Source organism: Lampetra planeri, chromosome 3 (assembly GCF_965212315.1).
Source record: "Lampetra planeri chromosome 3, kcLamPlan1.2.h2, whole genome shotgun sequence".
NCBI classification, from domain to species: Eukaryota; Metazoa; Chordata; class Hyperoartia; order Petromyzontiformes; family Petromyzontidae; genus Lampetra; species Lampetra planeri.
In genome coordinates, this window is record NC_136109.1 from 25,320,306 (window position 1) to 25,608,663 (window position 288,358).

At 46.3% G+C, this 288,358-nt stretch overlaps 6 protein-coding genes across 16 annotated transcripts in view; 3 read left to right on the forward strand and 3 right to left on the reverse strand.

Moving 5' to 3' along the window:
* The first annotated feature begins 18,404 nt into the window (after positions 1–18,404).
* Positions 18,405–128,323, forward strand: SPG11 (SPG11 vesicle trafficking associated, spatacsin). 2 transcript variants are annotated; one of them, XM_078592453.1, is made up of 42 exons: positions 18,405–19,033; positions 24,992–25,203; positions 28,141–28,383; positions 30,043–30,232; positions 31,174–31,320; positions 33,653–34,059; positions 34,461–34,606; positions 38,594–38,699; positions 39,175–39,330; positions 40,594–40,805; positions 47,107–47,283; positions 47,840–47,911; positions 48,661–48,797; positions 54,522–54,709; positions 55,588–55,789; positions 60,010–60,132; positions 60,307–60,468; positions 65,995–66,122; positions 70,396–70,553; positions 76,925–77,047; positions 78,441–78,507; positions 81,819–81,984; positions 86,433–86,758; positions 87,642–87,750; positions 88,648–88,807; positions 90,956–91,171; positions 94,126–94,359; positions 94,690–94,797; positions 95,976–96,144; positions 96,672–96,886; positions 97,519–98,341; positions 99,408–99,547; positions 101,779–101,974; positions 106,252–106,383; positions 108,207–108,358; positions 111,675–111,788; positions 114,303–114,471; positions 115,515–115,591; positions 116,385–116,540; positions 118,644–118,795; positions 121,051–121,247; positions 127,497–128,323. In XM_078592453.1, exons 1-42 carry the CDS (start codon positions 18,687–18,689, stop codon positions 127,514–127,516), a joined length of 7,734 nt encoding a protein of 2,577 aa, XP_078448579.1. In that variant the 5' UTR covers positions 18,405–18,686; the 3' UTR covers positions 127,517–128,323. The 2 variants fall into 2 exon arrangements, with proteins under 2 accessions (XP_078448579.1, XP_078448580.1); XM_078592454.1 differs by having other exon boundaries at positions 111,675–111,782.
* Positions 122,423–134,546, reverse strand: EIF3J (eukaryotic translation initiation factor 3 subunit J). 3 transcript variants are annotated; one of them, XM_078592456.1, is made up of 8 exons: positions 134,421–134,546; positions 133,802–133,890; positions 131,694–131,745; positions 131,510–131,577; positions 130,847–130,958; positions 129,833–129,997; positions 127,467–127,540; positions 122,423–123,283 (listed from the first exon to the last, which is right to left on the reverse strand). In XM_078592456.1, the coding sequence occupies exons 1-8, from the start codon at positions 134,440–134,442 to the stop codon at positions 123,152–123,154; spliced, it is 714 nt and encodes a 237-aa protein (XP_078448582.1). In that variant the 5' UTR covers positions 134,443–134,546; the 3' UTR covers positions 122,423–123,151. The 3 variants fall into 3 exon arrangements, with proteins under 3 accessions (XP_078448582.1, XP_078448583.1, XP_078448581.1); XM_078592457.1 differs by having other exon boundaries at positions 133,802–133,887; positions 134,421–134,525; XM_078592455.1 differs by lacking the exon at positions 134,421–134,546 and adding an exon at positions 134,296–134,411.
* Positions 134,547–141,194: 6,648 nt separating this feature from the next.
* LOC144717145 (uncharacterized) lies at positions 141,195–148,965 on the reverse strand. The gene is made up of 10 exons (XM_078592458.1): positions 148,784–148,965; positions 145,967–146,194; positions 145,311–145,632; positions 145,068–145,201; positions 144,182–144,271; positions 143,882–143,988; positions 143,480–143,548; positions 142,969–143,053; positions 142,749–142,842; positions 141,195–142,179 (listed from the first exon to the last, which is right to left on the reverse strand). Exons 2-10 carry the CDS (start codon positions 146,177–146,179, stop codon positions 141,911–141,913), a joined length of 1,383 nt encoding a protein of 460 aa, XP_078448584.1. The 5' UTR covers positions 146,180–146,194; positions 148,784–148,965; the 3' UTR covers positions 141,195–141,910.
* Positions 148,966–151,879: 2,914 nt separating this feature from the next.
* Positions 151,880–170,747, forward strand: SLC39A1 (solute carrier family 39 member 1). The gene is made up of 4 exons (XM_078592460.1): positions 151,880–152,957; positions 160,970–161,100; positions 163,902–164,576; positions 165,212–170,747. Exons 1-4 carry the CDS (start codon positions 152,828–152,830, stop codon positions 165,356–165,358), a joined length of 1,083 nt encoding a protein of 360 aa, XP_078448586.1. The 5' UTR covers positions 151,880–152,827; the 3' UTR covers positions 165,359–170,747.
* Positions 170,748–176,078: 5,331 nt separating this feature from the next.
* LOC144717147 (FAD synthase-like) lies at positions 176,079–196,400 on the forward strand. Its single transcript, XM_078592461.1, has 6 exons — positions 176,079–176,308; positions 186,795–186,942; positions 189,622–189,720; positions 192,844–193,033; positions 194,764–194,837; positions 195,071–196,400. Exons 1-6 carry the CDS (start codon positions 176,101–176,103, stop codon positions 195,204–195,206), a joined length of 855 nt encoding a protein of 284 aa, XP_078448587.1. The 5' UTR covers positions 176,079–176,100; the 3' UTR covers positions 195,207–196,400.
* Positions 196,401–234,407: 38,007 nt separating this feature from the next.
* The window catches only part of MEF2C (myocyte enhancer factor 2C), a 109,315-nt gene continuing 55,364 nt past the window's right edge, over positions 234,408–288,358 (reverse strand). For 5 of the 8 annotated variants that reach the window (XM_078592465.1, XM_078592464.1, XM_078592471.1 and 2 more), the window contains 9 exons: positions 282,138–282,341; positions 266,044–266,187; positions 260,974–261,181; positions 257,565–257,621; positions 246,924–247,195; positions 245,128–245,163; positions 240,481–240,610; positions 238,840–238,966; positions 234,408–237,245 (listed from right to left, as the gene is read on the reverse strand). In XM_078592465.1, the coding sequence (XP_078448591.1) occupies positions 236,822–237,245; positions 238,840–238,966; positions 240,481–240,610; positions 245,128–245,163; positions 246,924–247,195; positions 257,565–257,621; positions 260,974–261,181; positions 266,044–266,187; positions 282,138–282,341 (1,602 nt within the window). In that variant the 3' untranslated portion in view covers positions 234,408–236,821. Of the gene's footprint in view, positions 237,246–238,839; positions 238,967–240,480; positions 240,611–245,127; positions 245,164–246,923; positions 247,196–257,564; positions 257,622–260,973; positions 261,182–265,350; positions 265,495–266,043; positions 266,188–282,137; positions 282,342–288,358 lie in introns of all 8 variants that reach the window. The other 3 variants (XM_078592472.1, XM_078592470.1, XM_078592469.1) reach the window with 3 other exon arrangements.

A 288,358-nucleotide genomic window follows, 5' to 3' on the forward strand; every position in this document is an offset into this window, starting at 1 on the left:
CACTGACAATCTAGCAGAAATGACGGGTGCTCTAATGACATTTGTTTTTTTCTTTTTGGTTCTTTCGGTAAAGTCACGTAGAATGGAAATAATAAAATAATAAAAATAAAACATAATAAAATAATAAAAATTAAACATAATAAAATAATTCTCACGACGTTTCGGCCACAATGCAAGCAGCCGTCCTCAGGTGGAGAACTAAACTCAGGTCACCGTGTTCATGGCACAGTGGTGAGCACACGTTTTGCGTCCGCAGTTGTCATCCATTCGCCACATGAAATAATAACTTCAGTGCTTTGTCAATCCATTGCTTAGAATATATATGTAATATATGAATGCCTCCCCATGCCACACCGGTTAAGGTGGTTAATTGACCATACTTCACCTCACCGGCCAATGCGGGTTGGGGAAAGGGGAGAATACCAAGGACTCAAATATATATAAACAAATCAGAATTAATTTCAAATATAATTGGAAATACGGTATGTCCATACAACGGATAATATGGCATTAACAATTTAAAAGCTCTTATATTGAAATGAATGCAGTTTTTATCATTCCTCACAACAGTCTATTATGAACTATTTGTTCATGCACATACTAAACTCCTTACCAGAACCGTCTGTTATTTAAATATATAATAATTGTTGATGCACATCCATGATTAATGTTTGCCACTTACGATGATGTGCAGGGTCGCTCAAAACATACTTTTTGCATTCAGAATTCCCTCGTTATTCACAAACTTGCTATCTGCTATTTTGGCTATCCGGGAATCGCATCTGGAGCTCCACACGACTGCATCGAGCGAGAGAGAGAGAGCAAGTGATTAGCTAAAGTGATGAGAGAAAGAATGTGATGCAACAAACTGATGAAATAAAAATATGAGAGAGATAGATAACTTCTCGAAGCTTTAGAAGCATCTGCAGACGTGTAGTGACTGATATTGGGTCACTACGGCGTTTAGCGCCAGTTACTGAGAGAAGGGTGCAACTGTGCATCGCTCTGGCACTAGAGTACATATGGCATGGAAGGGGGCCCTAGGGGGCATGGTTCTGGTGACAGAGTGAAGGCAGTTGAGGATGTGACAGTTTGGGTGAACCCGAGAGGGCTACGTGACCAGGGCAGGATAATGAGGGGGGCCAAAAGGTGGCGAGAGGGACACGTGATGTATAGCCCAGAACCTTCTAGTAGGATCTAGAAGGGGGCGTGGCCGAGGGCGGAGCCAGGCCACGCTCAGGGGCATAAAAGGGAGGTCCCGAGAGCCGATCCAGGCTGTCTGTTGGAATGGAACCCGTTGGTGCTACGTCTCTTCGATCCTCGGTCTTCGGTCTTTACGCTTGGCATCGTGGGTCAGGCAGTGTGTTACTGACTGACCCGGTTATGTAGTTACCCCGTTGTGGTGTAGTTACCAGTTGTGATGTAGTTGACCTGTGTACGTTTATGTAGTTACCAATGTTGGGGTGTGAGAATAAGCGTGTTGCCTCCAAGTTCAAGTGTGTGCCTCCGTGGAACCCACTACACATGTGTAGAATGTTTGTCGGCCAATATCATACGCGAAATTTTATTTTCACAAGCATCTCCGGAATGTATCCCTCGCAAATAACGAGGGAACACTGTCGTCCACAATCATCCCTACGTCTACCCATTACACATCAGGAGCATTATACAAAAATCTACAGACAAGGAAGAAAAGGTATGCAAAAGCATGAACTCTGCAATGCTTTACAATATACATTGGTCCTCGCAAATGTTTTATTTATAAATGAACGAGTACTTCTTGTTCTGACATACAGATAATAAATTATGATATTAATGGACACAACGGAAAGTTTGAAAATAAGAATTTTAAATAGGTAAAGTTCTTAAGAGGAACTCTGCTTGATACTAAGATGTCGTAAATATTGGCTCACCTTTACAAGAATTATCATGACCACCCGCACGCAACAGGCAGACAGACTGACCGAAAGAGAGCTGGAGGTTGAGCGAGTGCAAAAATCTTTTCAACTTTAGTTGGAACGCGTTACATAACACTGGTCAGCAACAACAAAAACATTTTTTTCTGGCCTGGACTTTTGCAGCTGTTTTAGACTAATTTCAGGGCGCTGATTCCAAATCTGATCTCAGATTTGCTCTATCACATCTCATTTTATGCTATCGGCATACCCCATTTTCATTGATTTTACCCGAAATTAACTCTGTCACTTATGATTGCAAGTTGTTGCGAGTCAGTGACTGCTTTAGTGTTAAAATATGGTGCTGTATTTTTAGGATAGTGTGTTTATAATATCATTTTGTGTAGATATCCACATTTATTTAATATTTTACTTCTGCAGTTTTTATTGAAAATGCAATATTTGATATCTCAAAACCCTGATGTGATAGACAAAAACCGATGCCAGATTTGGAATCAGCACCACAAAATTACCTTAAACCCGTTGGAATACCTTGTGCCAGAAAAAGTGTGTTGACCAGTGTTATAAAACCGTTGGAATACCTTGTGCCAGAAAAAGTGTGTTGACCAGTGTTATAAAACCGTTGGAATACCTTGTGCCAGAAAAAGTGTGTTGACCAGTGTTATAAAACCGTTGGAATACCTTGTGCCAGAAAAAGTGTGTTGACCAGTGTTATAAAACCGTTGGAATACCTTGTGCCAGAAAAAGTGTGCTGACCAGTGTTATAAAACCGTTGGAATACCTTGTGCCAGAAAAAGTGTGCTGACCAGTGTTATAAAACCGTTGGAATACCTTATGCCAGAAAAAGTGTGCTGACCAGTGTTATAAAACCGTTGGAATACCTTATGCCAGAAAAAGTGTGCTGACCAGTGTTATAAAACCGTTGGAATACCTTGTGCCAGAAAAAGTGTGTTGACCAGTGTTATAAAACCGTTGGAATACCTTATGCCAGAAAAAGTGTGCTGACCAGTGTTATGGTGAAGCGGTGGCACAATGGTTGGCACACCGTGCTGTCCTAGACCCGACTGCACACCAATCCACACTGACCAGTGCGGTGAAGTATGGTCAAACGACCCCCACAAATTACACTATGTGGGAAGATTTTCATGCAGAAGTTGATTGGATAAGCATCCATATTATCATTAGTTATTCTAGATATGAATATGAAAATCCAATTTCCATTCATTGTGAAGCATGTCAGTGCTAATTGTGTGATTTGAATAATAAATAAATATTGGGGTCATCAGCTGCCTAATATTAATGGTGCTTTTAGCGTTCCTGTAATTGCATTCATGGGATTGCGGGAGTAAAAAGTGGTTTTGCTCTATAAATCAGATATTAAAAAAATAACAAACCGCCACGCCAAATAAGCGTTCAATTATTTCTGGTGCTGTCAATCCATGTACGTTGCACACCATTATCTGCTGCCACATCACATTTATCGTCATGCCTGCCATACAAAACATTCAAAAGACAGAGGGATGCCTCGTGATCGTCTAGGGAACAAATGGCAGATACACTTGTGGGACACTGCCATGTTGGCGGGATGTTAATTACCTCGCCTGGTATACAGGAGGTCGTGGGTTTGACCCCGACCCTGACGCCTGCTGTATATTTGGAGTTTTCATTTTATCCCCATGGTTGCATGGAGAAGTGGAAAGACAAACGCGCCTGTGGAAGGAACGTTTGGACGAAAACGGGATGAGGTTCAACATCAAAAAGACGGATTATATGGAGTGTGGCCCCCAAACCGACGGCACCATCAGTATTGACGGAGAAGATCTGAAGAAAGTGACGGACTTTAAGTACCTGGGCTCCACCATCAGCTCAGATGGTAGCATCACGACTGATGTGAGGTCACGAGTCAATGCGGCGTGGATGAAATGGAGGAAAGTCACCGGAGTCCTCTGTGATCGGAAAATGCCGGATAGGCTGAAGGGAAAAATATACAAGACCATCGTCCGACCGGTGGCACTCTATGGATCCGAGTGCTGGCCAGCCACAACTGTACACGAACAAGCTCTCCACACCATGGAGATGAGGATGCTCAGATGGAGCCTCGGGCTCACGCGATGGGATCGTGTCAGGAACGAAGACGTTCGGAAGCGACTTGGTGTGGCCCCCATTGCGGACAAGATGCTTGAGGCAAGGCTTCGGTGGTACGGCCACGTGATGCGAAGTGAAGAGTCATCAGTGGCCAAGACTGCCATGCGTATTGAGCCAGAGGGCCGCCGTCCACGCGGACGTCCGAAGAAGCGATGGATGGATCGAATAAAGGAAGACGTGAAGACGGTCAACGCATCCCCCGAAGATGCCCTGGACTGAGCCAAATGGAGAAGACAATGCCGAAAAGCGGACCCTGCGCCACAGCGGGAACAACGCTAGGAAGAAGAAGAAGGTTGCATGGATTTTTCTAAGGGTCCTCCGGTTTTTGCCTCCACATTTAGAATCAACATTCCTTAAGAGTATTTGGCTGCTATATATTTCAACATGATAAGCCACTTCCTTGAGCTATCATTTGTGGCCAGGTCACTTCTGAAAAATTACTACTATAATGAGCCAAGAATGTCTGTGTGTCACGCGCGTGATGTCATTCCACATGCCGAACCCCCCCCCCCCCGTCATTAATATTCATGAGCGGGTGGATTTTTACACTCACGCAGAAGAAGGTCGAGCGGAAAGGACAATTTTTTTCGCAAATTCGCTTTAAGTTTGGCGTTTCTAAATTGAAAGTGAATCTAATAAATAATAATATACAGCAACAAAGTGGATTTGGTGTCTTTATTTATTTGTTCAGCACTTGAGACAAAAGGTAAGTCTAATTTATGCTTCTACATTATGGTAAAATAGACATTTCTCGGTGATTTGCCAGATATTGTATCGATTTCTTATTTTTTTCAACCCCAGCGACCCAAAGCAAAAGAGAATAAAGTATCAGAGCAGTGAATTTGAACAAGGTCAGTTATATACAGTGCTACAGTGACATGAAGTGGGTGGTGTTTTATGACGTAGTTTTGTGCAAGAATCACTGCCATTAAATTTACACAAGATACAATTATACTCTGCTCAAATTTTCGTAAATATTACAGATACCTATATATAGTTCAGTGGGTCTTACCTGGTAAAATAAAAAAAAATAGTTTTATCGTTTTTAGTAATAGTTTATCTGAAGAGTGCTGCTACCTAAATTCCTCCAAACTGCCAGAGTAATCACTGCTGGTGTTAAGTCCCTGTTGGTTGCCTTTCTGCGCTTTTCTCCAAGGCCAACAACAGCATCTGGCCAGAGGTCGCAAACGGGTTTTGATTCCTTACCCGTACCCGGCCGCACTAGGGTCGCAAACGGGTACCCGTACCCGGCCGGGTTCGGGTAGCTGGGTATCGGGTAGGGTACGGGTATCGGGTAGGGTACGGGTATCGGGTACCCAGTTGCGACCTCTGCATCTAGCACAGCGTATTGAGTTGGCGTGGAGCAATTTCCTCCCCTTTTCGCGATCCGAGTCACAATTCGATTCAAGAATTGATTCTATACATATATTTTTATACATTTTGATAAATGTAGCGGCCTTTTAGTGGTTATAAGGGGGTCAAGTAAACCCCATCACGTATCAGGTAAATGAAATCGAAAAAAATGATTGTTACACGTGTGGATTTGATGCATGGTATTGGAAACAGAAGAATAGATACTAATCGATGTATCATTAGCACCCATAGTTTTGAGAATTCTGGGACTTGGCCTTTGCATTCACTTTGTACAAATATATTTGGTTTGCATTGTATATTTTTAATTGGCCTTACTTTAAACTGAAGTAAACTATATATGCAAGTTGACATTGCAGACAATGGATCTTTCTTGTCTGTTCTAGGCTTATAACATAATTTTCAGCTAAAAGGCAAATTAGTTCATCACAATTTCAGGAAAGAATTTTCGGCCCTTTTCAGACAAAACCAAGATGCCCCACATAGCCTTAACAGACGTAAGGCAAGTGCTGTTAACGGCACCACAATACGAGGGGGTGGATGGCCAGCATCACGCCTGACCGTTTTTGTTTCCCGAGTGGCGATGTACATTCTAGAATGTTATTTTTTTTATTCCAATCAGTTCATAATGTTTTTAATGGTTTACTTCATGGGATCTCCCTTGCCAGTTTAAAACTATAACAATAGGTTTAACCCTTTCTTGGAAAAAAAACAGATGTTAAGATGTTATAAACACCAAACAGAAATCTTTTGCAAGTAATCGTGTCTTAATTAACCACATATACTTGTGGTGAACATGCAAACAAAAACATACTCTAGCAGTATATGCATTGTCTTTGAAACCGATTGGTCCTCACCAAAGACAGCTTTCTTTAGAGCCTAGTCTCAAACAGTGTATAGTGTAAATTAATAAAATGTCACAGGCAAAAGTATCAATCAGATAAAATTGACAGCAAAATAAACAGCATTAAAGAACCATTTTTCCAGCTGTATACATTTCCATTTTACAAAAAACATCTTAAGAAAAAGTTTTCTTTCTTAAATTGTATTTTTGTTGCAAAGCTTAACATCAACCACAATATAATATTATTTCACCTTTCCAGTATACTATACTGTACTCTTTTTATTCTGTGATATACACTGTTCCCTAATTTGTGAATTACTGCCTCTGTGACTCTACATTTTAAAATAATTACTCTGTCTCTCTAAACGCTGAAATAGAATATCATTCGTCTGTGATTTGTATGTGGGTTCCATGCCTACATAGCAATAAGCACATTTGTGGTCAAATTGAAAAACCTGAACTCTGGCCTAAATAAGCTGCATCTAAAGATTGTTGGTGATCGCTTCATATGTTTACTTTGAATTGTCTTTAACATCAGCCACCAGGATAGTATAAGGTTTGGAATTTGATACACATATGCCCAACTCTGGAGATGCAAGCTCATCATAAAATATTTTGCAGCCACGGAAAATATGAATTCTGCAACCTTACATATATATAAAATACATAATAAAAATATTTTCTGCACCTGGGTCTAATATAATTTTTGCTGGGAATACACAATCGATATGGAGCTATCAAAACAACCATCTGATTTCAATGTACCATGCATAGTTTGTGCATTTCAGAAAGGTATCTCTCAAAATAGCTCACTGGACCACTTATAATATAAAAAGCTAGCGTACCAGTCCATGTCTCATGGTGCTGTGTTGTAAAAAACCCATATACAACCTGAAAACGACCTAATACCAATGAAGATATGTTATTTTGCATTTCTGTTTTGTAAAGATTAACTGATGATGATGTTGTTAGCCAGAAGGAATATAATTTGCAATCACATGAGATACCTGTACCTGCAGCATGATTTAGCTGAGGCACTATTAGCCTTGTCACATAAATATTGCTGCTGAACTGAACCTGTACACAGTGTTTTATATTAAATACCAACTTATTATTACGTGATGGAAGTACCTCTGGGCAGCCGTAGTAAGCTTTGTATTAAGCCTCTGTTTTTTATGTTTAACAATCAGTTATTTGTTCATCCAATGGACAGCAAGACCAATCAGTACAGATGTAGTAGAAGATTCTGGTGAAAAAAGCTAGATTAATACCACGTTATAAATATGGAAACTAAAGTATATTGGACACAAAGCTATAGGAGTGATGGTAAAAAAGTAGAAATGATTGATGATTGGTAAGTGGAGAGAGACAAAAATGGACAGTTATAAAATTAACACTATAACAGCGTTATAGCAAAGCCCAATATTGTAGAGAGGAGAAGTTTAATTATCAAGATCATGCTCAGAAATTAGTAGAACGACTATAAGTATATTTTAACCATTGAGAGTGATTTTCGAAACGAAAAGCAATTCAATTGTTGATAAGACTTTAGCAGGGGTACAATATCAGCCATTCCAAAACCTTGTAAAAGTGCTTGATTTACACAAATCCGTATACATAAGTAAATAAAAATGTCTGCAATACAATGCAGATCGGGTTCATAAAGCGACTGCATCTCAAGACACTGTACACAAAAGGGCGATATTTTTTTTTGCTTTTTAATAAATCATATTCCAATTGTGGTATTGCTAGATAGGCAGGGAATTATGCACACTTTTTATCAGAAACCTCTGCAAGAATATTGTTAATACAGCCAGTGTCGGTGTGTCACTCTCGGCTGAAGAACCAAAAAAGTTCACCTTGGCTTTTCGAGCCTTATCTTTTTCCTCGACTGGATTCATTGAGAAATTGGAATGAGCTGGCAAGTGGCTTCACCATCAGCGCTTCCTCCACCGGACAGGCGTACGAACAGCCCACGCAGCTTCCCAGGATGACCGGTCCGGTGGGAGCCCAGCAATGGTGCAGCATTATCACCAGATGCTGCCTCTGTGGTACAATTATCAATGAATGCACCTGCGCACATTAGCACCTGAAACTGAAATCCCGAGACGGACGTGTGTTGCCTCTACAGCCGAGAGCAACGAACTGCCACTAAACAGGTACATCACAACATGCAACGATCCAAAAGTGACATCAGTATTTTTCTGACATTTGAATGGCCTAGCTTACCATAGCTTCTAAAATGTGTTCTATAGGTGTGAATGATCTGAGTCTGTCAAACAAATACTTTACTCGACGTTGGAAATGTCAAACGAAGACATTTCTTGTATTTTTCTGTATGCAGTTATCAGTTCACTGGAGATATTTGCAGGTGGCTGCCGAGATGAGAACCCAGGCATTTAATTCTCAAAAGTAAATAATTATTACAGTGAGTCCTTTGAAAAGTGTCAGGCCTGCAAGCATTGTACAACCAGGATCACGTGTATAACGTACAGCCCATTTCTCAACGCCGTTTTGGTCATGGTGGTTGTTTGACCATACTTCACGTGATGGTCATTGTAGGATCGTGAAGGCGGGGACCACAGACTCAGAATCAATCTTTATTATTACCGCAGGAATGCGATGAGCTGTGAAACTCTTTTTCACGGTGTTCAGTATGGTCACAGTGCAGTGCGACAACACATTTTTGCTGCACTGCGATGGCATCGCTCGCCGCTGATGTTAGTCCCTGGCCAAAAATCTAAGTGAGTTCGTTGGGTTCGTAATGCAATCCACTTACCACTGTGCCACCACTCCAACCCAAACTCGTACAGATGGCACGTAATAGCATGTGAGGATATGAACACATCAAGACTCTGGCAGCAGGCATTTGAAATGCTGATCTTTTGCAGCTTTTTGATTCCGCTTACCTTCCCAGGAGGACTTTAAAAACCAAGCAGAACCCTTTGATAAAAGGAAAGGATATTCACCCGTGTGCCTTCGCTAAACCACACCAGTGAATGTACCTGGCCTGCCCTAATTACCTTTTGTGGTTTATTCATTAGGTAATTGTTTTCCCATGAGGCTTAGCTATTATCATATGTAGATTAGGAACGCTCAGGGGCTATATTTATGACGCGTGTTCCAGATATTGTAAATATGATGTAAATTCCGCTCATTCTCCGCTGCTGTCAAGATAGTCTGAAACTCTTTGCCCGTGTTAAAGGAAGACCTCTACTCCTCTGCCTACGTATGGCGGTCTCTTTCTTTCTTTACTGTTGCTGCACGGTGTCTTAAGATGTGGTTGCATTTAGACACTATATCTATGTTTTGATTTAAAGCTTTCGTGACTGCAGGGATTCAAATTCTTGTTTTTTCGATAAAGTCACGTAGAAGGGAAATAATAAAATAATATAAGAACATTTTCTTTCTGTGGATTTCGCACCTGATGATGATTGCTTGTGTTGCAGTCGAAACGTCGTGAGAATTTTTATTGTTTTATATATTTTTTATTTTATTATTTCCCTTCTACGTGACTTTACCGAAAGAACCAAGAATATATATCTATGTTGTAACCATAATCATAATGAAATGTTAACCACACTTTCACGATATACAATACTGTATGTTTCATAACAGAAGGGTGCATGCGTGCAAACCATTGTGATGTTAATAATAATAACTTGAAGCCCTTGCCAATCCACTGCTGGATGAAGGCCTGCTCAGGCCTTGTCTGACCATATTTCACCATGCTACTTCACATGTTTGTGAAGTGAGTGGCCCAAAAGCAGTTCAGATATCACTTGCCGTAATTTAATATCATAATTTACATTGTCCCACACCATACCATTCCTCTGACATTGTGACACGGGTTTCACTACAGGACAACGTGTCTATATGAGTGACCTTCACATAGCACACGAACATCTTGCATACTGCCAAAGCCACAGCAAATATGACGGTTTGACTACTAGATTGAAGAGACTCGCAAAGTCTTCATCCTTTATGCTGTCCAACGGTTATACGTGGCTTGTCATTTCTAACAGCATCATTTTTACAACTGAAAAAAAATCTAAACCGCATTCCGAAAAAAGTACATTTTTTCAAGAATTGTATGTTGTGGAAAATGATGTTCCACTCTTAATGTTTTCAGTCTGACTGGATTCTTAAGCACCGAAAATTGCGAGCGAGCACAATAGGAATTGCAGTGCTTTTCCATATCCCCCCCACCCATCTCCCGAAATGCACGTACCACACCGCAATAGCCGAGATGAGAAAATCACGAGATAATGGCTTTGTTAAGATGATGCCACTTGTTCAACTGCATCTGATACCCCTTGTGCATTTCCTTTGATTTCATTCTAAGGAGGAAAAACAAGGATGACATGTGTAGTGTCATGTTGATAGTCGGACACGTTGTTCCAAGTCACCTTCTTACACGTTATTACTCTCTCGCGCCAGTTGTAGGCACTCCAATCTCTGTCTATACGGTCCCTTTGTTAACCAACTTCCCCTATATACTTTACACCTTGCTCACCTGCCTGCGGCAGCTCTTCCTCTCAGCAGCTCCGCACTCACAACTCCGCACACAGACAGCAGCTCACACAGAGGCTTGCACACAGCAGCGCTCACACAGAGCTCGCACACAGCAGCGCTCACACAGAGCTCGCACACAGCAGCGCTCACACAGAGGCTTGCACACAGCAGCGCTCACACAGAGCTCGCACACAGCAGCGCTCACACAGAGCTCGCACACAGCAGTGCTCACACAGAGGCTTGCACACAGCAGCGTTCCCACAGAGCTCGCACACAGCAGCGCTCACACAGAGGCTTGCACACAGCAGCGCTCACACAGAGCTCGCACACAGCAGCGCTCACACAGAGGCTTGCACACAGCAGCGCTCACACAGAGCTTGCACACAGCAGCGCTCACACAGAGGCTTGCACACAGCAGTGCTCACTCAGAGCACCGCACACAGCAGCGCTCACACAGAGCTCGCACACAGCAGCGCTCACTCAGAGCTCGCACACAGCAGGGCTCACTCAGAGCTCGCACACAGCAGCGCTCACACAGAGGCTCGCACACAGCAGCGCTCACACAGAGCTTGCACACAGCAGCGCTCACACAGAGCTTGCACACAGCAGCGCTCACACGGAAGTTTTGCTCGCACAGAGGCTTCGCTCACACAAAGCTTGCACACAGCTGCTCTCCCTCTGCACCGCTGCCCTCGCCTACGTTCCCTCAGACCCACTCACTTGTCCGATCCGGGCGGGGAGATCAACCATCACTCGCCCGTCGACTCGTGAGAGTTGAGGTCCGTCCCTGGCTTGAGCGGCAGCGGCGAGATGTCTTCACCTTGGTCCCAGAACCCGAACTCCCGCTCCCTTCTCACACACCCACTTATATCCTCCTCCCAATTATTCAGCTCCTCCCTTGTGTCTCTTTATCAATCACTTCTTATCGCACGTCTCCAAGACAACACCTCCGGTGCCAGCGTACGACCCGAATCTCCCGTTAAAGAGGCAGCGGTTTGCAGGTGCAACTTTACGTTGCACACGTGCACCTGCCTGCCCTCAGTTGCCCTCGGGCAGCAAGTGCGCACCGGGTATTTTACCACACTATACATTAAACTGTGACATTTCGAAAACAATTTTGACGTTATAAATTTGCAAACACAGACTTTAATAAGAAAATACAATAAAATGCACCATTGACATTTGTCATATCGCTGCACTGGTTTACGAGGGCTAGATTGATGATAATTTTTGTTCTTTAAAAAAATCTATTGGTGTAAATGTTTTACCTCTCATGTTTGCAAGTGTGATGGGAACGCATTCCCAACAATCTTAAAACGTGTTTTTATTACACATAATGAATAAACAAACACCTCCTTCAAATATCTGTCTCTCTATATACAAAAACATTGACACAACTCATCAGCCATACGGCCTTCTGGGTGTTCGTCATTTCAGCGGCGTTGATTGAAGACAAGCAGAATTTACACCAGTTTCGACATGCAATGCCTCATCAGCAGTCAGGCCTATTTGAATGGATGCTCGTGAATTTCCAATCTAAGAGGCAAAAATTCTTGATATTAATGACGAACATATGCATTGTTACAACTTTCCTGCTTACACAGGGGAGGGAATGTGCTAATCCCAGTGAGAATCTATATATTAAACTAGCTTGTTTGCCCATCCTAGGACGGAAGCTGTAATATTTACGGAAAAATATGAGCAGAGTATAATTGTATCTTGTGTAAATTTAATGGCAGTGAATTTGGCACGAAATTAAGTCATAAAACACCTCACTTCATGTCACTGTAGCACTGTATATAACTGACCTTCAATTTGTTCGAATTCACTGCTCTGATACTTGATCCTCTTCTGCTTTCGGTCGCTGGAGTTGAAATAAATTGGCAACAAAGTTAGTGAAAAACAATTGGTGGAGGCTTGGCCCAACAGGGGGTTGATACAGGCTAATTGTAAAAATACACACATACACATTTTGGACCATGGCAAAAAAACGTGTGTGTTAATGTTTACCACTACAGCGTAGATGTACAATAAGAACTTGCGGTCGCAATGTCGCAGAGGTCGTATCAATTAGTGCTCAACCCAAGTGATTATTCTTTTCCGGGAGAAAAAGAGGATGTTCGACCTTCAACTGAAACAAAAGTACAAAGGTCAAAAACGGCCATCTGTGTAACAATATGCCGCCTAGCATGCGGTACACACCTTTGATTGATTTTGTTTTTGTAACGCGTGCACGTTACGATCGCAATAGCGCGCTTGGGTCGGCTTGCCCCACAGGAATTTTGGGAAATGTTACTTCGGGGAAACACGGGCATATTTAGCAAAGGCTCCTATGTACATTTCTCAAAATCTATACTCTGCTCCCTTCTACTTCCATATTCTTGGTTCTTTCGGTAAAGTCACGTAGAAGGGAAATAATAAAATAATACAAATAATAAATAATACAATTCTCACGACGTTTCGACTGCAACACAAGCATTTCACACCTGATGATGATTGCTTGTGTTGCAGTCGAAACGTCGTGAGAATTTTTATTGTTTTATATTTTTATTATTTTATTATTTCCCTTCTACGTGACTTTACCGAAATAACCAAGAATATGAATCCCTGCAGTCACGAAAGCTTTAAATCAAAATTTAGTGTCAACCCCCTTACTCATTTCTGAGCTTTCGAAACACCCATCTGACGAGAATATACCCGACGTGGCTTTTTTGCATTTCATAAATGTATTTCTCGAAATAGCTCGATGGACCACGATCATCATCGGTAGGCATGAGCAATCCATTACTGGATGAGGGCCTCCACAAGGGATGGACCTACATCCCACACAGCCACACGATTTAACAATGCATCGCAACACCTGCACACCAGGCTGCTTTCATTCTGAATCGGAGCCCTCTCTGCTCTGCAGCATTCATAATCCTTAGTCACGCTCTATCCTTTGCAGCATTACTATACATTATTCGCGCTCTAATAAGTGCAGCACTTACATTTATAGGGCCTCTAAGATGAGTGGAAAACTCAACTACTGCAGAAGGTAGGTTGCCTGTGTTTTTACTGCACTGGGAAATAGTTCCAATGATGAGGCATTACAGAAATTGAGCATTTCCCAAAATCGGACCTATTTTGGATAGTGACATTACATGAAATAAAAAAAATACAATAAAATTTAAATCTGTTTAACTTTTTTATATTTTATACCTATGTTGAAATTAAATTTTAAAAACACTCAACTGCTATATGTTAACAGTCAGAGCATGTTTTGCAATAGGCATGCAACGATGCATACATTCGTTGATTAAAATCGATTTTAATTCAAACTCATTGTGTTTGTGAGAATAAATTATTTGCAATGCATGAAAATCTTACGCAAATTATATGCTCTTATATTTAGGCTAATGGAGCGAACACCATTGAACAAACGAGATATAAATTGCATTTAAATAACAGTAGATATTAGACAAAAATAGATATTAATAGAGCAGTCATCCTGAATTGTGACAATTCGTGCAATTTCTGGCAGGAGTAATCGTTACATAGCTAATTTAATAGCCAGAGCAAATGAAAGGATTGTTGCAGCTCATTTGATGGCCAGCATTGTTAGGAAACAAGCGTGCACACAAAGATAAAATTATCCCCCGTTTGTAGCTTTTAAAGGACTGTTGGGGCAAATTAATTATTGAGCGGTGGCCTGCACCACAAAGACAAAGATTCCCCTTATAACCTCAAGCCACTGTTGGGGCAAGTACTGTTAGCGAACAGGCCGGGACAGAATACGAGGGAATGGGGTCGCCAGGACCATGCACGGCCGCCTTTGTCTCCCTTGTGGCAATGTTTACACACCGCATGGTATATACACAGTTGGCTGGGGGGCCCTCATCCTGCAAAAGAAAAGAAAATAATCTAGATTTGAAGTTTTCGTGACTGTAGGGATCCATACTCTTTGGTTCTTTCGGTAAAGTCACGTAGGTAGAAAATTAAATAAATTAAATCACGACGTTTTGATTGCAACACAAGCAATCATCATCAGGTGGGAAAGCCACAGCAAGAAACAAAAAATTCTCTCCCACTTCAGCAAAAAATGTTCTTGCTGTGGTTTTCCCACCTCATGATGATTGCTTGTGTTGCAATCGAAACGTCGTGATTTAAGTTATTTTATTTTATACCTACGTGACTTTACCGAAAGAACCAAAGAAAATGAAAAGAAATTAGTAACTTTCGGGGGTCCACCATGCCGTTGTGGTCCTAATAGGAGTTGTACTCCCTCACCAAGCATGCACACACACATCGTGTACACACAAACACATCATGTACACGCACAGACAATGTACACACACATCATCTACACACACATCATCTACACACACATCATCTACACATACACCAAAGACAAACACACATTTAGGTCCTCTATATATTGTACTCCCTAACTCCTAGGGACTCCTCTTTATCCACCGATAAGCCTATGAGCGCTAACTTTTGGCACAGCTCCCGGCACAGCTGACTAAAAAGAACAAAGGGTTTAACAATTTGTGATGAGGCATGAACAATTGCATTTTAATTTAATGACTGGGAATAATAGAAGTGGGCCAAACTCGGTAAAATGTAATTATGTGTACAGATAAACTCTCATATGACCCCAATGGCAAGCTTTGTGCGGCAATATTATCAGCGAGGACATTGCAATGCATGTTGTATTTTTTGACAATTCATTGCTATAAAACGTTTACTATAAAGCATTAGACAACGGGATGTAAACTACTGTTTAGAATTCGATGCATACATGTGTAGTGACATCGCGGATGTCACTGTTTAATACCGGCCATACAGAGAGAGGCACTGCGTGCCATGCATTGACATCGCGGGCACCACGTGGATGTGGGTGTAGTATCGGCCTTAGAGGGGCTCGGGCAGCACTGACTGACAGTGATTGATGGCACCACGCTCGGCGTGCAGTGCCAGCCCCTACAGGATAGGGGGGCGAGAGTGCCGACCTCGGAACAGGGTTGCAAGGGGCCATGGCACTCTGGTTGACCCCGGAGGACACGTGACCGGAGATGTCTAAAAAAAGGGGGACCACGTGTGGAGGGGAGAACCTCCTCGAGGGTTCGAGAAGGGGGCCGTGGCTAGGGGCGGAGCGAGTCCCACCGGAGAGGATAAAAGCCGGCTCCCCAGTGGGACGGGGGGTTGTGATCCTCAAGATCCTCGAGTTACGTTCGGCATCGTCCCAAAGTCACCAACACGTGCAGTTACCCCAGTGCGTCTGCAACTCAGTTGAACTCACTACACAAGGCATCACACGTCGGTCGATGATGCACACACGTTTATTCAACAATCAACAAAAGCCCAATGTAAAATGTGAAGAAAGCACGTTTGTAACTGAACTTGATTTCAATAAAGGATTTGTTTTGGGTTAGATCACGTAAATATATAAATGTGTCGTTAAAACCACACTTTAGCGCTCTGTGCAAAGTGGGGGGGGGGGGGAATTAATGAGTCAATAATGAGGATTCATTAATTAATGTTTACTCATAAATCCCCCCCCCCCCCCACTTTGTGCAAGAGCGCTGAAGTGTGGTTTTAATGACACATTTATATATTTACGCGATATAACCCAAAAAAAAACTTATGGATATTGGTCGCGAAAGCCTACGTGTTAAACTGAACTTGATTTGTTCAAATGCAAATGTACTTTCGTAACAGTATATTTGAAAGAAAAACAATTGTACATCCTGTATGAAATTATCTTAAACAATATTGCCCATGCCTCAACGTTTATGTGAGTGAACAAATTAGCACTCAATGCGGTCATAGAAACGAGTTTGGACCTAGTTTTCACTTGGTCTTGCAATTTATTCTTAATTATAAATATATATTATTCCATCATCAGCCATGAACTTCTCGCTGAAAGCCAGTCAGGTCACTTCTGAAAAAGAGCTCATAGCTCAGTGGGCTTTACCTTAATTAAAACAATGTTATGTACTCCATGTTTAAGTCTACATCCCACACGGATATTTTTTATGAGTACTGCAATTCACAAATCGTTCCTGTAATTTCTGACAGTGACTGACAATGGTGCAATAGGTTTCTCTTTGTGGAAGATTCACACCACATTGCTAAACTGGCATCTCCACACAAGTCGCTGTTGTGTGGTTCTTATCACCAGTAGCCAGAGAAAACCTCCTTCAAAGCGTGAGCATGTTTTTTTATGTTTATTTAAATTCTATTTTCGTAAGTTTTGCTTGAGGTCATTTGAAATGCATATTTGTCCGTGTCGTGTAGGTTTATGTTTTATATCATTTATATTATGCATCGTAAGGGCACATTGTACAGTTCTAATACACTATGTACGTATCATTGTGTTCTCTAAAACGTGCTATTGGGACTTGGGTACTGAAATTGTGCTATTGTTTACTCACATTGATACTGAAATGTATCCGAATACTGTAGCCTCATCACAATGCACCGTTGACTCCTTATTTTGACCAACCATTTATCTATTCTCTGTTCCTTCTCAATTAAGTTTCGTCGTGAAATTTGATAACGCTTTTAAAATGTATTTAGATGCCCATTTTGATGTTTTTTTCTTTCATCCACTTTCACATTTGACCCCAACGCATTACTATCTCCAATAACGCATATCCAGTTTCTTGTTTTATCCAGCTTCCATTCCAATATTGTCTTGATCTAGTTTCTCATTCGATCCAATACCTTATTCGATTTTGATGTTACTTTTAAATCCGGTATTATAACCTCAGCCAGTATTACCAATTCTTGGTTCAGTTCCTTATCCAGGTAATGTTTTTGATACCCTTCCAACGTATTTTTGATTCTATACAATTTGGTATCCTAACCAGCTCTAGTATTATACGGCCTCAAATCAAGCTCAATTTTAAGTAAAAATTTTTTAAGTAAACGGTTGTCTTAAAAAAAGAAGTGTTTAAAATGTCTTACCTCTGATCTGTGTCAATGAGGAAATGTCAATGTGTTTGATCCAATTTCCTATTTGCTTTAGCTCCTAAAATCCAATCCCACTTTATTCTATTTGTTTGAATCTGCTCCAGCTATACAGGATAAACCAATCCACCTACTGTAAATCCATTTTGCTATCCAATATAGCTCTATAAATTACAATTTCTAATCAATGTTATTTTAACCGTGAGTTTTCCGATTGAAGTAGAGTAGCTACCACCATGGATTTAGGTGTTGCCCTCAGTGAATGCCATCAAGTCATGATAAATCCACTGCTGGATAAAAGCCACCCCCACGGCACATGATACTGCAACGTTTTAATCCACCTAGCACTTGCACCGAGCCAAAATTCATAGCTAAATCTCCTCGGTCGACATTCATCAGAGCTAAATGGGGCATAAAATCAGGGGTCCTTGCCTGAAACGTCAGCCTTTTGTAAATGTTTCTGTTTGTCAGTTTTTTTTGTTTTAGGACCATAATTAAAAACCTAATCTTTTTGCATATACAGCGTACAACTTTGGTTTTGTCGTTTAACAAGGCAGTGCTAATGAACAATGTGACGAGGTGTTTGTTTTAACGGCTGAAAGAAAGGGAAGTTTAGGTAGCCAGTCCACGTTGTGTATTGAAGCGCCGCACATGCCATTACTGTACCCACAATGCCTGCTCACACATTAACCCACAACACAGCAGCAGCCACTGAGCAAAACAAAACACACCAAACCAGTTTACTCGTGGAGCAGGTTCAGTAGAAGACACACAGGGGGTGAGGGGGGGGGGTGTTTTACATCATTAAACCGTAACACTTTATTCAAAGATAACGCCGACCCAGGCTGAAAACAAAACGAAAAACACAAAAACGCCGCAGCTGCAATCGCCACCACTGCCGCACGCACGCACAAGGAAGCGGTGAACCTCGGACTGCCATGATCGGGAACGGACAATGCTTGGAGGTTTCCGTGTGGTGCTACGATCGAGAAGACGACGGCCAAGTCGACGTGGATGAAGGAGACAATCGAGAGAATGAGAACGACAAGGACGTGGAGGAGAGAGGCCCGGACCAGGCCAGAGTTCGCTTCGATGCCCCCCCTGCCCGTGCCATCTCGCACGGCACTCGGGGCTCGCCGCCTCCGCCACCTTTCATCGCCGTCCTCGCATCTTCGTCTTCATCATCATCTTCGTCGTCGTCTTGCGGTCGGCATCTTCGTCTCGTCGTCACCCCACATCGCAGCTCAAGGCCACGAATCTTCACGGTGTCCACGGCAGTCGCCGAGTAAGTGGCGTGGCGACGTCGCGGCATTTAAAGAGGCACCCGATGCTGTTACGGAAACTCCAATCGCATCGCTAGACGACCCACCCCCCTACCTACCTTACCCACTTGCTGAGTGTTTAAAACTAAATCTTAAAAACGATTAACAACGCCGTGTGTTGTGTTGTTTTATAACGTGGCGTTTTAAACGATTGTGTGGGGGGTTTGTAGTTGTGTGTAACGCATTTTAAAGGGACAATTGGTACGGACACCCTGGCCGTACTACAACTTCGTATTAACACAGTGGCGTGTACAGAAACTAACAAAGTATACACTTTAAAACAAAAGTCTTATTTTGCGTGCCTATAGCCCCTCGTTAACAATGAAGCGGGCAAGACTCACACACGCCTCGCTTGCTGTGTACATTGCCAGCCTATTGAGTGAATGGGTGTAAACACAACCTTAACATAACTCCCTCCTTCCTTTTACATTTCACTTGGTAATGACGAGAAGGCGAACACGACGCCAAGATTTGCCACTTTAATATTGGTACACATGCGCTGTGTTTTTGTTACATTAAAGAGTATAAACGTCTTGGATCAAAGCTTTAAATAAAACTACAGTACTGCATTTCACTACAGTATCTCATCCCCTGTGTGGCTTTTAAAAACACGCTACGTGTTACTGGTAATTAACAGTTATTATAATAACTTTTGTATATTTCTCTGTTCATACGGACAGAGCAGAAATTACGAAAGTTGCGCCTTGACTTGTGAGGCCTACTAGACTGCGGCCTACAACAGGCTTGGTCCGTTATTACGTATTTTTTGCGTTTTACGTGGTCATATGTTGTTTTTGTGTTTTCATAAGTACGTATCAATCGCAATATTCAAACAAGTTAATTGGCCGTGCACTATGTTTTTTGTTACGTTATTGATTATAGTGGGCTGTTATCGGCTCCTCCCCCCTCCCAACTCGTGACTGATGTTTTGGTTTCGTCGCAATGTTGCATAGCTGGAATATAGAGGATATAAGAGTTTTAAAACTTCTTAAATGAAGTACGCTGTGCCTGGTGGTTTCTTACACCTCATTAAAGCCGCAATGACTTGTGCCCAATAAACGCGGGACGGTTTGCGAGAAAATAGGATGAACTTTAGTCCCCGACTTAATACAGGTAGTCCCCGACTTACGACGGTCCGACTTACGATATTTCGATCTTACGATGGCGATATCGATACAAAATTGTTAAATAATTTACATTTCGCGCGGCAGGCAAACGCAGCAGCGTACGAGGTACGATGCTGTACGTTGGGACGCTGCCGGGATGTGCTGCACGCATATAGTTTATACAGTACGGTACTGTAAATTGCTGTTTTGCTAAATTATCACCATTCTGTAAGACTCCTGGGGAGATACTCTTAGGTTCTTTCGGTAAAGTCACGTAGGTAAAAATACATAATAACAATAATAGACATAATAATAGAAATAAAAGAATAAATCACGATGTTTCGGAGGCAACACAAGTCTCCGTCTTCAGGTGGGACCGTCACAGTTAAATTTATTGTATCAAGTGAGGAAAAATCCAAGAGACAAGCTCTTAAATACAAGTTAAGGGGAAGGGGCTTATCTGAATGTGGTAGTCAATTAATGGAACGTTTATTTAAAACAGAAAGGAATATGCAAAGTAAAAACATGTTCGCGGAAAATTAATCTAGACCACGCTCTGCAATGCATTCCATTCGTACCTTAACGGTAATAAGGTAAAGTCGTAGCACGTTGTCCCCACCTGAAGAAGGACGCTTGTGTTGCGCCCGAAACGTCGTGATTTAATTTAGTTGTTTTCATTTATTTTATTAGATTTTTTTACCTACGTGACTTTACCGAAAAAAACAAAGAGTATAATTTAGTAGGTGTGCATAATCTGCAACACAAATGTAACTTTCATGAGGACGTCCCAAGGCAAAGCGTTGCTAATTGTATAATTTCAAGACGACACAGTACCCTCTGCCAGGACACTCTGCATATCAACACCGCAGCACGCTCCTGCGTCTCGCATTGTATCTTATTGAAACGACTCGAACGACGAACCACGCACTACAGGGAGTCTCTTTTATTAGCACACAGGGCTTTGTGGTGTTGGTCCTGAAGCTCGTTCCTTCCCTCGAACGTCCGGCCCTCCCTGGTGTTCTGCCCTTTTATATAATTTAAGAGGCCACCCCCCTCTTCCCCAATGTTCCGCCACTGTTTTTCAGCTCGCCAAATTCCTGTCCTGTTTCCTGCCTGTTCTTGTTCCCTTTAACACGTAGGCTTTCGTGACACATTTCATCCATAATACATGGTTCTCAGATTGTAAATGTTGTGGCTTTGCTCTCCAACACACCGGTGGTGCTGCACTAGTAACGAATTGGTAGGTTCTGTTTACGTGACAAACCTTACTAATTGGCCGTGTCGGGTGGTGGCGGATTGAACGACACATATGTAGGGGCCGTCCATAAATGACGTCACGCACCTGGGGGGGGATCAGACATTTGTGATGAGGAGGGGGGTTTAGGAAATGTGACGTCACATCAAAATGCGCAACTTTTAAATAAATATCGACAACACGTTCTCCTTATATTCTTGGTTCTTTCGGTAAAGTCACGTAGAAGGGAAATAACACAAGCAATCATCATCAGGTGTGAGAATGATTGTAATTTTTATTATTTTATTATTTCCCTTCTACGTGACTTTACCGAAAGAACCAAGAATATGAATCCCTGCAGTCACAAAACGTTCTACTTAATTAAATAGAGTTTTTAATAAATGTTTTCTCCTACAACATCAGAGTGCAGCGCAGCGCCGCATTTAATACGCACTACAATGACAATATTTTAAAGCGATTTGAAGAATGTTTTATTTATAAAATGGAAATATGGTTGGGGGGGGGCAGAGCTTTGTGACGTCGTATTTGAGGGGGGGTCTGACTTTTTGTGACGCCGTGTGACGAGGGGGGGGGGTCAAAAATCGTCCAAACTCGCGTGACGTCATTTATGGACGGCCTCTTATGCGATCATAACCCAAAACACCTGTGTTATGGATATTCTTGTTCCTCCAATCACTTCAAAGCCTGCCTCCCGACCAATCGTTTTGGAGGCCTCTTTCCACCAATCGGAGACCTTGGCCTATTTTTTTTAATAACCGTTATGCTGCACATTGGCTCTGGGGTGAGTTTGTTAATTTCGGTCATTACAGTATAAACAATATTACGCGCCAAAGTACTTCAACTTTCCAACTACACAGTAAGGGCTTAGCTTTAGCTGAGTCTGTTCGACAATATGTAAAACACTGTTGACCACGCCACACATCTTGTCGCTATGCCTGCTGGGCTATTTCGTCTGTACAGCTAGTCGGCGGAAATTCAGTGAGAAATTAATGTCTTGTCAACGCTCAATTCCATCCACCAACAACCTAGACTCCACTACTCATTACCATTTCCATTTGTACTTTGAAATAAAAAAAAAGATGGGCATGTGCGCTCTGTAGCTGTTTTTCATTAATTTATCATAGTGACACATTCATCTGTCAAATTGAAGAATGAATCTGTCAGTCTCCTAGAACCTAGGCCAGCTATTCACGTGAAATTGTACATTTCCTTGGTGAGGATTTTGCCCGTGATATTGAAGGGTCTCCAGTATTCATTTTCTCTTTCCCCGGACCCCCTGCAAGTAGCATCGTGGACCACAGGTTGGGAACAGCTGACCTTGCCTATAGCGTACATATTGCAAGTGTTGCGAAACGTTGTTTTCATCTCTACTTGGTCACATAAAAGGCATTTAAAAGGAGAATGCGCATTTAATACTGTGTTCCATTCATTGACCATATAGTTTCGTCATGAAAATAAATGTTTTAAATGTACAGCATTTCACTATCACACTGCTCTCAAGACCGCTATCCAATGTGTTTCTACAAATCCTGATCTCATTGGCATTGTCAGATCTGGATGAAGAGAAATTAACTTTTGCTACAAACATTAGGAATAGACACTACTATTTTTTTTTAAATAAATAAATGTGCTCGCTGCAGAATGGTAAAGTATGTACTGTAACGAAAAGCACAACTACTCATTTGGATTTTTACGTAACAATAATTGCCCCCTTTTGACAGACTAATGCCCATTGGTTGGCTGGGTGCTTACTCACCTTGTGCCACTTGGACAGCTGCCACTGGGGGTACTCTATCTAATGTTTGAGTTGTGCTCTGAGAGGCCCTGTAATATAAGGTGCTATATCAAAAAATAAATAATCATTATATTCTAATCTCATAAGTGATGTTCATAACAATATTTTAAACATGTGGGGTTTTGTCAATGGAGGCTTTGTTTGGTGTGTAAGCTTTTTTGTGGGCTCTACAATTCACAAAGATGCTAATGCATATTTCAGTAAGGTATTAAAGAATGTAATACGTCAACCTTGCTGTCACACCTGATGTGAAATCGGTTAAATTAATAATTTCAAATACAATATCAGGTCACATTTAGGTTTGGTATGTAGTTCATGGTCCTTTAATCTTCAAACCACTTAAAGAAGGATTTGTGCAATCTATTTCCCCATCTCCTCCAATCCCCTTCCATAAAAAACAAGGGAAGGCTGAGATCTGCAGAAAAGGGTAGAAATGGGAATCTATGGTCTCTAGCGTCTCCAATATTGCATCTAACCACAAACCTGTACTCAGGTGTGTATAGGCCACAGGAGAAAATTGCAATAAAGGTGCACAGTGTCATCCACAAATGCTTGGCCATGAACTGTGGAGTCGGCATTGGAAATGTCTTTTGTAACATGAAGGTTCTTTTTTTTGTGTCATGATTTATGTGTGTCACAATAACATATACACAAAGTATTATGATTGTGTGAAGAATGGTAAGGTAAAGCGTTACTGTTTCGTGGCATGCATGCGATTTAAATCAATCCATTGCAGAAAAAAATAGATGTATGTTTAACTTATTTCGCACCGTACGTAGCCAACCGTGCTAATTGGAGGTACGGGAGGACAACAAACTAAACGCAATGCAGAGATTCACATTAAATGGTAGAATTCTTTTTTTAATGCATAGCAGCCAACGCAATGTCTGGATCAAAACAATTTTAACTTGGATTCATTGTGAATGTCCACTTCTATCAGCTCAACAAGTTTTTGGAAGCACATTGCTTGACGGACTTAAAGCTTTCGTGACTGCAGGAATTAATATTCTTTGGGTCTTTCGGTTAAGTCACGTAGATAGGTTTAAAGAAAATAACAAAAAACTACGACGTTTCAATCGCAACACAAGCGGTCGTTTTGATCGCAACACAAGCAGTCATCAGGTGTAGTTTTTTGTTATTTTCTTTGAACCTATCTACGTGACTTTACCGAAAGACCCAGAGAATAGGACTCCTGAGATATAAGCAAATGTCAAAATATTATCATTAAAGACAAGCTCATAAAATGTAATATTAAAAAACAAATGCAATTTCAGGACTGTCCAGTTTTATACTATTCTCCAGTTTACCAGCATTGTAATTATACAATCTCATTGTTAATAAAAATGCAGCACGCATTGGGTAGAGTCAATTGACATTCGGTGAGTCAGAGGATAGATGCAGTCAATTGCAAACATTACATTTCCTTTGGAATTTCTGTTGTGCTTAACCCTGAATAATATTTCCCCTTGCTTCTGTCTAGCAAAAGCACTTTTCTCAAGCTTTAAGTATGAATGAATTGCATACTTGAGCAGCTTGAAAACAACTTTTTTAATACAACAAAAAATTAATCACATTTCACTGACACAGTTTTCTTTTATAATATACTATCAATTCATATTCTATCTTAAAATACACCCTGTTAAGATGATCAGCGGCTATTGTTTCTTCCGTGCTTCGTGCACTCGTAATTTGTTTTCTTTTTCCCCGTGGTACAGTGGTAATTTCTCCCTCTCTTCTGTCCCTGTCTTGGTTCCATCATCCCCAGCTTTCTGTGGGAGTGTGAAGCCGGGGAAGCTGCGGAAGGTGGTGGTAGCAACGAGGGTGGAGGTGTGCGTCTGGTCAGCACCGATGAAGACGGCGCCGTCACGCTGCACGAGCTCCAGCGAGATGACGACGGTGGCGACTGGGTCATGGCAAGGCCCCGTACGTGCCAGGCCTCCCAGCTGATGGAATACCTTGGACTGCACAACAGAGAAGGTTTTGTGACAGCCATGACTTATTATATCATTTCAGTCTGTCTGTTCAAGCATTTGAGGCTAAAATGTACCCTTTAGAGTCAATTGCTTGTTTTAAGTATATTTGGCTTGATGAAGCTTTCATTCTCTTGTCGGCAATGGACATTCTCATGCATTCGTGGGGTAATCCAAGAGAGGAGGAAATATAAAATTCGTCAACTGCTATGCATTATGACAGTTGGCATGCATTGGATGTGAGCGGATGACCGTGTCCTCCAAGGTTAATTTCAATCCTATAGCTAGGCTTGACTGTCAAAAGTGACATTGCATCAATGTATAGAAACTTGATTTGCATAACTACTCATCACATCTTATTTAGCCTCGTTTTTCATTGTATGGTTTTGTATTTTGGAACCCGTTCATTCCCACGGTGCTGACACATCACTGTATCTGTGTCTTGGAAGGGCCGTGCGGTATTCTCACCTCAGAGCAGAGTGGGGCCCTGACAACTCTTATATTTGGTATATTTTGATGTTTTAAAAGGTTGGGATGAGTTTGGATGAAGTTTCTTTTGCACTAAGGGATTTTAAGATTCTTATGATTATTTTTTTTAATTTCATATTGAAGATCAATGATTGTATTTTAATAACTTACTGTTGATGCAGTAAATTTCAAATTTTTTGTAATTTTAAACATAAATCATTGCGTTCAAATTTTAATATAAAGGTCCATCGGTGTAACACTAATTCTAATGTTATTGTTCATAAATTAAGAAAGTGACATTTACCTCGTAAAACTTATGCTACATAATGGCACTTTTGGTGGGAAAGTGAGGAAGTGATGTCATGGAAGTAACGACACTTTGTATGATGTAATATTTTAGGATACATATAAAAATGATCTTCTGAAATTTTATTTTGGATGAATGTACAAACCCAGAATACATCCTTTCATATTATTTGGGTCTTTCGGTAAAGTCACGTCGATAGGTTCAAAGAAAATAACAAAAAAACTGTATTTTTAGTTTTTTGTTATTTTCTTTGAACCTATGTACATGAATTTTTTTTTTAATTCTTTGAACCTATCTACGTGACTTTACCAAAAGACCCAAAGAATATGAATTCCTGCAGTCACGAAAGCTTTAAGTCAAGATTTAATACATCTTTTGTTCATAATACAGGTTTTTTTGGGGTTAGATTGCGTAAATATATAAATGTGTCGTTAATCCCGCCACCACCCAGCACAGCCAAATTAGTAAGGTTTGTCACGTAAACAGAACATGCCAAATCATTACTAGTACAGCACACTGTCGTCGTCTTCCTCCTTATACACTACTCATGTGTAACGGTGTTAACATCACTATGGCAGATAGCGTTCCAGTGTTTTTAACAATGAATACTGCATTGCACCCTTCGTGTTAACTGGCGGTAGTGCCAAAGTAGAGATCCTTTACAATAAGTGTTAGCATGAGATAGCATTTGTTTAAAACCAGGCTAGAGAGCCCATTGAGATGAGTTTTTTTTTCAGTACAGACAAAGCAGCAACAACAAAAAATCTAGAATCTTTTAAGCTCACGAATGTTGAATTATTTATTAAATCACCATTTCACATTTCAACACAAGTTTAATAATAGTCTACTAATACGAAGACTGGGAAATGTTAAGGAAAACCTCAAGTGTGTGCGTTCAAGGTAATGTTTTATCACTGTTATGTCGGCTGGGTGACGGTGGTAACACTGGCGCTTAACAGCAAGATGGGCATGAGTTTGATTCTTGAATCGGATGCTTATCTGTGTGGAATTTGTATGTTTTCTCCCTGTTCTGTATGGGATTTCTCTACATTTTCCGGTTACCTCCTGAAGCTATAACAAAAGCATACAATGCAACTGGGATTTGCTAAACAGCTCAATGCTGAAGTAATCTGAAAATTACTCAATTATGATTATACATGCCACTTCCTGTGAAAATTGGCAGGACCCTTGAAAATGTTTGCGGCTGAGTGAGGCTTTCCTTGGTAAACAAGCATAATACTAGTAATGTCACGATCCTAATAATACATGTTTTACTCTCATCCCAAGCAGTGCATCACTTGATATAAGAGAAGCGCTTTTATTTATATAAATAAGCGCACAATTTTATCTATCTGTGATGAATGCTGCACTTTCCGTCGTTTTCATGCAGGGGGCGCTGCAAACCTACGCGCCCCCTGCATGGACGACGGAGGCGCAGGGACAGACGTTCTATTACGTTGGAATCGATCTGCAGACGAAGGTTTTTTCGCACGGCCAGCTCTGTGTCGCCTTATCTCGATCCCGCAATCCCAAACAGGTGAAAGTCCGCATCGAACCGAACCCCCAGCAAGGCCATCTACTTAACGACAAGAGAAAATTCACACTAAATGTCGTTTTCAATTAAGTCTTCCAGATGTAAAATGATATAAGCTTTTAATGAAGAAATACAAATTCAAAACTTAATACAATTCAAAGATGTTTCATTTTAAAACTTTAAAACGGAGCATCGGGTGCTTGCGTGAATGCGTCGTTTGTGTGCAATTTTTTTGTGACTTTCCTGGCCGAAGGCCATAAATGGTATTTTAGTATTTTATTATTGAGCTACTCACAACGTTTTTACAATGGCCTCTTAATCACGCTCGGTGATTAAAGTACTCGCATGTTCGATTTTAAATATTTTCATCACTTTGCGATCAAAGAAAATATTTGAGTTTTTAATCACGGTTGCTGAGGCCCAAAATGCCAAGGGGCCTGCAACAAACAGTATTGATGGTGTAATAGATAATAATGAATACATTTCCTAGTTAGGCTGAAACGAATTTCAGAAAAGGAACAACTGAAGGGAATTAAAAACAAGCATTATCCGCGCCATCATAAACTTAAATTCAATAAACATCACGTTTAAAAGAACACTGCGATATAAAGTTTTTAATTGGGTTTGTTATCCAGATGCTGGTGAACACCTCTGCTTGAGGCTGCTGAGCTTCGTGGATGGCGTGGCGACTGTTCTGCTGCGTGGTCGTCTCCTCGCTCGATTGCTCTGGCTGGCCGACGGTTGCCATGCCGACGGTTGCTGGGCAGATGTGCAGCTTCAGTGCACGCTGCTTCCTACCACCACGGCCCGGGACGAGCCAGCGGACGTTCGGCTCTGCCTGCAGAAACTGCTCGCGCTGCACGCCGACGGACAAATCTGTATCCTGCTGCTGCCGGCGTCGCAGTGCCTGTGTTTTTATTCTGTTTGAAATGCAGAGCTGTGAATTTAAAACGTTTCTTTGTGGTCGTCATGAGTCGGAGCGCGGCGCTTTTGCAACGAATCGACAGAGCTTCACGGGAAACCAAAAAAAAGCTTTCGATGTGTGAATTTCAGCTCGTAATTTCTGTTTGAGGAAGCAAAATATGCCAAATTTTACGAGAAACATTCCCCAGGTGATGTTTAACGGTGCCGTGAGTGCATGAAATGCGAGCGCGAGTTAAAGAAAGCGCTTTCAGAGCCACGTGTAAATTGGATCTCCTGCCTCTGGCGTAAGAAAACCCCATGGTGCTCCCTGAAAATGAGAGCTACCAAGTCAGTCTTGCCGGAACCCAACATGTGGTGCATCAGTAAGGGACAGGTGCTTTAAATGCCAGATTTCCCTTGGGGAGGGCCTTTGCCGACTGTGGCTAGGTGCGTAAACGAGTTGGTGTTTATTTAACCTGCAGTGTGTTGAGCTGAATTCCCATTAGACTGGATAACAAGGAAGGTTTATTCAAGTTTCCCACCATGTTTCATTTTTCTTTTCACAAGATACAAGGTGTTTAGCACAGCATTTTCTTTTTGTTAAGGAAAGTATCGTGTGGAAATTTTTGGTCTTATCCGTTTTTTTTCACAACTGCAATTATGTTAAAACACAGTTATATTTGCATAAGTTATGGAGATGTAATTGATGCTTAACTCGTAGGTTTTCGTGACCAATATCCATAAGAGGTTTTTTTGGGTTAGATTGCGTAAATATATAAATGTGTCGTTAAAATCTGCCACCACTCTACACAGCCAACTAGTAAGGGTTGTCACGTACTAGTGACGAATTGGCATGTTCTGTTTACGTGACGACCCTTACTAGTTGGCTGTGTCGGGTGTGGCGGGTTATGACGACACATATTTACGCGATCTAACCCAAAGAAACCTCTTACGGGTAATTGTTGCTGTCGTATGTGTATATACAGCATTTGCAAAAATACTTTAAACCATAGTTATGTTAATGCACTTCACTTTTATAAGAAATTACTTTTCAGAATAATTTGTTGCTGACGTCAAAATAAATATAATTGAAGAAATGCATCAATGAAATTATTACAGTCAATTCATGTAAGCTTTGTTAATTTGAGGACATATTAAAATAGAATCTGCAATTTAATTTAGTATACATTCTATCTATGTTTATCTGCTTTATATTGCATTTTTTTTATTTATCTACCCTTGAATTTAATTTTATCTTTTAAATATAATTAAAATATTGAATACAAAGTACATTGCCAAATATTTACCGGAAACGTAAAAAATGTGCACGTAAATTTGTTTGTAAATAACAAAAAGTAACTTGTTTAAAAACCACCAATATTAACTCCATACAAATTAATAACTTTGACTCGTTAAATGTGCAAATCTGTAAATGGTACAGTGTTCTCTTCTCCAAAAATGTAGAGCAAACACTTGCAAACGACATTTTTCGTTACAACACAAAGGACAGTAAATTTGACTTCAAAAGAAATGATGTATTTTTTTACGCTGCCATTCTGTAACCACCTGCACCTTTTGAATACCCCATTCTATCATTTGAAGAACATCGTTTTTCCCTAATAGTGCGAACCCAGATATCTATAGCACAATCACTGGAGTGTGTGTGGGGGCAATTGATCTTACACTGATCCTGCCATCACCCCCGTCGGGCCTTGACGGTGGCACACCGTTTGGATTTTTGAGGCCATCGGATGACCTTGGGGTGATTGTGGCGGTGGACGCCTCTCTACGTGCCGTATGCGTCTCCCCTGTCGACTATTTCAGGTGTGTCTTTCTGTTATGTCTGTAAAACTAATTTAAAGCGACTCAATTATAACATCCAGTGGAAGATGCGTTTACGTTAATATTAGGTAATTGTTCACACTCAGCGGTGCAATGAATTGTCACGGGGTTTCGATTTGGTTCAAGAATCGATACTTTTTTCGTATTTTCTTTTAGCAGTTCCTATTATTTCTCATGTTTATCTCAGAGTTGTCCAGTTTTGTCCATTCCATGAGTCTAAATGCAACAGCATAATTTTCTTATCATGTTCATAAATCATAAACAATCCATAACCACATTCACAATTTGATGGCACGTATAGCAAACGTACGATTCGATTTTAATCAGTTGGTTCACAGACAAATTCCTGCTTTTTTCGTATTGGTATACAAAGCATAATCAAGCTACCTAGTACACAGTTTGTAAGGATACATTTAACATGTTGAATGGGAGAAGCGGCGTCTAGATTGCATTGACATGGCACTCATTTACCTTGGACAAATGCACAAACTCAGCTACTGACATTACAATTTTAAGCATTTAATTACAGAAGAAAGCTCTGATTGCTGTAAGTTACCTTTTTTTTAGGAGTAATATATATATAAACTGGATATTATACACAGTATGCTTCTCATTTTACATATCTTGTATATATTCTGTATACTTTTGTCATGCATCAAATTTAAAATTACCCTCAAATGAAAAATGGTATTAACACCAATGATAGTCTTGTAAAAAGCTTTGCCGTGAACCCATTATGGATCCATTAAGGGACCGCAGTTATGCATACAGCAGCAGCGAGACAAATTTGCATACGCGTGATAAGGTGACATGAGCTTTATATTCATTGCATAACGTTCAGTGTCACGCGCCAAATGTCAGCACGAAGTAAGGCATCAAAATGTTAATGGATGCTTGGCTGTGCCATGACCCTTTTTTGACAGGAGGTTTCCAGATCACATGTTTCAGGGAAGTTGGCTTGAGGATCCACACACTTCCAGCCAAGAAGAAATTGACGAATTGGATGAGGATTTGGATGAGGATGATGTGGAGAGGGCCTTTCATGCCCAGCTGCCGTTCAACCCGGACAGGTTTGTGATCAGCTTCTCCAGTCATCAGATTGCATGCCTTGCGTTCTGTAAACACGACATGAGTGCTCATTTGTTTGCTTATGGTAATGAAAGTGGGTTTTGTTTATATATCCAAGCAAGCCTCGCTGTGTCTTTTGCTAGTGGGATGGAACTGGAGAGCCTGAAGAAAATTAATGAATCTGGGAAAATACTATTCATCGATAATGCTGCCTTAAAAGAAATCGATATAATGGGTGATGTTTCAGGCCCTCTTAGCACACCAAAAATTTATATATTAAAAAAGCGACACCCTTTTACATTAATGAAGATAAAATTAACTTATGTGTTTTTCCTTTTAAGGCAGTGTTATTGACGTTATTTATTGTTCTTGTGTATCACTGCCAATGCAGCATCGCCAAATAATTTGTTTAATATCATTTTTTATGTATTGTACTTATAATTTCATAGGCCAGCCAATTCGGGAATTTCATGTACACGATATGGATTGGTTTAATTCATGAACCATGTGTCGAAAGCATTTGATTACAGGCATGTGTCATTGTGATTGGTGTTTAATAGTTACGTGATTTCTATTGATAATTGAAGTTGATAGGAAAACACAGGTAAGGTGGAAACATTTATAATTTGTTTAGGATATTGGAGGCCATGTCAACTTGAAATAAGGTAGCCTGTGAGGTTAGGTTTCAGGGGAAAACAATAGTTATTAGTTATTTAACAATTATGTAATTAAGCGCTAAGTATGTCGAAATATATGCGAGTTTGTATTTTATAAAAAAAAATGTAACACCCCTGCATCCATGAAATTTGAATGCATACAGTGATTTTAATAAGGGATTTCTTTCATCTTGTGGTTTTGAAAAAAGAGATGATGGAGAGTTATGTTTTTGAGTTGTAGGTTTAAGGTCTCATGATTACTTGTGTTGCGGTCGAATGCTTTTTACAAACAACCTCAAAATTGCTGTTGGATTTTGTGAGATGGTTCTGTTCTCAAGATTATCTTGTGCCCCCTTTTAAGATCACTGTTTCATTGGTTTCATGGCTTTATTTTGGTGATTTCGAAAAGTGTATTGGTTTAGCCATGTTTGTTTGTTGTAGTACAGAGTTAGACTGATGGCCTTAATCTAAGTTGTCTTGTGGTTGTTGTTGGTTCTTTGACTTGCATCCCACTGGGATTTTTGCACACAGCGTTGGTGTACGGTGTTTTTTTCTGCAATATTTTGCTGTCTTTTCTTGGATTTTCTGTTTGCACTCAGTCACATATTCACTTTAAGATGTTTTTTTGTTCATATTTTTTGTTTGTTGCGGTTGCACCCGATTCAAGAGCCGAATGGCTCACAGGGCTATACCTAATAAATGAACTTGAACTTGAAGAGGGTGAGCTGAACCTGTGATGTATTGGCAGACAAGTGTGTGTTCGTGCTATTTTTCACAAAAAGGTCACATGCAAAGCGGGTAGGATGTATGACCTCGCCGCTGTGGTAAAGCTAATGGGCTGAGATGCTTTCAATGATATCATTAACCTCTAATCCCTCTTCCTTACGAAGCCTTATAATCAAGTAGTCTGAGCCAGCCTAATGAAGAAACATACATGTGTTTGGAATAGATAGATAATTAATTTTAAAAACCTCGTGGGAGAATGAGTGTTTGTTTCGCATCAAAATGCAGTACAGTACTTGAAGATGCTTCCTTGTTACTCGATTCTCGTAATAGATGTTCACACAGATCTGATTAACTTTCTGCACTTTTGTAAAGCATCTTATCTGTAACACGGATTACATTTTCTAGGCGTAGATGTATTTCAGTAAGGATGGAAGCGTGTAATTACCTTTTGCAAAAAAATAAGTCTGACTTTGGGTATTATGGACATTGGCTTTGTCCACAATATCTTTTTGAAAAATAATTCTCATCTTAAAAAGTGGTCTTCTTTGGTGTGAACACTTTAACGGACTTCCACCATTAAGTCTAGTCTAGATAAACATGTACTTCTGAGACGTCTGCAAGTTTCGGGGTGTGTCTCGTTCATTGCTCAATTTGAACGCACAAGCAAAAAGCGTTAATTTTATTTAGAGAGGCATAGCACCATTGTTTTTAAAGACATTGTACTCACCGCACAGAACTATAGTGACATGATAGCACTCTTTGATAGCTGGCGCCAAACTGTTCCACACACCCTCCAGCATGGCCTTGTGGGAGACTCGTACAGATACATCATCTGGATGTAATCTTAAGAAAAACTTATGAATGACGTACACGTACGTACATGTATGTTATTGGAGTGGTAATGGGTTAATATGCCAGGGTGTTACACAGAATGTGTGCTTTTTCCCCGCAGGTCGTGGGAAGCGCAGCTGGAAAGACTCCACGCGAGCATCGATAAGGCTTATGGTTGCCCTCGGCAGCCTGGCGCTGACGACGGCGTCAAAGATCCCGCACGAGAAAAAACGACAGAGTTCAGCTCTGCAGAGGCTTCATCGTGCGACGGAGGCAACTTTGAGCAGAATCCTGGCCTGTGTTTTGCCCGTCTTCTCGAGCCTGTCGAGCAAGTTGAGAGCGTCACAATTTTTTCCATCTGCAACACCTCAGTCCTGTTTGCCATTGGCCATCCAAATGGCGAGACGAATGGGGTAACTGTGGTCCTGTGGCAGTTTTCGAGTGGGATCCTGATGACTCACAATATGGAAGGACCTTGCATACCTGTAGAAATGGAACAAGTTGAGCATCCGTGTTTGCTCGTGAAAGGTAATTTTTAAAAATGATTTGATTAACTTTGGCACTTTGTGCAAGTCTCCTGATTTACTGTGCGATTTTTCACGGTTCTGCCATGTAGCTTTTTAATGCGTGTTCTGGTTGTACAAGCTCGTTGTCCGGCATTGCCTTGACCTTTCATCCTGAAGAGGTTCCCAGCACGTGGAGGGAAACGTCGTAAATAATGCCAAACAATACGTGGTAAAACCTGACTATAATTGGGGGAGAGCTCTAAATGAATAGTTGGCAATTTTGAGGCCTCTCCGTGTTTAGAGTATCAAAATTGGTTGCTTAAAACATGGCTTAAATGTCGCATTGTTTTTTTTTGCACGTACACACATATATTATACATCCCCATTTAGTGCATGCATGCGTGCGCTTATTCTTTTCTCCAGGAACTGGCTTGAGCATGGTTCTTTTTGGAATTGGTCAGGATGAACTGTTGAAGCGCCTCATGATTCATTCCGGCGTTGGTGTGGTGGATGCCGTCTGCGACCGCAACAACTGGACCCGCTGCTCCATTCCCATCCATGCCCTGGAGGTAGGACTGGCCCCTGTGACGGCACATACCAAGCACCGGTTGGCACTGCTGTCTCTGATCATTATCGTGGTTATGAATGGCTAGAACCTGCAAGTATATCCGTTGACCATCATAGAAGGTTTGGCGATACCTATTATTGTATGCAGATTGCGATTCCAGCGTTGCATCCTGTGTTTGCTATTGATTATCATTCATAACAGCGATACCGATACTTTGTTATTTCCTATTGATTCTGGGACCACGAATCCTTGCAATTTCCCATATCACAATACTATTACGCTACTTATACAGGCGAACTAAATATTTGTTTAGCCTTACAATTTGACCATTTACTGGCTGTGTTTTAGTTTCTGCTTTATTATCTTATCATTATCAATTGGCCACGAGCTATCCACTGCTGGATGAAGGCCTCTCTAAGCCATCGCCAGCCCTTGTGTTCCTGTGATGCTAGCTACAATATTCTGCTGCTGCTCCGTTTCCGTGAGGGGGGACACAGATTCAGAGGGAGACAGAGATGAAGACGCACAGAGAAACATCTATGTATGTTGAACTGATTTGACATCGCACGTAGCCAACCGTGCTATACGGTTGGCTGAACAGAGGGTTGGAGAGGGGCGGATATGCAGAGGTCGAGGGAGAAACACGAAGATACACAGAGGGAGATGCAGACACAGGGAGAGACCGACAAATAGAAATAGAGATCGAGACAAGGATACAGTGGCGGAGACATGTGCCTGTTTATTGAACGACATTTACAAAAAATATTATTCGGCTTCAAATTTAGATTTGCGGAGACCTCCATCAGGTTTTTGGTATTCAGCCAAATAGTACTAAGTGCTCATCGTTGCACGTCCAGTTGTTTATTATCTAGCAATATTCACGCAGGATTATGCAACATCTTTTTCCAGTTCAAGGGGAGAGATAGGCATTATCTGCAATACGTGTATTTCTCGAGCAATACTCAGTATCAGGATGACACTGGCAATACCCCCCTAAGGTATTACAGAGATGTATTGCGATTGCCTGTATCACCCTGCACTATTGGAGAGCCCTAATCTGTAAAAGCTGCTTGGGTCGTCGATGACACTCGCAAGCACGGGGGGGGATTACCATTTAATTTGCTGTCCTCGATTCGTCCGTTGCTTGACGGCGGAATATGCTGGTAACATAACAACATTAATCAGTCATTCATATGCAGTGCTCATGTGAGGAGATTAAACACGAGTCTACCAAACATTGTGGTTCATTAATTATAAAGCTATAAGGAGCATATGCAAATAGTAGATGTATTTTTTCTTATTCCTTATTGTGCATTAAGAAAATAATACAATCTGGTGATTATATAGCTAGACAACTCCAATGTAATGCATTTCAATGGATGAATATACAGAAGTTTGAATGAAAAGCCGATGGAATTATGGGATTAAACTAGTACCAAAATTTGCATCTTTGGGTTTCTGTCATCCATCGGACAAAAAAAAGAATTGTTCCTTTGTCAAGCGCTTATAAAAGTAATATAGCTTTATAATGGCCAAGCTGCAGAATTATGGAAATGGGTGAAGACAAACATTTCTGTGAATAAAATGGAAGCATTTTTAATGCATTATTTTGAAATTGCATGCCAGCATGAAAGTACACGTTTTAAAAATACCTTCCTATTGTAATGTTATCAATATCGACTTTATGATTCATGATAAACGGGCATTTAATAGGAAAGAGAACATCCATTATATCAGCACAACCTGAAATAAGTGATTTAGTTTGAGTGTCTGGCATTTTTTTTAATAAGTGAAAAATCTTTCAAATTATTCATTCTGGAAAAGTTTTGCTGCTTGTAAATTAATTATTGATCTTTAGAAGTATATTTAAACAAAACAAGTTAGCAAAATCAGTAATAAAAGAAAAACTAAAATATGTTTAAAATCTTACATTAAAAAAATCGACTGCCTAATAGTATGGTACTAAAAGGCCCAATAGGTTTTTTTTTTGTGTGCAGGATATTAACGATGATTAGAAACAGTTTTTTTGCTGTGATTTATGCCGTCTCAAATAAAATTGCCATGCAGTTGAAGTTTAAACTACATTTTGGCTGTGCAAATATAAAGGTTTTTTGCAAGGTCGCTGGTAAAATGTCCATAAATAATTACTGATAATGCATACTGTCGGGTGGAGTGGTGACCCATTGGTTAGCATGCTGCGCTATGAACCTGATGAGCAGAGTTCGATTGTGAGCGATGGCTGACATGAATGATATCTGAATTGGTCCCTCAGTAATCCTGATAACAACCCCCACTAGCCTTCTTGGTGAAGTATTGAAATTCGACAATAATTTAAAGTACGCCTTTTTTTTGTACGCCTTTTGGCGTCCTCTGGTCTAACACCGTTTGAGATGAGGCTCAAAAGAAAGCTGTCTTTGGTGTGGACCAATCAGTTTCAAGGACAATGCATATATTATCAGTGTTTTTTGTTTGCATTATTGTGGTTAATGCAGACATGATTCCTTGTAAAAGGTTTCAGTTTTGTGTTTTAACAACTTAATACCTGTTTTGTTGCCAGATAAAAGGGGAAAAACTTATTCTCAATAATTTTAAGGATTTTTTTAATCTCCAGTCTTACGAGGGTTGTCTGCATAAAATAATGGATTTACATCTCATCTTTTGAGCTATACAATGCTTAATATATTAACATTATTTGTGATCGTATGTCATAATTGGCAGAATAGTGGGCACAATGATTAGCATGCTGCTGTTAACCCAGTGATCTGAGTTTGATTCCGGGCCACAACTAATATGAGTGGGGAGTAATATTTGAACCCATCCTCCTTCACCAACCCGTCATGACCAGCATTGTGAAGTCAGAATCCGAATCAGAATATGTATTTATGCTGGAGGAATCCGATGAGCTTTAAAACTCTTTGACCTACACGGAATGTAAATGCCTTTTTCCAGCAGTGGTTAGACAAAGGGCTGTACGTAACTGTTTATTTCATTGTTAGAATATGCTACTCGGATATTTATTTTCAATTTACCGGCGAACATTGTACAATGTTATGAAAATGTGCCCTTTTTATACTCCTAACTTATATATGCTCAAGTTTGAATAACAAGAACCAAGGTATTACACAATAAGCCTCATTATTTGCTGAGAATTAAATATATATTTTAAACGGAAGACACTTCGATCGCGTTTATTATGTTGTGTCGGTAGCAACCTTGTCTCTGTAAAATGCAAGAGGCTGCTGTATAACTTATTTTTTGCTCAGAAAACTCGAAACTACATTGTCATCAGTTTGTCCTTGACATTTGGAAAAATACAGATGTTTTCATGCTGCTCTTTAAGTCTGGCAAACACACCTCGTACAAGATTATAAAAAAACAAGTTTGGCTGACTGGCACGTGGGTGGTGAAGCATGCAAGTGCATCTTTTAGAATCAGCTTTTTTTCACGGATGTCCAGTGGTGTTGTTACTGCGCACATCTGCCTGATGATGTCACTTGCATCACACTTGCATCTCACAGTGTGCGTCATATTGTGACCCCCCCCCCCCCTAACCCCCCTAACCCCCCACCCTCCAACCCGGCTGTTTATCTCACACAAATGTCTGGGCAGTGCTATGTCTTGGAAAAAAATCTTGGACAGACGTTGAAAATGTAACAATAGCTTTGTGTAATGTGTGTAAAACTTTATGCAAATTAGATTTGGGGCGATGAAATTTTTAATTGGTTATTAAAAGATGAGAGTAAGATTTACACATAAGTCATGATACAAGAAATAGCCCTGAAGGAAGAGAAATTAAATATGGGCAACATTGAAATATACAAAAAGATGAACTCACAATAGTCATTGATAACATGAAAAAAATACGAATGTATAATTTTTCATTATGTAAAACATTTTGTATATTTGCATTATCATACAATACCGTGACAATTTCCATCGGCACACTTGCATCTTTTTAATTTCCTCGAATTGTGTGCTTGCGTGTTAGGCCGCTCTAAAGAACAGGCAGCTTGACACGGTGGATTTCTTTCTCAAGAGCCAAGAAAATTTGTTTGATGTGAGGGAGGGTCAAACAACATTGACGCAACTGAAAGGTATGATCTGGCGTATTCAATAATGCAGTCAAGAGACGGTTATTTAGCACATAAACAGTGTGGTTTTCTACGTAAAATGTCACATTCAGCAAATTGTGCTCGGCGGGATGATTTATGGATATCTTGTGTTAAGAGTTACGCCAAGACGTTTTGATTTATGTGTAATCTCCAGCCCACACTAATGTAATTGGCCATGTATTTAATTTGGAGAAGCAATAGAAAACGTCACAATAAATTTTCCCTTCAACCCAGTGAAATACAATTATTCAACTTCAACAATAAGGTATAATTGGTACCTCGCAAACACGCTGTGCCTAAAATTATACGCTTGCCATTTGCGCCATTATTATATGGCTGCGTATTTTTCTTTTTGGATAGTTCAATCTGACAATACGCACGGATTAGATTTGGGACGAATTAAACAGCCGCTAAACCGTGTCAATGGCAACGTTGATTGCGTGCATGCCAATTCCAGGCCTCCAGGATCTGGTCCCTGCACTTGAGGTGCTGCGTCACGCCGTTGCAGGGAGCAGCGCGGATGCGTCCTCCCAGCCATTTGCCGAGCAGCTCCTGCACCGCGCGCTCGGTTTCCTTCACACCCAACTGCGCCGGCTGTACGACCCCACTCCCAGTACGTTACCACTTTCACACACACTTTGTGAAAGACCCAACGCGGAAGATCCATGGGTTTGATCTTCCACGAAGCTCACGGTCCACCCTAAACTGCATCTGCACAAACCATGGCAGCAGATGCCATGGATACCTGGCATTACCATGGTGTGCTGATCTCGTCAAGGAACACAAACCATCACGCAAACTGCGGTCATTCTCGCAGTGGGTTTTGGCTAGCCATCGAACAAAAGTCAGTCAGTGCATCGCGCAATTTCGGATGCGCTTTTGGAGCCGTCTGGAATGTTCTTCCTATATTAGGAAGCCACTGGAGCTATCCACTTTTAAATCTAGATGGAAAATGTATTTCTTTAAACTACTTTTTGTGTTTAGTTTTTTGTCCTCCCCCCGCATCTCTGATGAGCACGGGTGGCTACATACGGTGCGAAAGAAGTTCAACATACATGCATAATTGGAAAATTAAAAACTCTCCAGTGTGCAACTGTGGTCATCCAGAACTGCCCGTACAATATATCACGACAATGCCCGATCCACAAATACAAAGGAGGCATCACAGTGGTTATCTGACTTGAATGTGATATTTTGGTTGTGTCCTCTGCATCTCCATCGGCTATATGAATGAAGAAGACCACTTAATGCAAAGAAATTGAACGGAGAAGTTTTTTTATCTCTAGCCACAGTGGTCATTTGTGACACTTTCTACAGTGAATTTGTGTAAACTGAGCTGAGCCGATTCGTGTGTGTGTGTGTGGTGGGTTGTACTTGTATATTTTCAATACAGCGCTCTGGAAGTAAGGGCTGTGGGTTGGTGGATTGCATAGGTTTGTGTGAAATGCCCAAACGCCCTAAATGGCTATCGAACAACAAGTGGGTTTGTGAACGTCCTGTGTTGATATTCAAACATGTTTTCTTGAAAATTGGTTTCAAAGTGAAAAGAAATGGTTTCATTTGGTTTATGATCGCATACACACTTTTTATACGTTTTACTAAAAAATAAACAAGTAAATAGTAAGCCTGTACGTTCGTCTCCCTTGCGAATTGATGAATTGGCACTGTTTGAGTGTTGTAATTCGATTCAAGAACAGGTTTCTTCTCTTGGAGTGAATGTATCGGCCTCTAGCAGCTGCAGAGGGTCACGTGACCCCATCATAAACATGGTGGACGCATATAAAACAAACATTTCCTACACGCTTTATGGGGCGCACTTATTGTCAACGTAGTAATCTCCCCAAAATTGACACCACGGCTTCTTTTGTCTCTCGAGGCCTCGACCAGCACCAGCAGAAGTGTGCACAGCTCCTGATGGGATTCCTTATTGAGCTGCGGCAGTACATGCGGCGCTACCCGTGGCGGCAGGACGAGGAGGAGGAGGTGGAACACGGAGGTGGTGGTGGCGGCCACGCGGGTAGCGGAGAGTCGGACGAGGAAATCTTGGACCTGCCCGGCACTGAACACTGGGATGAGCTCCCCACTGATGTAAGTGTCGCTGCCTTGCTGCTTTGTGCCCTTGTGCCGACCGTTGTTCTCTTGCGAGTTTAATTTCTTGAAGTAGACCAGGGGGTGAGGAAACTTTTACTTACGTCGGGCTTTTAAAAAAAATAGCTTTTTGTAGGCCATTATGAACACACACACACACGTTCCTAGGTCATTATTGTCTTCGCAAGAGGCTCCTGCAGTGAGAGACGTGACAGAATGCTGAAATGAAAAAAAATGTCGTCTTATTGCCCTCTAATATACGATCATTATAGCTCAGATGCTTGCCATGATGGATAGATATCATTAGTGGCCAATTTAATTCTTAAATTAAGTCGTGGGTCATATTTGGCCTACAGGCTAAAGGTTCCCCACGCTTACAGACATTTTGGCAATTATTAGCGTATTAGATGTCGCATTGCTTGTTGCAGCAGAGTCATGTGGTGCATAATGGTCAGAAAGTAAAGTAAACAGCATTAAAAAGAGACTCATGATCTTAATGAGATCTTCATCATCATCATTGTCGTCAACAGCCATAACCTATCCATTGCTGGGTGATGAACTCTCCTAACTGTCGCCATGAGCTCTTGCCTCGTTGCAAATAACATAACGGGTTGTGTAAAGGGAAACTGGGAATGCATTCTGTCACTGATGGGAAAACAAAGATCTTGACGGTTCGCGGACTCTGCTTCAAAAGAAAATTATGATTGATAGGGGTGATTTGTCTGGAAAGGGTCAGTGGGGTTTTGTTGACTATTGGTACAAGACTGTGTTTTGATAGAGTTGGAAGAGGGATGGCTCCTTATATTAATAGAGGAGACCTCTGAAACTTCACGATATTCGTTCACTGTTAGTGACATAAAAATGATCCTTTTCGGTTAATTAACCTGCAATTAATGATGTAAGATATTGCATCTTACTGGGGCTTATGTTATAGACTTATTAGTCTGAAAACACTTGGATACTTAAAAAACAGCTTTTGCTTCAGGTTGTTAACGGCTTGTGATCAAGCCATTTAGATGGTGCAAGTTTTTTTTCCCCTGAACCTTTTAATGTTGATTAAAATTGCATCTTTCATGTCCAGTCTGCAATCGTGAAAGCACATGTTCACAGTGTACAGTACCTTGCCACTTCTGTGCCTGTGGATACGTGTTGGTTATTCCAACGGCAAATACAATGTAGCATTGCAAAACGACAAATGAGAAGATATTGCCATGGGTTGCTGGAGGGTAGGGGTACTTTGTCTGCGATTTGTAAGGTAGTCTGCTTCACCCGCAGTCCATCACAGGGGAGCACAAACCTGTCTCGTATATCGGAAACCCTTATTTCAGTGACTAGTCGGTGTCATGCAGTGTACAGCGGAACTGATCACGCATTCATAATTGTAACTGTAAATATTTCTTCAGCGGCATCTTGCCATCACGAGTGGCTGTAAAAAAGATGATATGACGATATGGCTGCTGGGAAGACAGTGATGGAAAAACGTAATGATTGTGGCTGCTGCCTTCTGGCAGCTGCATTCAATTCCTGATCCTTTGTCAGGGATCTCGGACGTGTGGGTTGCTCAAGTGTTCATGATGGGGCATAACACGGTGAAGCTAATGTGTAGACCTTAGAGGAGGATATGTACTTCATCAACAAGGGGTGGTCAATAGGTTTCGGCATTGGCACGTTACAAGGATAGTTTAGCAATTTATGGATTCTTATCTTATTTTATACTCCGAGTGCCTTAGCTCAAGGCACTTAACATAGTTTTAAAAGCAGTGACACAATTGAGTTACTCAGATGGCAGGGGAGTAAGTGACCGCAACAGAGGGCACATAGGGGTCACAAAAGAGCAGGGCAAGGGGTGGAAGGGCGAGGGGAGGAAAGAGGATGAGAGTGGGTAATGGAGAAGAGGTGAGCTTTGAGGGAGGAACGGAAGGAGGTTAAGATGGGGACTGCGAATGTACAGGAGAAGTTTAGTCCAGTGGAGCGGTGCAATGAGAGAGAAAGATCGAAAACGAGATTTGGCATGGAGGAGGGACAGAGAGAAGATTGGAAATGCAGAGGACGAGAGGGGACAAAAGGAGATATGAGAGAGGCAAGATTAGGTGGGGAAAGGCCATGGAGAGATTTAAAGATGAGTGTAAGGTATTTGAAAAGACAGCGAGTGTAGTCAACATGAAGCCAGTGAAGTTGAAGGAGGAGAGGTGAACCATGAGGATCAAATGGGAGATTGGAAATAATCCGCACGGAAGCATTTTCCATTTGTCGGAGGAGGGTAAGAGCATTGTTAAGGAGACCAAGAAGAGAATTGCAAAAGTTCTCCAGATGAGTTCAGACCAGAGCATGCACCAGGAGTTTGGTGGCAGAAAGTGAAATGAGAGTGCGGATTTTCCTGACATTGAATATATCACAGCGGTAGATGCGAGTAGTAGCGACGATATGTCGAGAGAAAAGTGAGTGAAGAATCAAAGGTTGAAGGAGAGTAAGGGAGAAAGGAGAGAAGCAGATGGTGGGAATGGGAGAGTGAGAGACCGGAAAGAAAATGAATGATGTTTTGGAAAGATTGAGAGAGAGAAAATGAAGCCTGTACGCATGTATGTTGAACGTCTTTCGCACCATACATAGCCACCCGTGATAATATAATCAGAGGTGTGGGAAGCGTCATCCAGAATTGGATGGCAGCTAGGCTGGAGGAGATTTGAGAGGAAATGTGAGGGGTGAAAGATAGCAAGGAGATGAAGATGTGGGTCACGTTGGCAAAGGAATGGTGAGGAAAATATAAAGAGGAGATAACAGATTCAAGGGGTGAAAAATATAGAGTGAGAATAGTAAGGGGACCCAGACCTGAATCCTGCAGAACACCAACATTGAGAGGGGGGCGGGGGGCGGGGGAGAGGGTTGAGGAATGAAAGAGATTGACGATGTGCAAGAAGAACGGTAAGGCTTGGGCCAAAAGAGAGGCGAGTGCCGGAGATGCCGAGGTCGGAGAGAGTGGAAACAAGAGTGGGGGGGGGGGGGTGATCAACGGTGTCAAAGTTTAAGGAACAAGAAGGATGAGAATTGAAGAAAGACTGGCATTGAAGGAGTTTGCAAGATGGTTCTGGACATTGAGAAGGGCTGTTTTGGTGGAGAATATAGAGGGGTCTATAACAAGTATTGCTTTAAGGGTATGGCTTAGGAATAAGCCTATACCTGTGTGACCGTTTTTAAATATTGCATTCTAAATGTTTTGGCCATTGTAGAATAAATTTGTATTACAATGCTTGATTCAAATGTAAATAGTTGCATAACCCATATTCATTCTCAGTGCATCTTGGCTCGTATGTTTTGGAATTGGATGGAAGCGCATAAGCACGTAGATTTACAGCACTGGAAAAGGGATTTTTGTGAGATTAATGCAGTGTATGTAGATCAGTCTTCAATTTCCATCTCACAGATGTCAAACAAGATTTGACTTTCATCTTTTTTTTACTTCCGTGATCCTAATAACTTCCCTGTCAAATTTCCTGCAATAGACTCTCAAAAAATACAGCCATTCAAAACGTAAGATTTGCACGGCCAGCACTTAAAATGCACACGCACGTAATCGTCGAAAAAAGAAATGCCCCGTGCCCAAAATTCAAAACGGCAGCTAGTGTTCTCCTCCACAACCCGTGGTCCATGCAGGCTGAAGCGTGCCCCTTTTCCCTCCGGCTTTGTCTCATTTTTACCCCATCCACACTAACTCATTTTGAAGTCTGTCTGACAGGCAGTAGAGCTCTTTCTCTCACCACCTGCTTGTTCTGTTAGTTCCGGGTGTATTTTTCACAATTGTTCAAGTTTCTATCGACATTGTGCGAGAGTGTGCGCACGGTTGAACGAGAGGAGAAAAAAAGCGAGCACACTTCATAGTGTGCAAGGATTGGCTGCTCGCACTATTGTTTTCCAGATGTGCGGGAAGGGATACAAAAAAAAATCCAGCAAGTTAATTGCTGCCATGGTTGCTCTCTCACGGTGATATTTTGGTAAGGGAGTTGGGCATCGGGAAATGAACTCCGAAATCGAGTGCCTCGTTTGAAAATTTGACGTGTGTGATCCTGTTTCAATTAAACACGGCAATAATTTGTTTGGTCTTTGTCAGGAGTTTTATATATGCAAATAGTTGTGTTTGTACCACTTACAAATTATGACAGGCTGGCACAAATATATATAATTATTATTTCCATTGTTGATGGGTCATGTCATGCTGTTTTTATGCAAGAGTACGCTCCTCTGTGTTTCAAATTGGAGCTCTGCAATAAAATGCAGTGTCCTCTACAATACTCACTGCCTGTTGACATTTCATTGTATTATACGGATTCGTTTGATATTGGGAACTGTCGTAAAATTTCAAGATGTCGACACAAAAATAACCCTTATTTGTGTTCTTGAGGTCTCTGTGTACTGACTTAATGTGAATCGCTTCATATCATGCTTATCCGCCCTTTGTTTTAATATTGCCTGCATATGTCAAAGGGGTTAGAAGTATCCCTTGTATTTGATGAAAAAAAATGGGCTGGATTTGGCTTATTACCCTTTTAAATTTATATCACTTTAATGTACCTGAAGTCCTGTTGGTCAGGTTGTTCCTTTCGCACTTAAGGCTGTATCGTATTGAACCTGCATGTTTGCATTATCGCAAGTGGTAGTCCATAAACGCTCAATTATATCACTTGTTCTCCTGTGTAAAATATATTTCTTAGAAAATCACGACGTTTAAAAGAGTTGTCCTGGAAAAACTATAACTCATGTCAATATTTTTTTTTAAACTATGTTGCTTTCATTGAAATGCCGAATTTCTATTGTACAGCTGCCCTCTCCCCCCCCCCCCCATTGCCACTATAAAGCATCAACCATCGTCTGGGCAGGCCATATCTGTTAGAAGGGACGATGACTGATGGTGCAGAATAAAGACGGAGTGGCAGCCAAGGAATGGAATGTGTCTTGAGGGGATGTTTGCTCAAGGATATGGAGTGACGAAATCGCTTCATATGCATTTGCTATTTGGATTAACACTTCGCATGGTAGCGTGAAGTGGTAGTGGATTGGAGAGACCTTCATTCAGCAATGGATTAAACATGGCTGATATGACGACTCACCTCACATACGGCTGCACAGTGAACTTTATAATTCACTCGTTCCAACAGAATCTGCCTGCCCTCAACAAAACTCAACTTTTGTATAATTAACTTTTTGTAGGTTATCACATTTTTCTAGAACTTCCTTGAAAATACAAACAGTATTTGTGCATTTTTCGATTTAATATGACTTTGAAACCCCCCCCGCCCACCTCCTACGCATTTCCCATGAATATGCTAAATTCCTCTTGATATGCACATTATTTTGTTAAGGTTCTCTTCTTCTTCCACCTCCAACTCAGCTTATATATAAGCTCCTAGCTTGGCAGTGTCTCATTCTTCACCTGAAGACGGCTGCTTGCGTTGTAGCCGAAACGTCGTGAGAATTGTTTTATTATGTTTTATTTTTATTATTTTATTACTTCCCTTCTACGTGACTTTACCGAAAGAACCAAGAAGAGGAGTATTTGTGCACTTTTCAGGACTTTTTTTTATTGCAACGTATCACTTTTCTGTGGGAGCGTTTGTTTTGTGTTCTTGCTCTCCGGAATATATTTTCTTAGATTTTTTTAAATACCTTTCCTGTTCATCTGCCTTAGCATTGCCTTCATATAAAAATAAAAAAAACCCCGCTTCTTCATTTACTGTTTTCAAATATATGACCTCCTCAGAGCTTTAAGACCGAGTATAATTTAATTACTTTACAAATCCGAATTGATTATGTGGTCAGCCTATGCATTATTATTTTGTTCTGTATATAAGGCAGTGTCAATGGAAAAACATTGTGAGTTTTGTGCTTGTTGGCAACCCTTCCAACGCAGCTCCTTATCATGCTTGAGCGTGTTTTTGTTATGCACGAGTCTGTACAGTATTATAAATTCTGTGTTAGTTAATAAGACATTTCAAATCTTCAATGGTTCATAAATCCTTCTCCCCCCCCGCTTGCATCTTTTATTCAGCAGGTTTGCATGTGATGGGCTAAAGTGTGAGGACTCCCACGTTTTCTGAGATGTTCGATTAGCACGGTTGGCTACATACAGTGCGAAAGAAGTTCAAAGTGCGTACATACATACATGTCCTAGCGATCATTGAAACATCGTCCAAAAATACCCTCTGGAAGGGAGGTCCTCTTACACAAGCTGTGGAGTAAATTTGAGCAATTGCAAGGCTGCACCTTTACCTTTTGTAAATCGCCTTTCCACTCCGACCATCCATTGCAGGAAGTCATCCGGGATGCCGTGCTCACAAACCAGATCCCTATGGCTCAGGCGTGGCTACGTGTGAAGGGCCACGGGGCCTGGAGGTTCGGCCCGTTCACGAACAGGGGGCTCCACCTGGCCCACTGCGCCCTGCAGGGTGGTGACCTCGCCATGGCCACAAAGCTCATCTTCAACATGGTACCTGCGCTTGGTCGACGTTAAAGATCTCAGGACGGCAGTGTTCGAAAAGGAGTTGTCCCGTGTGTGCTGGCGTCATTGTCCAAATTTAATTAAGTACCTGCAGCTCACTCAATTAGGGAAGCCACATTGCAACATTGCTCCCTACTGGCAGGCCGATGTCCACTCTCTGGCTAGTGTTGTTTTCACCTTGTACCTAACAGGGACAGCTGCCACTAGAACTCCCCTGCTGCAGGTCGCCTTGCGGTGTTACTGCATGGGAGGCTTGGTATTGAGTGACGATTGATAGATTTTGCAATTGTAATTAAAATGTATTTTTTTTTATTTTTCCCCAATTTATATCCCAGTTGTGCTATTTACGCTCCCATGTCTCTCCTCCTCGCTTTCCCCAACTCGCATAGTCCAGCATAGTTAAGTGTGGTCAAACAATCCCTACGACCTGCATGTCATGGGGCGGCCGTCAACCAGCAGTGGATCGACACGAGGGCTGGTATATGTAACAATACCTTGCAGAGATGTGCATTGTACATGACTGTTGTTTTTATTTCATTTGCAGGGATTCGATACAACTGAGCAGTTGCGCAACATTTGTTGTTACACACTGGAGACAAACCTGCGGGACTTCCTGGTGAGTTTTGTTTGGCGTAAGATGCTCCAATCATCCCGTGCAATCGAGGGTACGGTGAATTCCACAGGGAGTCCTCGCAGCATGTGTCGCGTGACGAGCATGTCCTCCATTAGCTGCCGCCCGTTTATCAAGGTCGCCTGTCCTTCATTTGTGCACTTTGGTTTGTCAAACAGAGTGCTGCTAATCATTCTATAGACAGAGCAGTCGACACGCAACAGCCACAAATTGTCAACTGCTGCTCCAGGCCTCTCTGCATTTGTGCAGTTGTGTATTTAACAAAAGTTGCGATCAGTATTTAATCGTTTCATCATTTCTGTTTTAGAATTCTAACCGTGTGTGTGTGTGTGTCGTTTGGAAAGGTTGAAAAGTTGATTGAGGCAGGTTCTCTCAGAGTGAAATAACGACCACTGAATTTGTACGTCGCTGAATTTGTCAGGGGAGTGTTAGTTAACGTGCTGCGCTACGAAGCTGGCGACCCGAGTTCGATTCCCGCTCGCGGCTAACACCAGTGGCGATTAGCTGCACTGGTCATGGGCCTCCCCCAGGTCAACTCGGCCGCAAATGAGTACCTGGTGTGGTATGTAAATGTCATCACTGGGGAGATATAGGTGGCCGGGCGTGGTGTTGGTCACACACTCCCTCGTTTGCCATGCCGGCCCTCATAGGTGCTCTCGCTTAACAGCACTTGCCCCCAACCAAATATTTCAACTATACGGGGGATCTTTGTCTTTGTCTTGTCGTTTGCAAAGGTTGAGAAGTTGATTGAGGCAGATTCGCTGACCCGGAGCGAAATAACGACCGCCGAATTTGTACGTCGTGTGGAGTCGCTCTACGCTCCCCGCACGGAGGATGATGACATTGGCAAGGGGTCGGCGAGGAGCTCAACGTGAGTCCCTGCACAAAAACCGAATTACTTTTAAAACATTCCTGGGATCTGTCGGCTAAGAAAACATCAATACGCTAGTTTAAAATGTGAGCCCCACCCCACATTCCCCCCCCACACTGTTTCGCCAACACATCCACCCTGGCCTCTCGGCTGCATGCTCCGGCAAGAAAAGATTTGGAGAATTCAATACAGAGAAGACTAAACAAATAACGGTGATGATTAACAAGAAAACTAGGTGAATAAATATTTGATTGGAAACAATGTTTCTTTTGGTAACGTCATGACTTTTTATCTGAAGTCTTACCATAGCTGTAGTTTGCTATGAAAATGAGAAAATGCCACGTGTTGAATTCTTTAAATTTATAAACGCACGTCAAAAAATAGGTCACGCAAAAAAAGACATCCCGTTGATGTGGTATCTGAAATGACAGCAAATGAAACCTAATTACATTCTGAGAAATTGAAGCATGTAACATTTTGAGAGCCAAGACCGAAGAGAGAGAAAAAAAGAAAGGATGAAGCAAGGGAGAGAGAGAGAGAAGGAAAAAAGTTAAAAGCATAATGGCCAGGGACCTCCGCAGAGAGAGTTCAAATAGAGTGGGTTGGGCTGTGAAGCCCACGGGGTCACAGCTCACAAAGAAGCAGTGGGAACTTAATGTCACTGAATTACCCTTTCTCAGAGAGGGTACGGTTTTCCTGTGATTCTGCTGGATTTCACCTACGTATTTTCAGGTGAATTTGAGCATAAAAAGGTTTTAAATATTTAACCGAGTTAACGTTTTATTTTCATTTTGAATGTAATAGAATAAATTCCGATTATTTTTAAATGTCAGCTGAAAACAAAATTGGGCTACGTGGGATTTTTGTTGTTGTCAACATGTAACTTTTGGTATTGTTATTTGTGCTGTATTAAAACATATATTAGCAGCTTCAAAATACATTTGTTATTATTATAGATGTAATGAATAATGGCATTCAATAGTAGATCTTGGCACAGTTTAACATTGCAAATTTTGCTTGATAAATCATTCTTTCTTAAGAGATACTTGTATACATATTAATCTCCATACTTATCTTCTCCAAACACAAGCCCAACCCATGCAATATTGGTGTCAAGTTAATGCTAAGGCTGTTCTCCAGAATCACATCACTTTAAACTGTCCATTGTTTGCACTTTGAGCAACAAAAATTTGATTTTTTTTCATGTTCACGTTAAAGAGATAGGCAAGAGAGGCCTGGTTAAAATAGAAACAACGGTGACGGTTCAAGAGCAACAATTCAGACTCGGCATTGAGCGTCGTTTCCGCACATGTGACAACAGCAGGTGGTTCAAGAGTGCTTGCTACACATGAGACATTTCTAAAATCAACATCATGAACGGTAAACAGTGCAAAGGTGTCTTTTTAGACCAAGATTCTGAAAATTATTGTGAAAGAAGTCTTAAGAACATTTGCATGTATATGATCCAAATAGTGGCTCAAAACACCACGTTATAAACTGACCACAACGTGGAAAGTGTGCGGTGGGTTGCACGTGTGTGATTGTGTGTGGCTGTATTCGTGACGAATATCCGAACTGGTGCTGGGACTCTCCTAGGTCGATTCAGCCTTAAATCAGTATCTGGTTGCGATATATGTGATAACCATCAGCACTGGAGAGACAGTTGGCCGGGCGTGGTGCTGGCCACCCACTCCCTCGTGGTGCCGTGCAGGCCTTCATAGGTGCTTGTGGAATAGCACTTGCCCCAACAGTGTTAAAGGCTATGCAGGAGATCTTTGTCTTTAGTGGCTATAAATACACGTGTATACGTGTAGTGAATTACATGCCGCCTGAACAAAAGATATAATGCTGTACACGCCAACTCGGCTTTTGTTAAGTGTTTATAAATGCTGATGGTTCATGATGAAACCCATGAATGGTGAATAATTAATGTTAATAAATAAAGTTTCAACGACAAAAGGAATAGTTGTGCGTAATGGGGGAAATATCAAACTTTTTCATCAAATAGGCCTTTGTCAGCATGTCATTGGAGTGTTTAGATGTGTATGCTTGTATTGTGTTTTAAAAAAGATCAATTGCAGAGCACAGGCCCCAAGCGGTAAGTGGACAACAACAAAGAACACCTTTGAAGGTGTCATAGATAACAGTTGATGTGTTTTATTTAAATTGAGGAAGGTTGTAAGAACTCGTGAGAAGAGATGATGGGAGGGTATTTCAAAGTGTGGAGCGCACGGAGGAAAGGAGGAAGAAGTGGGAACAGACGTGTTTGACCCGGTTAGCAAACTCCAAACCCAGTGACTAGAGTTTGTATCCTGACCATAGCTAACACCAGTGGCGAGTGATAATCTGAAGCAGTCTCGAGGCAATCCGCCAAACCACTTTTACCAACCCGCAGTAACCTGCATGATGACGTGGTCAAACAACCCCCATTACTGACATGGCATGTGGAGGGAGCTTCTACCAGCAGTAGATTGGCATGGCCGAGGATTGTTGTTTTATAAATGTGTGCATGACTGTCGTCACTTTGTAACAAGCCCTAATCTTTATCTGCATCTATTACAAACCAAAAATATCTATGTAGAATTAGCTATTGAATGCACTTTAACATTTATTCATAATCAACGTTTTTGGGTTTAGATCGCGTTATTTATAAATGTGTCGTAACCCTCCACCACCCGACACGGCCAATCAGTAAAAATGTGTCACGTTGACAAAAGACAAATAGTTCACTGCTTTAGCCCACCGGTGTGTTGAAGCCACAACATTTACAATTTGAGTACGACGTTTCACTGGTAATTGCATCCAGCATCATCGGGCAATTCGCCAGAATGGTGAGGCTCTGCTGTGTCAACGTGACACATTTTTACTGATTGGCTGTGTCGGGTGGTGGAGGGTTACGACACATTTATAAATAACGCGATCTAAACCCAAAAACGTTGATTATGAATAACATTGGTCGCGAAAGCCTACGTGTTAAACTGACTTTAACATTTAGTTTATTTTAATTTGCCCTGCAGATCCTGTACATCTTATTCGTAATTCCTTCCCATCACAGTCATTCTTTTCCGTTTAAACCAAGAGACAATGTTTTAAGGGCTACATGAATGTCCAGATTGCTTTAACAATTCATTATTTATACTTTCAATAAAGAGATTCGCTGGTCATGACTCTGCTGGTGAACACCTTGAGGCTAGAATACTTGTATATTAATGAATACTTCAGAACGCTTGGTGATTTTAAATATTTTGTGAAACGCCGAGCTTGTGGGTGATCAGCTCAGGGCTATATAATGTCTCCAGTGGAAATGTCACATACTCTACATGATCAGGATGATCAGGAGGATGACAAATATTAATGAAGCATTTGCACTCGGTCTCGAGTGCAAATGAAGAGGCCCTATTCTTCTGTGGGTGCATGACCTCCAGTGGAAGTGTGATACTGCTGTGGCAATGTTACAGAGACTCGGGTGGGATCAATTAATTTATATGAGACTTGTGACCATTCACACCCCCTCCCCACTCTCTCCAGTGAGTTGTTTTAATTGTTACAATTCGGGGGGTCATGATTCGATTCGGTAATCGATTATTTTACGTCGCGTTTTACTTCCTCATTTCTGTTGTTCGTTGCGTTCGCTTTATTGGCCTGACCGTAATGAGATCCGAGGTGGCTCGCTCTGCAACAGAGGGGCATACCACATAGCAGTCGGGTAATCTGTGAGAGGCGGGACAGAATGTGCTCCTTTCACCAAACCCGCACTGGGCAGAATGGCGAATGTATTACGTTAAAACAACCCACCCTTAATAACCGACACACTTGAATTTTACATCGGAGTAAAATTTGCTTTGATTAACATGAATGCATTTTCGCACGTTCAATTCTTCTGGACGTGTATTTTGGAGTACATTAGTCTTTTCCTTGATTAATTGATGCATCGTGAATTGTATAGTTTATTCTCATCCAAGGTTATGGACTTGACTGCATTCAGCATGTATCACAGAGTGTGAGTGGTGCTGTCTATGCTCCGTATTTACTCACGACAGCTTCATTATTTATAATCTTTCGATAGAGGAGGCTCCTTACTGTCATGTTTGACAGTTATTTTTAGAGTTGTTTCGTGCATGGGTGGAAACCAGATTGCCAAGAGAAAAAACTCACATAGTCCATCAGAACTGAACTTTTTCTGCTGCCCCTCTATAAACGAGCTTGTTCACTACACAGGCTCCATATCTGTGACCAGAGGTCGCAACCGGGTACCCAATACCCGTACCCTACCCGATACCCGGCTACCCGTTTGTGACCCTGGTGCGGCCGGGTACGGGTAAACCGTGAGTCACTGGTGAGTCACCGTTTGTCACTCATTTCCCAACGTCTTGTCTCTTCTCACAATTCAAGTTCCTAGAATCAACCCACCCGCGCCTGCAACATGGCTTCATCCCAGAGGTCGCAATCAGATACCCGTACCCTACCCGTACCTGGCCGGGTACGGGTAAGGGTACCCGTTTAGGACCGTGGTGCGGCCGGGTATGGGTAAGAAATCAAAACCCGTTTGCGACCTCTGTCTGTGACCCAGATCTCATCCATCAAAGTTACCGGCTTGCAGATGTGCTCGACCACACTCAACACATCTTATTCGTGTGGGATAGAATTTTTAAAAAACCTCAAGATGCATCGACTTGGACCCATACACTAACTGGCCAAAAGGCACTTATCCATGACACTCATAATGTCAAATTGAATGTATTCCGGTGAATTCTCTTTTCATTTAGATCAGAATTATACTTTCAGCCATCTGCTGCACTTGCACACTGAACATGATTTCATGATTGAACGGCATCATTACGACATAAATTGATACCCTTGTGCGGGTCAATGTGGAATACCTTGGACTATGTTTTTGAGATGAGAGCCACTGCTGATTTATTGTATGAAACCTGGAATCTACTACTGCTTGTTAACTTCTAACTGCTATCCACAGATTTTATTGACAGGTAGCACTTAAGTTTTTAGTACTCTGCCCTTCCCTTTAGTTTAAATTGAAGAAGTGTGTATGCCACTTATTCTTTGGGTTTTTCAGTAAAGTCACGTAGATGGTTAAAAGAAAATAACAAAAAGCTACGACGTTTCGATCACAACACAAACGATCGTCATCTTTGAACCGTCTACTTGACTTTACCGAAAAACCCAAAGAATATGAATTCCTGCAGTCATGAACGCTTTAAGTCAAGATTTGTATGGCCCTTTTTTGTATTATTTAAAAGCTACAGAAAACGTATGCCATTGTGATTGTCTTCATGGGCCCTCCTTCACCAACCATGGACAATGTGCCTGGTCTAATCAGAGGTTCGAGGTTAAGCAAGGCTTACCTTGGAGTGACCACCAAGCATAGACCGCTTGTCATAAGACTGCCAGGCTATGTGGTGCAGAGCCAAGAGCTGTGAAGCAATATCCATTGTTGTACTATTCTTCTATGCTCCCACATCTGTGCTCCCCGCCATCAGCAACCCACATTGACCAGCATGGTGAAGTTTAGTCATGGTACCCCCACGATCCATATGACTTCAGGAGGCCCTCATCCAGCAGTTGATTGACAAAAATACCTAATTGTACATGAAACATTTTAACCTCATCTTCAAATCCTTGCCAAGATTTCAAGCATTGTATGAATGTTTGAGAGTAGCTTTTTTTCGTAATTTTCCAATTGTGCTGTGATTTTGATGTGAATAGAAATATCTGGGGTCTCGCAGTGGCTGAGGGCAGCAGAGATGCCCTGCTCGAGAGAGTCACAACCTCTGGTCAGGCGACTACTGGCGAGGTCGGCATTATGCTGGACTGGGCATATCGATGGGATGATGTCACTCGGCAAAGGATCCTTCTGGACCGGCATGCGGGGACGGATAAAGCTGTGGACAAAGGTAAGCTCGTTTTGTGCATCCGACTCAATTTAGTCCTGTGAAATCATTCACACCTCAGTGACCGCACGTTTGTTGCCTCGCCATACACGACATCGCTGCAATTTATCGCGCCCGTCGCACCCCGTGATGCACACGAGTGTTCAACGGTGCCCTCCACCTGTGTTACGGGACGTGTCCATCACTAAATTTTCCATGTTAAAAGTGCCACACTCCGATTTTCCCGGAGGCACGAGCGCACAATCCAATTTGTGTGTGAAGTTTAGAAGATATTTGAGAATTTAAATGCTTTCATGCGCTTGAAGAGAACAAAAAAAAATACAGTTTGTTAAAAAGTACTTTTGAGCAAAAAGATGTTGCACATTTCTGACTTCTTTTTGTAAAAACATTGCTTTGACCTTCGGCACCCATAACTGAGATTTTCATTAAAAAAAAGTACCTATTTGTTTGACACCTGCACAAATTCCTGAACACAGACTAATCTTATATGCCAGTCTATTAACAGAGTCTTTGTTTTGTTAGGGGGTTCATCTCTACTAAGAAATGCACGCTTAGAAATACGCAAACGCACATGTCAGTAACAAGAACGCTCAGATTGTAACGCGCACATCTTAATTGCACTGATTCATAACACAACATATTTAGTTTTTTAACACTTTTTTAAAGTATTGTTACTAATCCTGCTCTGCTCTGCAGATCTACATATCTGTGTTTTGGAAAGCTGTGTGGTGAGTTTTGTAGCCATTGAATTTAAGGGTTTTGAGTAAGCATGTGACGCATCCTAGGACAGACAGACCGACGTGATATTTGCCAGGCAAATATCAAAGTGGCTTCACAGCTCCATAAAAAAAATAACGACGCCGTTTTTCCCCTTTGACCAGACTCGACCGCCTACTCCCCCGAGGTGCTTTGGTCCTTCCTAACGTCGCGCAATGATGGTCCACGGCTGGGCCGCTGGGCCACGGCTTCGGCCGGAGGCGTGGTGCGGGAGGCCGCCTGGCCCGACCTCCCTGTTGACATGTCCTACGGATGCTCATTGTGCAGCCTCCACCTCCGCGATGCTGTGCTGGATGAGATGGCAAGGTGAGCCGGACCTCGGTGTGTGTCTGTGCAAGTCCTCTCCAGCGAGGGCACGATATTTCGGCAACGGAAAAATTCTGTTAGAATTTTAAACGTTGGGATTAAAATGTTCTTGTTGTTGAAATGTAAGTGTATTAAAAGTGCCTTAATAAAAGTAGTTATATTCTTTGGGTCTTTTGGTGAAGTCACGTAGATGGTTCAAAGAAAACAACAAAAAACTACAACCATCTACGTAACTTTACCGAAAGACCCAAAGAATATGAATTCCTGCAGTCACGAAAGCTTTAAGTCAAGTTTTAAAAGTAGTTATCACTGTTGTTGCTGAAAATCTCTGCTTGTGTTGTCCCTCTTTTATTTATTAGTCAAGGGAGCTCTAGAGTGTATTTTACCTAATATGCTAGGCTGGCCAGAAGCCACATGTGACCTACCGATCGACTAATTGTGATGTACACATTTGTACTGCTGGGTGGATAGAGGCGGGGAAAGGGGGGGGTGGATTTTACGAAACCAGAGGTCATGACCCTCGGGCAGTGCTTCCCTGCTGCCCTCAGCAACTGCGAGACAGCAGGTATTTCTATTCACAAATAAGTAGTCCCCCGCATCTCCGATTAGCACGGTTGGTTACGTTCGGTGCAGAAGAAATTCAATATAGATATACAACTGGTGACCTGGATTTCTAAACCAGTGTGCTGACCATTGCACCATGGTAGACTCCATGCACCCCTTGATGAGAGTAAAATTGTGTTATTATGTCGTACAGTATTTAATGTGTCTGTAAATAACCATGGTGAAGTTATGCTTCTATAATATTCCTTTTATGTAATAGGCCTCTTTTTTTATTATGTAATTTGATAAGTGACCTTAAATAAAAAGACGCTGATGAATTTCATGAGATTGCCAAATGCCAGTGGGTGTATTCTGCTGTCTTGCAGAAGCCAACTGTGTCTTTTGATGGGACGTTCATTTTTATTATTTTTGGAACCAGTTGTGATAACTCTTTGAGAAACGCGATTTCATTTCCAGCAGAGGATTAAGGATGATCATTATATTGCAACATTACGGGAATATTTCCCTCGTGCTTAGGAAATCAATAGAAGTCTCTTTTTAATCAGCCGAGTGCTCGTAGCGGAACAATGTGGCTTTTTACACAGACGACCAGGGAAACAAGGATAGAGATGGTGAACATAAAACATGTTGATTATTTATTTACCGAATGCTTTTACACCTGACTGCAGCTCGCTGGCCAAATCGTCATAATCCTGGCCAACACGTGACTACAGTCACACCAGTTACACCTCCAGCCCAGGCCTTAGGCTCCGGACTAAGGACCCAGGTCCAATATGGCAGGACTGTCTGTGGCTAAATGTGATGTGATTCGTGAATTAAAAATGTGGCATGCATTGCGGGGCGGTGGCACCGTGGCTTGCACACCGTGCCGTGGACCTGACGAGATGAGTTCTATTCCCGACCGCTCTTTCACGTCAAGTACCATGTATGTATGTATGTTGAACTTCTTTCGCACCACCCTACGGAGCTAACCATGCTAATCGGTTCCCACTTTGCCAACCCACCCTGGACCAGCATCTTGAAGTATAACCAAACAAACCCGCACCTCCGATTAGCACGGTTGGCTCCGTACGGTACGAAAGAAGTTCTACATACATACGACCAGAGGTCGCAACCGGGTACCCGATACCTGTACCCTACCCGATACCCGGCTACCCGTACCCGGCCGGGTACGGGTAAGGGTACCCGTTTGCGACCCTGGTGCGGCCGGGTACGGGTACGGGTAGGCCGTGAGTCACTGGTGTGTAACCGTTTGTCACTCATTTCGAGTAGGGTACGGGTACGGGTACCCATTTGCGACCCTGGTGCGGCCGGGTACGGGTACGGGTAAGGAATCAAAACCCGTTTGCGACCTCTGCATACGACCCCGACGACTGTCACGGAAAGGCTAGGCCCTTCATCCAGGAGTTGAATCGGAATCTTTATTAATCTGGGAGGAATCTGATTTGCAAAGGGGTTGTACATTAGAATTTTTATTTATCTAATACATTATTAATAACGTGTTTGAAATTGTGGGGTATTTGATCAATGGCCCATTTCAGGATCCCTGTTAGGAATAATTAAATGCCTTCTTGAGTCACACATTAACGAAAGGCTAATGGAGAAATTTGTCAGGTGTGCTTTCCATGGCATAACTAACACGCTGTCCAAATTGCTACATCAGACCCAGTTCAGGCATCCAATATTACACTGATCTTTTCTGCAGAATTTCCAATCTTTGAAATTAATCATCATTTAAGTTGTAATTAACATTTAAATATTAATGTTAATGCCCCAGCATGCTTTGCAACCATTGCTTATATGTTTTTCCATAAGGTTTTAACATTTAGAGTAGTCAACGTTTAAATTGAAATAGGTGTACCTTACAATTGCAACCTTTTTTGTATTAGAAGACATTGTAAGTCTCATGCTTTGCATAATTTCAAAACAGGTTTTTTTGTGCTCAATGGACTTTGTACCACAAGGGAGCTGATTTTTCTCTCCTCTCCTCAGCAGCTGCATGTTGAATTAACAGGTTATTGAATCTCAAAGCATGCCAAATAATACCTTTTCAAATGCACAGCAACAAATATCTAGGTCCAGGTCGCTTTTAGTTGTAAGAACTGTAATCACCGATTCCTTCAGCCGTTTTAACTGCAGTCTGACAAATATTTTAGCAGCATGACATCTGTCCAACTTTTGATTAAATTGAGGTAATTATGTTTCATGCGTAGGCTACTTTTTCCAATATTCATTCGTTGCTTGTCACGGCTGAGATTGTAGCTGTGTTTTGTACAGCTTCCTTGACTCAGACATAGTTCATGCCCTTCTTTTGATATCTCTGTGTTATTTGGGCCCATCCAATTTCCTTCCACGTCACCATTGAGCATCATTCGTTTCTAACATTGTCAAGCTTAAAAAAAAAAGAATATCAAAGTTTTTCCCCCATTGAAATCTGCTTCTGTATAAAGGCTCAGCGAGGCTACCCCCCCCCACTCCATTGTTCCTGTACAGCTTGCCCAAGTATCCAACATGTTCTAGATTTGAAGTTTTTGTGACTGCAATGAACCATACTCTGTGGTTCTTTCGGTAAAGTCACGTAGGTGAAAATAATAAAATGAAAACAACTAAATTAAATCACGACGTTTCGGGCGCAACACAAGCATCCTTCATCAGGTGGGGACCACCACAGCGAAAACAAACGCTGACGTATGCCAAAGAGATGGCTGTAACAAGGGATTATATAGCTGAGGGGGCGGGGAGGGAGCCAACTCTGTTACAGCCATCTCTTTGGCATACTTCAGCGATTGTTTTCGCTGTGGTGGTCCCCATCTGATGAAGGACGCTTGTGTTGTGCCCGAAACGTCGTGATTTAATTTAGTTGTTTTCATTTTTATTTGATTATTTTTACCGACGTGACTTTACCGAAAGAACCAAAGAGTATCCAACATGTCCCAAGTTCTAATAAACTCCATCTCCTCTTTAATCGTCCCAGCACACTTGTACACTCTTTAGATGCCCTTTGCACCCTTTCTGCGAGCAAGGGTGCACACATTTATTTAATGATTTTCTACCTTTGTCGCTGGTTAAAAAGTGACCATGATACACACGCGCTTTGTTGTGTGGTGCCACAATAAATTATCGCTTTTTCTGGTTATCGTGCGGCTATGTTAAAGAGATTTGGCACACAAGTGTAACTCTGTAAATGATCCCATTTCGGTCCACCTTGTGGATCCACGGCACCAGATGCTTACCACCTTTTTATGGAATATCGTTGGGGCCGTCGATGTGTGCCCATCGCCAACGGGGGGGCTCCTCTTTTGTTCTCACGATAACGCCTTCCATTGGATGGCGTGTCTAGCAGAATGTTCAGGCTGCGAGACAATGAACGAATCTTTCTCCCAGGTGCTTTAAAGCACAGCATGGGGGAAAATAAACGGCAACTAGTCTGATGCAAATGTGGTGTATGTGAGTTTTGGTGCATGCTGGCTCCAGAGTTGCAAGTGTAGACACTGTTTGTACATAGCCCCGTGACCCAGAACTGTACGCCCGTGTGACTTCGGCTCATTCGGCGAATGCAAAACAAATCGGATAGCACACTTATGTCTATATGTAGCACCCGTTGCTAATTGACTGTACTCGTGTTTGTATTTGTGTGTGTGTGTGTGCTTTTGAAGGCGGGGATGCTTTGTCCCAGCAGAAGCGTCTGATCTGGAGCGGTTGGTCGTCCGGTTGAGTAGAACGGGTGGTCTAATGCAGCCTATTCATCCGCTCACTCTCCGCAAGGAAATGGCTGACAGGTGCGTTTTATTTTTTTGACAGTACGTTTTAAATGTTCATGTTTTGTTGAATTCTTAGCCTATTTTTTGGTCTGTTGTTTGTGCTTTTGCACCACTGCCAACGGTGCAGCATCGCCAAACTTTTAAAGTTCGTCTTCGACACCTACCGACGAATAACCGTTTTTTTTTTGCCAGGGCGCTCGTGGAAGGCTCGCGCAACGGAGCGGACCCCCCCGCATACTCCGCGCCTCGACTTGGCGAACCATCGGACGTGGAGCTTTTCCACGATGGTTTCATCCGCTACTGTGTGGAGAGCGAGCTGCGGCACCTCCTCTATGCCTACCTGCACTACTACAGGTACGAGCACGTGTTCGCACTTGGACGTCGCTATTCTGTTTACCACATTTTTACTGTTAAGCGATGATAATATATTAACCACCTCTCGAATTTTGCGATGTCAAATGTGCAAATGACCAGACGAACTCATTGTACCCAAATAATAGTGTGGGCCGGAAAAGCTGTGAGTCTTAAACGAGATGTGAAAATGTCTACAAAGCACACAGCTATTTGTGCATATGTAAAAACCCAACCATTTCCTGAATAAGTGTATTGTGATCCTCTTGTAGTAGATCACCATCAACGTAACTTTGAGCAAATGTGACCAACTGACAGCGGTAGTGATGTGCAGTGTAAGACAACTGTCGGCCAGTATCTAATTAGTACAAAGCACAACTGGAAAACACAACTAAGTATTATATCTTGGACATTTTCTATGGGTCTTTAGGTAAAGCCACTGAAAGACCCATTGAATATGTATTCCTGCAGTCACGAAAGCTTTAAGTCAAGATATCTTGGACACCTCTATATCATCAAAATGATGATATAGAGGTAAGCAAGAGCAGTTTGTAGTGCTTTTGGAAGATTGAACCTGTACATGAAAATAAACATTCCATTGTGCCTTGAAGAACATTATCAAGCAGTACATATCCCTAGCAATGGCATATGGTTCAGAAAGCCATGCAGAAGATGCCATTCGAAATTACTCTGAGACTGAGACGGAAAGAGGAACGCACTGTGTCGGAGAACACAAATCGCTGGACAGCATATCGACTGGTTGGGAAAAAGTAACTGAATATGATAATAGTTTTTTTACCCTTTTATCTGGCAACAAAACTGACACTTTTTTTTCAAGGACAGTGCATACATGATCAGAGTTGTGTTTTTTGTTTGCATTCCGACCGCAGGTATTGTGGTCAATGCAAACATGACTCCTTGTAAAAAAAGGTGTCCGTTTTGTTGCCAGATAAAAGGGTAAAAAAAAAACAATTATAAAAAGTAACTGAGCATCGCTAAAAGAGACGATGACCATTGGATGAGACTGGTGATGGAATGACGCCCAAGAGGAACATGCCTGGAAATAAGACCTTTATGGAGATGATGAAACAACGCGATTGGCTCCCATGCAGGAGCGAGATGGATTTTTGGCATCTCAAGACCCTGATGAGGGATCGCGAAAACATACGGAAGGAGACCTTCATCCAGAATTGGATTTATCGCGGATGTTGATCATGATGATGGACAGGGCTTAGTGTGCGTGATCACTTCACGTACGTTTAGTTTAATTATCCGTATATGAATTCCATTTGACCTAAAGTTAATGCTGGTTGCAGTGGTCCTATTTGGTGTTGCAGTGGAAGAATATCCGACTCAAAAAGGTTATTTCACGGTTGGAATAAACTTTTTTCCCTTGGCAGTGATTTAAAATGAGTACCAGATTGATGGAATTGAAGATTTTTATATTTTTTGTTGTGGGTACATTGAACCGTATTGTAGAAATAGTTTTTTTTTGTTTTTATGGAAGAAGGTGACATCTTCAATAAAGCCATCTGATTTGCTTGGTTTGGCCGACAACACTTGTGTTAGCTACTTACGATTGTTGACCAGTGAACACGTGGGCACTAGAATAACAGCGGCGTCCAGTGTTTGTGCGGTGGCTTTATACTTGAAACTGACAAGAGTGTGATAAATTTAACAAGTAAGCAGAAGAAGCAGCTTTGAATCCGCTTAGCTTCCATGTTGGGACAGACTAATGAATACCAGTCGTTCAGTGGAATGTGTATTTTGTCTCCCCCCTATATCCCCTCCCTGCATGTGACAGCCATTTGGAATCATTGTAACCTCTCACCTTTAATCTTTTGACATGAAAAGCAATCCCGGGCGAAATGGTGTGCTCTTTAACTGCCCCTGAATTTTTTTTGAGATTGTAGAGACCATTCAAGAGAGATCATGGAACAGGACCGACAGGCTTGATTGCTGACTTGACACTGCTTTTGGAAGAGCCGCTGGGAAAATAATTAAATATGGCAGCACTTGTATAAAGCCCTCCTTGACAGCTAATTCTCCACATGTTCATGGTAGACTGTCAACGTCCTGCCGGCCTTTAAATAATGGTCATGTGATTCATATTTGTGCTGAGGGAACCAAACCCTCTTTTGGAGATTGTGGACATGTTTACATAATAGGGGCCACCCTTTGGAGACTTAAGAGAGTGCAGAGAATCATAGAAAGTTGCATGTTTGGAATTCCACTGAGAGACAGAAAAGTAATACTTGGATTAGAGAGAAAAAAATTTGAATTGGAGGCATGTTGACCATTAAGAAAATCAAGTGGGCTCGGGCAGGAGACATTGCTAGAAGAGATAAAGACCAATGGTCAAGACTAATGATGGAGTAGCAGCCGAAGAAAGGGATGCGTGGGATACACGACCACTGCAGAGATGGAGCGAAGAGATCACTTAATCTGCATGAGCAGGAGATAGTTGCATTCTTAGACTGCTCTAAGAAGCCTTCATCCAGCAGTGAATAGAACATGGTTGATCATGATGACGATGATTAATGTCTTAAATGCACATTTTCTTCTTTTAAGTACATACACGTTGACTTTAGATTTTTTTTTGACTTTTTAGCATCACAAGTGCAATTTAGGTGCGTTTTTAGAAACATGCACGGTTGTAAATTAAAAAAATGGTATCCCACATTCCGTCAGTCCATTTTAAGTTTGGCTTTACGAAAGTCACGAACAACAGCTAGGACACATCACTCTATGCCTGTTTTATTTCCCGAGTGACTATGCAAATCGAGCCAAATTATGAACAATCCCATAATTATACAAAACAAAATAAGTACCACTTTACTTTGCAATCAAAGTTTGTCTAAACGACACGTCTAAATGCGTGATTCGTGGTGTCGTGAACTCGAAGGAAACCCTTGCATCCCAATCACCTTTTGATGCATTTTTGCTCCGGATTATTGCCGCACGCGTTCAGAAAATGACTTATATCCTCAGTGTGTCACCTTGTGGGTACCTCCCTGAGTGGCCACCTTTAGCACGGGGATCTTCTGAAACCAACAAGTGGTGCCTCCTTAATCTTATCCTAACTGGGGAAAAGCCGGAACGGAGGATCCTGCCCTCTTATCAGATTTCAAGAGATCAAGTGCCACTATCGCTGTTCGGTGCTGACGATCAATAACACCCTATTCGGACGTGGGCATTGGCCCTGCACTATTTTTTTCTAGTGTTAGAAGAGGATTTTTGCGAGGGTTCAAATGGAGACGTCTGCATTTCTGTCACCTTACCACCTTTGTTCTTTCAGTTTCCCAATCCCATACTTATTTCCCAATTAACTAATGTCTCTTGCTCGTCACCAGTTCAATAGGAAAATTTTTAACCCTTTATAAGAGGAGTTGTTATTTTTTATGAACAGCATTTATTGGAAAATTTAGTTTCCACGTAATAATACATTAGAGTATGAAAAGGATATCCACTTTGTCTTTACAACTTAGTGTTTTATATTGAAAAATTGCATTTCGTCCTTTTTTCAATGACCATACTTCACAAAGACCTTCATGATATCGGTGTTATTGTAAAAAAAAAACTACGTTTTTAGTTCTGAAAGTCCAAACTATACTCTGCCGAAGACCAAGCTGTTCTAAACGTATCCACACCCGCCGTGACAGCGTGAAGAGTATTGGCCGCACTGTGGAGGCCGCAGGCGTCCCACGTGTGTGCGAGATAAACCAGGGTGCGGCATATCTCGTAGTGTGTTTTCTGCATTGTAACAACGTTGCCGGACGTTTCCATTTGAGCCATGAGAAGTCTCCAAGTCACTGAAAATAGGGCCAGCATTTCATTTAGTGCCAACACGTTCCCTGGGGAGTTGAAGCTGTCGTAAAAGCAGCATTGTTCTTTCCAGCCTAGCCGCTGGTTTGGTAGATAAAACCGCACTGTGTAGTTACTGCCATTTAAAGTGGATTCAGGGGCTGTACATTATAATGTCACGAATGTCTTCCCATCACTTCTGATAACAGAGTGCCTGCAAGTAAATCACTCCCTCGATCTGCTTGGCTTTGCAGGAACCACTTTCCAATGGGATCTCTTTGCAACCGAGCATTATAATCGACAGGCAGATTACGCGTATTCATAATTTGAAGCAGCAGCGGCAGGTCGATTTAATTCTACACTTTTCTTGATTAAGTTAACTTTTGTACAGCTTGTACGTGTGTTTAATTAGTTACCCACAACCTTCTGGACCTTCTTCCGCATAGTCAGATGAATAATCGCAAATTGAACACGTTTAGAATAATTACTATCCGATGTAGCAACTGCAATGGCATTGTATTACTAATAACTATTTAATATATTTGTATTGCGAGAATATTTTACACGGACGAGAGGAAGCTTCACCAGTCACTGAGCAATGCCCCAACATCCCCATCTCCCCACTCCCGAGTGCCCCTGCCCTCGGGCCTGGCAACCCCCAGGCCCCCCCACACCCCACCCTCGCACACCCATTCCTTGATTACCACACCCTCACATGTACCCCCCACCACCCCCCCCCCCCCCCATGTGCAGCTGTACCCGTGTGCCGGGCATCCAGCGTGACTCTATTCCTCTCACACCTCACAGCTCCTGTAACTTCTTGTTCATGTCACTGTTGACGGAGCTCGAGCGAGCCCCTCCACGGGATATTTTGGCCTCCTCTTCCACGCTAACATATGTGTAATAGTGTCATAAAATAGAATACTGGTTAATGTATTGTAACGTTGTGCATGGAATAATAGTATAGTTTAATAGGATAGTTTTGTTATCCTACGGTATTTTTTCATTTTGGCCATTTGGTATTGGCACACATGTTTGTAATAAGACACATTTCACAGCATGTGATCCCTGTTTCTTATGCTTTATTGCTGATTGCTTTCCTTTTTGTGAAAGTTTCACTTGGATGATTACGAGTGGTGAGATGTCAGTTCGGTTTAAGATGTCATTTGCACGTGATACAATTGTATACTTTGCTGTGAAGTCTGCTACCCCAGTTATTTCAGGGTCAGTTTTGAGCATTTGAAACTTGTGGTAATTTGCCCATTTCCTGTCATCGGGATGGACGGTTCCCAAACGCTTCCAGTGAATGAATATTGTTAGTCTTTTGTACCATTTCACACAAAGCTTTTGACGTGTCGTACACTTCTGACGGAAATCCCTTGCGAGTGTCATGCAAGCGCTTGCATTATCCCCATTCTCTTCAAGTAACCTTCAGCCATTGTATTCATTTATAATTCCTCCTTATCTGTCGTATGGCTTGTGTTTTACTCGGTTGAAAGTAAAACATCCAGTGCCAAAATTGTCTGACTTAAATGCATGTCCAGCATGCTACAGTCATGTTTCAAGATTTGGGAGGTCACGCTGCCCCACTAAGCACGAGTGGAAGGCTTGATCTGAGAACGTTTTGATGTGCCTAATGTTCAAGGGCATGGTTTCTCAGCTGTAACATGCACCTTTAGAAATAAGAATTATTTTATTTTCCGTTGCCTGCATTTGTGTTATCAGGCTGGAGCAATCATCGGGTCCATCTGTCCTCTCTGACGAAGCTCTGAGGGCCGCCCATCCTTGGTTTGACCTTCTCCTCCACATTTTTGAAATCCAGCATTTATCGCACGGCGACCAGCAACCGGCAGGTATTGTGTGTGGGTTTAATGCTTGGCTGTCCCACACCTAACTTGAGTTTGAGTTTCCGTAAATACCCTGGACTTCATAGTGCGACGATGCATGCTTTAATAATTCACTGCCCAAAATTTCAGATGTATATTTTATTACCCAATATTTAAATTCCACATCTTTCTTCACATCATAAATTGCAACATTCTGACGTTCTGGACGGCATTACCAGGGCCATCGATGGTATCAGGCACACCGGACTCATTAGAGCAGGCGGGGGGAAGGGAGGAAGTGATTTTCTTTGATGGGGGGGGGGAGGGGCATTTCAGATTTTTAACCAGGATATTCTCAAAGCGCTTCACTGACTCGCCAACATTGACATGAACATGTAAGCGTTTTTGATCAACTCCCTGGTATGGCAAAGACGAAGAAGACGTCAATACCTCTTGCCTCCTTAATGGTAATTCCCTAAAAGTGTACGTGTCCTTGGCCTCTCCCAAAGCAATGACTTTGTTGAGCTCCTCTGCTCCTTTCTGTCTCACCTTGTAAGTGTTGTTATTGCCTGACTGCAGCCAGTCATATAATCAATCAATCGGTCTATAATTCCTTCCTTTGGAACGAGTCTTGAGGCCGAGATATGGTTGTTGATACAGAGGAGGTCACATGGCCACATTACAAGGCATGATTTTTTAAACATTTCAATTACACTTTACCCATTATTGTAATTACTGCTATCGTTATCACTTTGGTGGGAGTGGGGGGGGGGGGTAAACACATTTCCACAGATAGTTTCACGGCAAAATTGCACACATGTTAGAAATATTTAATTGTCATAAACAAATGATATTTCGGATCTTTCCCTGAATAACCTCTGGTTTGCTCCAGTACCGCAACCATTTGGTGTGCGGTACTTAATACGTGCCTGTGGCCAAATCAGACCGAATCAGAGTCTTGAGAATCTTTCCTTATCTTTATTTATGCTAGAGAAATCTGATGAGCTACGAAGCGCTTTTTCACAAATGTCCAGGAGAATGCACCCTGTCTCGTGAGATCTCAGAAACTAAGCAGAGTCGGGCCTTGGTGGTCCTTGGATGGGTGACCAAAATACATGCCAGGTTGTTCTAGGCAGGCGAGTCGCTATGTTGTGAGCAGCAGAGGACAGTGCAACAACATCCATTGCTATACTCTACTTCTATGCTACCATATATATTCTCCATGGCTTCACCATCCTGCTTTCTGATGTATATTTGTATTTAGATGCTTGATAAAACTGCATTGCATTGTATGCATATGGCAGCATTTCCCCAGAAGCCTTTCATCTAAAATAATTAACATTTGGGTAGAAAAAATATATATTTACGTGCAAAATACAATGCTGGTTTGAAATAGGTGCAGTCATATCCTTATTATATTTCAAAGGAAATTTAGTTTCCGCATTGGATGTTCTTTACAGAGGTCAGGTTGTCTCTCGAGTGTCGCTGGACCTTAGAACGCATCAACTTCACCGTCGGTTTGGATAACAATCATGTTGTTGATGCGGGAGTCATTGATTTTGTCAGCTTTCTGGCTGATTCTTCATCCATCCAGTGAGCCAGTTGTTTTTGTTTGCGCAATAACGTAATATTAGTCGTGAGGAGAGACCCTGGGGCATGGAACATGCTTTCAGAAAAATGCAAACTTATGATAAATTAATGTGATCTGTTCTTCATTTGAAGCTTTTTGTGTTGTGAAGGTTTTTGTTTTAGCCACATGCGCTGTGATACTTTTAAATATTTTACGGGTTTAACACCACATTTTATAGTCTCTTTGAAGGGTTGACTAGCGTTTCCTTCGGTATGATGGTTAAAATAATCAGTCATGATTTATCCACTGCTGGATAAATCCCTCATCCAACTGTTGCCATCTCTGGGTCACGCGATGCAACAATCTAGCTCCTGCACACGAGCCAATATCATCACTCCTCCCCCTTGCCTCGGTGAACATCCGATTTAGAAACGTTCATTCCTTTGCCTGCCACTCAGAATCATTTATCCTACAGACATCTGATGAGCTATGAAGCTCTTTTTCATAGATGTCCAGTCGCGATGGGTCAGAAATTTACCACAAATATTGTCACGTGTTCTTCCTCTCTGACCCATGTGTTCCTCTTGCTGACTCTCCACATGGTGGTCATACACCTTTAAAAATCAGGATATAATTTAAAGTAATGCTACATTTTTTAAGTTAGCATATGCTGGACACAGGAACCATTTAAATATAATGAGTATACACAAACAAACAACATAAATGTGAAATGAAACGAATTAAGTCAATGAGCAGCACCACAACACAAATCACATGAGTCGTCTCATACACTGCAACCCCAACATTTGAGAATTGTTCATTATTTCAGGAACAAATTTTTGTAAGACATTTGCTTGCCTTTCCTGCTTTGGTTTTTCCCTCTACTGCAAATAAACAAACTATGTAGTCCTTGGGCTATTCTGAAAACAAAAATTAGCGTGCATTGAACTCTAAGCACAACAAAGCTTTTCTGATTTTCAATGCTAAAAAAATAATTTCAAAACGTTGATCATCATTTTATTACCATTCTGCTGGAGTTTTTTTTTGCATGAATCGCAAAGCCTACAGATTAATAAAATTGTGCTTTTAATCGAGGTATGGGGTACTAGTCTTCTTATCAACTGGCATAATTACGCAGAATTGAACATAACTTTCAGATTGACCCAGAGTTGGAGATAACACTTCACACCGTGACATCCTGATGAAAAGGGAAAATTAACATTTTCTCATGAGCATTAAGTGTAACAAACCCATCAGAACATATATACAGCATATATATATAAACAGGTCAAATAGAATACAATATAATAAAAAACAAATAACTAAATTACTCAGTTAGATTACGACAGCGATGTTGTCCATTGCTTTCTGTGCACGGTTGTGTTCAGACGATCGCCAGTGTAGACGGAAGGTGTGCTGGCCACGTTGGTTTCTTTGTTTACTTTCTGGGTTTGTACTCTTAGGTTTTTTCAGTAAAGTCACGTAGGTAAAAAATAAAAAAATAGAAATAATAGAAATAAAATAATAAATCACGACATTTCGGAGGCAACACAAGTCTCCGTCATCAGGTGGGACCGTCACAGCTGAATTTACTCACTTATTTATTTTTATTCTTTATTTTTACCTACGTGACTTTCCTGAAAAAAACCTAAGAGTATGAATCCTTGCAGTCACGAAAGCTTCAAATCTAGAATTTCTGGGTTTGGTTGGTCTGGGCGCAAGCTGGGAGTGTGAACACGACTGCAGTGGACCGCGGCTAATCGATTCCCTGCCTCCCTCTCTCCACGTTCCAATATCCCCCCCTGAGCAGCAGACAAGATCACAAGCAATAACCACCGCTCTTACAACCTTGCGCTTCTGATTGCCATCGATTGCAGAGATATTTTTGTTGCATTCTGTTGGATTTGTAAGTGTTGCTAATTTGGGCTTTGTATGAAGTAAATAATCGTTGAGAATTTGAGGTGAGAGGCAATATCAATATACGGAGTTCTCATTTTCCCCGAATCATTTTGGGAAGTGGAGACAGTTTTATCATGAATGACAAAAAATCTTCGTGTTGTTCTAATGGATGATTTCTAATGCATATTTATGTCTTATCATATTTACCTTGAGTCCCACTTTTGCAGCTTTCTTCATGAAGTTCTTCTATCATATATTCTCCAGTTTGTTCCATGTCATTGTTATAATGACAGCTTATGAGCAGGAGCGGGATGGATTGTGACATCCCAGGACCGTGGCCTTGATGGTTGGCTGATGTTTGAGAGGCCCTCTTGCAGCGGTTGATGGAACGTGGCTTATGATTATGAATCTAGACGGTGAATAAAAAAAATGGTCCCCCCGTTTCAACGCGACGGGCCAAGAAGCCACACGTCAACCGCTTATCTTAATCCCACCTTTTCTCTGATGATTGAATCAACGCTGACCAGTTAATTGAATGTAAATGCGTGCAACAAGATTTTGATAATACAGGGTGTCAAAATGGAAGATGCAGCTCACCAGTGTGGTAACAGTGGAGAAATTGCATACGTCAAAAACTGTTTTGAAGTGGCTTTCAAGTTGCGTTGGGAGAAAAAAAATCGCGCATCAAGGTTATCAGGGTTATTGCAGAGCGATTATATGAAGCTGGGACATTTAAGTCAAGCATATACAGCACAGGGAGATTAATGTCCAAATAGGTGTGTGAACGGATTTATTTTCTTGTGGGCTTCTCTTTTTGATTTTGCCCGGCAGATACGCGGGCCCTGTACCTCGCCAGCTTGGCCAACGCTCAGATGGTCCTGCCCAGCAGCCAGGCTGGTGTGAGCAGCATGCTGACAGAAGGTCGTACGCTGCTGGCGCCTGCCACCTTGCTGTACTCACCTGGTGGTCTGGACGGAGGCGTCTCCCAGGTAGGTGTCCTCCAGACTGCATGGACCCCAGTCGTCAATCCTGACTGGCCCCCCATTGGTTGATTTCCTCGCCACCTGGTTTTTAATAATCCTCGGCAGCCTCCTTTTATTGTCTGCTTATCGATATAGTTTGTCACGTGGCAATGAGAAAGGCATCACTATGAAATGTAATTTATTATTAATCAATTATAACCACAAAATTACTAATTCTTTAATATGTAATCATCCTAATACCAGTCCTTCTCGATAATCCACCGCCGAGGGTCTGCAGCCACTGTCTGTTCTGTTTTGAGCGATGACCAGCTGTGCCGGTTGATAATAGTTAAGCACAAGGCTTGTCAACATTTTACCGATTCATTATTGCTGAGCTTGCAAAGTTTATATACACCAAATGTGTACAGTCCTTTATGCAGTTAGCAAATCTGCGCACATGCACATATTAAGGCAGCTAATCCTGCACAAAAGACATGTCCATGGTTGTAAGCGCATTACGTGCAAATATACCAGGAACATCCATTGTCTAACACCACAATATTGCTGCGGTTATTTTTAAACTCCTTTGCCAGAGGTGGCTGGGTGGCTGAGCTAGCGCCATTGAATGCCGGGTTTAAATGCAGGCAAACTACCTAATACAAAAACTGTGTTTTTCACAAATGTGAGGTGAAGTGATGGTGGCAGCCGATTGACGGAAATTCGAAATGCCAGCTCTGTAAAAAATGAAAATTGTTGATTAACTGTCATGCAACAAAAATTCGTGCCAGTATTAAGAAAAAGTGCTGCCCCCCCCCCTACTCTGTGAACAGAGATCACTTGAAGGTATCTCAGAGGTAGCTCTCTCATGTCTACTTAGATAGGCTATTCTCTTACATGAAGGGTTGCACAACCCTGTGTGAGATCCGAATTGATATATTTTTTTGCAATAGCACAATCAGGATATAACTGGGGGAAAATATTTTTGTTAAAGATTACCCATGAGATAATAAACAACACTTTGGCTCGCTTCACGCAGGCTCCAGCAACAAAACAGCTGAGGGGTCCCCACTTGTATCACGTGCCTCAAATCGAGGCACATGTGCTGACTCATAACTGAGGCACGACACACACAGCCTGATATGTGGGCACAGTTCACAGATCCAAGGGCGGAGGTGAAGTGATTGCTATTTGCACGGCGTCCAAATGTCAGCGTGCTTTCAATGCAGAGTGCGTGCACAATGGGGTCGGTTTCATGAATTGCTCGAGTGATCGTTTTTGGCCATTTTAGATGTCCACGCTTGTCTCTTCGAGGCCCGTAAATCAGAATGTCTTTTGGAGATTCGTTCATAATGAGAGAACAAGCGTGCGGTTACTCAGGTTTGTGTAAAAAAAATCTATCGAGGCCAAAACGCGTTTTGCGCAAAACTAGAATAGAGTAAGGGAAAATTGCGTTACGTGGCCCTGACTGCGCTACAAAAAAAAACATTTTTGTTCACAGACAACAAAATAATTACTTCCTTTCATATCGTGCCATAATTCAGTAGTTCAGTCGTAGTTCTGTTGAATAAGTTTGGTTCCAAAACATAAGTAACATGCTTTGAAGTTGAACTTTTTACATTATTTAACTCAGAAATAGATGATATTTCTTTGATCTGCTGAGCTGTGTGCGGCTTCTGTCCACTCATTCACACTTGATCAGCTGGCAAAAGCACAGCACTTTTCACCTGACAAGCGTGCTCATGCAATTGCTGTTCAACTGTTTGGTCAAAAATGCGAGAGGAACAAGTTAAAACCGGGGGAGGGAATTTAAACTTGTGCTGGAAAATGGTATGTAAAAAAGTTAGAGATTTCCTGCTTATGAGCACGGAGGCATTGCGCTAATCTCTTTTTTTTACAGCCCTGAACCATTGGTGGAAATTCCACTATCCTTACGCAGTGGCGAGTCTATCCATTGGACAACCACTTGTGACTTTCCCACAAAGCACGACTAAATGTATCGTCCCCAGAGAGATGTTGGGCTAGGTTAATTTCGAAAGCCAGAATTGCAAACCGTTCGCTCTACCGCTAAGCCACATGGCCAGTAAAGTGATATACGCTCGACCTGAATTGATATACGGGTTTAACAACAATAATGCACCTTGTGTTCCAGGCACCTGTCTCCATCAAAGCCCATAACATATAGGGGTAATTTATGCAATGCTCTGATGCGTTTGCCCTGCTATTCCACTGAGCGGGTTTGTATGTCCTTTGGGGCATGTGCGCCATCATACCAGTCAAATTGGTCAGAGAATTAGTACCATGTCGAGTAAGAAATAGAAAATTATTACGCTTGTTTACAGAGGAAAGCTTCACTGAGTCTCATGGCTTTTTTTGAGGATGGCCCTGCCAAATTTTTGTAGTGGGGGGGGTGGGGGATGATTGCAAAATATGTACTTTTAGCTTCTTTCGCACTGTACGCAGTAAACTGTGCTAATCGGAGGTGCGATTATTATATGTGTCTATTTCAGTTGAGCAATTTGCGGGCAATTACACGAACACAACAGTGGTCTTGGCAAGAATAACCCTGTTTATCTTGTCCTCTAACCAAAATGAAATGTTCACCAGGTATGAGCCATGAACAATAAATAACAATAGAAATGATGACACTGGAATTAGGTTATGACGGTTATGTCCCATCAGGCCATCGTTTGAATGCGCTTGGCAGTGATTCTTTAGGACGTCTAGTATTAGGAACAGGGAACAATCTCGCCTGCCAGAGCGATACAAATGATTCCCAAAATTTCCAGGTAGGAAGCTGCTGCCGCAAGGATATTTGTTCCCACAGGGGGAGCAATTTTGCTTTCCTTCTCTCTCCAATGTGTGCAGTGCCCTGGAAACCCCATGCAGAATTAAGCAAGCAGTTGTGACATTTGTTGTTTGCTGTGTTTTCGAAACATGTGGGATGCTACATCATTGGCGCCTGCATACGAAGCCAGGATGTTTATCATTCTGGTTCTGAGCTATGGGTTGCATAAGAATGATATAACTTTTCTATCTAGTTATGATGTCCGTTGTGTCCAGGAGGGATGACATGCGTTCTAAGTCTTACAGAACACGTTCCTTCGAGAGTGGGCAGGTAGGAACTTGGTTGGACAGCGCATTCGTGCGATCCGTGTCACGCGGCGCAAGCTGCTTGGGGCGGCGCGTCACGTGGTGCTGAGCCTACCCGAAGCGCTCTATGAAATACAAATCGAGGGCGTGGCTATGCACGACAGACAGACAAATAATCCCTGGTGGGCAGTGTGGAACTGTTGTTCCTACCTGTATTATGCATGACCATTGATATGTGCAACATACAGTGACAGGGTTGGCACTTGAAACGAGTTGTGTGTACAGGGCCCAGGCCATAGACGTCAGCAACAAGCCTGGTGCTGATTTCAGGCATTGTCAAGTGGGTTTTGAGTTGTGTGCGTGACCACGTAGGATAGATGTTTTTCAAAATTACCATACAATAAAGCCTTGCTTTATTGGCCAATATGAGTTATTCGTTTCCATAGTGGGAGATAACTGCGCAGTTGCAGGTATGTATGAAATTAAATAAATTCCAGTCATTCTCAATGTACTAATGGGTGAAGACCTTCCCACACGACGTTCCCATGCAGGTCAGTACTGGTTGGTGAAGGGAAGGCCAGGACTGGTTCTGATATCAGTTGCCACTTATCTTAGTCGTGGCTTGGAAATTGAATTCTGGTCACTTGGATTTATTGCACAGCAATCTTATTATTGATCCACTTTACAGGTATGTTTTTGTATAATGCATGTATATACTTCACTTTTGTGCCTCAATAGGCTGTGTAATCACAAGGCCATCCACAGTATTCTTGGTCACGAATGAAAACCCAAGTCCTTTATCGTGGAACTATGACATTTATAAATCAATTTGCTGTGCAGTTTTTATAAATAAATTAATACATTGCTTTATTTCTCAAGGCACGGAAATGTACAGGTGTGCCACATAAATAATTGAAAGTGTGCACTTAATGAAGCGCATGCTGCCAGCTTTCCTGTTTTGTTGTGGAAGTATTGAGCTGGTGGCGGTAGGGTCTGTGAGTGTCTTAAAGATAAAACCATCGCTATCATGCAAGTACGGCTACAGCCCATCAACTAATTATTGCTAATTAATATTCATGTTGTTGTTAGGCGCGAGGTCTATCAAATGCGTCGTCATGAATAACAATGAGATTACTACATGGCCCATTGCATTAATTTTCTTAGAGAACGCTGGGATTTTAATGACCGTGTCCACAACCCGAGCAGCCAAGAGTGGTGTAAAATCAGTGAGAGAAACGTTCACGCGCCGGTCTGATCATTGTCTACTTTGTGTTTCACGTGCAAAATACACAGGTATTTAAAATACGCGCACATTAAAATTCCTATCCGTTATAGCGATGTGCAATCCACTCGGCCAACATTCCCCACTAACGCACGATTGCACGTTGACTGCCCCCAGTCAAATTGAATGGCCCGCAATGTAAGAATTAGGAATTGCTCTGGCTCGGGGCTATCGTGAGATTAATACTGTCCAATGCTTAATTATTCACATGTATTTTTGTACATTGTACAATAAATGGTCTCTGACCATATAACCGTATAACCTCCTGGAATTTGCCCAATCTTGTTTGTGCCTAGAAGCCAGGAAGAGTTGAGCCTGAACAGTGCTTGGGTGGGCAAATCAGCATGCACGCCAGATTATAGCCTAATCGGCTGCAATGCATTATGAGCAGGGCGGGGGTTGGCAGTGCAGCAACATCCATTGTTGTACTGTACTCTGCTTCAATGTTCCCATATCTATTCTCTCCACCTTTACCAACCCTCGCGAACCAGCGTGATGAAGTATGGCCGCACAATTCCATTGACAAATGTAGCATTAGGAGGCCCTCATCCAGCAGTGGATTGCCAGAAGGGCGATGCATTTACCCACAAACACACACACACAAATGAAACCAAATAAGTCACTGGCACTTTGGCTGTCCTGGTACAGTTCAAATCTTTGCAACTCGAGCGCTCAAGGAAAGGGTGAAACCTAATAATTTCTTCTTCAAGCGGAGTCGTGAAATAATTAAAGTTTTATAAATCTGCCGTGTTCTTTTTTATATTTTAACATTGTTTCCGTGCTTGTACGAGCGCTGCTTTTCCCCAGCTGCAGGCCTCTCCTAGCGGGCATTACATTTCTTGCGTCGTGCCGCTGCGCCGCTGCTCCTTGTGGACCACTTGGGTGGTTTTATGTGCAGTTGTTTAAGACTGAGAGTCATAATCAAGGGCAATAATCCCTCGCCAACCACGGGCGGGGGGGGGGGTGCAACCGCGACGGCGGTCACACTCGTGAAAGCCTAACCAAGTTGCCTGTTCCTCACTGAACACAAATACACACTAAAAAACAATAAAGGTTGCAACTACACAATAACATTATACAAAAACAATACATGGTATAAGAAAGAGGGGCTTAGCCCACCCTCTACCTCCACTTGGTGGTGGGAAGAGAGCGATGGTGAAGCTGGGAGGTGAGACGATGCACAGAAGGAATACTAAAAACTACATTCAACTATTTTTTATTTTACCAGGTCAGGCCCACTGAGTTTCTAGCTCTTTTTCAGATGTGACCTGGCCACAAATGATAGCTCAACGATGTGGCTTATGTGGAAATTGATAGCAGCCAAATTGCGGGTGATTTTTTTTTTTTCAAATGCTGGTCACCATGCTAAACCGCAGGATATACAAAACTCCATACCGTGGTTAGAATATTGGTATGCCGAAGGAAAACCGTGGATGCATAAATACCGCAGATGCGAAAAACGCAGTTGGTGAGGGATTGCTGGATATCAATACAAATAATGCCTCTCTCCCACATTAAATCATCCACGTAAACACAGTCAATCTTTACACACGGCACAAAGACATTAATCTCAGACGTGATAAAATATATTGTTTTATAATGTTTGTGACTTTGACCAAATTGCCAAATCTTGCAGGACCTTATGAGACCTTGCAAACTAAGCAATGTTGAACGTAGATAATGCTTGGATGGACAGCCACCATGCATGCCAGGTGGTCATAAGTGGTTGAGGCTCTTTGCCACATGGTGGTGAGCAGAGGGCAATGCAGAAACATCAATTGTACTAAACAATGCTCCTGCATCTCTGTTCGCCACCTTCACCAACCCACACTGAGCAGCGTGGTGAAGTATGATTAAGTAACCGCGACGACTCACATGGCATGGGTGGGAGGGCCTTCAGCAGTCCATTGACAAAAGGGATAATGTACAACGTTTATATACTATTTGTTCGCAATTACGCCTATATTGTTGTGTGCGAGGGTGTATATTATACGCAAGACGCGAATTTGTTCCCCGGTTCACGCAGGTCGACGGGCAGCTGCTGAGGCTCGCTTTGTCGCGATTCCCCAAGCTGAGAGCCGCCCTCTTCCCACAGCAGAGCACGCACGGCCTGCCTTTTCCCGACGTCTCGCTCTACCACTTGCTCCAGGTGAATCGTTGTTTTCAGATCGCGTACGAATGACTCGAATGAAGCGGGGCAGAAAAAGAGAGACCGGGTTCGAGCATACTAACCCGCACTCGCCAGCGTGGTGTGATGTGTGGTCAAACAACCCGACGGCCAACACTGAGGGGGGAAGGCCTTTGTCCATTCGTGGAGTGCTGTAAACTATTATAATCTTAATTTACATGGGAAACTTATCTAATTTTGCGAGAGAATTAACACCCACACTGTGCACGAGAGTCGGAAACCTACTTGCTTTACTGCATGCTACCGGCATCTTGATTGATGTCTTTCAAGCAGCTGTCGTGCACATCTCCTTGTGATCCTACAATCCGGTGTGATCCATTGTCTCTGATAAATTCGCCTGAAATTTGCTCCATCATGCCAAGCAGTGTTGAGTCTCATTGGTCCTTTGATGGATTACCACGAGGGGCTTTCCAGGTGTTGTAGGCGTGGGGCTGCAAGATGTGGGCAGCAGATGGCAGTGCTGAGGTGGGGGGGGAGTACTCTGGGCTTCTCCCACGTGAAACCAAAATACACTTTCACATTTTTTTTGCCAAACATCCAAATGCAGCATTCACTTTAAAAAAGAGTATTGAGGCTCGGCAATGTTACTTCTGGGTAAATAATTGGCATCGGCGATGCACCAACCCTTGCTTGAAGTTCAGCGAATTGTACACGCGAGCCCCACTGCGCTTGGCCAGTTTGCACATGCAGGCTTGCATACACGTGTTTTTTGTATGTGTATGTGTAGGCATATCTTTAATGGCTTGCGTTCAGGCAGAGTGTGGAATATTATTGCGATGTTTTACTGTGGAAATTGATGTACAAAGCCACATGAATATAGCAGAATAATTGCAGTGTTCTGCCTTTCAGAGTTGCACGTGGCTAAGTTGACTACAATTTTCAAGATTTCTGTAAAATCCGTGTGAAATGCGATGGATGCGCTACAGGAAATAAGTAACTCCTATACAGATACATGGGAGTGCTCATCTTGTTTTACAAATGAAACTCATTCAATTAGGCAATTGGGAGATATGAAATTCAGACAATGTACTTGAAGTAACGCCAGTTTCATACCTTGTGGAAAGTAAATTGCTGAAAGAGGAGTGTGCTGCCACGTTTCTTTGAGCCTTGGTGACTTTGAACACCACCTAATTAGCTAAAGTTTTTTGTGTCTTTGAATGTATTTTTTCTTATATTATTCTTCTAGAAAATTATTTGCCGGTGTACCCACCCAGTCGGGTGCCCTGTTGTGTAACAGAGCATAGAAGTGGCGGAGATCTCTAAAAAGGGAGAGTAAAAGTAAAAAATTAGCGGGACAAAGACAGATTTCCGGGCAAGGCTTCACTACAATCGGTGCTTATTTGCTGTGTCCTAGGCCCTGTCTCCCTTTGATCCGTCGCGCCTCTATGGATGGCAAGAAGCAAATTCTTTGGCAGCTGCAGGTAAGTTTCTCTTCTGATTGATTACGCATCCTGCCAGCTCCCAGCTAAAAAAGAATACAGTATTCAATGCAGCACTGATGACCAATTTATTTTGAAACATCAAAATCAGTCATGCTTGATGCACCGCTCATTGATGGCCTTTCCAAGGAACAGTTGAGCAATATTCCACCTCGCTCCTGCGCATGAGCCATTCTCATTGCTCTGTTCGAAGTGGTCACTCTCGGTCGCTGTCCACTGACATTCTGTCAACAATAACGTCCATCTCTTTTCGTTCCTCCTCACGACGTGTCTTTCCCAAGCCCACTTTTATTAACCGTCAATACGACGTCTAATTTTTGTTTATCCCTTACGTGTAATTTTCAGCATGCATTTATGCACGCTAATTTGCATACTGTTCAGATTTTTTTTCATTGTCTTTCTCCACCCATTCATGCCCTGGGTCATCTCCACATCCACCGCAAAGTCCTTGATGATATCTTTGCTCCACTTTGAATATTCAATTTATAAGTCAGCCTCGTAGTCTTACCTGGTATTTTCATGTTTATCCCATTCCTTCCAATGTCGTTTTCTTCTCTCCTTATGGCTCATTCGAGCCATCTGAGGCAACTTTCTCCCAGATTTTCTGATTTGGGGCCCTCTCCTACCTTCTTGCCCATTCCTTTCTGACGGGATCTAGTCGAGTGATCCACGAGATTGATCTCGACATCAGTATTTCTGATTCTGCCTGGTTACCATGTTGGAAAATGTATTTATAATAATGTTTGTCAAATATTTGTGGTCGTAGTCAGGTTGGGGATAATATTTTTGTCACTTGGAATTGAGTGTTTATATAATGGCAATCAAATCGCAGGTTTGTATCCTGTATGAATACTTGTACACGATTAATGTAAACTTTATACGAAGATAAAAGTACATCTTCTAAGGTAGTATAATTAATTCAAATTGATACAACTCTCTCGTATTTCAATGCCCACTGTGTTGCTGCCATGTGTTTATATCAGGACACGCACATGCATCACGTCCTTACCTCCATAATAGAGTTTTTTTTGGGTTAGATTGCGTAAATATCTAAATGTGTCGTTAAACCACCCTACACAGCCAACTAGTAAGGGTTGTCACGTAAACAGAACATGCCAATTTGTCGCTAGTACATCACATCGGTGTGTTGGAGAGCCAAGCCACAACATTTACAATCTTTACCTCGCGCATCTGATTAGCTCGGTTGGCTACGTATGGCGCGAAAGAAGTTCAGGATACATACGTGATATTTTATGTTGTCAGCCTGCCCTGCTTGGTATACTCTCACTTTTAAATGCAACCCCCGACATAATTTTCACTTACATAGTACAATGCAACGTTAATATTCACCAAATGACAATGATCACAAAATCGGTTTCCTCATAACTTTTCTGTAGTTTCAGTGTAAATAAAGTTTAACTTAAAAAAACTTTAACTCCATTTGGATCAACATAAGCCCATATGTATATTTTATTTTTATAACCTATAACGCTTTAGATACATGTGCTATCGCTGGTACAATAAACAATTAACTAGACTGCTAAGGCAGTGGTCTATAATTGCCATTCTGTCAATGACCCCAGAAAATATTTTGCAGCACATGAATTCATGGGTGAGAACTATTTATTTCGAACTTCAATTTCTTGCGCTTTTGTTCCTTCCTAAACTTTCATCAGGAAGTACAATGTGAAACAAAGTCATATGAACCACAGCAATCGCTACATTATCATGATTTAAAGCTTTCGTGACTGCAGGGATTTATCTTCTTGGTTCTTTCGGTAAAGTCACGTAGAATGGAAATAATAAAATAATAAAAATAGAACAATTAAATAATTCTCACGACGTTACGGCCACAACGCAAGCAGCCGTCCTCAGGTGAAGAACAGGTCTGTTGAGAAGACAGAGTCTGAATGAGACTGTCTTCTCGACACACCTGAATGAGACTGTCTTCTCGACAGACCTGTTCTTCACCTGAGGACGGCTGCTTGCGTTGTGGCCGAAACGTCGTGAGAATTATTTTATTATGTTTTATTTTTATTATTTTATTATTTCCATTCTACGTGACTTTACCGAAAGAACCAAGAAGATACATTATCATGTTTTGCAAAAATGGACGATAAAATTACCGTGGACCTTATGTCGGGCAGTATGTAGAAGTATTTCCATCGCCGCGGTGGTGAAAGATAGTCATTGAGATTCATTATTCCTGAGACTGGGAGGAATGCGCACCAGAGTTCGTTCCTGGCTACACAAATGCAGCCTACATTCCAAACCTCCAATTTTCTAACAAAGTAAAATGTGGCTTTTAAATATTGATGCACGATGTAGCTTTGAAACAGGGAACATGGCATTGAGTAGGATAATCCGCTTTCGGGCACAATATCTGGGGGCTATAAACTGCCAGACCAGTCATAAAACATTAACATTATTGGACCTGTTTGTGCATTTGTTGTGTACATGCATATGCCAACCTTTAGTCAAATTTCGATTTAAAGCTTTCGTGACTGCAGGGATTCATATTCTTGGTTCTTTCGGTAAAGTCACGTGGAAGGGAAATAATAAAAATTACACAATAAAATGTTCACGACGTTTCGATTGCAACACAAGCAATCATCATCAGGTGTGAAAACCACAGCAAGAAAATTTGAAAAAAGTGGCGGTTTTTTCTTAACGTTTTCTTCTTGTGGTTTTCACACCTGATGATGATTATTGCTTGTGTTGCAATCGAAACGTCGTGAGAATTGTATTGTTTATTTTTTTATTATTTCCCTTTTACGTGACTTTACCGAAAGAACCAAGAAAATATGCCAACCTTTTGTCAGTTCACTGCTGGATCAGGGTCACCCCACACCGTGCCATTCGTGGAGGTTATTTGACCATACTTTACCACGCAGGTATGTATGGCCTGGTAAATGTCGTGCGCATATACCTGGGAGCACATAAATGCAATACAACAATGGAATTTGCTGCACTAAGCACCATGTAGCCCTGCAGCCATATGGCAAGCGGTTTGTGTATGGCCCTTCCCTGCTTAGTCACTGAGATTGGGCGCATTCCGGGGGGCGTGATTTGGTCATAGGCCGAATGTATCCCGCTTCCAAAGATAAGTAACTGGACACAGTTATGCGGTGGTTGGTGTGCCAACCTGGTCACTTTAAGATGTTTTCTTGTTCATGTTTTTGTGTTTTGTTTGTTGCGGTTGCACCCGATTCAAGAGCCAAATGGCTCACAAGGCTATACCAAATAAGTGAACTTTGAACTTTGAATCCGCCAACTTTGCGCCCCCGCCGCAGACGCCGCATCGGAGCTTCCGCACTTCTCGCTCCCGTCGCTGGCGAGCCGGCACAGCACGCGGGAGACACTGGGCTTCACGTACTTCCTGTTGCACGGCCGCCCCGCCTATGCCTTCGCCTCCTTCCTGGCCTGGCGCCTCGAGCGTGGCTCGCTGTCTTCCCGCAGGTAATTGGGCAGTCGTTGGCTGGCACCGGGCTCGTGTATGTATGTATGTTGAACTTATTTTGCACCGTGCTTAGCCAACCATGTTAATTGGAGGTGCAGAGGAAGGACAACAAACGAAACGTAAAAAAAAGCAGTTCTAAAGAAAAATATTTCGACTCTAGATGATTTCAAAATGCATAGCTCCTGTGGCTTCCTAATATCGGAAGGAAGAGCATTCCAGACGGCCGCAGAAGCGCATCTGAGAGCGCACAATGCAGTGACCGTCTTTGTTCGATGGCTAGCCAAAAGCCACTGCGAGGATGACCGGAGTTCGCTTGATGGTTTTTGCTCCTTGACGAGATCAGCAAGGTATTGTGGTTCATTTGTGGCAAGCAATGAACAACATTGTGAACGACATTGTGTTCGAAAAACTTTTTTGCGGTTGCGACTCAAAAAAAATAATCTTACAAATCGGACTGTGTGCTGCTGCCGGTACAGTCAATGTTGTGCTTTGTTAGATGCGCCGTTGCTTCTTGCTTTGAGCCAAGTCATAATTGCAGCGGTTCGCTCGGGTATTTGATGTCAATGGATATGTGTGTGCAGTCTCTTCTCTGATGTTTCTCTTGGTCATGTGTGTCTTCAAGCACTCGATAATAAGTTGGAGCTTCCTAAAACTCGGTGTCAACGTTTTATACCAGTCTTTTTGGTGCACCTTGGTGTTCCAGTTATTGAGCAACACACATTGTTCAATGATTAACAGCTGAACAGTCTCGAAACGTTTGCTTCCTATTCATTGCAATTGATGAGCCACATCTGTTTTTATGAATATATTTTAAGTTGTGGCTATGGGCTTTTTAATTTACATTTTCAAAAGTATTAATTTAAATAAGTTGATTCACTTTCTTTTATTTAATTCTAGTCTTCCAAAACTTCACGAGGGTTTACGTAAAATATTTCTTAATGCTTGAAAAACAATGCCCTCTGCTGATGATGACATGAAAAGCCAGAAAAAGGTCCACGGTTTGAAAAGATTGGCTTTGAGGATCATGCTTTATTTAATTAAACAACCGTGCCATTAATTAAATTGCTAACATTTCATGGATAGACTTTTCTCTTGATTTTTAACATTCCATGAAATCTGCCAATGATATGCATTCCATCTGTCTGTGTGGTCTGTGAGGGCTGTGACATTGGCTGTTAAGAAATTTGATTTGCTTAATTGCACATTTCTTTGAGTCTGGAAGGAGGATTGCAAATGCCTGGGGGCTCCTTTATTAAAATTCAATGTGGTGGCATTCGGTACAGATTTTTGTCTAAATTGGTTTGGTGGGTTGGTTTTAATCCGTATGTGAAAATGGCTGGATAGTCTAAGTTATCTTCGAAATCACCGACTTCTCTTTTCTAAAAAATGTTTTGAAATTCAGAAAATAAAAAACCGAGGATTTAAAACGTGTCAACCAATGCGGGTCAGCACGATCTCACTGTGCTGTAAATTCCAACGGGATCTTCGTAGCGCTTTGTCCACATGTACTACAAAATGCAAAAGGCAGAGAAAATTCTTAAAATATTTGTATGGGTTTAGTTCCAAAATGATAAAAATAATTAAATATGTGAAAATGTATTCCATAAACAATTTTCTGCCACCGACCTTCCCCCCCCCCCCTCCACCATCTATGCATTTCCAACAAACCCCCAATATATCATCAACGATGTCCTTCCAGCATTGTATTTTATAACACTGCCCATTGTGCATGGAATAGGCGGAGGATGACGGAGGCTACGAAGCGGCCTTGCGCGTGTCATTTTGTGGCTTGCGGTGCGCGTAAAGAGAAGCATTGTCACATTATTATCCGTTAAAATGGAACCGCACTCGTGTGCTTCAGCAAGGGTAGTGGAGGGGGTGGACAATAACAAGGGCACTTTATTTCTCATATGCGTGCGTGTAAATAAGAAGAATAGTTAATAACGAAGCAAGATAATTGAGTGACATATCATTAGAGGGGATGCCCGGAGTGTTCAATGAGAAGGGTGAAACTGCCTGGCTCACTGCTTGATTGGATTCCGCGTTCAATGCATCCCACTTTGCACTCGAGGCTTCTCCGTCAATAATGCGGTGACGCTGTTTTGTTATTCTATCTGCCCTTTGCATAATGTGCTTTGCGATCATTATGTGGGGTGTGTTTGTGTCCATACGCACCAATTAGGCAGCTGCGTTTCACAGTGGCCGTTAATGTACTCCTTATAGCGTCATCAGGGCCTACTTTGGCTCGGTTGTAAAAACCGTTGAAGTATTATTTATTAAGTTATTGCTTCAGGGAACTTGCACATAATTTAACTTGTTAAGTACAGTAAAACCTTGGATTGCGAGAAACTTGGTCTGCGAGTGTTTTGCAAGATGAGCAAAATATTAATTTGATAAACGAGCGAGGTCTTGCAATACGAGTAGTACGTACAGTATACGCTTTAACACGTAGGCTTTCGTGACTAATGTTATTCATAATCAACGTTTTTGGGTTTAGATCGCGTTATTTATAAATGTGTTGTAACCCTCCACCACCCGACACGGCCAATCAGTAAAAAAGTGTCACGTTGACAAAAGACAAATAGTTCACTGCTTTAGCCCACCGGTGTGTTGAAGCCACAACATTTACAATTTGAGTACGACGTTTCGCTGGTAATTGCATCCAGCATCATCGGCGAATTGCCCGATGATGCTGGATGCAATTACCAGCGAATTGCCCGATGATGCTGGATGCAATTACCAGCGAAACGTCGTACTCAAATTATAAATGTTGTGGCTTCAACACACCGGTGGGCTAAAGCAGTGAACTATTTGTCTTTTGTCAACGTGACACTTTTTTACTGATTGGCCGTGTCGGGTGGTGGAGGTTTACGACACATTTATAAATGACGCGATCTAAACCCAAAAACGTTGATTATGAGTATACGCTTTGTCTGCCGAGCGTCACGTGATCACAACTGAGCCGATGGTTCTTTCTCACTGCGGGATTGTGGGTAATCGTCTCCCATGCTCGGTCTCAGTCGGCGTGCCTCACTCGTATAGTCAACATCTGTGCGAGCGTAGACTGTTTATTATAGTGTTGTGACCACGTGTGTGTGCTTAAAGCATTTTTTTAATTTTGTGTCCAAGTGTAGTGACTGTTCTTTAGTAACTGTACTGCAAGTGAAAGTCGTCCTACACAATAACCCTCCTCTCCTCTCTCTCGTCTCCCTCACACCAGCCACGATTAAATTGAATTAATACATTTGATTACTTTATATTAAATTTAAATAATAAAAATATAAAAAGGTATTTTGTATTAATCCTTTTTATCTGAATACAGTATTTTTGGGTTGTGGAACGAATCATCTGAGTTTACATTATTTCTTATGGGGAAATTCTCTTTGATATACGAGTGCTTTGGATTACGAACACGTTTCCGGAACGAATGATGCTCGCAATCCAAGGTTTTACTGTAAAAGTAATAACAGTTTTTTTCAATCTGTCAATGTGTATCCTGCCATTATTGAAATAAATGCATATTTTGACGATTTGGCCTTCAGCCAAACATAGCATTATATATCCCCAGCCTCTCGCACTGACTACACGTAGCTCTGTTGTCTACCTTAACTAATTGTCTCTCTCAAGTGGGTGCAAGTGAGACTCTTCTTGAGGTTTAGAACCACAAGCATCCTGACCTTCAATGCTCTACTTGACATCGCCAACTACCTGGAAAGTTGATGCCTTTATTGATGTACACTTGCAGGTGCAGTTTAACCCCTAGTCAACACGTGTGGTTATCACAAGCATGCTGTGGGTTACATATGCGGGCTAGGTGTGGTTTTTGACCCATGTGTGGCTATGTATTTGGCATATCCATTTTAAAGATGTGTCCCACCCAAGCCAACTCGCTCTCCTAAACAGTTAATCTGATGTCTCCAATTAGTTTTGTTTCCTAATATTCGTGTGCCTCGTCCTATTGTCAGCGGGCATATTACATATGTCACTTACGGTGACGTACAACAACAACACAACCATATCATTCTAATGTTTCTGGTTCTTTCGGTAAAGTCACGTAGAAGGGAAAAAATAAAATAATACAATTAATAAAAATATAAAACAATACAATTCTCACATTGTTTTATATTTGTTATTTATTTTATTGTTTCCCTTCTACGTGACTTTACCAAAAGAACCAGAATATGAATCCCTGCAGTCACGAAAGCTCTAAATCAAAAATATCATTCTCGTTTACAATTTTAACTCGTAGACATTTTGAACATCCAGCATTTCCCTCCGAGCCTTCCTGGACACTAAAAGAGGAAACCCAGGATCCTCTTAGGCCCTGGTCAGTTGTTGTTGTTTGTCTTCATCTTCTGCTTCATCGTCTTCATCGTCTCCTTCATCTTCTTAACTTCGTCATCATCATCTTCTTGATCTTCTTGTGCATGTGCCGTGCGCGATGCAGTTTGGTGCGGGCGAGCGAGGAGGCCTACACGCTGGCGCTCGTGCACTTCGACTCGCCCGCCGTCCCGGCCGCGTGCGTCGCCTTCCTCGAGCTGCTGGCCGTCCCGACGGCGCGCGTGCGCGTGGACGTGCGCGCCGCGCGCCTCGTCAGCGCCCACCTCCTTGGCCCTTCCGAGCACGCCGTCCCCACCGCCGACTCCGGTTCCGTGCTGGGCTCCGACTCGGGTTCGGTGTCGAGCGCCGGCCGGGGCTCCACCTCTGGTGTTTCGTCTGTCTCCAGCGCCGCCAGGGACTTGGAAGCCCGGGAGTTGCTCCACAGTAGCCTGGGTGAGAGGGTCGTGGCTTTTGAGCGAGATTCGTTTTCACCGAGAAGGATGGGGAGGAATCGGGTGGACCTTTTTAATTTGGAGCAGAGAAACTTGTTTCAGAGAATTTATTTGTCAGCGTTGTCCTTTTCTACCTTTAGATATGGCTTTCAAACTACCCTGGGGACAGTGCTGCAGAATGAATAGTGATGAAAGTAGGTGTCATTAATCATAAGATTGATCAAACGTTCGGGCCCTCTGATACGGGACCTGGAAAGGTGAATATAACTTAACGAACTGGTGGTTGAATGCCTCTTCAAAACCTAATACATTACACCACCTTGACCTGCCGAACCATTTTAGTTTTTGATGTAACGTACAGCTCGGCAATTTAATGTAAAACAAGCCGGAGTGGGTGTCACATAGAGGCCATCCGCAGTCTAGTCAGGGCAACGGAAGGCAGTCAGGAGAGAGTATGTGTTTGGATTTTTGATTCGAAGCCAGGGATGCGTGGGAAGATAGTGCAAAGCGGAGGTCTCGGCAGTGGGGGGAGGTGGCCTGCTGGGGGAGTGGTAGGAGGATCTGGACTCGTATGTATGTTGGACTTCCTTTGCGCCGTACGTTGCCAACCGTGCTAATCGTAGGTGCCACATTGTGGCAGGCGGTGTTGTCGGAGGAGAAGCAAAGGTCAGGGCCCCAAGGGCCTCCACACGTCTAAAATAAAGCGTGCGTGGCTCTGAAAACATACAAAGACACGAGGTGGCACAACTTTTAATGCTGCGGTTGATGTTAGACACGAACCCAGTGTAACTGAACATTTTGTTTCATTTTCCACTCCCACCTCGCCCCCCCCCCCGCTCCGACCACACGTGTTGCCATCTCCCCGCCGTCGTCGCGTGCTGCAGTGGGGAGGCTGGTGGAGCTGGTGCACAGCGTGGAGCCGGCGGTCTCGTTCCTTCTCGGCGAACTGGAGAGCGCCATAGCCCTCGGGGTGGAGGAGGCTGGGCTGGACAGGTGCGGTTACGTTGTCAGAAGTGACGATGCGGTTGATTGTCGATTTGAGGTGCTCATTGAGGTGGGGGCCTCCCCTTTGTGGATCAGTTTCCCCTTGATGACAAAGGTGAATGGGGGAAGAGTGATGGCGCAGTGGTTAGCACATTGCGCTATTAACCTGGCGATGTGAGTTTGATTCCGTGCCACGGCTAACATTAGTGGTGAGGGATATCTGAACCATTCCCCCCGCGTCTTCTCCTTCGCTTCACAAACCTGCATTAACCGGCGTGATGAAGTATGGTCAGACAACCCCCATGACCAGTATGGCATTCGGAGTCGGTCGTGCGGCAGTGTATTGACAGAGAGGCGGGGGGGGGGGGGAAGTGGAGAGAGTTATATTCAAGAGTTGAACACAAAACAAGATGAACCTTTCAAAGCACACACATTTTTGAATGCACCGATCAAACAGCAAGTATAATTTTACATTCATGTGAGTTCCACACTCATGAATGATAATGTATTTAACCCCTTGTGTTTGCTGTTGATCCTGTGTGTTGATTGCCGTGCAGGCAAATGGGAGTCTGCTGTGTATCTTTGTATTGATTTTTGTATCTGCAATGTTCAAAGAGTAACTTTTGAAATTATACCCTCTATTAACTTTCTTGTAAGCTTCACGTTGAAGTCTTTATTGCGGCTATCCACGAACTCAGTTCATGCCTCCTGGCTCCCTATATCTTTGAAGCGGGTCCTCTGAACCGAAATTGCAGCTCTCGGCGCGTGGAACGAAACCCAAGCGCACCATGCCTTTTTAAATATGCGTGACGACGATACAAAAACACATAAAAGAAACTCGCGTTCTCTCTCGTGTGCCTCCCCTCCCCCATCTCATCTCTTCTCTCGTCCCTTCATCATCCAAAGCACATCGCTCAAGGCGGGCAGGGAGTGGGACCTGGTCGTGCACTTCTGTCGGGGGCACGGCGTGACCTTGACGGAGGTCTACCCTCGTGCCTGCGCCACCGCCGAACAGTGGCTGCCCTTCCTCGCCTTCGTCCACCACCACGCCTACCCCGTCGAGCAGGTCACAGAACCACGTAGTTGTTTTGATTGTCCACGTTATGTAACTCGGGGTTGCGCAGCGGGTTGGCACGCTGTGTAATGAATCCACCGACGATGAGAGTTATACCATTGGAACCTCATTTGCCAGTAAAAAATATGATAATTGTTTTTTTACCCTTCTCTCTGGCGTCATCTGGTCCAACCCATGTGAGACTAGGCTCTAAGGAAAGCTGTCTCGGGTGTGGACCAATCAACTTCAAGGACAGTGCACATTATCAGAGTTATGTTTTTTGTTTGCATTATGACTGCAGGTATTGTGGTCTATGTAAACATGACTCCTTGTAAAAAAGGTGTCAGTTTTGTTGCCAGATAGATGAGAGTTATGTTTTGATTTAAAGCTTTCGTGACTGCAGGGATTCATATTCTTGGTTCTTTCGGTAAAGTCACGTAGAAGGGAAATAATAAAATAATAAAAATATTAAACAATAAAAAATAAGGTGGGGGGGGGGCTCCCTTTTGTTTTATATTTATATTATATTATTATTTATATAATTTTATTATTTCCCTTCTACGTGACTTTACCGAAAGAACCAAGAAGGTGAGAGTTATGTTTCCGGCCACGGTTATCGTCGGTAGCGAGTGATATTTGAATGGGTCCTAGGTTAGGCCGACGTGTGGTCAGCCAACCACCGTGACTCGCATGGCATGGGGAGGCCCTCAAACGACAGAACTGAGCATGATAAATCAAACGCTTCAATGAGGGTATCTTTATTGGAATTGTGTGAACTCCACATGCAGACATATTCTTTATATTATCCAAGTGTTTTTTTTATCTTGCCTGTCTATGAATAAAAATGTGCAATGGGTTAAGCCAATTACGACATTTAAGGTTTAACCCACTACCCTAAGAGCATTCTATGTAAATGTTTATACGTGGCTTCTGTTTATTGTACAATATAGTTTGCATTTTGTTGCATTTACATGAGACGGAACCTCGAGATGTTACAGAGAAACAGTGGGATTCGCCTTTGAAAAGAGAAGAGAGGCAGTCATTCTTTCGGTCATAGGTAGAGGGGGAAAAGGGCATTCTCTTAATTTGGCCTGGACTTGATTAGGCAACATTAGATTGGTTTTGACCTCTAGGCAGTCTTAAAAACGTGTGGTTTGATGCATCTTACAATACCCTCTCCTTGTATTTCATAGAACCTATTGTAAGCGGCAATTTTCCATTGTCATTTCTCTCGTGCATGATCATGTTTATCGAGTGCTTGTTTGGCTAAAAGCCATGTTAATTTGCATTTAGTTGGGACTTGATGCAACAGGTGGTTATAGTCACCAGCGGCTAGCATCCAATTAAACAATTTAACATTGGTCCCAAGTGGCTACTTTCGAAATGAATTTCACCAGGAATGTGCACACCGATCAGCATCGTTTAATTTACGTTGAGGTGCTGGGAACGACTGTACTGATAACACATTTCAGTCTTATGAATCCATCTCAAAGTTCACGTGACGTTTTTAAATTATAAAGTGAATAAATGTGCATTATGTTCAAAATGCATTCAATAGATAGTGTTGTAAAATGAGCATACAAAGTCAATTTCTATTTGGACACATCATGTCAACCATTTCAGACAGTTTCAGATATAAATATTTGTAAACCTTTCCTGATAAAGGAGACATTCAGACGAAATGACTTTTTCATCCATGCTGGGATGGCGGTGATGGGGCATTCAATTTCACGTATGCGTCAAATCCATTGACTTCTTTCACAATTAAGCCATATTTTACAATACCACATTGATACACACCTTCATCCAAAATTATACCCGCATATGTACGATGCGGAGATTGCCTAATTTGTGGAACTGCCCAAAAGAGTCTTGAGACTTTATCCGAGTTAATAATTGCAAATCAATATGTTCTCTTCTTGGTTCTTTCGGTAAAGTCGCGTAGAAGGGAAATAATAAAATAATAAAAATAAAACATTAAATAATATACTAATATAATAAAATTATATAATATAATAAAATATTATTTTGTTATGCTTTATTTTTATTATTTTATTATCTCCCTTCTACGTGACTTTACCGAAAGAACCAAGAAGATGAATCCCTGCAGTCACGAAAGCTTTAAGTCGAAATTCAATATTTTCTCGTCAATGCTTCCAGGTCAAGACCCTGATCAACGGTTTCGGCCCTGCTCTCAGAAGCCACCTACTGCTGGCTTTCTCCAGCCTCCGGGGATGGAGCAAGGTGGCCGAGTCGCCCGACTTGTTCGGGGTCCTGATCGAGAGCCTGGCCTCTCCGCGGCCGTGCGCGTACCTGCTGAGCCAGGCCGTGAGCCACAGAGCACCTGTGCTCGGCGTGTTGGCTGCGGGCCTCCAGGTTTGTACCGCGTGGGATTCTCGGGTCCCACGGTTGGGGGGCGGGTTGAACACAGCTGTCTAAACTAAACTATGAACTAAACTTCTTGGTTCTTTCGGTAAAGTCGCGTAGAATGTAAATAATAAAATAATTAAACTTAAACATAATAAAATAATTCTCACGACGTTTCGGCCACAACGCAAGCAGCCGTCCTCAGGTGGACTCTGTCTTCTCGACAGACCTGTCTTCTCCACAGACCTGTTCTCCACCTGAGGACGGCTGCTTGCGTTGTAGCCGAAACGTCGTGATAATTATTTTATTATGTTTTATTTTTATTATTTTATTATTTACATTCTACGTGACTTTACCGAAAGAACCAAGAAGATGAATCCCTGCAGTCACGAAAGCTTTAAATCGAAATATGAACTAAACTCTTTTTATTTTACCATGTAAGGCCCACTGAGCAATGTAGCTATTTTTCAGACGCGGCCTGGCTATCACAAATGATAGCTCAACGTAGTGGCTTGTCATGTGGACATTTATATCAGCCGAAGATACTCTAAACGCACGTTTCTAAATGTGGAGGGAAAAACTGGAAGACCCGGAGAAAAATCCACGTGACCATGGGGAGACCATGCACACTCCAAATATACAGCCATCAGGGTTGGGATCGAACTCACGCTCTCTTGTATACCAAGCAAAGTAGTTAACATCTCGCCACCGTGGCATCTCGCCATTCGGTTTGATGGCCCAATTGACCAATTTCGAAAAATTACCCACAAACTACTCAATCGAGATTACATAAAGCATTCATCGCCTCTCCCCCCCTACTGGCCGACTATTGCCCGCTGGCAGGCTAGGTGCCGAGTAGAGATGCTCTCGAGATGCCCTTGCGTAAATGGTGCTCTATCGATAAACAAATAATTGCTGTTTATTACTGTTACTTGACTCCTCGAACAAGATTCAAATGGTTTAGGGGAAAAGTCTCACCTCTGTTTTCACGTGTGCCGCTGAAAGGGAGGTGACGATGGGCCACGAGGCTTGGTCGCGTCGTCGGCAACAACAGCCCCATCGCGCTGGCCCCGTGGCTTGTAGGTAGATTTATGCTTTCGGGAGGCAGGATTTTGGGAGTGGCCACAATTTTTTTTTAAGGGGCCCAAGTAATCAATCACAAAATTAAGCAGTCGATCAATCGCTTAATGGACTAATTGTCCCCATATCTAGTTTCCTCGCTGTGTATGCAGCCTCTTGAATGCGTGACTGGCATCTGATTTTCCTCTTCACCGCTGGACAAAATGACTTGCTGTTCTGTTGTTGTTTACCCCTGGTCCATTTTGTGATGGATTGTACAAAAGGACTAGCACGGGCTGATATTTCTCTTGTGTTTATTGCATAACTAATTCATACGGTGTGGTAGGGGAACAGTGGCGAACCGGTGAGTGCGCTGTGTTCTGAACTCGGCAACCCGAGTTATTTTCCTGTCCACAGCAAACAGTGGCGAGCTATAAGTGAACCCTCCCTCAGCCACTTCTGCCTTCACCAACCCACACTTGAATGAAGTATAGTCAAACAACTCCCACGGCCACTGCAGTATGGGGTGGTGGGGGGGGGGCCCTTTGTCCAGCATTATTTGTGTTTTAATGTGTGTTGTAAGGGACCATCAGGTTTATTATGCTGCTGTTTTTTTCCATTGAGAGCTGGACACGATCAACAGCCTGACCTTGTATAAGAATCCATGCCTCATGTACGTAACATAAGCTTTCAGAACGCTGGCAAAAAATTGGTCATGTGGTTATGGGTAATGGTGGAGTTATGATCATTTCCCGAGTCCATAACCACACCATGCAGAGCAGCAAATTGCCGAGTACCTGGCTGTGTGCACAGCAGAACTCCGCTGCGTTTCATTCACTGCACACACAATTTAATCTGCAGCCCGCTCCTGCTGTGTCACGGAACATACATGCACAAGCCTACGATAAATAAGTTTGTGACCTCTCTCCTCCTCTGCCCATCATTTTCAGAAATCTACAAGATGGTTAGGCTGTAACATTTGCACAGATTAGATGATTATGAGCGGAGATTGATAATGAAATTAACTGTTAATTTATTAAAGTAAAACTGGATTGTTATTATCGACTTGCATGTCTTACAAAGGCCACTTACTGCTATGACTTGTGAGGATGCTCATCTGCTCATCATTCCAAGGTTATGCAGTGAGCTGGCATTATGAGTTAAGGAGGTTGGATGTGTGGTTTAACAAAAATAATAATTGAAACTGTCTTCACGCATCAGCCTATTTATTCATCATTCCGTTCAGTAATTGTTATCGCTGATGCTGTTTAGTATTCCGCTGCTGCAAAAATGTGTCTTTGTAAACGCGCACTTTTTTTGTAACAATTTTCTATTTTACCAGGTAAGGCCCACTGAGCAATATAGCTCTTTTTTTAGAAGCGACAAGTTATAACTCAACTAAGTGGCTTATCAGGTGGAAATTTATAGCAACCAATTACTCTAAATGCACCTTTTTAAATGTGGAGGGAAACACCAGAGGACCCGGAGAAAAATCCATGCCACCACAGGGAGAGAGAGAGAGACATGCAAACTCCAAATATACAGCAGGCGTCTAGAGTCGGGATTGATCCCACGACCTCCTATATACCAGCCGAGGCATAACATCTTGCCGACGAGCACACGGCACGACCTCAAAGTAAAACCAGACAAGGCAACGATGTTGACTTGTTAGTCAGTCTGGCCCAGGAGCCCCCAGTAGGATCTCAGAGCCACACTTTGTTAGTTGGAGGTGGGGGGGGAGGTTGTCCTCTGATCAAATGGTTGCCGGGAGTTATTGTTGTGCCTTGGGGCTCAGCAACTGATTTAACAGATAGCCACGACGCCCACTGACGCGCACAGTGGCTGCGCCCCTGGCCCACAGACAGACACGCTGTCACGTGACGAACCTGCCGCATGTCTTGCAGGATGCACAGCCCGTGCGCTGCCTGTGCGCGTGGATCGCCGCGTCCGCAGCCGACCCCAGCGCCCGCTCAGCGTGGGCCCAAGCCTGGGATGCGGCGGAAGGGCAGCCCGAGGAAGGACCGGGGCAGGAGATGGCCGCGGTGTGGGGACTCTGTGCGCTTTCGGGCCTTGTGCAGGACTGCCTGGGGCGACGGCTGACTCACGTCCTCATTAGCGGTTTCCAGCTCTTTCTACCGGTACAGCCGTGACACATCCCTGCTGCCGCTCGAGTGTAGCCCTCTCTGGGTTCGCTCCATACGCGTGAAGTGTGTGTGGGTTTTTGTCAATGACCCCTAAGCGTGGTAAATAAAGGAAAGTAATTTGTGGGGCGAGGGATGTAAAAAAAGGCATGTCTGAATGAATAATACAAATGTTTATATGTATTGAGGTATAGGTTGGGTTCAGATGAGTTCCCGAGCCATACAGTCTGTTAATTACCTCTCCACAGCCTTTAGAAATGTATTTTTCCAATATACATTTGAACTCATCATGCGCAACTCATCAGTTGTGCTTTTCTCTCCCTGCAGAAGTGTCCCTTCCAGCATTTGCTGCATATGTTTGAGCTCTGCATGGAGCAGAAGGACTACAGCTGCGCCAAACTGAAGCTCCAGGATTTCATACGGGACCTGGATGATGTGGGTGCTACCATTTATTTTTTGTTTATAAAAATCTTTTTTTCTTTTCTAATGTACATTCTTCCAATGTCGCGAGCCTCAATGCATGTGAAGGAGTTGATGACGAAAATTGTTTCCAAGCATAATTGCAGTTATTTTCTACCGAGTTGCGTATGACATCCCAAACAATGTAACAGACATCGCAGAAAGACCGTGAAAGATGACGCGGAGCAGAAACCCTTTTGATGTCTCTTCAGTAGATCTCTTTTAGCCAAACAATAGCCCCTTTAAATGGTGCTATTTCCTTTATAAAGCATTCATTTATGAATTGTTAAAACACAAGACTGAGTCTGATTTTTTGTGAATAATAAACCCTGTGATGTGTTTTGTATGTCTCCATCAGTGGCCCATTGCAAAATTCATATTCTTAGGTTTTTTCGGTAAAGTCACGTAGGTAAAACATCAAAATTAATAAAAATAAAATAATTATTAATTTTGATGTTTTACCTACGTGACTTTACCGAAAAAACCTAAGAATATGAATCCTTGCAGTCACGAAAGCTTCAAATCTAGAACCATTGCAAAATCTCTTGTAATATGCCCGATCCCATAATATCTCAGAAGCTGTACAGGGTTAAACAACCCTGAGAGTGCTCGAATGGGCAACTACCACGCATGAAACAGACAAGTAGGCTGCTACTGCGAGGCTACATTGTCAAAAGAAGTCGGTGCAGCTAAATAAATTTCCGTGCTTTTCACCTTCACCAGCAAGTACTGACCACCATGTTTAAGTATGGTCATATGACCTCTCACAGCGGTGGACTAACAAAAAGCGTTGTACAAGTGCAATTGTTGATGACCATGTTGAAACCATCTCACCCGATGTGTACCTGGAGCGCGAGGAGCGGCAGCGTAGTGGTTCGCGCACTGCGCTACGAACCTGGCGGCCTGAGTTAGATTCCTGACCATGGCTAATGTCACAAACGAACTAGTCCTTGACCTCGACTAGATTAAGTCTGCTTGGTGCAGTGTGTAAACAGCAGCATTTGAAAGGCAACCGGCAGCCAGACGGTCATGATGCTAGCCCACACGGCCACCATGTGCGCTTTCCCGGCCTTCATAGGTGCTCATCAACAGCACTTGCCCCAGCAGTCTCTTGAAAGCTACACGGGGGAATCTTTCGTTTCGTATGTGCGCAGCTGAAGGTGTTGTGCCCGCACGGGGACAACGAGGGGGTCTCCGTGGAGTGGCTGGAGACGCAGGCCTCCATGCTCCTGCTGCTGCTCATTGAGCGCAGCGACACACCCTATCAACTTCACCGCCTCTTCCGCCTGCTCTCCAAGTCGCAGCGCATCCTGAAGTCCACTGGTATGTGCCATATGCTTTACGCAGCCGTCATCATCTTCTCTCGGCCAGCTCATCTTCCTCACCCCTAACCCACCACCCCCATAGAATCAAAACTTTTCTAAATAAGAGATAGATTGATGTTTCGGCTGTCTTAAATACTTCCACTCCCAGTGACACCATTGCTATGTACTGTCTCTTCTAAACCCTTAAGTGCATGGGGTTGGCTGGTCGGATTTTATTTTTCCATACACTTTAACTCTCCGCCTCTTCTCCCATCATATGAATGAATGAACTTGCATTCGTATTGTGCTCTAGCATAAAGCAAAACGTCTCGGAGGGCAGATCCCCCAATTGGCAGCTGCCCACTGTCTTCACATCTCGTTTCACCACATCCCACCATCTTACCCTCAAATCTCCCGCTGCTCATCCTGCCCTGCCTCCGGCATCTCAACAGTGCACGTGGTGAACGCTTTCAACCCTCCCGTTGAAAGGGAGCCGTTCGGAAGGAAAGAGGTGACTAACTCGCGCGCCCTGCCACTCCCCCGCAGTGCACGACTTCACGGCGCTGAGCGAGCTGCTGGAGATCCTGCGCGGCTCGGGGGTTTGCGTTGCGCCATCGGTGCTGGCGGAGTTCAGCGCCGAGGCCCTGAGAGCCGACTGTGTGCGCATCACCGCGAGCCTGCAGGACAGGGGGCTCTTCACGCAGGCCAAGCAGGTGGCCGCCCTCGTGAGCCTTCCCGTCGGCGACATGGTCGTTAACGAGGTGGGCGCCCCCTTCCCGAACGTCAGAGATGGCGCGAGATGGCGCCGGGGTCGGTGACGTGGCCGAGTGGTGGGGCGCGCTTGTCCGCGCCGCTTGACGCGGAGGTTCGCGATTTTGTCGCGTGGCGGGAGGAGGGTCAGAGGTCGCAACCAGGTACCCGATACCCGGCTACCCGTACCCGGCCGGGTACAGGTAGCCGTTTGCGACCCTGGTGCGGCCGGGTACGGGTAGGCCGTGAGTCACTGGTGAGTAGCCGTTTGTCACTCATTTCGGGTAGGGTACGGGTAGGGAACGGGTACCCGTACCCATTTGCGACCCTGGTGCGGCCGGGTACGGGTAAGGAATCAAAACCCGTTTGCGACCTCTGAGGAGGGTAGAGCTGAAAATTGCTCCCAATATGATACAAGAAGCACTTTAAAAAATGTAAACTGCTTTGCCAAGTTACCGGTCGCACTAGCAAAAGACGTTTGAAGTGTCTGATGGTTGATCTGTAGGTAAGTTGTAACCAATTTTTTTTACTTGAAAAAAAAATACATTGCACTTTTCATGCATTTTACCAAAATGTTTTCCTTGTAAAGTTTTTAAAAGGGAAACGCTCTTGAAAAGTTCGTATATTTTGCCTTTCATTACAGATCATTCATTCCATCGGCACCATGAAGGACAAAAGCCAGTGGCAGGAGCCGAAGGTGAGGGTCTACTTTTGGAAGCGCTGCCACAGCACCTTCGAGGACATCACAATGTCCCCCCGAAAGGCCGCAGAGTTTTTCAAAACGCAGGCATCGGAGCTTTCCAAGTGGCATGCGGAGTCGGACAGCAAAACGCCGGACGCTCACAGCAGAACTGGGACCGCTACGGAGCTTGTGTACGAGGAGCTCTGCTTGCTCACACTCTCCGGCCACTGGCTCGGCAGCGACAAGACGGCGCGTGCCGAGGAGTTGGAAGCAACGGAGAAGCGGTGTTGGTTTCACAAAATCCGGCTGCTTTTGTCCACGGGCAGAAGCCTTCGTCCAACATTAAGCAGGCACAGAATCGAGGATTACCTGGAGACTGACGTACTGGGCTTGAGCCAAACCATCGCAAAGTTCTGTTTCTCAGACCACGCCCTCCTCAATGAGCCACTCCAGCTATCCCTCAAGAGGCTGCCCTCCTTGTCGGAGAGCATCGTGCGATCGCAGGACGAGCCGGTGAACTTTGAGAAAGACCCTACCGTGCTGGACGTGCACGAGACCCAAGCCCTGCGGACGCTGGTGAACCAGTCGTTGGACGCGAGTAAGATTTCGGAGGCCGTCCGCGTGTGCCGCTACTTTGGCCTCAGCTGCTTCGATGTACGATTGGCCATGGGCTGCCTTGCGCTGGCCCGGGGGGAGGAGAGTGTCGAAAGCCTGCCCACGGACATCCTGAGCATCCTCACAAGCGACGGTGACACTCCCACTGCTCGGCATCGGAGCTTGAGCGGTGAGAACTGGCATCCCGATTTAACTTTGGCGGCGTCTAACGGTCCTTTCCTTCCCCTCCTTCCCCTCCTTCCCTCTCCCTCCTCTTTCTCAAATTCAGCTACAACAGTAGTTTCAGTTTTCAACACTTTACATTCTGGGGGTGTCAACAAATATTTTTCACCGATTTTTTTTTTACATGTGAACTGCTGTAAAGGAAGGATACATTTGTTTGGGGGGCGGGTGGAAGCACGTTTAGTTTATATATTCAAGTTGATTTGCATGATTAATACTGTAGTTTTGCATGTACACACACCCGTGCAGTACGGATGGCAGGGTGAGGTTAATGGGCTCATAGAGATCTTGAATGGAATGAGATGCGCTAGCGCTGAATATCAATGAGCATGTAAATATCAGTGGGCAATAGCATACTCTAGAGATTGTTTAATATTGGTGTGGAGTCTGCAGCGAGACAGCTGGTGTGTTTGCCGCCAATAAGTAATTTGTTTGAGACTGAATCCGCTCAAGAAATGCACAAGCAGTCCTTGTGGCACAGCCTGACCTTCAAAACAACACTCAATTGACTCCGTGAATCAGAATTTAAATCTTTATTTAGACTGGAGGAATCCGATGAGCTATGAAGGCTGGTCAGCAAGTATACGCATCCTTTAAAATCAGTAGCAGTTCAGGGGGAAATAATTGCCTTAATAATTGGCCACTGTCTTACGATGTGGAGGTTGTATGTCTGTTGAACTTCTTTCACACCGTACGTAGCCAACTGCGTGAATCTGAGATGCGGTGATGGAACAATGACTCCACCAAATATGCACCCATACCTCTCATTATACAATCGTCCCCCAGCACACAAAGACAAATGTCCCCCGTGTGACCTTAACAGACTTTTGGGGCAAGTGCTGGTGGCGTGCAGCACCCTATGAGGGCTGGCACGGCACACGAGGCGGCGAGTTGTCAGCACCACGCACTTCTTAAACACAAAGAGCAGTTCTAAAGAAACGAGTTGCGGCGTGCGGCGGGCGGGTTTTCAGCCATTGCGTTCAAACCGTGGCGCCGCCCTTCCCTCTGCGCAGTGTCGAGTACCAGCTCGTTCGTGTTGGTCCCCTCGGAGGAAGAGAACGGGGTGGCGAGGGCGATCTCCGCGCTGGCGGGCGCGTGCACCTTCGGCGGGCAGTTCTGCCGCCAGGTGCTCAACGCGTACGAGCTGGCAAAGGTGCGGTGCGAGGAAGCTTGTGTGCGCGCCTTCGGTCGTTTGCTGTTACTCGCCTCTACGATCCTGAACTACGCCGCGTGCAATGAATAACTCGATCTTTCAATTCTTTGCAAAAAGTCAAAGTTGGAAAAATGACTCGCTTCAAATAAAATGTCAGGGTCCGCTGCCGGATGAAGGCCTCTGTATGCCTTGTCTGATCGTGGGAGTTGTTTAATCATGCTTCACCACACCGGTTGGTGCAGGGGTGCAGGTTGGTGAAGGGGTGCAGGTTGGTGCAGCAGGGGTGCAGGTTGGTGAAGGGGTGCAGGTTGGTGAAGGGGTGCAGGTTGGTGCAGGGGTGCAGGTTGGTGCAGGTTGGTGCAGGTTGGTGCAGGTTGGTGCAGGGGTGCAGGTTGGTGCAGGGGTGCAGGTTGGTAAAGGGGTGCAGGTTGGTGCAGGGGTGCAGGTTGGTGAAGGGGTGGCCCCTAAACTGGTTCAGATATTGCTCGCAAGTTACGTTGGCCAATGTCTGGAGTCGGTGCACTCACAACTACGCCGTCACTCCCTTTTGGTATACCCGTAATCATATCTGTCGTTCGCATGTGCGCGGTTCTGTACTGCATTTGAGCACATTACCGCTCGAGTTATTAGCGTATTACAATTATGTTACAATTCTTGCATGAATCAAAAGTGTAAAAAATGTCCATGCTCAAACAAACATCTCCTTTCGGCATCCCCTGAGCCAGCAATGGAAATTCCACATTACCGGGGCAAATGCCATTGTTTCCATCGGACTAGAGGCACCACGGTGGCAAGATGTTAACCTACTCACGTCCTTATCTGGCCGGGCGGCTCAGCAGTAGGGCCAGCTGCTCACAAGAGTCTGCAAGTTAAAATCCTGGTTGTCAATTGATTCAGCCCATCATACCTCATGGGGTAGATAAAACAAGTAGCAGCCAGCAGTAGTTGTCATATGGACAGACTCAACCCCTGCCATAGGTATGCCTAATTTCCAGCATTTGTTCAGGGGCTGCAAACAGGAGGTGAGTGCTGTCTCAATGTTCACTTGAGCAGGAAATCATTTTGACTTTGAGTAGCTCTCACCGTATTGGTGACCTGACGAGACGTGTGAAGATAATGGCCATGGGTGTGGGAGCCCATCACTGAAATAATAAGACTGCAGGCGGCTTTTGTAATTTGTAAAGGTCAAACAGTCGTGGCTCCAAAGTAGGGAAGCTCCTTCGTCGTAGAGCGCGTTAATTGAAAAACACTGCGCTTTGAATTCACCTACAGGCAGATGGGCATTTTTTTAGTGGCCAAAATTATAGAGAGTACAATTTCAGAGTGTACATTGGTCATGGTGATAGAGGCGGCAAGGCCTCGATAACACATTCCTGCGGAGGGAGCTGGTAGGAACGTTGGGTTGCTCGGTCAATGGCCAGGGTCAACGGCGGCGTGGTGTATTCCGCAAATATGGCCGACTGTGAGGGCGGGCACAAGCTGGCATGAGTAGGTTAAATGTTGAGTTTTATAAGGGCACCACGGGGTGACCAGCCCCTCCCCACCCAGCCCCACCCCACCCTCCCCACCCAGCCCCTCCCCACCCTCCCCTTCCCACCCAGCCCCACCCTCCCCACCCAGCCCCTCCCCACCCTCCCCTCTCCACCCAGCCCCTCCCTCCCCACCCAAGCCCCTCCCTGCACGACGGACGGACACAATAATCCCCTGTGGGCTGGTGTAACCAGGAGGTTCCTACCAGTAAAAGTAGTGAACAATATTGACAAGGTGCCCTTTGGAGCAAAAATATGGAAGATGACATTGGTGTGTAGGTGGAGACAATATTTAACAATGTGGCTCTTAAAAAAAAACAATTAAAAAAAGTCTGAATTTGACAGTGTTTGCATCTATATTTTTTTTATCAGGGATAATAACGACGGTTGTCAAAACCTAATCGGTCTCATTACTGTAAAACTTGACCGTGGATAAGCGGTAGCTAAAGTTTTTCAGGTTGAAGTGTCGAAACATGAATGCGCATCCATTGACTTATCTGGAAAATCCTCATGGAGTGTCAACACTTGTTTTCTTTAACACGAGGTCCTGCATTGCTATGGTTAGCGAGTTTCACTGATAATAAGTGTTTGTTTGGCATGTGGGAAGAAGCGATCTAATGCTCACGAGCCGATATGCTGTACTGCCATCTCGCCGTTGTTGACGATGCCACCTTGCCCACCTTGCCCACCGTGGGGCTTCAGGACCTGGGCCGGGACTTTGCGTCTGTGCTGAGCGGAGACGGAGAGGCTTTGATCCGCGATGTCCTGAGCTCGGAGCGCCCGGACCGAGTGGCGCGTGCGCGTATGCTGGCCGACACCCGGCGCGTTCCGGCAGAAACCATCGCCACTCTCCTTGCCGGCATCATCGAGCGATCCTTACTGTCCGTGGACAGTCCCGGTGAATTTTTTTTGTGGTTCGCTTATGTTTGTGTATTTATGTTGAACTTCTTTCGCGCTGTGTACGTAGCCAACCGTGCTAATCGGAGGTGCGGGGGGAAGGACAAAATACTAAACGCACAAATACTTTTAAGGAAATTCGTTTTAAATCTAGATTTAAAAATTTTAGATTTAAAACTGCATAGCACCAGTGGCTTCCTGATATCGGAAGGAAGATAATTCCAGATGGCTGCAAAAGCGCATATGAAACAACACGATGTAGTGACTGTCTTTGTTCCGTGGTTATCCAAAAGCTGCTGCAACGATGACTGGAGTTTGCTTGATGGTTTATGCTCCTTGACAAGATCAGCAAGCTATTGTGGTTCATGTGTGGGGCAAACACTTCGCGTGTATTGTTTGGCAACCGGAAGCCAATACAACTCAGCGAGCACTGGACGGACGCGGTCGGATCTTGTGGCTTGATTTCGTTGTTTAAAAAATAATAGCCTCTTTGATTTGTTGAATTGTATTTTAATGTGACGTATTTGTGACACACACCATAGTGCGCATTATAGTGACTGAAGGTCACGTTTTCATTGGAATTACATGGTCCAAAGGAACATTTAGTCTGTGGGTGGTTGGTATGAGTTATTTTTTCTTTAAGTTAACCCCCCCCCTTCCATTGTGACTCACTAATTCTGACAGACTGATTTGCTGCGGATCTATCATCCTACGCTCCATCAATGGAATTCTGATTTCTTGTTAAGCTGGGTGAGTGTACTGGCAGACTATAATATCGACTGTAGCCTGGTTCTTAACCTCAGTGAGTGTACTGGCAGTCTCTCTCAGGCATTCTCACCCAGTACGCTCACTCAGGTTAAGAACCAAGCTACAGTCTACATGATAGACTTCCAGTACGCTCACTCAGTTTAATAACCATTGCTATAGTCTACATTACAGACTGCCAATACGTTCACCAGCTTAAAAACCAGGCTACAGTCTACATTAGACTGCCAGTACACTCACCGAGGTTAAGAACCAGGCTACAGTCTACATTATAGACTGTCAGTACACTCACCCAGCTTAATAACCAGGCTACAGTCTACATTATAGACTGTCAATACACTCACCCAGTTTAATAACCAGTCTACATTATAGACTGCCAGTACACTCACTCCGATTAAGAACCAGGCTACAGTCTAAATGGGTGTTTTTTTGTTTTTTATTATTTAAAAAAAATTGTATTCACTTTATTTTTTGTTATTATTTTTCTTCTATGTACGTGACTTTACCGAAATAACCAAATAATTTAAATGGCTTGTTAAAAAGTGGCGTTATAAATAGCTAACCTGTCTCCTAAGCCAGATGATATATCTATAATACATATACATACACAATTGCCAATTATACTGCATGCAGGCTTTAGACCAGGGGTCCTCAAACTTTTTAAACAGGGGGCCAGTTCACTGTCCCTCAGACCGTTGGAGGGCCGGACTATAGTTAAAAAAAACTATGAACAAATTCCTATGCACACTGCATATATCTTATTTTGAAGTGAAGAAACAAAACGGGAACAAATACAATATTTAAAATGAAGAACAAGTAAAGTTAAATCAACAAACTTGCCAGTATTTCAATGGGAACTATAGGCCTGCTTTTGGCTAATGAGATGGTCAATGTCCGGTTCCATATTTGTCACTGCTAGTCGTAACAAGTGATGCAAGTGTGCATCCGTTAGTCTAGATCTGGTTGGAGATTTCAAATGTTTCATTCTGGAAAAAGTTTGTTCACAGACATAAGCGCTGCCAAAGATGGTTGCCATTTTGAGTGCATGGTTCCTGAGATGAGGATATGTCTCAGAGGGGAGAAATGCATAGAAATTATGAAGGCTGCTTGACTTGAATGCGTCTTTCAGAGAGTCACAATTCTGCAGTTCAGCCAGTTCCATTTGGTAAATTGTATCCACATTTTCAATGTCAATAGAAAATGGGTTACGGAAAAGCTGTATGTCCTGTTCATGGAGATGAAGCTCTTTAAATCTAAATTGGAACTCCTTTTGCAATTTTTCCAGTGAATCCACACATGTTTTGTTTGGGAATGCAACCAATGGTTTTTCCGCTAACAGATTTTGAGTTGTGGGGAGATGGCAGAAGTTTTCCTCCTTCACTTGTTTGATGAGGAGGCCTAATTTTACTTCAAATGCTTTGACATGTGATTGCACATCACAGATGAGCTTCCCCTTTCCTTGAAGTTGCACATTGAAACTGTTGAGTAGCTCTGTTACATTTGTCAGAAAGGCAAGGTGCCATTTCCATTCTGCATCATTGAGCTCTGGTACTTCTTTGTTTTTTGAAAACAGAAAAGCTGTAATCTGTGGAAGTAAGTCATAGAAACGTTTCAAAACTCTCCCTCGACTCAGCCAACGAACTTCTGTGTGGTACAGAACATCTTCATAGTCAACATTTAGCTCAGACAGAAATTCCTGAAATTGTCTGTGGTTTAGTGCATGAGCTCTAATGAAGTTAACAGAGTCCCACTTCAGTGATTTACTACACAGCGCTTGTTGGTGGATGAGGCAGTGTATGGCTATTGGATGAGAATGGTTATGTTTGTCCATCTCTTGGTTAATGCGAGCAATTACTCCTTTCTTAGACCCCACCATGCTAGGAGCACCATCAGTTGTCACACTGGCTAGTTTAGCCCAGTTTAGCTCCAAACCATTCACAGTTTGGCAAACCTTTTCATAGATATCCTCTCCTGTAGTTGTTCCTTTGATGCTTTGCAGTGCAGCAAGCTCTTCTGTGACTTTGAAATAGTCATTCGTCCCACGAATAAAAATTAGAAGTTGTGCAGAATCACGAACATCATTGCTTTCGTCGAGTGCCAAGGAAAAATAGGAAAGTTTTTTTTGTGGAGTTTTGCAAATGCTGATGGAAATTGTCTCCCATTTCTTCAATCCTCTTTGTAATTGTAGTTCCTGAAAGACTCACTGTACTAAATAAATCGGCCTTCTCTGGACACATCTCTTTGGCAACAGAAAGAAGGCATTTTTTAACAAATTCTCCCTCAACGAATGGTCTGCCAGTGCACACTATTAGCTTGGCAACTTGAAAACTTGCTCGCAGTGATGAAATATTTAGCTGCTTCTGCTTCACAAAAGTATTTTGCTGAGTTGTTAATGTATTTTTCAGTTTTAATATTTTATCTTTTCTCACTTCTCCGACCAAACAATCATATTTATCTTTATGTTGAGTTTCATAGTGTCGACGTAAATTGTATTCTTTGAACACAGACACTATATTCTGGCATATCAGACACACAGCTCTTTCCTTGTACTGCATGAAAAAGTAATCACAAGTCCACTTTTTTGAATATCCTACACTCCGAGTAAATTTTTCTCTTTCTTGACATCATTGTTTCCTAGGGAGTCAAAATTGCTATTAGTAAAATACCAATATATATACAGCGCTACAAAAACAATATACCAGCAATAACTTTGCCCACACAGAGACATACAGACTGCACTGCCCATCAATGCAGTCTGATTGGGGGAACTCCGCTTTTATCCCAGGCTCACACTGGTGCGGGTGCCATTAAAAAGTTAATTACACCTGCAGTTTTGTTCACAGATCGCAGCCCAATGAGTGCTCACCAGCGCAGCCCAATTAGTGCTCACCAGCGCAGCCCAATTAGTGCTCACAAGCGCAGCCCAATTAGTGACCATGGGCCGGATAAATGCCCTCGGTGGGCCGCATGTGGCCCGCGGGCCGTAGTTTGAGGACCCCTGCTTTAGACGTTCCTATCCTCTGCCTGTGACTGATTGTATCCACAAAACAAATACCGTATTCAGTGCAGAAATTCTCTTCCCCCTCCCCCCCAATACCTTCTCCCTAAACTTCCCCTCCCCTAAAAAAATTTAATTCCTCCTCTGCCCCATGTTATCATCATGCACACTCATTCCTCAGTGTATGGTTTATTGGGTTGTGGTCACGGATGCGTTATAAATTCAGGATGACATTGTATAACAATTTCTAAATCATACATTGCTCATAGCACACCGAGCCAGTGAGCCATAGCACAACACCCGCAAAACTGCAACGTCTGCTGAATCTCAGGCCACGTCTCTCTAACACGGCAGCATAGGTTTTCGCGGATGTGCTGTGTGCAGCTCTCCGATGTGTTTTCCGGTTTCAGCAAATGCATCGGGGGAGAGAGAGAGAGAGAGTCTATTGTGTACAGATCGAACTGCTAAAACGCTTTCCCAAACAAACGTCATTTCTCATCTTGCGCTGACCACAGGGAAAGAATCAACGACGCGCCCAGTCTACCGGTCGGAGGAGGGCAAGCAAGGCTTCCTGCAGTTGCTCAAGCTGTGCGCTGACCCGCCGGCACTCGGAATGAAACTCATGACTGCCTCTGCCAAGCTCGGGGGTGAGCCACCCCCTGACCGTTTGAACTCCCCCCCCCACCACCCCGACCCCTAAAGTCTGGACGCAGAAACCTTTGCGCCAGGTGCGCGGTACGGTGGCTGTTTTGCGCGCTTTGTATAATAACGCGCACGGCAGACATGTGGGTGACTATCGTGCGGGGGGGTGTTTTCTGTCGAGGCATGTTCACCGGCATCGCTTGCAGGGCACTCGATGTCGTAAAATCTCAGAAGCTAAGCAGGTTTGAGCTTGCGTAGTGCTTCGACGGGTGACTGACGTGCGCAAACAGGTTGTCATATGGCTGCAGGGTAACATGGTGGCCTGCAGAAGCGGTGTGGCAAAATTTGTTGTTTTACTGTATTTATATGTTCACGCATGTAGAGTATATGGACATCCCTGTGCCAATCTGTTCCTGGATTAGGGCCTCCCCAAGCCGTGCGAGTCGTGAGGGTTATTTTGACTGTACTTCACCACGCTGGTCAGTGTGGGTTTGGTGATATGGAAGCCTAAACCTGGTAACATATAAGTACTGTACAACATTTAATGTTGTTGTTGCATTGCTGTGTGCTGCCCACAACATAGCCTCACAGCATAACATGTTACACATGGTGGTCCGTCCGGCTTCCAGGATGTGATGAGGTTGGTCATATTCCGGGTGATTCGGTCGAACTGCCATACAATTTTTAATCAGATTTACACGATTACATGAACGCACATCTTTTTTGTAATGCTGTTCAGTTTACATGCTGAAGTCCTCGGGATTGCTTGACATTCTAGAATGATGCAACTTTGTCGTGTTGCTTGTTATTTTTGGCTCTCTGCCACGTCTGCCACATCAATTACCCGTGAAAGTGGCACGGCGAATTGGACCATGCCGGTTGGCTTCTGGAAATGATAAATGGCAGTGGTGTTGCACCCAAAAAAAAACGCAAATGTTCTGGTGAATTCCCGGAGGTGAGGAATTTTGTGTGCGCACACGTTGCATGAAGCCAGTTAAGCCCAAGTGATATTCGTGAATCCAAGAAGGCTCTGCTCGCCATTGACTTGCGCTCGAGGGGTGTGAATGTCTGCTCCTGCCATGCCCCATCGTCGCTTTCTAATGAGCAATGTTAGGAGGCGTTGCGACCGTTTCGCCGTTTGCTGTACTCGGGCGGAGAGGCGTTTTTGATGGTTGCGCTGCTCCTAGCATATTACGCGATGGAAATTGGTTGACCTCGTGTCTTATTAAGTGCATTACAATTTCCCCAGTGGCCGAACAGGGGGTTGGCAGGGAATGAATTGCACAGTCTGATGGAGTGCTTGCCCGCTGATAACCAAAATCGCGAGCCGTGCGCGGGTCACGGAGGCTCGCCGTGGGGTGGGCCACGTGTAATTTGCCGTTGGAGTCGTTTAAAACGGGTGGGGGGGGGGGAACCTATTCGTTATTGAGGGCCAAAATCGGACCTTTTTGGCAAGTCGCAACGTTGACAATAACGCAAAAAATAATTAGGGATCACCTTTACCCGCACTGCTGCGGTGGCAGTACCCGCTGTCCTCTCAAACACGGCGATGTCGGATCACGCTTCCCAAGTAGGCACGCAGAGTTGGCTCACTCGCAGTGACAAGTATCGTTTGCGGGCCCGCTTCGAAGCAGAAGGGCTGTGCATGGCTGCGGGCCGTGTGATATTAAGGTTCCCTCCCCCCACCCATGGCATATAACAGCTATGGTTGAGAATTACTTTTTTTAAAACACCTGTGAAAGCTGCGTCTGTGTGTGCACACGCGCTTGCGTTTTTTTTTAACCTTTGCTGGATCGGTGTTGGATGTTTGGGCATGCACCATGTGCAGGCGGCAACAAGTCGGCTTGTGTGGAGCTCTTGCTGCTGGCCCACGAGTGCTTCACCATCGCGTGCCACATGGAGGGCATCGTGGAGGTCCTTCGGGTGGCCAAGCATCTCACCCATCACTGCCTGGTGCCTGCCAAGGAGTACAACCTCATGGTGGGTCCGAGCCTTCATCCAGCAGTGGATTGATCAATGGATGATGAAGAGCCAATGGGACCAGTAATCACTTTTGCAGTGGGAGATAGGGATTCAAATAAATATAGTAAAACATTACTTATTGCTGTATAAACAAAGGAGTGCATAAAGCAGCGTTGTGAATGTTTTACAATGTAGTCAAACATTAACAATCAGTAGCTTACAAAGTGCTAAATAAACCAAACGTAATCTGTAAAACACCCGTCATCAATAAAATGCAAATATTCATTAATTAAAATTGTCTACATGACACAGTGCTCATTGCTGCCAAGTTAAGCATTATTAATGGCCCTTTCAAGCAAACATTTATTTACACGTAATTTAAATTCCGGACACTGGATTGGCGAATCATACTGCGGGTGGGTTAATGCATTCCCAAACACTGCCATTTATAATAAACTAGCTGTACTACCCGGCTTCGCCCGGGACTTGGATTCACCACGCCCGGCCTCCTTTGTCTCCCCAGTGGCAATGTTCACACACCACACCAGTTACTCGTTTGAGGCTGAGTCGACCTAGGAAAGGCCCAGGACCAGTTCAAATAATCGTCACCGGTGTTGGCCGTGAGCGGGAATCGAACTCGGGTCGCCGGGTTCGTAGCGTAGTGTAGCGCTAAGCACTACACATGCGTGGGTGACATGACAGACGTGACGTCACAGCTCACTTGCCGTGCAAAATATATGCATTATTGCGCCCCCCACCCCCCCAAAAAAAACCAAAAGTGTATTTTTATAATTGTTGCATGGTGTACAGTCTGGAAAGTACCCACATGGCAAATTTAAAGTTTGTTGCATGTCCGGAAGTACGCTAAACATTTTGAACAGACACACATAATCACAAATTTCTCTTTTATCTCGACCTTGATGCACATTTAGTGCAAAGCACCCTTAAAGGCTGCAGAATTTCTGTCTGATTTTTTTGTATTCAGTTAATGCGATTTCACGCGACTTCCCGCAGTCAAAACACCCGATACATTGACGAAATATATATATGTAGATAAATAAATGTTCTTTGAGTGGATGTCCACCCACATAGCCACAGAGCCACTTTGCAGCCTCCTCCTCCAACCTGTAGGGCAACCAATCCGCCCGGCATGCCCCGACGCACTTTACAGCCGAAGGCGATGTGCGCCATGATCTCCTGCTCCCCGCATTCACACATTGGGCTGTCACGTTGGCCCCATTGATGGTTCAGAAGCAGCACATACTCCCTGGTCACACCGGAAGCGCTGTAACTGCACCCATTGGTGCCTTGGGAGGTCAAAGCCAGGCATGTGGACGGATTGATCGCCTACGAGGTCCTTGTTCGGCACTTTCACGGCTCTCCATTCGTCGCTCCAGGCAGTGTGGGTATCCCACATACTCCACTCTTCAGACTGTTGTATTTCCAACACTGGGTGTTGGGACTTGAGGCGCACGGGTGGTGGCTTGAAAATGTCGACGTGAAGGGGTAACTCCGTCACCGCATGTAACATTGTCCAGCATATTGGCGGCAAATTTTTGGCGGGGGGACGTTGCACACAGCACAGGCAGCCATGGTAGCGGGGTTGTCCTTATTGCACCCGAGATGGTTCTCATGGTGACATTCAGCTGAGTACATAGCAATTTTTGGTGTAAGCTGATCGAGTCCATACGGGTGCACAGTTATTCCGCTGCAGAGTAGCACAGAGACAGGCCAGCCAGCCGGGCCAGCAGACCGTTCCGCAAGAACGGTGCGGCGTCAGGCTCTTGTTCCAACGTCACTCCACGGAACACCACCCACTTTGGGTCATGTCTTATTAAGTGGACATTTAGGTGCACTTTGAGCTCATAGGTGGCCCTATGTCGGATGAGAGAGAGCGCGAGACCATTCAGAAACCTTGGAAACTAACCGGGAGCCAGTGCAGCAAATCCAAACCTAGAACCGGAGTAATCATCTTCTTCTGAGTATTTGCCACACTATAATAATGATGAACGATAAAATATTAATATTGTTATTGAGCCATTAGTTTAATTCGTTTAATCCACTATATACACAATCTACTTTATTGGGCATTACTCTTCTTCAGAGCAGATCAAGAAGACAGATATTTCCAAAAATGTAAATCCTATCAAAATTCTAAGTAGAGTTTTTTTTTGGGTTAGATCGCTAAAATATATAAACGAAACAGATGGACTCCTCCACAAATCTGGCTGTCGCCTGATGAAGCTAGTTGTAATTACTGGTGAAACGTCGTACTCAGATTGTCAACGTTGTGGCTTGGCTCTCCAACACACCGGTGTGCTGTACTAGTGACGAATTGGCCACGTTCTGTTTACGTGACAAACCTTACTAGTTGGCTGTGTCAGTTGGTGGCAGGTTTTAACAACACATTTTTTATTTAAGCGATCTAACCCAAAAAAAAACCTCTTATGGATGATATCGGTCGCGAAAGCCTCCTACGTGTTAAAAATAATAAAAACATTTATTGAATAAGTAGAGTCGTTTACTACAACGAGTAGGTATTTGCAGCCAGTATTAGTCATAATATATGTTTTTTTTGGTCAGGTCACGTTACAAAATATAGTAGTAGTCTTCAGTTATTAAATGTACTGTTCTTTTTATTTGATGATGAAAGTAAAGCATTTTCTGCCTATGTTTGTCCTCTTCTGCCCATGGGCAGCACCCGGAGTAATTATTTCTCTTTGATGTTTGGATCCCTCTGTTTGAGCACCATAATTTGGTTAAGCTTCTCTCATTCTTCGCGCTTTCAGTTAGTAAATCCACTTCTTTTGACCCTCCGTAAGATGGTTTTGCTCACTTTTTGCACTACCGTTTTGTTAAATAGATTTTAGGATGCACTGTGGACGCCAACAAAACTGTCATTGGTTTTATTCCTAAATTAATTCCAGCACTGATCAAGGAAGCCTTGGAAATGTTTATTTGACCAGGACTTCCTTGCAGCATGAAAAACAAACGTTAATCTGCATTGGCGTTCTGCCAGATGCTAATTCGAGGTGCGCGTTCGTGTGTGCGTGCATGCGCGGATGTGAAAGCCCTGTGGGGAGGAGAAGCGTAGTGGTTAGCGCGATGCACTACGAACCCGGCGACCCGAGCGTGTTTGCTGCTCGTGGCCAACAATTGGTGAAGATTATCTGAACCACCCCCTCGTGTGCGATGCCAACCTACATAGGTGCGATGCCAACCTACATAGGTGCCCCAACATTCCTGTTAAGTCTATACGGGTGGGGGGAGAGGGGGGAATATTTGTCTTTGAATGCCCTGCTGCCCCCTCCTTCTTCCCCGATGCAACTGATAGGTGCGGCTGCTGGTGGAGATAGGCCGCTACACGGAGATGACCTACATCCTCGACATCCTCAACCAAAATCACCAGTTTGAGCTGCTGCTCCGCAAGAAAGGCACCTCCGTGAGTGTGCGTAATGCGCGCTGCAAGCGACGACGCGCCCGCTGTTTCACGCACCCCGCACTGGGGTAGGACTAGGAAGTGCCCGTTCTGTCACTTTACAGAATTATGGTAATTTAAAATGAAATATATTGTATGTCAAACGGGGAAAAAACCTTTTATTTAACGCTTCAGTGCTTTATGTAAATCAATCTACCATAAGTACTACTGATGTACGCGAATGAAACCCTCTTCAAGAAACGTTTCTTTACTTCAGAGTGCACATGTGCAAGCCTCTTGCCAATCCACTGCTGGATGAGGGCCTCTCCCCAAGCCGTGCGGGTCGTGGGGATTATTTAGCTGTACTTCACCACGCTGGTCAGTGTGGGTTGGTAATAGGCGTTTGAGCCCCAAATCCACTGTTGTACAATATAATACATTTTACAATATAACAATGGATTGTACAATCAATTGTACAATACAACAATGGGTTGTACTACAATCAATTGTACAATACAACAATGGGTTGTACTACAATCCATTGTACAATACAACAATGGGTTGTACTACAATCCATTGTACAATACAACAATGGGTTGTACTACAATACATTGTACAATACAACAATGGGTTGTACTACAATCCATTGTACAATACAACAATGGGTTGTACTACAATCCATTGTACAATACAACAATGGGTTGTACTACAATCCATTGTACAATACAACAATGGATTTTGCTGTAAACTGCCCACTCATGACGATGTTACACCATAAAAGCCATAGTCGTTGCCCACCCAACCGCTATCCAGGCTCAATCTTAGCTTCCAAGATGTGATTTAGAACAAGCGCATTCGGTGGTTGTTTTGCCATCGGGTATTTTCTGCAATACACACAGAGATAAAAGTGTTGTCTGCGTGGAGGTACGGCTTCCTCAGATTTATGGCTGCCATATAATTGTCCATGAGTAGACACTACATGATACATTGGTGGAGAGTTGCATCTTATGCATGTGATTGTATTTATTCATTATATTCAATGCAAATTTATATTCCACGGAGGCACAATCTTAACTGATTGTTTCTGCTCGTTCTCTCCCAAGACGCGCATTGTTCAGATGTCTGCAGAACCGTGATTTGTTTACTTATTGTTCGTGTCAGTTACTGTACACTTCAATCTTTGTCCTTTATGCAAGCCGCAGGCAGCTGTTTCGGGGTCACATTGTAGCCATGGTGCGTGTTATTATTTATGAAAGTGATTGTTCATATTTGCCGAGTTTTCATGTGCGTGATATCGCAAAGGTCAAGCATTTGCCTTCAGTGCGGGCTTTTGGCAGCTGGCTGCAAGCAACGCGGATAATTATGGCAGTGATAACGCTAATGATTTGACCATTTCGAGCAGGCAGGTGAGTGAAATTACGCTGGAGTGATTTTTAGTTGCGTGCACATGCTGCCGCTCTTGCCTGGTGCCAATTTTCCTTAAAAGCGCTTGTTTGTAAGAGCAGCGACATCAATGCCACTCTATAATCGCAATGCGTAAAACTGTGGTGGTTAGATCATGTCTGATGATGTTGATTGCATAAAAAACCTTCGGTTGGTGTAAAAATTACTGTTCGTAGAGGTAAAGGTACCAGCCCTGCAATATCTGGTTAGACCACTGTTGGAGGAAGTGCCTCCATCAGAGGGAGGCTCTGGAGAGACCCTCTGGGGTATTTTGATGTTCTATTTCCACACCGGTCAGACGTTTTCAGAGACTGGTGAGGGTATCCACACGTCAAAGACAATGATCCCCCGTGGCGATATTTACACACCGCACCAGGTACTCATTTGAGGCTGAGTCGACCTCGGGGAGGAGGCCCAGGACCGGTTCAAATAATCCTAACTGGTGTTGGTTGTAAGCAGGAATCGACCTTGGGTTGTCAGGTTCGTAGCGCAGCATGCTAACCGCTGCGCCACCACTCCTCATACCCACACTTCACCACCTGGGTGGACAGAAGCACATAGGACCTAAGAAACTTGCACCATTATTTTAACGACCACGCCAGGAGATCAAACGAGTGACCTCTGGATTGCAGGTTCACTGTCAACCATTACACCCCACAACAGTATCCTGGTTTTTTTTTGGCCACAAATGATAGCTCAACGGAGTGGCTTATCGTGTGGATATGTATACCAGCCAACTACTCTTAAACGCACGTTTATTCTGAATGTCGAGGGAAAAACCGGAGGACCCGGAGAAAAAACCATGCCACCACTGTGAAAGAGAACACCCAAACTCTGAATATGCAACAGGGATCAGGTCGAGCCCACGACCTCCTGCATCCCAGGCGAGGGAGTTAATATCTCGCCACGCAGTGCCCCAATTATTATCGCTGCGCGCCACCCTGCCAACTTTCTGAGGAAGGGACACTAAAATTATCAGACAAACAGACAGACACTCAAACAGGTAGCCATGTACGTATATATGTCGAACTTCTTCCACACCGTACCATGACGGTAATGTCACGGCCTGTCCCATGGTCGCCCCCCCCCCCCCCAACGCAGGACGGACGACTGAAAGCCGCGCTGCTCAAGTACATCCGACAGCAACACCCGGGGGACAGCGAGAAGTACAACATGGTGGTGCTGTGCTTCAGCATGAGCCGAGAGATCGCAGAGAACCTGGAGGGGGCGGCGCGCACTCGCCTCAAGCTCATCGCCGCCCAGCCCTGGGGTGAGTGGCGTCTGTCGCAGAGCGGGTGGGCTCCAAAGACGTGGCCTCAAAGTGCACCTGGCCTGGCACAGGTGCCGTGGTGACGTCACCGTCACTTAGTGGCGAATGGCGGGTATTGGTATCGGGCTCCGGGTGCAGGCTGCTGGTTGCGCTGGAACAGAAGGGGGTTAAAAGCCCGGTTTTTTAAACTCGGGCCGATCCTGTTGCTGATGCACTGCTTGCAATGGGTGCGCGCGCGTAACCTTTTTAAATCGCTCATGTTGCCGGATCGCTGAGTTTGGTTTCACACTTTTAAGGGAGTGAGCGCGAGCCGTTATGAGAAACGCGTTGTCACTAACCCACGAAATGTTCCAAACGGACTGTCCCTCTATTATCGCCGATTGCACACTTGATACATTTGGTACAAAGCTAATGATGGCTTTTGAAGATGGTGGCTAAAGCGGTAATTGCACACGTTCAAGAATCCCGTCGTTTGGCGTTGTCGCTTGCGGCTATTACTTGCGCGAGAAATATCTTTCAAATTGTAGCTTAGATGAGCAGCGCGTCTTTCGCTCGCTTTGTTGTAGTTTCAGCGGAGTCATGGGTGCGGCAAACCCGTAAACGAGACCGAGGCGTCAATCGTTTCTCGTCACAGAGAAAACTGCGGTCCTTTCTTCTGGCGACTAAACCTTGAACAAAGTCTCGCTTAGCTCCTCGGGCAGCTTCACAATTTCCTCGCTCTCGTTGCCTTATGCACGAGGGGCCCTCAACCGCAGTATGTAAATGAAATGTGAGATATCGAGGTTGGCAAGCAACCTGTGATTGTACATCAACATGCTCTGTTTCCAGCGCTCAAATCGGCTGTGTAACCCAGTGCCATTAATCATACTAAATTTCTCATCCCTTCTTTTTACCTTGCAGTGTTTCCCTGTGGGATACGGCAGTGATCAGACAGATGTGTAGGTGTTTATGACGCAAAGGCGTGAAGGAACTTCAAAGCGAGCTCTCCGAGTCGGGCTGCGGTGCCTAATTTGTAATGCTGCTTTTGTATCTCTGTCCATTAGAGGTGACACCAGAGCTGAAATCAACACTGGAGCAAGTACTGACGTTTCTTAAGGATGCAGCAGAGAGCTACAAGAAGGTCGGTACGACTGGCTTTTTGTGGCGGCTGCATCGCAATGAACTCTGCAGAGTAATGGGTTTGTTTACCATTGAGGGTGGTTGCATAATAAACAAGCTCTTTAGCTTGCTCGCCACTTCGCCAGTTAGCTTGGAGATGTTTGTTCTTGAAAGTGAGCTTCAAATCCACGGCAGCAAAAACCACAGTGGTAGACGGTTGTGTTCCTGAGTCTCGGGCATACAGATGATTTGAAGGTTAGCTAGAGCAAGGCTAACAAATGTCTCCACGCAATCACAAACATGATGGGTTTTCTTGAAAAAAGAGCTAAATGTGTCTCAAACTCTCACCCGGTTAAATGAGGGACGTTTATTTATGCCTAATATTCAAATGGGGGTTGAATGGTTGCTGCCACTCTGTCATTACTTTGACCATCAGCCATCATCCAGTCCATTCTAACAACGTGTCGTACTGAAGCCCGCTTACCTTTTTCTTCGTTTGAACATCATGAACCTGTGCGTTCCTCCCCCCTCTCTCAATGTCATTTCAACCTTGCGTCTCTCCACGCTTCTTCGTGCATTTTTTTTTCCAATTCCCTTAATTTCCATCTTTCTGACCCATATGTCACGGAAGATTACACACATTAATAATCATTTTTAAAAAACACGCTTTCGAGGACAAACACATTTAAAAGCGTCACACAATCCACCGCATATCCACAAATTTGTCCTTGCATTCTTTTTCATCGTGTTTTTTCCCCCCCCCCACCATTGCCGTGGCTACTCGTGGTGGCGGTTGCGGTGGCACGCGCTCGCAGGAGTCGTGCATGCGGCAGGCGCTGTCGTGCGTGCGTCTGGCCAAGCTGGTGCGCCTGCAGCTGCACATGCTGGCGTCGGGCCAGAAGGTGCAACTCATCAACCTGCAGGGAGACGATCTGGCTCGCGTCGCCTGCTCGCTGCCCAAGTACTACCAGGTCGGCCCGCGGAGGATCCCATCTAGCAGAAGGGACAGCCACATGTGATATGGAGATTTAAAAGATGCTTTTGCAGAGAGTGTGAGATGGTGTGTGCCTGGTTTTAGGCAACTAAAATAATCGAGACCAATTGCCCTTCGTGCTTCATGACAGCGGTGTTAAACTTCTTGAGCAGTTTGAGATGAGTCGCAGTGATTAGATGGTTTGATGCTTAAAATAAATAAAAAAAACACCGTGACTGACTCATGCTGGACATCTCCATGCTCTGTAAGGGACAAAATGTCCTCGGATCTTTGATGTGCTGGCAAATGTGTTTGTATTTATTCATCCCGTCGTGTATTATTATTGGAATGTTTCCTCTCTGTCCACGAAGGATTATGAGTTGGGCTTTTTTGATTCAGCATCGCGGGTGAAAGCTCTGTTTACATTACGCGTAGACAGGGCCCGGCGTCTTTGACCCCGATTTAGAGGCGATAATCCACACCGTAGCATTCATTGAATGCCCGGCACTGTCGCCAATCTGCCCAGAGCTCTGTGTACATTCTGCAAATCTTTCCCGAGTAAATAGCACCTCTCAGTAGTCCTGTTCCTTGCGTAATTCTTGGTGCAGCGGGCGGTCAGCCAGGGTTGCAGAGGGAAAGTTTACTCGTGCACTTTACTCAGCGCGTTTAAAAATGTCACGGAGCTGTGTTTTTACTTCTGGAGTGAGATGCAGCCCCCAAGGGAAGAAATTTGGACCTTTTTTTGCGCTCTGCTTCTCCACGGGCAAACAAACAAAATTCGACAGTTCGAAGAGGCACTCTGGCACTCACAATACATGTAGCATTATGTCGTGCGCATACGAATCGAAAGTTAACAATCCAGCTGAACGTTATCAGAGCCCTGCTCGATGAAGACCTTTCCCACACTGTGTCAGTTGTGGGGGTTGTTGGATCCGACTTTACCACACTGATTATATTGCAGCTTTGGGGAATTGTGAGGCTCCAGGACCGGTTCAGATATCCGCTAGCCACTGATGCCAACCAATGGCTGGAAATCGATGTTAGGTTTCCGCTGATTAATAACCGTGGTCCACAAACTCACTGCAGCACCATCGCTCCCACCAATCGTTGCTATCAGGTTCCGGGACAGACAATGGAAAAAAAAATTCTACCGCTGAAATGATGAAATAATCAAAATTTTAATGGAATCGTGAGCCTGAATTGTCACAGTTTATAGAATTGTCGGGCAGGGGGCTGCGAATTCTTACAAACCTTAGTGCTCAAGGTGAGCGAGGGGTGGGTGGTGGGAGAAAGGGAAGGGCTCTGGGTCAATGAGGGGGCGTGATGAGGCTTATGTGGACTTTGTAAACTTAGCGTGAAGGGCAGTGGTGTGCCGTTTCCACTTTCAGTAGAGTTGTGCTGCAGTGCTTTTGAGGGGGATTTCTGCATATATTTACATTTGAGGTAAAATACATGTGAACGAGATGTTGATTACTTTACGCTCATGAATGTTTCAATTATTTATCGATGGAGTAATGTTTATGATGTTGCTATGACCTCTCGTTATTTCAGCAGGCACCCAATTGCGGGCCTCCAAGTGTGCTCTGTGCCACGTAGCCTCGTGCTAAATATAACGGACCATGCACATTCCAAATGTACCAATAATTGCCACTGCATGGCCTGCATAATGAATACTGATGCCTTAACGTCGTTGGGCAGTATTCCAGTCGCATTGACTTTAAAAAAAAAATCTAAATTACAATGCAAAGAAATACTTATTTCCATAATTTTGTCGCATTTTAATGAACTGCGCGATGCGCCAAATTTTCCACGCACTATTTGTGCGTACGTTAATTGCCGCATGCAAGGGATAGGAATTTTGAATTCTAGCACATAGTCTGCCAAATTATTCGCACAGCTGCGCTCACCGTCATTAAACTACGCGACGGTTGTTGCCCATAGCACTGCCTTGAAATTACATCCTTTTATCACCGACCCACCTCCTTCCCCCCACTACTTCCCCCCCACCTCCACCTAACTCTTCCCCAGCCCTTGCGTTTCCTCTCGCAGTGATGAACCTTGCGCTTGGCCGGCACATGATGTGCTTGTGTGTGTGTCGCAGGTGGCGACGGTGGCGGACGCGTACGGCTACAAACCTCGCTGGGCTGAGGTGCTTCACCACCAGGTGGTCCAGCAGGGAAACTTCAGCTTCTTCGATGACTTCAAGAGCCGGGGCCAGCTGGAGTCCCCTATAATCCAGGACGTTGTCAACATGTGAGATGATGACCCATGTTTCCCACGAGCACACGGGGAGGGATGGATAGGTCTACCCTTGCTCTGCCTTCCAACTCCCCCCCCCCCCCCCGCACTGTCACCCTCATCACACCCCATCGATAGCCCTGTCGAATGCATTACAACGTTGACGTGTTTTTAATTAAGACCTCAGCTGTGGTGCATGTCGGTCGGTCAGAAGGCAGGAATGAGGGGCTCTCATAGTTCTTCGATGGATTGTCAAAGATCGATAATGCAAGTCTAGAATTATGTTTGCCGCCTCGTTTGTATTGTTTCTCGTTCCGTTTCGTTTACATTTTTATTGTTATCATCGTTTAGCCTGAATGTAACAACATGCCCAGGTGTGTTTAGTCTGTATTAATTGTAAATAATCAATTCTTATATCACAGAATCAACCGAAGCAACCCACTCGATTTTCTCGTTCTATACCTGATTAAGCCCAAAGGAGTTTTAATTTCAAAGTCTTAAGTTGAAATTAAATGCAGTCATGAAAAGTCTCCAACCAGCCAATGGTTGAGCTTAATTGGTCAAAATGTGTTCAACATATGGGCCATATATAAATACTGTATTTGTAAACTTGGCAATCTTGAGGGTTGGTGGAGGGTTCATGACAAATTTTGGCATAAAACCACCACTGGCCAAACCTAAAAATGTATACGGATCAGTCAATTCCAACACACACAATTCAACGTATGTATCGTGAGCACGAGACATTATAATTGATGAATCAATGCACCGTCGCACGATGATCGGTCACTGCTTGTAGCAGGCATTGACACCATTTAAGTAATGATATGCATCCTTACTTCACACTTTGCTGCACAGAAGACGAAGTGGCGTGCCTTCTTTGCCAGCACACAAATTACGTGCCATGCATAAATCCTTATAATTTTACCACTTGTGAATAACAATGCAATTTCAACTTAAAAGAGTGCCCTTAAAGCATGTAATTGCACATCACGGCTATAGCTTGGATTTTTTTCAGACAAGTCCATTGTCTCCACATGCATGCAAGCATGGACCCATTTCTCGCTTGGTGGTACTAAGCTGGTGGTACAAATTACAGTCGTGTGGCAGAGACCAATCTCTCCATGAGACGAGCATTGTTGACTTCTCGCAAACACTAACGTGTAAGCGCTGGAGGTATACGAGTCAACGCTGCCGCAAATTCAAATGCTTTTTGCTATTCCACAGTGCCACCTAGCCGTCTCAACGTCGCAGTGCATTCTGCGTTTCATGTTTCGGCTCCGCTGCGCAGGAACCTCTGAATTATCCAAGTGGCAGATGTTGACTGTGCTTGCCAATTTTAGATTTCTCGCTCATGGTATCGGTACTCACAGCACCGCAGGACTTTCTGACGACTAAACTCGATTGCTTAAAGGCACAAATATAGAGGGATGTTGTCTTCACCCACATTCTTAATAGGTTGGCTGTAAATAATTTTTAGACATATGTATGTTTTTGCATGGTCTCTGTTTTTTGTATTATTTGGGCCATGCCTCCTCCCAATAAGCCCAGATAATTGTATTGAGAGTATTTAACATTTTTATTTGAAGGAAGCTATGCTAGTCTGCTGTGGTAATGGTTAGCACACGGGACTGGCAATCGAAAGGTCGCCCGTTTGATTCGATCTCGCAGTGCGGTAGTTGAAATGTTGGCGCAGGTTGATCAAATCTCCCGCGGTGATGGGTACATCAGTCGATTGGCAGGATGCCTGTGGCGCCCCTCTTCTGATACGTCTGGTTAGCATGGAATAGGTCAAATTCCCTCGAAAGGGGCTCTCCAGAGCTCCCACTAGTGGAGGCCCTTCCGCCAACAGTGGCTTAAGACATTACCTTTTACGCTAGACTGCTGCTGCTACTGCTGCTGCGGTTTCTCCGTCTGCTCAACTCCACGCTTACCAACACTCCACACTGGCGAGATGTTAACTACCTCGCCTGGTATACAGGTCGTGGGTTTGATCCCAACCCTGCCCAACGCCGGAATATTTGGAGTTTGCATGTCTCGCTCCCTTTGTCACGTGCATTTTTCCCCGGGTCTTTCCCTCCACATTTAGAATCGACATGCGCCTTTTGAGTATTTGGATGTTGTAAATTTCCACAATCCACATCGTTGAGCTCTGTGACTAGGTCACCTCTGAAACAAAACTCTGAAAAAGAGCTAATCGCTCAGCGGGGCCTTACATGGTCAAATAAAAAGTTGAGTTTATAGTTTTAATAGCTTGTTTTTTCCGACAGCTACAGGAAGGTGGAGGAGCCGTCGGCGGCGCATCGCGACAACATGAAGAAGCTGCTGCGCCAGAGCTGGAACGCGTGCCTGTGCCTCACCTACAGCATGGCCTTCCAGTGCGACTTCCGGGATCTCGCCGGCGAAATGCTCGCCCACCCGGGTGCCAAGTACTACCTCAACGACACGCTCGCCAGCTACCAGGCCGGTTAGTTACCACCTTCACACCAGAGGCGGGGTGATTGCAAAAGTTGACGCATTAGCTCCCTCTGTTTATGTGTCTTAACAGGATACGGTAAATCTGATGATGCAATTTTACCGAAACTTGAGTATAAAACTGTGTTGCTAATTGGTGATAAAAAACCAGCACGAAAGACAAGCCTTGTCTGCCCAAGGTGCCTAGTTCTGACTTCACGCTTGCCATGACATATCATGTGGTTTGGAACGTATGGCTATTGTTGCCAATTAAATGCGTTCCTGTTGACTAATGCATGCTGAAAATGCACATTTTGTGCTTACGCGTGATGTTTCTTGTATTTTTGTCAAGGCTGATTTTCACCAGTTTGTACACCCTTACATAACCAAATCACCTGGAATGTGCCCAGTTGTCATATCAGCGTGCACAAGTTGCGATACGCTGTGGCATCAGATAGCTGGACTAAAAAAATACATGTATGATCCCATGTCTGTTCCCCACCTTGACAAACCCACACTAAACCAGCACAGTGAAGTATGGTCAAGTAATCCCCACGACAAAGACATAGGGGGGGAGGCCCTCGCCAAGCAGTGGATTGACAAGGCTCAACATGTGCCGAACCAAATGCGTCTTTGAATTTTAAATCAGACGACACCCACTCCAGTCTGTAAATATGCATTTTGGTATTGCTTGCAAGATACCAATGTTTGCTTAAACATTACTTCCATGGTGGTGTTTATCTTGCCTATTTCACCCCAAGACAATATTGACAAATGGTTGCTTTATTGCCATTCTTGATTAAATTTGACATTCACAGTGTATGCTGTTAAACCTGGAATGGGCCACAATGGCCTGTTCATGGCCTGGCTTCAAATTGCTAAATGTCAGCGCTTCAAATACGTGTGCAGCTTTTTGAGTTGTCCTTATGTTAACTCAATGAACTGAACATTTTCATCTCCAGTTACACGACTGCTTTTTGGTCCAGTCACGTTTTCACACTGGAAATGAGCACTTTCAGCAGGGGGTTGATATTCAAAGGTCTACGTGTATTTGCATAAGCACGACTCTATACTGCATAGATAAAAATTCAACACGCAAACTGCCAGCGTGGCTGTATCCATGACCGCCCATCAATGCCAGTTTTCAGCTCTGCCCAAAGCTTAGCGGTCACAACATGAGAGAACATGTCCTGTATTTGCCTTTTATTAAATAAAACTAAATACTGCAGGGAGTATAATTCAATTGTAATACAGTTGTCGTTTATGAAACACACAAGTTAATTTTGGAGCATTGAGAATGGCTCATTGAAATGGATTAAGACAGCATCCGGGTTTGAGTCAGCAGCACAGCGATTTATGGCAACGGACGGAGTCTGAAACCTTATTTCCGAGTATGGAAATAATTCAGGGTGACGCATACAACAATTACGCAGCACGTTATGGATAAGTTTTATTATACAAAAATAGCTAGGCCATTCTCAATTTCCCGCAGTGTTACTTTATTCCATGATCAAAATGCGGCAAAAATCCAAGTGAAATTATCCAATTGTGTTAACTTTAAACAACCCAAGATTCAAAGCTCAAACTGCAATAGCAAGAGGAACCCCCCCCACCCCCACCTTGCCCCCTTCCACTGAGGAGCAGGGGGAATAGTTTAATTCTGGCCACAAGAGGTGGACTTGGCAGCGTTTTCACAAACGTAAACCACTGCTGTGTATGCGAGTGCGTGCACGCGCTCTCGCAGTAAAATTGCAGAGTTCCCATTATTCTGGCTTCTTCGTGCCACGAGCTGGGCTTCTCCCGGGTGTCTCGATGGCAACTTGATGGAGGAAGTGATGAAGATGATGCTTGAGGCGGGTGTCATACAGAGTTCCAGGTGTTTGGGGGGGGAAAGGGAGATGCAAGCAGCAGCAGGTGTCACATGAAGTCTTCGTATTCGTCATATCCTGCAGGACCCTCGTCAAAAGCCTCCAGCTCGTCACGCAAGTTTGCCTTGAAGCCGCCACCTGGCATGCTCGCCCGTTTCTTCTTGTTCTTTACCTTCTTTTCCTGGGGAAAACAATCAAATGGCAGATTTTTTAAAACGCAAAACGTTACTGCCATAACCTCGCGCAGCTGACCACAAGCACAACGGATCAAGTCGGAGGTCGTTTACCAAAGAAGGTATAAACTGTTGTTGCCCGGTTGAAAAAAGGGGATCTGACCGTGATGTTGAATGGCGAGGTCAGAAATCAGTGACATGACCAACTGAAATGTTTCAATAAATAAAAACACCAGTGACCAATACAATTGCAGTATTGTGGTTTTATAATGTACATTGATTGCAAAATCACAAAGTGATTATCTAAAGACATTTGAAAGCTCAGAAATAACAATGTTTATTAACTATTTATCCACTGTGTCTGCCGGAGCTAAAGAGGGTACCCAAATATGTAAATGTTTTTCCTGTTTCACAACACTCATTAAAATGCAAACACCACTGATTATAACAGGTGGGACCAGCTCTACATTAATATATAATTAAAACTTTTATTCTACCAGGTAAGGCCCACTAAGCTATATAGCTCTTTTTCATAAGCAACCTGGTCACAAATGTTAGCTCATCCAATTGGCTTGTGGAAATGTATGGCAATCAAATACTCTAAATACATGTTTCTAAATGTAGAGGGGGGAAACTAGTAGACCCAGAGAGAAATCTACATGGCCTGGGGAGAGAACATGCAAATTCCAAATATATAGGCTTCAGGGTCGAACCCACAACCTCCTGTATACCAGGCGAGGTAGTTACCATACAGGTGCACATCCTGCCAAATGCTAAATTTTCTGAAGGAAGTGTACACCACCTTCAATCCAAAGCATGTATCTCTTCCCACCTGTGAATTGTTGTATATTTAACATTACAAAGTGATTTTTCCTGGCATATTCAATTTCAACAACTATTCTGAGAATACTACTGAAATACACATGGAGTTTAACTGTACAAATAACAAATCGATGCAAACGGCTAAATACTTTTGTAAATCAAGTCAGATTGTCCGCTTGATGAGTCTCTTGTGTAAAATGCTGGGTGGGCAATTCAAGCTGCAGATAGCTCTATATACCGGGCCTTGTGGTGGATCTTTTAAAGGGTTCTCATGCAATTATAGACAAGGGTGTTTTAACAGTGACGTCACTCGCCCACGGGGGGGGGGGGACAGAACCCACCCATGGGCACCGACAGTGGGTCCCAAGTGACCTTTATGAAAACTCCTCCTAATCATGGTTATAACGGGGAGTACGAACACATTTGCGTCAGCGTACTGAATGTCAAATAATTGTTGGATGTGGAGCTTTCCAAAGTGGGACTTGTCTGACCATTCTTCACCACGCATTGGTGAAGGGGGGGGGGATTATCCCCTTCCCTATTGATGTTGTTACCTGGAATGAACGTGGGTTACCAAATTCGTAGTGCAGTGCACAAATCTGTGTTCCACCCAATTATCAATTTACTTGTTACAAATCACAGTGCATAAGCACCAGTTGTTGGGTGATGCATTTACTCTGCACATGCTAAACAGCCTATGCAACAAAAAGCAACCAGCTTAATCAACGACAACCACACCACCATAAGTCAAGAGTCTCTACCTCTTTTTAAAGGCTGAGCTATGAAGCCTGGCTGGTTTGGGTTAGCATAGAAAGGCTTCTCACATCCCCAGCTTTCAGCAGACTGCTCTCCCCACCGCCTCCACCAATAACCATGACAACCTGGACCAAACCTCACTAGTGGTCATGGCAACGGGCTCATAGTCTGGCTTGTCACCATTGCACAAGCATGAGGGTGCTCTCAATGGTGCATAGTGTGCTCTGAAATTCACGTGAATATTTTAAAAGTCAACTATTAGCGTATTGTAAATAAAATTAGCTCACAGGATTGCAAGATTTGCAAGTTTAAACACCTTTGGTAATGACTCGTAATTTCTGGAAAAAAAACACTTAATCTTGGTAGTGGCTCATTCGGGAGCACGGCGGAGTGTCTTACAGCTTAATGAGAGAGCCCAAAGAGACTAATTGGAAGGGGTCAGAATGGCAGCAGTAACAGTGGCAGCACTATAATGGTACATTTAATGAGTCTTTGTATCCAAGTGCTTGTATACAATTGGTGGGACACGATTGCATGGCAGTTAGCACACCACTACCGTATTTTCCCGCATATAGATCCACATACGCATATACCACACAAAAATTGCGTTGTGTAAAACAAATTTCAGATAGCCCGTACCTCCATATACCCTGCATGCATTCATATCTTTAACATCGTTACCGCAGCTTAATTCCATCGTATTAATACAAAGTTTACATTTGTAATACATTACACTATCAATTGTTAACATTACAATCATAACGTGCACAAAGAAAACAAACTAAACGGAAACGAGTGAACTTAAAACAGTAAATAAGTAACACATAACTGGTAGATAAGCATACTGTTAGGCTTACCAGAATTCGACCTCATCATATGACAGCTACTGGACCGGTAGTTACCCCTGTACAGTTTTAGCACTGGTAGATTGCACACTGTGCAGACAATAGCGGCACTACTGTAACGCCATTGCCTCCGGGCAACAAAGCCATTGGAAGTTTGAAACAAAGCTCATGGTCGCGACTCTATAGTGCTCAGCCAATAGCAGCGGCCTTAAGGGACTCTGCAATTATGATTCCACGTCTGGTAGACGCTTGTGCAATCCATAGCCTCAGCTGAAACTTTCACACCCCCTACAGCCACTGAAAGTATTACGGTAAACAAAGTGCACCCACTTCAAACATTGTCGTTTCATTGTACAAACAATTCGAATACTTTAAAACGTGATAACATGTGCAATTTAAGTGTGAGTGGTTTATTCAGCAGTGCTTTAGTCAAAGGTAAGTGTTGCATAATGGATAGTCCTACCATGAAAAAATTAAACGAGTTCTGACATGTCACACGTGTGAAATATTTTTGGGATAGCCCACACCTCCATATACCCAGCAAGGTCTTGTTTTGTTTGTAGAAAGTGGTATACCCCACAGGTTTTATGTGGGGAAATACGGTATATATCCAGTGACCTGCATAAAGATTGCTGGTCACGGCTAAGGTATCTGTGGAAAGTATCTACACTGGGCCCACACTTCAACCCACACTAACTAGCCAGTGTGGTGAAGTATGGTTGAACCCCCCCCATGACCACAGTAGGAAGGAGGCCTTCATCCAGCAGTGGACTGACAGAGGGCTTCTTGATACCTTGTAAGGATGGACAGCTTAAGTCAGGGCTCTGAATGAAATTAAAACCTTGGTAACAGAAAGGAAAACCAAAATTGCCCATGTTGTGATCAGTAATACTACTATACCCCTATGCCCACAGGATGCTTGGACTAATTGCTCAGGTTACTCAATGACTTGCAAATATTTAACCTGCCTGTAGTATCCTTTTATACAGTTAATAAAACCGTGTACATACAATGCGCAAGTCTGCATTTCACTAAACATACCAAATAGGATGCATACTCATATCTTGACAAAACTTACATGTTTCGATTTAAAGCTTTCGTGACTGCAGGGATTCATCTTCTTGGTTCTTTCGGTAAAGACTTTACCGAAAGAACCAAGAAGAAGAAAACTTACATGCTAAAAAAAACTCCATGGCAACAATTGTCACTGCTTACACTGGTCAACACACTTTTTCTGGCATAAGCTATTCCAACGGGTTTAAGGTAATTTTGGGGTGCTGATTCCAAATCTGGCATCAGTTTTTGTCTATCACATCAGGATTTTGAGATATCAAATATTGCATTTTCAATAAAAAAAACTGCAGAAGAAAAATATTAAATAAATGTGGATATCTACATAAAATGATATTATAAACACACTATCCTAAAAATACAGCACCATATTTTAACACTAAAGCAGTCACTGACTCGCAATAACTTGCAATCATAAGTGACAGAGTTAATTTCAGGTAAAATCAATGAAATGGGGTATGTCGATAGCATAAAAATAATGTGATAGAGCAAATCTGAGATCAGATTTGGAATCAGCAACCTGAAATTAGTCTAAAACAGCTGCAAAAGTCCAGGCCAGAATTTTTGTTTTGTTGACCAGTGATATTTACTGCGGCTGTGTTGTGTCTCCACATGGTGTGCAAGAGACTTGCTTGAAGAGCGATGATGTGTATGAATGCTCAAGTGCTGCGAGGTGACAAACAGCAGGTGCACTTACCTTGTCTGCCTTCTGTTTCTCAACACACAGGACGTTTAAAGTGGAGCTGAGCTTTTTCGCATCCTCCATTTCCACTGCAAGGAGTACAAGGCGGGGGGAAAAAATGGTTACCAATCGGGCACTTATGGTGCGGTGGAGGAAGCTTTTCAAGCGAAAAGCGCCTTAAGAGCGATGAAAGTGCACATGATTGTTCACGTTTGCGTTCGGAGTTCTTATGAAAACCATTTCATGGAGATTCTTGAGTTGGTCAAAACACCGGGAATGATTTTCAAAAATGGGGAAAATGCAGTGTGGCTTAAAATCCAGTGCAATTTCTTCTGAGGCTTTTTCAGTGCAAAACTCTCAAAAAATGTTCACCATTAAGTTGAATGCCTTTTTTTCCCACATCTAGATTTAAATGAAAGATTGTTTCACTTCAAGATGTTGAAATGCACAAGGTGTCTTGTACAAAATTAACACGATTATACGCAATGCGTAGAATAAAGGCTGCACAATGTTTATCATTTCAAATGTCCTGTGACAAGTGCACGGCTCAGTGGCAATATACACAGTCATATCATTGCTCCGAGCTTAAAGTAAAAAAAATATATTAAAAGAACAAATTGTGCACAAATGCAAGCTGTACCAATTTCTCATCCGTACCCTTGTCTTAATTCAACAAATGAGCTCAAATGTCACTGCCTGTCAGCTGCTGTGCAGCACAAGCAGGTTTTTTGTTTCATGGAACAATTAAGAATCATAGCCATAAGGTGGTACTCGGGAACTAAAAGCACCAGACATGGCCATGTACAATTATGCAATGCCACAACATGCAAAGAATATATATTTGTTCAATAAACCTGAACGGAAGAAAATAATCTATTGTGCCGGTTAATTTTGCATCTTATTAACTGTGACCCCAGAAGCAAAGGAGCATTTGCAAACATCTGGCAGGCGTGTCCAGCGGATGTTGATTTGTTAGAATGTCAAATGTGAGCCGCGAATTTTATTTAATTCGCTGCTCACGTTTCCAACCCATTTGCCACTTTGCTCATCGAGGCTCTGTTAGATAAATTGCAGTGAAATGGCCACCTGTACCGAGACTCGAAGAATAAACGCACACTTCCATTCCATTTGTGCTTCTCGCCCAAGTGTAGCAGTTGTTTATCTAGGGAAGCTTCTGAGTTTCAAGTCACTCCAAATTGGATCTTGCACAGTGGGAAGATTGGCCAATGCCTCAATATTTTAATGTGGGAGGAAATTGGCGTGCTCGGATAAATATTTTATACAAAACCATGCTTTGCATGCAGTTGGGCAACTGCTACAAATGCTTGGAACTTTATCAGTATTGCAAGAGGAACGATTTTTACCGTAGAGCACATTCACGTGTTCTGGCCATGTAGTAAAATATCTTTAGATACTTAAGTTAAAACTCGCCTTTTGCCCGTCCAACGACAGGTATATTGCAGTAAATCTGAAACTTGCAAGCGAAAATCAGACCGCGACGTGGTATTCATTGCATTAATGCGTGTGTAATTTGTAAGGGCGCGGTGACACACCTATTTCATTTCAAGGTTATAATCCCTTGTTCATCATGACGTCCTTTTTACTTTGATGTCTCAACAGCGTTACGGAGATTGCGTGACGGTGAGGGTTCTGCCTTTGTAGTGAGGGTTGTAAGTTGACGCCGAGGAGGGGGGAGGAGGCGCCTCGGCCCCCCATGTGGAGTGACGTCAGCCGCTAATTAGTATGAAAGGGGGGGGTGTCTATATGGAGAACGTCACCTGTTCATGATTAGTAATGAGGGGGGCTGGTCGATGTGGAGTGCCGTGATGAGCGTTTGGGGCAGACATTTCTGGGTGAGTAGGTCTACAATAAATATTCAACTTTCAGTGGTCACATCTTGGCATGTAATCATTTATCCCCTCGCTGTTCAGGGGTCACAATTTAAAAGTAAATTCCTTGTTTATTTTTTCATCTCGTATGCATTCCTATTGGCTGATTTACAGTTTGTTTTACCCTATTAGCCTAAAGGTAACATTAGTACATGTGTATTCACTGTAAATAACGTATTCTCATACATGTGGATGCATGTGAGAATAATAATGGATATGTGTTGAGATACTTCAACATGAGACGCTTTTGTAAAATAGAGATTGATGTATCCTGTGCCTCGCAACATCTGCAAGAGGTGTTATTTTATCAAATACAACTCCGGTGAAATGCTGCCATCTAGCGACATGCGGGGAATCTTGCACCACCATTACACATTGGCTCATGGGGGTTACCGTTTCCCCCCCCCCCCCCACTGGACATGTAAGCAGTTAGGCATTTGTGACGCATATGCCCGGTGCAAGTGAAACGCTGCTTTTGTGTGGTGAACTCACGGCTGATGCAGATGTCACGAAACAGGGCCTCCAGGAAACCCACGTAATGCGCAGACTTCTCGTACTGTGTGACCTTCCGTCGGAGGGCATTTCCAAACTCCACAAAGTCTTCCTTCGTCACAGGGTTCAAAGCATCTACGCTCACGTCCTCTGTGCTTCTTTCGCCTAACAAACAAACGTTTCAGGAAGCGACAAATTAAAAACAATAGGGTGGCACAGTAGCTCGTGCACTGAACTAAGCAAGGCCCATCTTTACCAACTGGCACTGACCAGCATGGTGAAGTATGGTAAAACAACCCCCATGATTGACACGGCATGGGGAGGCCTTTATCCAGCAGTTTAACAACAAAGGGGCAGAAACATACCATTTAGCAGTGGAGTGAATCTTCCAAAATTATTGGTTGGCTAGAATTGTTATTTTTTTTGCCACACTACTTTGGGAATAACGGTGAGTGTAGACTTGGAAATTGTATGCAAAGTGTTTACAGTAAAGGCCAAAGTTTGCCCGAACAAAAATCCTTAACGAACAAAAGTTTACTTGTGCCAACAAAAATATACGTTTTTGGATTTCATGTTTGTACATTAGTAACAAATTCCCCATGTCATTTTCAATATAGTCCAACACAATTCAAGCTCTGAACGTTTATGATTTAAATGGTTCAGTGATGTCAACAAGTACTCAATACTAGTACATAGTTACCATTGTGGCTTCAAATAGTTTATATTAAGACACGTCAATATTCACCACTGAACATGTTAGCACCTTGCAGTAATTTACTGCAGTGTCAATAATCAAACAATTTCCCCGCACCTCCGAGTAGCACGGTGGGCTATGTATGGTGCGAAATAAGTTTAACATAACATACATACATGCACTTTGATAACATTTTCGAGTCACATTAAACACATTTTGCTCCCTTGTCATTCAAAATCCCTCCCTGCACCTTAAAAATAAATCTAACCCCAAAAAAAACCGGTCTTAAAATAACGACAAACGCAGGATCCGAAACATACCGAAAGTCTCAAGTGCAACATGAAGGTCGGCCTCCTCCTGAAGTTTCTGGAGGCGCAGTTTTTCTAACCGCTCCTCCTCTGGGCTCTGTTTTCTCGTCGGCTCGGTCGCTGCCTGAATAGGCAAGTGGTTGCGCACACAGACAACGATCCTTCATACATAGCTTTTAAGACTGTTGGGGCAATTGCTGTGAGCTAGCACCTCTAATAGGCTAGAACAGCGCACGAGGGGGCAGCATGGCCAGTACCACACCCAGCCCCCTTCATCTCCCAAGTGCTGATTGTTTACACACTGCACCATTGATGGCCAAGTCAACCTCGGAAAGGCCAGGATGGGTTCAGCTATTCGCCACTTCCGTTAGCATGAGCCGGGAATCGAACCACTTCCCCCACACATACGCATGCCACGCACAACCAGAATAGCATTCAGTCATGTCTGGCAGACAGTTAATATGACTGCTGCATGAGTTGTTCATGGTTGCTTCAATGTGGGGAATTTATCAATTAAAAATAGCGGAGGACAGTAATTGTAGGATGTACGATTTCAGAAAGAGCACATGTAAATTTACTAATGTTACAGAATGTGGATATTGTTTCATGAAACATTTTGACTATCGTGTGCACTATGACAGTTCACGCAGGAATATTCGAGTATAAACAAACTACCTTCTCGTTGACCTCTTTCTTTGCTTTTACTTTTTCTGGTTTCTTTTTCTTCTCAGCGGCTTTCACCTCTGCAAAGATAAATATGGTAAAAGCTGTTTACAGAAACCACTTTAGCCTAGCCCATCACAATGTAATTCTACAACTACTTAACGGGTGACCAATGTTGTTGCGAGTATCCTCTTACCTGTGTTAGCTTTTGCTTCTCTTTTTTCCTCTTCCTCATCGTCCCAGTTGTCCTGTGCAACACGATCGGAAGTCACTCATTAAAGATTTTTGACGTCGATAAGCAACCTAATTACTATGCACCACTCCCAGCGGTAATTAACAAAGCCTAAAAAAAAATCTTAAGGGATAAATGCCACCGCCAATAAAACATTTGTCTTTGCGTGCCACGTGGTGTAATAATACAAGGGTCTCGTAATAAAACATCATTTCACTGGGATGACATTTTTATAATTGCGCATGATTATAGTGGTGAATCCGTTAAGGTTTGTATGAAACTAAGGTTCGTATTAACACCCTTTTTGTCTCTTGATTAGCAAGGGTGAAGTTTGCAGCAGTTCCCCTAAGCCTCGACTCTGGGATATCAAAAGCCTTTTGGCATTTCGAGTACAGTTTACTCTGGCTATTTCCCCACGGGGAAAATGTCGCAATGTAGTTCTTATCTTACCACTTTCAATTCTTTTAGTTCGTTTTTTCCCCCCTGCCACTCCCAACAGTTTTGTATAATCCCACTGTTGCCAACGCCGCTTTGGTGTCCAGATTTTAATTTCCCCACGGGGTGAACTGCAGTTAAACCGTTTTGACACGTCAACACAATCAACCGCTTGTAAATCACCATATGCTACGTCTGGGGGTAATTGCTGTGCTGCGGTTTACGCTGTACTCCGTCGTGGTGCAGACAAGACAGCACGTTGCAAATCCATGGCGGTACAGGCACATCTACATTGGGGGTACAATGTAGATGTGCGTGTGTAAAGGGGCAGGGTTAACTCCCTGCAACGTTAGGGTCCTTCAATTGTTGGGGGTATCCAACCCCCCCTTCTTCTCGAGCCACGGCTCCTCTTTTTAACACGAGACATCATCCTTCAGAGGTTACTATCGATTTTGAGGTACCCGTAACTATGTGCACGGGACTTTGGTAAATCCACTGCTGGATGAGGGCTTCAAGTCATCATGTGAGCCACACTTCAATACTGCACGCAGGTCTGTGCGGGCTGGTGATAGCGGGGAGCACAGACGGAAGAGCTTAGAAGTACAGCGCGATGGATTTCGCTCCACTACCTACCTACGAATATAAAATCCACTTTTTGCAATGAGGCCTCGATAGTTCTCGGGTCTATCCTACATTTCGCCCGCCTTTAACCCGCTCCGGACCGCGCCCTGTTGCCGCTGCTGCCACTGCCGAGTTCGGGCGGCTAGAGAGCGCGTTTCCCCCCCCGCCTCGTACAATTACCACGTTTACCAATGTTAATTACCTCTCTTGTGGTTAATGGCAGTTAACGAGACCATGCGGTCTCGGCGGAGCCGGTCCGAGACCTGTGGAGGCGCTCTCCTTTAGTTCTGAACCTCACCCACCACCACCACCGCTCCCCACCAGACGTTCGAATTCCGGACCAGGGCTGTTCAGGGGCTAAACCACGAGGCCGGCTCTCTTATGAACACAAGCCCATCACATCCGGCGAGGTTCAATCCCGGACCGAGACCGGCTCTGGACCCAGGGCTTGGTCGGCCCGCGATGCAGTTTTGGGGTTCTGGCACAAGTCCCGATTGGGATCCCAGGTTCAAGTTTGGTCCGCGATCCCGGTTCGGTTCATTCTCGGACCCGATTTAGTAAGGGGTCCCCCCCCCCCCCCCCGCCGGTCCTGTTACGATACACGTTGCAGTCCTGGCTCACGCCAAGTTGTAGTTCTGGTGCCGCTTTAAGTTTCATCCTTGCTCAGTCCCATTCGAGATCTGGCCCTGGTCTGGTCCATTCGTGATCGATCAGATTCTAGTCCTGATAACGATGCAGTCTCGATCGGGGCGGGTGGGGGGCGGTTCTGGTCCATAGGCCTGGTCTGGTTTGAGGCCTAGTCCGGCCGCGGCCCAGTTTTACAGAAAAACCCGGTTTTGCTTTAGCTTCTGAGCCCCTCGCCGCCCCCCCCTTCCCAGCCCTTATCCTGATCAATCATTCCGCCGTCCCGTCTCGATACGGTCACCGTTCACTGCCCCCCCCCACACACACCACCCCCGGCACGCGCGACCCCTCGACTCGACGTCCTGGGTCTCCCCGCGTGAGCGCGCCGGCACCTTCACGTCGTCATCTTCGTCCTCGCCCGCCCACTTGTCTATCGCCAACGCCGGCTTGGGCGCCTCCGCAACGAATTCTTCCACGTCTGCTGCCAAACCCAAGACACACACACCACACAGACCCCCCCTTTATAGCCTTAACAGACAGTGACACACACCACACAGACCCCCCCTTGTAGCCTTAACAGACTGACACACACCACACAGACCCCCCCCCCCCCCTAATAGCCTTAACAGACTGTGACACACACCACACATACACCCCCCCCCCCCCTTGTAGCCTTGACTGTGACACACACACAGATACCCCCGTGTCGCCTTTAACAGACTGTTGGAACAAGTTGCGGCTAGCAAGCGAATAGCAGCGGCATCTATGCAGGCCGGCAAGTACCGTGGCACAACAACGAGGGGGTTTAGGTTGGCGTGGGTGACCCACGGCACCACGCCCGACACACACCCCCGCACACCGTGACACGCGGCTCGCTTCATTCTACCGATTATCGAGTCGCGAGGCAGCAACAAGAGAGCGAGAGAGAGAGAATGGCCGGGCCCGCGTCTCTCCCCCCTCCTCCTCCTCACACTGCCCATCAGCGTGGCGGCCGCCGCTCTCTCCACTCACCCCACGAGTCCGGCTCCGCCATCTTGGCCGCTGACACACGCGCCCGGGGTGGGGGGGGGGTCACGCGCGAGGGATGCCGGGAAGTGACGTCAAGGACGCGCGCGTGCGTGGTGACGTCAACGGCGCAGAGCAGCGCGCGTGGTGACGTCGACGGAGCAGCACGCGCGTGCGTGGTGACGTCGAACGGCGCAGAGCAGCGCGCGTGGTGACGTCGACGGAGCAGCACGCGCGTACGTGGTGACGTCGACGGAGCAGCGCGCGCGTGCGTGGTGACGTTGACAGAGCAGCGCGCGCGTGGTGACGTCGACGTAGCAGCGCGCGCGTGGTCACGTCGGGAGACGTCACAGCGCGTGGATGAGCGTGACGTCACGTACCCGGTATCGTGACGCGTCACTTATAATTTAATTAATAAATAACAAACACCATATTCTATGGTTCTTTCGGTAAAGTCAAATAGATAGAAAAAAATAATAAGAATTAATTAATCAAAACAAAGTGAATAAAAAATAATACAAATATCAAGACGTTTCGATCGCAACACAAGCGGTCGTTCGCCTCTGAGGGCAAGCGGTGTTGCGACCGAAACGTCGTGTTTTCTATTATTAGTTTTTCTATCTCCGTGACTTTACCGACAGAACCAGAGAGTATGTTTATAAAGGTTTAGAGATGGGCGGGGCAGCTAATGTTAATGTGGGAGGGACTCCGACACAGGCAGTAGGTATACACCAATCACAGAGCTGTTTATAAAGGTTTAGAGATGGGCGGGGCAGCTAATGTTAATGTGGGAGGGACTCCGACACAGGCAGTAGGTCTACACCAATCACAGAGCTGTTTATAAAGGTTTAGAGATGGGCGGGGCAACTAATGTTAATGAGGGAGGGGCTCCGACACCGGCAGTAGGTCTACACCAATCACAGAGCTGTTTATAAAGGTTTAGAGATGGGCGGGGCAGCTAATCTTAATGTAGGAGGGGCTCCGACACAGGCAGTAGGTCTACACCAATCACAGAGCTGTTTATAAAGGTTTAGAGATGGGCGGGGCAGCTAATGTTAATGAGGGAGGGGCTCCGACACCGGCAGTAGGTCTACACCAATCACAGAACTGTTTATAAAGTTTTAGAGATGGGCGGGGCAGCTAATCTTAATGTAGGAGGGGCTCCGACACAGGCAGTAGGTCTACACCAATCACAGAGCTGTTTATAAAGGTTTAGAGATGGGCGGGGCAGCTAATCTTAATGTAGGAGGGGCTCCGACACAGGCAGTAGGTCTACACCAATCACAGAGCTGTTTATAAAGGTTTAGAGATGGGCGGGGCAGCTAATCTTAATGTAGGAGGGGCTCCGACACAGGCAGTAGGTCTACACCAATCACAGAGCTGTTTATAAAGGTTTAGAGATGGGCGGGGCAGCTAATGTTAATGAGGGAGGGGCTCCGACACCGGCAGTAGGTCTACACCAATCACAGAACTGTTTATAAAGTTTTAGAGATGGGCGGGGCAGCTAATCTTAATGTAGGAGGGGCTCCGACACAGGCAGTAGGTCTACACCAATCACAGAGCTGTTTATAAAGGTTTAGAGATGGGCGGGGCAGCTAATGTTAATGAGGGAGGGGCTCCGACACCGGCAGTAGGTCTACACCAATCACAGAGCTGTTTATAAAGGTTTAGAGATGGGCGGGGCAGCTAATGTTAATGAGGGAGGGGCTCCGACACCGGCAGTAGGTCTACACCAATCACAGAACTGTTTATAAAGTTTTAGAGATGGGCGGGGCAGCTAATCTTAATGTAGGAGGGGCTCCGACACAGGCAGTAGGTCTACACCAATCACAGAGCTGTTTATAAAGGTTTAGAGATGGGCGGGGCAGCTAATGTTAATGTGGGAGGGACTCCGACACAGGCAGTAGGTCTACACCAATCACAGAGCTGTTTATAAAGGTTTAGAGATGGGCGGGGCAACTAATGTTAATGAGGGAGGGGCTCCGACACCGGCAGTAGGTCTACACCAATCACAGAGCTGTTTATAAAGGTTTAGAGATGGGCGGGGCAGCTAATCTTAATGTAGGAGGGGCTCCGACACAGGCAGTAGGTCTACACCAATCACAGAGCTGTTTATAAAGGTTTAGAGATGGGCGGGGCAGCTAATGTTAATGAGGGAGGGGCTCCGACACCGGCAGTAGGTCTACACCAATCACAGAACTGTTTATAAAGTTTTAGAGATGGGCGGGGCAGCTAATCTTAATGTAGGAGGGGCTCCGACACAGGCAGTAGGTCTACACCAATCACAGAGCTGTTTATAAAGGTTTAGAGATGGGCGGGGCAGCTAATGTTAATGTGGGAGGGACTCCGACACAGGCAGTAGGTCTACACCAATCACAGAGCTGTTTATAAAGGTTTAGAGATGGGCGGGGCAACTAATGTTAATGAGGGAGGGGCTCCGACACCGTCAGTAGGTCTACACCAATCACAGAGCTGTTTATAAAGTTTTAGAGATGGGCGGGGCAGCTAATGTTAATGAGGGAGGGGCTCCGACACGGGCAGTAGGTCTACACCAGGGGTCGGCAACCTGCGGCTCCGGAGCCGCATGCGGCTCTTTTGAACCTTGACCGCGGCTCCGGGGCGGATGCTAGCGAGGGGAGGAGGCGCACTGTGACACCTGCTCTGGCGTTGCCGCTGCTGACAGGTCGCCGCTCCGCTCCACACTGCCCACCCGGTGACAGGCAATAACGTTGCCGTTGCTTTGTCACATGTTTGGAAGAAGTAAAAACCTTCCTGGGCAGCAAAGAGCTCACCTTTGCTGAGCTGGAACAGCCAGAGTGGCTGGAAAAATTACATTTTATGGTAGACATGACAGCACATCTAAACACGCTAAATACAACCCTTCAGGGGAAAGGAGGCACAGCCCTGCACATGCTGGAGGAGGTTTTGGCATTCGAGCGCAAGTTGACAGTGTTTGTCAAAGATTTACAGAGAGGTACACTGTCTCACTTTCCCTCTTTGAGAGAGTTCAAACAAAGTCATGATACGATAAATTTGGAATATTTCAAGTCTGCAATCACCACAATGCAAAGTTCGTTTGGGAAACGATTCTGTGAGTTCAGAGAGGAAAAAACGACATTATCCTTCCCTGTCACTCCCCTGGCGATCGATCCATCCCTATTGAATATGACTGCATTTGCAGGTGTAAGTCAACCTGATCTTGAGATGGAACTGGCCGATATAGCCGACAAAGATATATGGGTGTCCAAGTTCAAATGCTTGACCGCTACTCTTGAGGATGTTGCCCGTCAGAAGGCCATTCTGGCTCAGAATCATAAATGGAGTGATATTGAAAACCTTCCCAAACAGGACAAACTTGTATTCGAAACATGGAATGCCATCCCCAACACTTATATAAACATGAAAAAGTATGCATTTGGAGTCCTGTCGATCTTCGGCTCCACATATGTATGTGAGCAGGTCTTCTCCAACATGAACTATATTAAAAACAAACATCGATCACGCCTCACAGATGACAGCTTGCAAGCCTGTGTGAAAATGAAGGTGACGTCTTACAGCCCTGATGTGCAGACACTGTGCACTGAGGTTCAGGAGCAAAAATCCCATTAACCAAGTAATTTAGCTATTAATTTGCAAAAATATATTTTACATTGTTAAGTGAAAAAGTCCTTTTTTTATTCAGATTGACAGCTGACTGCACGATCCTGTATATAGCAATAAGGTAAGAAACAATATATGCAGTGTTATATTTGTTTTAATAGTTGCAATGGTTTTGCGGCTCCCAGTTTATTTTTTCCTTCGGAAACGGGTCCAAGTGGCTCTTTATGTCTTAAAGGTTGCAGACCCCTGGTCTACACCAATCAAAGCATTGCACCACACCCACACTGCTGACGGTGGAGGTGGATAAGAAAACACAAGTGGTTGATGACATCTTTCCAATGATTGCCGAGTTTAAAACCGTCGTATCGGTTGAAACTGTGTCTGTATATATGGCTGGCTTCGTGAACGAATCTTTGTTGATAGCCAGTAGGCTTGCAAAGTACCATCGTCTTAGAGAAATCAATTTCACGTGAGCCAGCCGCATTAAAGTAATGATCAGCCACGGCAGAAGTATTGGTCCTGCCGTGTTTTAGATCTGCCTCGTGTTCACAAACACGGTCCAAGACATGTCGCTTAGTTTCCCCAATGTAACTGCTGCCGCAGATACTGCTTAGTTTGTAGACGCCGGGGTATTGCATGTCAGGAATCTTGTCCTTCACAGATGGGATCAGGTCACGAATTTTATGTACTGTGTTAAATCGGACCTAGATCTTGTGTTTGTTCAAGACTTTGGAAATATTTTTGGTTATCCCTGCTATGTAAGGCAAGGTGATGGGTTTGATTGGATCTTCAGATGGCTCCTTCCTCGCGGTTGGGGTGATGGCTTTGCGGATTGTGTAGTCAGAATATCCATTCGCCTTGAGAGCTTGGTGTACATGTTTGAGTTCACTGGTCAGGTGTTCATAGTCGGAGATACATTGAGCTCTATGGTGAAGCGTTTTGATGAGGGAATTCTTCGGGGATGGATGGTGGTGGGAATTAGGTTTTAGGTAGGCGTCAGTATGGGTTACTTTCCTGTAGACAGAGTGGCTCATTGAGCCATCTGGTCTCTTTTTGATTAATACATCCAAGAAGGGTAGCATGCCATCCTTTTCTACCTCCATGGTGAATTTGATTGCTGGGTTACTTTCTATAGATAGGCATCAGTAACCCATACTGACGCGGCGTTCAGAAAGTTACAACAAAACGAAAATACGATAAGAATGCTGTTGTCGCTACCAGTATTTTGCACAAACAACGCAACACCGAGGTGGTATTTAAGGTATAGAACAGGCGACGTTTCGGGCAATAGGCCTTTCTTCAAAACAGAGATTAGAGAGTGAGTGTAATACGAGTTGAAAGACTGCATTTGTTTACACCATGGGACCTGATAACACATTACGTTTTAAGCATGTTTTTTTTTATATAACCAAGAGTATGACGAAATATGCACATTAAATACGAAATGTTGCTTGGCACATTGCAGTTACAATGCAACGGTAAAACTGCTGTCCATGTACGGTCCCTTTGTCAATCCACTGCTGGATGAAGGTCTCCCCACCACGCCGTGTGGGTCGTCGGGGCTATTTGACCATACTTCACCATGCCGGGAGACGTGGAAGCGTATTCGAGTAAAGCCAGAGTTGGCCGCACTGCTGCCCTCTGCGGGCCAAAAATGATCACCGCTTAAAGTACAAAAAAAATATTTTTAACTGTAACGCTAAATGCGCTTGTGTCAAACTTCCAAATAAAAGTTGTTTTCAAGCATCTAAATTGTTATACATATTTAGTGTTAATGTTACCATATCTCACCCGTGCAACTTTTGTACATATAAAATTCCAAAGCAAAACTAAATATGGGTATATTTTTTGTGCAGGCGAGGTAATGTAGAATGAGAAAACACTGATGCCAAGACTGTGATATTCATGTTTATTAGCTGTGTAAATTATAAAAAATAACTTAACACATTGTTTTGACTTCTATATAACAGACTTCATAAACGGTACATCATTTCAATCTCATACACATCCATAGGCGCATTCATCTTGAAACACAAACAACACATCCAGACATTTATTTTCAAGTGCCAAACTTAAAAATCGTCAGAGCACACTTCAAAGGCTTTAAATCTTATAGAAACCGCAATTACAGCAGCAATCATCCCTCGATTTGAATCTTCCATTTCGGTTATTGAAAAACACACCAAGTTGGCCTCACAATTTTGTAATGCCGTTTGCATTCACAACTTTGAATACTCTTTTGAACCGAGCATAGTGTTACGTGCCTAATTATGATACATTAATCACTGACTTATTATATATTTGTTATTCATAGCACTTTTAAGGCCAAAACTTAAAAATGTGTTTCTTTTCCATACAAACAGTGTATACTGTTGAATTGTTATTCTTTGGTTCTTTCGGTAGTCACGTGGATAGAAAAAATAATAAAAATAAATAAAACAAAAATGACGTTTCGATCACAACACAAGCGATCGTCTTCTTGGTTCTTTCGGTAAAGTCACGTAGAAGGGAATAAAAGAATAAAAATAAAACATAATAAAATAATTCTCACGACGTTTCGGCCACAACGCAAGCAGCCGTCCTCAGGTGAAGAACAGGTCTGTCGAGGCGACAGCGTCTGAATGAAACAGCACACGTGCTTGGAGCATATATATAAGCTGGGTTGGAAGGGGGGGGGAAGGGCGCCTAGACAAAATAATTTGCATCCCCCCCCTTCCAACCCAGCTTATATATATGCTCCAAGCACGTGTGCTGTTTCATTCAGACGCTGTCGCCTCGACAGACCTGGTTTCACCTGAGGACGGCTGCTTGCGTTGTAGCCGAAACGTCGTGAGAATTATTTTGTTATGTTTTATTATTTTATTACTTCCCTTCTACGTGACTTTACCGAAAGAACCAAGAAGATGAATCCCTGCAGTCACGAAAGCTTTAAATCGAAAAATACAAGCGATCGTCTTATTTTTCCCGAAGACGATCGCTTGTGTTGTGATCAAAACATCGTAGTTTTTAATATTATTTACTTTTATTATTTTTTGCTATCTACGTGACTTTACCAAAATAAACAAAGAATATGAATTTCTGCAGTTTTAAGTCAAAATGTAATGTTGAATTGACTCCAAAAATTACAGACTCGCAATCAGAGTTTTGCCCAAAGCAATCATAACCTCAATTTCTCAACAGTCGGTTCCAATAAAGATCACAATCTCGAAATGTCCCAGTGTAGCTCTTCATATGATTTTTAACACAGTAGTTCAAATTTCCTCTTGCCAGGACCAATCTTTTGCTGTGGCAGTTTGCCTGAACACACAGATAGCTTGGACTGGGGGAAGGCACAGCCGATCGAACAGTCACTCTCTGCAAGTAAGTTTTCACTGAGTAAATTTTGAAAATGTATAAAGTGTAACAAGCTACTGCAAGGCAATATACAAACGATTACGTGATGCACAGCGAATTCAAATTGTGGAAAAATGATGTCACCAGACTGCAGATTAAGACTTGTGACAGGCGAATAAGTGCTCTACATATGATACATTCTGCTTTTTAAGTTTTCTTTTTAATGGAAAAAAAACTTATTTTCATTGTGAATGTGTCAATATTTTCTATTACTGCAAGTTTTAAATTATAAACAAGGCAACTGGAAGACATTAAATGTGCATATTCTACACGACTCACATCTTACAGTGAATAACATGAAAGTGTATGATTTGTGCAAAACAGAAAAGCAGTACATTACGGAAATAAGCATAACAAAGCATGCAAAGCTAACAACTGAACCCTGCACGCATTGCCTAAGATGATACTGCATGCTTCACGCGAATAAAAATGGAAGACCACCACACTGTGAGACAATGAAAATGCAGGGGGATAAACATTTACGACGTTCTTCGAATCGTGGGTCACATCTCATCCGCATGTAGTATCTTGGCAACGTCAACGACCGTCTTGTTTGCGTGCGTCACCACGAAGCTGCCGTTCAACATCAACTCATCGTCAGTCCAGCCATCCAGCTCCACGGTCGGTTCGTCAGCATCTGTCCCGTAGAGATGCACCCCACCGTCCGGCCAATCCATACCCTGAAATGATTTCTCCATCTCCAAGGAGGGCGGCACGTTCATGTCCTTGGCGTTTGCCACGTACGGGTCAGACTTCAATGTCCGTGTCCTCACTATCGGACAGAATAAGAAAAATCAAGTCGTTAAGTAAAAATTCATGTGTTACAATAACTAGCACTGCTCGCACATTTGCGCAGGATACACGACCGGGGTGGAGGGTGGGTGGGGAGGCGTGATGGCAGCACGCACAAAGCCGGTTCTATGATGTGGGATGCGGATAACGTCATCAAGCAGAAGTGCATGGCGATGTCACCACCATGCATGCGCACTTGCAGGGAGACAGCAATACTTTATTTTTTATAATGTAGTATGATAGTACACTTTATTTACCCAGGAAAGCCTTACCGAGTCCCGAGACTTTTTACAGAGGGTTTTGCAATTGGGATATTTGTCCACTTCCATGTCTAAATATTTGACAAACATTTGTTTTATTGAATACCACTGATCATCTTCAAATAATAATTAAATAATTTCTATATATCGCTGGATGAAGGCCTCCCCACACTGTGTTGGTCACAATTGACCTTACTTCACCATGCTCAGGACCAATTTTTACACGACACTTACAACAGAAGTCAGCTGTAGCACGGAATCGAATTCAGGTTACCGGAACGATTTTTACCTCCTGATATTGCAGGTTCCACGCCAGAATCTTGTTTTCCACCAAAAGGGTTTATGCTCGGGAAGAGAATCAGTGCAAAGGAGAGCACAAACACCTGCGTATGGGAGACATAAAACACACTTATGTTAACACAATGATATAATCTTTTTGTTTAACATATTTCTTCACATTTAAATGTTCTGCTCAAAAAGGAACTTTGTCCTTTGCAGTCTTCACTTACGAGGATACACGTGCTTGTAGGCGCATTCTTGTTTGTTGTCTGCCGCACCAACGCCTGCAGCTTTTTCAGTTGGGCCAGAAGGGACCTGTTGAGTCACACACGATACAGCTCGTATTATAATTTCTGGAATAATAATGTAATTTTCTTAAGGACTCGCTTGACTTTCTGCCCCTGCACAAAAAATTACACATGTTTTAAAAAGTATAAAAATCTGAAGGCAAATTGGGAATCAATGAAAAATGCATTAAAATTAGAAAACGTTTTCATTATGTTAATTATAATTTAACTTGTAAGTTAAACTAATATTAATTATCAGTTTGAATTTGATGATGGATTAATGTACATATGGAGGGTGGGGCGATGACACAGTGGTCACTGAACTGTACTATGAACCTGGTGAAGAATGTCATCCGAATTGATCCTGGTCCCCGCTTTCACAAACCCACACACTGACCAGTGGATTGACCAATCACTGTAACATTCTGAAAAAAACGAGTGCGGTTGAACTCACATGTTCTGTTTCTGCAGCTGATCGACTCGCTTCTGCAGCTGCACATTTTGAGCCGTGCATGTCGCCACCCTGTGGGTCAAGACGTGCTCATTATTCCCTGCATGACGCAGATGTTGGGATAGCATCGAGTATGATCAAACAATGCCCGTCAGACCGACACGTGGGGAATGCTTCATCCAGCAGTGGATCGACAAAGGGCGTATTTATGCACGTATATAACTTTGCTAATGGGCGTCCATGCAAGAGGTGGATTGACGGCATAAATTACATCAAAGAGACAATGTGGGCCTACAGAAAGAGATTGCCATCAATGGAGAAAGGAGGGAGTGGCATATTTTGTCTAGCCTCACCATCTGACTGGCGGAAAAGAAAGAACTAGGATAAAATAACGGTAAGCCTCACCTGCTCTCCAGCCCATCCATGTAGTCTTTTTTCTTGCGCCGGCTCTCCTGCGCCGAGATTTTGTTGCGAATCTTCCTGCGCACCTTCCGCAGCACGCGCTCTTCCGCCTTGGAGACACAGCGCAACAAGTACGTCGATGAGCGCCACTACAGCTGCTGGCTTGGAAACACCTTATACAGCTAATCGAGTAACACAAAGGGACAACTGAACCTACGTGCAGATGGGTGTTGCAGATGGGTGTTGCTGTTAAGAGCTGGAAAATAAAAGTACAAACTAAAAAGCACCGTTTGGACAACGCACCTTGGTAAGAGGGAGATCCGTGGGCAGGTCAGCACCTTCTTCCGAAAGCAACTTCTTCTCTTCCTCAGACAGCACCAGCTTGGGCCACGTCTTAAAAAAGAAGTAATATTTAAAAATACTTTTTTTTAAACACGCTTTAATTAAATGTACCGTACGAGTAATGGCAGAACTCCACGACTCCAGAAGTGGCCGCAAAGCTTGCCATAACGTAAGGGGCCGTGGTGATTTACAGCCAACGTCAGTTGAGCGTGGACAATTAGACCCAAGCCGAAACATAACATCTAAAAAAGAATGTTTAAAAATATTTTTGTTTATAGAATATAGTATTGTCATTAGTATGACATAAGTATACCAAGTTTGCAGTCGGTATCACATTGGGAAGTGGGTTAAAATTGAGTTACAAGATTTGAGGATACGACGACAACAACAGACAAGAGTGAGTTAAATAAAAGCGTGTAATAAAAAGAGCAGCCAACCAGTCAAGTCAGTGAAGGTAAGCAGAATTTGGTATTATTGTTACGTGGTATCATTATTTAACAATATAATACTCATCAACATTATCTGACAACATTAATTTCTTGCCTCAGTGTAACTCCCTTGCCTGGTACGCAGGAGGTTTATGGGTTCGATCCCAACCCTCATGCTTGTATATTTGGAGTTTGCATGTTCTCCCCTTGGTCGTGTGGATTTTTCTCCGGGTTCCCCGGTTTTTCCCTCTACATTTAGAATCAACGTGCATGTAAAGTGTATGGCTGCTATAATTTTCCACGTGACCATCCCCTTCGTTGAGCTATCATTTGTGACTAGGTCACTTCTGAAAAAAGCTATGGAGCTCAGTCGCCATTGCATGGTAAAATAAAAAGTTTTGTAAAAAAAAAACACTTACCATCGCATTCTCCACTTGCTGGGAGGTGGTTCGGGTTCTGAAGGGATACACTAAGGCGCACAGAGTTGAGGCAAAGGACGGCGTCGTGGGAAGGTCCACTTGAGTTGTTACTTCTGCGCAATTGTCATCAATGTCTGCATGGCAAAACAGCATATTTTTACAACCGTGTTCAACTAACGCACAGTTACATAACTAACAATGACACGACAGAATTTCAAAATACAGCACCAGTTATTTCCGTACCCGATATGTCGACAGTCGTCGCTTGATAATCATGGTTTGGAATTTCCGTGACCACACCTTCCAACTCCTCTGAGCTATCCGATTGGTCAGCTGAGCTACTCTGACTGGGTGAGCGGACTCCTTGCTCGTTGCCATTGCTGTGGTAACAGTGGTCCACCAACACACTGTCGACACTGCTTAGCGGTGCCACGCATGGCTGCGGGGATGACTCAGGAGACATGCCGGACGACACCGACAGGGGTGGCGACGACCCCTGGTCGTCACCAGCAAAGAGCGAATCGAAGAAGCTCTCCAGCTCAAGGTCTTGCTCTCCAAGGATGTCCTGTAGATCACACGTTCACATGCACAATCAGAATCTTGATTTATCCTGGAGGAATCCCGTGAGCTCTGAAGCTGGATCAGAAAGCTACGACAACAAACATGCAAGGGCGGACCAAATGCTGTCAGAAAAATTTGCACGCTAAACTAAACGAGATGGTTAGTCAAGTCAGTGCTTCGTGTGCGGGTGACCGCCCTTTCTTGTAAAAGAATTGTCATTAAAAAATATAATTAAATCTAAGAAGTGCAGATAATAAATTGAGAAACACAAACACAATGTACCCCTTGGATATCGGGCTGCTTCCCGACCCGCTGTGGCGAGCCGACGCGATACTTACAGTGGTACCGCCGTTCTGCTGCGCGTCCCATCCTCCCAGGAAACCGTCGTCGCGCAGAAGCGACTCGACCGCCGCAAACACATCCACCCCCACCCCCTCTCCGAGAAGGTCCAGGCTGTCCATGGTACGGCAAGGCTCCACGGCCTCCGAGTCGGTAAAGTCCATCCGGTACTCGGAAGAATCCGAGCCGAAGTCGAGAATTTCCATCGACATTCTGTCCCACGGCACCTGCAATGTGAAACAGGTTTTGTGGTCACTGTAAAGAAATGATTTTTTTTTCATTTCCCATGGACTTTCCCAGCCAAACCCAGTGGAGCATACAAATCACTCCACCCAGAATATCCTTTCCAGCTGGGGATTTCCAACATCGCGCAATCCTGCTCAAATGTAAGATAACTATCACAATGCTGCACAGTATGAGTAACTACCAAAACTAAACATAAAATGCCGAAACTAAACTATTTCAGCCAAAAAAAATAATGAGTTAATGTCATTTAGATTTTTATTGCGGTGAACCAAAAAACTGCAGAAATTGGTGGAACAGTGGTGCAGTGGTTAGAACTCAGCGACCAGAGTTTGATTCAAGGCCACGGCTAACATCAGTGGCGAGTCAGAATATTTATTTCTACTGGAGGAATCCGATGAGCTAACAAGCTCTTTGTCACAGATGTCCAATAAGGACGGGTCAGAACGTTACAAGCACAATATAAAAACACGATAGGAGTGAAAAACATAAGAAAGGTAAACAAATCACTTTTAAAAAATATACAAATAAAACTCAACTATTCTTTTTACCTTACCAGGCAAAGAGCCCACCGAGTTATTCGCTTCTGTTTTCAGAAGCGACCTGGCCACAAATAGATAGCTCAACGACGTGATGGCTTGATCATCACGTGGAAATTTAGAGCAGCAAAATAATATAAACAAACGCTTCTAAGTGTAGCGGGGAAAAAAAACGGGGCCATCTCCATGACCAACCCGCAATGTCCAGCGCAGTTACTTGAAGTAGGGATAAAGCAATCCCCCCCCACCCAACCCCGTGATTGACATAGCGTTGGGGGGGGGACGCTATCAATTATTCACAGCATTTAAAAAGAAAATGCTCAAAGTCTGCTGTGCCATGATGATACTGTATTATCAAACAATAATCAATAATTTAATGACATACTCTGTTTTTTTCGGTAAAGTCACATAGGTAAAAAATCTAATCAAATAAATGAAAACTAAATTAAATCACGACGTTTCGGGCCCAACACAAGCGTCCTTCTTCAGGTGGGGACAACGTAGTTTGTGTTGTGCCCGAAACGTCGTGATTTAATTTAGTTGTTTTCATTCATTTTATTTTTTACCTACGTGACTTTACCGATAAACCAAAGAGTATGAATCCTTGCAGCCACGAAAGCTTCAAATCTAGAAATAATTTAATGAATTAATGTAATATGGGTCATTCAAACGCAGAACATCGCCAGGTAAAGGAGAGTGTTTGGTTTAACGTCCAGCAATTGCACAATAGGCATCGTGCCACGAGTCGCAGTGCCTCTAACAAGGTGACGCTTAGCAATGGCACGTTATAGTCCACGCAGACAGACTACATGCAAATGTTACAATCAATGTTCACAAGAACGTGTGTGTGATGCACCGTACACATCAGATGATACGCACTGCCCTTTGCCAATCCACGGCTGGATAAAGGTCTTCCCATGCCACGTGTCGGTCATGAAGGGTTGTGTGACCATACTTCACCACGCTGGGTTGGTGCTGGTTGTTAAAAGGGGGGAGGGGTATTGGGGTGAGCCGTGGCTATGAATCGAACTCAGGTGATTGGGTTCAAAGTGCAGGTTGTGATGGGTGTGGTTGAGGTCGCGCAGGGCGACAGGCCACGTCCGCTCTTACAAAACAGGAAGTCAAATTGTCCCCACTCTTCCACATCTCCGCTGGCCATTATGCATCATTGAAACCACAAATCACGGCTACAGAGATACACAGTACTGACATTGATGCACACGTGGTCATTGTACGTTTGACAAAGAAACAACGACTACTTACATATTTCGGCTGGCGCAAATGAACAGAATTCAACACAAGGGACATGTTGCATCCGCAATGGCGCATGCCATCCGCATTACATGAATGCATGCACACACACACAGAGACAACACGATTGCATAGAACACCAAGGCAAGCCGAGTGGCATTTTGTCTATCGGGCTATAAACGGCTGATGAGACCCAGTTAAGTCAAAATCGGTGCCTGCTGAAATTAATCCAGCCGGCAAAATGTTTGTTAACAATACTAACAATACACAGACATCTCTGATGCATACATGTACTGTATACACAAAAGGAGATGTACACTACACATATACAGTATCGTACACACACGTTGCACGTGTACACGCATGCAGGCAAAGATCCCCCGTGTAGCCTTAACAGACTGTAGGGGCAAGTGCTGTTAGCGAGCACCTATGAAGGCCGGAACGGTACACGAGGGGGCGGGTGGCCAGGACCACGACCGACCGCCTTTGTCTCCCCTGTATCGATTTGTCTACTACGCGAACGCACCAGAGCCACTGATTGAGGCCGAGTTGACCTACACAACACACAAACACGAAACCCGTGACCACCACCCCCCACCCCTCTGCACAGCATCGTATTGGCGGCGTCGGTAGGGAGGGAAGGGATGGAGGGAGTTGTAAAAGATCTACGGCACGAGGAATGCCGTCGACTTAACCTCGGTGCCGCCACTCGTAGTGACGACCCTGACACACTTTGGTGACATCGGAGGAGATGGAGGAGATGGCGAATAAAAGAAAACCCACCACTCGCTCGGTCTGCTGCTGCTGCTGTTGTTGTGACGACAGGGCCCCCCGCCCGTGAAGAGCGGCGGCCTCTCCTCCACAAACAATAAACAACAACAAACAACAACGCCGCCAACGTCGTCCCCGTCTCCTTCGTCTTCGTCGTGATGAGTGGAGACGATGGAGAGGGGGGGGCGAGTAGGGGAGGTGGGGCGAGGGGCGGGGCTGGAGGAGGGGGGGCACGTGACCCGCTTCCAGCCTGGCAGAAATTACGTCATCCGCCAAATGCGGTCCCCGCACCCCGATAAATTCACGTCGCTTCGCCCTGGCGCGCATGCGCACCCGCGACTCTTTTGTAACATGGGAGGTGGCCGAGCGCGTGTTGTTTGTTCAGAATTAGAATTATTTTTTATTTGACTGCAGGAATCCATAGTCTTTGGTTATTTCGGTAAAGTCACGTAGGTGTAAAATAAAATAAATGACGACGTTTCGGGCGCAACACAAACGTCCGTCGTCAGGTTTTATTTCTCACCTGATGACGGAAGCTTGTTTTGCGCCCGAAACGTGATTTATTTTATTTTATAGCTGCGTGACTTTACAAAACGATCCAAAGAGTACAGAATCATTTTATTTAATACTGGTGGAATGATATACATCTCTTTTTTTCTCTATCTCTCTCCCAGATATCCAGGAGGGGCAGGTCAGGATGTCACAACAATTAATAATACAGAGATGACGATCGGAATGCAGTTCCCCACCTTCCTACAGACCAATTTAGAGATCTCATTGGTCACCCCGTGCCCTTATAAATCTCAAAGTTCATCCTACAAAGTTCCATCACAAGGGAGAAACACAAACAGATAGACAATCACCACGAGAACACTCAACACTAGAACACTCACCACTACATACCTGTCTACCCCTTATCAATGCCCCACCTTCCTACAGACCAATTCAGAACTTATTGGTCACCCCGTGCCCTTATAAATGTCACAGTTCATCCTACAAAGTTCCATCACAAGAGAAACACACAAACAGATAGACAATCACCACTACTACACTCACCACGAGAAGGACACTCACCAGAACATAACTGTCATAAATGACGTCACGCGATTTTTTGACGATTTTGACTCCCCCCCCTCTTCGCACGGCGTCACAAAAAGTCAGACCCCCCCTCAAATATTACGTCACAAAGCTCTGCCCCCCCCCCAAAAAACCATAATTCCATTTTTAAAATAAAACACGCTTCAAATCGCTTTAAACTATTGTCATTGTAGTGCGTATTTAATGTGGCGCTGTACTCTGATGTTGTAGGAGAAAACATTCATTAAAAAGTATATTTAATTAAGTGGAACGTGTTGTCTACATTTATTTAAAGTTTCGCATTTTGATGTGACGTCAAATTTCTCAAACCCCCACTCGTCACACATCGTCACAAATGTCTGACCCCACCCCAACCAGGTGCGTGACGTCATTTATGGACGGCCCCTAAACTCGTAACGATGGTTTAACGCGTAACAAGAGTTTCGTAAGATCTGACTAAGCCAAGCATTTAATGTGAGCCTGGATAACTGCTGAGAGGGCCCGACCAGCCGTGCTGGACTGGTTTTGACTGAGCATCTGTGAAAAAGAGCTTTATCGCTCATCGGATTCCTCCTGCAGTATAAATATTCTGATTCTGTTGGAGAGGCTGTTGACTTGCTGCGGGGTCCACGTGGTGGCTTTGTGAGCAAGCAGAATATAATTAATGCAGCTAATAAATATTGTACTGTAATTCTGCTGCTGCTGCTAAGCCGCATTAACCTAAACCACACTATATATACAAGGACTGTTTTCTTGGAATTTCTCTTACTTGATACTGCTATCGTGCTGTGACGGTTCCACCTGAAGACGGAGGCTTGTGTTGCCTCCGAAACGTCGTGATTTTAATTTTATTTTAATTTTACTTTTATTAATTTTAATTGTAATTTTTTACCTACGTGACTTTACCGAAAACAACTTAAGAATATGAATCCTTGCAGTCACGAAAGCTTCAAATATAGAACTAAACCACACTGGTCAGGTCTCAACAACAGGAAGAACGTTTGATGAATCTGTGATATGAAATCGATTAATCATTAATACAATAGTTCTGTGCACGAAACCTATTTTTTTAAAGTTATTTGTTTAACTTTCCTATACTTTGCACTCCTATCGTGTTTTTATATTGTTTGTTGTAACGTTCTGATCTGCCTCTATTGGATATCTGTCAGGGGGGGAAAAGAGTTTATAGGTCATCGGATGACTCCACTATTAATAAATACAGTGACTCCTCTACTTACGAACGAGTTCGGTTCCAGAGGTCTCTTCGAAAGTCCAACTTCACTCCTGTCGATTCCAAACATGTTGTACGGCGTGTGCACTAAACACGGGGAAAGGCATTCGAAATTGTATAATCTCCTGTAGATGTAGATGCCACTGGTTCTTCATGTTCAGCAGATGTGGACGTCATTGCTTCTTCATGTTCTATTGATGTGGGTGCCACCACCGCCATCTATTGTGCGTGCAGTTGAACTTACGACTCTCGGTCCGAACAGGCAACTGGACATACGGGAAACCAGGTTTGTTCATATCTATGAAAGTTCGTAAGTCGAATTGTTTTCGTAAGTGGAGGTAGTCCCTGGACAGAGTCCCCGGGTTGCGGAAGATCCGACTAACGGACATCAGACCTTACGGAAACGCTCATGTAAAAATTCAACATGCGGAAATGTTTGCGTTAGTTACGTGAGCGCAAGTAGTACAGCGCGGTGGGGTACTAAAACAGCCGCCTCACGCATCGCTTGAGCGTCCCTATGATTAAGGTAAATGGAATCCATCTTTGATTTCGGGGTGGGGGGGGAGAGAATCGTTCAGTTTCCGACTTACGGAAAATTCGGGTTTACGGACCGTTACCGGAAACCGGGTTACGGATAAGCTTATGACTCTTCAGTCGCGAGCGGCTCTCGCGCATGCGCGGGGGAGCCGCGCGTTGTTTATTTGGCGGCGCGCGCTGGGCGGGGTCCGGATTTGAGCCCCCCCCACCCCCCTCCTCGCATTTAAAAGGACGTAGGGGGGGGGTAGTAGCGCAGCTGCACGATAACGTTTTGAAGTGGGCTGCGTTGATGTTACGTTACACGCGAAGTTAGTCTCTAAACATTGAGATATATACGCCGCAAGCGTGTTGATAGGTGCCGTTTAACAACACACGCAGAGTACTCTTCTGTGTGTAACACGCAGCTTACACGCGGAGTGTGTTTAAGGTGCTGTGTGCATTTTGCACGGGTATATGCACGCAGCTTAATGCGATAGTGTACACGGGAGTGCAACGGCATATACATAGTTTACACAAAGTGTATGTCCACTGCACACACTGCAGGATACACAGTTTACACAAAGTGTACACGCATTACGCAGTACATGGAATGCACGCAGAGTACGGAATACGCACAATACACGTGTAACACATGCATGCACAATGCATATTAGTGCTTACGTATAATAATCCTAGTTAGGTCATTCATTGGTAAATAATATAAATACTATTACATTAACGCCGGTTATTAACTGGGGAAACGCACACACGCCGACACGACACTTTAACAGCTAAAAGGGGTACCAATTTGTACCTGCCGTTCTAATCCATTTATGTTGTGATACTTGTAACCGTAAGCTCTGGGATGAATTGTATCCGGTACGCATTTTAAAATAATATTCTCACAGCCACTCGTTTATTTATGAGTCTTGGAATTCCATTTGTAGCAAACGCCTCCAGTGAACGTACCGAAATATGTCCTGTTTCTGCATTTATAACGACCGTACCGCAATGGAATTCTGATTATCAGATTTTAATTAATTGGGGCAGAGTGTATAGTTCGTTAATAGGTTACTATTATCGTTAACAATCGTACATTGCATAAGGAAGGAGTAATTGGGCAGAAGCCCACAGTCATTCATTCACCAGCCACAATCCGCGAGTTCGAGTTTGAAGTTGTCGTGCCGACCTCCTCGCTGAACTTTGACGGGTCGTCCGTCTTGATCCTGGAGATGGAGCACTATTTGGAGGTTAAGGTCATCTTCTTGGCGCTCCTGTTCTTCTTGACGCTGCTATTTGGCCTGCTACCGCTCAAGTTCGTCAGGTCTTCTTCCAGCGCGTCGGGAGGACAACCGGAGCACGGTAAAAACAAGTTAACTCTCACATGGCACCCAGTGTTTTTATTTAACCGTCCGTCTCAACATTTGTTCTACCGCATGTGTACTTGTATGCTGAACTTCTTACTTCGAAACATACGTAGCTAACCGTGCTAATCGAGGTGGAAATGGTGGGGTGGATGGACAACAAACTAAATACACAACAAAAACAATCGGCGCTAAAGAAATTCGTTTTCAATCTGAGATGATTTTTAAAAGTGGATAGATCCCGGTAGCTTCCCAGTAAAATTTGAAGTGGACTTGGGCAGGACACGTTGCTGCGAGTGAACGATGGCACCGTCTCCCGTGGTCCAAGATTGAAGGATTTTTGGAGTAACATCCACAAAGCAGTGATCGGGCACATTTGCTCGGCTTGTGGAAAAGTCATTGTCACGACCCGTGAGAGATTGCGACGGAACTGCGGGGAGGCCCTCATCCAGCAGTGGATTGACCACGGGTTTTAAGCGTTTGTCTCTAACCAACAAAACTTTCATCCTCCCATTTTCGTACAATTGTTGTACGGCCGTGGCCGCAAAAGATGGGTCTTTGCTGTAATATCTGAAGTTTGTTAACATCATCATGCAATCTTGTTCATTTGTGTTCCACATGTGTTAGAAGTCGGGCGAACTTAAGTGTCACAAGTAAGGCAGTGGATTCCAACTGTTGCAATGTGAATAATATTGGTCGCGAAAGCCTACGTGTTAAACTGTTGCATTGTGCCCATGTCGTTTGGACCGCATGTGTCAATACGGATGCTGTGTTAGCTAATTTATTTAAACTAAACTGTAAACTGTTTTATTTGATCAGGTAAGGTGCACTGAGCTGTATAGCTCTTTCAGAAGCGCCCTGGCCACAAATGATAGCTCAACAAAGTGGCTTATCACGTGGAAATGTAATAGCAGCCAAATACTCTAAACGCATGTTTCTAAATGGGGAGGGGGAAAATCTGAGGACCCGGAGAAAAACTCAAAATATACAGCAGGCGCCAGGGTCGGGATCGAACTCAAGATCCTTCTCTCTCTATACCTGGCGAGGTAGTTAACATCTTGCCACCGTGGAGGTGTTTCCGCGCAAGGCTCTATTACCACATCAACAGGGATGTTGTGCCCGATCTCGTTTAGGTCTCGTTCTCCTTTAGGTATTGGAAATCCACGCACGGTTCAGACTGGATAGTCCTATTGATGGGTGACCACGAGGCACGCCAAATTATTATCATCGGCGGCTGCTGCGGGTCTTTTGTTATCTGGTGTGCTCATTACAGGGCAGTGTAGAGATTATCCATCGTTGTACTGTACTTGCGTGTTCCCGCGTCTGTGATCTCTGGCATCACCAACCAACCTGCACTGATCAGCGTGGTGAAGCATGGTCAAACAACCCCAACAATCTGCTTAGTGTGGGGTGGCCGTCGTGCGTTGACTTAAAGGGCTGTGCACACCCATTGGATTCTTTACTCGAGCAATATGATCACAAGTGTTTCATCGAGTTATATCGGAATTAGAAATGTATCTAAATTATCAATTTACCGCATTTCACTTTACATTTGTTCTTCTCTTTGGTCGTGGGTTTAATTTCTGTGCTATATTTTTGTGTGTTCCAGGTCTGCCTTGTAAACAAGACATTGTTTTCTCAATCGTTCCTCCCCTGCTCTCCTCTGCTGGTCTATCTAGACAGGCCCCCATTAAAGTTGCGAGGCCCCTTCTGTCTGCCCTGCCCGAGTGCTGCGTCACTCACGGCTGGACATTTTCTTTTTCGTTTACTCTTTGAACACTTTCCGTCTAAGATAAATGCATTCGCTCGGTCCATTTGTCTGTCCGTCCGTCTGTAGAAGGGGACCATGCTAACCCTTGTCAAGATGATCAAATATAAATACAGTACACCAGGGAATGTTAGTTTATAGTCGTGGTACTCTTACGGACTTTTTCAATAGTTAACTGGCCAAATTGACAAAAAATAGTTGCCAAAAACCTGGTGCTAAAATAAATCCAGCGTTTCTCGAATAAGCCTTTTCACCCTGGGTGAAATTGTTACGAATTTAATGCAGTATGTATTTTGGAAAGTGGTTCACAAAAGCTATGCATATGCATGCTTTTTAAATCCTTTATATTAAGTTCGATTGCTTGCTTGCGTGCTTGCTTGCTTGCTTACGACCGTGCAAATCTTTCGGTCGTTTTTTAACCCACTTCCCGTGATCCAATCGAGCTGACATTTTCCACACAGACTCGTTGTGCGTGACAATTAATTTTAGTGAAACAATGTTTCCAAAATTTTACACTGTTTAGGGAAAAAAAATTTAATTACCAATTGCTTAATGCTGGCAGACAATCATCTGACCAATAGGTGCCAGCCATCTCAAGCCAGAGGACGAGAGGACTCTAGCCGCCACGCATATAAAGGATTTAGAGTGAAAAACTTTGTTTTTACGGGTTAATTTTTTCTTCTTTGTTTGAGAATCAACCTGTACCCCCACCCCCTCTGCCCATACAGGATGTTCCCACTCGCTTGACCCGTGGCACACCTGCTGCTGCTGTGTCATGGTTGCCAGGTGTCTTCTTTCTGTTTCACAGGGAAGGGAGTGATTTATTGTGTCTTACCTGGTAAAATAAAAATAGGTAATAATGGAGATTTCTTGACCATACTTCACCACGCTGTTCGGCGTGGGTTGAAGTGGAAGGCTGGGACAGACAGGGCTATGACTTGCTACAGATGTCAACCATGGCGGGGAATTAAACTCGAGTTGCTGGGTTCATAACGCAGTTCTTTACACATTCGCGACACGAAACTCAACACATTCGTCAAAAAGGCTTTCAGAGGAAGCGTATGATGGGCGACGTTTCAAGCAATGGCCCATCTTCAAAGAAAATCGTGCACCACTGCCAACGCAGTCACCAAATAATTGACGCGTGTGTGCTTTGCCGCACATGGTGGTACTGTACACACCTGTAATCTTAATTAGTTGGGGTCCCACACAAGTGTGTGTGAGATGCCTGAATGCAGTGTGACAAGATGCCTTGAGGAGGTAGCGGCGCAGGGTTCTTCACAAGCACTGTGTGCAGACAGCAGGCGGGTGTTATTTGTCTCTAATGTGCACGTTTCTCTGGCCACTCCAGTTCACTCCCAAAGGCAACATTTTTGTTGTTTTACCGAGTTGACCAAACCTCCCTAAAAGGTTATACTCATGGCCTACTGCTGATGCAGCTTTAAAACAGTCTGCATCAGCAGTAGGCCATGCTTTCCCACCTGATGACGGACGCTTGTGTTGCGCCCGAAACGTCGTGATCTAATTTAGTTGTTTTCATTTATTTTATTTTTTACCTACGTGACTTTACCGAAAAAACCAAAGAGTATGATTCTTTGCCGTCACGAAATCTTCAAATCTAGAATTTTAGGTTATACCGCGTGCTGTTTGGCACGGGGGGGTGGGGTGGTGAGTGGCCAGCACCATGCCCATCCGCCTTTGTCTCCCCAGTGGTGATGTTTACACACCGCAACAGGTACTCATTTGAGGCTGAGTCGACCTAGGTAGCGGAGGCCCAGGACCGGTTCAGATATTCGTCACTGGTGTTGGTCGTGAGTGGGAATCGAGCTCTGGTCGCCGGGTTCGTAGGGCAGTGAACTACTAACTTCGACACTACTGCTCCTCACAGTAAATAACTAACACTCGTAGGAAGTCTTCTTGGTTCTTTCGGTAAAGTCACGTAGAAGGGAAATAATAAAATAATAAAAATGAAACATAATAAAATACAATTCTCATTATTATGTTTTATTTTTATTACTTTATTATTTCCCGTCTACGTGACTTTACCGAAAGAACCAAGACGATGAATCCCTGTAGTCACGAAAGCTTTAAATCGAAACTCGTAAGAAGCTTCGCCGCCAAAGACCCCGTGGTCTTGCCACACCACCCTTTTTATCGCCCCCCCCCTCACCCCGTTTCTTTTAGAACCTTCCAGAAGGTTCTCTGTCTGCTTCTCTTCATCAATCCAATCCCCTTATTTGCTCACCTCCCCTAACCGTCTTTCACCTCGTCGTCCCATTTTCTTACCTTTTTCCCCAATTAAACCCTCCGCCAATTCCATGTCCCACTTCCCAGAAACTGTCCCATTCTGATCCATCCTCGCGTGGTCCTTACAAAGATGAGATTCATTGTCTAAGGAGACACAAAAGCGGGCCCACTTATTGTTGATGGCACGATGATATAGTTAGACGTGAGTGAACGCCACGTGTTTTTTTCGAGCTTGACCCACAAGGGAGGTCGCTTGGATTCGTAGTCATGGTGACTGGGAGACGCTGAGGATTCGGGTTTAATCTGCGCGCATGTGGGGAGGCACGTGCTGAGGTCAGTGAACCCATTCAGCTGCGCGGCACATGGGTTTACTGTGTCCAGTGCTCAACGGGTACGTGTAGGAAGAGCGTATAAACTGATAATTTCGGATTTGAGGCTTTTAAAGTCGATTTCAGATATATATTTTATTTTCAGATCGTTCACATTATATTGCAATTCAACATTTTCATCGCGCAAACAAAAGTGGAATAGCACGCAAGTTGTGTGGCGTGACGCTGCTTCCTGTGACAACATACTTTCGGATTATTAAAAAAAAACTGGATCATCTGAAATTCATATCAAGGCCTGGTTTTAAGATATATTTTTTATCAATCCAAAAACAGGGAACGCATCATTTGTACGGGACATTGTAAATGTCCATATAGTATTTGTGATAGCTGTTCCCACCATTACTCCGGAATAAACAATTCGTACCAACGTGCAAATATCATTCCGTATTACCTGCTGTAACATATGGCTCATAAACATGGACATTGGCAAAGAAAATGGAGCGACAGCTGAAAAGGGGTGTTCAACTAATCAGGGAAAGGCGTACGCTTGTAATTAACACCGAGAGACCAGGGAGGGAAATTCATGGATCAGGGAACGTTTGCAAGTTGAATTGCATCGTATTGACTGTTGAGAAAGTTAGTGGGCTTTGGCAGGACGCGTTGCTAGAAGTATGATGGTCGTGACAACCACTGAAGTGGCAGCCAAAGCAGGGAATGTACCCGGGAGGACATCCACCACAGGGATGGGGCACTGGAAACGGCTCGAGCTCAGGATCCAGATGGATTGCAGCATTTCGGCAACGTGATACATGGCGATAGCTTGGCGAGACCTTCATACAGCAGCGGATCGATCGTAGCTTACGTGAATAAGAAGCTAGGCGCAGTTGCGCACACTTGTAAACCAGGTGGCAGGATTTGTGGCGAGTGCTAAGATCATGTCGTAGGGACACCCACCTTGATGAAAGTTAGGTGGCATTTTTAGGCAGTAATGACTGACAGTTATTTTAGCGACTGGGATCAACGCTTCCATGAGAGTAAAGCTGCCTGTCATCGTTATGGTAACCGTACAATCCAGGGACATGGGTTTAATTGCCATGGGTATGCCGTATTGGGACTGAGATTGTCTGGAGGTGTGCTGTGCAGGACGGTGCGGGTTTACACAGGATTAAGGAACCCTCATTCGCAATGTTGACCTGTCTTAAATATGACATCAGTACACGTGCTGTGCACCTGTAACATTGGGACTGTCAAATAGACCGAGGATACAGTATGACATTCAAATGTAGACCTTTGAAGAATTAATATGAGAATTTATGTTTTTTTTTCAAATGTTATTGTAGCTTCAATTACAACCTGGTCATCATAACTACCCTTTGGTGTCAAAAAGTCAAATTGTGCAGCTCCAATATCTGGTCTCCATCCGATACTCCAGCAACGTGGAATCTATGGCCCACAACTTATTTTCATCTGGCCGTCGGCCACGTGAGGCCAACCACTTAAAAAGAGCCTGAAGGCAGTATTTACACCGTCACTGCAAACATCGTAGCTGCACTTATCGGGTACTTGAGTGTAACATTTTCGACCGGGCAACACTGTGTGTCTAATTTATTACACTCTGTAGCCCGTTGTCTTTCGCATAGTTTTGAGCACACGTTCAATGCAAAGAGTCCTAGCATTATATACGATTAGTGTTAACCAATGTGTGGCCCGCCAATGGTGTTTTAGAGTCTAATGCAACCAACAGTAAATAAAAGGTTACCCACCCTTATGTTACAGCAACGGTTCCCGGAAGCTAGATACTATTCTTTAGTTCCTTGTGCCGTTAATATCTTTGGAATTTTTTAATTGCGAGTCGTTTGCACACGAGACGGAGAGTAATACACAATCTAATTTCCTATAAACATACATACAACAGATCATGTTCACATTGCTCTTATATTTCCGCGAATAGCTCCGCAGCCCGTGTGGTAACAGTCTCTTGTGTCGGTGTCCAATGTGACTGGACCTTCCTCTTTTAACTATTGCTTTTATTTCGGATGCGCCAAGGCAGTTTTGACACACAACGACTCGCTGTCTCACTGTTCACGTGAAATGTGGCGTTAGCTGAAATTGCAACAATACGCTTCTGGGAATACGTGACTTTGTTCGCCCCGCGAGGACATCTACGTTGTTTCAAAAGTTCCCCCCAATATTATTTCCCAATTGTGATTTCTCTCATGCCGCTTGTGATCAGTTTTTGCATATTTTTTTTTCGCTATTCTCCCCAATTACAATCTCACATCATGAGATAACGTTCCCATGTGGGATTCTCGCAGCTCACAAGGCACCATCTTGTGTTTTGGAAAGGTTCTGGGAAGATCACATGAGTGAACGACGTATATTGACACTTCGTTAGGCCATCAACATTGCATCTGTACATGTCAAGCCTTTTTATCAATTCACTGTTGGATAAGGACTTCACAACGCTGGCTCATGTGGTTTGTGAAGGTGGGAAGCATAGATGTGGAAGCATAGAGCAACAATACAACCGTTGATTTTTTCCCCATTGCTCTCTGATAACAAAATAGACGTTTTTAATTCTTCATCTGGAATGAGCCAAATTAAGACCAAAACCAAAATTAAGAAAAAAAAATTGTAAGCAGTCATTGATGACCAGACTGAGGCCATCCACTCACTACGTTCGTGATCCTGGGTTCATCACGGATGGACGACACCCAGAATCAAACATGAGCCCTCGCTGGTACCACCAGCTCATGCCCAACCTAGCCACTTCCACGCTTGTAGGTTTGCTTTCATAACAATTTCCGTCTTCATACTCATCGTGGGGTTAACGTGGTTGGCATTGGCCCTGGTGCAGGGAATGATATGGAGGCCTCTATCTAATTTGCCCCCCTCTTTTTGTAGCCTGGTGGCTGACCTCGTCCAGCCATGGCTGGTCCCAATTTGCAGTTGCCCACCCCCCTTGCACACCCAACTGCTACCAGAGGTCGCAACCGGGTACCCGATACCCGTACCCTACCCGATACCCGGCAACCCATACCCGGCCGGGTACCCTGGTGCGGCCGGGTACGGGTACGGGTAGACCGTGAGTCACTGGTGAGTAACCGTTTGTCACTCATTTCGGGTAGGGTACGGGTACGGGTAGGGAACGGGTACCCGTACCCGGCCGGGTATGGGTACCCATTTGCGACCCTGGTGCGGCCGGGTACGGGTAAGGAATCAAAACCCGTTTGCGACCTCTGACTGCTACCCCACTGCACCATTTTACCTCTTCGATTGCGGTCCTCTTTCGTGCAGTGGATTTCTTTGACAATTCTGGCTCATCGCCTGACGAGGGCTGGTTGTAATCGCCGGCGAAACGTGACGCTCGAATTGGAAAACGTCGTGAGTTTACTCTGCAACATAACCAGTGTGCTGAACTAGTAACAAATTGGCATGTTTTATTTTACGTGACAAACCTTACTTAATTGGCTGTGTCAGGTGGTGGCAAGTTTAATGACACATATTTACGTGATCTAACCCAAAAAAAAATCTTTGCTATAGAGACAAAATAACAAACTCGTGTTCAATCACATTGGTATATGAATGCATTTTCTACAGTTGAACATTCCCATTCCATGCTGGATCCTACGGTTGTGACACAAATGGCGACGATTTTCCTGGCAGGCCTTCGAAGCCGCCTCTTCCAGCTGCTGAGCAGCACTACGGCCGGCGTCTTCCTCGCCACGTGCCTGCTGGACCTGCTGCCCGACTACCTGGCCAGCATGCAGGAAGCCCTCTCCGACCTGCGCGCCACGGTGCGTGTACAAACACGCACGCGCGCGTACAAATACGCACGCGCGCACACTTTGAACACATTAACGATTCACTCTGGCGTCCCCATCGACTCGAGGAATTGCCAAGGTTCATGATCTCGGTTTGATTTGGCTTGATTAATTTTTCGTGCGTCTCGTTTTTTTTGACAGTCTCATTTGTATTGTTTATCGTTGTTACTGTCTCGCTTGCTTGGTTTTGTGTATTTCGTATAATTCGGATGTCATTTGCAGGTAAATTCCAGAAATGATAAGTAATCGATTTTCACACGTTTTATTCCATGTATCGCTCTCACCATCACCATCATCATTGTAGGAGCCAATGTTAATGAATGATTCACGATGTGCTGTTTTAATAATACAAATAGTAAAAATGCTCACATCTCGGATTAGCACGGTTGGCTATGTAGGGTGTGAAAGAAGTTCAACAGACATACATAGACAACATAAATTGCAGAAAAGTCTTACTGACCCTTCAGACTTTTTCCAGGGAGCGTCCTACATTGGGACGGTGTGCGTGGACAGAGGAAACCAGGGTTAGGAAAGAAAAACTTCTGCCTAGTTTGAATCCACAATCCACGTTCTCTTCCACCATCTCCTGACCACCGAGCGACCACGCAGCTGCAGGAGTTTCACCAACCGCTTGACCTTCGAAGTATGCATGTACGTTGAGTTTCTTTCGCACAGTACGTAGCCAACCGTGCCAATAGGAGGTGCGGGGGAAGGACAACAAACTAAACACCAAAAGCAGTTCTAAGGAAATGCGCTTTCAATCTCAGGATTTAAAAGTGCATAGCTCCAGTGGCTTCCTGATATCGGAAAGCAAGAGTGCACCTGAGATCGCGCGATGCGTTGACCGTCGATGTTTGATGGCCAGCCATAATCCCCTGCTGCGAGGATGACCGGAGTTTGCACGATGGTTTATGCTCCTTGACGAGATCAGCAAGGCATCGTGATTGTGGGGTGCTACGGTGGTGAGATGTTAACTACCTCGCCTGGTATACAGGAGGTTGCGAGTTCGATCCCGACCCTGACGCCTGCTGTATATTTTTGGAGTTTGCCTTTTTTTCCGTGGTCGTGTGGATTTTTATCCGGGTGTTCCGTTTTTTCCTTCCACGCTTAGAAACAGGCGTTTGGAGTGTTTGGCTGCTATAAATGTCCACGTGATAAGCCACTTCGTTAAGGTATCATTTGTGGCCAGGTCACTTCTGAAGAAGAGCTATATAACTCGGTGAACCTTACCTGGTAAAATGAATAGATTTGAGTTCATAGTTTAATTTAGAACGCTTCGCACATCTACTGCCACCACCCATGACTAGGGTAAGCCTGCTATGGGGTGAGGGCATTCGTGTCATGAAATGAGTGGATTTATTTCGTCCAAAGAAGTGGCCGGTGCACGACCTGACCAATGTTGGCGTGGGGTGCAGTGCACAGTGCAACTAAAATTCTTTGAGTCAAGTAACGTTTTGTGCTCCAACACAGAGGGCAGATTGTAGAGACATAGAGTGCGTGACAAATTAGTCCTCGCTGCTTTCGAATACTGCACTCCCACACGCATCGAGTCCGCATCAACAGCGTTACGTGTCTGTGTCTTTCTTTTTAAGGGGGCCATGGGGTAGTGGTGCGGGACTGCTGGTCATGAGACTTCTTAACCGAACCGCCTGTCACATGCCTGCGAAAAAGTACAAATGTCAAGCTCACGCGATGGCTTTGTGCGTACGCAGTCATGGTATGCATTACGATGGGAATGTTAGCTTCTTGCTCTCAAGATACTACTGTTGCAGCGCACTAAACTTACATGCCATTCTTTGTGCAATAGAGGCTCTCGTTAACAAAACAAAGCATACTTTTGCATGTTAAAATGTAATCGTCTGCAATGTAGCTTGGTTTTTGAGCGATTCGCAAAATTCGGTTCATAAGTATGCCACATGGCCTTGGAAGGCTGGACAAGGAGCACTTCATGCCCATTTGGCATTCGTACTGTTTGCGCAGTCGACCCGAGTTATTGGAAACTTGAGGCACGTCTGCATCTGAATGCAGCATCTGTTCAAATAAATGTTTTCAAATAACAGTACACTCATGAATGCAGGTACATCTACACTGGCTTTGGCGATCGTACCGTTAACAGGACCTAGTCATGATGAAGCTGGCCTTGTACATTACGGGTCATGGTTTTTGTTGATGTACGTTGCTCATTTGCGGATGTCCGTGTCCCCCTGAATAGTATGGAGAGCAAAAGAGCACGCAGGAACACGTGATCGGAATTAAACTGAGAGAAAGATTAGCACATGGATTAGAGGAACATGCACAAGTCGAAGACAAATTATCGACTGGTAAGAAAATTAATTGGGCCTAGGACAGGATGTGTCTCTCGAAGGGATAATCGCTGGTGGCCGAGGCCAATTAATTATCGGCAGCCAAAGGAGGCAACACGGCCAAAAAGATGTCGGTTCCGGAGATAGAATAAGTTAATGAACTCGTGCGCAGGAACTTGATGAACTGTTACATCGCAGTAACATAAGAGATTGCGGCGGCTTCGGCAGACTTTCTTGCAGCCGTGGATAGATCATGGCTGGTCATGACCTCGGATAGGCGAGCGAGACATCCATAAGCAACCCTTCACTTCGCAATCATCCTGATTTCCCGTTCTATTGCGATTCTGATAATTGTCATTACTCTGCCATCGGTAAGTGACATTGGAAGTCATTCCCGCTGCGCCAGGTGAAGGGTGCCCCCCCGTTCTGAATCGCGGTGCGTGCTTTTAACACCGCCATTTGATTCCGCAGACTGCTTTCCCGCTGGCCGAGTTTATCCTATCCGTCGGCTTCTTTGCGGTGATGCTGCTGGAGCAAGCCGTGCTTTCCTTGCACGGCCGCACGATGACCTTGTCAGTGGCGGCGGCGGCGGCGGCATCATCAAGGAGCAGCAGCTCGGAGACACGGGCGCTCCTCTCCCCCGCGAGCTCGTCGCCCGCCCCAGAATCCCCGCACGTCAAGGCCGTCATTCTGCACCCGCCCACCGCGTCGAAGTCTGCCGCCGCCGACCCGGAACCGGGCCGCTGGGCCTCGGGGGGCCCCGGCGCGCCCGCCGAGGACGCGGAGGTGGCCGCCCACCTTCACGTGGACCGCAGCTCCCACTCGGCGGTGCGCGCGTGGGGCCTGCTCATCTCGCTGGCGCTGCACTCGGTGCTCGAGGGGCTGGCCGTGGGGCTGCAGCAGCCCGGCCTACCGGGGGCATCCCTGGCCGGCCTGGTGGGGCTGTGCGCCGCCGTCGCGGTGCACAAGTGCGCCGTGGCGTCGGGCCTGTGCGTGCGCCTCGTGCAGGCGCGCCTGGGCCGCCAGACGTCGTTCGCCGCGCTGCTCGGCTTCGCGCTCACGTCGCCCGTCGGGGTCACCGTCGGCATCGCGCTGCTCGACTCGCCGGCGCTCGCCGAGAGCCACATGCCCCGCGCCGTGCTCCAGGTGCGCTAGATCACGCACGGCCGGTCGTGTGCGCCGACGTGCGATCGCCGTCGGCCGAGCCTGTCGTGGCGTTGTCAGTGGCCACTGTCGTCTATTTTCGGTGCTTGTTTGGGCATGTTGGCTACCTTTGTAGTGTTATCAGTGAGCGCACTATTATGTTGGCTACTGTCATAGTGCGAGTAGTGATTGCACGATCATGCATGCGGGGGAGCGGTGGTGTGGTGGTTGGCATGCTGTGGCATGAAACCCGGCGACTTGGATTCCCGGCAATGGCTAACATCGGGCAAACGCGATATCTGAACTAGTCCTGCATTTCTACGTCTATGTTCCTCATCTTCAGCAACCCGCACTGACCAGGTGGGCGAAGTATGGTCAAACAAACAAACACGCATGATCTACCTGGAGTGGAGGGGGGGGGGGGAGCCTTCAGCAGTGGATTGGAAAAGTAGTAACACTTTTTTTTGTATGTAATCATGCTGGTCACCAACGCATTATTATCACCATCACAACTGTGAGGCATACCGGATGATCTCAAAATCTGCAACAGCGCTTCTTGGCCCAATCACTTGCGCATGTCAAGAGGAAGATCTTTGCTCGTGTGTAACTGCGTGTTTGCATCTTGTGTGTGTTGCCAGGGCCTTGCGACAGGAACCTTTCTGTACGTCACCTTCCTGGAAATCTTGCCACATGAGCTCAACAGCCAGCACTGCCGGCTGCTGCGCGCCGTGTGCCTTCTCGTTGGCTTTTCCGTCATCACCGTGACGCTCTTCGCCACTACCTGAAGAAAATCTTCCCGCCGGGCCTCTCTCTACGAGAAGGCCAAGGCTCTGCCGCTGCACCGTCGGGGATACTTGCCTGGTTCCCTTGCATCGTCACTGATCCCTTGCCCTCTCCTCCTCCATCTACTCCCCTCTCTGCCCGTTCACATTCTCCACTGCCGCCACCTCGTCACATGGGTCGTGGGTGGTACTGCAATGCTATCCTTTGTTGCACCAAAATAAACGAAACCCCCGGTGCGTTGTTTTATGCAGTTAACACCGCCTGTTGTAACGCTTAACTCTGTTGGACTTTACTTACAGACACTCGCGCAGTGGCGCAATGCGGTTGGCATGGGCCACGGTCCCTTTTCAATTTCCTCTCTCTGTAGCCTGGTGGCTGGGCCCCCGTCTTTGACCCGTGGGACCCCCTGTGCAGTCGCACCGCCTGTACACTCGATAGCTACGCCACTGCTCTTTAGCCCGGTGTATAGAGGTTATCCGTTGTAAGGTAAATTGATTCAAGATAAAAGAGTGAATCGCGTGTAATGACATTGGTGTATTAATACACGTTCTAAAGTACAGCATACGCTGTACTATAATCTGGCTTGCACAAACAACAACAACGTGACACGTACACGATTGCCACACATCTCATTATTCTGAGACTGCTTGAAAGTGAAAAAAGTATTTTGATAGCCATCATCTATTAATTGGTCTTAATGAAATGGCTTTGATCGGTAGTTGAAACGGACGCTGCTTCGGCGTAAGTGCAATGTTTTCGCGTGTCACGTGTTCTGTTATGTTTCCCAAATGTTTTGTTTCGTAAATAGGAAGGATGCTTCAAATAAAAGTACATTTTTACGCTCGCAACACATGCATCAAGTTGCGTGTGTAAGAATGTATGGGTTAGTCTGAATGCGTTGTATGTAATGGGCTTGTGTCACTCCGGGTGCTACGTATATTTTACTTGCACTGTTTAAATACTGAAGAATCGATTTGTTGAATATAATCATGATCATAAACCGTGACAATAGAATCAACAAGGATGATGCATTGTTCCACCCGTAATCATAACTTTCCTATTCCAAAACAAAGTTATAGGATTCTATCCCATACCAGAGAATCTACAGGTATGGTGAATTGTTCCACCCATAATCCAAAACTCCCTATTCCGACTCTGAAAAGTTATACGACTCCATCCCATACCATTTACATGAAGTATATCACATTTTAGGAACTGTTTTCAGTGGTGTAAAAGCATACCATTGAGCGTAAATGTGTTACCAACATCATAAACTAAAACTGCCCTTTTAGTTAAAACAATTACTGTGAAATAATCTAATGTTTTTCATCTACAGTGTTTCTTAAAAAATAAGTCGTGCTTAAATTATGTATTGTGTATTCGCCAGAATAGCAAACAAATTATATCACCAAAAGGTTAGTTTTTTCTCCACTGCAATATTGTGACAATATTCAAAATATAGTCATTGAAGATATACAACTATATGTTATTCGTGGTAGAGCAGCAGCTACAGGTATTCAATTCGTGACCACGGCTAACATCAGTAGTGAGTAATTGGGTACCTGTTAAACCAACCTACGACCATTGCGGTGAAGTATGGTCACACAACACCCATGACCGACGTGGGGAGGCCTTCATCCAGCAGTGGATTGATACAGGTCTGTAGCTAATATCGTATGTTGTGAAGAATTGCGTAATGTATACATGTGTGGCAAATGGCAGGTAGTTTTCAAATGTCAATTGAAAGTTAAGATAAACGTAACAGTAACGAGTGTAATGTTTGCAAGTTAAACAGATGCAGAAGTTTTGGAGCTGCTAAAAGACACTAATAATTTAAAAGCATCCATAAGTTGCTACTGTTTTGTTTTACAACCCCTTAATATAAGAATTGAATGTTTATAATGCAGAAGCAAGTACAATCTCCGTGGTCTTTTGTACATTTGACTGCTTAGTTTCCACATTCGTAGGACAGGGAAGTAGTCTGTATCATATAATACAGTAATCATTGCAGAATTACACCGAGTGGTTCTGCCTTATCACTTGTTTGCCTATCTTACCGTCTCAAATTTATTGCCAGAAGCGTGTGCACTTTTTTGGGGCCTGTGACCAGATCGCCAAGGATGCACCCGGTGTTATCAAAGCTCAAAAGCCAAGCAGGTGTTAAGCCTGGATAGTACTTGGATGGGTGACCACCATACGCACACAGGTTGGCGTGTGGCTCAGTGGGGGGCCGATCAGAACGTCTTATGCTTCAACCAATACTGGCCATTGTGGTGACGAATGGTCAAATAACCTTTTGCGACTCACGTGCCATGAAACGGCCGTTATCCAGCAGTGAATTGTGGCGCCATATTGGCATATGTTAACAACCTCGCCTTGTATACAGGGGACATGGGTTCGATCCCGACCCTAATGCCTGTGTAATTGTGGTCGTGTGGATTTTTCTCCGAGTCCTCCGGTTTTCCGCTCCACATTTAGAAACATGCCTTTTGAGTATTGGGCTGCTATCAATTTCTACACGATAAGCCACTTCATTGGGCTATCATTTGCGGTCAGGTCGCTTCTGAAAAAAGAGCCATATAACTCCGTGGGCCTTAACTGGTAAAAAAATTAACCCGTAAAAACAAAGTTTTTCACTATAAATCCTTTATATGCGTGGCATCGGGGCGGCTAGAGTCCTCTCGTCCTCTGGCTTGAGATGGCTGCCACCTATGGGTCAGATGATTGTGTGCCAGTATTAACCAATTGGTAAATAAATATTTAAAAAAAATTCCCTAAACAGTGTAAAATTTTGGAAAAAAAATTTCACGAAAATTCATTGTCACGCACAACGAGTCTGTGTGCAAAATGTCAGCTCGATTGGATCCCGGGAAGTGGGTTAAAAAACGACCGAAAGATTTGCACGGTCCTAAGCAAGCAAGCAAGTGAACTTAATATAAAGGATTTAAAAAGATAAATAGTTCAATTTAGGCTTGATAGATACGTACGAGTACAGCTTTTATGAGTGCAAAAGTTGCCTCGTGTTGCATGCACGTGACTCTGCATCAATTTTTATTTCCCAACGCATAGAGAGAAGACAACCGGAAATACGAATGTGTGTGTAGAACTGGAGGTATGGAGGAACGGGACTTACGGAGACTACCGTACAAGAGTTAAGAAATCTGGAAAGGAAGCTTTGTGCACAGAATCGTTCCGTTTTCCCACGCACAGCATGTGGACAACCATGCTTGCCAGCTGTGACATGCGTCACTGGTTTTGTGCAAATTCCAAATGTTTACACTAAATTTCACAACTTCCCATTTTTATCTTGTCAACTTTTAATCGGCCTTAATTTCAAAAGGCACATGCCCACTGCAAATCGCATTCGCATTGGTGGACACGTACAGGCCTTTTGTCAGTCTAATGCTAGATGAGGCTCTAACGCACGCCTTGCGGATCATGGGGATTTATTTGACCATAATTCATACCCGCTGGGAAATGCGGATTGGTAACGGCGGGAAGCATAGATGTACAATACAACAATGGGCTTTGCTGCATTGCCATCTGTTGACAAAACAATTCCACTGCAGCTGACCACACCTGTTATGTCAGTGTTTGTCACGAATTTTGAGGGGTGTGAGACTTTTTGCCGATGAGTCATCAGTATGAGGGCCGCCACACATTTGAAACCATCTGGTTTGACAGCATGATGGGGCGTTTACACATTTGTGCATTATCGGGGGCCGAACTAAAGGCTATCAGTGGCCTGCGGGCCTTGCAATGAAGAACACTGCATGGTGGTCACCCATATAAACACTCTCCAGGCTCCGCCTGCTTGGCTTCAGAATTCTGACATTGCTGGTTATTTGGTAATCGGCATTTGACACCTTGGCAACTGCCAATCTCGTCTGCATTAAGAATTGCGGGTCATTTGAATAAACAAAGCAGTTACAATATTCCAAAGACTAAAAAAGACGTTTGTGCCCTCTTGCGGTTAAGCGATGGTAATGTCCGTTGATAATTATTGGCACAGCGCTTGCCAAAGTGCCATATAGGCATTGGCCACCAGGCGACATCAACGAACGTCCTATTGAATTAAAATCAACGAATTTCCCTGCGAGCATACCACTTTGCGGCTATGCTCTGGGTGTATCTCCCACCCCACCACAGAACCCACACAATTCCACTTGGGGGCAGTCAGAATGCGTGGGGGGGGGGGGTTATGAATGTTTTTCCACGTGGGAGAAGTACTTGCTTCCAAATTGCCCCCTTCCATTCTGCTCCAAGCCCGCGACTCCCACATGACATGATTAATGAGGGCATTACCGTAATTCCAAGAAGGCTCGCAAATGGTTATCGGAAATGATCTCATGGCAGGTTGTGCGCCAGTTACGTGAGCGGTCTTATTTTAAATCCCCATCAGCACAATTGCGGCACGGCACTAGGTTGCCTGAGGTCAACATCCCATGACCTGATGGCACATAATTGACTAATGTCCTTGATTTAAACCAGTTGAGAGAACATTTTAGACCATGTTTTTTTGCAAGGGAAAGATGAGAAAATTATTTGGAAATATTATGATCATCAACCCTATCGGACTTCATCGATTACGGGATTTCCAAGCTGTCACTATACATTTCCACATGATAAGCCACTTCGTTGAGCTGTCATTCGTGGCCATGTTGCATCTGAAAAATAAGCTGTTAGCTACGTAGGCTTCACCTGGTAAAATAAAATAAAAGATTAGTTTTAGTTTTTTAGTGATTTGCTTACCTTTCCGATACAATACTTTGTACACATATCGTGGTTTTGTATTGTTGTAACTTTCTGACCCGCCCCTACTGGACATCTGTGAAAAAGAGCTTCATAGTTCATCGGATTCTTTGAGTATAAATAAAGATGCGGATTCTAATTATGTTTGTCTCATCTTCTTGGTTCTTTCGGTAAAGTCACGTAGAAAGGAAATAATAAAATAATAAAAATGTAACATAATAAATAGAATAATTTTATTATGTTTTATTTTTAAATAGAATTATTTTATTATGTTTTATTTTTATTATTTTATGATTTCCCTTCTACGTGACTTTACCGAAAGAACCAAGAAGATGAATCCCTGCAGTCACGAAAGCTTTAAATCGATGTTTGTCTCGACCACCAGGCCATCGTCTTCTCTTGTGGGATCTGTGGTCCTGTGCAAGTCGCCTTGAGTTCGTGTATGTTCTCTTTGATCACACTTACATAATGCAGAATTATGAAATTACTACTATAACGAGCCAAGAATATTTGTTTGTGTGTAATGCGCGTGACGTCACTCCACATGCCGCACCCCTCCCCCCCCTGTCATTAATATTCATGAGCTGGTGGATTTTTACACTCACGCAGGTCGAGCGGAAATACAAATTGTTTCTCCAATTCGCTTTAAGTTTGACGTTTCTTTATTGAAAGTGAATCTAAAAAATAATTATACGCAGCAACAAAGTGGATTTGGTGTCTTTATTTATTTTTTCAGCAGTCGAGACAAAAGGTAAGTCTAGTTTATGCTTCTACATTATGGTAAAATAGACATTTCTCGGCGATTTTCCAGATACAGATATTGTATCGAATTCCAATTTATTTAAACCTCAGCTACCGAAAGCAGAAGAAAATAAAATATCAGTGCAGTGAATTTGAACACATTAAAGATCCGTTATATACAGTGCTACAATGACATGAAGTGAGGTGTTTGATGACATACTTTCGTGCAAGATTCACTGCCATACTCTGCTCAATTTTTTCGTAAATATTACAGCTTCCGTCCTAGAATGGGCAAAGACGCTAGTGCTTAAAGCACAATCAATAACCTCAGTGCTACAATGTTAAAGCATATTATCAATACCGTACGGTGTACATGAATGCTTTACAATTAAATGCTTTACAAAGTATGTGTAAGGTGGAATCTAATTGACAATTGGTCACAGAAAATTATTTAGTTTGAAGTATATCGGATTCGCTTCACCCCCCAGATAATTATATTTTTAGACATTTACGTTTCCTCCCTTCTCACAATTAATTTGCTAAATTAGCAGTTGCTGTTTTACAGGTGTGTACTTTTATTACACGCAAGCATCTTGGGACAACTTGTGAAAGGTGGTGTATCATATGTATGTATTATAATTCGTATCACAGTACAGTACTACATTATTAGGAATCCTGGGAGGAGTAGTGACCCTCTTGTTAGTGCACTGCACTATGGACCCAGCAATCTTTGATTCCTGGATGATATCAGTGGCGAGTGATGTCTGCACCCCTCCTGGGACTCCCTACACTCGGTGGCTAGGAGATGTTAACTATCTCGCCTGGTATGCAGGAGGTCGTGGGTTCGATCCTGACCCTAACGCCTGCTGCTCTATATTAGGAGTTTGCATATTCTCTCTGGTCTCGTGGATTTTTCTCTGGGTGCTCCGGTTTTTCCCTCCAGTTTTAGAATAAAACATGCCTTCAGAGTATTTGGCTGCTATATATGTCCACACGATAAGCCACTTTCACAATTGGAACCTCCTTTGCCAGTAGCAAAATATGATAATTGTTTTTTTACCCTTTTATCTGGCAACAAAACTGACACCTTTTTTTACAAGGAGTCATATTTGCATTGACCACAATACCTGCAGTCGGAATGCAAACAAAAACCACAACTCTGATAATGTATGCACTGTCCTTGAAATTGATTGGTCCACACCCGAGACAGCTTTCCTTAGAGCCTAGTCTCACATGGTGTTGGACCAGATGACGCCAAAAGGCGCACTTTCAAGGACAGTGCATACATTATCAGAGTTGTGTTTTTTGTTTGCATTCCGACTGCAGGTATTGTGGTCAATGCAAACATGACTCCTTGTAAAAAAGGTGTCAGTTTTGTTGCCAGATAAAAGGGTAAACAACCAATTATGATAAGCCACTTTGTTGAGCTATCATTTGTGATAGCCATGTGGCTTCTTAAACAGAGCTATATAACTCAGTGGGCCTTACCTGCTAAAAATATAGTTTTAAAACTCCGTTCCCCAACTCATACTGACCAGTGTGCAGTCGCCCACTCCCCCACATGCCCAGCACGGCGTGGTCATACCCTCATCCAGCGTGTACAATGCATGAATGCTGAGTCATCCATAACACCATGATTACCCCATCCCCCTGCAGTCAGGGTTTAATATTGTATGTTAATGAACACCTAGACCAGGGGTCGGCAACCTACGGCTCCGGAGCCGCATGCGGCTCTTTACGGGCTGCTTCTTGACGATATGTACGTATGTACAGTATGCAGAGGTGGGACAAAGTCATTGTTATGCAAGTCCAAGTCGAGTCGCAAGTCATCAAATTCATGACTCGAGTCTGACTCGAGTCCAAGTCACATGACTCGAGTCCACATCTCATAGGTGGGACAAAGTCATTGTTATGCAAGTCCAAGTCGAGTCGCAAGTCATCAAATTCATGACTCGAGTCTGACTCGAGTCCAAGTCACATGACTCGAGTCCACACCTCTGACAGTATGTACTCAGATGCATTGCGGCTCTTGAAATACTGAATTTTGTACCGAATTGGAAAGAAATGGCTCTTCTTGTTATTTTGGTTGCCGACCCCTGACCTAGACCAACAGTTGGGTCCATGGAGGTTTGGAACGGATAGGGATAATGGCAGACCCGGAGGCAATGGGAGATGGCCACAAACGTGGATCTGGCTTGTGGCCGTCGAATTACAATTACTGTACTTGATTAAATGCAGGTCTGGTACAGGGGCAGCTGTTGTACATTCAATTCAAAGTCGGAACATCTCCACTCAAAGGCTGCTGAACGTCCCGATTTGACGAGGTTGGTTCCATATTTGGGAAACACTGGTCTCTGTTGTCCAATTTAAAATGTTCTGCCCTCATATTCTCAACTCATGACACACGAGAAAAAGACGGAGGGGGGGGCTACTTGAGTATCAGGCGGAGCTAAATGGAGCAGTGATGCCACTCACTGTGTGAGCAGCACCAGTGTTTGGGTGGGTGTGGCTATGTATAAGTGGGCGGGGATGACGGGGGGGGGGGGGCTGACAGGCGGGGGGGCTGACAGGCGGGTGGGGGGGGCTGACAGGCGGGGGGGGGGCTGACAGGCGGGGGGGGGGGCTGACAGGCGGGGGGGGGGGCTGACAGGCGGGGGGGGGTTGCTCGCTAACCACGTGTCCCTCCCAGAAGTGTCGGTGTCGCTTTACTCAAGACGCATGGTGACGGTGGCTCTTCACATCACTGAGCGATTGGTGAAATTCCACATTCTCATTATGGCCAGTGGTTCTGCACTAATTTACAGAGGGGGGGGGTTCTTTCGCTGATAAGACATCAGTGTGTGAGGGCCACCATTTGAAACCATTGGGTTTGACACATGATGGGGTGGGGTGTTTTCACGTTATTTTGTGTATTGTCGCAGGCCGGTACATCAGGGGCCAAACTAAAGGCCACCAGGGGACGCCATTAGCCCACTGGCCTTGCAATGAATCACTGCTTTTGGCCCACCACTGGTAGCTTCCCATGAAGTGGTACTTACTTTTTTTTATCGACTCAAAGCATGATGGGCCGAGACAATCCCATGATTTGAACTACCGTAATTCTAATTGTGAATCGACAATATTGATCAATTATGACAACGCAATGTGATGATTTTTCATGACGATTGAAATTTCATGCGTGAACTAAACGGCGATGTAAAGTTATAAAAGAAAACTTTGCCCTCTATGATGCATTACTATCTCGCAGAGGCCAACATGTTATTGCCTGATGGGTATGAGTTCTGGCCCGAGCCCTAACACGAACTTTAAACCCATTTATATATTATTATTAAGGTGTATATGGGCACTCAGTGGCGGCTCGTGACATTTGCACTAGATGGGGCCGTTGTGAGTGACCTCTGTTACACATTGTATTATTGTACTGTAGTATTGTGTGCATGATCTAATACTATAGTATTACTATCGTTATTTATTAAAATTTCGTATGCCATTATATTCCTTTGTTCCACTACATTGCATTTGTTAATATATTCTTATATAATAGTGATATATCATAGTTGTAATTACTGACAGAATGAATACAAATCCCAGTTATGGAGTGAACCAACCCAATCACCCCCCTTCGGTCGATACAATTATTCCCACTTTGTAGAAATTAAAAGAACCCTCGTTCTATACAATATACTCGTTCCCATTAGACACGTAACATTTCCACCACTATCTCCGGGCCGTAAGCAGACGTTAAACAACTAAAATGCAAGCGTAATCGTGCATTCCATCAACATATCTGTCAGCCTATACGGTTTACCCCGTATTCTTGTACAGGGAAATTGAGTTAATGTCCACACGGCGTACAGCCGTTTCAATACGGACAAACATTTTTTGTCTATTTGTTTCTGTGTTTTCCCTTGTGATGGGACTTTGTAAGATGAACGTTGAGATTTCTGAGGGCAAGGAGTAATAACCAAAAAAAATTACATATTCAAAGCGCTTTTCATCAATGATCTCAAAGCGCTGTACAAGACACAGCAGCAGCAGACACTCAGCATAAAAATAATTATATTATAAATATATATTCTTGGTTCTTTTGGTAAAGTCACGTAGAAGGAAAATAATAAAATAGCAATTATTATTTTATAATTATATATTTATTATTTTATTATTTCCCTTCTACGTGACTTTACCGAAAGAACCAAGAACATGAATCCCTGCCGTCACGAAAGCTTTAAATCAAAATATTATAAATATGTTAAGATTCATTTACTAAATGAACTAAAAGTTGAATAAGCGGAAGCGTATAAATAGGGTTTAAGGCGCATTTTAACAAAAAATTCCACAGGCTCAGATATCCCTCTGATATCTCGTAGAAGAGCGTTCCATAGCCTGGGGGCTACACGGGAAAAATCTCGGTCACCCTGAGACTGAAACCTCGACCTTGGCAATACAGAGAAGCTCTGCATCATCAGAGCTTAGGGACATTGATGGGACATATGGGTACACCACCTCAATGGGGCAAGACCCAATAAGATCTGGTTTGGTCTGTAATAAGGTACGCACTGATAAGGGGGTAACAGGTCGGCATCAACATTGTTCATTATACAGGTTTTTTTTAGGGTTAGATCGTGTAAATATTTAAATGTGTCATCATGGGACCTCCTTTGCCAGTACCAAAATATGAGAATAGGTATTCCCCTTTTTTCTGGCAACAAAACAGGTGTTGAGATGTTAAAACACCAAACCGAAACCTTTTACAAGGAATCATGTCTGCAATTAACCACAATACTTGTGGTCAAAAATGCAAACAAAAAACATACTCTGATAATATATGCATTGTCCTTGAAACGGATTGGTCCACACCAGAGACAGCTTTCTTTTGAGCCTTTTTTGAAACTTTCGTGACTGTAAGGATTCATACTCTTAGTTTTTTTTTCGGCAAAGCAATTATTTTATTAGTTTATTTCTATGATTAGTATTTATTTATTTATTATTCATTTTTCCCTACGTCACTTTACCGAAAAAACCTAAGAGTATGAATAGTAACGTGTTAAAAAAAATCACTTATTATTATCGTACAACATTTCCCACACCGCATAGGCGGCGTGGCGCCGTGGCCCCCCAAAGCTCGCTCTCGTCCAATGGGCGACGCGCACGGCTCGACACTCAGCACGTGATCGCGCCACGGCCAATCAGAATCAAACGGCGCTCTGTAGGGGGGGAGGGAGGGAGAGAGCTGCGCGAACTTATCCGCTCTATGGAATCAAGTGAAGAGGTTAATTTTTTGTATCTTCTGGAGTGGGACAAGGTCGAATTGTCCCGTCGCTTCAACAAAAAAACAACAACCACCACCACCAACAACAACCAACAACAACAACACTTTAAACTCACCCTCAGCATGGAGAAGGCGAGGTCGCGAGACGCCTCTGTGGACGATGGCGAAGTGGCGGTGCAGCTCGACTACGGTAAGAAGCGCGCTCACTGCTCTTGCTCCAACATGATGTTGAAGGCTATACGGGGGAGCTTTGTCTTTGTGGCCTTCATAGGAGGTGCTACTCGCTAACAGCACTTGCCCCAACAATGTTGAAGGCTATACGGGGGAGCTTTGTCTTTGTGGCCTTTATAGGAGGTGCTACTCACTAACAGCACTTGCGCCAACAATGTTGAAGGCTATACGGGGGAGCTTTGTCTTTGTGGCCTTCATAGGAGGTGCTACTCACTAACAGCACTTGCCCCAACAATGTTGAAGGCTATACGGGGGAGCTTTGTTTTTGTAGCGTTCATTGGAGGTGCTACTCGCTAATGCACTTGCCCCAACAATGGTGAAGGCTATACGGGGGAGCTTTGTCTTTGTGACCTTCATAGGAGGTGCTACTCGCTAACAGCACTTGTCCCAACAATGTTGAAGGCTATACGGGGGGTATTTGTCTTTGTGGCCTACATAGGAGGTACTACTCGCTAATGCACTTGCCCCAACAGAATGTCGAAGGCTATACGGGGGAGCTTTGTCTCTGTGGCCTTCATAGGAGGTGCTACTCGCTAATGCACTTGCCCCAACAGAATGTTGAAGGCTATACGGGGGAGCTTTGTCTCTGTGGCCTTCATAGGAGGTGCTACTCGCTAATGCACTTACCCCAACAGAATGTCGAAGGCTATACGGGGGAGCTTTGTCTGTGTGGCCTTCATAGGAGGTGCTTCTCGCTAACAGCACTTGCCCCAACAATGTTGAAGGCTATACGGGTAGCTTTGTCTTTGTGGCCTTCATAGGAGGTGCTACTCGCTAACAGCACTTGCCCCAACAATGTTGAAAGCTGTATGGGGGAGCTTTGTTTTTGTGGCCTTCATAGGAGGTTGCTACTCGCCAACAGCACTTGCCCCAACAATGTTGAAGGCTATACGGGGGAGCTTTGTCTTTGTGGCCTTCATAAGAGGTGCTGCTCGCAAATAGCACTTGCCCCAACAATGTTGAAGGCTATACGGCAGAGCTTTGTCTTTGTGGCCTTCATAGGAGGTGCTACTCGCTAACAGAACTTGTCCCAACAGAATGTTGAAGGCTACACGGGGGAGCTTTGTCTTTGTTGCCTTCATAGGAGGTGCTACTCGCTAACAGAACTTGTCCCAACAGAATGTTGAAGGCTACACGGGGGAGCTTTGTCTTTGTGGCCTTCATAAGAGGTGCTGCTCGCAAATAGCACTTGCCCCAACAATGTTGAAGGCTATACGGCAGAGCTTTGTCTTTGTGGCCTTCATAGGAGGTGCTACTCGCTAACAGAACTTGTCCCAACAGAATGTTGAAGGCTACACGGGGGAGCTTTGTCTTTGTTGCCTTCATAGGAGGTGCTACTCGCTAACAGAACTTGTCCCAACAGAATGTTGAAGGCTACACGGGGGAGCTTTGTCTTTGTGGCCTTCATAGGAGGTGCTACTCGCTAATGAACTTGCCCAACAGTATGTCGAAGGCTATACGGGGGAGCTTTGTCTTTGTGGCCTTCATAGGAGGTGCTGCTCGCTAACATCACTTGCCCCAACAATGTTGAAGGCTATAGGGGGGTCTTTGTCTTTGTGGCCTTCATAGGAGGTGCTTCTCGCTAATGCACTTTCCCCAACAGAATGGTGAATGCTATACGGGGGGTCTTTGTGGCCTTCATAGGAGGTGCTTCTCGCTAACAGCACTTGCCCCAACAATGTTGAAGGCTATACGGGGGAGCTTTGTCTTTGTGGCCTTCGTAGGAGGTTGCTACTCGCTAACAGCACTTGCCCCAACAATGTTGAAGGCTATACGAGGGGGCTTTGTCTTTTATACGACAATCTAATCCCTGCATGTAACCACGTGACCCTGTAACCATCCATAGACCCTCCACTCATCCACATACCCTGTGTATGTGACCATGTGACCAACCCTGTCTTTAACCATGTATTTCACAATGGGACCCTGTATTTAACCACTAACGCTGTATTTAAATCTGATGTAGTCCAGGATGTTAGCGTGTAACAACCACGTCTTTAACCACGTGGCCCTATTTTTAACCATACAATTGGGCACCTGCCACACAGTATTTACACATTTAACCATGGGGTCGATATGGTACACTGATAGTGTTCACTCTTGCCTTTATTTAACCATGTGGCCCTGTATATAACCATGTAACCCTGTATTTAATCATAGGGGGAGGGTGCCCGGTACGGACCATGCTAGGTTCACTGTCCTTAATTTAACGGTGGCAGAGGGAACGTGGTACACAAGCAATTTCACTCCACGTGTCCTTTAATTCAGAATATATATGTATACTCGAGGAATCCAATTAACTGTAAAGCTATTCTTTTCACATGTCAAATTATGAGTGGGAACGTGGTTTACGGGCAGTAGGTAGTACTGCGTCTTCACTGTGCGTTTAATCATTATTTAATGTCACCGTTAGAGGGAACGTGGCACCTATCTTGGCAGTGTTCAGTCGTTGTGCTTATTGTCCTTCGTATAACCAGGTACTGCATACCTGTCAACGCCTTATCAATGCCGACCTTATTACAGACAAATTCAGACCTTATTGGTCACCCCGTGCCCTTATAAATCTCAACGTTCAACTTTAAAAGTCCCATCACAAGGGAGAAACAATACCAAAGAGACAAAAATGTTTTGGCCGTATTGAAACGACTGTACGCCCGTATGGACCTGAAAACTCAATTTCCCTGTTTACAAGAATACGGGGTAAACCGTATGGGTTGACAGGATGATGAACCAGGATGACGCCCACGTGGTATTCGCCACACTGGCATTCTTCACAGCCAGCCATCTGTGTTGAGCCATTTGCCAGTAGCAAAATATGATAATTGTTTTTTTACCCTTTTATCTGGCAACAAAACTGACACCTTTTCTACAAGGAGTCATGTTTGCATTTACCACAATACCTGCAGTCGGAATGCAAACAAAAAACAAAACTCTGATGATGTATGAACTGTCCTTGAAATTGATTGGTCCACATCCGAGACAGCTTTCCTTAGAGTCTAGTCTCACATGGTGTTGGACCAGGCGCATCTGGTCCAACACCATGTGAGACTAGGCTCTAATATCATCAGAGTTTTGTTTTTTGTTTGCATTCCGACTGCAGGTATTGTGGTCAATGCAAACATGACTCCTTGTAAAAAAAGGTGTCAGTTTTGTTGCCAGATAAAAGGGTAAAAACCAATTATCAACCAACGTGCATTTAGATTATTTGGCTGCTAAACATTTCCGCATCATAATAAGCCACTAAGTTGAGCTATCATTTGTGGCCAGGCCACTTCTGAAAAAGAAGCATTATGGCTCCGTGGGCTTTATCTGGTAAACTAAAAATTTAAAGATATTTTTTCCACACGATAAGCGACTTCGTTGAGTTATCATAGTTTATATTTAATGTTTAACTTATTTGCTTACGTTTGCTATACTTTGTACTCCCATCGTGTTTTTGTCTTGTTTGTTGTTTTAACTTTGTGATCTGCCCCTACTGGACATCTGTGAAAGAGAGTTTTACAGCTCATCGTATTCCTCCTCGTATAAATAAAGATTCTGATTCTGATAGTCTCATTTAAGAGGGTACGATGTACCCAGGCAATGCGCTCCATGCCACAACCCTCTTGCGTTCAGTCACTCCTTTATTGAAGCAGGCGAGAAAGGAACGTGGTTAACGGTTGCTCCAACTCCTAACGTTTATTTTAAGCAAGTGTTATTCTCTTTGTTTCGTACTCTGTCCGTGCCAAAAAAAAAATCCAGCTTCGCGTCCGAGATCTGACGAGAGCGGGCGCATTTTTGGGTGATTTGGTGACGTTCAGTGACTTATTTTGTCCATCCGTTGTTGGGCTTCGGGAGTTACTTCGTGAGCAGCAGATGGCAGTGCAGTGAAATGAAATGCTGTACTTTTGTGCTTCCACGCCTGTGCCCACTTCGCAAATCCGCACTAAACCAGTGTGGTTGAAGTACTGTATGGTAGAATGACCTTCATGACCCGCACAGGCGGGAAGCCATCGGAGCTATGCAGCTTTAATTCTAGATTGAAAATGTATTCCTTTAGAACTGCCATTGTGTGTGTCCTTCTCCCGCACATCCGATGAGCGCGGTTGACTATGTAGGGTGCGAAAGAGGTTCAACATATATACCACACACACACAATCCAGTTGTGTATTGACAAAAGGGCTAAAACGACGTATACTTGTGCACGTTTATACCCGTGTCCTTTAATTAACCACGAGAAACACACGTGGTGCCAATCGCCGCAATGCCGCGGTACGCACGCAATGCATTCCGCGTTTCCGGTCTCTGCGGTCAATCCCCTCCGTGTTTCGTTTTTCGCCTCTGATTAGGGGCCGTCCATAAATGACGTCACACGATTTGGGACGATTTTTGACCCCCACCCCTCGTCACACGGCGTCACAAAAAGTCAGACCCCCCCTCAAATATGACATCACAAAGCTCTGCCCCCCCCCCCAAAACCATAATTCCATTTTGAAAATAAAACATGCTTTAAATCGCTTTAAACTAGTGTCATTGTAGTGCGTATTTAATGTGGCGCTGCATTCTGATGTTGTAGGAGAAAACATTTTTTAAAAAGTCTATTTAATTAAGTAGAACGTGTTGTCTATATTTATTTAAAGTTGCGCATTTTTATGTGATGTCACATTTCTCAACCCCCCCCCCTCGTCACACATCGTCACAAATGTCTGCCCCCCCCCCCCAGGTGCGTGACGTCATTTATGGACGGCCCCTTAGCCCAGGGGGGGTTGGCACCCAAAATAACAAAGGAGAGTAATATTTTTCGAATTCGGTAAAAAAAAAAAGAACCCTCAGTTTCTCAAGGAGCAGTAATGCACACTTCAGTGAATACATAGCAATCAACCCGTACGGTTTACCCCGTATTCTTGTTAACAGGGAAATTGAGTTTTCAGGTCCATACGGCGTACAGCCGTTTCAATACGGGCAAAAAAATTGTCTATTTGTTTGTGTTTCTCCCTTGTGATGGAACTTTGTAGGATGAACGTTGAAATGTATAATTGCACGGGGTGACCAATAAGTTCTGAATCGGTCTGTAATAAGGTTGGGCACTGAACAGGGGTCGGCAGGTGTGTGAATACGAGACTCTGGGGTCCTTAATAAACAGTGTCACGAAACACTTCTTAAAGAGACGCACGCGGCTCAGGAACCGCAGGTCGCCGGCCCCTGAATTGACCAAACGGGAATGGACGTGGTTAGTGGTACTATCTAGGGTGCTTCAAAAAAATGTCAACACTTCTGAGAATTTGCAACAACACCACAAGAAATGTGCCTCCGGGCTCTGGAGACCACCTGGAGAAGATTCCAGGCACGCGTTGACAATGATGGCGAACAAGTGGAGACTGACTTTTAGAAGTGATTAACGTTACATTTGTTATCATGTCCCAGTGTGTTATCCGTTATTTTTCCATTAAAAACGATAGTCCCATTTAAGTGTTAACATTTTGTTGAAGCACCTTGTATTTTTTTTAACACCATCGTGTTCACCCTGCGTCGCCTATGTTTATCCAGGCATAGGGCACACATTGTACCCATGCAATACGATCCGTATCCACTTTGCCCATCACCGACTTTATTTAACCAGGTGAGAGGTGGCACATTACACTCTCTCTGTACAATCTGCGTTCATTTTGACTGTTGCTCCCCTCTCTATATAAACCTCTTTACTCTCCTCTGTCCATTCTTTCAATCAGCCTTTCTCAAAGATGCGAGTGTATCTACTTGAATCAAGAAAATGTGCGGATGTTTTTATTTTTGCAACTTGCGCATTCAACGTTGTCATTCAGTTTTCCATAACGTAACCTTTCGGGAACTTCCTTGCCTTGCAGCTGCACTCTGTGTATGCATCCGAGGGTCCTCTGTTATCGTCAGCCCAGAGTGCCCATAGTAATTGTACTAATCCTCACGTTGTCATCGGTCCCCAGTCGGTGCATGATGCACTATGAACTATTACTTTGTTGTTTAAATAACCAGGCTCTCACCACACCCCACTCAACTATGTTACTACTCACCACACGCCCACGTACCACTTACCTGTGTACCACACCACACTGCAATCGACCATATACCACTTGTGTACCTCGCATTGCACTATAACACCACTGTCACCACTTGCCACCACGTGCCACCACGTGCTACACCCCACTATTTGTTGAAGCAACACCCCGTAATTTCATCAGGCGAGAATGCACGTGTTATCCACACACACCGTTAATCTCTCCGTATTTAAACGAGGCTTATAGATAGATGCACGTGTCACGTTTAAATAAACACCTCTTGTGTGTGTGTCATCACGGCGAAGCATTTCTCCGTGGCGATTCAGCTTGGGATGGATGTGCGATTGGCATGCTTGTCATTGGCCCATGTATCATGGAGTTCCGTTGCCCCTACAGGAGTATTCTTCATTCATTTTCAAAGGGGGGGGGGGGGCAATTTCGCCGATAAGACACCATCAGTGTGAGGGTTGCCACATATTTGAAACCTTTGGGGTTTTGACAGCAGCACGATGATGATGGGGGTTGTTTTCACCGTTTGTGTATTGTCGGGGGCCGTACGTCAGGGGCCGCACTGAAGGCCACCAGGGGCCGCCAGTGGCCCGTGGGCCTACGCAATGAAGAGCGCTGCCCTACTACAGTGTTGTCTCGAGGTAGGGTTATCATTGCTAATATCTTGCCGACCAAAACGTGCCGTGTCCTGTCGGTTTCCGTACGGTGCCAAATAAGTTCTTCATACAATACAGTTGGACGTCAAGAATCCTGCCGCATCAGGAAGCAGAAGTTATCAAACGCACACACGTAAACATTTTATAAAGGTTTGTAACGATTGAAAAAATGTTGTTCGCTAGTATTATCCCAGTTGTGCTAATGGCATCATGTCATGAGCCAATGTGTCTATTTGGATCTCTCCCAGAGCAGTGCAACTCACGTGTTGTAGAATGGCCCACGTAAACGGATATCAACAGCTCCTTCTGAGACTCCTTGTGGTGAGCGCCGGTCCTCAGAGCACAAGAAAAAACTATCCCACCAGCTGTTTAAAAATCTCAAAGCTGGAATTTATCCAAATTTAAGTGCCATGACCAGACATAATGTTACGGGGGTTTTTTTTGTGTGCAGTCATTGGTAACTGGTCTGAGGCCATCAACTCAAATACATTTCAGAGACCAGTTTAATCACAGGGTGGCTGCCTAGATTTGTGCCCCGCATCTCAGCAGTGTCAGCTCAGCGCTTTAACCTCTGAGCCACCCGACTCCCTCGTGCAATGTAGTTGTTAAACACACACACTGTGGTGAAGTAAAGGATGTTTGACTTGCTTGGTTAGTCCAATAATTAGGGGATGAAGTCTTAATGTAGGCGGAACCCCCAAAACAAACAGGTATTGTACACACTTAGACTGTGTGTTCTGGTCTTTTCTTTTCTCGTTTGAAGCTGTCAGAAAAAAAAACATTTAAATTAATGGTCAGAAGTGGCCCAGTGATTTCACCGTGGTAGCACGACTCTGTTGGTTTTTAAACATCACAGAAGTGACATCGCAAGATATTACATGACTGTTACACTTTAAATGTTTCTTTTTTTCATTAACAGCGTTTTAAACTCACGTCGGATAGCCTAGACATTTGCGACCTTGTACAAGAGCTGTTTTTTTTGCGTGGCTTCATTAAGGACAGTTATGAAATATGATTTTCGTTTTCCGAATGTGTCAGCGCATGTATGACGAATCGGCCTGAGGAAGAGTAAAGGGTGGCCGGGATATTGCGCAAGGCGTGAACATTACGTAAGTTATTCCGCAAAGGGTCCGGAAATGTGAGAACCATTGCCTCCCTGGTGTCCACCTCCCTGTGGTTGGTTACAAGCCCAACAGAGGCAAGGAGGATAATCGAGCACGCGTACAGATCGACTGGGGAGGTGTTACTTGTCATTTTCTTTTAATGCAAGCAGTTTCAGAAGTTCACGTGTTAATACATTATTTCGTGTGTGCAGTTTAATAATCTGTCATCACTTAAAAAGGGGGCATATCTATTGTAGGCTGTGTGTGTGCGTGTGCAACTGTGCCTGCCACCAGATAACTTGAGCCCTCTCGCTCACATTGAGCCTTGGGTGGTCACTAGTCAACACGAACATGTAATAGTTACTGAACATGCTAATTGAATGATGTGATCGGAGGGGGATTGGTTGACCTGAAGGCCTTACTTACCCTGCAGTAGAGTTTGGCTTGGGGATTGGAATTTGCTTTGAGGGTTTCTGCTATATTCTAACTGCACAACATGTCCACGCGATAAGCCACTTCGTTGAGCTATCATTTGTGGCCAGGTCGCTTCTGAAAAAGAGCTGTATTGCTCAGTGGGCCTGACCTGGTAAAAAAAAAATGTTTATTTTTTTTAAATAAAGTGTTCTTATCCAAGTCCATTAACGTGTCTGAACAGTCTATAATTATCTATATGATTTGTGTTCCCGAATCCATGTGTTCTTCCTCTTTTTTAGTCACTCAGTGTGATTCCAAGCATACTTTTCTCTACGGTCCGTTTTTCATATATTTCAGCTTTTGTTCCATTTTCTTTTCAATATCCGTGTTTCTGATCCATATGTCACAGTGGGTAATATGCATTGATTGGAAAAAAAACGTCTGCTTCAGGGACACTGGTACGTTGCTTTTCTTTGTTAAATAAAGCTTTCCAAAAATCACTGCATCCGGCCGACGTGCAGATCCTCATTTCATTTTTTATCTTTATTAGCCGTAACATATTGCAGCTTTCTTTAAGTTCTACGTCATTTTCTGTTGTTCATTTGTGTTGATTGTTCACAATATCAAATACTATTATGTCTACCTATTATAGACCATTTCAATCATGAATCCAGGCTTTCATAAACCAAGGCCGTAAAAACAAAATATGTATTATTAGCATTTATAAAGGACCTAAAAGAAGGGAGATTGCAAAAGACATTTCGAAATTAAGATAAGAAGATATGCTTGCATAAAGGCTACCCACAGCAACAATAGAACAACCTTCCCTAAAACCTAATTTGCAAAATAAAGACAAACTGAAAAAGTATTAGCAAGCAATGTTAGATTTGCTCAGAGCATAATCCTCGTAACAATTAAAATAAAATATTCGAACCTGACAATTGTAGTTCATAGGTTTGTTTTTGGGCGATTTTTTTACGTTTAAAATTAATGTGTTTGGTAAAATAATACATTGTAACTTCCAAACAAAGAGCTGGCAGATATTTTAATAAGATTCCTCCATTCGGCTGCCATAACGTCTGTCATAGCACAAGTGCAGAAATACTTTGCATTTATCTAATTAGTGGAATTTTCCAATATATTCTGACACGTACTGTTCGCTGATACATGTGTATATTCATCGGTGGTTTCTTGGTTCAGTATAGGTTTCATAGTGGAATATATATCAATAAATAGATAAGTGGATTATTTTCTTAATTAGTACATTCATTGTATATTCCTAGGTGGCTGGCAGAGTAAATATGTTTAATTGTCTAATTAAACATATTTGTTTTTCAAACTTAGCAAAACGAACGTTTGTTTAAACCATGTTCAAAGTAATTTTCAACCGCAAAATTGCTTCATAAATTGCCATAATTGGTGTACAAACTTGTGTAAGGCGTAACTGCCAAGTCTTAATTGTTTGTGCATGTTATTTACATAGTAGTCCGTGTAAAACAACTCCAATGTACATTCGGCGTCGAAGCATTTATCCACAATTATAATATTAAACTCTTTGTCAGTTCACTGCTGGATGAAGGCCTTCCCATGTCAAGCAAGCGATTGTTTGACCATACTTCATCATAATGGTCAGTGCCAGTTGGTGAAGGAGGAGCGGGTCCCAGATCTGGTTCAGATAGCACTCGCTACTGGAGTTAGTCATCGCCGGGAATCAAACTCACATTTTCATGTTTTTGTAGCATCGCGTTAACCACCGGGTAACAGCTCCACACGTACTCTTTGGTTCTTTCGGTAAAGTCACGTAGTTAGAAATAAAATTAAACAAATCACGACGTTTCAATCGCAACACAAGCGGTCGTCATCAGGCACGGTTTAATAATTTACAATTATTTGTATGTATGTTGCACTTCTTTCACACGTCGCCAGCCGTGCTAATCGGAGGTGCGGAAAAGGTTATTAACTTTAATTTTAAAACAACTCATTACAATAACATAAACATTCATTACACTTTACCAATGCTAATAATTGTGGATAAGACTTAAAAAAAACACTTAAAAGTAGCTTACCGGGGCTGTTAAGTAATCGTGAGCTTTTGACCTCTGCTTTAGATTAACATTGCTCTAAAAATGCTTCGTCAGCCTACGTTGGTGCTCAAACCTCCCCCAACGTCGGAACCGCCGGTCAGTCCCCCAGCTTTCACTGGGCTCTTCACACCGCAGGGACTCTCTTCCCCCTTTCCCGTGCCCCAGCAGACTGCAGCTTGGGCCACCGCGTCGCAGATTCCCTGAAGGTCATCGAGGACGCGGTGCGGACGTACGGGCTTGCCCAGCTGTGCGTAGCCTTCAACGGCGGAAAGGACTGCACGGCCTTGCTGCACCTGGTCCACATTGTGATGCGCAGGTGCGCTGACCCCTGCGCTCGCTCGCCCCCCCTCGCCCCGCTCGCCCCGCTCGCCCCGCTCGTCCCGCTCGCCCCGCTCGCCCCGTTCGCTCCGCTCGCCCCCACTGGGCTTCCTTACACCCTGCTCCTCGGGGAGGTTTCGATCTCGACCCCGACGCCTGCTGTATATTCGGGGTTTTTATGTCTCTCTCTCTCTCCCCGGTGCTCGTGTAGACTTTTAGATTATTTTGCTGCTATAAATGTCCACGCGATAAGCCACTTCGTTGAGCTGTTATTTGTGGCTAGGCCGTTTCTGAAAGATAAGTTAAAAGTTCAGTGGGCTTTACCTGGTAAGAAAAACTGTTTAGTTTTATTTTTTATTTTCGCAGTGATTTGTTTACCTTTCCTATACTTTGCGCTCCGATCATGTTTTTGTATTATTTGTTGTTGTAACATTCTGACCCGCCCCTACAGGACATGTGTGGAAATGAGCTGTACAGCTCATCGGATTCCTCCATTAGTAATAGATATTGTGATTCTGGCTTCGTCACCTACCACCAGCCCCCACAGCCAATCGAATGGTGCATCCCACAGCCCTGCACACCACCGGCTGTCGAGTTTATCTATCTCGTGCCATCATCGTCATCATTTATTATTTATGCCACACTTCCCATGTAGTGCATCTCGAGGCGCCAGAGCAAAGAGGCGTTTGAGATAATTACTCGTGAAGGGAGTGATTGCGGACCAACTATTAATGTTCAAAAATCTATATCGACAAAAAATACAACAGGCGAGAATAGAAAAATAAATTTAAACGGCTAAACTGTTGCTGTGGCTATGCTATTTTTGTTTGTCCACTTTAATTGAGTTATCGTACGATCTCGGAAAATAACGTCTTTAGTTTAGTCTTAAATTCATGAATTGTGGGTGCTTTCATAATATTTCTGGGTAAGCTGTTCCACAACTTTGGTTCCAATTTAAGTAATCCTTAATTTCGTCCAATGTTCTTGTTAAAAAAAAAATATGTCATCACCCTCATAAGTGAGTGTTGATGCCCGTGACAGATGCTTTCCATCTTTTGTGATCTTTAGCATCTCTCATGGAGAGCCCCATCCCGCTGCTCACATTGTCCCACTGACCAATCTGTCTCCTACCTCTTCTCCTGCTCCCTTTTCCCTTGCAGAATAATCTCTCATATCTCCATTTGTGACCCTTATATAATGTCTTCTAAATGCCACCTTCATTTGCCTCAACCATTTCAGCAAGCCCTGCTTTGTTGCCATTCTCTTTCAGCACATGTCCATTCAAGTGATGGTTTATAAGGCTGCTAATACTTTATCAATGTCACAATCATTGACACACGCTCAAGGCGGTTGTAAAATATTCCCTTTTGTCTCATTTCTATGACCAGCGCAGAAATTAGTGTTGTGTCACCGCATGGCCGCTCGCCGAGGTAGTACCGTTCCAGTTTAACACCAGAAGCAAGCCACAGAGCTCAAACCAAGCCGCTTGTTTTCAGCCGACGACGTTGGGTTAATGAGGAAGCAGTAATGCGTTGTGCCATGACGTCGCTAAATGGATAAACTCCCTGGTTTTGTCATCACATAAAATACGCTGGTCAATTATATAAAATAAAGGTTACAACTTGAACAAAGTCAGCCTGGCGAAAAACAGCGTAACCGATGGTAATGTTTAACCACTTTAAAAACGATTTATTTTCAAGGTTTTTTCCAATAAACAGTCCCCGTTCGCAAACAGCGTGGGTGAAGAAAGGGGCGACGGTTCGAGTCTGGACCAGGATGAGGCTCCATTGGCTGAACTCAAGGAGCCTCATGGCTCATTGAGCATGGGGGCATGGCCCCTTAATCCAGGTTCTTTGCTGGGCCAATCCTGAGCCAGCAGAGACAGGTTCCCATCTCTTTCTACACCACTGCCGACAGTCTCGGTAAATACATTTGAAAATTTCAACTCGATTCCCTGTCACTGTTCATCCATAGATTTACTTCTCTTCAGTTGTTTTCCCACTAATTGCCACAGAGTTTCGGGTCAATCACTTTAATGTGTAGCAAGTCAAACCAATCATGGTATTTGTGGGCATCTGTTTTGAAGCGTGTCCATGATTGTTTTTAAAAAAATATTTGAATGGTATAAACGTTGTTTGTGCTATACACAATAAGGCCTTTATGTAAACGAGGGCTCGGATGTTGTACTCTTTATTTTGCCAAAAAAAACAGTTTTCTTGGAATGTGTGATGATTGTTATCAGAAATAAAAAATCGTGTGCGGGTAAATGCCTTCTTTGTGAGAACCTTAACGTGCCTTCCGACGGATATTTTTGAGCGCGGCACTGCCCCAAGTACAAGCGCAATGTAGCTCTCTTTGAGGTCTAGAAAGTTTAATCAAACGAAACAGATGTAGCAACACCATAATCTTCACTTATGCTCCGCGGTGCATTCAATATTTTTTTGCAAAAGATGTTTTGTGATTTGCACTCCCAAGATAGGCAAGGTCAACGTTTTTCTTTGCCTCACTGTTCACTCTCAAATAGGTAGTTTGCAAAACAGTCTGGGCAGATCGAAATAAACATTGTCATGTTTTGCACAAAGGATTCCCTGTCCACAGGATGTATACTTTGCAAGATTGGCTGTTACTCTGTAAGAGAATAAAAAGTTCGCCCCTTGTTGCCGGTGTGTTCACGCAGGCTATGCTTGGACACGGGGGAGAAACTGCAGGCTCTCTACATCCGTGGAGCGGCTCCCTTCCCAGAGATAGAGAGCTTCGTGCAGGAATCAGGCCAGCGGTGAGTTCGTTCGTGCTCACTGAGCGCCAATGACGATGCACACTCAAATATGCGCGAATTTTCTTTGAACCCAATAGGTCGCACACTTCCCGCAGTAATTTAGATGAAAAATTCTTCCCTTGGTCGATCAATAGACGCTCAGGAGCACCCTTGTCCAAGACATAGCCATGAAGAAAAGCGTCAGTGATGGCAGCCGCCGACTGGTTGGGGAGTGGCCAGGCCATAGGCCAGCACGACAAATACCCCACCCCTACCAGCAAGTATGTATTACCCTGAGGGGTGGCAGGAAAGGGACCAAGGATGTCCAGAGCGACAAGTTCATTAATGCGGGATACCTGAATCGATTGTAAGGGCGGACAGGAGGGTTTGACCGGTGGTTTCCGTCGCGCACACTGCACGCAACCCTGCAGCAATTCAGCCACATCCTTTGCCGTGCCCGGCCAGGAGAAGTCAAGCTGGAGCGTGGCAAGGGTTTTGTGTATCCCCAAGTGCAAAAGCCGTTCATGGACGGCCCATACAACCTTACCCCGCAAGGCGGTGGGCACAACAACTTTGTAACGACGCGTGCTGCCATCCCAGCACATCAAGAGGGCCATCCTTTGGGATGACAGATGCGAAACCTCCACGGCCCTTACCCCCATCCGAGCGCGCAACGCGGTGGCGCAACTTGAGAAGGGAAGCACCCTCCATCTGAAGGCGCCCCCACTCAGCGAGTTCAAGTCCAAGGACAGCATCCCATGCCACCGAACCGTCAGCCACCTCGGAGGAAGCCACCTCGGCTGACGCTACGAGGGGCGGGGACGAGCCGTCGACCGGCCCTTTACAGCGCCCTGAGCCAAAAAAGCATGCACACTTGTCGCTCGGTGGCAGCCACGACAAGGCATCGGCGTTCGAGTGCTGGGTACCCTTCTAGTAAGACACAGTGAACGAGTAGTCCTGGAGGACCTCGAGCCAACGAGAAAGTTGGCCGGATGGCTGGTCAACCCGCAACCCATACTGCAGCGCAACGTAAAGTGTCTGCCATATAAATACGGGCGGTACTACTGAATAAAAAAAACGATCGCCAGGAGCTCTCGGCACGTGACACAGTAGCGTTGCTCAGCCGGAGACAGCACCCTGCTGACATACGCGACAACGCACTCCACCCCGTCGACGACCTGGGACAGAACCGCGCCAATGCCGGTGTTGCTCGCGTCCGTGTCAAGGCTGAACGGCGCGGCAACGTCGGGGTAGCGGAGGGGAGGGGCATTAACCAGGGCCTCACGAAGCGCGACAAACGCGGCTTCTTCCTCCTCCCCCCCAATGAAATGTCTGGCCCTTGGCCGTCAGCGCGTGGAGGGGCTTTGCGATGGAAGCAAACCCAGCCACAAAGCGGCGATAATAAGATGCGAACCCAATGAAGCTTCGCACCTCTCCCACCGACGTGGGGGTCGGCCAAGTCCGGACGCACGCCGTTTTTTCCAGGTCCGTAGCAATCCGTGATTTGCTGACAACGTGCCCAAGATGACATTTCTGGGGCTTGAATTTGAGATTGGCCGCCCGCATTTTGACAAATACAGCCCCCGGCTAAAGACGATGACATCGTCCAGATATATCAAACACAAGTCCCACCGAATTTCAGCGGGGACTAGTTCCATCAACCGTTGGAACGTCGCTGGCGCGGAGTGGAGACCCATCGGGAGTCGATTCAATTCGAAAAGGCCCTGTGGCGTATGGAAGGCCGTTTTGGGCCTGGAGGCCTCGTCCAAAGGCAACTGCCAAAATCCGGGCAGAAGGTCTAGCGTGGAAAAGTAATGGGCACCCACTAGGGTGTCCAGAGATTCGTCCATCCGAGGAAGGGGGTAAGCGTCCGCCACCGAAATTTTATTGAGTTTACGAAAATCTACGCAAAAACGCAGGTTGCCATCATGTTTTTTAACGAAGACGATCGGGGGCCCCCCCACGGACTGCTAGACGGAGAAATGATGTCCGCAGCCAGCATGTCATTAACTGCTCCTCCACGGGGCTCAACTGGTAGGGGTTCTGCCGGATGGGAGCGGCGTCGCCCGTGTCAATATGATGGCTTAACAACATAGTGCGGCCAATGTCGAATTTACTCCTGATAAAAACATCAGCGAATTGCCGCGCAGAGCACCCTCAATTTATCTCTCTGGGACTCGGACATGTTCCCAGCTTCCGAACAAAGGGAATTTATCCACCGGTCATCAGGATCCGTGCGCGGCGGCGGGAGAGGCTCGGCCCCAACATGTCCCACAACAGAATCACCCCGGAGTGCGGATGTTGCGTGAGCGAGCACGGTACCCAGTGGGACGACGGAAGTCCGCAATCCGGCATTCAGGACTTGAATAAAGGGTTCCCTGTCATTGGACACTAGGGTTTGCGCTCCAACCAGCTCCAACCCCCGTACAGCCGTATTTGAAGGTCCCAAGAGGATCCCCCCCCCGCAGTCGCCGCCGGATCGAGTGGCTTGCGCAAGCGAAGGGGAACTAGCATTTGCGCCCCAGGGGGAATGCGTACCATCCGGGATGTCAACGCTTGCACGGTGGCGTAGGCCGTGCGCAACCAAGTGGGGGAGGGCAAGAATGCCATGCGATGGCCAGACGGCAATTCGATGCATCCTTGGTCGATACAAATTTTACCCAAGAAATCGATCCGCAGCAAGCATGGAACAGCAAGGGACGAAGAATCAGGAATCGGGCCCGTCAATTTAACATCGCCAATGCAAATTGGAGCTGTAATTTGTCCAATGATGCCCAATGATCCTCCGTTAGCGGCGAAACGCGGCACTTCAACGGGGCATAGGGAACGGCATTTGTCGGCTAAAATGTTGTAAATGAGTTCAGAAATGATGGCCTGCGGGTCCTCCGGTTTTTCCCTACACGTTTAGAATCATCATCGCGCGTTTAGAGTATTTGGCTCATTTACATTTCCACATGACGACGAGCCACTTCGTTGAGCTATCACTTGTGGCTTAGGTCCCTTCTGAAAAAGAACTATACAGCTCAGTGGCTGTTACCTGATAAAAAATAAGTGTACAGTTGAGTTTAACCGATTTAATTACTCCCAGCTTCACATTGGACGTACTATTGTCCAATCCCGCTTTTCATGTGTTTCTCCTCACAGCTACGGGCTGCGCATGCACACGGTGGAGGGCGCGGTGCGAGATGCCCTGGCGGAACTAAAGCTCCGGGAGCCGGGCCTACGCGCGGTGCTCATGGGGACGAGGCGCACCGACCCGTACTCGCACACCCTCACGCCCGAGTGCCGCACAGACCCGGGCTGGCCCGAGTTTATGCGAATCAACCCTATGCTGGTAAGGGGTCTCGAAAGACCGGCCTCCCACTCTGCCATCACCCCTCCCCCCCCCACAAATTAACGGTGCTGAATGGCAACAAAGCTTGGAACGTGTGTCACCTCGTGCCTCTCTTTCGTTGTCCTGCCCTGCCAAGCCAACCCGCGGTGTGGCTTACGAGGGCACCAGGTTTTATTTGCGGTACCAAAGCCGTGCCGCTAATGTCACTCGCATGCGGTGAGTGTGTGACAAAAGCTATTAATCCCGCCGCTAACCCTGCTTGGCCCCGAGCCAGATTCAGATGTCTGGTGAGGCCAGAGGAGCACAGTTTGGTTCTCCCTCAACTCAGAAAATAGCCAATGAAAAACCACCCATACCAAGAGGGTCCTAAAAAAAAATTTACCCAAAACATCTGTGCTGTCAACTGCCTTCCTCTGTCCAAGTTCAGGTTCAAGGCCTTCCCGCGTTCCCTCTGTCTATGGCTGACTGCCGTTCTCGTCAAAATAAATATTCCCACGGGTTCTGCTGATCGTCTTGAGATGCGGTTGCATTAATACGCTGTCTTGAGTCCGCATCGTTTTGTATTGCAATGTACAACCTTTTTTTTATTTAAGAAGAGCGCACTGTAGGTGGCGCTGGGCTTACTGCATACTGCACTCAGCCTCGCGGCCCGAGGTTTATATTCAGCATAGAGCGAACATCATTGGGCGAGTGATATCTTATCTGGTCTTGGGCCACCCGCAAGACCGGTATGGTGAAGTATAGTCAAACAACGCCGCATGGGGAGGCCTTCATCAATTAGTGGATAGACAGAGGGCTGTGAATTATAATATGTTTTTTTACTATTATGCAATAGTATATAGGAGCACAGGTTGTTTCCATGAATGTACACATTCAGGTAAATGTTTAAGGGAAAGTTTGAGCTCGTAATCATTCGTTCTCTTTTCTGAACATGTGGAATTTCCCGATACATCAGCTCTTTAATATTTACAGTGCATATTTTTCATTTGAAGGTATTTTATTGCTCGTGTGACGAGTGACAAATATTTTAACCCTAGATAATAATAATAAACATATATTCCCAAATCGATCCTTGCGCTTTGCACCAAAATAATGACAATAATTTATTTAATATTTGAATGAAACAAAAGGGCGTTAACATTCGAAGCGCCCGTAGCGTTTATGGCAAAATTATCAATGCACTCTTTTTACTTGACCTCCTGTATACGTGTCCCTGTATTCTTTGACCCCCATTTAATTTCTCATTGTAATTCCCATCGCAATTGCATGGCGTGTAACTGTGGAGGCCCCTAGAGACTGCTGGGGGGAGAAACGTGTGTGTCTGACATCCTTGGGTGGTGAGTGGGTTTTGAGAGCACGGCTGTTAAAATGGCTCCGTTTCAACGAGACGTTCCCAGCAAGCACAGCGCAACCTTAATACCGCGCAGAAGAAGAATGCTGTGTGCAGGTGCATTCGTAGCTGTCATCACTTTCTCCGGCTGCAAATTACATGCCTTTTGCTTCGCTCATTAAAAATACTAATGGTGCTACAAGCCGCACTCATCCCCGGCATGTGATAATGTACACCGCTACAGCTAGATTGGAAAGCGCACGAGCGTGGGAGGGGAGGGACGGCGACGCGAAATGAAATCCGCTTTTACTCCGCCGGAGTGAAAATTGCGGTGCCCGTGTCGCTGTTGTGATTGCGAGCGGCCTTAAAAAGTGTGTCCCCTGTTCAAAACCCGTTTCAGGAGTGGAGTTACCACGACGTCTGGCGCTTCCTGCGTTCGTCGAATCTCCCGTACTGCGTCCTGTACGACAACGGGTACGAGCGAAGCGTCGCCCGCACGCGACTGGAACGCCTCGTGTCCGTTTCAACACTCGAGATCCACGAAACACAAACAAATGCTTTCACGCGAGCGTGACTAATCTTTGTTTTACATTCCGGTTTATAAAATGTTTACACTGTCCTCTAGCAAAAAAAAAAAATTATATTCCTGCTTGCCTGTCTTGTCTCCAATTACCTTGCCGGGTTTTTTTTTTCTTTCCGTGATGAAGCTACACGTCCCTGGGCAGCGCCGCCGACACGTGGAAGAACGACGCGCTGCGTTACACGGACGCACGCGGAGAGGAACGCTACCACCCCGCTTACTCGCTCGAGGACTCCGAGGAGGAGCGCGCATCACGTAGCTGACACGACCTGTGACATGCAGGGGAGTGCCCAGCTTTGCTCCGTCCGTCCGTCCGTCCAGGGGCAGGGACCATTGGTTGCCAATCATGGTGCCACGGGGTGGGGGTGGGGTGTGTCTTGATTTGAACTTGGTGAGTCGAAGCGTCTTGCTCGTGCCACTGCGGGCAGAAGGGCCTCTGCAGGTTGGCTTGCTCTGTTCATCCAGCGGTCAAGAATGCCGAGTTTTGCCAACTGTCGGTGCGGCATCGTCTGTGGACTCGGGACTCGCGCCACCGTTCGGAAGCACGTAAATGATAAGAGAGAGCTCTTCGAGAGCGCCTTTAAGAGGGTATTTTGGCCTACAGTTTGTACGCAGAGAACTTACACTTTACCCCACCACACATGATCTGACGATTAACAGTGGTGTACATAATTATACTGCCCCCCCCCCCATAATTAGAGGTCTTATAGTGTCAGGGTGCAGAGGGAGGTGGGTGGTTTGTGGCCAGGTGGTTCAGGTGTCAAAGGCTTGAGAACGACACCTATCAGAATACTAGGGAATACCACCTGGGATTAAACTGGTTTCTTAAGGTTAGTTGGCTGAGTTGATGGTCTCAGTCTCGTCACTAATGACTGCACCAAATTTTGGGTCAACTTCAGCATTGAAAATACTGTATACGACTGACTGCCATGCAAATGAATACATCTGTAGAGCTGCGAGCGTGAGAAATTGTGTACCCGCTCTCGCGTGTGGATAAGGCGTTCTGGGATATCTCCTCTCCCAGATCATTGAGGCCCTGTGAGAGTTCCCGATTGGACACTTTGCACCCTGCTGCGGTGCATTACAACAAAATTGGGAAGAGAAAATACAACAGATATTGCGGCTTGCAAGCATAGTTTGCTGTTGCATGCAGAACACATGGCAACAGCACTGAACTGTCGACTCTGGGCTACAGATGTAACCATTGAGAACTAATCATAGTGGAGAGAGGTTCATTATTCATTGCTAATAATCGAAACTGTTTTTGTGAAGTGGTCTGTCAAGAAAACATGAAGGCTATATGATAATGAGCAGCTAATTTTTTACGAGACTGCACCCAAGGAGAAATGAGAAAATGTGGACTTGAAATTTGGTAAAATAGATAAATGCTGATGGTGAACATCCTGCTTTTCTGAGGCCTAAAATTAAAGACTTGGATCTTGGTCACCTGGTTCAAACAATGCGACTGAATGAGTTTTTAACAAGTGAATACTCCTTGATGTGAAATACTTTTTTTTATTTAACTTGAATTCATGTTTAATTAGAGTTTGTTTTTTAAATGTACTTGTGTCCAGATGTATAGTATGCAATGATAAAAGTGTTTTAGAAGGAAAGGGCAGAGAGGTCCTATCTCCACTGCTAGAGGTCCTATCTCCACTACTAGAGGTCCTATCTCCACTGCTAGAGGTCCTATCTCCACTGCTAGAGGTCCGATCTCCACTGCTAGAGGTCCGATCTCCACTGCTAGAGGTCCTATCTCCACTGCTAGAGGTCCTATCTCTACTGCTAGAGGTCCTATCTCCACTGCTAGAGGTCCGATCTCCACTGCTAGAGGTCCTATCTCCACTGCTAGAGGTCCGATCTCCACTGCTAGAGGTCCTATCTCTACTGCTAGAGGTCCGATCTCCACTGCTAGAGGTCCTATCTCCACTGCTAGAGGTCCTATCTCCACTGCTAGAGGTCCGATCTCCACTGCTAGAGGTCCGATCTCCACTGCTAGAGGTCCGATCTCCACTGCTAGAGGTCCTATCTCCACTGCTAGAGGTCCTATCTCTACTGCTAGAGGTCCTATCTCCACTGCTAGAGGTCCGATCTCCACTGCTAGAGGTCCTATCTCCACTGCTAGAGGTCCTATCTCCACTGCTAGAGGTCCTATCTCTACTGCTAGAGGTCCGATCTCCACTGCTAGAGGTCCGATCTCCACTGCTAGAGGTCCGATCTCCACTGCTAGAGGTCATATCTCCACTGCTAGAGGTCCTATCTCCACTGCTAGAGGTCCTATCTCTACTGCTAGAGGTCCGATCTCCACTGCTAGAGGTCCGATCTCCACTGCTAGAGGTCCGATCTCCACTGCTAGAGGTCCGATCTCCACTGCTAGATGTCCTATTTCCACTGCTGGAGGTCCGATCTCCACTGCTAGAGGTCCTATCTCCACTGCTAGAGGTCCTATCTCTACTGCTAGAGGTCCTATCTCCACTGCTAGAGGTCCGATCTCCACTGCTAGAGGTCCTATCTCCACTGCTAGAGGTCCGATCTCCACTGCTAGAGGTCCTATCTCTACTGCTAGAGGTCCGATCTCCACTGCTAGAGGTCCGATCTCCACTGCTAGAGGTCCGATCTCCACTGCTAGAGGTCCTATCTCTACTGCTAGAGGTCCTATCTCCACTGCTAGAGGTCCGATCTCCACTGCTAGAGGTCCTATCTCCACTGCTAGAGGTCCGATCTCCACTGCTAGAGGTCCTATCTCTACTGCTAGAGGTCCGATCTCCACTGCTAGAGGTCCGATCTCCACTGCTAGAGGTCCGATCTCCACTGCTAGAGGTCCGATCTCCACTGCTAGATGTCCTATTTCCACTGCTGGAGGTCCGATCTCCACTGCTAGAGGTCCTATCTCCACTGCTAGAGGTCCGATCTCCACTGCTAGAGGTCCTATCTCCACTGCTAGAGGTCCGATCTCCACTGCTAGACACTTAACACTCAATCATCTGTGTATCCTTAATTTAGTTTTTTGCTGTATTTGTCATAGCTGCGGGGGTGCTCCCTTGAAAATAGAGACGCTTGGTCTCAATGGGGATCTCGCCTGGCTTGTAAATAAACGACTACTACTAATAGATCGTGCGAGAGCTCTTGAGACAGCAGGCTGCGGAATTCAATGAGAGATCGGGGGGGGGGGGGTAATAAACGAGCGGTGCCAGTTATGTTGTGGTGTGGGTAACTCGATCAATGGGAAGGGACGCACTCGATCTGTTCATTCTCGTTAAGCATGGCGATGCAGATGTGAACCCCAACCGTCCAGGTGAGCAAGTGGGACACTGCCCTGCTCTGCTCGGGGTAACTCAGTCCTCTTGACCACGGCTGGGCATCCGACATGACCAAGTTGAACTTTGCTGTTAGCACACTGGTCCAAGAAGGCCTCCTGGAGAAGCATTGTCACCACTAAGGAAATCCAGTTGATCTCACTCAGTTATGCAGTAGATTTTGCAGATATTGCAGTGCAACGATTGTAATTTAAGCTTGACGAATGTGTAATAAATTGATCATGTTTATAAATATGTATGTGTTGCATTTGTGTGCATGGGGAGGGCACGGGTAAAAATTCTGTACGCATGCAGATTGCAATTGAAACAACTGTCCAGCAGATGTCAATGAACCACACACAGGAGTTAAAAAGTATTTACCTGAATGGAAACTAATACAGCATTGTTCCCACATTGCTAACCATTTAGTATAACTAACTAAAACTATTCAGTTTCACCACGTGTGTACCTCACATTAACATATCTCACAAAATGCATTATAATCTTAACCATCTAGTATCATTATGACTTGTTTCATCAGAAGTATCAACACCTTTATATTACCGAATGTAACAATTCATTTTCTTGGTTCTTTCGGTAAAGTCACGTAGAAGGGAAGTAATAAAATAATAAAAATAAAACAATTAAATTATTTATTTTTATTATTTTATTACTTCCCTTCTACGTGACTTTACCGAAAGAACCAAGAAGATGAATCCCTACAGTCACGAAAGCTTTAAATCGAAATTTAACAATTCATTGTAAGCTACAATTCTTGTGAATACATTTAACCGTTTAAGTATAACTGGCTACCACTCCCCGCTCCCATTTGGAGGGGGCGCGTATTGATGACATCACACCACCCATTCAAGGCCCAAGTACTGGAGGACACATTTTCACAATTCTGACCAATGCCTGATTATGCTGGTAGCAGCTATCGGTGAAAAGTCGGACCAAATTGTTCAATGTTGTGAGATTTCTGTCCGACAACACCGGTGATGCCGAAGAAGCAATACATATGTCACGTGTCTCTTCACGTGACAACTCCATTGTCTGTGTCGGGTGGAGGAGGGTTTATGACACATTTACTTGCACGATCTGACTGAAAAATCCATTGCGTAGCACCACTTGCCTGATAAGCCAGAGGGCCTTTGTAGAATGCAATCTATTTGCCTTCGAGTAAATAGTTGATGTTGCCATTCTCAAGTCACACTTCCCTCCAAGAAATACCACGTTCATATCGCTCATTAATACAGATCTTGTTTGAGCTGGATCGTCAAATATTTGAAATCTCCATAAACATTTACACGCGCAAGTATTGTTGGTTATTCCTGCGGAACTGACTGCGAAATGAAGTAGTAAACTTTCATTTGTGCATATCCTGAAACGATAAATTCCTACCGACTGAATACTCCGATGTAAGAGAAACATCTCGACATGGGCTTGAGATCGGGTCAGATTTGCAGGAAGGGCAGGGCTGCAGGTCACGACCTGTTGCTTCCTGGCTGGGCCAAATATATTTTCGAAAATTTGTTTATTCAAGAAACCCTTCCCATGTCTTAAGGTCTTTTTCAGGAGTGTCTTGCAAGAGATGTGTATCGTGTGGGAAGGGTAGTGAATTATCACTGCGTAGGTTTTTTTTGCGGTTGTACCACATGCTGGACACAACACGTGGTACAACCGGAAAGCTCCCAGCCACAAGGAGTGAAGGCTTGGACATCATTACATTTTTACTATTTTTACTTTCCCATGTAAGGCCCACTGAACTACGTAGCTCTCTTTCAGAAGCGACCTGGCCCACAAATGATAGCTCAACGAAGTGGCTTATCGCGTGGTAATTTATAGCAGCCAAATATGCTCCAAACGCACGTTTCTAAATATGGCGGTAAAAACCGTAGGACCTGGAGAAAAATCCACGCGACAACGGAGGGAGAGAGAGAACACGCAAACTCGAAATATACAAACAGGCGGTCAGGGTCGTAATCGAACCCACGACCTCCTGTATACCAAGCGAGGGAGTTGACATCTCCTAGCCACCGTGGCGCCCAACCAGACAACACGGCGGAGAGGATAAAGTTCTGGGGAGGGAGCCTATTCACACAAAGTAAGAACTCAAAAACTCCTCACTGTTAACGACTGTTAGACCGACTTGCTGTACAGACTTCCACTAAATACCACTTTGATGCTCCTACAGCGGCGCGGCATATGATCGACGTTGCACGATCCACCCCACACACTGCCTCCTGTGTGGGTGGATCGTGCGCCAACAACGCAGCGTTGCAACCTCGCCCAACCTCCGGCATCTCCCCCCGAAACATTTCGCGTGGAATTTTCCCAACGTGAACGATCAGCGGGTGCCCCCCTTTTTAAAAACAAACCACGTGGTCGCTTACAGCTGTAGCAGCAGCGGTCGCTTGCAGCTGTAGCAGCGGCGGTCGCTTGCAGCTGTAGCAGCAGCGACCGCTTGCAGCTGTAGCAGCGGCGGTCGCTTGCAGCTGTAGCAGCGGCGGTCGCTTGCAGCTGTAGCAGCAGCGGTCGCTTGCAGCTGTAGCAGCGGCGGCGGCGGCGTGCGCAAGAACTGCGTCGCATTTGGGTGCAACGCGAACCTGGCTGTCGCCTGATGAAGCTGGTTGTCATTACTGGCGAAACGTCGTACGCAGATTGTAAACGTGGTGGCTTGGCTCACCAACACACAACCGGCGTGCTGTGCTAGTGACGAATTGGCCACGTTCTGTTTACGTGACAACCCTAACTAGTTGGCTGTGTCGGGTGGTGGCGGGTTTTAACGACACAACATTTCTCTATTTACGCGATCTAACCCAAACAACCTCTATTGTGGGTGCAACACGTTGACTGAAAACAACGACGAACCGCATCGACTGCGTGACGGCGGAGACAAACATCTCCTCTGACACGCAACGATTTCAAAGTATCTTCTTGGTTCTTTCCCCATTCAGACGCTGTCTTTCCGACAGACCTGTTCTTCACCTGAGGACGGCTGCTTGCGTTGTGGCCGAAACGTCGTGAGAATTCTTTTATTATGTTTTATTTTTATTATTTTATTATTTCCCTTCTACGTGACTTTACCGAAAGAACCAAGAAGATGAATCCCTGCAGTCACGAAAGAAGCTTTAAATCGAAAGATTTCAAAGTAAACAAAGCAAACGGCTCCCCACCCTCCCCCTCCTCTCCCCAGCTATGACGGGCAGCAACAACAACAATAAACAGCAACTAAAATCCTATAAATCACACCCGAAAAGCCACCGCTGAAAAGCTCCGTTTTGTGTGAGCGAACTGGGCTGGGCAGTGGGCGAAGGAGTCGGGGTGGGTGGGTGGGTGGGGGGTGGGGGGTGGCCGCAGCGGGGCCCGTGTGAAAGTCGCGTGGGCCTTTGCCGGGGAGACGCTTCCCACGCCGGGGGCCTCATCGGCGTCGGCGGCTACGATGAGGCGGGCGGGGGGGGGGGGCCACCCCGGGCCGGACCGGGCCGGGCCCCTTGGGGTCTCAACTGAAATCGTCTCGGCCGCTGTCACCGATCGCTCCTCCCACTGCTTCTTAACTTCTCGTATATTTATTTATTTGCCCTTAAAACCTCGGGGATTTAAGGGAGAATTTTTTTTTTCTCTTCGCCTGCAATCTTTTTTTCTCCCCCCCCCACTACCTCCCCTCTTTACGATAATTTACGCCGACGGATGAAGGGGTGGTGGTAGTGGTGGTGGTGGTGGAGGTGGTGGCGGTGGTGGAGTTGGTGGTGGGGGTGGTGGGGGTGGTGAGGGTGGTGGTGGTGGAGTTGGTGGTGGGGGTGGTGATGGTGGCGGTGGTGGTGGCTTTATTCCAGCCAGGTTTGTCTGCGTTCGGTAAATCCGTGCAAAAATATTTGCGCACTCGCCACACATCACGATCCGGCGCGGCTGTTGCTTCGGCTGCGGCGATTTTCTTGGTCGCACGCCACCGTGGTGCGGTCTGCCAGCGACTTGGGTGGTGGTGATGGGGAAATGTCCACGGAGACGAGGCATCACCACTGCGTCGTGGTGTCGAGACGCGGTCGACGGGCGTTGAGTGTTGTGATTCTCCCCCGTGCCAGATCACAAGGTGACATCCTCGGATTTTTGTTCCTCCTCTTTCTTCCTTTCTTCTTCTTCTTCTTTTCCTCCTTGATGACGAGAGCCTTCGAGGGGCTCGACTCGCATAACCGCCTTAGAATGATGATCTCGTGAGGCTGAGCGAGTGACTTAGCGCGTCCCTGTCACCGCCCGAGCGAACCGTGGCAAATGGGGCTCCAGCGACTTAAGTGCGTAGCGAAATGTGTCAGGGCTGAACACGGGGTGGCCCAGATGTCTTGTGATCCCCCGCAATTAAATTGACCTAGAAATGTTTTCCTTTTTTTTCTTTCGCATATTCATTTTTGTTTTAAAATAAACCTTCCTCAAAATTTTTTTATTACGTTTTAGAAAATCAAATGGGGGTTCACAAGACATCTGGACCACCCTGTACATTGATCACTGTTGTGTATATATGTAAATTTTCTTCTCCGGGTGGATACCATCGTCGTCATTTATTGAAAACATCGGGGTTTGTTTGTTTCACGTGGGAACCCAATCGTTCGAGTGTGAGACCCTGAAGCATCCCTGACATCGCCATAGCCACACTGAGGCACACAGCACCACACCCACCCCCCCACCCATTCACCCCCCACCCCTTCGATTTTACGATCAAAATGATCGGATGTAAATTAGATTTTAAATTGTGTTCGTTATGTTACAACACGCCGTGGCCCAAAAATAGAATGTGTGCCAGACAGAGGTGTCAAGTGTAATTCGCATGGACCCCTTAGGTAATGTTGGGCGAAAGCAATATTTCCACTATCGACAGGGCGGGCACCACCGCTACTCTCCCCCAGAATACCCAACACCACTACGGAATAGCCTCTCTGCTCAGGGTTTTTGGGTCATTACGAGCTCGTGCGTTGGGCTTCGGCATTACAGCGACGGGCTCCGGGTTAGAATGTAGGTTCGCCTTTCACGTGAGAGATAGACTCTCAAGGACAGCACATTACATTGACGGGGGGGGGGGGGGGTGGTGGTGGGTGGGAGGGGATGTTCCCACAGCATTGCCACTCGTTGACGAGAAGCAGGAGAACAGGTCCAGCCGGCACGGCAGGGCAGGGCAAGTGGGCTGGGAGGACGAGAGAGAGAGAGAGACGTCGGCGCCGATGACCTTGCACTGCGAGGTTCGGGACGAGTTGACTCATGCGCAATCTCACCACGATCCCCGCCATGCGCAGGGCACACAAGGGGCTCGCTCTGTCGTCCAACTCGTGCCAGCAAGAGGGGCTTCCCCACGCACTTTGACCACGCATGGTCAGCGCTGGTCGGTCAAGGCGGTGAGCGTAGGCGGATGCGTGCAGCGTGTTACAGTACAGTCCAACAATTTAACACGTAGGCTTTCTGGCGAATTGCCCGATGATGCTGGATGCAATTACCAGCGAAACGTCGTACTCAAATTGTAAATGTTGTGGTTTCACGCTTCAACACACCGGTGGGCTAAAGCAGTGAACTATTTGTCTTTTGTCAACGTGACACTTTTTTACTGATTGGCCGTGTCAGGTGGTGGAGGGTTACGACACATTTATAAATAACGCGAGCTAAACCCAAAAACGTTGATTATGAACAGTCCAGCAATTCGTTTTTCTCTTATTCTTCTTCGCGGACCGCCCTCTTGCTTGACAATGCTCAGCAGCAGCAGCAGCTCACGGCCCCCGTTCCGTGCGCGGTGGTCTACCGAGATCGAGCGCATTGTGATGCCGCCGCCACGAAGCCGTTCGGCAGGCGCCCAAACCCCCGACTTCGCCACCACCAAGCAACGGAGCCAACCCCGCGTCCCCCTCACCTCACCTCACACGAACACACCCGCACGCATTTCCCCCCCCCCATAGAGCTCCGAGGGGAGGTCACCTGGCCGACCGGTTTTTATCCGAGAAACCCTTATCGGGGTTAACTCTCACGGTTTCCGGCGATCAGGGAATTGGACGACCTCCCCCGTGCTACGTTGCGCCGCGGCGCTGCGACCAGCCGTAATATGGTGTGGTCGCGGCATGGGGCATTCGGCCACCGCGGTTGAGGTGCATTTTCCCCCCGCACACACCCCCACGGGTCGACGGGGCAAGCAGGGGAGGGACGGGACAGCACGAATAGCGGGACCGCAGGAGCTGTTGCGCATAGTCATGGAGGGTTGGGATAATTACGCTTGAGCGCGCAGGCAGCATTGTTAGGGGAGTTTAAGGATAAGGCTATTAGTATAAATAATTGGGAGAGGGGAGGCGCGCGAGGAGCCATGCACAGCTTCCCACGACGGGCCTTTGTGATGGACACCGCCGCATGAACCTCGATGAGGGGGGCCTGCGTGAGAAAAGGATTGATTGGAATTTGCGCCGTGCAGGTCGCTCATTGATTAGCGGAACAAAGGCACCGCGGAGCTGCCTGGCCCGGGCGAGGGGGGCGCGTGCCATTGTTTGGAGTTCACGCCGCGCGGACAAAGGATTAATTAGCATAGCAAAGGCGCACGGTGCGTGGGAAGGGGGTAGGGGTCCGGGAATCAGGACAAATGGGGAGCGCAAAGGGAAAATCGGACTCTTGTCTCCAGGCCAGCGGACCCGCAGCAGCTCCAGCCAGCGACCCGGACGTCCGTGCGACGCGTCGAGGTGCGCTGTTAGCACCGGGAGCAGCGAACCACCGCGGGCACCAAACAGTGAGTGGGGGGGTGAAGTAGGGTAGCGTAAGCCGATAAATAGGGAATACGTACAGGTTTGGGTGGAATAGGCCAGCCTCGTCGACTCACTGATTCAACATCAATTCGCAGGTAGCATATAATAAATCATTAATAGCGAAGCGTGGTCTCGCGTGATCTTGTTGAGCAGTGTGTCGCGTGGGGAGCTGCGTGTGTGTGCGTGCGACCACCCCGTGTGCGATACAGGTGCGCGATCATAACGTGAGTTGAGTTGGAGTGCGCGGAGCGGCGTGTGTGTGTGTGGGCGTGCGTACGTTCGCTCCGTGTGGGTTGCAGGCGCGCGATTAGGACAGGGAGGTATCGTAGTAGGGAGGGGCAGAATACTACTCGGTAATTAGCCATGCCGGCTACGCGGACCCGCGGGGGAGGGGAATCCTCGGGCGATGGTTCCCACGCCACGGGTGAGGAACCTAGCAGCGGGGGGGCGATTGATGATGCTAGCCCGGCCGTTAGCATTATCGAGGGAGGGATCTCGGGGGCTAGCGACCCTCACATATTGGTGTCAGAAACGGGACGATCCCCCGCACCCCCAAGGGAAAGAGGCCCCCCAACCCAGATTAAAATCAAATGCACATTTACGGGCAAAGGAATTCCAACATGGAAATCGTTTGCCCGCAGCATCAGGGGGGCGAAAAAGGTTAATGGGTGGTCAGATGAGGAGTCGTTGCAGCAGTTAGAGCTACATTTAGATGGACGGGCAGCTGACTTTGTGGAAGCTTTGCCCGCAAGCGTACAAACTCAGTGGGAAAAATTAATGTGCGAACTCGAACGGCGCTTCGGCGCCTATGACGAGGAGGATGCGCAGGCGGCCTTAGAGGCACGCCGCCGCCAGCCCGGCGAGGATCTGCGAGATTACGCCGAGGACGTACGCATGTTGACCCAGCTCGCGTACCCGGAGCACGAGGCGAAAGTAATTGAGAGCCTCGCCGCCGGGAAGGTCCAGCGATATTTGGCACGCACCCTGTGGTGGCAGCCAAATATAGACGGTGCACGCCTCTCCTTTAACACACTTGTCGAGCGCGCGCGTAAATGCGAGAAGCTCTCTGGTGAGCGCGCGCAGCCTCGAGGGAGGGGACGAGAGTGCGCCGTAGCGAGCCTACTCTCGGACGAGGAGGAGGAGCTCGCCATCGCAGGAAGGGGACGGGCAAGGGAGCCCCAGAGACCCAGCGAGACTACCCCGGGGTGGGTAGCCGGGTTACAGACCGGCATTGGAGATATTGCTGGCCGGGTAGACCGAATGGACAGTAAGGTAACCCACGTAGGTGAGAGGGTAACCCAGGTACGCGAGGAAGCAAATAAAAATATGAAGACCCTCCAGTCTGAGATGGGTGAACTACGCTCGACAGTAGGGGGACTAGCTGGGAGGGTGTCCCAATTAGAGTCCGATTTGGGACAACTGCGTACTGGGGGAGGGAGAGGGAGCGGGCAGGGGGCCCACTACGGAGCTGCCCCCCCTCCCCGGGCATGTTATATGTGTGATCGCCGAGGGCATCTAGTGAGAGACTGTCCTGAAATCACCCGAGCTAGGCAGGCGCGGGGGTTAAACTCCAACGCCCCCTAGTGAGCGGACCAACTAGGGGTGCAATCGACGTGGTCCAGATACAAATAGACGATAATGAGAATAATGGCGAGCGAGTGATCTCCACACAGGTTCCAACAACAACGCCCACGGAAACGGTGACTCCTGGCGACTGGCTACGGGAGCTGGTGGCGGGGATCACGGGGGCCACATCGCTGGTGGAAGGGGAGGTAAACGGAGTGCGTACCCGAATTCTGCTGGACACGGGGGCGGTGGCCTCGCTCGTGAGCGCAGCGCACTGCAGCGCGATCGGGGTCGACGTGCATCACCTGCAGGCCCCGGACCGCGCGCTGCACACGGCGAGCGGAGCCGGAATGGGGCTGCTGGGGAGAGCCACCCTAGAGGTCCGCATAGGCAGTCAGGTGTGCACCCAGGAGTTCTACGTGTCGAGTGCGTTGTGTCACGAGTGTATCGCAGGTACCGACCTCTTAGAACGGCTGGGACTCAACGTGCAACCCCGCCAGCGATGCGCCACCATGGAGAGCAACGGCGAGCGGATACCGTTCCTGGGACGAGAACCAACGCGCCCCCGCTTCGCACCTGTGGCCGCTATCCTGGCGACGGCAGTCACCATCGGCCCGCTCACCGAGATGCTGGTGCCGGTGGCAACATCCCCCACCGACCCCGCGCTCCGACCATCAGGAGAGGTAATGCTAACTCCTCACCCGGAGTTGGCAAAACGGTATGGGGTCGTGGGATCCGCCACGTTGGTAAACGCAGATGGGGACCGATTGTTTATGCGGATGTTTAACCCCCACAGTACCCCAGCGATACTGCGGCGGCGCACCCCGATAGCCACCGTACACCCCCTGCACGCACGCCACTCTAACGACTCGGTGTTCGCACTCTGGGCTGAGGACCCCGGGCGTCCTGAGGGTGACCAGGACCTGGCCTGGCGAGTCGGCCCGACTCCCCGAGCCGAGGTCGTTCCCCTGCTCGACGCGTTACATGTACCATGGGCGGATTTACCTAAGGGAGAGGCCGATCGGCTGCGCGAGTTACTGCGGGAGTATGCCGACGTATTCAGTGAACACGACTCGGACGTGGGTCGGACCGATCTTGTTAAGCACCAAATTGACACCGGTGCAGCCCGACCCATCAAACTCCCTGCGTACCGAGTGGGCGCACCCGAACGCGCCCAAATCAAAGAGGCAGTTGGGGACATGCTTCGCGATAACATAATTCAGCCCTCGGCGAGCCCCTGGTCAGCCCCAGTGGTACTAGTGACGAAAAAGGATGGGTCAACCCGGTTCTGCGTCGATTACCGTAAACTAAATGCAGTCACGCTCGGCGATGCCTTCCCCATACCCCGCATCGACGACACCTTCGACAGCCTCGCTGGAGCGCGATATTTTTCCACCCTCGATCTCGCGTCCGGGTACTGGCAGGTGGAGATGGCGGAGGAGGATCGGCCGAAAACCGCATTCACCACCCCGATGGGGCTATTCGAGTTTCGAGTACTCCCGTTCGGACTCACCAATGCGCCCGCGACGTTCCAGCGGCTGATGGAGTTGGTGATGCGGGGCTTGCAATGGGAACAGTGCCTGATTTACTTGGACGATGTGATAGTGTTCAGTAGATCTTTGTCTGAGCATTGGTCCAGGCTTCGAGAGGTGTTCCAGCGACTGCGAGCGGCTCATCTCAAGCTCAAGCCACGTAAGTGTTACATCGCACAACGCGAGGTGGGGTACCTCGGGCATCGCGTCAGCGAGGCAGGTGTGCACACCGATCCGGAGAAGGTACGCGCCGTAGTGGAGTGGCCACGGCCAAGGAATCTGACGGAGATCAGATCATTTTTGGGGCTCGCCACCTATTATCGCCGATTTGTAAAGGGATTCAGCGAGATTGCACGCCCCCTCACCCAACTCACCTCCCCTAAGCACCCCTACCAGTGGACGGGGGCCTGCCAGACGGCCTTCACCACTCTCAAAGACCACCTCACCCACGCCCCCACCCTCGCTTTCCCCGATTTTACCACCGATTTTATTTTGGACACCGACGCCTGCAGCAGCGGGCTGGGCGCGGTGTTGTCACAGGTACAGGATGGGACGGAACGAGTCATCGCGTACGCCAGCCGGACCTTGAGTGGGGCCGAGCTGAACTATTGCGTGACCCGCCAAGAGTTGTACGCCGTGATTTTCGCATGTAAGCAGTTCCGGCCGTATTTGTACGGCAGGAAATGTCGCGTACGCACTGACCATTATGCTCTGCAGTTCCTTCTTACATTCAAGGAGCCGCGGGGGCAGATGGCCCGCTGGTTGGCGCAGTTGCAGGAGTACAACCTGCAAATCGAGTATCGGGCTGGCCGGACGCATGCAAACGCGGACGCTGTGTCGAGGCGACCCACGGTGGACGCCGAGACAAGGGCGGAGGAGGCCTGCCCGTGCTTCACGGGGGGACGCTGCCGGCAGGCAACGGACCCCCGAGCGGCCGCGGCCACTGACCCCCCCCCAGCGAGAGAGAGTGCAGTGTGCGCCACAGAGGCCCTCACAGGTGGCACCGAGGATCCCGTCGACCGCACGGCAAGCGCGGGACCCGCGGCTCGGGACCCGATCGGACGGATCCAGGAGGACGTCGGCTGCGCCTTCCCGGGCCTGAACGACGAGCAGCTGAGACAGACCCAGCAGCGAGATCCCGATCTGGCGGCAGTGGAGGCGGCACTGCGGGAGGAAAAGAGCGCCCTGCCAGGACCCTGGAGCGGTTTGTATGCCCGGTTGTGTGTGCAGAACGGAGTGGTACGGGAGTTAACCGAGGCCGGCCAGCCGGGGTGCATCTGTGTTCCTGCCCAGGTGCGACCCCAGCTGCTTCGGCTGGTGCATGACCACCCACTCGGGGGCCACGATGGGGAACGACGCACTCGAGAGACCCTGCGTCGCCAGTATCTCTGGCCCAAATTGGCACAAGACGTGGCGGCCTGGGTACAGGGCTGCCGCGCCTGTCAGCAGTGCGGGCCGAAACCGGCACGATACCAGGTACCCCTAAGGCCGTTCCGCGTCAGCCGCACAAATCAGCTGGTCGGGATCGATCTACAGGGGCCATTCCCACGATCCCATCGAGGCAACCGGTATATTCTAGTCGCAGTAGAGTATTTCACCCGCTACCCCGTGGCAGTGGCCATCCCTGATAAAACGGCCTTGGTGGTGGCCCGGGCATTCGTGGAACATTACGTACTCAAGCACGGGATCCCAGAACGAGTCCTCACCGACCAGGGTAGCGAGTTCGAGGCCGAGCTGTTCCAGGCACTGTGCCGAGAATTCGGAATCCAGAAGGACCGAACCACAGCGTACCACCCCCAGGCGAATGGTATGGTAGAACGCATGAATCAGACCCTAGCGGGGAAACTCAAACGTATGGCGGCTGCAAATCAACGGGATTGGGACGAACACCTCCCCTATGCCCTTTTCGCCTACGCCACCACCGTACACACGTCGACGGGGCAAACCCCGTTTTTAATGATGTTCGGCCGTGAGTCTCGTTTACCCGCAGATCTGCTATTCGGCGTCCCTTCCCCCCAGCCGGAGGAGGGAAGCCGCCCCGTGGAACACCTGTTGGAGACCCTGCGAGAAGCCCGAGGCCGAGCATACCCGCAAGGGGAAGCCGCGCATCGGCGGCAGGAACAGGGCACCCGACCCCGCATGGAACCCCCCTTATTCCTGACAGGTGCTAAGGTGTGGCTACACACCCCTCGCGTCGGGGCCGGGCAGGTGGGGAAACTGACGACCTACTGGCGGGGACCCTGGACCGTGGTGCGGCAGATATCCCCCTGGACGGTACTAATCTATGGCGGGGAGGGGGATCGAGAGACGGTGGTCAACGTCCGCCGCTTAAAACCGTGGAAAGCGGCCCCGGCGAGAGAGGACCCCGTCACCCGAAGGCCCCGAAATCCCGGAGTACCCGCACCCCTCGTGTTGGGGGGCCTCGCACACTACATGGGCCCCGCCGGGCCCCCGAGACGCCCCGATCCAGTCCGGAGAAGACGCGGACGACGGCCACTAAACCCTTCCGCTGCTGAGTTTGTGCCCCAGCCCACAGGTGCCGGAGGACGGGGAGAGCCGCTGGAGTGGAGGAGGAGACCGCCGCAGGAGCTACAGAGGACGGAACCACCCGCCCCGAGGCCAGCCACCAGGTCCGGACGGATCCCCCGGACCCCGAAACGTTTCCTCGTGGGCGCGGCCCAAGCGAGGTGCTCCAGTCAACCCGGGACGGGGACTGGCACCTCGGGGGGCTATGTGATGCCGCCGCCACGAAGCCGTTCGGCAGGCGCCCAAACCCCCGACTTCGCCACCACCAAGCAACGGAGCCAACCCCGCGTCCCCCTCACCTCACCTCACACGAACACACCCGCACGCATTTCCCCCCCCCCATAGAGCTCCGAGGGGAGGTCACCTGGCCGACCGGTTTTTATCCGAGAAACCCTTATCGGGGTTAACTCTCACGGTTTCCGGCGATCAGGGAATTGGACGACCTCCCCCGTGCTACGTTGCGCCGCGGCGCTGCGACCAGCCGTAATATGGTGTGGTCGCGGCATGGGGCATTCGGCCACCGCGGTTGAGGTGCATTTTCCCCCCGCACACACCCCCACGGGTCGACGGGGCAAGCAGGGGAGGGACGGGACAGCACGAATAGCGGGACCGCAGGAGCTGTTGCGCATAGTCATGGAGGGTTGGGATAATTACGCTTGAGCGCGCAGGCAGCATTGTTAGGGGAGTTTAAGGATAAGGCTATTAGTATAAATAATTGGGAGAGGGGAGGCGCGCGAGGAGCCATGCACAGCTTCCCACGACGGGCCTTTGTGATGGACACCGCCGCATGAACCTCGATGAGGGGGGCCTGCGTGAGAAAAGGATTGATTGGAATTTGCGCCGTGCAGGTCGCTCATTGATTAGCGGAACAAAGGCACCGCGGAGCTGCCTGGCCCGGGCGAGGGGGGCGCGTGCCATTGTTTGGAGTTCACGCCGCGCGGACAAAGGATTAATTAGCATAGCAAAGGCGCACGGTGCGTGGGAAGGGGGTAGGGGTCCGGGAATCAGGACAAATGGGGAGCGCAAAGGGAAAATCGGACTCTTGTCTCCAGGCCAGCGGACCCGCAGCAGCTCCAGCCAGCGACCCGGACGTCCGTGCGACGCGTCGAGGTGCGCTGTTAGCACCGGGAGCAGCGAACCACCGCGGGCACCAAACAGTGAGTGGGGGGGTGAAGTAGGGTAGCGTAAGCCGATAAATAGGGAATACGTACAGGTTTGGGTGGAATAGGCCAGCCTCGTCGACTCACTGATTCAACATCAATTCGCAGGTAGCATATAATAAATCATTAATAGCGAAGCGTGGTCTCGCGTGATCTTGTTGAGCAGTGTGTCGCGTGGGGAGCTGCGTGTGTGTGCGTGCGACCACCCCGTGTGCGATACAGGTGCGCGATCATAACGTGAGTTGAGTTGGAGTGCGCGGAGCGGCGTGTGTGTGTGTGGGCGTGCGTACGTTCGCTCCGTGTGGGTTGCAGGCGCGCGATTAGGACAGGGAGGTATCGTAGTAGGGAGGGGCAGAATACTACTCGGTAATTAGCCATGCCGGCTACGCGGACCCGCGGGGGAGGGGAATCCTCGGGCGATGGTTCCCACGCCACGGGTGAGGAACCTAGCAGCGGGGGGGCGATTGATGATGCTAGCCCGGCCGTTAGCATTATCGAGGGAGGGATCTCGGGGGCTAGCGACCCTCACAGCATTGAGGGCGATTCGACCACAGGCACGACCCCTGGCTGGCACGGCGACCTCCCAGCGTCGTCACTTAACCTGACCACTCGGATTTGGCCGTCCAGGTGAGCACAATTATGCGATGGAGAAACCGGTAAAACTTACGTCCCACTCCCTCACTCGTCAGCGACGGGCAAGCCGGCTCAATTGGGGGGGGGGGGGGGGGAATGGCAAACCGCAGGGGAGGCCGATGAAGCGGAGACAAAGATCCCCCGTGTAGCCTTAACAGACCGAAGGGTCAAGTGCGGTGAGCGAGGAGCACCTACGAAGGTCGGCACGGCACAAGGAGGGGGTGGGTGGCCAGCACCACGCCCGGCGGCCTCTGGCTCCCCTCGTGGCGACGTTTACACAAAGCGCACCAGGTGAGGCACTCATTTGAGGCCTAGTCAACCCGAGGCGAGGCTCAGGACCGGTTCAGATAATCGTCACTCGGTTGTTGGTGGCCGCCAGCGGGAATCGAACTCGCCGGGTTCGTAGCGCTCATCCCAAGCACGCTAGACCCACACGCGGCATGACGCGGATTTGGCCATAGTGCATCTGCATCTCAGTGGGGGTATGAAGTTCATAAAGATAGAGAGAGTCAGTCAGTCAGTCGGAAGATGGAACTAAATAAATAAATAACACGGTTTTCTTGAGCCCCGACTTTGAGCAGAGGCGGGGAGTCGAGAGCACGCACGTCTGGGTGAAGGAAAGCTTGGGCTGTGGGAGATCCAGTGGAGAACGAGTGAGATCCCACCGAGGGAATTGGTCGACCTGAGCGGCTTCGACAGAGAGCCTCGCTTGGCTGCCGCCGGCGGATGCAGGTAAGGGGAGCAGAGCATCGCTGCTGAATGCGGATCACATAGCAGCCAACGAGCGGCTTCCCACCACAGAGCGATAAATATGAAGACGCGGTCGCATCGAGCGCCGCTGATTTACCCACGGCAGACCCGGAGTGACGTGCCTCGGCTCAGACAACCCCAGGTGGAGTCACTCTCAATTTACTCGGTCTCGGGACATTTGCGTCCCCCCCCCCTTTTCAGCCCCCAAGCGATCTGGGTACGAAGACTTTCAGCGTGGCTGGATGACGTGAAGTGGGCGTGTGGGTGAGACGGGCAGCAAAAGGGGCATGCTCGCTCAGCCAAGCGTGCACACTGACGACAAACACAGAGAACTCCCCCCCCACCGCCACCACCCACCCGTATCGCCCTTTACAAACTGTTGGGGCGAGGGCTGTTAGCGAGCACCTATTAAGGCCGACAATACGTGATCCACATAGGATCTGCACACATCTTTCGGCTGTGTTCGTAAGATGGCTTTCGGTTTGGGGAGGCATTCATCCGGCAGTGGTTTGATCGTGGCTGATGATGATGATGAATAAGGCCTGAATGGTGCAAGGAGGGATGGTGGTAGTCAGCAACACGCCCGACCGCCTTTGTCTCCCTAATGCCGATGTTTACACACCGCACTAGGTATGCATTTGAGGCTGAGTCAACCTACCGGAAAGCTCAGGACCGGTTCAGACATTCGTCACTGGTGTCGGTGACCGTGAGCGGGAATCGAACTCGGGTGGCTGGGTTCGTAGTGCTGTGCGCTAACCACTACACCACCCATAAACATCCTCACAACACAGATATGTGGCACACACACACACACATGTACGCATGGTTGCTTGCTCTACAGCGTGCGTTAGCACTTACGAATGCTCGGCTGCACGTGGAATACATGTCATGCTGTCCTCCTATTCTTCCCTTGTTCTTTTCTCTCTCTCTTATATTTCTATAAGAATTCAACCAACTGAACGCAACTTTGCAAATTATTTGAAACGTCATTTACAAAGTACATCGTAGCGATGGAAACTCACTGGCCACTCCCGCCGAATGCGCCAGGGTTCGGTCAACCTTCCCACCCCCACTCCCATCTCAAATCGACCACAGATTATTTCGTCAAATCTAGTTTAGAATAAAAAGTAACTCAAGGGTGAGTGTCCAAAGCGAGCACCGAGGATCGAGGAGATTGCTTAATGACTCGGTGGCGCGTTCGCTGCTCATTGCAGAGGTTCACGGTTTCAATTTTCCAACGGCCGCCCTGGTAAATACTACGATGTGGTTATTAGTCCTCGACGTACACGGCGTCTGCTTCACCGGAGATGTCAACAATCCCGTGACATCATCCGCAAGGTCGCCGCGGTGACGAGATGTTAACTACCTCGTCTGGTATGCAGGAGGTCGTGAGTTCGAACCTGTTGTTTCTATTTGGATTTTTCGTGTTTTCTCTTTCTCTTTGTGGTCACGTGGATTTTTCTTCGGGTTTATCCGGTTTCCCCCCCCTCCACGTTGAGAATCGACGCGCCTTTAGAGTATTTGGCTCGTGTACATTAACACGTGATCATGAGCACTTTCGCTGTGCTCACATTTGTGGCCAGGTCGTTTCTGAAAACGAGCTATATAGCTCAGTGGGCCTTACCTGGTAAAATGTAAAATATATAGTTGAATATAGTTTTAAATAGGCCATTGCGTGCCAGAGTCTCGATGCTATTTTTTTTCCCACAATAGGGGAAACGACCAAAAAATGACTCAATTGGGATTACACAGCAGAATCATTCATTACCCCCCCCCCCTCCCACTGCAAAAATCTGACAGCCCCCCCCCTCTGATAGAGAGTCACGAGACTCATTGAGGCTTTCCTGAGTAAAGCAGCGAACTCACAATGATACAAGAAACACATTTGGTAGAGAAATAAGACCACGTGGCTTAAAGAACCCACACGGGTTAAAGACGTAATTTTAGCTTCAGAAAAGTAAGTGTTGGTTTGGGCAAGACACATCATGGGACTCCAAGGGGGCTGATGACCATTCGTGGAACTTGCTGATGCACCCCAACCGGACATCTGTGAAAAAGAGCTTAATCGCTCTTCGGATTTTTCCTCTGGTCGAAATGAAGGTTCTGTACTAACGACGGAGCGGCGGCCACCGAGGAGATTTGGCGATGAACTCACCACCTGTGTGCAGGTGATGGGTGGAGCGTTACAGCGCAGATCCGCCAGAGATGGCAGCCACTTGGAGAAGTCCTCATCGAGCAGTGGACTGATCACGGCTGATGATAACGGCTTCCCCTTAGCTGCCTCTCGGTACAAAATAAATGCGCCGACTGGTTATGTAAAGCGTCCTGAGATGCAGTCACATTTTCGAAGGTGCTGTATGTTAATCCGCGTTGTATCACGGGATTTTTTTTGGGCCACTGGTAAGTTTTGTTGAACTTCTTTCGCGCCCTACGTAGCTAACCGTGCTAAACGGAGGTGCGGTAAAGTCCCGGACCCGTGATGTTCACCCCCCTCGTTTGGCCACCAACATTATCATCATCATCATTATCATCATCATCATTATCATCATTATCATCATTATCATCATCATCATTATCATCATTATCATCATCATCATCATCATTATCATCATCATTATCATCATCATTATCATTATCATCATCAACATCATCATCATTATCACGGTTGGCTACGTATGGTACGAAAGAAGTTCAACATACATCAGTAGCATCATCATCAGCCATGCTCAACCCTTTGCTGGATGAAGGCCTCCCCAAGCCGTTGCCATAATAGTGGACATCCGTGAAAAAGCGCTTTGTAGTTCATCGGATTCCTCGAGTATGAACGCATATTCTAGATTTGAAGCTTTCGTGACTGCAAGGATTCATACTCTGAGGTTTTTTCGGTAAAGTCACGTAGGTAAAAAATGAAATTAAAATTAATAAAAAATAAAATAATAACCCCTCACTTGATACAGCAAATCTGGTTGTGACGGTCCCACCTGATGACGGAGACTTGTGTTGCCTCCGAAACGTCGTGATTTATTATTATTTTATTTTTTATTAATTTTAATTTCATTTTTAACCTACGTGACTTTACCGAAAAAACTAAGTGTATGAACGCATATGGCCACTCTGATCTCTCTTGATCCTGCGAGGGGCCACCCACAAGGAGTACAAATTGAGACGTGCAGCGCTGTGGCAGGGAAATGGTGCAGAGCGAAGTGGAGAAAGAGCCCACGGGGGGACGGACTGGGGGGGGGGGATGGACTGGGGGGGGGGGTGTCACGGCGAATCACCAAGCGGACGAGCGAGAAAGCATCGGCCGCTGCTCCCATGCATGACCACAGCAGCGGCTTTTGGACAACCATCGAACGAACAAAAGACGGCCACGGACTGCATCTCGCGCTTTTCGGATGCGCTTCTGCGGCCATGTGGGATGTCATTCCGATTTTAGGAAAACACTGGGAGCGACGCACTTTAAAAAAAAATTGAAAACTCGTTTATTTGTAACTGCTTCTTGTGTTTAGTTACGGTGCGAAAGAAGTTCGAGATATATACAAAGATCCCCTGTATAGCTATCAACAGGATGTGGGGGAAAGTGCTGTTAGCGAGCACCTATGAAGGCCGGAGCAGCACCACGCCCGGCCGCCTTTGTCTCCCTAGGCGGTGCTATTTACACATCACACCAGGTATTAATTTTGAGGTTGAGTCGATCTTTCGGAGGCCCAGGACCGGTCCATCTAATCTGGCGTCACTGACGTTGGCGGCCGTGAGCGGGAATCAAACTCGGGTCGCCGGGTTCATAGCGCAGCAGCAGCGCGCTAACCGCTACACCACCACTCCCCGCGTAACTGCGCACACGCACGCTCTGGCATGTTCCGGCACACAAGCAACCACCGCTGGGAGATTTTTTTTTTCATTTTGTCTCTGTAAACCTTGGGGGGGGGGGGGAACAGTCACGTGACTTTTGCTGACGTCGTACGCGTGCATTAAAAAAAACTAAATTCGACGCTCGAATGGAAACGGCCTCTCTGCGAGTTCTATCTGACCCATCCAAAGCTCTGAACAAGAACTTAAAGCGTTCAGCCTGGCATGTGCGGATGAAGATTAACATGGTGTCACAAAAATGTACACTTTCACATTACCCCTTTTGTCATTTTAATGAAATTGTTTCTCAAGTTTTATTCTGAGAATGATAATCTATGTACGGTCGGGGGCGAGGGGGAATGGAAGCTTTAGTTTAAGGAATAATGTTTTTATTGATTGATGCTCCGAGTCAAATTTCGAGGCTCCCAAGTGGCGCAGCTCTCGAGCGCGCAGGCGGTGCAACTGCGTCTGGGCCCACAGAGAGGCCCGGAGCGGCTCAGCTTTCGCGATGCGAAGCAGAGTGGGAAATAAAACAAAAGGTTTTTTTTATTTTATTTTACCAGGTAAGGCCCACTGAGCTATACCAAACTCTTTCAGAAACGACCTGGCTATCGCTAATTATATCTCGACGTAGTAGCTTATCACGTGGAAGTTTATATCAGCAGCCAAACACTCTAAAGTGTAAGTGTTTGTTTCTAAATGTGGGGGGGGGGGGGACCGGAGAAAAATCCACGTGACCCCGGGGAGAGAGAGAGACACACACGCAAACTCCAAATCTCCAGCAGGTGTCAGGGTCGGGATTGAACTCACGACCTCCTGTATACCCGGTGAGGTAGTTAACATCTTTCCACCGTTGCTGCCTTTGCACCAGGGCCCATGTCTACTCTGCTACGCCAGTGATGGCCCAACTGAGTTACCGCATGCTGGTGTCCACACGTGGATCGATGTACTGCAGAGCACATAAGGACAGCCTCGTAATTGAAAGAGTGGTCCATTCCTAATGTGCCACAAGTTGATTTCGCCACTCCATCTCTGCAGTGGACGTGGTCTCGAATCTTATGCTTCCTTGGCTGCCACTCAGTTATGACCCGAGCCCACTTTCGAGTTATGCCCAAGCCCAATTCGCTCCCTTAACAGTCAACACGATGTCTCTAACTTGTACGTGTTTTTTGATGCGCGTGTTCAAAGCAAAGCATGCTCAGACTATATCAATCTAAACAAGGTGTACGTGGTAGGTGTGGTAGCAAACGCCTGTGCTCCACAGACTTAAAGAGGTGCGGGTGGTGCATCATCCAGCCATCAAGTTTTCATGACCTTTGCGTGTGTGAGCGCGTGTGTAGGTGGAGCGGTGGCGCAGTCGTTAGCGCACTGCGCAATGCACCCGGTGACCACAGCCGACACCATTTGCGACTATCTGAACCGGTTCTGGGGCCTCGCCTAGGTCGGCTCAGCCTCAGATCATGACCTGGTGCGACGTGTAAACATGCAAGAATTGGGGAGACAATGACGGCCGCGAGCCAAGACCAATCTCGTCCCCCACGCCGCCCCTGACACGCGTTACTTTGCTGACGGCACTTTGCCCCAATAGCGCGCCGGGCTATTAGGGGAGATCTTTTTTTATCGATTTAAAGCTTCTTTCGTGACTGCAGGGATTCATCTTCTTGGTTCTTTCGGTAAAGTCACGTAGAAGGGAAATAATAAAATAATACAAATAAAACATAATAAAATAATTCTCACGACGTTTCGGCCACAACGCAAGCAGCCGTCCTCCAGTGAAGAACAGGTCTGTCGGGAAGACAGCGTCAGACGCTGCGTTGTGGCCGAAACGTGAGAATTATTTTATTATGTTTTATTTGTATTACTTTATTATTTCCCTTCTACGTGACTTTACCGAAAGAACCAAGAAGATCAATCTTTTTTGTCTGTCGCTCGTACGTCGCTGTGCATACACAATGGGTGTTGGTGGTGTGTGTGATGTTACGCGCCTCGTTCTTGTCACTTCTCACACGCGGTGTCACAACTCCACCCATCTGGCCAGCCACCACCACCACCAACGTCTCTCGTTCGTTCGTTACGAAGATCGATTTTGTCCCAGAGAGAGAGAGAGAACCAAAATGTTCCGAGGAGTTTCTCTGTTTTCCTGACATTTCTCGTTTCCTCCCCACACGCAACGAACACTTCAAGCGAATGGAATTATCGTTAATCATAAAAAAATACACCTGGCCAAACTCTTTAACATGACTTTACAACAGGGGTCCTCAAACTACGGCCCGCGGGCCACATGCGGCCCGCCGAGGACATTTATCCGGCCCATGGTCACTAATTGGGCTGCGCTTGTGAGCACTAATTGGGCTGCGCTGGTGAGCACTAATTGGGCTGCGGTGGTGAGCACTGATTGGGCTGCGGTGGCGAGCACTGATTGGGCTGCGGTGGCGAGCACTGATTTGGCTGCGCTGGTGAGCACTGATTGAGCTGCGGCGGTGGGCACTGATTGAGCTACGGCGGTGGGCACTCATTGGGCTGCGCTGGTGAATGGTTCAATGGGCCAATTGACTGGACTTGCCCCCCATGCCTAAGGCTGCCAGCCCTCCCCTGGCTGCGCTTGACTGGCTCTCCCTCCCTCAGCTCCCTCACTTGCCCCTCGGCTCCACTCCCAGTGATATTCCTGTGTGCTGGGGATGTACTGCGATCTGTGAACAAAACTGCAGGTGTAATTAACTTTTTAATGGCACCACCCGCACCAGTGTGAGCCTGGGGTAAAAGCGGAGTTCCCCCAATCAGACTGCATTGATGGGCAGTGCAGTCTGTATGTCTCTGTGTGGGCAAAGTTATTGCTGGTATATTGTTTTTGTAGCGCTGTATATATATTGGTGTTTTACTAATAGCATTTTTGACTCCCTAGGAAACAATGATGTCAAGAAAGAGAAAAATTGACTCGGAGTGTAGGATATTCAAAGAACAGTGGACTTTTTCATGCAGTACAAGGAAAGAGCTGTGTGTCTGATATGCCAGAATATAGTGTCTGTGTTCAAAGAATACAATTTACTTCTAGATTTGAAGCTTTCGTGACTGCAAGGAATCATCTTCTTAGGTTTTTTCGGTAAAGTCACGTAGAAAGTAAAATAAAATAAAAACAAAAATCACGACGTTTCGGAGGCAACACAAGTCTCCGTCATCAGGTGGGCCCGTCACAGCCAGATTAGCTGTATCAAGTGATACAGCACTTGATGCAGCTAATCTGGCTGTGACGGGCCCACCTGATGACGGAGACTTGTGTTGCCTCCGAAACGTCGTGATTTTTGTTTTTTATTTTATTTTACTTTCTACGTGACTTTACCGAAAAAACCTAAGAAGAATACAATTTACGTCGACACTATGAAACTCAACATAAAGATAAATATGATTGTTTGGTCGGAGAAGTGAGAAAAGATAAAATATTAAAACTGAAAAATACATTAACAACTCAGCAAAATACTTTTGTGAAGCAGAAGCAGCTAAATATTTCATCACTGCGAGCAAGTTTTCAAGTTGCCAAGCTAATAGTGTGCACTGGCAGACCATTCGTTGAGGGAGAATTTGTTAAAGAATGCCTTCTTTCTGTTGCCAAAGAGATGTGTCCAGAGAAGGCCGATTTATTTAGTACAGTGAGTCTTTCAGGACCTACAATTACACGGAGGATTGAAGAAATGGGAGACAATTTGCATCAGCATTTGCAAAACTCCACAAAAAAACTTTCCTATTTTTCCTTGGCACTCGACGAAAGCAATGATGTTCGTGATTCTGCACAACTTCTAATTTTTATTCGTGGGACGAATGACTATTTCGAAGTCACAGAAGAGCTTGCTGCACTGCAAAGCATCAAAGGAACAACTACAGGAGAGGATATCTATGAAAAAGTTTGCCAAACTGTGAATGGTTTAGAGCTGAACTGGGCTAAACTAGCCAGTGTGACAACTGATGGTGCTCCTAGCATGGTGGGGTCTAAGAAAGGAGTAATTGCTCGCATTAACCAAGAGATGGACAAACATAACCATTCTCATCCAATAGCCATACACTGCCTCATCCACCAACAAGCGCTGTGTAGTAAATCACTGAAGTGGGACTCTGTTATGAAAATTGTGGTATCTTGTGTTAACTTCATTAGAGCTCATGCACTAAACCACACACAATTTCAGGAATTTCTGTCTGAACTAAATGTTGACTATGAAGATGTTCTGTACCACACAGAAGTCCGTTGGCTGAGTCGAGGGAGAGTTTTGAAACGTTTCTATGACTTACTTCCACAGATTACAGCTTTTCTGCTTTCAAAAAACAAAGAAGTACCAGAGCTCAATGATGCAGAATGGAAATGGCACCTTGCCTTTCTGACAGATGTAACAGATCTACTCAACAGTTTCAATGTGCAACTTCAAGGAAAGGGGAAGCTCATCTGTGATATGCAATCACATGTCAAAGCATTTGAAGTAAAATTAGGCCTCCTCATCAACCAAGTTAAGGAGGAAAACTTCTGTCATCTCCCCACAACTCAAAATCTGTTAGCGGAAAAACCATTGGTTGCAATTCCCAAACAAAACGTGTGGATTCACTGGAAAAATTGCAAAAGGAGTTCCAATTTAGATTTAAAGAGCTTCATCTCCATGAACAGGACATACAGCTTTTCCGTAACCCATTTTCTATTGACATTGAAAATATGGATACAATTTACCAAATGGAACTGGCTGAACTGCAGAATTGTGACTCTCTGCAAGACGCATTCAAGTCAAGCAGCCTTCATAATTTCTATGCATCTCTCCCCTCTGAGACATATCCTCAACTCAGGAACCATGCACTCAAAATGGCAACCATCTTTGGCAGCGCTTATGTCTGTGAACAAACTTTTTCCAGAATGAAACATTTGAAATCTCCAACCAGATCTAGACTAACGGATGCACACTTGCATCACTTGTTACGACTAGCAGTGACAAATATGGAACCGGACATTGACCATCTCATTAGCCAAAAGCAGGCCCATAGTTCCCATTGAAATACTGGCAAGTTTGTTGATTTAACTTTACTTGTTCTTCATTTTAAATATTGTATTTGTTCCCGTTTTGTTTCTTCACTTCAAAATAAGAGATATGCAGTGTGCATAGGAATTTGTTCATAGTTTTTTTTAACTATAGTCCGGCCCTCCAACGGTCTGAGGGACAGTGAACTGGCCCCCTGTTTAAAAAGTTTGAGGACCCCTGCTTTACAATAACATCAACAACGTCTTGAAGACTGTTGTTGAGTCTCTCCCGACTTTAGTCGGTCAAATAGGAAAACTATTTTTTGGACTTCACGTCGCACGGTGAGGCATATCGATGTTTCCGCGGTTTTATTTATTTATTTTCCCCTCTTCATTGCATCACCTTGGGGCAGCCAATTAACTTCCTTTCGAGGAGTTTGCGCCGTGGCTTAGGGACAGGCAAGCGCCAACGCAACGAGAAGAAACTCACGCAAAGAGAATAAACTCACGCAAAGAGAAGAAGAAACTCACGCACAGAGAAGAAACTCACGCAAGGAGAATAAACTCACGCAAGGAGAAGAAACTCACGCAAAGAGAATAAACTCACGCAAAGAGAAGAAGAAACTCACGCACAGAGAAGAAACTCACGCACAGAGAAGAAACTCACGCAACGAGAAGAAACTCACGCAAAGAGAATAAACTCACGCAAAGAGAAGAAGAAACTCACGCACAGAGAAGAAACTCACGCAAGGAGAAGAAACTCACGCAAGGAGAAGAAACTCACGCAAAGAGAATAAACTCACGCAAAGAGAAGAAGAAACTCACGCACAGAGAAGAAACTCACGCACAGAGAAGAAACTCACGCAACGAGAAGAAACTCACGCAAAGAGAATAAACTCACGCAACGAGAAGAAACTCACGCACAGAGAAGAAACTCACGCACAGAGAAGAAACTCACGCAAAGAGAATAAACTCACGCAAAGAGAATAAACTCACGCAAAGAGAAGAAGAAACTCACGCACAGAGAAGAAACTCACGCAAGGAGAAGAAACTCACGCAAGGAGAAGAAACTCACGCAAAGAGAATAAACTCACGCAAAGAGAAGAAGAAACTCACGCACAGAGAAGAAACTCACGCACAGAGAAGAAACTCACGCAACGAGAAGAAACTCACGCAAAGAGAATAAACTCACGCAACGAGAAGAAACTCACGCACAGAGAAGAAACTCACGCACAGAGAAGAAACTCACGCAAAGAGAATAAACTCACGCAAAGAGAATAAACTCACGCAAAGAGAAGAAGAAACTCACGCACAGAGAAGAAACTCACGCACAGAGAAGAAACTCACGCAACGAGAAGAAACTCACGCAAAGAGAATAAACTCACGCAAAGAGAAGAAGAAACTCACGCACAGAGAAGAAACTCACGCAACGAGAAGAAACTCACGCAACGAGAAGAAACTCACGCAAAGAGAATAAACTCACGCAAAGAGAAGAAGAAACTCACGCACAGAGAAGAAACTCACGCAAGGAGAAGAAACTCACGCAAGGAGAAGAAACTCACGCAAAGAGAATAAACTCACGCAAAGAGAAGAAGAAACTCACGCACAGAGAAGAAACTCACGCACAGAGAAGAAACTCACGCAACGAGAAGAAACTCACGCAAAGAGAATAAACTCACGCAAAGAGAAGAAGAAACTCACGCACAGAGAAGAAACTCACGCAACGAGAAGAAACTCACGCAACGAGAAGAAACTCACGCAAAGAGAATAAACTCACGCAAAGAGAAGAAGAAACTCACGCACAGAGAAGAAACTCACGCAACGAGAAGAAACTCACGCAAGGAGAAGAAACTCACGCAAAGAGAATAAACTCACGCAAAGAGAAGAAGAAACTCACGCACAGAGAAGAAACTCACGCACAGAGAAGAAACTCACGCAACGAGAAGAAACTCACGCAAAGAGAATAAACTCACGCAACGAGAAGAAACTCACGCACAGAGAAGAAACTCACGCACAGAGAAGAAACTCACGCAAAGAGAATAAACTCACGCAAAGAGAATAAACTCACGCAAAGAGAAGAAGAAACGCACGCACAGAGAAGAAACTCACGCACAGAGAAGAAACTCACGCAACGAGAAGAAACTCACGCAAAGAGAATAAACTCACGCAAAGAGAAGAAGAAACTCACGCACAGAGAAGAAACTCACGCAACGAGAAGAAACTCACGCAACGAGAAGAAACTCACGCAAAGAGAATAAACTCACGCAAAGAGAAGAAGAAACTCACGCACAGAGAAGAAACTCACGCAAGGAGAAGAAACTCACGCAAGGAGAAGAAACTCACGCAAAGAGAATAAACTCACGCAAAGAGAAGAAGAAACTCACGCACAGAGAAGAAACTCACGCACAGAGAAGAAACTCACGCAACGAGAAGAAACTCACGCAAAGAGAATAAACTCACGCAAAGAGAAGAAGAAACTCACGCACAGAGAAGAAACTCACGCAACGAGAAGAAACTCACGCAACGAGAAGAAACTCACGCAAAGAGAATAAACTCACGCAAAGAGAAGAAGAAACTCACGCACAGAGAAGAAACTCACGCAACGAGAAGAAACTCACGCAAGGAGAAGAAACTCACGCAAGGAGAAGAAACTCACGCAAAGAGAAGAAACTCACGCAACGAGGAGAAACTCACGCAAAGAGAAGAAACTCACGCAAAGAGAAGAAACTCACGCAAGGAGAAGAAGAAACTCACGCAAAGAGAAGAAACTCACGCAAAGAGAAGAAACTCACGCAAGGAGAAGAAACTCACGCAAAGAGAAGAAGAAACTCACGCACAGAGAAGAAACTCACGCAAGGAGAAGAAACTCACGCAAAGAGAAGAAGAAACTCACGCAAAGAGAAGAAACTCACGCAAAGAGAAGAAACTCACGAAAAGAGAAGAAGAAACTCACGCACAGAGAAGAAACTCACGCAAGGAGAAGAAACTCACGCAAAGAGAAGAAGAAACTCACGCAAAGAGAAGAAACTCACGCAAAGAGAAGAAACTCACGCAAGGAAAAGAAACTCACGCAAGGAGAAGAAACTCACGCAAAGAGAAGAAACTCACGAAAAGAGAAGAAACTCACGCAAGGAAAAGAAACTCACGCAAGGAGAAGAAACTCACGCACAGAGAAGAAACTCACGCACAGAGAAGAAACTCACGCAAAGAGAATAAACTCACGCAAAGAGAATAAACTCACGCAAAGAGAAGAAGAAACGCACGCACAGAGAAGAAACTCACGCACAGAGAAGAAACTCACGCAACGAGAAGAAACTCACGCAAAGAGAATAAACTCACGCAAAGAGAAGAAGAAACTCACGCACAGAGAAGAAACTCACGCAACGAGAAGAAACTCACGCAACGAGAAGAAACTCACGCAAAGAGAATAAACTCACGCAAAGAGAAGAAGAAACTCACGCACAGAGAAGAAACTCACGCAAGGAGAAGAAACTCACGCAAGGAGAAGAAACTCACGCAAAGAGAATAAACTCACGCAAAGAGAAGAAGAAACTCACGCACAGAGAAGAAACTCACGCACAGAGAAGAAACTCACGCAACGAGAAGAAACTCACGCAAAGAGAATAAACTCACGCAAAGAGAAGAAGAAACTCACGCACAGAGAAGAAACTCACGCAACGAGAAGAAACTCACGCAACGAGAAGAAACTCACGCAAAGAGAATAAACTCACGCAAAGAGAAGAAGAAACTCACGCACAGAGAAGAAACTCACGCAACGAGAAGAAACTCACGCAAGGAGAAGAAACTCACGCAAGGAGAAGAAACTCACGCAAAGAGAAGAAACTCACGCAACGAGGAGAAACTCACGCAAAGAGAAGAAACTCACGCAAAGAGAAGAAACTCACGCAAGGAGAAGAAGAAACTCACGCAAAGAGAAGAAACTCACGCAAAGAGAAGAAACTCACGCAAGGAGAAGAAACTCACGCAAAGAGAAGAAGAAACTCACGCACAGAGAAGAAACTCACGCAAGGAGAAGAAACTCACGCAAAGAGAAGAAGAAACTCACGCAAAGAGAAGAAACTCACGCAAAGAGAAGAAACTCACGAAAAGAGAAGAAGAAACTCACGCACAGAGAAGAAACTCACGCAAGGAGAAGAAACTCACGCAAAGAGAAGAAGAAACTCACGCAAAGAGAAGAAACTCACGCAAAGAGAAGAAACTCACGCAAGGAAAAGAAACTCACGCAAGGAGAAGAAACTCACGCAAAGAGAAGAAACTCACGAAAAGAGAAGAAACTCACGCACAGAGAAGAAACTCACGCAAGGAGAAGAAACTCACGCAAAGAGAATAAACTCACGCAAAGAGAAGAAGAAACTCACGCACAGAGAAGAAACTCACGCAAGGAGAAGAAACTCACGCAAGGAGAAGAAACTCACGCAAAGAGAAGAAACTCACGCAAAGAGAAGAAACTCACGCAAGGAGAAGAAACTCACGCAAAGAGAAGAAACTCACGAAAAGAGAAGAAACTCACGCAAGGAAAAGAAACTCACGCAAAGAGAAGAAACTCACGCAAAGAGAAGAAACTCACGAAAAGAGAAGAAACTCACGCAAAGAGAAGAAACTCACGCAAGGAAAAAAAACTCACGCAAGGAGAAGAAACTCACGCAAAGAGAAGAAACTCACGCAAAGAGAAGAAACTCACGCAAGGAAAAGAAACTCACGCAAAGAGAAGAAACTCACGCAACGAGGCGGCCTGCGTGCGTAGCCGTGAGAAAACTGAACTTGGTTCGTAGTCTGTCAGAATGTCCAGGACCCGGTGGGAAATGCCCCACGGATTCCCCTGGGAAATGCCCAGGCCGGGACTCGTTCATTGCTGCTGCTGCTCTCGGCTGTCCCCGGATGTCCTTGTGGGGTGCCCGTGGTGGCTGCTGGGTGATATTGTCGGCCGAGGTATTCTTCTAACGCGTCGAACAAAGACGGTCCATTGCATCGCGCGCCGCTTTCAGATGCGCTTCTGCGGCCGTCTGGAACGCTCTTCCTTCCGATATTCGGGACGCCAACCGGAGCTGTGCGCTTTTAAAGTGGAGGTAGAAAACGCATTTCTTTAGAACCACTTTTTGTGTGTTCAGTTTGTTGTTCTTACTCCGCACTTCCCGATTAGCACGGCTTGGCTACGTACGGTGCGAAAGAAGTTCAACATACAGCACACGCGTCCTAGGCTGTGCCAGTGTTGTTTTCCAGTGGCGGATACGAGGCAACAATGGGGGCCATTGCCCAGCCCCCTCCCCCCCTCCCTGAACCTTGAGACCCCATTATCGGGACTCGATTGATATTTGTTCAGAGCAAATGTTACATTGTATTTTAGTAGTAATGTTTGGGCCCTGTTTAAAAGGCTTGAAATGTCGGGACTGCTTCGCCCCCCCCCCCTCCTATCTCCCTGCCATTTGAAAGTATATCGACCCCGCCTCTCTCGCTCGCTCTACTTGCCTGCCGTTGTCATCACATTGACCTGTTTGCAGATATGTTGACGGTTCCATCTTTTCGTGAGCCACCAATCCCCCCCCCCAAAACCTCTCCCACGTGGTCCGAGCAGCTGGCGGATTTACGATGCGTGCAAACATCGTTACTCCTTTGGCAAATGACTGCATTGCACCCCCCGCCCCCATCCTCATCCCCTGTCTCTCGCTGCGTGGTCGCTAAAGTGTGACAGGCACATAGCAAGTTCCAAAAACAGAGACCCCGAGCGCCACTCCACCCCCCGCATTGTTCAACAAAGAGGCCGGCCAAACCGGCTCAGCCAGGGGGGGGGATTTGTCTCTACCCCCCCACCGCCCCCTATCCCCCGCCGCATCTCCGATTAGCACGGTTGGCTGCGTACGGTGCGAAAGAAGTTTAGCATGCTTACAAGCACCCAGCCCCACTCCACCGTGACAACTCTACATCCAAACCCTTCTTAACACGAATTCATGGCCGCAGCAATACCACGGCGGTCAGAGCCCACGGTTAAGCAGAGCCCAGTGGTGCCTTAACCGGTTAGCAGAGCCCAGCGGTGCTTAAACCGGTTACGCAGAGCACAGTCGTGGTTTAACCGTATGTGGATAGAGATCATGGCTGACAGTAGCGGATCTAAGAATGTAGGGAGAAACAGAGATACTACGTAAAATTATGTTATTATTATTGTTAATAGAGGGCCTTATCATAAAAAAACATCTTTAAATATCATGACTCCTTTCCCTTCTTGGGAAGTTTCTAGATCTGCCTCTGGTGACTGATGATTATTATGATTGTGATATTTCAGTATTGCTTGGGGTTGTGGAGAGGATGAGATATGTGGCGCAGTTTGTCTGAAAACACACGAAAACCAAGCCACCTCCACCGCCCCCATTTGAACCTCCCTGGTAAAGGGTCGCTCATTGGGAGTGAACAGCAATGACATCGGCAGTGACACTGGGGGCTCCGACCGCAGCTCACCTCTCCCAACGCGTCATTGGCCCTGGGCGTGGCCAATGAGAGCCGAGTCATCCCTTGTGACGTAGAGAGCACGTGCACAAGAGGGGGAGGGGGTGGTGTGTGTTTTGGGTGAGATCGCGTAAATATATAAATGTGTCGTTAAACCCGCCACCACCCGACACAGCCAATTAGTAAGGTTTGGCACGTAAACAGAACGTGTGCCAATTAGTTACTTGAGCACGCCGGTGTGTAAACCCATTCGAGTACAACGTTTCGCTGGTGATTTCATGGTGCGTGGCGACGTGCGGCAAAACGGAGAGACAGACACGCGTTCGCTTGCTTCATGCAGCGATGCGTCATTGTAAAAAAACAAAGTTGAGTTGTTAATTGAATTCACAGCTTGTGGATGTAATCTGGTGAATCGGGCGAGTTGTGAGAAGTTATATTGTTGTTAACGCTGTTTATATGAACGGGCGCGGGCACAACGAGGTCAAGATGGCCACCAGCAATGCTGTCAAAGTGTAAGATTGCTTATTTAGTGTCACATTCGTAGATATTCAGTATTATTCGAAAGTGGAGATTATGGAGAAGACTCGTATGTATGTAGTAGTATTATAATAATAGGTACACGTACCGATATTAACACGATTTTATCTGTAAATAGGGTGTAATTAATGCTCTTCTTGGTTCTTTCGGTAAAGTCACGTAGAATGGAAATAATACAATACTAAATATAAAACATAATAAAATAATTCTCACGACGTTTTAATTATGTTTATTTTTATTATTTTATTATTTCCATTCTACGTGACTTTACCGAAAGAACCAAGAAGATGAATCCCTGCAGTAACGAAAGCTTTAAATCGAAATGTAATTAATGCTGTTAAATGATAAAAAGTTGCACGATTGGTTAATTATGAAGGCCACACTTCACTTTTGAAGGCCACACTTCACCGACAAGACTCCTGCCCACATCACCACCAGTGGCACTTGTTCATACAGGGCTAGACCACGCTGGTGAGTGTTATGTAATCACAACTGTTTCCATATTGCCTTGAGACACGTTGACCACCGATCTGGAAGACGGCCCATTAGCCGATGCATTCAATGTTATTTCCCTTCAGGCATTAAACAATGAATCATTCATCATTACTAGTAACACGCATTTTTCCATAAGAAAAAAAGAGCTCACTAGCCAAGTTGTGGATTTGGAGACTTTGCCCAACCTCCGAAAGAGAAAATCTCCCGTACAGCTTTAACAGACCTTTAGGGTAAGTGCTGTTAGCGCGCGCCTGTGAACGCCGGCAGAGCACACGAGGAGGTGGGGGGCGGCCAGCACCACGGCCGGCCGCCTTTGTCTCCCCAGCAGTGATGACTAAACACCGCACCAGCTACTACTTTGAGACCGAGTCTACCTAGGGGAGGCCCAGGCGCCCAGCACTGGTTCAGATAATCGTGTTGACTGTGAGCGGGAATCAAAAGCGTAGCGCAGCGTGCTAACCGCCATACTACCGCCCCCCTGGCACCTCACACACAAATCCCATCCCTTATGAAAGTGAGATTATGTTAAAAAAAGAAATGTGGGTAAAGGGGATTAAAATTTTCATTATGATGCTACTATAAAACCGTGAAACATGGATTGTAAACTGTTGTGATTAAGCTAGCGAAGTACTGTGGTTATAGGCCCACAGCGATGACATCACCTTTACTCCCCCCATTTAAGGTCGAAACAGGCGGATTTCTTCACATGTCTGGCTATCGCCTGATGAAGCTGGTTGTAATCATCAGCGAAACGTCGTGCTCGAATCTTAATGTCGCGGGGTTATCCTCCAACAACACCGGTGCGCTGAAGTAGTAACTAATTGGTACCTTTTGTTTACGTGACAAACCCGACTCATTTGCCATGTCGGGTGGTGGCGGGTATAACGACACGTGATATTTACGTGATCGAACCCAAAAAAAAAACTTTATTATGGATATTGGTCGCGAAAGCCTTCTGTGTTAAACTCTTGGGTTACCGGACGCTCCTCAATTGTGCAAGTGATGCTATTCCCCGCATTGTCCCCCATCGCACGTGGACAGCTGTGAAATTTGCCGTAGTGGCAGCATTTTTGACTGATAGATAAAAATAATGTGCACATGAAAGGCGAGAGATGAGGATGCTGAGATGGATGTTGGGAATATCTTAGAGGGGGTTTACTAAAATTCCCGAGGAAACTAAACTTTTTATTTTACCAAGTATGGCCCACTTGGCTATCACAGAAGCGACCTGGTTATCACAAATGATAGCTAAACGAAGTGGCTCATCATCACGTGGAAATTTATAACAGCCAAATACTCTAAACGCGTGATGTTGATTCTAAATGTGGAGCAAAAAACCGGAGGACCCGGAGAAACATCTACGCGACCACGAGGAGACAGCCACGGAAAACTCAAAATTTGCAGCAAGCGTCAGGGTCGGGATCGAACCCACGACCTCCTGCACACCAGGCGAGGTAGTTAACATCTCCTAGCCACCGTGGTGATGATGACGAGAGAGAGAGACACGCAAACTCCAAATATACAGCGGCAGGCGGCAGGGTCGGGATCGAACCCACGACCTCCTGCACACCAGGCGAGGTAGTTAACATCTCCTAGCCACCGTGGTGATGATGAGAGAGAGAGACACGCAAACTCCAAATATACAGCGGCAGGCGGCAGGGTCGGGATCGAACCCACGACCTCCTGTATACCAGGCGAGGTAGTTAACATCTCCTAGCCACCGTGGTGATGATGATGAGAGAGAGAGAGACACGCAAACTCCAAATATACAGCGGCAGGCGTCAGGGTCGGGATCGAACCCACGACCTCCTGTATACCAGGCGAGGTAGTTAACATCTCCTAGCCACCGTGGTGATGATGAGAGAGAGAGAGACACGCAAACTCCAAATATACAGCGGCAGGCGTCAGGGTCGGGATCGAACCCACGACCTCCTGCACACCAGGCGAGGTAGTTAACATCTCCTAGCCACCGTGATGATGATGATGAGAGAGAGAGACACGCAAACTCCAAATATACAGTGGCAGGCGTCAGGGTCGGGATCGAACCCACGACCTCCTGCACACCAGGCGAGGTAGTTAACATCTCCTAGCCACCGTGGTGATGATGATGAGAGAGAGAGAGACACGCAAACTCCAAATATACAGCGGCAGGCGTCAGGGTCGGGATCGAACCCACGACCTCCTGCACACCAGGCAAGAAAGATGACATTTCACTACTGTGGTGCTCAGTCTCGCCTGCCTTAGAAGCCTAAGATGAGACATGTTGCGAAGAGACAACGGTGCAATGAGAAGGGCGACGGAGAAGTCATCGGTGCAGGTCTGAAGGAAGTCGAGCGAGACCAAAAGTGAGATGTTAACTCCCTCTCCTGATATACTGGAGTTCGTGAGTTCGATTCCGACCTTGATGCCTATACATTTGGAGTTTGAATGCCTCTCTCCCAGTGGTCGCGTGGATTTTTCTCCGGCTCCTCTGTTCTTTTCCCTCCACATTTAGAACCAACACGCGTTTAGAGTATTTGGCTGCTATAAATGTCCACGCGATGATAAGCCACTTCATTTGTGGCCAGGTCGCTTCTGAAATAAAAAAAGAGCTATATAGCTGTGGGCGTTAACTGGTAAGATAAAAATGTATTTAGTTTAGTAGTTTTAGTTGATGCCATGAAACGAGACACACGGACGGTGGATGTGACACAATAGTACGAGTTGGATAAAAAACATATTCAATCGTGCAATAAATTAAAAGTTTCTTCCGTGCTCAGTGCTGTCGACGCTTGTGTTGAGTTTTTTTGTTCGTGCAACCGCCGCTAACAGCAGCAGCGGCATGCAAGCAGCAGCAGCATCACCATCACCACGCACTAATCCACGCAATAATGAGGCTTTCAGCGCAGAAGAAGAAAAATAAGATGAAAACGTTAATGGATTTTGTGTTCCCCTCCTCCCAACCAGACAGCTTTGTGCCACATGGGAAGGGCATTCTCCGAGTGTCTGCATAAGTAGCAGCCTCCAGAGCAGGTGGTAAGCGCTAATGCGTTTAATACGAGCAAATTGATGCAACAGGCATCGCTGGTAATTTCAGAAATGAATGAAATTGAATTAAAATAAGAGGGGGGGGGGGTCACACTCACTTGACACGAAAGTTCACCGCGTGACATATGTTAACTATAATATGATGTGTATTCTTTATTTTTTTAAACTTTTTTTTTATACAAAGACATTGAAAAGGACAGTCTTGTGCTGTCTTATAAGCGAGTTGAACATCAATATACTGTACACTGGAGCTAAGAGGACTCGTCAACAGTCGGTACAAAGGTGTTTTACAGAGTAGCTTCATAGTGACCGCACAAAATATATAATTTTTTTTCCTTTTTTTGTTGTTTTTGTTGTGTTTTTAGTAACAATACGGCAGAAACGAAAGGAAAAAAACCCCACAAAAAACAGCAAATATTTCAAGTTGCTATACACAGGCAGATATTGTTTTTTTTTGTTTTTGTACAGACGTATACCTCTGCTCTGTAGGATTTTTTTCTTTAGAAAGCAAAAAAAACCATCACAAAAGGAAACGAGATTTCATGGCTTATTTAGGATAAACCTTCAAAATACAGTATAACGTAAAATTACTGTGCCAACAAATACAAATTAAAACACTTTTGAAACACTTTGGCTTCAGTAAAATCATTAAAAGCAGACTACACACATAATTTTACTTTAGAATACAACTTTTTTTTGTGTCTCCCATCGATATTTACGAAAATAGATGCACTTTATCTTTCACTGAGGTTTTTTTTAATTTCCATTAAAAACATTTCAAAGAGGTTAACCAAATTCTGAACCTTAATACAACACAATATATAATAATATATATTAGCTATATTAACTAATACATCAGTCCAATCCAATGCAAGCTCCTATCTTACAAACATCCCATGCAGATTCTACAGAAGAAAAGGGGAAAAAACCCATTCATTAAATAAATTAAATCTGTTTTTTTTTTGCGTCGTTTTTTTTTGTTAAATCAAACAAGCAAAGTATAAGCAACTAAAAGAGAAAGTGGATTTAAAGTAAATTGTATTAGTACACGAGATGACAAAGCCGCTGGTACAGTTGATAACACGTAAAAAAAAAATACCAGTTGTTTTTCACCGCATTGTTGCGAATAAACTCCGCGGGATTTCAGATGAAAGTGTCGCACTGCCGCCCCACCACGTGATGTCACGACGCTCGCCGTCTCGCGAATGCAGGCAAAATTGGTGGACAAGAAAAACCAAAATAGAGAAATCAAAAGTGAACTTTTTCTGCATGAACCGCTGCCAAAAACTGTAAATCTACATGCGTGGAACAACTTCTACACATCCAACTGCATTTTCCGCCAATATATTGTAACTTATAATATGCACGTTTGATTATATAAGCTGTGACGTTACCGTACGTATGTATGTATATGGGGCAAAACGAGCCCAGGAGAATAAACGTGACAAAAGCTGTTATATTTGATCAATTCAGAGCACGGCACAAGCACTTGAGAAAAATAACCATTTTGTCCAGATTTTTCCAACGACGGAAACCACCCCCCCACCAATTTTTTTTTCATATATTATAAGTGTCAACTTATTGCAGTCTGGTGGGGCGAACGAGGAGGGATAAAGAGAAAAAACATGAACCCAAACGTGGGAAATACGAGAGCAAGTCGGAGAAGAGAAGGGCAAAAAAGAACCCCTAGATGGACGCAAGAGATTGGGATAAGGGATGTTTGATTAGACGTTAAACAAGAAGAAATAAAGCATCCTAATAGCAGCAGCATGGCTAACCCTGGCCACGCTTGTATTCATGCCAACCCAACAACTCCCACGCGCAAGAACGCCCCCGCGCGTGTCCCCTCCCCATCTCCCCTCTTGGCGCCCCCCCCACCACCCCCCCCACCACCCACTGAATGTGCACGGGACTAGCGTAGGTCAGAGCAGTCACACAGGGGTCAGGCTCCCAGAAAGCAACAAGCAGCTCACACAACTCACACGGGAAACCTTCCTCGGGTTCCAGAGAGATCGACGACGATGGAAAGTGGAGTGGAGGAGGAGACAGGAGGGAGAGAGAGAGAGAGGGCGGAGAGAGCGTGGAAAGAGAGAACGGAGGAAGAGCGAATGGTGTGGACGTATCACGATGCTGCTTTTGCCCAATCTGCTCTCGGCACAGGGTCGTGCGCGCAAGCCGATGGGGCTCTGCACGAGAAGCTACCCTGGCTTCGGGCAACTGCTAAATGTAAATGGACACTTTGGCAGACGCTATAAACAACCGATACAATAATAAGTTCTTTTCAAAAAATTAAAATAAAACCCAGTTTATTTTAGGAAATACATTAGCTAAAACTGTACAACGGCGTATTTGTAGTGCATTGTTAATTCTGTTGTATTACTTATTTCACGTATATATATTTCTTAAAACTCGTAAAAACTGACGCATTGTTCGTTGCGATCCTAGTGAATCCGATCTGCGCCGGGGGAGTCGAGCGGTGTCGTCTCGCGGAGCGTTGAGGGGCCCCCCCCTCCCCCCCGCCAGCGCTGGCTATGGCTGAGAGCTTACGGAGCGTTAAGTGCTGCGGGCACCGGACGAAAGCGAAACGAACAAAAACAACCCCAACTCTGCAAGTACAGCAGGACCCTGCCCAATTTGAACATCCATTAATGCACAGACCCACACAGTCAAAATAACAACAACCGCACCTTCCCTTTCGGCGCGATTAACGGATGACTGTAAACGGGGGGATATAATGAAGAAATCCTTGTGGTTATTTTGTACTGAATCTAATCTATTGCGTGTACCAGTAAGCAGCAGGTGTTACTGGAGCCGCTTCGCTTAACAGCTGCAATGGACAACAACCGCGTTGGGACTACATTATCGTAGACGATATCGTGGAAGATACCAGAATATTATCTATTTTATCGACGCCGCTCCGATTATTAGTATCTATAAGCAAGACGTCGCTACAGGCAACAGCTTCGGCCGAAGCTGTCGCAAAGGTATCATTTTTAAATTATCACGATCACCCAGAAACCTCCGCGGCACTGCACCAAACACCAACCGCAGACAAAAAAAATAAAACGCTAAAACATGATTGAGATACAGGCGTGACCACCGTCATCATTATCATCATCATCAACAACAACATGATCGTCACCGTGATTGGGAGGACGATATCATTGGGAGGACGATACGTTATATCGCGGGGTAAGGAGAGTGGGCAGACGCTGGGCACCTGTGCCGGAGGGGGGCTATGGAAGGAGGGGAAGTGGGGCGAACTGTCGGCACGGCAGGGCCAGGGATGACCGCACGCCCAGAGTGGCGAGAAAAGTGCAATCGGTACTGATTGACAATATCGCGAGGAGGCAGTTTCGAGAGAATCTTGCCACGGAAAATAAAATTCACTTGTGTTGGGATCGGGAGAGGCGGTTGAATTACGTTTCGACAGCCGAGCCGCTTTATTTTCTGAAACTTGCAAAGTGTTTTGTTTCGATTTAAAGCTTTCGTGACTGCAGGGATTCATCTTCTTGGTTCTTTCGTCACGTAGAATGGAAATAATAAAATAATAAAAAGAAAACATAACAGACTCTGTCTCCTCGACAGACCTGCTCTCCACCTCAGGACGGCTGCTTGCGTTGTGGCCGAAACGTCGTGAGAATTATTTTATGTTTTATTTTTATTAATTTATTATTTCCATTCTACGTGACTTTAACGAAAGAACCAAGAAGAAGTGTTTTGTTCTACGTGTTGCTGACGCGCAGTCCGGCCTAGATATGACGTGCAAAATGTTTTGCGTGTAAGGTGTTCTTTTAAATAAAAAAAAGCGACAATGCCAATCGTTTATAAACATCGGTCAAAAAGAGAGATATGATTAAGAGTCGATGAGGTTAGCTGTAATTTAAGATCGTGTTTTGCGGGTGTGTGCTCACAAAAAGCTTCAGAAAAAAAAGCACCGAGAGCTGAAGGATTTCAATGTTCATGTCATGAACAAAAATTAAACAGTACAAGCGTTGCAAAGCACTAAAGTGTTCCATCAACAACAAAAAAACTGGAGACCACAGAACACCTCTAAATACTGGCGAATTTGTACTGCGTAATTTTCATCTCAACAAACCCTGGGGGGGGGGGTAGGTGTAGGAAGGAAAAAAAGCGTTGAAATGGCGAGTTTTCAAAACGAAAGAATTTTTTTTACGACGAATTTAGTAAAGTGTGTTCTCTCCTTAACCTCATATATATGTGTGTGTGTACGTATATATAATTATTTAGTTTCCTTTCATCGGACTATCGGCGCGCGTCGCCCGTGCGTCGCCGCTCCTTATCGCGGTGGCCATCCGTCTATGCGCAGGCGCTTGGCAGCCTGCGCATCTCCGGGGTCCGGCGATGAGCGCAGCATGCCAACGCCGTGGTGCCCCGCGTGGTGCCCCGCGTGGTGCGAGCCCATGAACTCCCCGCCGCCGCCGCCCCCGCCGCCGACGTTGCGGAGATCCTCGCGGTCGCTGCCCCCGTCGTACGAGCTGCCCGAGCTGCTGAGGCTATCGCCGGTGGCGCCGGGCCCCGGGGATCGCGACGTGGCGCCTGTGGGGTCGCCGGGACCGCCGCCGCTGCCTCCCTGCGCGCCGCCCGCCACCAGGAACATGGCCGACGAGACGACGCCGCCCTTGGGGGGCGACACGGGCTCCGACTTGACGCTCACGCTCATGTTGGTGTTCACCGTCAGCCCTCCGCTGCTCGGGTTCATCCTGCGGCAGTGGTGGGGGGGGGGGGGGAAGACGCGTTAAGTTTCGGTGTCGTTGTTTTAGTCGGTGCATCGTCACGGATAATTATCATTGTCGCCACCACGAACACCGCATCGCGCGCTTTCAGATGTGCTTTTAGCGGCTGTCTGGAATGCCCTTCTTTCCGATATTAGAAAGCCACTGGAGCTATGCACCTTTAAATCATCATGTAGATTGAAATCTCATTTCTTTATGACTGCTTTTGGTGTTTAGTTTTTTAGTCCTTCCCCCACATCTCCGATTAGCACGGTTGGCTACGTATGGTGCGAAAGAAGTTCAACATACAATGCCGTGTAATCATCGCTGTAGTAGTCGTGATCATAATGATCGTCGTCATCTGTGTTGCGTCATCTTTAAAACGATCATCACGGGTGTGACCATAGCGATCCGCGCATTTCAACTGGAGTCGTGAACCTTGCGTGCGATCGATGCCCGAGTAATGAGGTTTACGAACATTATTCATTATATAGATCCGTATTTTCGCTCAGAAAGAAGAAAGTGTTGGCAACAATCTTGAAATTCAGAATTGTTGTTGTGACAGTGCACCACACCCTGCGTCAGAGAAAAAAAACCCACAAGATGACGTCGCAGAACTACTGCTGAATTCACTTCTGTGGAAACATTTTTATTAAATCCTTTATATTAAGTTCGCTTGCTTGCTTGCTTGCGTGCTTGCTTGCTTACGACCGTGCAAATCTTTCGGTCGTTTTTTAACCCACTTCCCGTGATCCAATCGAGCTGACATTTTGCACGCAGACTCGTTGTGCGTGACAATTAATTTTCGTGAAAATGTTTTTCCAAAATTTTACACTGTTTAGGGGAATTTTTTTAAATATTGAATTACCAATTGCTTAATGCTGGCAAACAATCATCTGACCCATAGGTAGCAGCCATCTCAAGCCAGAGGACGAGAGGACTCTAGCCGCCACGCATATAAAGGATTTATAGTGAAAAACTTAGTTTTTACGGGTTAATTTTTCATGCTCGGGACAGACATCACCTACGCCCTTCCAAGGGGCAGGCTCGCATGTCAAACTGAAACTTTTAACTCCAAGAACTGGATTTTAGCTAAATTATGAAAACAAAAAAAAAGTTCAAACCACTCATGTTTAATACGATTGGTTTCCTTGGGCTGAGAACATGCGGCAGTAACTAATGTATGGACATGCACCTTGCTTTATCAAAATTTCCAAACTACTTTCCGAATAATTCCAAAGCACAAAATTCTTACCACACGCATCATTCCCCCCCCATGATTCTTTATTAGTATTACTACTATTACTATCGCAAGGGCATTTGCATTATTACGATTATCAGTACGTTGTTGTTTAACCAAAAAGGAAAAATAAAACCCACGTGTGCCTCAGGGTCTCTTAAACGCGGCGTCAAATAAACCCTCAAGTCTTAACGTTCCTGCAGATACCGAAAGCAATCGCGCGGCCTCAAGAAAACACCGAACAAAAAAAACCCCGTACAAACACGACAAATTCCTGCACAGCGTAATGCGCATCAAAGCACGCACGCACGCACGGACACGGGGCAGGGCGAGGCGGCTCACAGGAGCTGGTTGAGCATGCTCTGTGGGATGTTGTGCAGCTGCTGCTGCTGCCACGTGACGGAGCCCAGGTGGAGGGTGCCGGGCGAGTTGAGACCCGTCAGAGCGGTCAGCTCTGCGAGGGAGTAGTCTGCGGGGCACGCACGGAAAAGCACACGCGTCAAGGCGCCCAACGCGCACGCGCGCACACGCACGTACACGCACGCACACATGCGGGGGTGCAGGTATGAGACAGACCGGAACAGAGATACAGGGACGACAAGATCAAGTACTGTTAGCGAGAACCAATGAAAGTCCGCCACGGCACACGAGAGGCTGGTGTGGCTTGGGCCATGCCCGGCCACATTTGTCTCCCCGGTGCCAGGTACTCATTTGAGGCCGTGTCGACCGAGGGGAGGCCCAGGACCAGTTCAGATTATCGTCACCGGTGCTGGCCGTGAGCGGGTTCGTAGCGCAGCGCGCTAACTGCTACCCTACCGCTCCCCAACCAGACTCGACGGTACACACAGAAATGGGGATTTTGGGGCACACGTACACACAGACATGCACACGTACACACAGACATGCACACGTACACACAGACATGCACACGTACACACAGACATGCACACGTACACACAGACATGCACACGTACACACAGGCATGCACACGTACACACAGGCATGCACACGTACACACAGGCATGCACACGTACACACAGACATGCACACGTACACACAGACATGCACACGTACACACAGACATGCACACGTACACACAGACATGCACACGAACACACAGACATGCACACGAACACAGAGGGACACCGGTACACACGTAGATATACGACACATACGTGCACAGGGGTAGAGTACACATACATAGGCATGTAAGGACACACAGGCACAAGGCATACGTACGCACGCATACATACATACATACACAGGGTTAAATGTAGTCATATAGGAGGTTGTTTTTACAAATTGTTACACGCTCTAAAAATGTCCAGATTGGGCTGTGACTCCAGGACACAATAGCCTGTTCTTACAAGTGCTGCTGGCGTGCAAGTCTTTAAGATCTATGCTACGCAGGTGGCAGATTTGAATCATTGTCGAGTGTGCTATCCAATGAGCCACACCCACATACAGGCAAGCATCACCTGTTTGGTGGTTTGGACCTTAGAGGCAAAGCGCCGTTTGTGAGCACCTATTAAGGCCGGTACTGCACACGGGAGGGTGGTGTGATTATCTCCCCAGTGCTGATGTTTACAAACTGCACCAGGCACTCATTTAAGGCCGAGTCGACCTAGGGGAGCCTCAGAACTGGTTCGGATATTCCTCAGTGACGTAGGCCGCGAGCACGAATCAAGCTCGGCTCGCCAGGTTCGTAGCGCAGCACGCAAAGCGCTGTGCCACCACTCCCCAAACCACAAACAACAGACGCACGCGCACAATCACACGAGCGCGCACACACACACACGCATTGGCACAAGCTGCCCTTGCTTCACGCGGCGAGCTCTACCTATTCCCAAACAGCAACACAGGCCCCCAGGAGCTGGGAACCAAGAGCTTGTTAGTGCGAGCCTGGGGGTGCGGATGGGAGGAGGTTGTGGGGGGGGGGGCTGGGGGGGGTTGTGGGGGGTTGAGGGGGGGGGGCACTCCCACCTGTGTTGTAGGCCGTGGGCATGGCGGACGGATACCCCGAGAGCGCCTGTGGAGGTATGCTGGGCGTTGCTACGGAAACCACCGGAGTGGCCAGGGACTGGGTCACCTGTGAGCTGTTCAGTCGCTGGTTCTGCAGGGCGAGGAGGCAAGGAGGTGGGGGGGGGGCGCGGAGTTACGCCAGTGGTGCGGCAACGCGATGGCTCGCGAAATAAACAACAGCATGCGGAGAACAATTTTTATTTTCATTCGAAGTACAAATTTACGGCGTATTTCGTCAGATTCCGTGCTGTCCCGCTGCAAACGGATGGACTCAATATTTATCGCTTTTGCGACTCGCAGATGGCAGTGAGGCGGCAGATGTTCAGCTGTTATTTCTCTCCAATAAGTCGTTTTTGTCCGCTCTCTGGGTCAGATCGCGCACACTCTTAAAAACAAGAGTGCATGTTGGAAAGGGGAATTGTTTTGCAGACCTTAGGTGCATTAATCACACTTGCGCTACCTTTTAACTTGCGAGTTTTAAGCGGAAGGATGGACCAAACTGCTGTAAAAAATCAACAGTAGTATAACGAAGATGATATTCAGCGCTATGTCTTCTGCTTGTAATAACAAACATGCGCCGCGGAGTATTTGGTTGAAAATGCCGGCGAAAAACAGCGAAAATCAGATGGACGTATCCTCCACTTGAAACCAAAAAAAATCAGCACGAAAATTACGTTGCGCGTTTGATGCGCAAGATGTGGCCAAGATTCCGAGTCAAAGACCAGCGACTTGAAAATGAGGATATTTATTTATACTGGAGGAATCCAATGAGCTACACAGATGTCCAGTCATACAAAAGCGCCAATTTACCAGGTGCTTATTTTGAATCGGAGGCACGAAAAGAACGCATGTTCGAAGGATGCTTTAATATTTCAACAAAAAGCCTGCTGAAATATTAAAATGTCTGGTGACATGACAATTCAAATAAAATGTGTGAACACTATTTTCATATTCAGAAATGGTTAGGGTTTTTGGAATTTTCAAATTGGATTTTTTTCTTCCACCAATTACATAGAAGCTACACTATCAGCAGCTAAGCATGAAGCATTTCATTTCCTGCTGCCCGCCTACAAAAGCAGAATTACGTTGTTGTGTTGAGGAACAACTCAAATCAGCCTCTGCCCCCCACATCCTTCAACATGAATATTTTACACATGAACTTCTAGCCTTGTGAGCAAAATCAAACTTTTACATCTTGTTTGTTCAGTCATTGGTGACTGCACGGACCAACTGTCAAATTCACTCCACTTCAGAACCCTTCTTAAAATTACCATCAGCTGCTTCGATCAAAGCTGGCAATCTCAGCAGTGCCAGCTCGCCGTTTCAGACACAACCATTGCACGAATGAACCGTTCGCATTTCGACAACTTCAACGCGGTCCTTTTTGCGCAACACGGTCCCCCCCAATCAGAACATTTAATTTGCTCGTTTCTTTTTGTACAAAACAATTACGGAATGTTACGGGGACCGCGTGGAGCTGCGCGACGTGGAACGGCGCGGGAAGGGAACCGCGAGAGACCTTCGCTCGCAATCGGGCGGCGGTGGCGGCGCTGTAACAGCGATAACTACGGACGCCATCCGACGACACAGCTGATCGGTGATCTGCCCAGATATGGTAGAAAATAGGTATGGCCTTGCCCGTATAGGGACGTCGTGCCTCTGCCCGTGTGTGGTCTTGTGGATCGTGATTATCATCACGTGCAGTCCATCAGACAGCCATGTTCGAGCGATCGATCCCACGGACCGATTGATCCTATTGGTCAGTCGTCTGAAACGCCCTCCTTGTTTGGGATTGGCTGATATCTGCAGGATCGGTGATTCGCTCGCAGTCTGTTTCTATCGCGTCACAGCGCCGCCGCCGTCTACCAATTGAGAACTGCGGTGGGAGCGGCTCCATCCGAGAGCTCTTTTAGTTTGCTGTCCTCCTCCCGCACCTCCGAGAAGCTCGATTGGCGACTTACGGTGCGAAAGAAGTTCAACAAACATACATATACGTACACATACATACATTACAGAACCCATCGCGAGTCACAAGCGGCGGGGAGGACGGAGCCAGAAGAAGAACACGTGCCGATCGACGCAGCGCCTAATATCTCCCTGAATGTGCCCGATCTCGTCGGGATCTCGGAAAGCTGAGCAGGTTTTCTGAGCCTGATTTTTCGTTTCATCGGGCATACGTGAATTTTGCAGGGGGTTTTGCCTGCAAAGTGACCGACAGATGGCACGTAGAGCGATGGATTCTTGTATTTATCCGTGGAGAATTTTGTAGGCGTGCTGGGTTTCAGATGGGTTCTCTGGTATCTTGGCACACGGAAAGCAAATGCTCATTCAAGGCATATGCCTGATATCCAGATGTAGCAGGCGCCTCATGAGAAAAAGAAAGAGTCTCAGAGACTCGGTGAGGCTTTTCTGGTTGCAGCAAAGCCATTGCTAATTAGAGAAACTTTGCTTGCAGCATCAGGAGATAAGCACAGCATTCGAGAGGAATTTGCCAAACCCGTGTGCGCTACTATCTGCAAGAGCCAAGAATCCAACTCAACATGCTAAAAAAGTTGCAAATACTATGGGCCTTGTCAATCCACTGCTGGTTGAGGGCTTTCAATGCAACGTGCAGGTCATGGTGTTTTTTTTACCATACTTCACCACGTTTGTCAAGTGCGGATTGGTGAAGGCTGGCAGAAAAGACACGAGAGCATACACATACATTACAGAAAGAATTTGTTTTCGCCGAACTGTCCTCTGCTACCTCCGTCGTAGGCCCCACAGCCAGCCTATAGCAGCTGCTGTGAATGGTGGTCACCAGTCTATGCGCTATCCAGGCTCGAACCTGCTTAGCTTGTGAGCTCCGATGAGATGAGACGAGGGGGGGGCGATTTCGTCTATGTATATACTCCTACAGCTATTCCACAAGTTGCCCATTCGTTCTCGAGCCCATAATTCACATTCTAGGAGCCTGCAGCTCCAGCTTGTGCATTACAATCGTCGGATTTCAAGGTGCACACGTGGGTAACGCATTAACCACGGCTTTCTCGGGCCACTGTTTGGCTGCTATAAATTTCCACGCGATAAGCCACTCCTCATTGAGCTATCGCTTGTGGTCAGGTCTGCTTCTGAAAAAGAGCGAGATAGCTCGGTTGGGCCTTACCTGGTAACATAACAATGGTTAGTAAAGAAACTAGCAATAGTCGGTTGCACGGGCGGCAGCAGCGGAAAGTCACAACTGCCCGGCCGAAGCGTCCAGGCAACGCAAGAGAGGCATGCTCCGTGATGATCGTTACGCAACGGGCACAGTGAGGCGAAGAAGCATATCCTGCTCACAACGGGGGCATGGTAACGGGTCAGTGCTGACAGCGGACCCTAAACTAAACAATTTATTTTAATTTTACCAGGTACGGCCCACTGAGCTATGTAGATATTTTTTTAGAAGCGACCTGACTACAAATGATAGCTCAATGAAGCGGCTTATCATCGCGTGGACATTTATAGCAGCCAAATACTCTAAACGCGTGTTGGTTCTAAATGTGGAGGGAAAAGAACAGAGGAGCCGGAGAAAAAGTCCACGTGACCATGGGGAGAGAAGCACGCAAACTCCAAATATATAGACGTCGGGGTCGAACCGACGACCTCCTGTATACCGGGCGAGATAGTTAACATCTACCGAGTATCACCCGCCGAGTGTTGCGGCGAGCAACAGGCGAGGCAGCGAGAGGGTGACATGAAACCCGCGGCGTTGTCAAAGACGCTGGGGCTCGCCCCGCGATCTACCGCGTAGTCGTCGTTCCCGGTTTATTGCTCGCACGCGCAACTCAATCCGCGCGCTTCTGGTTCCGTCCACCTCGGCGCTTTCAACGAAAAAAAAAAATCGCCATTCATCCGTAGCATGCCGTGATTTTGTGTGCTTTGTGCGTCGTGAATGTATTAGAACACCGCACACCGGCGCCAACGAAGAAGACGGTCACAAGGCATGCACGGCGGCTCGCAAAACACGAAGGGATAGACCTCTGGGCTGCGACGCAACGGAGATGCTTTTAGCTTTCCCCTTGCAACGAACGCTATTTATAAAATAACAATAATATCACCACCACTATATATAGGGTAAAAAAAAAACCACACACACACACACACAAAGGGCGTGCAAAACAGCATGCGCTAATATTAGCCACAGCACACTTTAGGAAAACAGAGTTTATCCCCCTTGAATGCATAGAATTATCAAATCAAAGGCCTGACAAGAGTGTTCAGTGAAACGGTTTGTCCAAATCCCACAAATAGCCAAGTGTTATTACTAATAACAAAGGCTGCATTTAAACACATTAACCCTTAGCTCTTCGAACACAAAATGCATCCCATCATGGGAAATAACCCCCCCCGGTGGAATAAGTCATTAACTCATAATGGGTAAAGCCCTCTCGTGGGGGGGCCTGGTGGAGGGGGAGGCAAGGGGGGGGGGGGATAGCGAGACGGGAGGGTGGTATGTTTGTCCAAAACCCCATGCTGCAATCGATGCGATGTTTGTATGTGTGTATGTGTGTGTGTGTGGATCCGCAAAAGGCACACGCAGGCAAGTGTGTGCGTGTGTTATGCGTTTACAGAAATCCGTTGACTAACCTGCATACTCACCAGTTCCATGAGATCCTCGTCCGTCTGCATGCACGACAAACACAAATCGGGGGCCATCAGGCGGTGAGCGAAATGACTAAGGGCGTGGACGGTTCCCCGTGGGAGTTGCCGATGACAGGGGGACAAAAAAGTGGCCGCATCGCGATTGCAACGTCCGACTCGGGGTTTTCCTTTGAGCGCTGTGGTCGGTGCCCATCCTCCGCCGGGTGATTCGGAAGTTGGCGGTGGAAATTCCGCGTTCCCTTTGGCGACGTCTGAACGATGGCGATGATATAGAACGAGTCACGCTACCCACCGCACGGGCTTGTTGCTCAAGGGTCAACTCGAAGCCCACGAGAAAAATGAAAATGTGTCACTGCCGCTAGCACCGCACAGAGGAAAACGACACGGAACGGTGAATGGGGTGCAATTAATTTGCTTTTCAAGGTTTTTTTTTTTTTACAGGGGACCGATCTGCCAGTCTATTATCTGAAAACCAAATCCGTTACTGGTCTGCCAGTCCATACATTTCTAGAGACTCAATCACAGACTAGTGTACCAGACTACTGTCTAAAAATCCCACCAAAAGACGAGTCAAGCTATTGTCTGAACGAGCGAACCCACTGGTCTGATAGACTACCATTTAAAGACCCCATCAAAGACCGGTCCGTCAATCTATTATTTAAAAATCTGATCCAAGACCGGTCTGTCAGTCCATTGTTCCGAGTCTGACAGTCTATTGTCCAAAGATCCTATCACAGACTAGTCTGCGAGTCTGTGATTGTCTAGAGACTCCCATCTTCGACCAGTGTGTGAGTATATTATCGTCTGAAGACTCCTTCGTGGAGACTGGTCTGTCAGTCTATTATCAAAAAACTCCGGCTAAAACATGCTAACAGCAACACAAAATTAAATCAAGAAAACCGCAGCTGTTTAATAACCATAATAATACTAACACGTAAAAACATGTACAGAATATAAATTGTAGACAAACTTGAGTGGGAGAATGAATTCTGAGGTTCAGATTTCTCAACGAAACAACAGTATAAAAGTTAAGTGGTTCCGGAGGCGCTAAGGGTGTGGATAATGAAATCAGTGAAATTGAAGCGGTCGATCAGCGGTGCCCACAGCTGCATACCTGAGAGTCAGCCACGGAGCTCGTGTGAAAGCTCACACGCGTGGGCATTCAAGTGGCTCACTCTCGAGAGCTGATGTGCTGATGCGAGATCAAACGAGCTGCATCCAAGTGCACCTCCAGCGGCCGGTACCAGCAGCGTCATGACCAGCCGCTGTGTGCGACGGAGGTTCGGGAATGGTGTTCATTGAACAATGTTGGTGGTAGTGGTGGTGGCCGCTTTTCAGCGACAAGAGGAAGTAGAGAAGCGACGCTTACGACAATGAATGAATGGTGCATCGGGCAGATAAAATACAGGGAATGCAGAGTGATGCATCTGCCGGTCATCCGGCTTTGGTCACCCACACTGCCTGGGCCTCGTTCGTGACCCCCTGCCGACGAGCGTTCACCTCTACGCGACCTCAAAGTGGACCTCCTGGCCAGGCACAAATGCCAGGGTGACGTCACTGCCGCTTTGCAGAGATTAGTGGTTCTTGTTGCTTGCTGTTGTTGCACAGGAAACCTGCGAGTACAAGGTTGCTGTGCGCTCACTCATTCACTTAATAACTCACTCACCGAGTCCTTCACTAGAGACTCACATAACGAAGCAGCCATTCGACTAAATAACCCACTCGATAACTCATCCGACCACTCGCCCACCCACTCACCAGCTCGCCCCACTCACACTCACCAGAGTGGGCATCATGCCCTTGCTGTTGGACGGGATGACAACACGCAGGTCTGGCTTATTGCGCTGCTGCTGCTGTTGCTGTTGCTGCTGCTGCTGTTGCTGCTGCTGCTGCTGTTGCTGCTGCTGTCCTCCAGCTTGTCCCTGTGAGGGCGGCGGCGGAGACTTTGCGGCCATGGATCGGTTCATCCCTCCGGAACCGGAGCCCGATCCCGGGGACCCCATGAGCACCGGCGATGCCCGCGAGGCTGCCACCGCAGCTGCGTATCCGTTACCTGTGCGATGGCAAAAAATAAAAAAACGAGTTATTCTTTCGTGCGAATGCCACTGCGGTGTACGGTTAAACACACTGGACTTGCAAATCCAGAGGTTGCCAGTTCGATTTTTATCTCTCCCGGAGTAGCAGTCGAAACACGTTTCTTAAAACCCACCCGCCTCCACCGAACAAGCGGCGCAAATGAGTTCACCAGTTAGTCGATCGGCTGGTCACATTGGTAATCCCACCTCTCACAAGACGTCTGGCCAGCAAGTGTGAAAGAGTCGGTCAAAATATCCCTCTAGAGGGCCTCTCTAAAACTCCTCTCGTGGAGCTCCTTCCGCCAGCAGTGGCATGAGCCAAGCACTTGCAGCGCTGCACCTTTACCATTACCTGGCGACGGGGCCAAGGCCATCAACTCCGCGGCTCCGAGGCGCGACTTCATTCCGTGAGATTGCGCGCGTATGCGAACTGTTTATTGTTGTTATTAAGTCGTAATGCGTGAGAACCAAGTCCAATCACGGTGGCAGGCACCGGAGAGCCACACGCTCCAGAGGGCTTCAACTGCAGAGACGGATTCATGAAAGCAGCTGGCGTGTGCAGGGGCTCTACGGATTGCGACAGCGTATGATCGTGGGGGGTGGCGTCAGCTTTGGGAGGCCTTCGTCCAGCAGTGGATTGATCATGCTCGATGACGATGATGACAGAATTGAAAAGAAAAACATGAGCGTTTGAGAAAAAGCAAAGTGCATACAAAAAAAAATACCCATTTGCTGTTTATTCCGGCATCTGAAAAATGTCAATGTTTTCATTTGCTTCAAGAAAGATTTTCTTGATTGAACAACGAGCAATGGGGAGTGAAACATTCTGCACTTGATTTTCGATGTGATAATTTTCCCCGTCAGCCACGAATTTAAATCTTTCAACAAAGAAATCACGTCACAAAAACCAAACTACTATAGGCTCCACGAATCACAGAAGTCGATCGTTTTGTTCGTCTCTGGTTTTTTTTTCCTGCCCAATTGCTCCCTAAAAAAATAAAAAAATCAGAAGGCATGCGATATAATTAGACGAAAATAAACCGACACCAAATAAATCGTGGTCGAAACATTCTCGCATCGGTCGTTCATAATCACGCGCTCGTCTTTAGCGAAGATAATCAGTAAATATATAAGCCGTGTCACCTCACCGATGACACCTACCATCAATCCAACAAAGCTTTTCATCGCGACACTGTCGCTCCTTTGAGAGCCTTTAAGGCATTCCTCAAAAGTGCAGCTTTAAAATTGCCTCAAGTGGCTGTGCAGCTCTTTCACCGTTTGGAATAAAACCCGCTCCTAATCTCTGTGGACCCTATTAAAGGCACTTTGATGTTTGGTTATAAAACATTCCATTAAAAAAACGATTCATAACTCGACAAAAATGGCAGACTGAAAATAAAACATTTTTTTAAAATCTCAACAATTGGCACTCTAATGCATTTATCTGGCTTTACATTTTTTTTATTGGAATGTTTTTTTTAATACAATTAGGATGACTGTAGTAAGTGGGAGTAAGTCTTTGCAATGGTGCATCTGCGCCTGGAGAATATGACGGCTCTTCCGCCAACCAGGTGCGATTTTCAACGGCATTTTAATTTGACAGCGGCGCTTTACAACAGGGCCACATTTCCCCGTCGTTTCCTGTTTACCGCTGCCGCCGCCGCCACCGCCACCACCGTCCAGATGTGGGTACCACTCTGGACGGCGAGCCAGGGCACGGCATGTAAAATGGTCGCAACCCTTCCAATCCTCCCACTATCTCCTCTACCTCCCTCCTCCCCTGCAACTCCCTCCCTTCTCTTCCCTCCCACTCACCCACCCACCACCCTACCATCACTCCCCTCCCCTCCACTCCCATCATCCCTCCCTCGCCACCGCAAAACCGACCTTCCCGTCGTAACGGCGGCGCAGGCAACCCGACTGAAAATGCCCCCGTGCAAAATGGAGACACACTCGAGGTCATGGGTCGAAAGGCTGCCGTCGCCGCTGCCATCGCCTGAACTTTAAAAAATCCGCACCTTAGCCACGCTTGTTAATCAGCTTGGCGCAGGAAAAATAAGCGGCCAGCAGCTTTGGCGGTGGCACTAAGAAGCTGCAAATTTGGGCTCAGTATTTTTTTTGTTACTATCGGTGACGTGAAAGGAGGAAGAAAAATAAATCCCCCCCCCATGCCACAGTGTTCACCCCTCGCAGAGGATTGACGCCGCGTTCTTGTGGCCGAGAAGCTGATTTATTTGCGAACAAAGCGAAGGTTTTCCCGGGGACGTTATTTATTTATCTCATCCAGCGGGCACGCCTATGAACGCACCTCGGGGGGGGGGGGGGGAGGGTTTTTACTTACGCAACAGACCAGTGAAGGAATTTGCATGGAATTAAAATAAAACTCAGCAGTTGAAATCGTGGAGCAAATTATACACGGCTGCATTTCACGCGAGTAATAATTTAGAGGCCTTTTGTCAATCCACTGCTCAGTCGTGTTGGGGTTGTGTCACCTTATTTCACCATGCTGGTTAGGCGCACAGTTGGTGAGTTTTGTTATCCAGGGTCAGGAATCAAACTCGGCACACGCTGGAGTCACAGCGCGGCGTGCTAACTACCTCCTGCACGCAGAGAGTTTGCGTTTTACCTAAGGTGAAAAAAAATGTTCTTACCAAAATGTTACAAATCTCAACGAACTCGCACCACGGGTTAAAATACAATTATTCAGCTATAATTGAGTCGCATTGCGTTGAGTTTCTTTTTGGAAATGTATGCAACTGGTGATTTTTGTTGTTCATAATATAATTCACGGTATTATTATTTTTTAAGTGTCAAAAAGGCTTGAGAACATGAGCGGGCTGGCTCCTCATTAAAAATGTGATTCGATTATTTCCTACTTGGGGACAAAAGCCTACCTGCAGAGTGCAATCTCCAGACACGTTGACCCTTACATGCGTGCCCGTGTGTCCCTCCGTTGTGACTGTTGATATAGGTTCAATAAAAAAAATTGTGATTCGATTTCTAGATTTCTAAGCGGCGCATGGTGCAGCAAGCCATCTACACGAGTCGATTAACTGAACCCCCCCCCCCTCCAGCACACGGGCGACGGGAGCAACGAGACGATGTCGGCTGCCTACGTTTCGCTTCTCACTGCGAGAGGCACAGCGAGCCTGGAAAAGTCGACAGCAGAGACTCACCGAGACAGAAATTGCCGAGCAGAGAGAATGGGGGGGGGGGGGGGGGTGAGAATGCACAATGGATGGGTGTGGACTGCGGAGGCAGGCCGGGCAACAATGATGGAGATAGACATGGAGTGACAGAGAGGGATGGAAGGATGATAGAGTAGAGGGATGACAGCGTGATGAAACAGAAGATGACGGAGGCAGAAAGGAAAAAAAGGTAGGCAGCCAGCAGCGTCGAGGGGTGAGAGTGTGATGAAGGGATGCAAGACGGGGGTGGACAGAATGGCGGCACGAGGGAGGGGCAGTTAGGGACGAACCCAAGTGCTACGACGACGACGACGATGAGAGAGGAGAGGAGGGATGGAGGGAGGGGATCGGTGACGCAGAGAGAGATGCAAAGATGCTGGGTGCAGCAGTCAGGTCTGGGCCTGCTTGTCACTAGCACTGCCATCACGCAGCCCAGTGCCCTGGGCTTGGCGTGACAACACCAGGAGAAGGCTCGCCTGCTCGCTCGCTCGCTGGGAGGGTGCGGGGAGCTGAAAAATGAAAAAAGGGGTGGCAATGTGTTTTTTTGTACGCACGCGCAGACGCACGTGAGCGCGTCTGTGCGCTAAAAAAAATTTTTTACCGTGATTTTTTGTTACCACCCCCAAAGCGTTTGCACCCACTCGCAATCTCGTAATCACGAAAAGGAAGGAAGAAGTGGGGGGGGGGATCTGGCAAACACAATGGCCCTTGCCCTTGCCATTTCTGGCTGGGGGAGTTCATCTTACAGGTGCCTGTGGTTCGCGCGGCAACACAATAGCGCCGGTTTTGAGAAATTCAAGCATCAATGTCAAAACATGCCGCGGGATTTTTTTCTGCTTTGTTTTCTCGTCCTCCTCTTTATTTCTTCTTCTTCTTTTCTCCGCCACATTTATATTTCTACATTTTTTGTTCAAAGCGAACGCCACAGCTCTCAAGCTTCCCGCGAGGTTGCTAAGCATCTGAAAGATTTAAAGGGGAAATAAATGTAAAAGGACACGACGGAGTCGCTCTGCGGTGGCACGTTACGGTGTTAAATGCGCACATGGAAGCTCTTTGCCGCCCGCGGAGGAAATGTTAACATTTGAGGTGTTTTCGAGTGCTCCTCTCTCCCCCTCTCCGATTAACGCTTTCATGAAAACCGCCCCGAGATGCAGCGCTAAAGCGGCGGTGGCGGCAGCAGCGAGCGCACGGTGGCGAGGCGCCCGCCGATCAGAATCGGCGCGTTCACAATGCAGGAGCTTTTCGCCGGCTCGATCACACGGTGAAATATTGACATCGCCGTTTGCTGCTGGACAATAAAAAATAAAAATTCGGTGTTGGCAGTAGCAGCAGCTTTGTTTTGAAACCGTCAGCCGAGGAACCGAAGAAGGGCGACACCGCCAGATTAGAGGAGGTGGGAGAGACAGATGCATGCCTACACACACACACAAAAATCCCCCTTATAGCCTTGACAGGCTGTTGGGACAAGTGCTGTTAGCGAGCACCTATGAAGGCCGGTATGGCACACGAGGGGGTGGGCTGCCAGCACCACCACGCTCGACTGCCTTTGTGTTTCCCCAGTGGCGATGTTTTCACACCGCAACAGGTACTCATTTGAGGCTGAGCCAGCCTAGGGGAGGCCAAGGACCGATTCAGATAATGGTCACTGGCGCTAGCCGTGAGCGCGAATCGAACTCGGGTCGCCGGGTTCATAGCGCGGTGCGCTCACCGCAACACAACCGCTGCCTACACACAGATTGTGTGTGGGGCAAGTGCTGTTAGCGAGTAGCATCTATGAAGGCCGAAACGGCACAAGAGGGGCGGCTAGCACCACGCCCGGCCGCCGAACACACACGCATGGGCTCCCACACACACACCACATGCGCATGGGCTCCCACACACACACACGCATGGGCTCCCACACACACACCACACGCGCATGGGCTCCCACACACACACACGCATGCGCTCACACACACACGCATGCGCTCACACACACACGCATGCGCTCACACACACACGCATGCGCTCACACACACACGTATGCGCTCACACACACACACACACCGCATGCGCTCACACACACACGCATGCGCTCACACACACACGCATGTGCTCACACACCACACATGCATGCGCTCACACACCACACATGCATGCGCTCACACACACACGCATGCGCTCACACACACACGCATGCGCTCACACACCACACACGCGCGCGCCCACCGCCCTTTTTCCCCTCTCGCCTCGTCTGCCGGCGAAAGTCTAACGCCCCCAGCGCCGGCTTGTGGTGTCGGTGCTGGGGGGGGGGGTAGGCGTCACCGCTGGGATGGGCGGCGCGAGGTGGACGCTGGCTCCCACTTGCTCGCTCCGGGAGCCTGCCGCGCCGGGGCACGTAAAGCCGCTAACGCGCAACCTCCCAGACATCAGAGCTCGTGACAAAAAAACCCGGGCATCATTATTTTCCGCGCTCTTCAGTCCAATTAACGAGCGGTAATCATGTGTGCTAGGAGCTCGGTAATGAGCCCAACGCATTTGCAAATGCAGACGGTTCGCCGTGGGGGGGGGGGGGGGCCGTGTGCATTGGGGAAGAGCTTTTAATTATTATTATTTTTATAAAAAATGTTTCCCTGTTATGTTCAAATGCCGCTTCGCCTTTATTCTGAACGCTCTGGCAATGGAGACGGCGACGCATGTCCTTATTTTTATTTAAATTTTGCCCATGATGCACACCTTCGGCACTCTCGGGCGGGTTTTCCAGTTATTGCTCCGCGAAGAGCAAAGCGTGCGGCCAAGACGCAAGGCACAGCAGAGGCTGCGTTTTTGGGGTGGAAGTCGAAAGGTACACTCGGAGTCGGCCGATTTGTGTTCTTTTTCTGCTGTGCGCACGTACGTACGCATGATGTGCGCACGCATGATGAACTTCTTTCGCGCCGTTGCGTAGGCCAACCGTGGTGCGGGCGAAGGAAGACAAACTAGATAGAAAAAAGCGGTTGTAAAGAAATTGAGTTTTCAATCTCGTCAGCACCGAAGCACCGAAGCAAGCTCGGCTATTGTTGTTGCAGCGCACACGGAACGTTCTGGAAAAGTGTGCAATTTTTTTCCCCTCTCGCACCGTCTCCTCACTCGTAAATAAACACTCCGTCGTTCGGACGGGTGGTATAAAACTCACCCGTCCGAACGCTTACACCACCGAGCCGAGAAATATGCTTGCTAACGCTTTTTTTGTTGTCGATGAACACAACTCAGGTTTCTCCGCGGAAAGCACTTTCTCTTTGGCGATGCAACGTTGGATCTCCTCCCCCACCGACCCACCCACACCCCACCGCCATCGCCGCTACAACCCACCCTCTTACCAATGACATTTGTTTGCTCACAGGCTGTGAAGTGGTAAACATAAATACCTGTGAAGTGAAGCCCGAGCCATTCTCGTGGATCATTATCATCACCTTCATCATCATCCTCGCCAGAATCTTGACCGTGAAGTGAAACCCGATACACCCTTTGTTATCATCATCGCTACCACCACCATCGTCGTCGTCGCAATGATCTGCATCGTCAAGTGAAATCCGAGCCATCGTCACCACCATAAGCCATCATAATTGTTAGTCACTTAATTTTTCTGAGCGCCTTTCGTTTTAGAAAAATATATATCACCATTGCTCGCACGCAGAGCTTCACAATTGTACTACTTTACAAAATCCAAATTGTACTGTATTGCCTTGTACAGAGGACCGAAAGTTTTTGAAGATTTGTTTTTGAAATGCTATCAATGGTAAATATTCAGAGAAATTATAATCAATGATTGGAAGTGCATCGTCGCTTTTGCCAAACCACTGTTGTTTCAAGACGCAACAGCCGCTACATGTGATGTGTTCCTCATTATAATACGTTTTAACAAAGTAGATTTTCGTGGGTAATCTATTAACAGGGGATCTGGATTTAGGGCCAAGGCACATTTGCTAATCTTGCATGACACCGGACCTCAAGAAAGCTACAAGCAGCGTTACGATCCATCGATTCATCTATTCACATCGATTCTCCTAGCTCGCGATACACACACAGACGTAGAATCATGTGTGTAATCATCGATATTTGGGTTTATGTGAAACCTCTAGGCACTGGAGGCCACTATATTAACCGCAAAATAATAAAAATAAATAAACTTCCAATTCAATCGCAGGACCACTGTGATATGACGATGCCTTCGGGGGGGGGGGGGGCGGGGGGCACCGTCATCCAGCAGTTGATAGATCAAGGCCGGCGACAGTAATCATGAGCGTAAGAATGTATTTCAAATCGGAAAATCCGATGCGACACGCCTAGACTAGGACAAGGATGACGATGTCGAAGCCGAGTCAACCCTGGCCAGAATCCAACCCCCTCCCCTCCCCCCACGATCTCACAATTGTAAACCTGTCGCTCCGCACACACAAAAACGAGCGCCACATCCAATCGTCACTTCAAACCCCGAACAAAACCGTCGCTCGTTCCATAAACACTGCACAAGAAATAACTTCCTCGGGCTGGGTTCGGCAAAACGAGAGGCAAAACCCAAGCCGATTCTCTCTCTCTCGTCGGCGAGCGCTCCCCGATCGTCAAACAAGGGTAGGCGCGCCCGCCTGTGCATTGTCGTGCAAGACAGCGCCGGCAGCGAGCGAGCGAGCAGAGGGGCGGCGTGCGGGCAGCACTTCCTCCCATTCTCCACGACGGGAGGCGGCTCTCCCCCCACCAACCCTCCACCCACGCGCCTCCTCCCCACCGCCGCCCCCCCCCACGCCTGCCCGCCGACACCCCACACTCCCCCCCCCACCACCACCCCCCCCTCCCCACCCGCCAAGGTCAAGGCAGCCGGCCAATGAGGAAGCAGCTGTGGCTGTCGCTCGAGTCACATGATAATTACGCCCCGGTGCCAGAGGGGGAAAAAATGCCGCAGCCATCCCGACACGCGGAGGCCACACTGGCGGCAACATGAGCGCGCGGAAATCCTGGGGGGGGGTTGGCGGGGTTGGCGCGGGAAGGGGGGGGGTGGGGGGGGGCGGCAGGGGCGTGCGGCGGGGATGGCGATAGGGATTGGGGATAGAGGAGAGAGGTGGGGAGAGTCAGCACAATGGGCGAACGACGGTGTGCACCGACCGCTTTTCGTGCCAAGCTAGCAGCCGGCGTTGGTGGATAACTCCGAGATCACGGTCTGCACGGCGCTGGGCCCCCCCCCCCCCGCAAGTGGCTAGGAGTTGGCGGCAGGGTCGTTAACCGTCGAGTTTACTGGTGCGGAGCTTTGAGGTGTTACTCACCGGTTGGCTAGGTACGGTGCGAAAGAAGTTCGACATACGTGCACGCAACATATGTACCCTCCTCCCAAGCGAGGGCGGGCATTCCGCACGGCCAAACGCTCACCGACGGTACTGGCCAAAAACAACCCGTTGTCGCGACACCCTCCGGCAAATGAAGTCCTGAGACTCTGAGTCTTTTCTGGGATGAACAAAGGGCGTTACCATTGAAATATTATTCATTGTTACTGCCACATGCAGTAATCCACAAGGCAATAAGGTGGCTCATCGGCATGAGCACATGAAGTAAGTTTGTGCCCTATCGTATGCAGTGCAATCTCCCCACATGAGTGGGTTTTCTCTGGACACTCCCGTCTCATCCCACATGGAATGTACTCATTCAGAAACCGGCCAAAAATCCCAACGCAAAACCCTTCAAGAAGAAAAAATAAAATTAAGACGATCCAAGATCGAGCGAGGTTCTTCCGGTTAAATAAAAGGGGTTTGATTATAATTAACGTGTCCAAGGCGGCACAGGAGAACGTGTGTGTGTGTGTTTGTGTCGGGGGCCAGGGTTGAGGGGGGGTCGAGTCAGGGGAGAAGGAGGAGCAGTAAGAGGGGAGTTGGGGATTGTGGGCTGCTGGGGGTCGTGGTGGTAGTGGGGGGAGGAGGAGGAGGGGGAGAGCGAGGGAAGGAGGGAGGACAGGCAGGGAGAGGCAAAGCGAGACCAAGGCCACTCGCACCCACATCACCGCTGTGGACTAATGAGCCGGGGCGTTCAGCTGTCGCGACGCTTCACGCGCACAAACAGCGGAATAACAGGGTCAAACGTGAAACGCAACGCCACCGGACCTCTCCTCCGCCCAGTCCCCCAGCGCCGGGCGAGCGGAGGCGGCTTTAACGCCGGGCTCGGCGCTAACCGCGGGGGAGGACGAGGTGGGGGGGGGGGGGAGAAGAGGGAGGGGGCCCCGGGGCAGGGTTGGATGTGCCGTGACAAGGTGTGCGGAGCGTTCGTCGGGGTCCTTAGTTGCAAATTGGGCTCGTAACAAACGAGCTGCGCGCCTTTTAACGATTCTTGTTTGACCTAAAACGCGTTCCTTAATAAACACGCGTGTTAATGAAGTGCATTCGTCTTGCGCTCACGGCTCGCAGGACGAGCTGCGCTAAGTGCGTTTCTTTGTCCGACGGGACGTTAGACAAAGAAACGGTTCAAGCTAAACATTAATTGAGAAACTCCTGTAGGTTGTATTTACGTAAGAGGGCGTATGTAAATGCGTCGTTTAAATATCAGATTCCTGAGTTGAATAAGAACCAACGCTGATGTTATGAATTAATCAATAACGAGAATTATTAATGGACAAGAGGAAAATGATAAGACCGTACAATGAAGGTAATATTTTACAAATGTACGCAATGGAAAACCAAAACACCCCATTCTTAATTGATGACAAAGCCGATTATAAATAAATACAAATCTCGAGAATAGGTTTTCCCCCTTTTGCTGGCAACAAAACAGCTGTGTTAAGATGTTAAAACACCAAACTGAAACCTTTTACAAGGAATCATGTCTGCATTAACCACAATATTTGTGGTCAGAATGCAAACAAAAAACATACGCCGATACATATGCATTGTTTTAACATCTTAACACCTGTTTGTTGCCAGAAAAAAAGGGGAAAACCTCTTCTCATATTTTGGTACTGGCAAAGGAGGTCCCATGAAATACAAATCTCACTTGACAAAAAGTATTCAGTGGTAATAGAGATTCGTAACGTGTCGACCCTGCCACTGATGATTTACCAACGACAGCCATGACAATGACGACGGAATAAAACGAAGACCATGATGACAATGATGACAATAATGACGATGAAGACACCGATGATGAAGACGTGCCCGTAACTCACCTATGGGACTGGCGCCTGCACCAGAGCCTGAGACGAGTTCTGCCCCCAGCATGCCTCCTGCAACACAATGCCGAGACCCATGACACAAGACCCAAGAGACGAGACCCATGACCACAGGGCCCAAGACGTAAGACCCATAATATGAGACCCATGACATAAGACTCTGTGACAAAACAGCGAGACCCAAGACCCTAGACTGACGCCATTGACACCCAAGACACAAGATCCATGACACAACAACAAGACTCTTGACACTAGTCCGAGGCCCAAGACACGATACTCACGACACGAGACCTGTGGCAACAACAAGGCCCACGGCCGGCAGACGGCAGTAACTCAAGTAGGTTGCTGACCTATATGTAAATGTCACCGGGCTCGGCAAAATGAGACAGCATTGCACAATTTTCTTTCAGTCTGGTTTTCACGTTTCACATCACCTATTTGGTTCCTAGCTTCATTATCAACTAATGTAGCACCTAATCCTAAAACCCTAACTGCTAAGCATTAATCCACGAGTCCAATAAGTATGGGGTGGGGGGGGTAAGAGATGATCTCTGGTGTGAACAAATATTCATTTCACTGGGGGAGACAAACACTGTATCCGATGGAACCAATATATTCCTACTCTACACTTTGTTCTCAATCATGAATGTGGTAACCCAAGTAGGATTCCCATCCAGGGCGAACATCGACGCTCAACGAAGTCTGAGACAGTCCTGACCCCCCCACCTTCCCATGCCCCCCCCCCCCGCCGTCCCCCCCTTTCTCCCCCTCCATGCCCCCGCAACCACTTTTCACAAACTCACACTGATGAGTGCGATGAGCTATGATCAAACAACCCCCGTGCCCGACACGGCGGCAAGGGGAGGCTTTTATCCAGCAGTGGATCGACAAAGGGCTGTAAATAAATGATGCTACGATGGTTTATGATGGGAGGTCTGTGGGAGCTCACGGATGACATGCACGAGCGCCAGCAGGGTAAGTGGCCGCGTTTGGATGCGGGAGTGGGTGGGGGGGCGAGCGGAGGGGGGGGGATGGAGGTTAGCTGGCTGAGGGGCACGTGGGCTTCGCGGGGGTCTGGGGGTGGCAGAAGCTCTGTGCACGGAGTGTGCATCTGTGGTATGTCGAGCGGACGACCGCTTGCGTTTGGGCTCTTATCAGAAGGCAAAAAGAAGCCGATGGGCACGTCTTACGGGCACGCAGACGGCGTGACATCGTCGGCCGTGGCCAAACGACGGCGCTATCAGGTGAGGGGGAGAGGTGCACGCGGGGAGGAGGATGCCTGATTGCATTTTCACCAAGGGATCAGCAGCCAGGGATACTCGACAAATTTGAAGGGAATGTAGAGTTGGGGGGGGGTGGGTGGGTGAGTGAGATGAGGTGCGGAAGGGATGTTCGGGATTGGGGGCTCTCAAAAATTCCAGCCACCAGCGGCACTAAAGAACTGTGCATTAACAGAGAGCACACAGATAACGATCCTGCCCCCCGACTGCACGCGGTTCCACGGCCTGTCATGATTCGGGGTCGCGATTCGATTCAGGAAACGATCCTTTTTGTTGGTAACCAACGCTGATAGCGGTGGTGGTCATGATCGACACTGGCTCCAAATCCAATCACAAGTCAACTACAAGACCTACACAAGATGACCACCTCGTCGTATTTAAGACCCCTCTCTCTCTCTCTCTTCACTCACCCCTGCGCCACCTCTGCCTTGTAATCTCGCTTCACTTCCACCCGCGTGTCCTTTGCTTGAGAAATCGAGGCCTTCTCTCTCTTAAACCCTCCGCGTCGGTCTCTGCCGAACATGAAGGTCGCTCCCCCTTCTCCGCTGCTGATCCTATCGCCTGGAACTCTCCTCCGTCGCCCCTCTCTCCGCGCACGGTGCGTGTTGCTCGTCCCGGCCGCGTCTCGTACATCGTTCCTTAAGTCCGGCCGAGTTTCAGGACGCCACGTATAGCACAGCTCGCATTGCTCGTATCGTCAAACCGCGTTGCGTGGGGGGCAAAGGGGGCAGTGACTTGCGCGGGGCTGTACCGTGGATGGGGTTTGAGATAGCGGCCTAAGATTTGAGTCAAACCTATGTGGCGAGCGAGCAAGCAGAGGGCAGCGGAGGGATATCCAGTGCTGTACCGTGTTTCTATGCCACCACATCTTAAGACTCCCCCACACCTTCATCGGCCCGCGCTGGCCAGAGGAATGAAATACGGGCGGTCTCCGGTTTACAACAGTCCACATGAACGACGTTACTATCATGCCACCATGGATCGATTTACAATGCAGAAACTTGATTTTACGACGCGTCTTCCAACACGACTCCAAACGCATTTGAACAGAGTCAGTCTGGCTTCCGATGCGACTTGGCGTTGAGCTTTTTGTTATTCTCAAGTGTTTTTGGTGGCTTTTCACCCATTGAGCCCTGTTAAAGACGGCCGATAAAAGTGAAAAAACACATCGGCAAGTGATGTGTCTACCGTTTCCACTGTCTGTTGGAAAAGAGGGTCCGATTTAGGACAGGCTTTGCAGGAATGCATTTCTGGCATAAAAGCGGGGACCTCCTCTATGGTCAAATATCCCCTCTCACGCCTCACCTGACCAGCACAAGCATGGGGAAGTAGTGGATTGACAAAAAACGCTGCTCACATACACATACACTAATAACAATTAATTATGATAAGCTTTGTATAATAATATTCACTGCCACTTAAGATGCCACGGCAACTCAAAGTACTTTACACCACTTCTCATCCGAAACATGCTAAGGGCAACCCCAGTGGCAGCTGTCCCTGTGCGGAACAAGGTGACGTGGTACCGGCGTGCCTCGTCTGCCAGTAGCAGGTGACGATTGCTCTCTACGTGATCCCAATTGAGTACTTTGCAGGAAAAGTTTTTTGTGGGATAACAAAACCGGCACACACTGTCCTAATCTTTTGCCACGGTGGCGAGACGTTAACCACCTCGCCGAGTATACAGGAGGTCGTGGGTTCGTTCCCGATCCAAACGCCCGTTTTATGTTTGGAGTTTGCCTGTTCTCCCGCAGTCGCGGAGAATTTTCTCCGGGTCTTCTGGTTTTATGTTTTTTTCCCTCCACACTCAGAATCAACACGCCTTGAGAGTATTTGGCTGCTATACATTTCCACATGATGATGAGCCACTTCGTTGAGCTATCATCTGTGGCCAGGTCTCTTCTGAAAAAGAGCTATACGGCTCAGTGTGCCTTCCCTAGTTTATTTAATAACACGTCGGGGGGGGAGGGGGGTGACCTGTAAAGTTCACTGTGAAAGCAGACGGCACGCGGCATTTTCACTGTTAATGCACCCGCAGTGTTGTAACTGGGGCGGCCTTACGGACACTTTCCGCACCATCGGCGGGGACGCCGGCTTGCAAGGATCATGCGCGGTTGGAGTCTCACCAGGGTTGCCGGCGCTGGGCGGGCGCTGCTGAACACCGGGAGACACGGTGTTCCTCTGCAGGCTGACGGCCTGCGGGGGCGGCAGCATGGGGCCCCCGTGCTGTGCCAGCGTGCCCCCGGGGCTGCCGTACACCAGCGTGTTGCCGGGGTTCGACAGCGGCACGGCCACCGGCAGCTGGAAACTGCCTGTGCCTGGCGGCACGCTCGACTGACACGGGGAATTGGGGTGGGATGGGGGGGGGGGTGCGGAATCGGGGATTGCGGATTGGGGGGTATAAGGGGTGGTGCAGGCCCACGGGCGGGTTTGGCAGGGGGGGGGAGACGGGAAGAAACAAGGGGCACAATAAATAAGTCAACAAGCAGGCGGTGGGTAAATAAATAATAAACGCAAAGGACATTAGCGGAATTAGCGGCGTGAAAAAGAACAACGTCAAGCTGCATCACACCACACTGGAGGTGCGAAACGAGCAGCGTGTACGATTTAATTGTCTTCCTCCGTAGGCTTTGTGAGCGATCGCAAAGTCTCCGGGCAATGTCCCCATCGTGTTTGTGTTGGTGAGAGCTTAAAAAAATCCTGCCTGAAAATTGTGTTTTACATATTTATTGAATGGAACGTAATCTCCTCTGAGAGTGTCTATTACGGACGAGATAGCAAACACGCAAATATAGCTTTATTTAACGGAAATATAAACACAATTATTTTATTTGAGTGTGATAAATGACATTACCGTGCCTAAACTGCCAAAAAATTCACCTAGGAGAATTATATACAACTTGACTTCGAAGATTTTGACATTGCGAGTTATATGGATATTTTCATTTTGTGCAATTCACTTTTACCATCAACCCACTTAGATTCACGAGTGATGTTTGGTAATCTGGCGAAATGTGTGCCGTGAAAACACCTCCACCGTCCCCGACAGCCAAAGAAATCAAATAGGTCACGCGCAGAAGCGTCCAAACGCGCCAAATCATTCCCGTTTCAGCTCGCTCACCGGTAAGTTGCACAATGATTTGCGCAGCCAACTGCATGGAATCGCAACGCTGGCTGCGAAAACAGACGTGCTTGGTTGCAAAATGGCGAAGCCTGCCGACGTAAGCTGGCGTATCGCCGTATCGACATCTCATTTGCGATGCCTCTTAAGCGTAATTACCTTAAGCGTGCCGCCCGCTGGAGAGCGGATGTTAAAAGACCTCGCGAGATCCGTCCCGACCAAGAGAATGTGGGAGTGTGTCGCGGCACGCAACTGCCAGATTTGAAAACGACCCTAAGCCGTACCCAATTTAGTGACTAATTTCGTCCGTGTTTGCCAGGTTTGGTATCGTTGTTGTCAATGAGACACTTGCACATCTCCCTGGCTCCTTCCTCGCATTAAAAAAACGGTGTGTTGGGATGTAGAAAAAAGAAAAGATCGTTAAAAATTAGGGTTGGATTCCATCACATGCATGTGCCTAGTATGTGGAGAATCATCGCTACCCATGACCGAATGCTCAACAATAGCCAATCGAAGAAGGCAATGTTATTGTTGCAGCTGGATCGGATGATAAAAAAAAAACATGCTGCGATTTTGACATCACGGCATTGTGCCAAGAACGATGTTACCAAAACATAGTTATTTTCTCGTGGACAATTAGCGAGTTTGCGTGTCTCGGACTGTCTGACAACAATTTATCTTAACTTTGTTCGGGGAATGCTTCAAAGTTATAGCCTAGGGCGTTGCTCAAGTACTGGCCGTGATCTCATCAACGTAATGAAATGTACAAGAGTGCCGTCGCGATGACGTCACTAGAGTAGCAACATGACACGTTTGATCACAACTTGAAAGTCTTTGTTCACTAACGGAGCTTCAAACTTGTGTCGGCTGGCCTCTTGCATGCGCGTGGGCCCAGAGCACGTTTATTGACGAGACAGGAACCGGTTATTTCTATGGCGTTGTCAGTCTTCACTTGCATTTTACCACTCTAAGCGGAACACACTGATTGGGAACGATCCAAAGTCGCGGGCTTAAAAGTGCGTCTAACAACGTGTGTTTGCGCATGTGAATAATACAAAACGTTAGTCCATCACCCCCATCGGCTTTACAGACCAATACCATTGAACAGCATTTCTTTAAGCACGCGAACTCTGGACCGGTTTCAACCTTCTGGGTATCATCAGCAGAGCCAGGTTTGTTAAGTGAAATGCCATTGGCTTGCTGGACATCTGGACGGTTGATGGCACGTGCATGTTTGCGAGCCGTGAAAAAAACACCGTGGGCTTCTTGAGCTGGCCTATGCAGCAAACGGTTCTTTTGCACGGGGTGCCTTTATTGCATTAATAATGCCTGTGGGGCCCAGCTTATGTTTCTGTGCACAGCAGATGACACCGGGCATTCCAAGGCAACAAAAAATCTGGCTCTGGCAATAACGCGTTATTAAATTATGCCGTATGTTCACCTACGCACCCAACTGAAACCCGCCCGCACACAGGTGTGTCGTAGCTTGCGCAACGGTTTTCAGAGCCGTGCGTTGCGGCGCTGGGTAAGACGTGATGTATAAATAAATAAAACCCCTACGATGGTCAGTAAAATAAGAATGAAAAGAGTTTTTTTTTTTTTAAAAGCTTCGCAAGCTATTCGAGACCACGTCTCATTCCTGGCTATCGCAGTCAATTTGTTGCACTAACCCGTTTCGCGAAAGACTTATATCGCATGTGGGTGAAAATGAAGCTTTAACAATGCCTGGATGTACAATTAACCTTCAGTAAAAAAAAACATCCTATGTGAGCTCTACATTCCATGACACGGTGTGATGAAGCACGCCTGCAATCCTGTAACTTGGGATGAGATGTGGTGGACCGTGCCAAAATCAGCCAGTACAGAAAGTAGGTCGGTGACCTATTCGGATTGTGGGTGTTCTGTTCTTCGAGTCCCTGGCCTCCTCCAACATGAAATATAGAAAGATCCAAAATAAGAATTTGCGGATGATCCAGGAAAAAGGGACCTCCTGAAATATTCTTAAAATGCAAGTAAGCCTTTTCTGGGTGCATAAAAAGAGTTATCAGTATTCTCATAAAAATACTAACACATCATTACGGCAAGTTTTTACGTACTTTAACTATTTTTTTGTCTTTCAATTAAGCGAATTGCACGGAGGAGCAAATGTAAGTGCACCACATTTGCACGTCAGACTGTGCAAGTTTCATAACAGTGGCTCTTCATTATACGCCGAATCCAAATGTTTAGGATGCAAAAGCCAAATTGAGCATTCACGGTGCTGAAAAAGAGGCAGCAATTTCAGAAAGGCACCGAGAAACGCAATTAAAAAAAAATCTACAATACAACAAGCGGTATTTAGAAACTCAAGCCTTTCACATTTAGTTTTTTGGGCAGAAGAAACTTTGTGGTGAGTGGTGTTTGGTTGGGAAAATGACAAGAGGAGGAAGTCGTGGAGGGAGGATGAGGAGGGTGGGGGGGTAAAGACCAAAAGAAGCAGCTGTAGGTTTAGAGTTTAACCACTTCCCCGCTCTAACGAGAGGGAGCGACGGGCAAAACCGCAGACAAATAAAAATCATGCATTCATTACATGCGAACGACAAAATGCCACCTTCGTTCAATTAAACTAACAGCAATTTGCGCTGGCTTGACAGTGGCACATGTGTGATACACAAAGGACAGGGTGCCAAGGCAAGTGCACGCGCTCGCTCGCTTCTCTCCCGCTCGCCCGCGTCTCACGTGGCCAATTATCCCATCCCCTTCTTCCAGCGAAAGGCCGGCAGTGAAAAGCGTGCGCCATGCGTGTTAAAGCCACCGGCACACTCGAAAGCCACACCACCGTCGATGAGATTGTAAGTGCCTTGTGCCTCCCTCTGCTGCCACGCGTGAAAGAGGGAAAACTACCACGCACTAGGATGTACCGGCCGACATTTGAAAAAGGTCACGTTAATTGAACCGTTTCGCCAAATTAGGAAATGACAACTTTTACGTGTTATTTTTCTTCTCGGGTTTTTTGTTTCGTTTTCCAATAATAAATGTTTTTTTTTTTTCTCCAGTTCACACGTCTCTATTACGGCCGAGCGTTTTGTTCAGGGAGAGACTGTTCGATGCTTTAGGAGGGGCGGGGGAGGCGGGGGCGTTTGCTTTGAGGGGGGAGGGGGCCGTTTTGCTTGAATGTAAGTAATGAAATCGTGCGATGCAGGTAAGCTGTAACGGGCAATTAAATCGGTTGAATCAATTTTTAACTGTCGCTGGGGGTGTTTGCCCCCCCCACCCTTCCCCACCCACCAGCTACAAGGACACGGAAGTGGGGGGGGGGGTGTGGGGGGGACCTGGGAGACGTCGATTGGAATCGGGACGGTAAATCCTGGCGGTGAGAGCGCGGGCTGCGGTGGCTACTTACGGGCGCCAACCTGTGATTCCGCATCATATTATCGAACTCCTCGTCAATTTTTTTATACTTTTCCTCCGTGCGCGGGGTTAAAACATAAGAGACGTCGGGCTCGGGACTGTCTTCCCCGCCTCGCTGCTCCTTCCGATTTAGAGCCTGCGAAGGTGGTGCAGAAAGACAGAGAGGAGAGAGACGGAAGGAGGGAGACAGCGAAAAAAAGAGGGGGGGGGGGGGAGGAGAAAAGCAAGCGGAAAGAGTAGCCAAGCGACAGAAAGAATGGAGAAAAAGACAAGAGGCAGAGAAAGACTGGCCGACAGAAAGAGAAAGAAAGCCGGAGGAAAGAAAGCAGCACTGGAGAAAAAGGATTGAAAGAAGAAAGCATCGCTGGTAAAGAGAGGAGAAATATTGCCAGAGATAATAATCCAAACGAGGAGGAGAGAAACAGAGTCGGAGAAAGAGCAAAAGGGCAGCGAGGAGATGGATGAGAGAGAGAGAGGCAGGCAGACGGAGGAGAGAGCAGCAAGAGGAGAAGTGTAAAGCAAAGTAGGCAGGAGAGGATGGAGGTGCAAAAGACAGAGCGGGGAGAAGCAAAGGCAGAGGGGCAGGGGGGGGAAGGAGGCGAGAGGGACAGAGGGGAGAAGCGGGGGGGGGGAGGAGAGGCTGAGTGACCAGGTAAAGGTAGGGCACGAAGAGAGTGCTACTTACACACAGTCTCTGATTCCGCATCATGTTATCGAAATCCTCGTTGATTTTGCGGTATTTCTCCTCCGCGTGCGGGTTGCCGCCGAGATTGTCTTCCGGGTCAGAGTCCGGGCTATCAAAGCCGTTCAGCCCCTTTTTTTTCAAGGTCTGAAAATCAAAGTTTAGGACAGTTCACACAAAAACCTCGACGCGCCTGGATCGTCTCCAGCCGACAGAACGCCGTCCAAATTTCCACGTAAAAAAAATAAAATACACGCCGCTTCATTCCAGTCTGCCAACCGCTCTCTGCAAACAGAACATCCAGCGTTAATGTAACACAACGATTCGTAATTAAAATCTCTGCTGCTTAGATTTTTTTTTTTTAACACCAATTATACCCCCAAAAATCGTGCTATCGGGGTCACGTCACGACAGAGCCTCTTCCGGAGCTGTCACATCCAGCAAAAGCATCACAATGTGTCACGAGCAGAGCCCCCCCCTCCGCCCCCTGGAACATGACACCACAGATCGACTTCTGGAGTCACTTCAGAAGCTCCCGCACATCCACCGAGTGACAGCTCTCCTTCTCGCTCGGCAAAGAGTATTTGTCACACGTCAATCGGCCGGCAATTTTTTGGGGGCCTCTTGAGCTGGATTAACAATATAATTTACCATCATTATGGGTGTGCAGCCGGGCCTTTACTCTATACACTGGTGTTGAAAGCCCCCCCCCCCACCCGCCGTGACGTGTCGGTACTTGGGGGGTTGTTTTGCCATACTTCACCGCACTCGTCAGTGTAGATTGGTAGAGGTGGGGGTGGGGGCAGGCAGCACAGGTTCAGATATCAATTGCCTCACTGATGTTGGCCGCGGCTGGCAATCGAACTCAAGTAGCTGATTTCACAGTGCCGTGTGCCAACCACTAAAGGCCACCGCTCCACCCCCTGCTCTGGAAGGGGCACGGCAGTGGGGAGATGTTAACTACCTCGCCGGGTATACAGGAGGTGGTGGATTCGATCCCGAAGCTGACGCCTGCTGTATATTTAGAGTATGCAAGTTCCCCCCGTGGTCGCGTGGATTTTTTTCCGGGTCCTCCAGTTTTTCCCCTCCACATTTAGAATCAACATGCGTTAAGAGTATTCGGTTGCTATACATTTCCACATGATAAGCCACTTCGGCAAGCTGTCATTCGTGGGCAGGTTGCTTCTGAAAAAGAGCTATACAGCTCAGTGGGCTTTACCTGGTAAAATAATAAGCGCGGTATCATTTGTGCAGTGTGGTGATCGAGTGAAGATCACCAAATCGCCACACTTGCGACCGTGGCTGCACAGATTCACTATTTTTTTTTTTACTATTTTAATTTTCATCAGGTAAGGCCCACTGGAGCTATGTAGCTCTCTTTCAGAAGCGACTTGGCTACAAACGACAGCTCAACAAAGTGGCTTATCATCATGTGGAAATTTAGAGCAGCCAAATACTATAAACGTACGTTTATATTACAGAGGGCAAAACCGGAGGAGCCAAAGAAAAATCCACTCGATCACGGGGAGAGAGATGCGCAAACGCCAAATATACAGCAGGCGTCAAGAGTTTGGATCGAACTCACAACCTCCTGCATACCAGGCGAGGGGGTTAACATTTCGCCACCGCGGCGACCCTGTTACAGCCAGGATCTCGGCGGCGGCGGCGTCAGCTCTGTGTCTCTCCGACACAGCCGACACGAAACAACCCCGATTCGCGCGGAAAGATCTCAACAACGCGAATTTATTTTTTTGTGTGTGCTGCGTGTGTGTGCTACGTGTGTGTAAACACATCGGAACGGATTATCGCAAAAGCCGGTACGTGCACCGTCCGGGACACGCGATGTCATCGGAACACGGGGCACGACAAACAAAAAAGAAACCGTGACGTTTCGGCCACGGTCGCGGCACGAGCGCCCGTCGACGCGCTGGAACAAACGCGCGCGTCAAATGCAAGCGGACGCACACGAAACAACACGCGGGGGGGGGGGGCCTTAAGGCCACAGAATGTGTCGCGCACGAGTGCGGGCGCTGCGGCCGGCACACTCCAGATAGCGCTAATCACGCGGAATGCATTCGGCCGTGTCTGATATGGGCCGGTTGGAGTAGCGAGCGTGGCAGCTGCCACCGCGTTATCGGCATTGGGGTGCCTGGGGAGGCCGGAATGTCACAATCACGGCGAGCCTATCTGCACCTGTTCCACTTCTCTCCTCCCTCTCCCTTTGCCATATCTCTCTGGTGGCCGCCATCTCCACCCCCCCCTCTCTCTCTCTATGCCTCTCTCCCCTCTATCTCCCTCCTCCCTCCCTCTCTTCCCCCCCTCTCTCTCTTTCTCCTATCTCTCAATGTCCATGATCTTCATCCCTCGATCTCCCCTTCTCGCTCTCCCTCCCTCGTTCCTCCTCTCTCTGCTCCCCCCCCCCCACCTCGCGCTCTCTCCCTGCGATATTTTTCTTTTCGCTATCCCTCCCGCTCCCCGTCTCTCCCTTCTCGTGCTCTTTCCCTCGTTGCCTCTCTCGCCTCCTTCCCACTCTCCCCTCCTTTTACTCCCTCTGCCACCACTCTCCCCCAAGCACCCCCCACCTCTCAAGCTTTCCCCCCCCCCACTGCTCTCTCTCTCTCCCCTCTCTCAGCGTCCGCACAGGACAGAATGTGACATGCACAGGGCGGCCGTGGCCAGATGCCCTCACACCTGTCAGCCTGGCACCTGTCTGTCCACTCACAATTTTAGTTTTTTTATACCAGCGCCCCCCCCCCTCGTCACCCCCCTTCTCGTTTTTCAGCCGAGGCCGGGCAACCTCATCAACGTGACTGTTTGTAACGATCGTGAAAAAACAAGCAGTGGGGTTCGTTAGGCGCAGCGGAGACGCTCCGACCGAGCCTTTCACAATTTTATTTCGCATCTCTCTCCCTCTCGCTGCTGCTGCTGCTGCTCGGCTTACGTGTTCGCGAAACACAAATTGCTCGTCGCAATTATACACACGCGCTAAGAATTACAACAAAAAAAGCCATGAACTCAACAAGATTAACTTATGACATCAGCAGCACACACCCAACCACTCTGGACGCGTTTTGTAAGCATTCAATTAAAAACCGTCTTTCCCCCACAACAAAGAGGCGCGTCGGGTTTTTCCTGCACTCGTCAATCCACTGCCAAATTGAGGGCCTCTTGGCGCCATGTGAGGCTGTGGGGCTGTCATCCGATTGTACGTCGGCACACCGTTCCATCGAGAGGGCAGCTTAGGCGTGGAGGCACGGAAGTGCAGTACAATGGATTTTGCTGCACTGCTGCCCTTTGCTGTCCACAGGCGTATCACCCCCCCCGCAGCCCCTATTGCAACCCACTCGCGTGGAGCCATCGGCCATCCAAGCACCGTAACAAGCCGGCGTTTCTTAACCTGGGGTGCCCTTCCTGGGGGTACGAGACATGGCTCGATTTCTTTTAGAAGGCAAATAATCGAAAACACAAATTGAGCACGGGTACGTAAGTACAACTTACTTTGTTTCATCAAAACACTATGCATTTATTAACACTGTACTTTTTTAACGATTTAGAACCAAAGAGGGTGGCAAGGCCGCAGTAAAGGTTAAAGAACCACTTGGTACAAGCAATGAGAACTCAAATCTCTAAATGACGAGGACCCCCCCCTCCTCCATTGCAGCGGACAGACTTAACACCACACAGACACGTGCAATGGATGTACAAAAGCTCTGTCAGCCTTACGCAGACCACCAGCTCCACAGAACTACACGTGCGGCCATTCTGTTTGTTTGCTTGCTTGGTTGGGCACATTTTCTCAAACTCTTCCGGGTTGTTGGTAAAAAATAACCGACAAAATGACCCCACACGGTCAGTTCTTTATGAGCTGGCGGTCTGCGACAAGACTGAGAGCACATTTGGACGTTCACGGCGACGTCAGCACCACCAGTTCGAGCCACAACCTCCGTCTTGGCTTTTGTAAATGTTGTTGATTTTCTCTCCAACACACCCGTGTGCTGTACTAGTAACGAATTGGCATGTTCCGTTCACGTGACAAACCTCACTAAATGGCCTTGTCGGGAGGTGGCGAGTTCAACGAAACATTTATATTTACGCAATCTAACCCAAAAAAAACACCTGCATTATGGATGATATTGGTCGCCAAAGCCTACGTGCTAAACCGTCTTGGCTTCCTTCCCGACTTCTGATGGGATGGAGGTGCATTCCATGTGATGTGGCAATAGGCGTGGTTTTGGGGGTAATTGATTGCCCATTCCTGCCGACAGGTTTTTTTTTCGTGTTTAGGGGGTGGGATTTTATTTTAATAAATCCACTGCCGTCATCTCGGCACAGGTGCGTCGATCTGGTTTGGCAGGAGAGACCTGCTGCTTTGTCAATCTGGCACGGCTGCTTTTCTTTTTTTTGCTTTCATTTATCGACTACAACACCACGGTGACTCTATCTTTGTTCCACTTCCACTTTAGTTTGTGGCTGTTGTTTTTTTTGTGCGTGGGGGTGTGAGAGGGAGAATGTAAAAGGATCACAATCCCAACATTTGAAGTGAACGAAAAAAACCGAAATCACACCTACCTAGGCTGCCCATTTTTAACCTCCGTTGTGCCAGACACAACATTACAAACGCTGCAGAGATTTGCTTCGAAAATTAGTACGAGGTCAAATGTATATATATATTTTAAGAAATCAGTAGCTTAAATCGTGTATGCTTTCTGAGAATGCCTGCCGGTCGGGCTGCCTGTCTACCCACCCACCGTCCTTCGACATTGAAATCAAGGCTTGGAATGGTGAGTAGAGGCACACAAGAAGAGTCGTATAAATCTGTTTCCCAGGCTGGCGCTGTTGTTCGAGTGTGGAGGCACTAACTTCTGGGGCTGCCCACTCTCCCACCACCCCCCACTACCCACCCACCACCACATCTCCCCCTCCCCACGCCGCCACCACCCTCTCTCTCTCCCCTCCTAGCCCAAACCAACCCCACACCACCACCACCACCACTCGCCTCTCCTCCACCTCATGTCGCCAGCCGCCCTGGCTCTGCCTTCAATCTCAGCCCCCCTCCCCTCCGTCCCACCGCTCAGCCTGGCTCACACAATGCCCATACATGGCACCAAACACAGCAACTGCACGGCCGCCTGCCCCATCCCGAGGGGAGGAGGGCTAGGGGGGGGGAGGTAGTGGGGGGAGGTAGTGGGGGGGGAAGGCATGAGTTGGGGGGGGGCATGGGGAGGCTGGGGCGAAGGGAGAGAGGAGTGGGGGGGGGGATTGTTGGGGGGGGGGGGAGCAGGAGGCCTCATTAAGCCCACATACGGCTTTCCGCCAGGCCAGCCCGGTAACCATCTCACGTGGACGTGCGTGTGCGCACACACACACGCGTGTACACGTGTGTGTGTGTGTACGTTCACAAACAAGCTCCCAGGACGTTCAATAAATACACGCGTGCGCATAGTTGCGTATGTACGTGTACAAAATATAACTGCGAGCACACAAATATATCACCCATACGGTATACGTACACACAATGAAGTGTATATTGCCTACACCAGGGGTCGGCTACCAAAATAACAAGAAGAGCCATTTCTTTCCAATTCGGTACAAAATTCAGTATTTCAAGAGCCGCAATGCATCTGAGTACATACTGTACATACGTGCATATTGTCAAGAAGCAGCCCGGAAAGAGCCGCATGCGGCTCCGGAGCCGTAGGTTGCCGACCCCTGGCCTACACATACAAGAGCAGGCATCCACTAAACATTATACACAGTTATGAGCGTGCATACACCCAAGCATTGTCAGCAAAAACGAGTACCCGCGCATAAAACAAATACAGACACACGCAAGAATATCCCATTATCCACACGCACGCACGCATATACACATTGGAAATAAAGGACATAGATCCATCCATACAGCCTCACTGGGGTAGGGTGGCATGACAGTGGGTAGCGTACCAAACTATAAACCTGAGTGTGATTCCCAGCCACGGCTCACATCAGTCGCGTGCGATATCAGAACAGGCCCAGATCCTCCCCTAGGTCGACTCGACAGCTTTACGTGAGAATCTGGTGCAGTGTGTAAAACATCGGCATTGGGGAGAAAAAGGCGGCATGGTTTGCCAATATTAATGGGTACTCACTAATAGCACTTGCCCCAACAAACACACAAATATTCAAAGAACCCCTGTATAGCCTTTCAAAGACTGTTGGAATAAAAATGCTATTAGCGAGCACCTATGAAGGCCGGCATGGCACACGATACGGTGGATGGCCAGCACCACGCCCGGCTGCCTTTGTCTCCCCAGTGGCGATGTTTACACACCACACCAGGTACTCAATTGCGGCCGATTCGACCTTGGGGAGGCACATCACCCTATTCAAATAATTGCCTATGTTGTTGGGTGTCCGTGAGCGGCAATCGAACTCAGGTCGCCGGATTCGTATCGCCGCATGCTAACCGCTGCAACTACACTACCGCTCCCCACGTGCACACGCGCACACAAAGATCCCCCGTCTCGCCTTAACAGACACGCACGGCACACTCGACCCATTCTGGCCGCTATGTCGCCATGTACACCGGCTCGAATTTCCGCGCGGCTGTGTTCACGGTGGACCGTATTTCTCCTTCTGGCGCGTGTTAACGTTGTTATTTATTCGTGACGAGATTCCGCCAGCAAAACGTCCGGGGCAGCACATCGGCCCAGGTCCCGTTTCGACAAAGCGACGAGCACCGTCAGGGAACGGAAAGAAAACCCACGCCGAGAGGGCACCCCTGCCCACCTCACCCCAGAGGCAAAGTCACTCAGCCACGCACCCACCCCCGCTCGTTCGCATGCCCGCAATCAGCACGGTCGGCTCCGTACGGTGCGAAAGAAGTTAAACATGCATACGCCGGTGCAATGAGCGCGCACGTTTCGAACGGGTAAAGTTGTTTTCGCCGAAAATAAAATTTACAATGTTTTTACAGAATTGTAATTTGTCGAATATGCCTGTTTGCGCGTACATTAACATGATACATAGTGCATAAATCATGAAACGTTATGAAAAAATTTTGGGGTGGTGGGGTTGGGTTTTTTCGCTCTCTCACTCGCTCGCTTGCTTGCTGCACTCACACCGCATTTGCGGAGAGAGAGAGAGAGAGGATGCATTAGCCGCTAAATCTGATCCGGGCATCGATTCAAAGCGATCGGTTTCAATTCCTCCAACGGATATAAAACCTTCCACAGCCACAAAAACTCAATGGCAAATCTCCCGGGCCCGACGGCTGTGATATCATCCATTATCGGCCCCATCCCTCCCGCGACCATGCGGCTGTCAGCGATGCAGCGCTTTGAAAATGTCAAATTACGGAAAAATGTTAATTGTCTCGCAACACTACTAAGTCTAATTATCCAAAAATAGCTTTGCTGGGCCGTTATTATTTTTTTCCCCCTTCGTGCTTTCGCACATCCTTGCAGGTCACCTGTTTGGCGCAGCGCGGTGTTGAAAAATGTTTGGAGGGCGAGCGCAGACTGGAAGCTGCGGTGGTGAGAGCTTAACTACCTCGCCCGGTATGCAGGAGGTCGTGGGTTTGATGCCGACCCTGACGCCTGTGTATTTGGAGATTGCATGTCTCTCTCCCCCTGTTGTTGCGTGGATTTTTCTCCGGGTTTGTCCCTCCACATTTAGAAACATGCGTTGCGAGTATTTGGCTGCTATAAATTTTCCCATCATAAGCCACTTCGTTGAGATATCATTCATGAGCAGGATTGCTTCTGGAAAAGACCTATATATCTGGTAAAATAAAAAGTTTAGTCTAGGAAACAATTATTACGATGACAATAAACATTTAAAAAACAAGAATAATTTAAGGCATTTTTGTCAATTCTGCTGCTGGATGAAGGCATCCCCCCCCTCCCCCCAATAATAACTATTATTCAGAAAACAAAGAGTCGTTTAAGGCACTTTTGTCGATCCACTGCTGGAACTTTTTGTCAATCCGACCCGCAGGAAGGAACGTTGCAATGCCGCCCCGTTGCTGCCCGTCACATGGGCAGAGTGAACGACGCGGGCGGCGACTCGCTCGCAGTCTGCGCCCGTCACAGCTCCCGGCGACTTTCTTCTCCGTTTGAAATTCGGACGACGGGGGTCGGGCCATGCACAACCCACGCTACGACGCAAGCGATTTCAGCGAGGGGGGAAAAAAAATACACGCTAAAACAACGCAACCGTTAAAAGGCAGAGCGCCCGCGGTTCAACGGGATGTATTTATTTTTAATGGTCGAATTGGCTAAGCGAACTTGACACTTGCCTGTCACCTAAGCTATCCCTTATGAGTGTTCATGTTCTTTGAAATGCGCTTTCATGTCTGTAGGCCTCACCGTTGTTTACGTGCCTGTTCATATTTATTTTACACTGCGTACACAACGTGCGTATTTGTACCACGCGTGTTGCCTACAGACGGGTAGCGGAGGGATGGTGGTGAAAGTGGTTTGGGTGCTGCCCTATGAACCCGGCGACACGAGTTCGATTCCCCGGCCATGGCCGATAACATCAGTGCGGGGTGACGTCTAAACCAGTCTTAATCGCACCGCATTCGACAACTCGCGCTGACCAGCGTGGTGAAGTATGGTCAAACAACCCTTGTGAACATCACGATGTGGGGGAGGGCCTTCATTCAGCAGTGGGTTGACAATGGGCAGCAAATAATTACTAATTATCGTTCCAGTATGTACATTAATCTCCTCTCGTTGTCTCTAACCATGGTATGTGTGAAGCCAATTGTGGGTGGGTGTTCAAGACGGCCCTTTCGTGTTGTCATTTTACTACTTGAGCACCAATAAGTTCAATCAAAAACTAAAATTCCCCACGACAACAATTAAAAGAACACTTAGATGCAAAAACACAGACCTCATCTGTTGTGTCCCAAGTCTTCTCACGCAAGTTAGAAACTTCATTAACGAGCAAAAGAAGACAGCCTACAATCAGGCCTCTCATGTTAGCACTCCAGTGACATCAAATTGACATCACTCCAAATAACCCAATGCAGTAAAGTCAATACCACAGTGTAACTATTACTATTTTTATTATTCTACCAGGTAAGGCCCACTGAGCTATACAACCTGGCCACAAATAATGGCTTATCATGTGGACATTTATAACAGCCAAACACTCTAAATGCACCTTTTTAAATGTGGAGGGAAAAACCGGAGGAGGACCCGGAGAAAAATCCACGCGAGCACGGGGAGAGAGACACTCAAACCCAAAATATACAGCAGCAGGCATCAGGGTCGGGATCGAACCCACGACCTCCTGTACACCAGGCGAGGGAGTTGACATCTCACCACCGAGGCGTCGCATCTCGCCGTGACTTAAGTATTTTTTTTTTCCCTCACCAACGAAGATTCAATCTCATGCTGGTCAGTGCCTGACACATGGCGGCCCAGGCACAGTACGTATCTGCGAGAGATAAGAGCCGTTTGATGTTTTTGCATTGCGCCTTAACTTCCTCACAACCGCACTACGTTACTGAGAGCGGACACGCGTTCGCACGCACGTAAGAAAGATGGACACGGGACTAATATATATTTTTAAAGCCTATTTGTCAATCAACTGCCGTACCACGGTCGGTCATGAGGATTGTTTGATCACACTTCACCACACTTTGTCAATGGGGGGGGGGGGTGGGCCCAGGACCGGTTTGGATAACACTCGCCACCCACGGTCAGCTGTGGCTCAAAATCGAACTTGGGACGCCGGGTTCGTAGCGCAGTGCGCTACCCTCCACACCGCAGCTCCACTGTGAGAACGCATGCCGATGTGAAATATTTAACACCCATTACCCAATAACATGACATTATGCATATCCATGATATGAGACCTAATTTTTCTGATGAAAAAAGCATCCTGGATAGCACGAAACTATTTCTGCACGGGAGCGCTGGGAATGTGTGCGTAGCTCAGCAAATGCATGTGCGCGTGAACAAGCGAGTGAGTGTGTGCGTGCGAAAGTGCACGTGTGCGTGCAAGCACGTGTGTACATGCGCGTGCGTGTACATGCGCCCGTGTGCGTACATGTGCACAGGTGCCCGAGTGCACGAGAGAGCGCGCCAAGGTGGACGCGGGGGCGTGAGTGCACGTGTGCCTGCGCGTGTGTGTGTGCGCGCGTGTGCGTCCGCGCGTGCTCGCTGAGCTGAGGCCTCGTGGCGCGCGTGGGCGGGGGTTTGTGCGCAGGCGGAGTGGGATTAGCGGCGACAGCCTGCCGATTTACTCTGCGCTGCTGCACACGCATGCGCATGCGCAGGCTGCGCACGCGTGTGTGTGTGTATGTGTGTGTATGTGTGTGTGTGTGCAGCGCGCATTAAGCTCCCCTCTAATGAACTGTCAGCCGCGGCGAGTTGACTTATACGTCTCATTGCCGGCTCGCCGCAACTCTCCGCCAAACGACGCTCGGCAAGAACGTCGGCTTTCTGTTTGTCCGCCCGGCCTTCCGTTCATCTGTCCGTCAATCCATATTGTCCGTCTGGCTATCCATCGTCCATCTGCCTCTCTGGTCGGTCTCTGTCTGTGGTCTGGTTGATCCCCCCCTGTCCTTCAGAGTTTACAATTTGCACAAGTGGTTCAGTTTTCACACATGCGTGGCCGTTGACAGGGACCTGCTCGTATTTGAAATCACGCACGAGGTTTCTTACGGCCAAGGCTGAAGAAACGGCAGCGCGGAGATGGAGTGAGGGAATCGGCTCATGAGCACGCGCACCCGATGCATTGTTACGTCACAGGACCGTGAGAGATGGCGAGGCATTCATCCAGCAGCGGCTTGATCATGGGTGAGGATAATAATGATAACGGCGACTCGGTTTCTTCGCTTTTATTGGACCCCTTCAAACCGCGTTCACGATCTCATGGAGCTCGTTGAAGTGGCGAGGGACGTTGCACAGTCGGCTCCGATTGTAACGGGAGCCGGTGGGGGGGGGGGTGGGGGGGGGGTGGGGGCCGTGAGGGATTGGTGCTGGCGAGACGTTTCCAGTGTGAACCCCTTAGCACTTCACTGTCCCCCCCCCCCCATGGACCCCGTGGCCTGTTACGGACCCCCTAATGATGCCCGTGTCTGCCCCAAGAGGCCACTGACCCCAGTGGAAACCCCCACCCCACCCAGTCTAACGGACGCCACACAGAGCCAGAGTCCGCCCGGCATTGGAGGGGGTTAGAATTTTCATTTGCCTCTGCCGGTCCACGTAGCGATTGCTCCAAAACGTATATTTAGTACGCATTTCTTCCACTGCGCACCTCCTATTATTAGCACGGTTGGCTACGTTGGGGGTACGGTGCGAAAGAAGTTCAACATACAGGACATACACAGTCTTCAGGGTGCACTACCAAGTGACCGCTCACCGTGTGACCGCAAGAGACGCCGGTGCCTTTTGAGAGACCTTTACCCAGCAGTGGATTTATCGTGGCTGATGAGGAGGGATTTATGTTAGACGGGGGAGGTGGCACGTGACCAGTCGCCACAACCAAAGCGCGGGGTATACCGGACGCGGCGTGCGGAAATACATTCTCGATCACCGACACGGTTATGTATCAACCCCCCGCTGACGATAATTACGGTGGTCTTCCACCAACGCATTTGCACTCCGTCCGTTCGAACAGCTGAACAACGCCGCCCGATTTCAGCCGCAAATGCAACAGCGGAAAAAACCAAAGCACAATCCTCACCCAGAATCTAAACTCCCCCTCTCCACTGCCCCCCCCCCAACCGAAACCACCCGGCGGCCAGAACGCTACCCCCCCCCCACCATCCCCGGCACCGAAATGGTACACGCGGCCCGGGCTTCCTGCAACACAATCAGGGTCACGGCAAGGAGCGGGGGGGGGGGTCGCCAACGGCTCGGCAAATAGAAAGAAATAGATGACGAGGGGAGTTCCTGCAGAGACGGTCGGCGGCCTGGCAAGACGGGCGACGCCATTTCATAGCCCTCACCACCTCCCCCCCCCCCGTCCATCCATCGCCAGGAGGGGCTTGCGGCAGATTTCGCTGCTCCGTCTCCTTCAAGGCATCCCGATCAGCGGTATCCAGGGTTACGCGGAGCGCGCGGCCCCCCCCCCCCTGCTGTTATTCCGTATGTTTCCACCCCGTCTGGGCCGTGCTATTTTTAGGGGCGCAGCCGCAGCTATTTTTAGTCGACGGCTACGCCGGTCCTGCACCAAATCCCCGCGTTTAAAAAAAAATGCAGCAGCGGGGGGGATGAAAGACCGCTATTGATCGCCGTGTTTTGGCATACAATTACATAATAGGGCAGCTCTTGCACGGGGTGAAATGAGACTAAATATTTTTCTCGTCATCGGATGCCACAATCCTGCAGACTCCCACGCGAACCATTACTTGTTACATGACCTATACCAATTCCGAGCCTTAACGCACGTGCGCGCGCTGTATACGTCCTCCAAGCGACGAAAACAAAGGAAAATATAGATTAAGTTGGGCAGCAAGTGGAATTGCCAAGGCGCGTAACGTGCGAAACAAATCTTTTTAATCACGCCGTTTGATAGGCCAATGAGCCTGGATTGTGGCATCGCGAGACCCTCAGCAGATGGTGTCAATCTGGGGAGGCATTCGTCCAGCAGTGGATTGATTGCGGCTGCTGATGACGACGACGCTTGATAGGAACCTTGGCTACGTCCCTGAGCCCCCCCCACCCCTCCCACCTCAAAAAAAAATGATTGGCTGATAAAAAGAACCCTAAGTGTTTTTATCTCTTTAAATAGGTTTGTTCTGCCGACAGTTAAAACACTTTAAAGAAAACGCATTACTCTTTTGGCAGAGGCCTCAGAGCAGATTTAAAACAAGAAACAACTTTCAAGTGCGGCTGTCGATGCAGCAGAAGGAAAACAACAAAGCTTGAAACGGCGTTGGCGTTAATTTTTTGTGCGACGCTAAATAGAACGCTTTCACATTAATTACATTTCGCCCCCCCCCCCGACCCATCGCAGACCCCACCCACCTTGCCCCCAAAATAAGTAACAATGTAAGAAAATGAAGAATGAACCCTGCCCGTCCCAAGTCATTCGTCTAATCTTGCGACGATGCGCGAGACGGGAAAGTTTACGTTGACATGGCGTGCGCAGAAAGCGCGGAGCAACTTGCAGCGACGTTTGTGTGCTGTTCCAATTTAAGGAGATTACAGGCCCTCGTGCCTAAGCGCAAATGCTTCCTCGGACCACGATGACCAATCAGCTCAGCAAGGAATGGGTTTATCCCCCAACAGGCCTTCAGAGATCCCTGACCACGTGTCTGACCCTCGACCATGCGGAGGGCTCAGTGCGGAGTGCTCAGTGCGGAGATGTTCACCGCCACAGAGAGCACGGAAGAGGGTTTGAATCATTTACATGCTCAAAAGACTTGGGGACAGTTTAACGAGAAGATCTCGGGGGGATTTAACCGTGGTGTTTTTGTTGTGCGGGGCTACCGAAGTGGTGGTTGTTTCATAATAAGGTCTGTGTTGTGTCAGAGTTACTTTTTTAACTAATGACACAGAGGTGGCTGGGTGGGTCAGGGGTCAGAGGCTAGAGCGCCAAGTTGCTGCCTGTGTCCGCGTCTGGGTTTTCAGAAGCCTATGATTAGAGTGGGTGCTCAAGCGTAGCGAATTGGTCTCCTGGTGAAATATTTTTTTGAAACTAATTTTAATGTGTAAGGCTTGCATGGATCATTCTCTTGCCACAGCACCTGATGCTCTCTGTCATTTCTGAATCTATTCTTCTTTGGCAGAGGTGGTGGTGGTAAAAGTTCTGACGGTGGTGGTGTTGACGGAAACTGGTGGAGATAACTGAGGTAGTAGTATTGGTCGTTGGTTGTTTTTTTTTGCACGACCTAACTGAACCATATGATGGATTGAGACTGTAAGGGCGGAACTTGGAGGGCACCTGCCAATTGCTTAGCATTTACATGACCAAGCAGAAATTACGTATCAAATGGCAAGTGTGATGTGGCATCAACAGCATTCAGCCACAGTGACCTCTAGACCTGGCTGCTTACATTCTATAGACATGAAAACAAATATCTCTCACCATGGCCACACAGACCATTGGGGGCAAGGGGCTGTTAGTGAGCACTGAACAAGACCAACGCAGCGAACCAGGGGACAGCGTAGCGATCACCACACACCGCCAGTCTTCTCATTGTGGGGGCCGAGACGACTTGGATGGGAGACCAGGGACCGGTTGAGAAACAGATCACTCGGGCCCTACGTTTGTCACAGCCGTGGGCACGAATAAAACTGGATTCGCCGGGGTTGTTCGTAGGCGGAGGCAACCGCGCTAACCACTTGCTACTCCCACCGCTCCGATCCGTACACACACACACTCGTAAATCTCACGCAAATACACGGATGCGGCAGCACGCGAGGAGCACGAGCACAGGCCAGAGAACACACAAAAAACACAAGCGCGTTGGCACGGCGAGGCCGAACGCCTCGTACCACAATTACGGCAAAGGCTCCGAACACTCCCGCGCCACTCGCGGCCGCGTTTGAAATGTGACACGCGACCAAGAAGCAATTTTACGGCGGGAGCGGGGGGGGCCCGCAGCTGCCCAGCAGGCTTTAATTAGCACGGCCACGTGGAGGGAAGCATTTATCAGTGGAATGCGCACAACAGCGTTGCCTGTTGGAAAAAAAAATCCCAGGGAGAAATTTAAAAAGGGGGAGGAAACTGGCGTTATTAATTCCAGGGGAGAATGTGGCTCGTGCTTATGATATAGCACCCACGTAAAGGTTTTTTTCTTGACCTCCGAATGCTTTGACCGCGCGTTCGTGTCGCGAAAACATTAAATGGGCCAGTTGGGCCAGAATGGATATGGTTTGACCGGTTACGTATTGGATTTTTAGATTTAGTTTATTCCTTGACGTCAATAGCTCAGTCAAAATGTTTATTTATGAGGTTGTTCGGCTGCATTGATTATCGTATTAGCGAATGCAGGTTTTTCTGCATGATATCATTTCTTGGGGCACCCTGAATTTTAAATATAAATGCTGAAGAAACAACTGGCTCAACAACGCTGATGCTCGTGCCATAGAATCGCAACTTCTCTGCGGCGCAGAACATCTTTGCAGTTCATGCAACGTGCCCTTGACACGTCGACAAACGTCAAGGCCTCATCATCTACCTGCGGTGAAACAAATGACATGAAACCCGGACAGGAATGACTGCGGCTTTCCTGGAACCGGCCCTGGGCAAGTTGTGATTGAGATTGACCAGCGAACGTCACAGACCGTTTGGTAAGAAAAATAAAGACGGGCAAAATCAGATGCCCCCCCCCCCCACCACCATTGACGCTGCCGCTCACCTTCCCACTTAAGGTGCCCTTCCGAGCTCGTATTAGCGCTAAAGCTGGGGTTAGAAGAGATAGACACAGCGGGTACACACATCAGATTAGCCTCAAAATCCCCCCCTCCCACACCTACACTCAAGAGGTCACCACTAGCCCCTCCCTCTCAGCCGCTCCCGTCTGCATGTGCGGACGAACGCACGCGCCGGCACGCACGCGCCACCACTGTCACGATTGTGAGAAGTGCCCCCCTACAAAGTGAAGACGCGGCCTCTGCCACCGCACACCCACCCCCCCCACCACCTCCCCCCACCCTTCAGATTTCCCTCGTCCCTACTCATCTCTCCTCCTACCGATGCGTTCACCCCTTCTATCCCTCCCGCGTACAGAGGATAGTCCCCTCCCATCCCTCTGCATGCGCGAGCTCTAGCGGTGGCAGAACTAACCGATCACCCCGGCTCCTTGTCCTCCGCTCGTCGATGCAGCTGCTTGCTCGGGCACACGACGCACAGACGCACGCACGCACGCGCGTGCACCCACGCACGTGCACAAACACAAAAACACACACACGTACGCGCACTTGTCCTTTGTCCCGCGTATAAGCGCAGCCGCTGACATTTGAGTTAATTCCGCTCTCTCCGTGAAGCAGCGCGACGACGCTTGTTTTAGCAAGCGTGAGCACAAGAATCGTCGTCGGCAAGGATCACTGGGGTTGAGGGGCGGTGGGGGGGTGGGGTCGTAGGAATGGTGGGGGGGGGGGGCAGTCAGTAGCTTGCGCGTGCCCCCCGTGCCAGCTGTGCGGACGCACCTCGATAATGTCGGAGTTGGTGCGGCTCTCGTGCGGCTCGTTGTACTCGGTGTACTTGAGCAGCACCTTGTCCATATCGGTGCTCGCATACTGGAAGAGCTTGTTGGCGCTGTTGAAGATGATGAGCGCGATCTCGCAGTCGCACAGCACGCTCAGCTCGTAGGCCTTCTTCATCAGCCCGAACTTGCGCTTCGTGAACGTCACCTGGCGCGATGGGCGAGAAAGATAACGCCGCAGTTTTAGCGTTTTGTTTTACGCTGCAAACGGAGCTCGATAGTGAAGAGCGACGTGCCACTACGGGCATAGAGGATCAACGGCGTAATCGGTGTACGTTATCCGTTGCGACACACGGACAACGTGGATCAGACACACACACACACGTTGACAAAGAAAAAAACATGGAAACGAAGGGTGTGAAAAGTGCACAAAGGTGCACGTTCGCAATCCAACACAAGACGGACATGTACATCTTCATAACTACGCAAAGACAAAGATGCCTCGAATAGGCTTAATAGGCTGTTGGGTCAAGTGCCGTTCACGAGCACCTATGAAGGCCGGCACGGCACACGAGGGGGCGGGTGGCCAGCACCACCCCTGGCTGTATTTGTCCCCCCAGTGACGATGTTTACACACCACACCAATTACTCATTTGAGGCAGAGTCAACCTAGCGGAGGCTCAGGAACGGTTCAGATAATAGTCACTGGTGTTGGTGGTCGTGAGCGGGAATTTAACTCAGGTCGCCGGGCTCGTAGCGCAGCACGCCGACCGCTGCGCCACCACTCCCCACCTACATACAGACATATTCGCACACAAAACACACACTTCCCACGTGCACGTGTGTGCACATACCCAATCTGGCACACACACTCAATGATATATATACACACGCACTCTGGAAGGAAACGCTAGAGAGTAGATGCGGATTTCTTTGGGTGCGACTTCAGAGGCACAACGCTCCTTGTTTTGTTTAGGAATGCGATAACCATGTCAGGTGTAACTTTGATTAATGCCCTCTAATTACAAAACTCAACAAAATTCCTGTTCTTTCTGCACGACTCAACAATAACACATTCAACACGTGATATGAGAAAAATTAACCTATTTCTTTATCTCGGTGCATTTCTACTCTAACTTTATCTGCAATAGACTGGTTTCACTGGTCCCTGTCATAGCAACGTTGAATTTCCACCGATGGCTAAGGGGACCAGCAACAGCTGTTATGAGCACTACCCAATGCATGCCAGTTTCTGACGACACTGATTTGTTTCACCTCTGTAAAAGATATGGGTGGGGGGGGGATGTGAAGCAACGGGGCACAGTAGCTAGCACACTGCGCCAAGAACCCCTGGCGAACCGAGTTCGAACCTCGGCCACGGCTAACATCAGTGACAAGCGAATAGCAATCTGAACCAGTTCTGCATTTCACCGCATCTACCCCCAACCACCACCACCCCTTCACCAAAACCCGCACCGACCAGCGTGGCGAGAATTTGTTAAAAACAAACCCCATGACCGACGCAGCGTCGAGGGGACCGGCCTTCATCCAGCGACTGATTTACAAACGGCAGTAAGACTATTAAATGGTTATTTATTACATTCAAAAGACTCTTGGCCACAGGAACGTTGAACTTCAGGACTGCCACGAGATCTTAAAGAGCGCCGCCCAACGCTTGCGCTGGTCTGAAGAGACTGACATTTAGACTTTTTTTTTAAAGTCAAGTTGTTATTTTTTTTTATTTTTTTTCTGAAGGATGATCTCACCTGGCCGTGCACGTGGAGCTTGATTGACTCGCAATACGAGTGTGCCATCGGTGCGGGGGCAAGTGGCTCCACGGGCCAGGTCTCGGGCAGTTGGTTAAATGCTTGAACTCTTACCGAGACAGTTGTCAAAACATCGACATCAAGCCTCAGGGAACTTCCTCGCGCGCTCCATAAGGTCTCCTCGAGCTCCACAAACCGCGCTTTGTGCCAGGGACACGAGCAAAACATTTTTGTTGGAAAGCCGTCGGCGAGAAAATGTGCCGAGCGGAAACCAGAAACCAAGAACCTTGTTTGGAAAGAAAGGCCCGACTAACGAAGGCAGGATTGCACAAACACGTGTCGAAACTCCCGGCTGTCATCCGAGGCTCGGTTTGCCACGCCAGGGCTTTGCTGTTTCGTCGGGGCCTAGAGAGCGACACGAACGCACACACGCCTCCGTGCACATGTGCGTGTCCGTGCGTGCGCATGCACAAATTCCGTTGCCTTGTCTCTTTCTCAGGTCCCCAACGCAAGAGCCAAAGCTGCGCCATTAATGCGCAGCAACAGTTCTGTACAATGCTGCTCTCTTTGTCCTGTGATCATCGCACACAAATCTTCATTTATTTCAAAGTTGTTCGTTTTTAATCCAATTAAATCTGGGGAACCAAAAGTAATACAATGATGGGCAATTCACCAACAGTTGGCAATAAATATCCGCTTGTGAAAATGCAAGTTGGGGTTTTTTGAGAGTATGATCTGACCTTGAGAGAGCATTACCGGGACCTGGAAAGCATACAAAATGTTTTTATGGAGTTATCGTTTGGCCGAGTAGAGACACGGTCGGCTGAATTATGTCAGTTTTCATATGTTAAATTTCGATTTAAAGCTTTCGTGACTGCAGGGATTCATCTTCTTGGTTCTTTCGGTAAAGTCACGTAGAAGGGAAATAATAAAATAATAAAAATAAAACATCATAAAATAATTATCACGACGTTTCGGACACAATGCAAGGACGGCTGCTTGCGCTGTGGCCGAAACGTCGTGAGAATTATCTTATTATGTTTTATTTTTATTATTTTCATATGTTGTTAACATCCACGGGCACACGACGGAGCAGGGGAGTAAAGTTCAAGGACAGAATGTATGGAAAAAGAAAAAGTAACGTGAAAGGGAGAGAAGAGGAAGAATGGAAAAGGAAGCGGTAAAGTAACAAGAGGTAAATACGAGGTAAAGGAATGAAAAAAATGAACGGAAAAAAAGGCTCAGAAATAGAAGAATGGTGAGGAAGAAGCTGCACGAGGGCCTGGACGCTGCCACACAGAGGGAGGAGCAGCGTCTGTTTTCACAGTGGGTGGCAGGGAGAGGGGGAGGGGTTCGTCAGTGGGTGTGGCCACGTTGAGGTCACGTGATTTGCTGGATGCTTGAGCTGATTTTAGAGAAATAGAAGTGTGCATATTCATCCCTTTCAACGTCACCATGACTGCATTGTACGTGTATCCTAACGTCAAACTACTACTGACGTATGGAGAGATACGTGTGTGTCGTTGTGTTAGTAACTCTAGAACTACAACTAAACAATGTTGTTTTTATTTTACCAGCTACGTAGGACGGTTGCACCCCTGTGTGTGTCTGTGACCGCCTTCCTGTGTAGCCGGTAAGACGGCGCAAAGCAGAAGGCGACGAATAGTGAGCAGAGTACATACTAAACCAATGACTTAAGCTTGGGGCTAAGCAGCAGATGGGGATAAATACCTCAACAGCACAGTAACCCGTCTGTTCATGCATTTTGTGACAATTAACATACGTACAGCCCTTTTGTCAATCTGCTGCTGGATGAGCGCCTCCCCTACGCCCGTGTGGGTTCTCAGGTGGGGGTGTTGAGCAAGGTTATTTGACCATACTTCACCAAGCTGGTCACAGTGTGGGGTTGGCAATGGCTCGGAAGTCATAGCACAGTTGAAATCAATAACGTTTGTAAAAATGCATACATGTTACATCAATAGCGGATTAACCGAAATAGCGAGAACAGAAAAATTCCGAACACGTACGTAAGGAAACGATGGCGCAAAAAATGTAAGTAACATAATGAAAACCAGCGCTTCGGAACAATCGCAGTATTATTGGGACGCAAAGTCAAGTCGTTTATTTATTTATTTTACAAAACGCAGTTGTACCTGAAACGTACAAGGCAGTTAATTGTTAGGGCATCCCCCAGGGAAGTCATTAAAGCAAAATTCCAAAATACCAAATCGAACACGCTTTTGCAGTTTCCCTGCATTTCCTGCACGAACAAGCCTCGACAAGTTTCTGATGGTTTTTTTTTCAGCACTTTTTTTAATTCTTATTTTCTCCTCGGTGTGCAACAACACGATGGCTTGTCGAGTCGTGCGATGTCGCGACTGAACTGAACACACGCAAACTGCGAAATGACTCTGTTTCAGTCGGCTACAGGGCTTCTGTACAGCGCATCCGTGCAGGCCATTGCCCGAAACATCACCCAGTAGTTTTTTTCTGCACTGTGAAGCTACTTGGGTTGCTGTACCTGAGCTAAAGAGCGCGGTGAGGGGGGGGAATCAAGAGGCGGGGGGGGGGTAACGTATATGTTTACATCGGAGATTCATCGACGGACATACTCCGCTAGCCCAAGCGATAGCCACGCGAGCAAGTGGGCAGGCTTCGTTTTGTCACCGTTGTGAAATACGTAAATACCGTAACCTCTGTCCGGCCACTCTTCTGGGTTTACGTGTAAAAAAAAATTATTCCAAGTAAAGATCGTCCGTGCGAGACCATTGTGGTTTCAGCTTCACTAAGTATTATCAGTGCAAGGTGTGGCCTCATAAATCCTCATGTCTATATTGCACACTGCACCACGTGTCACATTTTTAAAGCGATCTCGAGGAGGCCGAGGATTTGTTCAGACGTCACTCGCCACCGACGTTCCCCCCTCAGATGGGAATCGAATTCGGGGTCACAGCGGCGTGCGGAAATCACTTCGCCCCACCGCCCTGCCCGCGCACGAATTGAAAACGAATCGACGATCACACGCAAGACTCGCCAAAGGTGTCGAGAGCATAATCGCCGACATTTCGATCGATGTTTTGTGATGCGGTAAAGCCCTGGCAGCCCCGCCCACCCATGTGCCCCGCCCATCGGGCCACCAGGAGACTCCGCCCCCCCCCCGGGAGGCGCGTAGCTGGCAGTACGCGGAGCAGGTGGGAGGGCGTGTGGGTCACCTTCAGCGCGAGCGCTTGGTTCCTTCACAGGAGGGTGGCCGTGGCAAGGTGGTGGGGGAGGTGAGATGGGTGGGGGGGGGACAGTGGGAGGATGGGGGTCAACCCGTCACCACCACCACCTCCTCCCCCCCCATCCCCACTCTCCCCCCCCCCCGCCGCCCCCCACCACACACATGAACAAAAGCTGCCAATGCCTTCACAACTTGACCTTTACGCCGTGCCTTGTTTTTTTTTGTGGCGAGCTCTTTTTTTTCACGACATTTCTTCTTTTTTTTGTGCAAAATGAAAGCAAAAGATTCACACGCCGGAGCCGCGTTTGAATTCCGCGTGTGTTTATTATTTTTGTAGCCGTTGATAGTAGTGCGCTTCAAAAAAAAAAAACCCCGAAAATCTCATGGGGCGGACGACGTGACGAGCCGTGGGCAGGTGTCGCACCCACGGACTCTACGGCCTCTGAAGTCGCGGTCCGCGGGCGACGAATGCTGGCTGTGGCAACTCCGCGGTAAAGTACAGTGTTTAGGCGTCTCCAAGCACGAAAATCCCACCGAAAACAATCGGCTGAACTTAAACCTCGCGAGCTGATAAGTGTGCCGCCGCCGCCGTACGTCAGTGTACGCGATTTTATTGGTCCAGTCCGTTCCGTTCCGTTCCGCACCTTTGCCCGTGATTAAACCTCCGCTCGGGGAGCGTGCTGCGGCAGATTTGCGGTTGAGGTGGGGAGAGCCATTGGGTAGAAGACAAAAACCTCGGGCACTAAACGTTTATTTCCAAGCAATGTAAATAAATAACCTTACTCTTATTTCAAAATAAGACGCTAAATATGCGCGCTATTGCCTTTCCGCATCATACTTGATCAGAAATGAGTCGTGGCCAAAAAAGTCTCTCAAAAAAATGCACATATTTCAAGCTTAACCTGGAGAATGCCTCTAGGCTGAGCGTTAAAAATAATTACATTTTCTATAATTCTTTTCCGGCAAGTTCTCCATTTTAAGTCGTGCCAAAATGCCAAACTGGGTCATGTTAGTGTTATGATGCACCCCACCTACAGTACAAACTTGCATGCCAAGTAAACGCTGATGTATAAATTGACACGGCGTGCATAGATTTTGTTGTCGGCGGTGAGCAAAGGAGAAGGGAAGAGGTTGAGCGGGGGTGGGGGGGGCAAGGTTGTTTAAAAAAAACATAAAAATCTGCGTAGCGCAGCCGAACGTGTGAATTCCGCAGATTTCCAACACACGCGCGTGTGG

Coding starts and splice junctions, on each gene's coding strand:
- SPG11 (XM_078592453.1), top strand. CDS start 18,687: ATGATCGGGAACGGACAATGCTTGGAGGTTTCCGTGTGGTGCTACGAT. Junction 91,172..94,125: donor TGTTGGCTGCGGGCCTCCAG/GTTTGTACCGCG, acceptor CATGTCTTGCAG/GATGCACAGCCCGTGCGCTG. Junction 96,145..96,671: donor GCGCATCCTGAAGTCCACTG/GTATGTGCCATA, acceptor ACTCCCCCGCAG/TGCACGACTTCACGGCGCTG.
- LOC144717145 (XM_078592458.1), bottom strand. CDS start 146,179: ATGTCGATGGAAATTCTCGACTTCGGCTCGGATTCTTCCGAGTACCGG. Junction 143,549..143,881: donor ATGGATGGGCTGGAGAGCAG/GTGAGGCTTACC, acceptor CTTGACCCACAG/GGTGGCGACATGCACGGCTC. Junction 142,843..142,968: donor CTACAAGCACGTGTATCCTC/GTAAGTGAAGAC, acceptor TCCCATACGCAG/GTGTTTGTGCTCTCCTTTGC.
- SLC39A1 (XM_078592460.1), top strand. CDS start 152,828: ATGGAGCACTATTTGGAGGTTAAGGTCATCTTCTTGGCGCTCCTGTTC. Junction 152,958..160,969: donor GGGAGGACAACCGGAGCACG/GTAAAAACAAGT, acceptor TTTTCCTGGCAG/GCCTTCGAAGCCGCCTCTTC. Junction 164,577..165,211: donor TGCCCCGCGCCGTGCTCCAG/GTGCGCTAGATC, acceptor GTGTGTTGCCAG/GGCCTTGCGACAGGAACCTT.
- LOC144717147 (XM_078592461.1), top strand. CDS start 176,101: ATGGAATCAAGTGAAGAGGTTAATTTTTTGTATCTTCTGGAGTGGGAC. Junction 186,943..189,621: donor GTCCACATTGTGATGCGCAG/GTGCGCTGACCC, acceptor GTGTTCACGCAG/GCTATGCTTGGACACGGGGG. Junction 189,721..192,843: donor GTGCAGGAATCAGGCCAGCG/GTGAGTTCGTTC, acceptor TTCTCCTCACAG/CTACGGGCTGCGCATGCACA.
- EIF3J (XM_078592455.1), bottom strand. CDS start 134,389: ATGGGCAGTGTGAGGAGGAGGAGGGGGGAGAGACGCGGGCCCGGCCAT. Junction 133,891..134,295: donor GCCTCGCGACTCGATAATCG/GTAGAATGAAGC, acceptor TGGGTTTGGCAG/CAGACGTGGAAGAATTCGTT. Junction 127,541..129,832: donor TCGTGACATCTGCATCAGCC/GTGAGTTCACCA, acceptor TACTCCTTGCAG/TGGAAATGGAGGATGCGAAA.